The sequence below is a fragment of the Furipterus horrens genome, unplaced genomic scaffold, assembly GCF_987537825.1.
Source record: "Furipterus horrens unplaced genomic scaffold, mFurHor1.1.pri manual_scaffold_4, whole genome shotgun sequence".
NCBI classification, from domain to species: domain Eukaryota; kingdom Metazoa; phylum Chordata; class Mammalia; order Chiroptera; family Furipteridae; genus Furipterus; species Furipterus horrens.
This window is the reverse complement of record NW_028327174.1, coordinates 85,348,179-85,586,219: the sequence shown is the minus strand read 5'-3', so window position 1 is coordinate 85,586,219 and position 238,041 is coordinate 85,348,179. Positions and strand designations below refer to the sequence as shown.

At 40.1% G+C, this 238,041-nt stretch overlaps 3 protein-coding genes and 1 pseudogene across 15 annotated transcripts; 3 read left to right on the top strand and 1 right to left on the bottom strand.

Annotated features, from left to right (window-relative positions):
- The first annotated feature begins 36,336 nt into the window (after positions 1-36,336).
- IFT88 (intraflagellar transport 88) lies at positions 36,337-184,423 on the top strand. 13 transcript variants are annotated; one of them, XM_090273698.1, is made up of 26 exons: positions 36,337-36,465; positions 39,020-39,115; positions 66,610-66,672; positions 79,950-80,006; positions 81,097-81,153; positions 81,711-81,774; positions 82,450-82,519; positions 84,990-85,080; positions 88,256-88,360; positions 89,634-89,736; positions 90,963-91,077; positions 92,889-93,120; positions 99,118-99,188; positions 108,348-108,434; positions 116,582-116,681; positions 122,568-122,654; positions 127,345-127,531; positions 131,077-131,185; positions 132,797-132,947; positions 134,962-135,077; positions 144,666-144,718; positions 146,281-146,346; positions 148,681-148,787; positions 168,923-168,989; positions 183,693-183,803; positions 184,040-184,423. In XM_090273698.1, exons 2-26 carry the CDS (start codon positions 39,026-39,028, stop codon positions 184,159-184,161), a joined length of 2,481 nt encoding a protein of 826 aa, XP_090129824.1. In that variant the 5' UTR covers positions 36,337-36,465; positions 39,020-39,025; the 3' UTR covers positions 184,162-184,423. The 13 variants fall into 13 exon arrangements, with proteins under 13 accessions (XP_090129824.1, XP_090129815.1, XP_090129816.1 ...); XM_090273696.1 differs by lacking the exon at positions 36,337-36,465 and adding an exon at positions 36,475-36,656; XM_090273689.1 differs by lacking the exon at positions 79,950-80,006 and having other exon boundaries at positions 36,410-36,465.
- On the top strand, positions 157,589-157,712 carry LOC150012328 (U2 spliceosomal RNA; annotated as a pseudogene).
- A 2,905-nt stretch (positions 184,424-187,328) lies between the features above and the next one.
- IL17D (interleukin 17D) lies at positions 187,329-201,567 on the top strand (the record flags this gene model as incomplete). Its single annotated transcript, XM_090275161.1, has 3 exons — positions 187,329-187,472; positions 187,726-188,012; positions 201,178-201,567. Coding segments are annotated over 3 exons (762 nt in total), but the record flags the coding sequence as incomplete, so codon positions are not given.
- A 2,374-nt stretch (positions 201,568-203,941) lies between these two features.
- EEF1AKMT1 (EEF1A lysine methyltransferase 1) lies at positions 203,942-233,550 on the bottom strand. Its single transcript, XM_090273688.1, has 5 exons — positions 233,296-233,550; positions 228,221-228,383; positions 217,738-217,820; positions 208,296-208,576; positions 203,942-206,649 (listed from the first exon to the last, which is right to left on the bottom strand). Exons 2-5 carry the CDS (start codon positions 228,362-228,364, stop codon positions 206,513-206,515), a joined length of 645 nt encoding a protein of 214 aa, XP_090129814.1. The 5' UTR covers positions 228,365-228,383; positions 233,296-233,550; the 3' UTR covers positions 203,942-206,512.
- Between the last annotated feature and the right edge of the window lie 4,491 nt (positions 233,551-238,041).

Sequence of the window (238,041 nt, the reverse complement as noted above, 5' to 3'; positions counted from 1 at the left end):
GCCTTCACCGCAGATAGAATGTTGGGCAAGCAGAGAGGCAAGCTCCAGACTCATAAACCTGTGAAACAGAAGACTGGTTTGATTCCACGACAGTGAGTTAAGAGGTTGTGAGTGGTGGGTGCTATCTGAACTGTACTTCCCCCTTCAAAGAAAATGTTACCCTGCTTGATGCCTGGACCTTTCAGGAGCCTAGGAGCAAACAAACCAAGAAGAAATGGAATCTCATATCACATGACAGACAGCAGTTTGTTGTCACACAGCATACTGTGCGGAGAAGTGCCACTGTCATCCCGTTCAAGATTATAGTATTCAAGTAGAAAACATGTCCAACACCAGAGGACTCATGACAAATACAGGTTTTCTGTTATTTGTTTCCTCCAGTAAGGAACTTAGAAAGAGGGATGTCAGAAATCAGGGTAAGCTTTGAAGAGCCATTTCACAAATTATTAATAAACGTTTGAAAAGGTGCTCAACTCAAGAAAAGAGAAATGCTAAGGGCTACAAACAAGTCATTCTTCACCCATCAAGTTGGCCAAAATTACAAAGACTGATGATATTCCCATACTGGCAGCCAAGACTCTTTCCTGCATATATTTTTTTTTTGATTTAATGTGTTTTATTGATTAAAATATTACATTTGTGCCAATTTCCCTTCCCTCTGCTCCCCTCCACCCGGTGGCCCCCCTCCCTCCAGTTGTCCCCCCCTTTTAGATTATGTCCATTAGTTGTGCATACAGTTCCTCCCAACCTCTCTCCGTCTATTCCATTCCCTCCTACCATGATCCCCAATTCCTATATCATCTCCCTCCCTCTCCCCACTCCCCCTCCCTGTTGACCTCCCCCCAATATGCTTCCCGTACCCACAGTTCCTTTTCCACTCTCGTTGCCTGTTTAGTTTGCCTTTGTTTCATCTCCCTAGCTTCTGTTTTTTAAACCAGTCCCTTTAACATCTCATGTAACAGTGGTTTGGATCTAATGAACTCTTTCAGTTTTATTTTGTCCTGGAAACACTTTCTCTGTCCTTCTATTCTGAATGACAATTTCGCTGGATAGAGTATTCGTGGTTGTAGGTTTTGGATTTTCATTACTTTGAATATTTCTTGCCAGTCCCTTCTTGCCTGTAGGGTCTCCCTTGAGAAGTCAGCTGATCGTCTAATTGGGACCCCTTTGTACATAATTCTTTTCTTCTCTCTTGCTGCTTTTAAGATTCTCTCTTTATCTTTAATTTTTGACATTTTGATTATAATGTGTCTTAGAGTGGTTCTCCCTGGGTCCAGTCTCTTGGGAACTCTCCTTGCTTCCTGGACCTGCAAGTCTATTCCCTTCCCCAAGTCTGGGAAGTTCTCCTTTATTATATTTTCACTCAATTTTTCAAGTTCTAGTTCATCTTCCTCACTCTCTGGCAAACCAATGATTCTTATGTTGGGCCTTTTATAGCTGTCCCAGAGGTTTCTGATCCTCTCATTGTTGCTTCCCATTTCCTCCCTCTGCATTGGTTGACTGCTTGTTCCTTCTCCATATTCCAGTTTGTTGAAATGAACTCTGGATTTTTTTTCCTCACCATCTGTCTCGTATGTGGTTTTGTTCCTTTCGTTATGAATGTTTTTCGCTTCTTTCTTATCTTTTTCCTGCTCTTTTGTGAATTCTGTAAGCCACCTGATAACAATGGCCCAGAACTGAGCCTCTGACAGGTTTCTTATCTGTTCATCTGTCAGGTTCTCTATCTGTTGTCTGGTGAGCTGTGTCACCGGGATTTCTATAGTTGTCTGCCTCATTTTGACAGATGCGTTTTGTTTTCTTGGGCCGGCTGTCGGGGGCAGTGCCTGTGTACGCGTCACAATTCAGCGACCTATTTCGCAGCCCTGTGGTGCTTTCTTTCTTTGGGGGCGGGGGTCCAAGATGGATTCACACAGTTATTCAGCTAGGAGACCGGGATCCGTCCTCCCGCCCCCCTGGGCCTCACTGTTCAAGGCGATGCGGTGGCTGCTTTCCCCAGCGCTGGGGTCACGCACTGCCAGGGGCTTGACTGCCGCGGGGATTTTTCGCCGCCCCGCCGCTGTCCCAGGTGCGACCGCAAACAGCGCTGCCCTCTTTAACTCTTACCTGCCCAAATGGCACCGCTGGTTTATAACTTCATATGTTGGGCTTCCGTGTAGTTTTATTTTCTGGAATTTCTAGTTATCCTTTGTTTTGAAGTAGTTGTATTCCTCTCTAGTTGTAGAGGGAGACCTAGCGTGTCCGTCTAAGCCTCCATCTTGGCCGGAAGTCTCTTTCCTGCATATTTGAAGTCAGGTTTAAACAGCCACAGTCTTTCTGGAGAAAAATGTTATAGTATGTAGTTGGGAGAGCTGAGTATCCCTGAATGTTCCTGCTGAGAGTACCGACGCCAAGGTTTATCAATCTACTGATACAGAGCAGTTTCTGTAGCTATTCACACAGGCAACCAAAGAGGTCAAGGCACCCTCAGAGTGATTACCCCATAACTGCCCACTCCTGGCATGAAAGGGGACTGGCTTGTTTGCTGCTCATTACAGTGTTGGTTCTTTGCTTTAAAAAGTGCTGTTCCTTGGCCCATTGCGAATGCTAGGGCCATCTGACCCTCCATGTATCCCTGTGGGTGTTGGGGGTTCCAAAAATTGTGGTAGATACATATGCTGACACTCTGGCTATTGCTACTGCTGTGAGTAATAAGGTTGTTTATCTCTAACGCAGCAGTCACATGTCTTTGTCAACTTCCACAAAACTGTGACACATTAACTTCTTAGTTTGAAATAAAGTGAAAACTCTCAGAACCCCCCCCCCTCTCCTGACAGTACTTGGAACATCAAAATTTTAAATGTATGTACCCTTTTGGCTTTGTGATTCCAGTCCTATAGAATTACAACTGGGCACCAAGACAGACTAAGTTCATTTCAGCATAGTTTTTAATAGAAAAATATTGAAACATGATGAATATCTATCAATAAAAAAGTTTTGAGGGTTATAGTACAGAGGACTTCTGCATATGGTCTAGGTGCTTTTCAAAAAACACTGTTAAGAAAAATAAAAATACCAACCACACACTGGGAGAAACTATTGGCAAAACGCATACGTAGTTAAAAGCTTGTGTTCCGAACATACAGAGAAATCCTTAACTCAATAAAGAAACAACCAATTAAAAAGTGAGCAAAAGATTTGAAGAGACAGTTCACCAAAGAAGATATATTAACAGTCAATAAGCAATGAAAAGATTATAAACATAATTAGCCATCAGAAGATGTGAATTAAAGCCTCAGAGATACCACTTCATACCCAGTAGGATTAAAATTAAAAACACCTTGTGTTGGTAAGGATGTAGAACAATGGAATTCTTGTATATTGCTAGTAGGAATGCAAAGTGGAAGAATAACTTGGGAAAATAATTTGGCGGTTTCTTCTGAAGTGAAACATACACTTAACATATGATTCAGCAACTCCACCCCTAGGTATTACACAAAGGGAATGAAAAGCTTCCATCCATACAAAGATGTGTACAGGAAGATTCTTAGCAGTTTTGTTCATAATAGCCAAAAAACAGAAACAAGTCAAATAGGGAATAGAATAACAAATTTTGACATATTCATACAATGCACTACTACCCAGCAATAAGAACAAACAAATTAGTGATGCTAGGGACAACATGAATAACATTATGTTGAGCAAAAGAAGCCAGCCACAAACGAGTGTATCTATCATTCAACCTATATGCAACTCTAGAATTATAAAGTGGCTCTCTGGGTCTGGGGGTGCAGAAGACTGCCTCGGGGGGGCACAAAGGAATTTGGGGTGATAGAAGTATTCTGTATCTTGATTATGGTGGTGGTTATGTTACAGAAACGGGGGTGTCCAAAAAACCCCAGTTTGCGGCGGGGGGGGGGGGGGGGGGCGGGGGATGGGGAGAAGGAAGCAGCTTTCAGGATGCCTTCACATGCCTGAGGCTAGGGGCTAGTGTCTTTGTTATGCAAATGGTTAATGCATCCAAGGCCTCAGGTAGATGGGAGGGGGCTTGGACCATGGGGTAGTATGGAAAAAGCATAGAGCCTGCGTGAGGTTCTGTGAATAGTGCCATGCCCATTGCATCACAGGAGGCAGTCATGGATTTAAAAATAAGCGGCCGACATTTTAACTGGGCGGACCATACAGTTTTGAAAGGGGACTGACAATGCAGTTTTAAGGAAGGCTCTCCATGTGGATTACAAAGGACTAACCATGCAGTTTACAAGGAGGCTAAGAATCCATGAAGTTCTGGGTTAAAAGCTGGTGGACAGCATAACACACACCAGGTTTCCCCAATCAGAATTGAATGATTGGCAGCTACTGATAAAGCTGAACTGTGTTTAGAAAGTAGGGAAACAGTATCTAACTTTTCTAAAACTAGCCTGGTTTGGTAGGGGGAGGCAAGGATATGTGTTTATGGATGTTTTAAAGAACATAAGACTTAACAGCAAAATCCGCAAATAATTAGATCCATATAACTGTTAAATAATTCTTTTTCTTTTCACTAAACTCTGGTATTGAGAGTTATAACTCTGGCAGCGGACAATCGGGCCCCTAACTAAACAACCAGTGGGTTTGTTTCAATTGGAGCAGCCCAGGGGTTTCTGTAACCGTTACACAAGTATATAAACTATCAAAACTCATTGAAATATACACTTAAATAAATATATGTAAGTTCTACCTCAATAAGTTGATTTTTTAAAGGTAGAATTTTGGATGATTTATATATCCTTCAAGAATAAAAGTTTGCTTCATCACTCCCACCTCCAGCTAGGGGAAAAAAAAACAAACAAAACCTTGATTAACTGAAATGCAGGGTGAGGTTGATTTTGTTACAGAACCCCTGGGCTGCTCCAATTGAAAACAAACCCACGGGCTGTTTAGTTAGGGGCTCAATTGCCTGTCACCAAAATTATAACTCTCAATACCAGAGTTCAGTGAAAAGAAAGAGAGTTGTTTATTTAAGCTATACGGATCTAATTATTTGCGGATTTCTGCTGTTAAGTCTTATGTTCTTTAAAACACCCATAAACACATATCCTTGCCTTCCCCCTACCAAACCAGGCTAGTTTTAGAAAAGTTAGAGATACCATTTTCCTACTTTCTAAACACAGTTCAGCTTTACCAGTAGCTGCCAATTATTCAATTCTAATTGGGGAGACCTCGTCTGTATTATGGTGTCCACCAGCTTTTAATCCAGAACCTCGTGGATTTTTAGCCTCCTTGTAAACTGCATAGTTAGTCCTTTGTAATCCACATGGAGAATTTTTCAAAGCAGCAAGGTATGTCCCTTCCTTAAAACTTCATCGTCAGTCCCCATTAAATCTGCATGGTCCGCCCAGTTAAAATGTCTGCCGCTTATTTTTAAATCCCTGACTACGTCCTCTGATGCAGTGGGTGTGGTAACCATTTCTGACCATTCACAGAACCTCACACAGGCCCTGTGTGCTTTTTTCCATACCATCCCCTGGTCCAAGTCCCCTCCCATCTACCTGAGGCCTTGGATGCATTAAAGCCATTTTGCATAAGAAAGACACTAGCCATCAGCCTCAGGCATGTGGAAGCATTCTGAAAGCTGCTTCCTTTTCCCCATCACGCAGCCGCAAACTCTGGGGTTTTTTGGACTCCCCTGTTTCTGTTAACAATTTTGCAACCAGTAGTTGAAAAAGGAAATAATCGTATGTTCTTCTGTTACAGTTGAATGAATAGCAGAAGGAGATATGTCTCACCCACTAACAAAGCAGTCTTGGGTGTGGTCCCATAATATTGCCAGGTGTTTCAATATCACAAGAAACACTATGTTAGCACTGGAAGAGGAAAGTCCTTGGAATTCTATGTGACTTTTTATTATCTGGGAAGGAAAGCCTCCCAAGGCCCAAAAGGCGGGAATGGGCCCATAGTGCCTAAAGGAAGAAGCCCATTAACACCTTTAGCAACTCAAGCCCCAGTCCTGGAAAACTGACACCCTTTGCCTGTCAATCAAAATGTAACTCCCTCACCCCATCGCGCCAACTATATGTTTTCAAAACAAAGAACTTGCTCTCTTGGCTTTCTTGGCTCTCATGATGCTCTTGGGGCGCTTGGGGCTCTTGGGGCTCTTAGCCTTCTGGCTGCAGCGCCTCCGGCCACTCTAGGGTGAGCTCGCCACCTGGCCTTTGGCCACGCTTGTTTTTGCTTTCCCATTCACTATTAAATTTTGCATACACACTAATAGGCTCACTGCTCTGTAATTCTTTACCGCATTGGCAAGAAGAACCGGGATTTCTCCAGTAACACTTCTGACCAGTAACAGAAATGAAGACTGTAGCAGCCACACTTTGTTTTTTTTTCTTATTTTTATGTGTTTGTATGTTATCTCATTTCTTTTACTCCCTCCTCTTTTCCCCTTATTATTTTCTGTAAGAATTGTTGATAGTGATTTAGTTTATAATTTAGTCTGTAGGTTGCTGAATATTCAGGTGAGACATAGAATGAATAGACACAGATGCTCCAGGAAGGATACAACAACTGTTAACATTTGCTTCATCTCCCCTTTAGGGAAGAGTGAGAGCATCTATGTAGGAGGAGCATTGCATCTTCTTAGGATAAAGCATTGTCCTTACTATTGTGGCATATATCCTCAACCATGTGCACAAGGGTGCGTGTAGAAGGCACTGTGACAGTTATGACTGGATGGTTGTCTCTCTGCTCCAGTTCACCCTCCCATACTCTGGTATGTGATGCTGAAGCAGGTTTCCTGTTAAATTATGGCACTAGAGAAAAACAGGAAGGCAGAGGGGGGGAGAATGTTAGCTTGCTAATCCTGTTAGTGTCATAATAGCCATCATACTAGTGACCTCCTTTGGCTCCATGTTCAGCTATGTTAGCCCTGCCAGACACCACCTCTCACACACCATCCAGTGCACCCAGCTCCCTGGGGTCCCCTTCTTTGAGCCTCTAGTCCTAATAACACCAAATCTTCCTGCCTTCCCCAAGTCCTGGTGTTATCGGAGAAACCCTGGAAATTTTGTCAACTAAGGAATATATATTATGAAATGATATTTGACTATTTAAAGTGATAATAAAAGGTATATGACATCAATATAGGCTGACAAAACTTCAATTCTTAGATGAGAGACATGAAAAAAATTTTTTTTGAAAGATAAGTATTTAAGCAATACACCATGACACATAATTATTTTACTGAACAGAACCTTGGCTATTAGGCATATATAGGAAAAACTTGTTTTTCACACCCTTTCTGTAATATATGCAATCCCTCTTAGTTTTCTTTTTAGTTTATTCAGAAAGAAAAGTTTCTTTTGTGCATTGAGGGAGGGGTTGAGATTTCCCTTCTTTGTACCCTTGTTCCTAGTTATCATGGGCACAGTGGGGCTAGACACAATTTGAAGCTGTGAATGCAAGGCTTGGGTTAGGCAGGTAAAAAAATAGCATGACCTTAGGGGATTAGATGGCCACTTGGCTGGAAAACAAACACAGCAATTACTTTGTAAAGCAGATAGACATGGGAGTGGTAGAGACGTAAATGAAGCAGTCAGAGAAAATGGAAAAAGACTTTTGAATGAGGCAATTTGAATTAGAAGACCTATTTAGGAAAACAGGACCTGGGAAAGCCAGAACTTCTTATTGTAGGCTAAAATCTTGCTCTCTCTTCTTGATGTTACAGAAGGGGGGTGCCCAAAAACCCCCAGAGCTTGTGGCTGGGGGATGGGGAGAAGGAAGCAGCTTTCGGGATGCCTTCACATGCCAGAGGTTAGGGGCTAGTGTCTTTGTTATGCAAATGGTTTTAATGGATCCAAGGCCCGGGAAGGAGTCTTGGACAGGGGATGATATGGAAAAAGCACACAGAGCCTACGTGAGGCTCTGAATGGTCAGAACTGGGGACCATGCTGACCTCTGATGCAGTCAGGGATTTAAAAATAAGCGGCAGACATTTTAATGGGACTGACCATGCAGTTTGGAGAGGTTCTCTATGCGGATTACAAAGGAGGCTACACCATGCGGTTTTAAGAGGGTACACCATACTGCTTTAAGAAGGGAAAACTCCATGCAGCTTACAAGGAGGCTGGGAATTCATGCAGTTCTGGATTGGAAGCTGGTGGGCACCACAACACAGAAAGACCTCCCCAATCAGAGTTGAATGATTGGCAGCTACTGATAAAGCTGAACTGTGTCTAGGACATAGGGAAATGGTTTCTCTAACTTTTCTAAAACTAGCCTGGTTTGGTAGGGGGAGGAAGAAATATGTTTGTGGGTGTTTTAAGGAACATAATACTTAACGGCAGAAATCCGCAAACAATCTAAATCTATGTAACTGTTACAGAAACAGGGGTGTTCCAAAAAAATAAAACCCCAGAGTTTGCGGCTGGGGAATGGGGAAAAGGAAGCAGCTTTCAGAATGCTTCCACATGCCTGAGGCTGGTGGCTATTGTCTTTTTTGTGCAAAATGGCTTTAATTCATCCAAAGCCTCAGGTAGATGGAAGGGGACTTGGACCAGGGGATGGTATGGAGAAAGCACACGGAGCCTGTGGGAGGTTCTGTGAATGGTCAGAACTGGTTACCGCACCCACTGCATCAGAGGACGTAGTCAGGGATTTAAAAAAATAAGCGGCAGACATTTTAACCAGGCTGACTGCAGATTTGACTGAGGCTGAGGCTGACTATCTGAATTTAACTGGGACTGACGATGCAGTTTTAAGGAAGGGACATACCTTGCTGCTTGGAAAAGAAACAGACTGACCATGTGGATTACAAAGGACTAACTATGCAGTTTACAAGGAGGCTGAGAATCCATGAGGTTCTGGATTAAAAGCTGGTGGACACCATAACACAGACGAGGTCTCCCCAATCAGGATTGAATGATTGGCAGCTACTGGTAAAACTGAACTGTGTTTGGAAAGTAGGGAAACGGTTTCTCTAACTTTTCTAAAACTAGCCTGGTTTGGTGGGGGGGGGGGGGCAAGGATATGTGTTTATGGATGTTTTAAAGAACATAAGACTTAACAACAGTAATCCGCAAATAACTAAATCTATATAACTGTTAAATAAACAATTCTTTTTCTTTTCACTAAACTCTGGTATTGAGAGTTATAATTTTGGCGGCGGGCAATTGGGCCCCTGACTAAAGAGCCCGTGGGTTTGTTTTCAATTGGAGCAGCCCAGGGGTTCTGTAACATAACTATTAAATAAACAATTCTTTTTCTTTTCACTAAACTCTGGTATTGAGAGTTATAATTCTGGTGGCGGGCAATCGGGCCCCTAACTAAACAGTCTGTGGGTTCTGTTTCAATTGGAGCAGCCCAGGGGTTCTGTAACATCGAGAGCTAAACCTAAGTGGAGAAATACCACTGGGATGGGGCTGTGATTGCTTTACAGTGTGCCTAATATTGCGTGGACTTTTGCTTCCAGCTGGCAGGATAACCTAGCGTTCTGTCCTGGTCCACATCCCAGCTTATCCTTTCATTGGTGTCTTTCTTGGCGATGAGCACCTAGTGGGTTTTAAATGCTTGACCCATGCCCACAGGATGTGGCAGTTTCTTGAGGAGAGATTCAAGGCACTTACCAGGCAATGTTAATATTGCCCTTCCTTACTGCTCTTACAAGCAGTATCCAGATGCAAATTGAGTTACTAAGTCATCTGGAGTGAAGAGAAATGCTGCAATCTTCCAACAGACTAATAATTTAAATTGACTTTCTTTTAGCCATATTTAGAGGCAGAAAGACTAATGAATCCACATAGTGGGTCAAAGTATGGTGTTTATGAGTAGGGCTCCCAAAGGCCATTACCCCTTTCGTCATCCCTAACTCTCTTACATGTCTCAGTTTCTCTCCTGACTGTGTAAAATAGCCAGGAGGGCTTGCAGAGCTGGGAGACCATCCCTTATCTTGCATGACCCCAGATGAATCAAAGTTACATTACAATGATGAGAGTTCCCTATGAGGCCCCTGCACATCTTAAGGATTGACCCCCAGACACCCATGGGAGGCCCCCACATACGTAGGGATACCCGAGGCAGAAGAAAGTGCCTCTTTTGTCTTTGGAGCCCAGGCGGAACCAAAGCATTTATTTCAGATTTCATTGTTTCTACCTCAAAACACAGGCCTAGTATGTTTGAATTCCTCACCCCGACAGCACAGAATCTCCTTTAGCCCAAAGCTGAAAAGGGCAGGAAATTCTTGCCAGTGAGACCATACTCACTGTGTTCCAAATGTCTGGAAGCCAAGAGTACGATCAGAGTAGGCTCATGGGTCAGGCTCACAGGTCAGGTTAAGGGGTCAAGATCATGGGTCAAGAATCCTGGTTTCAACACTAAATCTGTTAACAGAGAAACCCTGGTTCTTGTCAATGATGCAGTAAAGAATTACAGATCAGTGAGCCAATTAGCGTGCATGCAAAGTTTCTTAGTGAATGGGAGAGCAAAAACAAAGGTAGGACTTCTGGCCAAGATGGAGGCCTGGACAGATGCACTCTGTCTCCCTCCACAACTAAGAAGGAATAAAACTACCTCAAAACTAGAGACAACCATAAGTTCCAGAAAATTGAGCTGCATGGAAATCCAACAAACAAAGATATAAAGAAGAAATACTCATCCAGACAGGTAAGAGGGGCAGAGCCAGGGCAGAGAGGACATGGTGTGGTGGCGGCAGAGGGGTGGCAGTAGCAGGCTGGCAGAAAGTGTAGTCACCTTTTTTTTTCTAATATGCTTTATTGATTATGCTGTTACAATTGTCCCAATTTCTTTTCCGTTTGTTCCCCTCCATCCATTGACCTCCCTCCCTCTAGTTGTCCCTTCCCTTAGTCCATGCCCATTGGTTGTGCATGTAGTTCTTCTCAACATCTGCCTGTCTACTCCACACCCTCCTACTACTTAATTCCTGTACAAACTCCCTCCCTTTTCCCCATTCCCTCTCCCTGCTAACCTCCCCCCATAATGTTCCACATACCTATAATTCTTTTCCCACTCTCATTGCCTATTTAGTTTGCCTTTGTGTCGGTTCCCTAGCTTCTGTTGTTGTTTGTTGTGATATGGTTTTCATTTTAATGTTCATAGTTTTGATCCTCTTTCTCCTATACAAGTCCCTTTAACATTTCATATAACAGTGGTTTGGATCTGAAGAACTCCTTCAGTTTTACTTTGTCCTAGAAGCACTTTCTCTGACCTTCTATTCTGAATGACAGCTTCACTGGATCGAGTAATCATGGTTGTAGGTTTTTGCTTTTCATTCCTTTGAATATTTCTTGCCAGTCCCTTCTTGCCTGCAGAATTTCTTTTGAGAAATCAGCTGATAGTCTTATTGGGACCCCTTGGTACATAATTCAATTCTTCTGTCTTGTTGTTAAGATTCCCTCTTTATCCTTAATTTTTGACATTTTGATTATAATGTGTTTTGGTGTGGTCCTCCCTGGGTCCAGTTCTCTTGGAATTCTCTGTGCTTTCTGGACCTGAAAGTCTATTTTCTTCCCCAAGTTAGGGAAGTTCTGTTTCATTATTTTTTCACATAATTTTTCAATTTCTGGTTCTTCTTCACATTCTGGCAACCCTATGATTCAGATGTTGGCCTGCTTATAGCTGTCCCATAGGTTTCTGAGCCTCTCCTCTTTTTCCTCACTTTTCATTTCCTCTTTCTGCACTGGTCGACTGTTTGTTCCTTCCCTATGTTTCGATTTGTTGATTTGAGCCCTGGTTTTATTTCCCTCACCACTAGTTTTGTATGTGTTTTTGTTCATTTCAGCAGGACTAGCCTTCATTCCTTCCCCATCTTGTTTAAGATCTGCTGTTAGGTCTGTAAGCATTCTTATAACCAAAGCTCTGAACTGTGCCTCAGAAAGATTTCCTATCTGCTGAGCTATTAGATTAGATATTTGCTGTCTGGTCAGCTGTGTTACCGGGATCTCTAACATGATCTGTGCCATCCTGACAGTTTTGTGTGTTCACCTTGCTTTGGACAGAGTTGTCACACCTCCTACGCTATAGGGGCTGGAGCCCCGTGCACTCATCACAACCAGGCAACCCTTCTCACCATGCTGTGGCATTCACTCTCCGCTAAGAGACCGAGAGCCTCCTTCTCCATCCCCTTGCCCTCTGGGCCTCATAGCCCAAGGCAATGGGGGTCTGCCTTCCCCGGCATTGGAATCACAAGCTAACAAGTCTGGTCTGCAGCTGAGGGTGCTCCCCAGGCGCTTCTTGCCTCCCCTTAAATATGGGTGTCTGTGCTTACTGTCATCCCGCCACAGTCGCCACTGCTGCCGCCACCAGCACAACTTGACCTCTCCACCCTGGCTTTGCCCCTTCTAACCATCTGGATGAGCACCACTTCTTTCTAACTTCACACCTTGGACTTCCATTTATTTTCTGGAACTTCTGGTTATTTCTAGTTTTGCAGTAGTTGTATTCCTTCTTAGTTGTGGAGGGAGATGGAGCATGTCAGTCTAGGCCTCCATCTTGGCCGGAAGTCTCCCAGTCACACCTTTTAAAAAGTAGTGGGGGACACCTGGGGAGCGTTCCCAGCACCAGACCAGATAGCACAACTCACGTTCCAGCACTGGTGAAAATAAAGCCTCATTGCTTCTGACTATGCAAATCAGTGGGGGTTCCGGCAGAGGCAGAAACTCTGGTCTCTCAGCAGAGTCTGTTTGTTTAAAGGGCCCCATAGTCCTAGAGTGTCTGCAAACCCACCCACTCTTGGAACGACCACCAGGGCAACAGAAGACAGAGAACTATGGCCCAAAAGAGAGAACAGTCAAGGTTCCAGTGGAAGAACTAAGTGATGAGGAGACGGTCAACCTAACAGACGAGGAGATAGCCAACCTAACAGATGCAGAATTCAAAATGCTGATGATAAAGATGCTCATAGGCTTGACAGATATGCTTAAGTATGGCAAATGCATAAGGAAAGAAGTGAAGTCTATGCTAAGTGAAATGAAAAAAAAATCCACACAAAACCAGTGGTGATGGAAAGGAAACCAGGTGTCAAGTCAATGAATTGGAACATAATGAATAAAAAAACAGTCAACCAGTACAGAACGAGGAAACAAGAATTGAAAAATACAAGAGAAGCTTAGGAACCTCTGAGACAACATTAAACATGCCAACATCCGAATCATAGGGGTGCCAGAAGGAGAAGGGGAACAGCAAGAAATTGAAAGCTTATGTGAAAAAATAATGAAGGAAAACTTCCCAAATTTGGCAAAGGAAATAGATATACAAGTCCAGGAAGCACAGAGAGTCCCAAACAAGCTAGACCCAGAGAGGAACACACCAAGACACATCATTATTAAAGTGCCAAAAGTGCAAGATAAAGAGAGAATCTTAAAAGCAGCAAGAGAAAAGCAGGGAGTTACCTACAAAGGGGTGCCTACAAGACTATCAGCTGATTTCTCAGAAGAAGCTTTGCAGGCAAGAAGGGACTGGCAAGAAGTATTCAATGTGATGAAAAGGAAGAACTACAACCACGATTAGTCTATCCAGCAAAGCTATTGTTTAGAATGGAAGGGCAGATAAAGTGCTTCCCAGACAAGGTGAAGCTAAAGGAGTTCATCAGATCTAAACCACGGTAATATGAAATGTCAAAGGGATCTATTTAAGAAAAAGGAGATCAAAATTATGAACATTAAAATGACAGCAAACTCTCAACTATCAACAACTGAATCTAAAAAATGAAAATGAAATCCACCTAAGCAAATCACAATAGGAACAGAATCATAGGTATGGGTATCATTTGGAGGGTTATCAGCTGGGAATGGGAAGGGGGAGAAATGGGGAAATGGTGAAGGGATTAAGACGCATAATCAATTGGTACAAAATAGACGGGGGAAACTTAAGAATAATACAAGAAAGAATGAAGCCAAAGAACTTATATGAACAACTCATGGACATGAACTAAGGGGGTGGGATTGCTGGAGGGAAGGGAGGGTACTGGCAGGTTGGGAATAAAGGGGAAAAAATTGGGACAACTGTAACAACATAGTCAATGATAATACATGGGGGAATAAAGCAAGGGTAGCCAAAGGCCAGGTGGCAGGCTCATCGTAGGGTGGCCAGAGGCCCTGCGGCCAGAAGGCCAAGAGCACCAAGAGTGCCATGAGAGCCAAGAGAGCCAAAAGGGGGAGTCCTTTGTTCTGAGGGCTTATATAGTTGTCAGGATGGAGGTGAGGGAGTTACCTATCATTTGACAGATAAAGGTGGAGCCAGCTTTTCTCAGGGACGTGACTACCCAAATTTAGGTATGTGTGGAGGTCTGTTAGCCTGAATCCTTATCTTGCTCCAGACTCTATTTGTTCATTTGTTGTAAAACATATAAGTAAAGGGAGGCAGTAAATTAAAGTTGGAGCAGTTACCCAAAGTTATTTATGGGCTCTTTCTTTGGGCACTGTGGACCATCTCCTGTCTTTCTGCCCTTGGGATGAAAGCACAGTCTCAAAGGCTTTCTTTCCGAGATAGTGGAAAGGATACATAGAATTTCAAGGACTGCCCTCCTCCTGTGTTAGCATGATGTTTTCTTGTGATTTTGGACACCTGGCAGTATTATCAGACCAGGCTCAGGGCTGCTGAGTTAGCAGGTGAGATATATCTCCTTCTGCTACTCATTTGACTATAACATAACACTGTGGGTGGCGGCACTCCTGATGTTACCATGTCACCTCAGTGTCCTTTCTTTGCTTTCTTGTCCTCCTGTTGAAAAAATTCTCCATATTAAATTCTCTGCTGCACTATAAAGTGTGGTTTCTATTTTCTGGACTGGACTCCACAAGAAAAGTTGCAGGCAGAAATTGACAGAGCTGTTCTCTTAAGGAATTCACCTACTGCTGAGCTTTGCCTACATGGCAAAGCTGAGAAAAGGAGGACTTGAGGAGAGGGATGAGCCTTCCAGTTGGTGTGGAAAATGCAAGTCTCCATGAAGACTAGGTAATCAAGCATTGCTTTAGGTCCCTGTTGGCATCTAGAAAGTCATAAACACTTCAATGTTGGTTGATTCTAGACCACAAATTTGAGGGGTTTTTTTGTTTTTGTTTTTGTTTTTACCTGAAGACTTTTTTCTTTTTAATTGTGAATCTCAGTACTTCTGTAAACAGATCCATGGCCCTGTTATCAACATTGTCAGGCTAGTTGCTGGCAAGAGTGACCAGTAAGGGACTCTGCAACCCTCCAGGGGCAGCCATCAGGAGGGACCTCAGGACAGAACTTGTGTATTATGTACACAAAGTCAAGAGTCCATGAAATTTGAATCCTCCTTGTTTACATGATCACATTTGTACCCAGGGTTCCTGGAGCATAGGCAAGCTTGAATTACCACAATAATCATTTACATTCTTCTAGTATAAAGTTATTTCACTTCATTATCTCATTTAATTCTCACAGTTGTTTCATTGTTGTTTTCCAACTTAGAGGTGAGAAAGCAGGCGGCTCAAAGAGGCAAGTTCAACTTACACTGATTTAACCTCATTCATTAACTATTTTCTGAGCACTTACTATGTGCCAGCAGAACTGTCTAGCAGAACTTTCTGTGGTGGTACAAGTTCTATATCTGCACCATCTTTCATTGTATTTCATTTTAGTTAACTCTAATAGCTAGTGTCAATTGTATAAGACAGCTCAGTTATAGGCATTGGGGACAAAGTGGTGAGCAAGTCAGATAAAGAACTCTAGTCTCATGGAATTTATATTCTAATGAAAGACAGAAAATAAACAAAAAAAATGGCATAATATATAAGGAAATGAAAATCAGATCATGATCAGTGCCATGCAGGAAACAAAGCAGGTTAAGGAGATTGAGGATAATGGTGGGAGGAGACGTTTTTTAAAACCAATGGTTAGGAAAGGCTTCTCTTAGAAGAATAGGTTTTGAATATTCAAAAATCTATTCAGAGCTATAAAAAAAAAACCCAAATCCTACTCTCTCTTCACTACAAATTATTAAAAATTTCCTCTTCTTTTAAGTAGCCAGGCTCTCTCTGAAGCTCTGACTAGTTCACCTGTGCTTAGTGATCACTCTTTTCTCCTAGTTGCTGAGCTTACTGTTGAGGACTATCTTTACCTATAGAACTTAGAGCAAGTGATAACCCATTTTATGACTTTGTGTAATTCAGACACTTTTCATCTGCAGAAAATTGTCATAGTTTACTGATTTTTTTTAACAACATACTTTACTGCTATCTTCTGAAAATTTGTTTTTTATTATTGTTATAAGTACTACATCTATAATATCTATTTTCTGAATAATACTTCCTTAAATGTGTTCCCCTTCTGCACTGCACAATCCATGCAACTATATGTTACAGAGGTTGAGATGAGTATAATATTGTCTAGGGAAATTCATGTGCTTGAATATAACTATGTTCAGATAGATGGTAGCTCCTTGTCAGAAACTTAGAATTTCATAACCATTGTAATTACAATGACTGTTTCCTGAATGATTTCTAAATTCACTTAGAGAACACGTTACTTATGGATTTTCTCTTTGTCTAGCCTTAGGATTCTTGGGGTGGAAGAAGGACAAGCAATAGAATGAGTGATAGCTGGAGATTCTCAATTTGAAATACCAAGATAGGATAAACATAGATACTAAAATCCTTGAAAAAATATTAGCAAACCAAATCCAGCAATACATTAAAAAGATCATACACCATGACCAAGTGGGATTTATTCTGAGGATGCAAGGTTGGTACAATATTCATAATGATACACCACATAAATAAAATGAAAGATAAAAATGACATGATTATATCAACAGAGAAGAAAAAGCATTTGATAAAATCCAGCACCCATTTATGATAAAAAGTGGGAGTAAAGGGAACATACCTCAACATAATAAAGGCCATATATGACAAACCTACAGCCAAGATCATACTCAATGGGCAAAAGCTAAAAGCGTTTCCCCGCTAGGACCCAAGATGGCAGAGGAGTAAGTGGAAGCTACACTAACCTTCTCCTAGTACCAAACTAAAATTACAACTAACTTATAAAAAATCATCCTGAATAACCAAATGAACAGTAGTTGGAGAGAAGCCTTATAACCAGACATACAGAAGAAGCCACTTCACTACCAAGTGACTGGTAGGGAGAGCTGAGGAGTCACAAGAGGTTTGGCTGGGCTCCCACTGGCAGCCACTGAAATTCTGAAGAGCTATTTCAGTGGCCAGGGGATTCCACTGAGAAGTGCAGGGTCTAAACCCCAAGCTGGGCTCCCAAGCCTACAGCACCAGAACCGGGAAAGGAACCCAAATAGCATAGGACTGTGAAAAGTAGTGGGGTTTCTGTCCACCACGGAGAGATGACTGGAGATTAGAGAGCCTCTAAAGAGCCAACACAAAAAATTCCATTAATAACCACTTACCCTGGGCTCCAGCAGAGGGCGGGCAGAGTGGGCTAGGGATGTGTGAAGAGACTCTGGGGCTGGTGGTTCTGGGGAGGGAAATGAAGGAACAGCTGCTAGGATCCCTGTACTGAGTCATTGCTCATACTGCAGAAGTCATCTTTCTAAAACAGAGCACTCCCCTCCAAGTAGCATCAGCCTAAAGGAAAGCAATAACCCCACCTACAGGAACCACTCTTGCCCCGCCCTGTGGTGCTAAAGTCCTGCTGCTGAGGAGTACAGCTGAGAGACTTTCACTCTTTAAGTCTAACAGAAAGCCAGCAGGCAAGGTGGATCTCTGGGAGCTCTGAGACTTTAGCTGACCCTCACCCAGGCTTGGTGCTGGTAAAAGCCTGTGTTGGTGCGCAGTCTGGTTCTTTCTGTACACATGCACCTAGGCACAGCAGAAGGAGGCACAAGCTGTGTATTACTGAGAGCTCCAACAGGTTGCCCAGGGCCAGTCACAGGGAGCATCTGGCACAAGTCTGCACCAGACTCTTTGCAGAGCTACCTAATATATAGGAATAAATACAGAGAAGCAGCCAAAATGGGAAGACAAAGAAAAAGACCCAAAATAAAAGAACAAGAGAGTTCTCCAGAAGAAGAACTAGATGAAATGGAGGCATGCAACTTATCAGAGAGAGTTTAGACTAATAATTAAAAAGATACTCAGCAGCATGAAAAAAGACATAGAAACCAGAAAAAACAAACAGTCAGAAATAATGCAATGTCTGAAATAAATAATACACTGGAAGGAATAAACAGTAGGTTAGATGAAGCAGAGGATCAAATAAGTGATTTGGAAGACCAGGACTGTGAGAGTGGGAGGAGGGCAGTGGAGAGCAACAGGGGAAAAACTGCGACAACTATAATAGAACAACAATTAAAAGGAAACTTAAATAAAAGAAAAAGAAAAATCACCCAATCAGAGCAGTGAAAAGAAAAAAGAATTTTTAAAAATGAGGAAAGCTGAATAAACTCTGGGACAACATGAAGTATAACAACATCCACATCATGAGAATATCAGAAGGAAAAGAGAACAAGCAATGGATCAAGAACCTATTTGAGGAAATAATGATTGAAAACACCCCTAATCTGGTGAGGAAAAAAGGCACACAAGGTCAGGAAATTCAGAGAATCCCCAAAGAGGACTACACTGAGACACATCATAATTAAAATGGCAAGGCTTAAAAACAAGGAGAGAATACTAAAAGCCACAAGAGAAAAGTAGGTAATTACATACAAGAAAGCACCAATTAGACTGTCATCTGATTACTCATCAGAAACATTTCAGGCCAGAAGGGAGTGGTGTGAAATACTCAAGGTGGTGAAAAGCAAGAACCTACAATCAAGGCTAACTTACCCAACAAGGCTATCATTTAAAATCGAAGGAGAAATAAGAAGCTTCCCAGACAAGAAAAAGCTAAAGGAGTTTGTTAACACCAAGCCAGCACTGCAACAAATGTTAAAAAGCTTAGAAGGAGAAGGAGAAGAAGAAGAAGAAAGAGGAAAGAAGAAAGAAGAGAAAGAAAAACAACAGAGGAAAATAGTCTAACAATAAAATGGCACTAAATACATACTATCAATAATCACCTCAAATGTAAATTGCTTAAATGCTCCAACCAAAAGACATGGGATAGCTGAATGAGTAAGAAAACAAGACCTAAATATATGCTGCCTCAAAGAGACCCACTTCAGATCAAAAGATGCACACAGACTAAAAGTAAAGGAATGGAAAAAGATACTTCTTACAAATGGAAAGGGGGGAAAAAAGCTGGGGTAAGTGCTTACATCTAACAAAATAGACTTTAAAACCAAGGCTATTGTAAGAGACAAAGAAGGACACTACATAATGATAAAGGGAACAATGCAACAAGAGGATAAAACCCTAGTAAACATATATGTACCCAACATAGGAGCACCTAAATATGTGAAGCAAATCTTGATGAACATAAAGGAGGAGATAGACGGAAATACAGTCATAGTTGGGGCTTTTAACATCCCATTGACTTTAGTGGATAGATCTTCCAGACAGAAAATCAACAAAGAGACAGTGGCCTTAAATGATACACTAAATCAAATAGATTTAATTGATATCTTCACAGCATTTCACCCCAAAGTGAAAGAATATACATACTTTTCAAGGGCACATGAAATGTATTCTAGGAGAGTCCATATGTTAGGTCACAAAACAAGTATCAATACATTTAGGAAGACTGAAATCATATCAGGCATCCTCTATGACCACAATGTTATGAAACTAGAAATCAATCATATGAAGAACACTGAAACACACACAAAACATGGAAGCTAAATAACATGTTATTAAACAATGAATGGATCAACAACTAAAGCAAGAAATCAAAAGATACCTTAAAACAAATGAAAATGAGAACACAACAATTGAAATCTGTGGGACACTGGGAAAGCAATCCTAAGAGGAAAATTCATAGCATTATAGGCCTATCTCAAAAAAAAAAAAAAAAAAAAACAAGAAAAACTTAAATAATTTAACTTTATGCTTAAAAGAAACTTGAAAAAGAATAACAAACAAGCCAAAGTAAGTAGAAGGAAGGAAATAATAAAGATCAGAGCAGAAATAAGAGTCTAAAAAATGATACAAAAGATCAATGAATCCAAGAGATGGTTCTTTGAAAAGATAAGATTAACAAACCTTTAACCAGACTCATCAAGAAAAAAAGGAGAGAGGGCCCAAATAAATAAAATCAGAAATGAAAGAGGAGAAACAATAACTGACAGCAAAGAAATATAAGGGATTGTAAGAAAATATTATGAACAACTATATGCAACAAACTGTACAACCTGGACAAAATGCATAAATTTCTTGAAACATAAAACCTTTCAAAACTAAATCAGGAAGAATATGAGAATCTAAATAGACAGATTTCACCTAGTAAAATAGAAGCAGTAATCAAAAAATTCCCAAATAACAAAAGCCCTGGACTGGATGGCTTCACAGGTGAATTTTACCAAACATTCAGAGAAGAATTAACACCTCTCCTCAAACTATTTCAAAAAATTCAAGAAGGAAAACTCCCAAGCTCATTTTATGAGGCTAGCAGTACCTTAATTCCAAAATCAGATAAAGGCACTATAAAAAAAAAAAAATTATAGGCCAATATCCCTGATGAACATAGATACTGAAATCCTCAACAAAATATTAGCAAACCAAATACAGAAATACATCAAAAAGATCATATATCATGATAAAGTGGGATTTATTCTGGGAATGCAAGGTTGGTACAACATTTACAAATCAATAAATGTGATTCACCACATAAACAAAATGAAAGATATAAATCACACGACCATATCAATAGATGCAGAAAAAGCATTGATAAAATCCAGCACCCATTTATGATAAAAACTCTCAGCAGAGTGAGAATAGAAGGAACATACCTAAACATAATAAAGGCCTTATATGACAAACCCATTGCCAGCATCATACCTAAAAAGCAAAAAATACAAGCACTCACCTTAAAATTGGGAACAAGACAGGGATGTCTTCTTTCATCTCTCTTATTCAACATAGTACTGGACAGCTGAGCCACAGTAATCAGACAAGAAAAAGAAGTAAAAGGCATCAAAATTGGACAGGAAGAAGTAAAACTGTCATTATTTGCAGGTGACATGGTACTATACATAGAGATCCCCAAAGATTTCACCAAGAAACTGCTAAAACTATGAATGAATTCAGGAGAGTAGCAGGATACCAAATTAATATCCAGAAATCAGCTGCATTTTTATATGCCAATAATGAACTAACAGAAAGGGAAAGTAAGAAAACAATCCAATTCACAATTGCTTCAAAAGAATAAAATACTTAGAAATAAACCTAACCAAGGATGTAAAAGATCCATACTCAGGAAATTACAAGACATTGAAGAAATAAATTGAAAAAGAAACAAATAAGTGGAAGCATATACCACATTCATAGATAGGAAGAAATAACATTATTAAAATGTCCATATTACCCAAAGCAATCTATAGATTCAATGCAATTCTTATCAAGATTCAAATGATGTATTTTACAGAACTAGAATTAATATTTCAAAAATTTGTATGGAGTCACCAAAGGCCCCACATAACAACACCAATCCTGAGAAAGAAAAACAAAGTTGGAGGAATCATGCTACCTAATGTCAAACTCTACTATAAGGCCATGGTAATCAAAACAGCATGGTACTGGCATAAAAACAGACACAGATCAATGGAACAGAATAGAGAACCTAGAAATAAATCCATATCTTTATAGTCAATTAATATTCGACAGAGGTAGCAAGCACATACAATGGGATAAAGACAGTTGATTCAATAAATAGTGTTGGGAAAATTGGACAGATACATGCAGAAAAATGAAACTAGACAAACTTCTTACACAAGAATAAATTCAAAATGGATCAGGACTTAAACATTAGACTCTAAAACCATAAAAATCCTAGAAGAAAACAAAGGCGGCAAAATCTTGGACATTGCTTTTAACAATATTTGTTCATATATATCTCCCCAGATAAGGGAAACAAAGGAAAAAATAAAACGATGGGACTACCTTAAACTAAAATGTATTTGCACAGCAACGGAAAACATCAACAAATTAAAAATACAACCCACATATTGGGAGAACATATTCACCGATATATGTGATAAGGGGTTAATATCCAAAGTTTATAAAGAACGTATAAAACTCAACACTAATAAAACAAACAACCCAATTAAAAAATGAGCAAGGGACCGGAATAGACACTTCTCCAAAGAGTCATACCTATGGCCAATAGACATGTGAAAAAATGCTCACTGTCACTAAACATCAAAGAAATGCAAATTAAAGCCATAATTAAATATCATCTCATACTTGTCAGAATAGCTATCATCAATAAATCAACAAATAACAAGTACTGGCAAGAATGTGAAGAAAGGGGAACCCTTTTGCACTGTTGGTGGGAATGCAATTTGGTGCTGACACTGCAGAAAGCAGTACGGAAATACCTCAAAAAATTAAAACTGGATCTGCCTTTTGACCCAGTGATCCCACTTCTGGGAATATATCCAAAGGAACCCAAAACACTAACTTGAAAGAACATAAACACCCCTATGTGCATTGCAGAGTTATTTACAATTGCCAAGATATGGAAACAGCCCAAATGTCCATCAACAAATGCATAGATAAAGCAACTATGGGACATTTACAGAACGGAATACGACTTGGCTATAATAAAGAAGAAAATTTTGCCATTTTTGACAGTATGGATGGACCTGGGGAACATAATGTTAACTGAAATAAGCCAGTCAGAAAAAGACAAATACCATACAATTTCACTCATATGTGGAATCTAATGAACAAACTGAACTAACAAGCAAAACAGAGACAGACTCATAGATAGAGAAGGATGACAGCTAAAGGGTGGGAGGGGAGGGTTGGAGGGATTGAGCAAAAAGGTAAAATGACTCATGGACATCGACAACAGTGTGGTGATTGTAGGGGTGGGTTGGGCACATAAGGAGATTAAATTGTAATGGAAAAAAAGAATTTAAGAATTTCAGAGACTTCCAGCCAAGACAGAGGCCTAGAGACAGATGCTATGACTCCCTCCAAAACTAAGAAGGAATACAACTAGAGACAACCAGAAGTTCCAGAAAATTGAGCTGCATGGAGTCCAACAAAGATATAAAGAAGAAAAACTAATCCAGACAGGTAGAAGGGGCAAAGCCAGGGCAGAAAGGATGAGGCATGGTGGCAGCAGCAGCAGAGGGAGCGGTGACAGCGGCAGGCTGGCAGAAAGCACAGTCACACATTTTAAAAAGTAGGGAGGGACAGCTGGGGAGCACTTGAAGCTATAGATTAGACTGCACAGCTCATGGTTCCAGTGCCCGGGGAAAAAAAGCATCATTGCTTCTGACTGTGAAAACCGGTGGGCGTTGGGGCAGAGGAAGAAACTTCCAGACTCTCAGTGAAGTCCTCTTGTTTTAAGGGACTCCACCATCCTAGAACCACCACAGACACACCCACTATGGGAATGACAGCCAAGGCAATAAATAGAGGGGCACCAGTCCCATACAGGAAGTGGGAGAAGTGCCTGGAAAAGGGGCAAGTGCTAAGCAAGCGGCATTGTTCCCTCTCAGACACAACCACACATACAGCGCCACAACCTGGTGAAACTGTTGTGGCTACATAGGCGAGATTAAACACTCTGAAGCAGTGTATAAAGTAAGCAAAGGATTTTAATAATTGTTGGCAGTCGGGCAGAGACCCAGAGCTGGTCTGTAACAAAGCTCCAATGTGGAATGGGGTTTTAAGGCCAGGTTTATACACGGGTTGTGTTCCTTCTTTTCTTATTTGGCGGGAAACAGCCTTAGGAAGTGGGGGTTGGGCAGGACTGCAGGATGTCTTGGCAGTAACAGGAATAGAAATTTGCAAGGCTATAAGGTTATCTTTAGCTTGCAGCTGCAGCCTTTTAGTTAGGTTGAATTCTTTGTAAACCAATTAATTTTACAAAAAGGCTAGACACTTTGTAAGACATAACTTTACAAGAGATAAACAAGTTACAAGCAAATGGAAGGAGATAGGGGTTAAGCTGGGGTCTTTTAGCTTGTAAATCACCAAGTGGCTGTAACAGTCTTTTTTTAAGGTTTATTAACAGGCCTTTGCTACTTCTTACAAAGAACATCTGAAGCCCCTACATATTTACGTATTTAACAGACCTCTGCAACTTTTTACAGGGAATATTTGGTGCCCCTACAAAACAGATCACCCATACTGATGAATATCTAAGGCTCCGCTGCTTAAACATCACAGCTGAAACAGCTCTTCCTCAGACACAGAGGCAAACAAACACGGGAGCCAGTCAAGATGAGGAGAGAGAAGTATGGCCCAAAAAGGGAATGGATCAAGGTTCCAGTGGGAGAATTAAGTGATGAGGAGATAGCCAACCTAACCGATGTAGAGTTCAAAACACTAGTGATAAAGATGCTCACAGGCTTGACGGATATGCATAAGTATGGCAAATGCATCAGGGAAGAAGTGAAGTCTATGCTAAATGAAACGAAGGAAAATCCACAAAAAAACCAAAGGTGGTGCGAAGAAAATGGGTTCAGATCAATGATTTGGAATATAAGGAAGAAAAAAACACTCAGCCAGTACAAAATGAGGAAACAAGAATTGAGTACAATGAGGAGAATCTTAGGAACTTCTGGTACAACTTTAAACATGCCAATATCCAAACCATAAGGGTGCCAGAAGGAGAAGAAGAGCAAGAAATCGAAAGCTTATTGAAAAAATAATGAAGGAAAACTTCCCAAATTGGGTGAAAGAAATAGACATACAAGTCCAGAAATACAAAGAAGCTAGACCCAAAGAGGACCACACCAAGACACGTCATAATTAAAATGCCAAAGTTGCAAGATAAAGAGAGAATCTTAAAAGTAGCAAGAGAAAAGCAGAGAGTTACCTACAAAGGGGTGCCTGTAAGACTATCAGCTGATTACTCAAAAGAAACTTTGCAGGCAAGAAGGGACTGGCAAGCAGTATTCAATGTGATGAAAAGCAAGGACCTACAACCAAGATTACTCTATGCAGCAAAGCTATAATTTAGAATGGAAGGGCAGAAAAAGTGCTTCCCAGACAAGGTAAAACTAAAGGAGTTCATCTTCACCAAGCCATTATAATATGAAATGTTACAGGGACTTATTTAAGAAAAAGATCAAAACTATAAACATTAAAATAACAATAGACTTCCGGCCAAGATGGAGGCCTAGACAGACACACTACGTCTTCCTCCACAACTAAGAATGAATAAAACTACTTCAAAACTAGAGACAACCAGAAGTTCCAGAAAATAGAACTGCATAGATGTTCACCAAACAAAGGCATAAACAAGAAATACTCATCCAGACAGGTAGGAGGGGAAGAGCTGGGGCGGAGAGGATGAGGGTGGTGGCAGTAGCAGCGGCAGTGGCAGGCCAACAGAAAGCACAGTGACATGATTTTAAAACTTGGAAGGGCCACCTGGGGAGCGTGACCAGCCCCAGACCAGAATGCACAACACACGGGTTCAGCGCTGGGGAAAATAAAGCCTCATTGCTTCTGACTGCGAAAAACAGTGGAGGTTGGGGCAAAGGAAGAAACTGCGAGTCTCTCAGTAGAGTCCATTTGTTGAAAGGGCTCCTAAACTCCTAGAACATCCGCAGACCCACCTACTCTAGGGACAACAACCAGGGAAACAGCTAGAGAGGTTCCAGTCCCTAATGGATGTGGAAGAAGTGTCTAGAAAAGGGGCGAGTGCTGAGCAAGCGGCATTGTTCCCTCTCAGACCCCTCCCCATATACATTGCCACAACCTGGTGAAATGGTTCACCCTGTAATGATGAATACCTAGGCTCCTCCCCTTACAAAGTCACAGGTGCGACAGCTCTACCTAAGACACAGAGGCAATTGAACACAGGAGCCTCTCAAGATGAGGAGATAGAGAAGTATGGCCCCAAAGGGGGAACGGATTAAGGTTCCAATGGGAGAACTAAGTGGTGAGGAGATAGCCAACCTAACAGATGAAGAGTTCAAAACACTGGTGATATAGATGCTCACAGGCTTGACAGATATGCTTGAGTATGGCAAACAAATCAGGGAAGAAGTGAAGTCTATGCTAAATGAGACGAAGGAAAATCCACACAAAACAAACGGTGAAGGGAAGAAAACAGGCGTTCAGATCAATGACTGGAACATAAGGAAGAAACAATAGTCAACCAGTACAGAAGGAGGAAATAAGAATTGAAAGAAGTAAGAGGCTTAGGAACCCCTGGGACAACTTTAAACTTGCTACATTCGAATCATAGAGGTGCCAGAAGGAGAAGAGGAAGAGTGAGAAATCGAAAGCCTATGTGAAAAAATAATGAAGGAAAACTTCCCAAATTTGACAATGGAAATAAACAATCCAGTCCAGAAAGCACAGAGAGTCCCAAACAAGCTAGAGCCACAGAGGACTACACCAAAACACATGATAATTAAAATGCCAAAGGTGCGAGATAAGGAGAAAACCTTAAAAGCAGCAAGAGAAAAGCAGAGAGTTACCTACAAAGGGTGCCTGTAAGACTATCAGCTGATTTCTCAAAAAAATACTTTGCAGGCAAGAAGGGACTGGCAAGAAGTGTTCATTGTGATGAAAAGCAAAGACTTCTATCCACCAAAGCTATCATTTTGAATGTAAGGGTAGATAAAGTGCTTCCAAGACAAGGTAAAGCTAAAGGAGTTCATCATCACCAAGCCATTATTATATGAAATGTTAAAGGGACTTATTTTAAAAAAAGATCAAAACTATGAACATTAAAACGACAATAAGCTTACAACTATCAACAACTGAATCTAAAAAATGAAAACAAAATCCAACTAAGCAAACAACCAGAATAGGAACATTATAAATATGCAAATCATTTGGAGGGTTATCAGCTGGGATTGGGAAGGGTAAGAAATGGGGAAATGGTGCAGGGATTAAGAAGCATAATCAGTTGGTACAAAATAGACATGGGGAAGTTAAGAATAATATAGGAAAGGGTGAAGCCAGAGAACTTATATGCACGACCTATGGACATGAACTAAGGGAGGTAAGGTTGCTGGAGGGAATGGGGCTACTGGGAAGGGGTGAGCAAAGGGAAAAGAAATTGGGACAACTTTAAAAACAAAATAAAATATACAAAATTTTTTTTCAAAAAATAGTACTGTTTCCCTTAAGGATGGGAGTAAGACAGGGCGTCCACTTTCCCCACTCTTAGTCAACTTAGTACTGAACGTCCTAGCCACAGCAGTCATGAGAAGAAAAAATAAAAGGCATTCAAATTGGAAAGAAAGAAGTAAAACTGTCATTATTTGCTGATGACATGGTACTGTGTATTGAGAATCCTAAAGATTTCACCAAAAACTACTAGACCTGATAAATGAAATCAGCAAAGTAGGAGGATACCAAATTAATATTTGGAAATTAGTTGAATTTTTATATACCAATAATGAACTATCAGAAAGTAAAACTAAGAAAACAACCCCATTCCCAAAAGCTTCAAAAAGAATAAAATATTTAGGAATAAATCTAATTAAGGATTTAAAAGACCTATACTCAGAAAATTATAGGACACTGAGGAAGAAAATTGAAGAAGAAACAAATAAGTGGATGCACACACCATGTTCATGGATAGGAAAAATTAACATCATTAAAATGTCCATACTACTCAAAGCAATCTATAGGTTCAAGGCAATTCCTATTAAGATACCAATGACACATTTAACAGAACCAGAACAAATATTCCAAAAATTCATATGGAACTACCAAATACCCCCAAATAGCTACGGCAATCTTGAGAAAGAAGAACAAAGTTGGAGGAATCATGCTGCCTGTTACTAAACTATACTACAAAGCCATAGTAATAAAAATAGCATGGCACTAGCATAAAAACAGATATATGGATAAATTGAACAAAATAGAGAGCCCAGAAAATAGCCACGCCTTTATAGTCAATTAATATTTGACAGAAGAGGCAATAACGTACAATGGCATAAATAAATGGTCTTGGGAATATTGGACAGATATATGCAGATAAATGAAAATAGACCACCTTCTTACACCATACACAAGAATAAACTCAAAATGGATTAAAGACTTAAATGCTAGACTCAAAATCATATAAATTCTAGAGTAATACACAGGCAGTAAAATCTTGGACATTTATCATGACAATATTTTTTTCTGATATATCTCCTTGGGCAAGGGAAAAAAAGAAAAAATAAACAAATGGGACTACGTCAAACAAAATGTTTTTCCCAGCAAAGGAAACAAACCATCAACAAAATGAAAAGGCAACCCACTAAAGGGGAGAACATATTTGCCAATGATATGTACATCTGATAAGGAGTTGATATCCAAAACTTAAAGAACTTATAAAACTCAACATTAAACAAAAAACAAAACAATTCAATTTAAAAAATGGGTAAAGGACCTGAACAGACACTTTTCCAAAGAGGACATACAGATGGCCAACATACATATGGAAGGATGCTCAACATCACTGATCATCAGAGAAATGAAAATTAAAGCCACAATGAGATATTACCTCACACCTGTCAGAATGAGTATCAAAATAAATCAAGATAACAACAAGTGTTGGTGAGGATGTGGAGAAACGGGAACATTTTTGCATTGTTGGTGGGAATGCAGATTGGTGCAGCCACTGAGGAAAGCAGTATGGAATTACCTCAAAAATTTTTAATTGGGACTGCCTTATGACCCAGCAATTCTACCTCTGGGAGTTGATCTGAAGAAACTCAAAACACTAACTTGAGAGGATATGTGCACCTCTATGTTCACTGCAGCATTATTTACAATAGAGAAAATTTGGAAGCAGCCCAGGTGTTCATCAGTAGATAAGCAGATTAAAAAGCTGTGGTACACAATAGAATATTACTCAGCTGTAATAAAGAAGGAAATCTCACCCTTTGTGAGAGCATGGATGGACCTGGAGAGCGTTGTGCTAAGTGATATAAACCAGTCATAGAGAAACCAGTACATCTGATTTAACTCATATGTGGAATCTAATGAGCAAAATGAACTAACAAGTAAAATAGTGACAGACTTTTAAATAGAGAACAGGCTGACAGCTGTCAGGTTGGGGGCAGTGTGCTGTGGGAAGTGGAAGAATTGAGAATAAAAGAGAGAGAAAAAAACTCATGGCACAGACAACAGTGTGATGATTGCCATGGGGAGAGGGGTGAAGGAAGGTGGATAAAAGTATGGGGGTGCTAAATAGTGATTGACTTAGACTTGATTGGGGTAGTGCACACATAATTCAGTATACAGATGATGTGTTGTAGAATTGTGCACCTGAAACCTGTGTAATTTTGTTAACCAGTGTCACCCCAATAAATTCAATAAAAAGGGAAGAAAAGTAAAGCCAAGAGAGAGGGTGAAAGACTAAATCAACAGGCGTGTAGTCTTACTTCAGCAAACAGGACAATGAAGACCTTCATCCTGAGTGACCCTTGTTTTTCTTTACTGGGGTTTTTGAGAAAGTACTCAGCTCTTTCAAAGTCATTACTGGATAGGGACACATGTGTGATGGAAAAAAGAAGAATATTTCTGCCTTTTGGCACAGTTCAACAATTCTGTATACAAACCACCACAAAAAGACAAAAACCTCTTATCTTCCCAAACCACTTGCATTTTCCCCAATCAGAAACCAAATGAAAGGGAAGATTAACAACGTTTCAGTGAAGTGACATCTGGTTCTTCATAAAGAAAAGTTTGAAGCACATGGAACTATAATATTAATTCACCTCTCAACACTATGTATTGTATTATCATAGATATTCAGAAAGGTTTACCCCACACACACCCTTTAAAAATACTATCATGTCACTGATGATTCTTTGACCCATGCTTTGGGGCTTACAAAAAAATACAGTTTCTTCAAAGTTGTTTTTAAGTGGTGCCATCAGGTGATTTGAATGTTCTCTCCACTCTCTTGGCCCTGTCCAGTAGAACTGTTTGTGGTAATGGAAATATTCTATCTGTATCCTGTCCACCACAGTAGTCACTAGTCACGTGTGGCTATGGAACATTAAGAAGGTGTCTAATGAGACTAAGGAATTGGATTTTTAATTTGAATTAATTTAAATTTCATTTCAAATACATAGTTACATGTAGCTAATGGTTACCACCTTTGGCAGTGCAGTTTATGCATGTTCTTCCTTCTGCCAGGAATGCCATATTTCTGGCTTATCCATTTGTGACACTCCTACAAGTGAATGAATGAAATACATTACAGTTAGACACTATGTATAGCTGACACAGATCAATAAAAAATTTACCACTGACAGTAGAGTGCACTTAGTTTCACTGTGTTATCAAGTAGCTATGTACAATATCCTAGGAGTTTTGTGTATTTGAGAGTTCTTGTTTTTTAAAAAAAAAATGTTTGTTTTTGTGACTTTGGATGATGCATGGCCAGGTGTTTACTCTGGATTGAGGAAGAGTTACTGGGTGTTTTCCAAACCATATTCCAGCCTTTACTGATCCTACTTTCAGGTTCAAATGCTAAATTCACATCTGTTATTATGAAGTTGATTTAATTACAGATTCAGGCAAGTAGAAAAAACTGACATGCTCTATTAGAGAACAAGGCTTTTTATAAGCAAGCTCTTCTGAAAGCAGGAAAAGAAAAGCCAAGTGATGAAAGTTTACTTTGCACATACACTGCACAAATGGCCGTTTCAGAGTCAGCTTTGGAGCAGCATGAAAGGCATGACTGGAACAGCAGCAATGTGTGTGAGGCTCATGAAAGGGTCCAAGTGTGCTGGTTCTCCAAGAAACCCTTTCACATGGTCTCTGGTTTGCTCCAATCACCAGGGCAGCATTTATAATGTACCACAGGCTGCCTTTTTTTACCGGTTTCCAGCCCAGCCATAAAAAGTGTTTAAACGTTTATTGGTGTCCTTCCACTTTTCTTAGTTCTCTCTGCCCCACTCCTCAGTTTAAATCAGCCATCCCCTTCCACATCAAAGACAAGTTTATTACCTTAAATATGGGGCACTCGCTGGCTTTTAAATTGGGAGATGTGTGGAAAAGGGAACCTTACTTTGGAACCTGAACTAAGACATACATTAATATTCTGGAAATTCCCTTAACGATAGTTAAAATTCCTTTTATGTGATCACTTGAATTGACAAACCATGAGGAACTCAGGGAGAGTTGTCCTTCTGACAAATGAGAAGTCAGATAAGGTTGAAGCCTCAGAAGTAGGTAGAGTTGGAAGGGGCCAAGGCTGCCCATCTTTTTAAGGTGATAAGACACAGTCCTAGAGAAGGAAGAGACTTGCCCAAAGTCACACTACGACTCTGTGGCAATGCAGGAGGTAGGACCCCAAATCCCAGCCTCTAAGGAAGGTCAGCTTTTCATGGTCAGTGTTTCTCATTTTTTTTTCTCACCAAAAACCCCAATGAGAGGTGAGGATGAACATACTTCCCTCCTGGGGTCACAGAAGACACCCGACTGCTCCAAACAACATCACATTGGAACTGAGAGTGTTTTCTTAAGAATGTAATAATTTATATTCTACTCTGTAATATACCCATATAAAATGTGTTCATATATAAAATAGTATTTGAAATTATTTACCAACTTAAATTACCTAAATTTTTCTCCCAAAACATATTCCAGTGGAATGGATGCTTCAGAAAAATTCTTCTCACATACCCTGGCACAATGGCACAAACGCATGAGTATATCTAAGAAGTACAGCCATCCACAAAACTTTGAAGAAATTGACTCTGTCTGGACTTCCAGGCAAGATGGAGGCCTAGACAGACACGCTGCATCTCACCCTACAACTAAGAAGTAATACAGCTACCTCAAAACTAGAGACAACCAGAAGTTCCAGAAAACCAAGCTGCATGGAAGTCCAACAAACAAAAATATAAAGAAGAAATACTCATCCAGACAGGTAGCAGGGGCGGAGAGGACGCAGTGTGGTGGTGGTGGCAACAGCGGCGACAGCAGGCTGGCGGGAAGTGCAGTCACACGTTTTAAAAAGTAGGGAGGGACACTTGGGGAGTGCTCCCAACACCAGACCAGACCATAAAACTCACAGTTACAGCGCCGGAAAAAATAAACCTCATTGCTTCTGATTGTGTAAACCAGTGGGGGTTGGGAAGGAGGAAGAAACTGCCGGTCTATCAGTACAGTCAGCTTGTTTAAAGGGTCCCCACAGTGCTAGAACATCCACAGACCCACCTACTCTGGGAGTGTCGGCCAGGAAAATAGCTAGAGAGGTGCCAGCCCCATACAGAAGTGGGAGAAATACCTGGAAAGGGGGCGAGAGCTAAGCAAGCGGTATTGTTAGCTCTCGGACCCCTCCTCCACATACCTGGTGAAATGAGTCACCCCTACTGATGAATACCTGAGGCTCCGCCCCTTACAAAGTCACAGGTGTAAAAGCTCTACCTAAGACACAGAGGCAAACAAACACAGGAGCCTGTCAAGATGAGAAGACAGAGAAGTATGTCCCAAAAGAGGGAACAGATCAAGGATCCAGTGGGAGAAAAAAGCTACAAGGAGATAGCCAACCTAACAGATGAAGAGTTCAAAACACTGGTGATAAAGATGCTCACAGGCTTGACAGATGTGCTTAAGTATGGCAAACGCATAAGGGAAGAAGTGAAGTATATGTTAAATGAAATGAAGGAAAATCCACACAAAACCAAAGGTGAAGGGGAGAAAATCGGGATTCAAATCAATGATTTGGAACATAAGGAAGAAAAAAACAATCAACTAGTATGGAATGAGGAAACAAAAATTGAAAAAAATTAGGAGAGGCATAGGAAACTCTGGGACAACTTTAAACATGCCAACATCCAAATCATAGGGGTGTCAGAAGGAGAAGAGGAAGAGCGAGAAATTGAAATCTTATGTGAAAAAATAATGAAGGAAAACTTCTCAAATTTGGCGAAGGAAATAGACATACAAGTCCAGGAAGCACAGAAAGTCCCAAACAAGCTAGATCCAAAAAGGACCACACCAAGACACATCATAATTAAAGTCCCAAAAGTTAAAAGTAATGAGAGAATCTTAAAAGCAGCAGGAGAAAAGCAGAGAGCCACCTACAAAGAGGTGCCTATAAGACTATGCTGATTTCTTAAGAGAAACTTTGCAGGCAAGAAGAGACTGGCAAAAAGTGTTCAATGTGATGAAAAGCAAGGATTTCTATCCAGCAAAGCTATTGTTTAGAATGGAAGGGCAGATAAAGTGCTTCCCAGACAAGGTGAAGCTAAAGGAGTTCATCATCACCAAGCCATTATTATATGAAATGTTAAAGGGACTTATTTAAGAAAAAGATCAAAACTATGAACATTAAAATGACAATAAACTTACAACTATCAACAACTGAATCTAAAAAATGAAAACAAAATCCAACTAAGCAAACAACCAGAATAGGAACAACATCATAAATATGCGGATCATTTGGAGGGTTATCAGCTGGGAGGGGGAAGTGGGAGAAATGGGGAAATGGTGCAGGGATTAAGAAGCATAATTGGTCGGTACAAAATAGACATGGGGAAGTTAAGAATAATATAGGAAAGGGTGAAGCCAGAGAACTTATATGCATGACCCATGGTGGGGTGGGATTGCTGGAGCCAAGGGATGTAGTGCGTGGAGGGGAACAAAGGGGAAAAAATTGGGAGTACCCTAACAACATAGTCAATAAAATATACTTTAAAAAATCTTGGCAATAAGTAAGCAGTCGGCTGTAAAACAATATTGCATTATCACTGCCTTTTCTTGATAGTGTCTTTTCATATTAAACATAAAAATAGCATTTTTGCTAGTGGGATGAAGTCATAATCTTTGTTTACTGTCATCTTTTGCATAGAGGACACAACTCTATGCTTCTATGAAGAAGGCCCCTGGATTTGTAAACTTGTTAAGATGAAGATGAACTGGGAGAGAAAAGTTAAATTAAATGCAATTTGGACTAAGTATAAATATGCTTTATTTATAAAGTTCACTTGGTTATTATCATAAAATTATGATATTAATCATTAATGTTATATTTTATAACCATTCTAGTGGTTATTTGTATATAATTATTAATCACTAATGTTATGGTTATTGCTAACTGTTAAGCTCAACCTAAGTGAACTTGAATTATTAAATGCAGTTTGCACTCAGATAAGCAAGCTTTATTGGTTGTTTAAAATAATGTACACGTCCAAAAATCTTACTGAAACTGTCTGCAAACCTTACAAGTAAAAATTTTTATTTGAGTGTTTTTTTTAACTTCCATTCATTTCAACTTGTTAATGACTGTGTTTTTTTGTGGTGTGAACGGAGGTAAGGCCCTTTCATTAGAGTAATTTACAGTCCAATGTCCATTTATTTTAGAACAGATTGTAATTATTGGAAGTCTCAAGTTAATTTGTAACTTGCCAGTAAGGAATCTTACCAGCCTGACCATGAAGTGTGAGACTTTAAACTGTGAGTATACTGTCTATCCACAATTTATGGTCTAAGAATTCTCCCCAAATGCCATGAAGACAATTTCTCTGGACTTAACTTGAGCCCGTTGGAAAATGAGTGTTTTTCACATTCAGAAATCTGAATGTCACTCAACTGGCTCTGAAGGGAAAGAATCTAATACATTTAATGTCAAATATGCAAAATTGGATCTAATCATTCTTTTTCTTGCATATTTCAAAACAAAGAGAGCCCCCGATAAAACACCAAGGTAGGAGCTTGGGTTGCTGCCATGTCACACTACCAGTAACAGAAAAAGAGGGTGTGAAACTTCAGTGATCCCATTTTCATGACATTGAGTGATGATTATCCTCCTAATAAGTATAAAAAGGATTGTAAGTTTCATTGGTCATGTCATTAGCCCCAGAAAAAAACCAGTCTCAGTTATTTGAAAGACAACAAAACATTTTTTTCACTCTGCATTTTCAGTCTCATTTGCTTTTAACTTTTAGGGTAAAAAAGGGTTTTGATAATTTTAAATATTTAACAAGCAGTCACTGCATTTCATGGTATTTTTCTGTGCAGAATAGGTGAAAGGTTTTCACAATACCTAATAAATTGCTTATTACATAAACCAAGTTTTGCTGTCCTGGGTGGGAATCCATGTGATCTACTTAGGTATGAATACATACTAACTATATAATTCTATTACATGATCTGATAGTGGAAGATCAATATGCTATAGGAATTCTCAGGACCTAACACAAACCAGATATTATGAACTGAATCATATTTTCCAAAGTTTTGGCCCCAGAGAGACACAATCTTTAATATACTGGGTAGCCACAAACCTGCCTTCTTTATTGGAAAAAGACAACTACCTCAATCTTACAAACATCCTTGAAAAATAGTTGTATTAGCCCAGGTTCTCCAGAGAGAGAGAGAGAGAGAGAGAGAGAGAGAGAGAGAGAGAGAGAGTGAGTTGTGGGGGCTACCAAGCCCAAAATCAAAAAATTGACAGGGCAGACAGAAGAGTCAGAATGCTGATGGTGTCATTCAAGTCTGGAGGCAGCATTCCCTTCTTGGGGAACATCGGTCTTTCCTCTGAAGTCCTTCAACTGATTGGATGAGGCCCACCCACAGTATGGAGGATAATCAGCTTTACTCAAAGTCTAGTTTTAACGGCTAATCACATGTAAAAAGATGTTTTTACAGCAACCTCTACACTGGTGTTTGGCAGAAAACTAAGTACCATGAATTAGTCCAGTTGACATTAAATTAACCATCATAACAGTCTAGAACAAAAGAGAGATTCATAAAGAATTGTCTCACAACATGTACTTAATGTTAAAAACTCATTAATTACTCCCCCTGCCCTCCCTTCATTTATCTTTAAACTTTAAAACAAACTTTATTAAACAATTATGAATTTAATTCCTCATTAATTTTGCATTTCTTAAGCTTTACTCTGAAGCTGGTTCTAGATGCTGGGGACAGAAAGTGTTAGTTCTGCCCTCTGAGGCACTCGCCAGACAAGAGTACCTGAAAAGCTCTGATGAAGGTGTGCACAGGGTGCTGTGAGAACAGGTAATGCCGACAGGAGGAGGGGAAAGAGGAGCTGAGGCGTCCCAGACAGATGTCTCTGGATAGTAATTTTATAGGGTGATAAAAGGGTGCCGACAATCACACGGAAAACAGGATTCAAAGGCTCACAGATTATAGTGGCTGGTAGTTCATAGCGACTTAATGTCATTCTTTAGTCATCTGTTTTCTGGCTGATCTCAAATGGATTTGTAAGATTTTGGCTTCCTTTCCTTCCCACTAAGGACCCCCTCCTTACTGCTCCTCCTTTTGGGGCCCCGCGTCTCTCTTCTCTGGCCTCCGCCTCTTGACCCCGCCCCTCCCACTTCTCTATGGTCCTGTCCCCACTCCTTTCCGGCCCCGCCCCTGGCGCGGAGAACTGTGGGAATGGTTTCCTTGGATCCGCGCGTGGCAACAACCTCGCGCCCTACCAACCTGCGCAGGGTCTCAGGTTCTCCAAAACACCGCGTCGCCCAGGGTCCACTCGTGGTCGCCCTGCTCCCCTCACCGCGAGGTAGGAGAAGGGCCTGGGGCAGGGGTGCCTTGAGAGCTGGCGCGGGCTCCCCGCCCCCTCTGGGACCCGGGAACTCTGGGATTTGCGTGCGAGGGCCGCGAGCCGCCTGTGCCTGCCGAGGGGCACCACCCTCCCTGTGGCCTGCGGGGACCGCCTGTCGGCTCCAAACCGCGGGTGCCCAGTTCCATCAAGTAAGTGTGGCGGCCTGATCCAAGTCACAGTCACGCCTGAACTAGGAAGGTCGGCACCAGATTAAGAGCTTGCCATAGCAGACGAGGTGAACACTCCCTTTAATATCTGTGTCGTGTAAAGTTTGTGAAAAGTGGCCCCAGAAAAGGTGGAATTCATGAGGTGTGTGAGCGCACAGCAGCTTGTCCTCACCCTCCCAACGGTGAAAACAGCAGACTTGGAAGTGCTGTTTTCCCAAGATCCCGTCTAGGCCTAATATCCCCCTTTCTCGTCTGCCGATGGATTTCCTGGCTGTGAGCTTTAGGAGGAACGACAGTGGACGTCTTGAAGGGAGACTGTCCAGCATAGTCAGCAGAGTATAAAAAACAAGTACAGTACCTTTCACATTTCAAACAAAGGTTTTGCTGGCATTTGATTACCATCGAGGGGCCATCCTCCTCAGATCATTTCAACATTTGAGGCTTCTGATGTGCACAAAGTGCAATAGCTTGGAGAATCCAGCAAACCTGAGTTGCTACCTTTGCTCTACCGTTTTACCTGTTAGCCATTAGCCATGGGTACTTCGTTTACTGTTCCCCACCTGCCTTTCCACATCTTCCACGTTTGTATGTTCACTAGGTATAAACTGTTTTCAATCAGACTGCAGTCCAGCAGAAAGGATGGAGCTCTTGTTCTAAAAGTTACTGTTTTTAGGACGTATGTGTAAGCCAAACTGACTTAAATGGGCCTCATGATCAGGCAGCTCTTGTTCAACACAGTAGTCGTTAAAGTGTGGTCCCTGGACAGCAGTGACTGCAGCATTGGGAACTGGTTAGAAATGCACATTCTCAGGGACTGAGGGGAGGGTGATAATTTCCACCCAGAACTTACTGAATCAGAAACTTGGGGGTGGGGCAGGTAGCAATTTATATTTGAACAAGCCCTTATGTTTCTGAGGCACCCTGAAGCTGAAAATCACCCATATTGCTGTACATGTAATTCCAATGCATTATTTCTTTTACTGCTAAATAGTTTGTCAGTGCATAAATATACCACATTTTGCTTATTCATTGTATTGATGGGCACCTGGTCTGTTTCTGATTTTGGGCTATTATCAGTGAAGTTCCTGTGAACATTATACCAATCTCTTTGTAGATATGTTTTCATTTCTCTTGGGTAAATACCTTGGGATGAAATTTCTGGGTTGTAAGAGATACGTCTCTCCAGAAAGTATGCAGCCTTGTGCTATGCAAAATAGACATTTATTAAAGAAGATACAAGAAACATCGTACATAGGACAATGACATCTCAGTCCCATTCAAAGTAGTCACCTTGGGACCTCACACAGTCCTCCCAATTGCCATCAGCCGCCCTGTTATATTTTCCTGAATCTCATTGAGGATCTGAAATCTCTTCCTTTTGAGGATCTGAAATCTCTTCCTTTTCAAAGGTGATTTTAGATTTGGGAAAAGACAGAAGTTGCAGGGCGCCAAATCTGGGCTGTAGGGGGGCTGAGTCACCTGGGTGATTTGATGTTTTGCAGAAAAACTGCACAAGATGTGATGTATGAGCGGGCACATTGTCGTGAAGAAGCTGCCAATCACCAGTTGCCCATAACTGCGGACTTCTGAATCATCCAAATAACTTCTGCGGTGGAATGTTCAAGCTTAATGCAAAATTTGATGCAGATTTGTTGCTCTACTCATTCAGTCATTTTGAACACGAGGGCCACACAATACACATGTTTACTCAATGGCGTCTACCACCCCCAGTGACTAATACATTGAAGTTGTCCTTGTTCATACATTTGAATTTCAGTCCACTCTCCTTGGCTGCCAAGTTACATCAATGTCGTGCAAACACATCTCCTTATATTAACAATGACTGGACCTTTTCCAGACAGACGTGCCTATGTTAATTTTATGAAACTGCCAGACTTTTCAAAAATTGTACCATTTTACAATCCCACCAACAATGAGTATTCCATTTGCTCCATATCCTTGTTGATCTTTTGTGTTGTTGGTCTTTTTAATTTAGCTGTTTTGATAGATGTGCAGTAGTTTCTTCTTGGCACTGTCATTGACTATTACATATCCTTTTCTGTACATGATACTAAGTTCCTTGAAGATCTAGACGATGAACTATAAACCTCTCTAGTGCTTGGCACTGTCCTTTGTAGGAGTAGATTTAGAGTGAATGTGAAATGAGGTAAACGAATGAATGTTTTGACACCTAGTTTTGAGAATCTGACATGAAAAACATTTTAAGCTGTAAAAAGTTGTAGAGGTAAATTTGACCAGAAAGGTTGGTAAGTAGTTACACTTTATTTCAATTAAGAAATATTACTTATCCCAAAAGCATATTTACACTGCTGATTTTTTTCTAGGTAGAGATGATGCAGAATGTACACCTGGCTCCAGAGACAGATGAAGATGACCTTTATTCTGGTTATAATGACTACAATCCAACCTATGATACTGAGGTAAAAAAAATCTTTTTAAAATTTTATTATTTATTATTTTTTATTTATTTTTTAAATTGTTTTTCTATTACAGTTGTCCCATTTTTTCCTCCATTGCTCCCCACTACCCAGCCTACCCCTTCTCCCACAGTCAGTCCCTACCCCATTGTCCAAGTTCATGGGTTATTTATACTAGTTCCTTTACTAAACCCTTCCCCTACTTACCCCCTTCTCTCCATCCCTCCTCCCCCCTGATTACTGTTATTCTGTTCCTTGTTCAATTTTGTTCATTTCTTTGTGTTGTTCATTAGTCTCCTGTACCAGATGATATATGGTATTTTTCTTTCATTGCCTGGCTTATTTCGCTAAGCATAATTCTCTCTAGTTCCATCCATGTTGTTGCAAATGGCAGGAGTTTCTTCTTTCATTCTGCTTCATAGTATTCCATTGTGTAAATGTACCAGTTTTCTGATTCACTCATCTACAGATGGGCACTTAGGCTGTTTCCAGCACTTGGCTATTGTAAATAGTGCTGCAATAGGGGTGCATAAGTTCTTTTGAATTGGGGTTTCAGGATTCTTTGGGTATAATCCTAGCAGTGGAATTGCTGGGTCAAAGGCAGTTCCATTTTTAGTTTTTTGAGGAAATTCCATACTGTTTTCCATAGTGGCTGCACCAATCTGCATTCCCACCAACACTGCCGTAGGGTTCCCGTTTCTCCACATCCTCACCAGCACTTGTTGTTTCTTGATTTGTTGATGATGGCCATTCTGACTTGTATTAAGTGGTATCTCATTGTGGTTTTTATTTGCATCTCTGATGGCTAGTGATGTTGAGCATTCTTTCATATGTCTTTGGACCCTCTGTGTGTCCTCCTTGGAGAAGTTTTGTTCAAGTCCTCTGCCCATTTTTTAATTGGGTTGTCTGTCTTCTTGGTTTTGAGATGCGTAAGTTCTTTATATATTTTGGAGATCAATCCCTTGTGTGAGGTATCATTGGCAAATATGTTTTTTCATATGGTTGGTTCCCTTTTCATCTCGCTGATGTTTTCTTTTGCTGAGCAGAAACTCTTTAGTTTGATGTAGTCCCATTTGTTTATTCTTTCCTTTACTTCCCTTGCCTTAGGACATATATACCAGTGATAATGTTGCTACGTGGGAGATCTGAAATTTTCCTGCCTATGTTTTCCTCTAGGACTTTTATGGTGTCACGACTTACATTTAAGTGTTTGATCCATCTTGAGTTTATTCTGGTGTGCGGTGTAAGTTGGTCTAGTTTCATTTTTTTGCATGTCCCTGTCCAGTTCTCCCAACACCATTTGTTGAACAGGCTCTTATTACTCCATTTTATGTTTCTTCCCCCTTAGTCGAATATTAGTTGACCATATAGACCTGGGTTTATTTCTGGGATCTCTATTCTGTTCCATTGATCTACATGTCTGTTCTTATGCCAGTACCAGACTGTCTTGATTACAGTGACTTTGTAGTATAGTTTGGTATCAGGTATTGTGATTCCTCCTACTGTGTTCTTCTGTCTCAAGATTGCTGTGCCTATACGGGGTCTTTTTTGGTTCCATATAAATTTTTGAAGTATTTGTTCTATGTCTGTGAAATATGTCACTGGTATTTTAATAGGGATTGCGTTGAATCTGTAAACTGCTTTGGGTAGTATGAACATTTTAATGATGTTGATTCTTCCCATCCATGAACATGGTATTTGTTTCCATTTATTTGTATCTTCTGTAATTTCTTTCTTCAGTGTTATGTAGTTTCCTGAGTACAGGTCTTTTATTTCTTTGATTAAGTTTATCCCTAGGTACTTTGTTTTTCTTGTTGCTATAATAAATGGGATTTTTTTTTTTTTTTTTTTTTAGTTTTTATCTCTGATATTTTCTTGTTGGTGTACAGAAATGCCTTCGATTTCTGAATATTTACTTTGTACCCTGCTATTTTGCCAAATTCACTTACTATGTTGAGTAGTTTTTTAGTGAAATCTATAGGGTTTTCTATATACACTATCATGTCGTCTGCTAATAATGACAGTTTTACTTCCTCTTTTCCAATTTAGATGCCTTTTATTTCTTTTTCTTGTCAGATTGCTTTGGCTAGAACTTCCGACACTGTGTTGAATAGAAGTGGGGAGAGTGGACAGCCTTGTCTAGTTCCTGATTTCAGGGGGAATGCTTTCAGTTTTTGCCATAGAGTATGATGTTGGCTTCGGATTTCTTGTATATGGCCTTTATTATGTTGAGGTATGCTCCCTCTATTCCCATTTTGCTGAGAGTTTTCATCATAAATGGGTGTTGTGCTTTATCAAATGCTTTTTCTGCATTTGTTAATATGATCATGTGATTTTTGTCTTTCATTTTGTTTATGTGGTGCATTACGTTTATTGCTTTGTGAATATTAAACCATCCTTGCATCCGTGGGATGAATCCCACTTGATCGTGGTGTATGATCTTTCTAAGGTGTTGCTGGATCCTGTTTGCCAATATTTTGTTGAGGATTTTAGCATCTATGTTCATCAGCGATATTGGCTTGTAGTTTTCTTTCTTTGTGGTGTCTTGACCTGGTTTTGGAATTAGGGTAATACTGGCTTCATAGAAAGAGTTTGGGAGTTTTCCTCTTCTTGAACTTTTTGGATTAGTTTGAGAAGGGTAGGCATTAGTTCTTCCCTAAATGTTTTGTAAAATTCAGCTGTGAAGCCATCTGGTCCAGGGCTTTTGTGTGCTGGGAGTTTTTTGATTACTGTTTCAGTTTCTCTCTTTGTTATTGGTCTGTTTAGGCTTTCTACTTCTTGATTCAGTTTTGGAAGATTATATCTTTCTAGAAATTTGTCCATTTTATCTAGGTCAGTGGTTCTCAACCTTCCTAATGCCGCGACTCTTTAATACAGTTCCTCGTGTTGTGGTGACCCCCAACCATAAAATTATTTTCATTGCTACTTCATAACTAATTTTGCTAGTGTTATGAATCGTAATGTAAATATCTGATATGCAGGATGTATTTTCATTATTACAAATTAAACATAATTAAAGCATAGTGATTAATCACAAGAACAATATGTAATTATATATGTGTTTTCTGATGGTCTTAGGCAACCCCTGTGAATGAGTCATTCGACCCCCAGAGGGGTTGCAACCCACAGGTTGAGACCCACTGCTCTAGGTTGTCAAGTTTCTTGCCATACAATTGTTTGTAGTAATTTCTTACAATCCTTTGTAAATCTGTGATATCGGTCGTGATTTCTCCTTTTTCGTTTCTGATTTTGTTTATTTGGGTCCTCTTTTTTTTTTTCTTTATGATTTGAGCCTGGCTAAAGGCTTGTTGATTTTGTTTATCTTTTCAAAGAACCAGCTCCTACTTTTGTTGATCTTTTGAATTGTTTGTTTCTTCTCTATGTCATTTAATTCTGCTCTGATCTTGATGATTTCTTCCTTCTACTCACCCTGAGCTTTGTTTGTTGTTGTTGTTGTTCTAGTTTTTGTAGCTATAGAGTTAGATTTTTTATTTGAGATTCTTCTATCCTTTTTAGGTAGGCCTGTATTGCTATGAACTTTTATCTCAGGACTACCTTTGCTGTGTCCCATAGGTTTTGGGCTGTTTTGTGTTCATTATCATTAGTTTCCAGAAACTTTTTGACTTCTTCCTTGATGTCATTATTAACCAATTCATTATTTAATATCGTGTTATTCATTCTCCATGAGTTTGAGTGTCTTTGAGTTTTGTCCTTGAGGTTGATTTCTAGTTTCAAGCCATTGTGATCAGAGAAGATGCTTGATATAATTTTAATGTTCTTGAATTTGTTGAGGCTTGTTTTGTGTCCTACCATGTGTCTATCTTTGGAAATGTCTCATGCGCATTTTAAAAGAATGTATGTTTTGCTTCTTTTATTTTATTTATTTTTTTTTTTTTTAAATTTATGTAACATAACCCACAAACAAGTCTCTAAATCTGTAAGACTGTCTTATTGGAAAGACATCCAGTTGCAAGGCATTTGACATTCTCCTTGCCTGTAAATTAAACATCTTTGATGATGCACATTTTGCTTCTTTGTGTGAAAAGTTCTATATATATCAATTAAGTCCATTTGATCTAGTGTGTTGTTCAATGCCTCAGTATCCTTGGTGTTACTTTGTTTCGAAGATCTGTCCATTGTTGACAAAGGGGTGTTAAAGTACCCTAGTATGTGTATGCTGCTGTTGATATCCTTCTTATAGTCTTCCAAGATTTTCCTTATATATTTGAGTGCTCTTATGTTGGGTGCATATATGTTTACCAGGGTTATAACTTCTTGATGAATTGTTCCCTTAAGTATTATGAAATGTCCTTCTTTATCTCTTTTCATGGCCTTTGCCGTGAAATCTGTTTTGTCTGATATAAGTATTGCTACCCCAGCTTTTTTTCATGTCCATGTGCTTGGAGTACTTTTTTCCATCCCTTCACTTTCAGTATGTTTATATCTTTTGTTCTAAGGTGGGTCTCTTGTAGACAGCATATATGTGGGTCATGTTTTCGTATCAGTTCTGCTACCCTATGTCTTTTTATTGGAGCATTTAATCCATTTACATTTAAGGTTATTATTGACAGGTATTTATTCATTTCCATTTTGTATCTGTGTTCCTCTCCCTCTCTTTTTTTTCTTCTTTATCTTAAAGCATTCCCTTTAGCATCTCTTGCAATGCTGGTTCGGTGGAGATATATTCTCTTAGTCTTCCTTTGTCTGGGAAACTCCTTATTTCACCTTTCATTTTGAATGAGAGCCTTGCTGGGTAGAGTATTCTTGGTTGTAGGCCTTCCCTTTTCATTGCTTGAAATATTCTTTGCCATTCCCTTACGGCTTGTAGTGTTTCTGTTGAGAAATCAGCTGATAGCCTTATTGGAGCTCCTTGTAGGTTATTTGCTGTTTTTCTCTTGCTGCTTTTAGGATTCTCTCTTTGCCTTTGAATGTTGCCATTTTAATTATGATGTGCCTTGGAGTGGGCCTTTTTGGGTTCATCTTCATTGGGACCCTCTGTGCTTCCTGGACTTGCATGACTTTTCTCTCATCAAGTTAGGAAAATTTTCTGTCATCACTTTTTCAATCAGGTTTTCTATCCCATGCTCCTCTTCTTCTCCTTCTTGTATCCCTGTGATGTTTCGTTTCATGTTGTCCTGCAGTTTTCTTAAACCCTCTTCATTCTTTTTCAGTCTTTTGTCATTTTGTTGTATTGTCTGGGAATTTTTTTCTACATTGTCCTCTAACTCACTGATCCGATCCTCTGCTTCATTTAGTCTCTTTTGATTGATTCTACTGTGTTCTTCAGTTCAGAAATTGTATTCTTCATTTCTTATTTGTTCTTGTTGATAATTTCTATGTCCTTTTTATGCTGGTGTAGTTCTCTTTAAGTTTCTTATAGCTTCCCTGTAGTTCTTTGTAATTCCCCTGAAGTTCGTTATAGTTTTCTCTGAGTTTGTCGAGTTCCTTGATCTTCCTTATAATCGTTATTTTGAATTCCATGTCTGATTCTTTCTGGGTATTCCCTTTTCCTTTCATTGGGAGGTTGTTTCTGTGTCTCCCCATGTTGGATGCTTCTTGTTTGTTTTTGTTTCTTAGATTTATCTGCTTTGATTTCCTGCCTTTGTGGTATGAGATTCTGTATAGGAGACCTAGGGGATTCAGTAGTGCAGTCTCTTTGATCTCCTAAGCTTGATGCTCTTGGGATGCCCTTTATGTCTGGTTGTATTTCAGTTACTCTTTGGTGGAACCTTCCCTCTGGCTAGTTGATTGAGAGTCACTCTGCCCACCTTGTCTTGATTTCTTTTGTGGAGATGCTGTTAAAACAAACACACAACCCAGGCAAGAAAGCCACACCCTCAGAAATATCTCCCACCCACAATCACACTATCAACAGCAAATGAGCAAGTATTAATATAGATGTAAAGAGGTTAAGATTGTTATACTATATGAAAAACAGATTAGAATTGTTTTAACTGAAAGAAAGATGATTTTTGAGAGGGAAGATGGTAGAATAGTAATAGTAGCAAGTAGGGTCAAGGCTATGCGAGACAGTAAGTAATATTTACATTGTATGTTAAAAAAGGGAGGGAAGAATGCAGAATGAAGTGAGAAAGTGGAAGTGTATAGTATTAGGTTTATATAGCAGTAATATGCTATATATTTAGTGCGAGAGGGATGATAAAGAAAACAGACAAAAAATTAAGAAGAACAGGAGGGAGAGAAGGTAGGAAACAGATTAAAGCAAGTTTTTCCCCAGTACCACATTTGGGCGCTATTTTCTTTTTCTGGATCCACCTCTGATCAAAATTCCATGGGTTTCAAATCTTTTCCGGCTGGCTGGCTGGCTGTGAGGAGGTCTAGTTGGATTCTGAGGCTGCTATTCTCTCACTTGTGGGCCTGCCGCAGCTCTCTGCTGTGAGCCACACTTAGTTGAGTCCCCACTCCCTGGTCCTGCGGCACCCTCCAGCCCTCCTCAGGCTTGTGTAGGAACACTCTTCTGCTCCTGAGTCTATGCGCATGCCAATAGTCCCTGTCCTGCCTTGGGTCCTGTCTCTGCTCCTCCTCCACAAAAAGTCTCTGTGTTGCCTCCAAGCTGCAGCACCAGCCTGCCTCCCTGACTGGCAGAGCCTTGTTGTGCACCTGCGTGTGCTACTTGCCTGCCTGGGGTCCCTACTGAGTCTGGGGTTCTGCCGCAGCTTTCCCTTATGGGCTCCTCTCCACGGCTCAGTTCTGCATTTTTGTTTGGTGGAGCCTTGATGCGAGCGCCCAGGGTGCAGGGTTGCCAGCCCAGGATTGCCAGCCCAGGGAGGCCCTACCTAGACTCAGTTCATACAGTTTCTCACAGTCCGGGCTTTTCACTGTCTTCCCACGCCTCTGGCTGTTTCAACCAAACCTTTTGTTGACCTCTCCGGGACTTTGCTGGTCAGGGTGCCTATGGCAGGGGGAAGCTTCCAAAACAGATCCCGGCTAATGAGCTGGTCAGCAGCTGCTCCTTTCGGGTGTGGTGTGGCAAAGGTGCTGGGCTGGGAAGCCCAGCAACTCCTCTTGGAGAGCGCGGGCTGAGCTATCTGCCCTCTTTCATGCTGCTCCCACACTCCTGTCCCTGTCTGCCCTATCTGTAATCCGTACTCACGCCACTCTGTGTTTGTATTCCAAGTCCTTCCGTGATGGGAGCAAGCAGACAACACTACTACTTACTCCGCTGTCATCTTCTTCCCAGTTCCTCTACTTATTTTTTTATGTTGGTCTTTGCTAAGCAGCTTGTTCATGAACAGTTTGGATTTGAGGGTTCTGCCTTATTATGCTTTAAATTAAGTAAGCTGATTAAAAGTTTAGAAAATTGCTATTACTGAAGACTCCACTAATTTCTACCAGTAATAATACCAGCCAAAAGGAAAATCATGAGAAAGGTTATGGAAACAAATTAGGATCAATCACACTGTATTCTTCCGCGTTAGCTATCAGAATATGTGAGTTTAAAAGATTTAGATCACTAAGTATCTAAAATCAGTTTTTTAATGCCCTAAATTTGAAATGTTGTATAGAGTTATTTTAATTCTATTAATTAAATTATGTGAATATTTTATAGGAAAATTAGAAAATAGGAATAGGTATAAAGATAAATTAAAATCATAGAAACTCTTACCACCCAGAGATAACCATTAACTAACTTACAGTGCTTCTCCACACATCTTCCTATGCAAATATGTGTATATCTCTTTATAGTTTGGGATAAAGTAGTGTCATACTTGGTATTGTTTTGCAACCTTTTTTTTCTTTTTTATTAATATCCTCTTATGTCAACAAATCTATACATCTATTTAATATTTAGTGGTGTAGTTATTTAAAAGATGAAAATGTTACTAAGACAAATATTTTAAATCTTTTTACATTGTGAGAGTTAGAGTTTTCGAATTGTAAAAAAAAAAAAAAAGCAAAATACCTGTTTATAAACTTACCTTAAATTAGTGTGTGAAAAAAGGTAAGAATGAAGCTAATTATTACTGAAGCTAATACTTGCTGGTATATAAGAATTGAATATTAGCATGTAGAAGACTCTAAATTAATTTAGGAAAACTCTACTAGAGTTTTTCGTTTAGCTGATAGTCATTTTCAGATCATTTTTTCCTCAACAAAAAATGGTGATCTTTGAATCTGAGACCCAAAAAGAAAACAAAAGAAGAAAATAGAAACCATTCACTTACTCTATATGGAACAAAAATGTAGGAGATACTGATCATTGTATAAAATTTGAAAAATACAGAAGATTAGAGAAAAAATAAAATGACATAAAAATCCTGTCATCCAAAGATCACCAGTATTAGAAAAATCACCTAATGCTTTGTTGTATTCCCTTGTCTTTTACTATGCAGGTGATACTCTCCCGGCATACAAACACACACATACACACACACAAATATATAAGATTATGTAGACTCCTTTTTAAAAAATTGCATGCAAATGTAGACATTTTCCTACATTAGTAAAAATTATGAAAACCACTGATAGCTCCCCCCCTTTCCGCGGCTATAAAAGTTAGATATATAAAAAAATATACATGCTTGCCCTGGCCGGGTGGTTCAGTTGGTTGGAGCATTGTCCAGTCCAACAAAAGTTTGTGGGTTTCATCCCAGGTCAGGGTACATACCTAGGTTGAGGGTTCAATCCCCAGTTGGGGTGTGTCCTGGAGGCACCAATTGATTTCTCTCTCACATCAATGTTTTTATTTTCTCTCTCTCTCTTCCCCCAACCCCTTTTCCACTCTCTCTAAATCACTGAATATATTCTCTGGTTAGGATTTTTTAAAAAATACATGCTCATTGTTGAAGAACAAAATTACCCATAATTCCATTATTCAGAACTAAGTACACTTAACATTTGCTTTGTTGTCTTTCCTTCATGCATATAGTTTTAGCATGTTTGACTTGAACTAGTATCTACTTTTCTGTTTGCTTTTTTACATTCAACTATATCATAAGCAGTCTCATGATACTAAAAATTGAAATAAATGTAATTTTAATGGCTACATAATACTGAATATGTACAGTTGATTATAACTTTTCTGATTATGGGATATTTATTTCTAGTTTTCTGCTAGAAATGAACAATGAACAACACAATGAACAACAGTGAACAACACAATGAACAATTTTATGCATAAATAATTTTCTGTATTTTGATCAAATATTTTCTAGGATGGAGTCCAAGAAATGGAATTTAGATAGATCATAAATATAATCTTTTTTAATGTACCAGAGAAACTTCCTAAGGTCATCACAGTGTGGCTTCATTATTTCATTTGAAATGAATATTCAGAATATCAGAAACAAAAATAAGTCATACAGTAAAATAAAAATGATATTTGCTTTACCCATGGTTTTCTTTTATCTCACTTAATTGGAATAATAACTGAATTGCTTGAAACAGTTATTAAAATGTTTCATAGGTTATGCAAGTTAATCAGATCATGAAAAAGTTGTGTTAGTTGGTATTTGTAATTGGAGAATTTGTTGACAATTTTTAGTTTGTCAGAATTCATTGAGCTGATTAATCAAATTTTACTAATAGTTTAGGAATACTAGAAGACTTCTTTTTCTAAAAGATCTGCTGAAGTATTGTAATTAATTATACTGAAGTTTGCCTTTGGTTTTATACTTCATGTGAAAGTTGCTTAATTTCTATAGTTAACTTAGAATTGTGTAGCTGACATGGAAGGTTATAAAGATTATTTAAAGTTAAAATTAAAGAAGGATGTTTATATATCAAATGTTTAAACTGCACAGTATTAATTCTTAGATACTGGCAAGTAAATTAGCTCCCACATGCTTCATCCTTACCTTTTTTCATACACTAATTCAAGATAAGTTTATAAACAGTAAAAGTAAAACTTTTTACTTTGCAGCGTTTTAAAAAGTTAGTTGATACAGACTATTATTTGTGTTTATTTTTTAATAACCAAGTATATTTTTGCGTGAAGTACAGTAGTCTCCCCGTTATAGACTGAAGACACGTGGCTGAAACTGGCAATAGTACCATGTTTTTTTTCCAATCATACTTATTTGTGGTAAAGTTTAACTATGCATTAGGTACAGTGTGAGATTAACAATAATAACTAATGATAAAATAGAACAATTATGACAATATACTGTGAAAAAAGTTATGTGAATGTCATGCCAGAGGGCACCTGGGGAGGCCAAGTGAGGCCTCAACTCGATAGAGGGATCCAGGTCCCTGTCACCATCCAAGAAAGAATTTGAGGGCAAGACAGAAGGATTCAGAAAGCACAGTTAATTTATTAAAGCAAAAATATGCACTTGAGAAAGGAGCACTGGTGAAGTTGGGGAATGAGGTGCCCCAATGAGGTCTGGGTAGAAGGTTTTTATTAAATGTAGGCAAGAAGAGGAAAGGATGGTCCTCAGCTTCTGATGGCTGGTGGGATGACTGCTGATGTGGCTAGTCCTCGTCCTGGAACTTTCATGGTGATTCAGAGAGTGGAGTGATTCCAAAACTGCAATGTAAATTTATTATAATGACCCCATGGGTCACTTGTACGTCACTATGGTGGCAGAGTCTGGTTAAGAATGGTTTTTGTTCATCATAACTGCAGGAAATTGGGAGGGGAAAGTGGGGGTAACAGGTTGTCAGCAAAAATTGAGTCAGCAAGCCATGATGGAAAGGGAGAGGGATAGACCTTGAGGCCTTTCTTCCATATCTAAATTTCCTGACTCATAAATTCCCCCTGAGAGATTTAGATCCCATAATCATATGGGAAGATGAAGGGTTGGTGGTCAGTTTTCTGTAGTTGCTTCAGGCTGAGAGTGGGCATAGATTCTACCTAGTCTGGGATTGAAAATATCTTCCTGCCTAATCTAAGGCCCTGAGTTCTGTATCCTCTGGGTGTTGAAGTATGGGCTAGAATCCTTGGAGTATCATCATCTTTATGTGAAACTGTTGTAATCTAGAAGATAAGAAGACATAAACTTTATAAGAAGATTAAAAAGGCATGGACCAATTAATAAAAGAGGGAGAATAGTTATTAATGGACCAAGGAGTGCACACACCCAGATAAAAGAAGGAAGAGCCTTTTAAATTGTGTTCCAGATGACACTGAGATCTGTTTCTTGGTTATACCTGTGAGGCCAGGATGCCTGTTCATAGGTTTTTTAGTTCTTATGTTCAATCTGACCTGATTTGTTTACATGTGTGCCCCAGATTTTGTTAATGACTGTACAGATACCTCCCTGCTTGGTTAGGAGGTAGCCTAGGGCAAGTCTGTTGTCTAGAACTCCATTAGCTAGAGATTCCAGGGATTCCCAAATTCCCTGTAGTGCAGTGGTTCTCAACCTTCCTAATGCTGCGACACTTTATTTATTTTTTTTTTTTTTTTTTTTTTTTTCAGATTTAATGTGTTTTATTGATTAAAATATTACATTTGTGCCAATTTCCCTTCCCTCTGCTCCCCTCCACCCGGTGGCCCCCTCCCTCCAGTTGTCCCCCCCTTTTAGATTATGTCCATTAGTTGTGCATACAGTTCCTCCCAACCTCTGTCTATTCCATTCCCTCCTACCATGATCCCCAATTCCTATATCATCTCCCTCCCTCTCCCCACTCCCCCTCCCTGTTGACCTCCCCCCACTATGCTTCCCTTACCCACAGTTCCTTTTCCACTCTCGTTGCCTGTTTCGTTTGCCTTTGTTTCATCTCCCTATCTTCTGTTATTTAAACCAGTCCCTTTAACTTCTCATATAACAGTGGTTTGGATCTAATGAACTCTTTCAGTTTTATTTTGTCCTGGAAACACTTTCTCTGTCCTTCTATTCTGAATGACAATTTCGCTGGATAGAGTATTCGTGGTTGTAGGTTTTGGATTTTCATTACTTTGAATATTTCTTGCCAGTTCCTTCTTGCTTGTAGGGTTTCCCTTGAGAAGTCAGCTGATAGTCTAATTGGGACCCCTTTGTACATAATTCTTTTCTTCTCTCTTGCTGCTTTTAAGATTCTCTCTTTATCTTTAATTTTTGACATTTTGATTATAATGTGTCTTGGGGTGGTTCTCCCTGGGTCCAGTCTCTTGGGAACTCTCCTTGCTTCCTGGACCTGCAGGTCTATTCCCTTCCCCAAGTCTGGGAAGTTCTCCTTTATTATGTTTTCACTCAATTTTTCAAGTTCTAGTTCATCTTCCTCATTCTCTGGCAAACCAATGATTCTTATGTTGGGCCTTTTATAGCTGTCCCAGAGGTTTCTGATCGTCTCATTGTTGCTTCCTATTTCCTCTCGCTGCATTGGTTGACTGCTTCTTCCTTCTCCATATTCCAGTTTGTTGAAATGAACTCTGGATTCCTCACCATCTGTCTCGTACATGGTTTTGTTCCTTTCGTTATGAAAGTTTTTCGCTTCTTTCATATCTTTTTCCTGCTCTTTTGTGAATTCTGTAAGCCACCTGATAACAATGGCCCAGAACTGAGCCTCTGACAGGTTTCTTATCTGTTCATCTGTCAGGTTCTCTATCTGCTGCCTGGTGAGCTGCACCACCGGGATCTCTATAGTTGTCTGCCTCATTTTGACAGATGCGTTTTGTTTTCCTGGGCTGGCTGTCGGGGGCGGTGCCTGTGTACTCGTAATGACCCAGCGACCGGCGCCCTTTGGCGTCACAAGTCAGCGCCCGGCGCCTGTCTGCGACCTATTTCGCAGCCCTGTGGTGCTTTCTTTCTTTGGGGGCGGGGGTCCAAAATGGATACACACAGTTATTCCGCTAGGAGACCGGGATCCGTCCTCCCGCGCCCCTGGGCCTCACTGTTCAAGGCGATGCTGCGACTGCTCTCCCCAGCGCCCGGAGTCGCGCACCGGCAGGGGCTTGATTGGAGTCGCGCCAAGCCTCCGGGCTTTTTCGCCGCCCCGCCCCCGCCGCCGCTCCGCAGACAGCTTTGCCTTCTTTAACTCTTACCTGCCCAAATGGCACCGCTGGTTTATAACTTCATGTGTTGGGCTTCCGTGTAGCTTTATTTTCTGGAATTTCTAGTTATCCTTTGTTTTGAAGTAGTTGTATTCCTATCTGGTTGTAGAGGGAGACCTAGCGTGTCCGTCTAAGCCTCCATCTTGGCCGGAAGTCCCCTAATGCTGCGACACTTTAATACAGTTCCTCATGTTGTGGTGACCCCCAACCATAAAATTATTTTCATTGCTACTTCATAACTGTAATTTTGCTACTGTTATGAATCATAATGTAAATATCTGATATGCAGGATGTATTTTCATTGTTACAGATTGAACATAATTAAAGCATAGTGATTAATCACAAAATATTCAATTAATGTGTGTTTTCCGATGATCTTAGGCGACCCCTGTGAAAGGGTCGTTCAGCCCCCAAAAGGGTCGCAATCCACAGGTTGAGAACCGCTGCTGTAGTGCCTCCCCTGTGTTGGTAGCAAGCTCTTCTAAGGCCTGACTTAGATTGCATAATGTCTCATGATAGGCGAATTCTAACCAAGGGGTGGCTATACCGATTGCTGCTTCTACACCTGCTAAGATTAGGTCGATGGCTCTTTTGGCTCTTGTTGGTGGACAGTTATTCCTGTGCCTGTCGGCCCTAATAGACCAAGAGCGCATTTTCCCTTGAATTGGGAGTTGTCTATGCAGGGGTATGCCAAGGTCCAGAGCAGAGAGGTAAAAGTTCCTTGTGGTCATCTGTCATTGGGGAGTTGGTGTTTAAAGTGTCCACAAAACTCTCCTAGATGATGTGTGGTTTACCTAGGTAGTGAGTTTGGGACCTCATGCAGGGAACCCCATGCACGGGATGGCGAATGTGGCCTTCCTGTTAATTTGGCATCTCGGCCTCCTAGGGGCCTTCCAAGCTCGAGGAATGAGATACATTGGTTTCCAATCTTGGGATTCAGATTCCTCCCAATAAGTGCATCTTCCAAAAGGAGGTTATTTTCCTTTCTATCAAAATCGTTGTGGGAGGCAGCGCAGCACTAGGTGATGTTAGAATGACAGTATTGTGAGGTGTTAAAGGTCTTGCTTGGGAAGGACAGCAGGAGCGGTGAAACCCCCAGTAAAAGTTTGATTTGGTGTGGTCTTAATGTGTGTATCACAGGGGACGCAGGTAACATTGAGGGAAAACAAATAAAAGGGTATGGCTCATTTCTCTGGGAGTGATAATGGGGTGGAATGAAGTGAACACAGCCGAAAGGGAGTGTTTGTGGTAAGGAAATGAACCCCCAGAGGGTGAAGCTTCCCAAGTGCTTTGCAGAGCTGAAAAGGAGAATGGGGTCTAGTCTTGTTGTTCTGATGTATACTGAGGCATATTGTGCTGACCTGAGGGTGGGGATGGCAGATCCAACAGACAGAAAGATTGTTTCCTAAAGCAGTGATATTTGAAAGTTGGCAAGAGAGTGTGTCTCCAATTCCTGTAAGGTAATGGGGAAAGTAAACCAAGTAAGGCTAGAATTACTATTTTAAGAACGAGGGAGTCAGTGGCTAAGTGGGATGCTTGGCGGTGCACAAGTGAGAAGAATGAGAGCTACAAGAAACCCTAAGTAAAGAAAAAGACTTAAAACCTCAGTGGCCAAGTAGTGGGTCATTTATTTATAGTTGGAGGAGTCTTCTTCGGGTTGTTTTCTAAAGAGTAAACCGTAAGTCCTCCGGGGGTTCACATGAATAGCTGTCTTCCTGGCATTCCTGCAAAGGCCCAGAAGAGAAGGGCTTTATTCTAGAGAATTTTATCCAGGATTGTATACCAGGTAGCTTGACTGCTGTGGGGGGGTGGCAAAAAAGACTTGGTAGGGTCCTTCCCATTCTGAAGTTAATTGGTCCTTTGGGGAGCCTTCCTTCTGAGTCTTGAGGAGAACCTAGTCCCTGGGAGATATACTGGGCCTGTGAGAGGATGTGCCTGGGGACAGAAGGTTATAATTGACATAGTTTTGGAGAGCCTGTTGCACCTGTCATAGATTGATGATATATTTAAGTTTCTCCTGGACCTCTGGGTCAAAATATGTGTCAGCAGTTATAAAGGGCCTCCTGTATAACATTTCAAAAGGGCTTAGTTCTAAGTTTGACTTGGGAACCCCTCTGTGCCTTAGGAGGGCAATGGGCAGAAGCGAGAGCTATGTCTTTGAGGCCTCCTGGCATAATTTAGCTAAGATTTTCTTTAAAGTATGGTTAGTCTTATCTACCTTCACTGAAGACTGAAGCCTCCATGAACTATGTAAATGGCGTTAATGTCTAGGTCTTGGGCTCTTTGTTGGGTAATTTTGGCCACAAAGGAAGAGTCATTGTTACTTTGGAGACTTTGAGGCAGTCCAAACCTTAGAATGATTTCCTTAAGGAGAGCTTTGGTTACCTCAACTGCCTTTTCAGTCCAGGTAGAGAAGCCTCTACCTGTACAGTAAAAGTATCTATGAATACCAGGAGATAGTAGACACCATGGGAAAGGGGCATTTGTGTAAAATGTATTTGCCTATCTTCTTCTGGGAAGGTACCCCTCCTCTGGATGGGATTGGAGAAGATGGGATGGGGATAGGGCTTTATTCTCCCCCCACCCCAGGTTTATTAACTGAACAGAGAGCGCAGGCTTGATATATATCTCTGCCAATGAAGATTTTTGATATTAAAGAATTGGTGGCATCTCAACCTAAATGGAGAGAGTCATGAATGGATTTTATAATTTTTATTGATTCTTAGTTGGGAGCAGCAGTCTCTGATCTCTCATCCACCATCCTTCATTTTCTAGGGAAAAACCTTGCCTTTTTGCCCAGGTGTTTTCATCAGGGGCATAACTTGGTTTGATGGGCAAAAAGAGAGTACAGTAGTCCCTCTCAATATCATGGTTCACTTATTGCGGCCTTACTGTATCGCGGGATTTTTAAAAATATATTTAATTATCGCGGATTTTTCGCTATATCGCGGGATTTTGCAGTACTGTATATGTATGTTGTTAAAGTTACGTAGGCTTAAGAGTGTAGAATATGTTTAAGAACATAAGTAGTGTTTATAAAAGTGTGGAAACGATTAATAAGGGAGTGGGAAAGGTTAATAAGGGACTGGGAATAGTTTATAAGTGTGTGGGAAGGGTTTATAAAGCCTTAAAATATATATAAATACTAAAATAAATGTAAGGTTCCTACTTCACAGATTTTCACCTATCGCGGGGAAGGAGGGTGTCTAGAATGTAATACCCGTGATAAATGAGAGAATACTGTATATAGAATTAGGACCAGAATAGAAGTATCTGACCTGGCAACCTCCTTTGCAGCCTGTTAGCAAGGGAGTTTTCTTTAGATACTTTCATTGAGTCCCTTTTGATGTCCCTTACAGTAGAGCATGGCTACTTCTTGGTGAGGTATACTGCCTCTAGTAGCCTTAGAATCTCTGGGCCATGTTTAATAGGGGAGTTTTTGCTGTTCAGAGTCCTCTCTCTTTCCAGATGGCAGCATGAGCATACAAAACAAGAAAGGCATATTTGGAGTCAGTGTAAATGTTGACTCTTTTGTCTTTTCCTAGTTCAAGAGCTCGGGTCAAAGCTATGAGTTCAGCCTTTTGGGTCGAAGTTCTACAGGGGAGAGACTTGGCTTCTGTGGTCTCTTGGAGACTCACAACTGCATACCCTGCCCGTCTCCTCTGGTAAACAGAACTGCTTCCATCAGTGAACCATTCTACATCCAGATTGCCGAGGGCTATGTTCTTTAAGTCATGTCTGCTGGAGAATGCCTGTTCCATTGTTTCAACACAGGAATGTAAGATGTCCTGGTTCTCAGGGCCCGCTTCAGGAGTTAATGTAGCTAGGTTTAAGGTTTGGCATATTTTTAGAGTGAGCTCAGGGGAATCTAAGAGAAGGGCCTGGTATTTAGTAAGTCTTCCTCCCTTTAGCCAATGGAGTCCTTTTGCCTTAAGGACAGTTTAAACCTGATGTTGAGTTTGAACTTCTAAAGGTTGTCTTAGGGTAAGCTTAGTGGCTTCTTCGGTTAACAAGTCAGTTGCTACTACTGTCCATGGTCAGCCTGGCCATTCAGTTGCCCAGAGTCTAATTGTTTTGAGAAGTAAGCCACTGGCCTAGGGATGTTGTCTAGCTTTGGGGTTAGTTAGGAGTCTTAAGGCAATCATTTGGTTTTGTTCTACATACAGAGTAAATGGCTTTTCTAGAGCAGGGAGGTCCAAGGCTAAGGCCTTGGTTAGGGCTGATTTGAGGGCCTTTAAGGCTCGGTTTAAGCCCTGGTTTTATTCTAATGGCTTATAAGTGGGCTTCTCTATCAGCTCAAACATGGGAATCCAGATTTGGCAGAAACCCGCCATTCCTAAAAAGGTTCTTAATTGTTTTTATGTCTAGGAACCACAAGATTTAGAAGAGCTTCTTCTCATTCTATAGATAGAGCGCAAGAATCCCTTAGTTAAGTGGTAGCCTAAATACTTGACTGTTGAGAGGGAAAGCTGGGACTTATCGGGAGACACTTGGTATCCCTTTCCCCATAGGAAATTAAGGACTAAGATAGTGTTGTGGTCGGAGTCCTGTTTGGTGGGGCTACAGATCAGAATGTCATCAATATCTTGAATTATGGTCCTGTGCAGTAGCTCCAATTATCAGAGACTTTTCCAAGCATTTGTCCAAAAATACAAGGATGTCTTGGAACCCTTGAGGAATCATGGTCCCAGTATATTGGGCCATTACATGGATGTCAGGATAGTTCATTCAAAAGCAAACAGAGACTGACTGTCTGGGTGAAGTGGGATACAAAACAATTCGTCCTTGATATCTAGCACTGTATACCATTTGGTCTCGTGGGGAACTTGGGATAAGAGAGTATATGGTTTGGGTACAATGGGGTAAATGGACATCACAGTCTTATTAATACCTCATAAGTCCTGAACCATATACTACTCATCAGTTGTCCCCCCTGACCCTCTCAGGCAGTATAGTAGTATAAGGGGATTGACAAGGAACTATGAGTCCATGCTGAAGGAAACTGTCAGTGAGGGGTTTGGTCCCCATGGGCCTCTGGTCTTGGAGGGTATTGCCGTTTATGGGGGTATTGAGGCTTTTTTTTTTTACTTTAATTTGTACAGGAGTACTTGGTGGTTTTCTGAGGTAGTCTCTTGTCCCAAACTGTTGGGTTAACAGCAGATTGTATGGAATCTAACTGAGGGTGGACTGAGTCTTGGTTAGAGATGAAGATGGATATGGAGTGGCCATTCCTCTGGGTTAAACTCGGTCGGCAGCCGTCCGTCTCGAGAGACGATGGTGTAGCTTCTTAAGAGTCTATCTGCACCGCCGAGAATGGCTGTGCAGTCCGACTCGGGAGTGACACGGTATCTGTCTCCTCCCGTGTTGAATCGACATCTTGCGATGACGCTGGAGTGTCCTCTCCAGTGAAGCTGAAGCTACAGAGCCTGGGCAGGGTGATATGGAGGGTCTGCTGTTGCCCATGCAGCAGACACCCCCTCTCTTCGCAGCTGAAGGATCCAAGGGAAAGACGGAGTCAATACAGCTTGGCTTCAGGTGCGCCGCAGGAGTTGCCGGTATTGACTACAACGTCAAACCGCCTTAGGGACTCCGGCTCCGGATTTTCTGTCGGGGTTTACTCCCTTAGCCTTTCCCCTGAAGAGGTATGCCGCAAGGCAGCGGAGGTTTTTTGGAATCAGAGTTTTCCTTCTCTGATGTGCCCTGACTGGAAGATCGAACCAGCGACACTTAGCTCGCAGGCCGACGCTCAATCCACTGAGCCATACCAGCCAGGGTTGGGTTAAACTAAGAAGTTGAATATTAGTACCTAGGGTCATCATTAAATCCTTTCTCATTAAGAGAAAAGGACATTCTGGCATTACCAGGAATTGTTGAGAAACTAAACAATCTTGAAGGCAGCAGCTGAGAGATGGAGTAAAATAATTTTTTTTTTAGGCTGCCTATCTGCTCCCATAATATTACAAGCCTTGGATGCTAAGGGTCCCAATGTTCCATTAAGACCAAATATGTAGCTCCCATGTCAATTAAAAAAAATTGACTTTTTTACTTTCTACATCAAAAACCACCCCGGGTTCTTCTGTTGTCATGAAATGTCTTTCATGTGGAGTCACCAGGAACCCTGGGCCCCTTCAGTCTTCCTCAGATAAGGCTATTATGTGTTCAGTAGTCCCACTTTCCCTTCAGAGCTGGGGACAGTCCCTTTTCCAATGGCCTGGCCAGTCACAAGGAGGACAAAGCCCAGGGGCTCTTTCCTGGGGAGGGGACACCAAGGTCTGGCTTTTAGGGACATTGTCTGCTTCAGTGACCTGGTTCACCACACTTACAGAAAGCTCCCTTGGGGGCCTGAGCAGGTGCCCCATTTGGGCACCCCAGAGTTCCCCTTAGGTGACCTTGAGGCTGCAAGGTGCCAACAAGAGCAACTGCCAGCAATTGAGCCTGCTGCTTGGCTTCTCTGGTCTCACGCCGGGCCCTTTAATCTCTGGCTAGGCACAGTTTCCTGTAGTCTACGAAGGCAGTTTTCAGTAACTGAGCCATCAGAGTCTGAGGGCCAAATTGAAGTTCTTGTAACTTTCTTTGGTATCTGTGACAGCTTGACTAATAAAATGTTGACTGAGTAAGGTTTGTCCCTCAGGGTAGAGGAGTTTGTGTTAGTGTATATTCTAAAGGCTTCAATCAGTCTGCCTTGAAATAGAGCAGGATTTTCTTTTTTTTTTCCTTGAGTTAACTTTCACCTTTTCATAATTTACAGGCTTGATGACACATTTTTTCATGCCATTTGTAAGGCAGGGTCTCTTCTAGCAAGGTCTGCCTGTCCCACCTGGTAGTTCCAGGCTAGATTTTAGGCTGGGACTGCAGTCTTCCCAACTGGGTCCAGTTGGGCTGCTGCCATTCCGTCGCTATGTCCCTGGGATGCTAACCAGATCCTGTTTTTCCTCAAGAGTATAGTAGGTGGACACGAAAGCCAGGTCAAAAGACATTGTTAAAGCTTGAAATTCATCTATAAACTGACTGGGGTCTTCTGAGAACCGGGCTATCTTTATTTTACATTGGGTGAGGTCAGTCATGCTAAAAGGGACATGAACCCTAATGGTTCCCACATCTCCATTTGCAACTTCTCTGAGAGGATATAACATCGTGGGGCCTGGATAAGAGGTATGTACTGTAGGGCTGGGCTTCCATTAGTTGTGGTGCATAAGGAGAAGGCATAGTAGGGGAACTTACAGGCAAGGTGGAAGGTGCCTGAGGTTGTGTCCCAGGGGAATCTTGGGATAAGGAGGGTTCTGGTCCTTGGCCTTGGTGTTTCTTTGGATTATCAATTGGGTATGATGGGAGCGCCAACAGGAAAGGGTCATCTAGGATGTCAATATTCCCCTGGGGAAGGCTAGAAAAATGGGAATGAGCATAGCAGATCTTACATGAGCCTCTTTTCTCTGGGTCTTAGTATGAAGCTATGAAGGCTTTTATGTAAGGGATTTCTGTCTATTTTTCCTGGCATTTGCAGAAGAGATCTAATTGAAGGATAGTATTGTAACTTAAGGTCGCATTTTCAGGCCATGTTTCCCATTTTCCTAATTTATACTAGGACCGTGTTGTATTGTAGAAGAGAATGAGGTGGCTTTTTTTGTTTGTTTTAAGCCATCTAATTTGAAGTCCAGCCAAGCTGGCTAGAATTCAGCCTAGCGGTGAGTCCTCGGAAATGGACGAGGAGTTTCCCATCATGCCTAGAGAAAGAAAAGGGGTGTTCTAGTGCAGGCTAGGCATCCGAACATGTTCTCATTAGGGGGTGGACTAAGAATCTGCCTACTCTTTTAGGGTGAGCTAAGAGGGTCTGAACCTAGAGTGCAGGGCATCCCCCACACTGATAAATCTGGCCAGCCTGTCTGGGGCATCCAAGGTGTGGACCAGCATGGTCCCTCCTATCAAATCCACCTGGTGGGGATTTGTTTACTTGTCCAGGCATAGGGAGGCTGCTAGGGGAAAGGAGGCCCTCAGGGGTAGCTGATCTGTGACATACCAGCTGCTGCCCCTTCTTTTTGAGCCAAGAAAGGCCAAGGCCAAGGCCAATTAAGTCTGGGATGCCATGGTGTAAGCCTCATGAGGAAGCATAGTTCCAGTTAAAGGCCCAACACTGGTGATTAGAGCAGTGGGCAGCAAGAAAGGAGAAAACACCCAGGGAAGGCAGGGAAGTTAGAGATCAGTCCAGGGGAGACCACAATGGTCACAGGACCATAGAATGGTCTGTAAGAGATCCAGTTTGCCCTTGGATAACATAAAACTGAGGCACATGGGAAAAAGGGTACAGACATCTATAGAGTAGCAGGAAATGAGATGATTGAAAATGAGGACAAATGTCTAGAAAGCAGTAAAAGTGTAGTTAGTGGAAGCATTGGTAATCCCATCTGGTTTATAAAATCACAAATGTGGCATTCTTTGGCTGTGATCAGTTGGGAAGCTAAATGATGGATTATGTCATGGATGTCTGGTCCCCAGAGAAACAGAAAAAGGAGTATTTATGAAAGGCAGAGGTGAAACAAGGCAAGTCTTATCAGCACCTGAGGGCAGAAAACTTACTCCTCCAGGGTGTGGGTCTGAGGCTATTGGTTGTGTAGGAGGGGGGCCTCAAGAGTGAGAGCGAGAGGGAGAGAGAGAGAGAGGCAGAGACTTAGTTGGGAGTGGAGGAGAGAAACAAGAGGAGGGTTCCTGGAGACATGGTCAGGAGGAGAGCAGAGAACAAGCTGCAGCAGTTTACTGTTCCCCTGGATGCAAGTCTCACAGGGAAATGCTGTGAAAGGTAGAGACCTCCTGGCAGACTCTGCCAAGCTGATGCTGGAGGACACCAGGGAGGCCAAGGGAGACCTCAACCCTAAAGCAGGGTCCAGGTCATTATCACTGCACAAAAAAGAATTTGAGAGTGAGAAAGAAAGATGCAGCAAAGCACAGTAAATATATTAAGGCAAAAGTACACATTTGAAAAGGGAGCGCTGGTGAACTCTGAGAATGAGACACCCCGATGAGGTATGGGTAGAAGGTTTTTATTAAATGTAGGCAAGGGGGGAAGACTTCCGGCCAAGATAGAGGCCTACACAGACATGCTACTTCTCCCTCCACAACTAAGAAGGAATACAGCTACCTCAAAACTAGAGACAACCAGAAGTTCCAGAAAACTGAGCTGCATGGAAGTCCAACAAACAAAGATATAAAGAAGAACTACTCATCCAGACAGGTAAGAGGGGTAGAACCAGGGCAGAAAAGATGTGGTGTGATGGCAGCAGCGGAAGACCGGTGGAAAGCGCAATCACACATTTTAAAAAGTAGAGAGGGACACCTGGGGAGCACTCCCAGCACCAGACTAGACTGTACAGTGCATGGTTCCAGCACCAGGGAAAATAAAACGTCTTTACTACTTACTGTGCAAACCAGTGGGGGTTGGGGAGGAAGAATAAACTGCTGGTCTTTCAGTAGAGTCTACTTGTTTAAAGGGCCCCCATGGTCCTAGAACATCTGCAGACCTACCCACTCTGGGATCGACGGCCAGGGCAACAGCTAGAGAGGCACCAGTTCCATACAGGAAGCAGGAGAAGTGCCTGGAAAAAGGGGTGAGTGCTGAATAAATGGCATTGTTCCTTCTCAGACCCCTCCCCAACACACAATGCCACAATGTGGTGAAATGGGTTGCCCTGTACTAATGAATACCTAAGGCTCCACCCTTTATAACATAACAGGTGCAACAGCTCTATCTAAGACACAGGCAAACAAGCACACAAACCTGTCAAGATGAGAAGACAGAAAGTTATGGCCCAAAAGAAAGAATGGATAAAGGTTCCAGAAGGAAAACTAAGCGATGAGGAGGTAGGTAACCTAACAGATGCAGAGTTCAAAACACTGGTGATAAAGATGCTCACAGGCTTGACAGATATGCTTGAGTACAGCAAACGCATAAGGGAAGAAGTGAAGGCTATGCTAAGTGAAAAAAAGGAAAATCCACACAAAACTAATGGTGAAGGGAAGGAAACTGGGTTTCAAATCAATGATTTGAAACATAAGGAAGAAAAAAACAGTCAACCAGTACAGAATGAGGAAACAAGAATTGAAAAAAATGAGGAGAGGGACAAACTCAGGGACAACTTTAAACATACCTACATCTGAATCATAGGGGTGCCAGAAAGAGAAGAGGAAGAGCAAGAAATTGAAAGCTTATGTGAAAAAATAATGAAGGAAAGCTTCCTAAATTTGGCAAAAGAAATAGACATAAAGTCCAGGAAGCACAGAGAGTCCCAAACAAGCTAGACCCAAGGAGGACCACACCAAAACACATCATAATTAAAATGCCAAAGGTTCAAGATAAAGAGAGAATCTTAAAAGCTGCAAAAGAAAAGCAGAGAGTTACCTACAAAGGGGTGCCCGTAAGACTATCTATAAGCTGATTTCTCAAAAGAAACTTTGCAGGCAAGAAGGGACTGGCAAAAAGTATTCAAAGTGATGAAAAGCAAAGACCTACAACCAATATTACTCTATCCAGCAAAACTATCATTTGGAATGGAAGGGCAGAAAAAGTGCTTCCCAGACAAGGTAAAGCTAAAGGAGTTCATCATCATCATTATTATATGAAATGTCAAAGGCACTTACTTAAGAAAAAGAAGATCAAAATTATGAACATTAAAATGACAACAAACTCGTAACTATGAACAACTGAATCTAAAAAATAAAAACAAAATGCAACTAAGCAAACCAGAATAGGAACAGAATCGAAGGTATGGGGAACATTTGGAGGGCTATCATCTAGGAGGGGGAAGGGGAAGAAATAGGGAAATGGTGCAGGGATTAAGAAGCTTAACTGGTTGGCACAAAATAGACATGGGGAAGTTAAGAATAGTATAGGAGGACTTCCGGCCAAGATGGAGGCTTAGACGGACACGCTAGGTCTCCCTCTACAACTAGAGAGGAATACAACTACTTCAAAACAAAGGATAACTAGAAATTCCAGAAAATAAAACTACACGGAAGCCCAACATATGAAGTTATAAACCAGCGGTGCCATTTGGGCAGGTAAGAGTTAAAGAGGGCAGCGCTGTTTGCGGTCGCACCTGGGACAGCGGCGGGGCGGCGAAAAATCCCCGCGGCAGTCAAGCCCCTGGCAGTGCGTGACCCCAGCGCTGGGGAAAGCAGCCACCGCATCGCCTTGAACAGTGAGGCCCAGGGGGGCGGGAGGACGGATCCCGGTCTCCTAGCTGAATAACTGTGTGAATCCATCTTGGACCCCCGCCCCCAAAGAAAGAAAGCACCACAGGGCTGCGAAATAGGTCGCTGAATTGTGACGCGTACACAGGCACTGCCCCCGACAGCCGGCCCAAGAAAACAAAACGCATCTGTCAAAATGAGGCAGACAACTATAGAAATCCCGGTGACACAGCTCACCAGACAACAGATAGAGAACCTGACAGATGAACAGATAAGAAACCTGTCAGAGGCTCAGTTCTGGGCCATTGTTATCAGGTGGCTTACAGAATTCACAAAAGAGCAGGAAAAAGATAAGAAAGAAGCGAAAAACATTCATAACGAAAGGAACAAAACCACATACGAGACAGATGGTGAGGAAAAAAAATCCAGAGTTCATTTCAACAAACTGGAATATGGAGAAGGAACAAGCAGTCAACCAATGCAGAGAGAGGAAATGGGAAGCAACAATGAGAGGATCAGAAACCTCTGGGACAGCTATAAAAGGCCCAACATAAGAATCATTGGTTTGCCAGAGAGTGAGGAAGATGAACTAGAACTTGAAAAATTGAGTGAAAATATAATAAAGGAGAACTTCCCAGACTTGGGGAAGGGAATAGACTTGCAGGTCCAGGAAGCAAGGAGAGTTCCCAAGAGACTGGACCCAGGGAGAACCACTCTAAGACACATTATAATCAAAATGTCAAAAATTAAAGATAAAGAGAGAATCTTAAAAGCAGCAAGAGAGAAGAAAAGAATTATGTACAAAGGGGTCCCAATTAGACGATCAGCTGACTTCTCAAGGGAGACCCTACAGGCAAGAAGGGACTGGCAAGAAATATTCAAAGTAATGAAAATCCAAAACCTACAACCACGAATACTCTATCCAGCGAAATTGTCATTCAGAATAGAAGGACAGAGAAAGTGTTTCCAGGACAAAATAAAACTGAAAGAGTTCATTAGATCCAAACCACTGTTACATGAGATGTTAAAGGGACTGGTTTAAAAAACAGAAGCTAGGGAGATGAAACAAAGGCAAACTAAACAGGCAACGAGAGTGGAAAAGGAACTGTGGGTACGGGAAGCATATTGGGGGGAGGTCAACAGGGAGGGGGAGTGGGGAGAGGGAGGGAGATGATATAGGAATTGGGGATCATGGTAGGAGGGAATGGAATAGACGGAGAGAGGTTGGGAGGAACTGTATGCACAACTAATGGACATAATCTAAAAGGGGGGGACAACTGGAGGGAGGGGGGCCACCGGGTGGAGGGGAGCAGAGGGAAGGGAAATTGGCACAAATGCAATATTTTAATCAATAAAACACATTAAATCTGGAAAAAAAAAAAAAGAATAGTATAGGAAAGGGTGAAGCCAAAGAACTTACATGGACGACCCATGGACATGAACTAAGGGGGGTGGGATTGCTGGATTAAAAGGGGGTACTGGGAAGAGGGGAACAAAGGGAAAAAATTGGGACTACTGTAACAATATAATCAATAAAATATACTAAAAAATTGTAGGCAAGGGGAGGAGATAGGGTGGTGTTCAGCGTTTTTTAAAAAAAAAACTTTTTAGAGAGAGAAAAGCATTGATTTGTTGTCCCACTTACGCATTTATGGGTTGATTCCTCTATATGCCATGACTGGAGATTGAACCCCTCAACCTTGGTGTGTCAGGACAATGCTCTAACCAACTGAGCTACCCAGCTAGGGTTTCTGACACTGGTGGGGTGACTGCTGATGTGGCTTGTCCTTGTCCCTCCTCTCTGGATAGTGATATCTTTTTTAGTTCTCCCAGAATTGCCATGGTGATGTGGGAACAGAGCAGTTCCAAAATCACATGAAAATTTATTATATTACAATGATTCTGTTGGTTACTTGTATGTCCATACAGCTGCTGAATCTGGGTGAGACTGTTTTTTTGTTTGTCTTCGCTACAAGAAATTGGGAGGGGAAAGAAGAGGAACAGGTTATCTGTAAAAGTTGCAACATTTCAGCCAGAATGGAAAACAAGAGGGGTAGAATGAGCTTGAGGTGTTTGTTCCCTATTCTAACTTTCCTGCCTCAAATGTAGTCTTTCTCAAAATACCTTATTATACTGTATTCATCCTTCTTTTGATGATGTGAGATGATAAAATGTCTTCATGATGACATGGAGAGAGGTGAATGAGACATTATTAAGTAAAATAAGTGTTAACTTGAACACAAACATTTAGATACCACAGCAGTCAGTCTGATAACCAATCTGATAACTTAGATTCATGAGTGGGAGTGTATACAGGGTGGTCAAAGAGATGATTCATGTCTTCAGACCATGGTTGACCTTGGGTAACTGAAACAGTGGAACTCAAAACCTCAGAAAAGGGGGCACTGCTGTCAACTGAAATAAATCAAAGGCTCATATGAGAATTGCTCATAGTTATGTATGAAGAGTTAGAGCCAGGATGTGTGTTGATGAAGGAGTAGGAAGTAAAGGCTGGTTGGAAGATTGTTAGTTGGTAAGACTGTCTTTTTAGAGTCTAAATATGTCATTTTGTCCAGGAAATCCAGGAACATTTGTATTTTGCCCTTGACAGATGTTCCTTTCCTCAAATTTGCCGAAGGAGAATATGACTACAGGTCAGGAATCAGCAAATTATTCACTTGGGCAAACGAAAATGGAAGAAGAGGAAGTGTTTGCCATGTTGCTTGTAGAGAGTATTTCCTTTTCTGTCCCAAGGCCTTCTCAGGCAGGGTTAATCTAAGTCATGGTCCCATATATGGAAGAAGAGAGGGGAGGGAGAGAGGAAGAGAAAGAAAGAGATGTGATTCTTTGTTGCCGCTGCTCCTTAAGCTACTTAATGGAGAGAAACAAGAAAGTCCATATCCTTGTGTACTTGATCTTTAATGAGGCATGATGATGCCAATAAAGTGTCCTTACAATTGAACGTTATCAGTACCCATCTTCCTAGTAGAAGAATGAGTCTTAATATTATATTTTGGGCAGAGTGGAGGAGGGAGATTTGAGGACAGGAGTCTTGTGAGCCCCTAACTGCATATCAGCAGTTGGGGAAGGATGAATTAGAGTGGATCATAAATACCAACCAAAAAGTTTCAACTTAAAAAAAAAAATTCTCAGCCCTGGCTGCTGTGGCTCAGTGGATTGAGCGTCGGCCTGCGAGCCAAGTGTCGCCGGTTCGATTTCCAGGCAGGGCACATTACTAGGTTGCACAACAGGTCCCCAGTTGGGGGCGTGAGTGAGAAGCAACCACACAGTGATGTTTCTCCCTCTCTCCTTTCCCCTCTCTCTAAAAATAAATAAACAAATAATTTTTAAAAATTCTCACTTAATGTTTTCCTTTTCATTTTAGGAATTGGAGAATGACACGGCTTTTCAGCAAGCTGTGAGAACCAGTCATGGCAGAAGACCTCTGGTAACTAAACTTTGTTGTTGTTGTTGTTAAAAACATATAACAAAATTTACCATCTTGATCATTTTTTCCCATCTTAACCATTTCTAAATGTATAGTTCAGTTAGTGTTAAATATATTCATTCTCACTGTTGAGAAACCAATCTCTAGAACTTTTTCATCCCAAACTAAAACTCTGTCCCCATTAAACAACAATTCTCATAATAACCAATTGAACACTAGGTGGAGAGAAGTCTTATAACCATGAAGAGACAGAAAAGGCCGTTTCATCACAACATGACCGGTAGGAAGTGCGGAGACGTGGAAGGGCTGGCTGGGCTCCCACGGGTGGCAGCTGAAGGGACTGAGAAACAGCTCAGCAGCCAGCGTTTCCCCCGGAGAAGGGCACAGTCTAAATACCCAGCTGGGCTTCCAAGCCTACAGCAACAGAGCAGAAAGTAAGGTAGCATTCAGCTGTGAAAAGCAAAAAGCCACAGGTTTTCTTGCAGGCCTGAAAGAAACAGCTGGAGAAAAAGAGCTCTTAAGTGGATCACATACAAAAATATTTTGGCCCTAACTTACCCTGGGCTCAAGCAGAGGGAAAGCAGAGAGGACTGGAGATGCTTGGGGAGAGTTAGGGTTGGTGGCTTTGAGGGGAGAACAGAGGGGGCGGCTGGCCGGGTCACAATGCTGACTCTTTCCCCATGCTGCAGGCAGACATTTCCCCTCCAAATGGTGTCAGTCTGAGGGGAAGCAAAAGCCCCGCCCACAGGAATTCATCTGCCTCACCCTTGATGCTTAAGCCTCACGGCTGATCACAGATTGAATAGATTTACAACTAAAGGAGACAGACAAAGGCAATAGATATCTGGTAGTCTCTAAAGGGCTGCCTAGGCCCAGACTGGTACATGATCTGATGCCACCAGGGGCAGATCCAGGAAGTGCAGATCATTCTAAGAAGCAGCAACAAACAAGAAGAGTCACAAAAATGGGGAGACAGAGAAACAACTCCCCATCAAAAGGAAAGGAGGAATCCCCAGAAACAATGCTAAATGAAATAGAGGTAAGCAAACTATCAGACATGGAATTTAAAACATGGATTATAGGGAATCTCAAGGGGTTCAGTGAGCCCAAAAAAACTGCAAGGAACTCCAGGGAAATTACAAGGAACTTACTGAAAATTACATCAGCTGAAAAGGACATAGAAGCTATCAATAAGAGCCAGGAGGAAATGAAGAATACAATTTCTGAATTGACGAACACAGTAGAAGGAATTAAAAGCAGGCTAGAGGAAGCAGAAGATTGGATCAGCGAGCTGGAGGACAACATAGAAAAAAATTCCCCAAAATGTTCAATAAAATGAAAAAAGACTGAAAAAGAATGAAGAAGTTTTAACACAGCTTACAGGACAACATGAAATGTAATAATATCTGTATCATAGGAATACCAGAAGGAGAAGAGGAGCAAGGGATAGAAAATGTGTTTGAAAAACTAATGACAGAAAACTTTCCTAACTTGAGGAGAGAAAAAGTCACGCAAGTCCAGTAAGCACAGAGGGTCCTGATGAAGATGAACCCCAACAGACCCACTTCAAGACACATCATAATTAAAATGACAACATTGAAAGACAAAGAGAGAATCTTAAAAGAAGCAAGAGAGAAACAGTTAATAACACACAAGGGAGCTCCAATAAGGCCAGCATCAGATTTCTCAACAAAATCACTACAAGCCAGAAGGGAATGGCAAAAAATATTCCAAGCAATGAAAAACAAAGGCCTACAACCAAGAATACTCTACCCAGCAAGGCTCTCATTCAAAATGGAAGATGAAATAAGGAGTTTTCCAAACAAAAGAAGGCTAAAAGAATACATCTCCACCAAACCAGCATTGCAGGAGATGCTAAAGGGTCTGCTTTAAGAAGATGAAGATGAAGAAACAGAGAAAGACAGAGAGGAACACAAGTACAAAGGGGCAAAATGACAGTGAATCAGTACCTATCGATAATAACCTTAAATGTAAATGGAGTAAATGCACTAATCAAAAGACATAGGGTAGCTGAATGGATTAGAAATCATGACCCACATATATGCTGTCTACAAGAGACCCACTTTAGAACAAAAGATCTACACAGACTGAAAGTGAAGGGATGGAAAAAAGTATTTCAAGCAAATGGACATGAAAATAAAGCTTGGGTAGCAATACTTATATCAGACAAAACAGATTTCGCAGCAAAGGCCATAGAAAGAGACAAAGAAGGACATTTTATAATAGTTAAGGGAAAAATCCACCAAGAAGATATAACCTTTGCAAACATATATGCACCCAAAAAAGGAGAAGCAAAATATGTAAAGAAAATTTTGAAAGACTTCAGGAAGGATATAGATAACAACATACTCATAGTAGTGGACGTTAACAGCCCATTGTCAACAATCGACAGATCTTCGAAGCAAAGAAACACCAAGGATATTGAGGTTCAAATGGACTTAGTTGATAAATATAGAACTTTTCACCCCAAAGAAGCAAAATATACATTCTTTTCAAGTGCACGTGGAACATTTTCAAAGATAGACCTCATGGTACGACATAAAACAAGCCTCAACAAATTCAAGAACATTAAAGTTATATCAAGCATCTTCTCTGATCACAATGGCTTGAAACTGGAAATCAATCTCAAGGAAAAAACTCAAAAACATTCAAACTCATGGAGAATGTATAACATGCTATTAAATAATGAATGGATTAACAATGACATCAAGGAAGAAATAAAAAAGTTTCTGGAAACAAATGATAATGAACACACAACAACCCAAAACCTATGGGATACAGCAAAAGAAGTCCTCAAAGGAAAGTTCATAGCAATACAGGCCTACCTAAAAAGGATAGAAGAATCTCCAATTAAAAACCTAACCCTATAGCTACAATAATTAGAAAAACAACAACAAACAAAGCCCAGAGCGAATAGACAGAAGGAAATCATCAAGACCAGAGCAGAATTAAATAACATAGAGACTAAAAATTCAAAAGATCAACAAAAGTAGGAGCTGGTTCTTTGAAAAGATAAACAAAACTGACAAGCCTTTAACCAGGCTCATCAAGAAAAAAAGAGAGAGGACCCAAATAAATAAAATCAGAAATGAAAGAGGAGAAATCACAACTGACACCACAGAAATACAAAGGATTGTAAGAAATTATTACGAACAACTGTATGTCAAGAAATTTGACAACCTAGATGAAATGGACAAATTTCTGGAAACATATAATCTTTCAAAACTGAATCAAGAAGAAGCAGAAAGCCTGAACAGACCAATAACAACTAGTGAAATTGAAGCAGTAGTCAAAAAACTCCTGGCACACAAAAGCCCTGGACTGGATGGCTTCACAGCTGAATTTTACAAAAGATATCGAAAAGAACTAACTGCTATCATTCTCAAACTATTACAGAAAGTCCAAGAAGAGAGAAGACTCCTAAACTCTTTCTATGAAGCCAGTATTACCCTAATTCTGAAACCAATTCCAAAATCAGGTCAAGACACCACAAAGAAAACTACAGGCCAATATCGCTAATTAACATAGATGCTAAAATCCTCAACAAAATATTGGCAAACAGGATCCAGCAACACCTTAGAAAGATCATACACCACGATCAAGTGGGATTCATACCACGGATGCAAGGATGGTTTAATATTCGCAAAGCGATAAACGTAATGCACCACATAAACAAAATGAAAGAAAAAAATCACATGATTATATCAATAGATGCAGAAGAAGCACTTGATAAAGTACAAAACCCATTTATGATGAAAACTCAGCAAAATGGGAATGGAGGGAGCATACCTCAACATAATAAAGGCCATATACAAGAAACCTAAAGCCAACATCATACTCAATGGGCAAAAACTGAAAGCGTTACCCACTGAGGTCAGGAACAAGACAAGGTTGTCCACTCTCCACACTCCTATTCAACATAGTCTTGGAAGTTCTAGCCACAGCAATCAGACAAGAAAGGGAAATTAAAGGCATCCAGATTGGAAAAGGGGAAGTAAAACTGTCATTATTTGCAGACGACATGATAGTGTACATAGAAAACCCTATAGGCTCCACCAAAAAGCTACTTGACCTAATAAGTGAATTTGGCAGAATAGCTGGGTACAAATTCAATATTCAGAAATCGGAGGCATTTCTGTACACCAAAAATAAAATATCAGAGATAGAAACTGGAAAAAAAAATCCATTTACTATAGCAACAAGAAAAATGAAGTACCCAGGAATAAACTTAACCCAGGATGTAAAAGACGTATACTTAAAAAACTACATAACACTGAAGAAAGACATTAAGGAAGGTACAAATAAATGGAAGCATATACCATGTTCATGGATGGGAAGAATCAACATCCCATATGACCCAAAGCAATTTATAGATTCAGTGCAATCCCTGTTAAAATACCTACAACATATTTCACAGATCTAGAATAAACACTTAAAAAATTTATATGGAACCCAAAAATACCTTGAAAAGCCACAGGAATCTTGAGGAAAAAGAACACAGTAGGAGGAATCACAATACCTGATACCAAACTATATTACAAGGCTATGGTAATCAAAACAGTCTGGTACTGGCATAAGAACTGACATACAGATCAATGGAACAGAATAGAAAGCCCAGAAATAAACCCAGGTCTATATGGTCAACTAATATTTGACAAAGGGGGAAGGAACATAAAACGGAGTGAAAAGAGCCTGTTCAACAAATGGTGTTGGGAGAACTGGACAGGGACATGCAAAAAAATGAAACTAGACCACCAACTTACACCATACACCAGAATAAACTCAAGATGGATCAAAGACTTAAATGTAAGCCGTGATACCATAAAAGTCCTAGAGGGAATACATAGGCAGGAAAATTTCAGATATCCCACGTAGCCACATTTTCACTGATATATATGTCCTAAGGCAAGGGAAGTAAAGGAAAGAATAAACAAATGGGACTACATCAAACTAAAGCTTTTCTGCTCAGCAAAAGAAAACATCAGCAAGATGAAAAGGGAACCAACCATATGAAAAAACATATTTGCCAGAGATACCTCAGACAAGGGATTGATCTCCAGAATATATAAAGAACTTACACATCTCAACACCAAGAAGACAAAGAGCCCAATTAAAAAATGGGCAAAGGACCCGAACAAACACTTCTCCAGAGAGGACTTACAGAGGGTCCATAGACATGAAAGAATGCTCAACATCACTAGCCATCAGAGAGATGCAAATAAAAATCATAATGAGATACCACCTCACACCGGTCAGAATGGCCATCATCAACAAATCAACAAACAATGTGTGCTCGTGAGGATGCGGAGAAAAAGGACCATTAGTGCACTGTTGGTGGGAATGCAGACTGGTGCAGCCACTGTCGAAAACAGTATGGAATTTCCTCAAAATACTAAAAATGGAACTGCCTTTTGAACCATCAGTTCCGTTGCTAGGATTATATCTGAATCGTGAAACACCAGTTCAAAAGAACCTATGCACTCCTATGTTCATAGCAGCACTATTTATAATAACCAAGTTTTGGAAACAACCTAAGTGCCCATCTGTAGGTGAGTGGATAAAAAAACTGTGGTACATTTACACAATGGAGTACTATGAAACAGAAAGAAAGAAGTAACTTCTACCATTTGCAACAACATGGATGGAACTAGAGAGAATTATGCTTAATGAAATAAGCCGGGCAATGAAAGAAAAATACCATATGATATCACCTAATACAGGAGACTAATGAACAACACAAAGAAACAAGCAAAATAGAATCAGAGGGCATAAACCTATGATCTCATTATCTGAGTGATTGTCTGTATGTATAGGCCTCACTTAATCCTGTCTGCATCGCTGCCTCCTGAGACTCAGTGGTTTGGCTGAACTAAGTGACTGGGTAGGTGAAGAGTGAGATGGTCTGTGGCCTTCACTTTAAAACTGGTTTCTCTTTTCTGTCCTAATGGCTTGGCAGAAAGGGCCCAGAGGACTTAGGAGAGGTAAACCTAAAATATTCCCCTTAGCCCAAATTAAGTATAGTGGGCAAAAGGGTTTTGGACAGGTGAGATGTGCCTGGCACACGTTCCTCCAAAGAAGCCCTTTTTTTCCCTAATGTGGGTCATTGAAAAAATAATACCTGCCTCTTGTCATCTAGTGGTTATTTTAATCCTGTTGCCAAATCTGTTGCCCCCAGAATAAAACAAGGATGCCAGCCTGTTAAACCAATCACGCCATTGTCCAGGGACAGCCAACTTACCTGGAGTCTGCGCGATCCTTCCCCTTGTGGGAAGGCCACCCTCCCCTCCACAGCCCCACTCTCATTAGGGATTTCTGGAACCAAGGGTAGGTAGGACGACAACCATGCCCAGCTTTAAGCAGCTAGAGGAGCACGAGACCTTCGTCCATTGTCCTTTATAAGTTTATAAAGGGTCTTAAGTCTGAGAGGGGGTGATTGTTTTTTTATTGTTATAAAAAATCAATCAATTATTTTTAAAAAAGAATAATATAGGAAATGGTGAAGCTGAAGAACTTGTATGCACGACCCATGGACATGAACTAAGGGGGGTAGGATTTCTGGGGGAAGAGGGGTACTGGGCAGAGGGGAGCAAAGGGGAAAAAAATGGAACTATTGTAACAATATAATCAGTAAAATATACTTAAAAAAAAAAAAAACCCAAAAATACAATTCCCCATTCCGCCTCCTCCCAGACCCCGGCTTGAACATTCCACTGTAAGAACGGTGTCGCTCAGAGAACCATGAGGACACAGTGAGCAGAAGAAAAGTTTATTTGAGGGAATTAGCATGCGGGGAGGAAGCCGTGCCACGAATGGTCCGACTCCAGGGTCCTTGGGAAGGAGGGGACTGTTTTATAGGGGGTAGAAAAAAGGCACTATTGAATTCAGTCGTTATCGTGCAGCTGCGAGTCTGGGGGCTGATCAAGGCCAAACGGAGCTCAGCTTGACACTCCCCACTATCACAGGAAACTCCCAGACAGCTGCAAGCAGGCTGGGAGGGGGGATGGCATGGGAACTGAGGCTGTCATTCTAGCCTTCTTGTTTTAATAAATTGAGGCAAGGGGTGGGGTTTGTTTTTTTTGAGGGGGGTGGCCAAGACCGGTTGGGAGAGGGGACATTGATTTTCTCTCTTTTATAACGACTTCCTGCGGAGTTAGGACGATGAGAGGTGATTGACTGCCAGCTCGGAGTCATCTCTTGCCACAGATTGATATCTGAAAGATCTTAATAAGAATACATTATGGACAGTCAAGGCTGTCATGGATTGGACTGTTTTTGAATAAAGTTAATTAGCATTTAGAGGAACTAAGGGCAAAGGGCAAGAAATAATAGGAGGAAAAGCAGTGGGGTTATGAGAGGCACTAGGATCGCTTTGAAGGGAGAGGAGAGGTATGAGAGGAAGGTTTTAAATTAGGATTTTCTATATGCCTGTTTTCTAGTTTGGGCAATACTGTTAATGTGTTTTTCATGTGTGAATGTATGATGTGATAGTTATATTTGGGGTTAGTGTATATAGTGACCTGATGATTTTTTGTAAGAACCAAGGCCTTCGTTAGGGTAATAAGTTATGCCTGTTTTGAAGCGGTACCGGAGGGCAAGTGTCCTGACTTAATGACAGAGGGTGAGGGTAGTGATGGCATATTTTGCTCCTTTTGGACTGACATTGTAGGAGCTTTTATGTATAAAGCAGGATTTTACCTGGGATAGAGGGGTGTCTTGTATGTTGGGGAAGGGGTGTGAAAAGGAGGAGAGATGTTGAGTGTAGTGATAGTTTTGGGTGTGGGAGTGGGGGAGGGGAAGTGATGAGGCAGGGTTCAGGGGGAGAGCTGACTTATATAGGGAGATTTGAGGATTTTGAAGTAGTTGGGTGTGTAAGAACTGAATTTGGGAAGAGTAGGCCGCAGCGGTGGCCTGCTGTGTTAGTAGGCCTGAAATATGAGAGGAGTGGACTGTTACCTGGGCAAAGGGAATTAACTTAAGGGTTTTTTGACTGAGAATTGCTTCTGCTGTTAAGGCGCAGAGCCAGGCTGGCCACCCTAGGAAGGGGGAGTTGAGTGTTTTGGAAAAACAGGCTTTAACCCATTGGTCTGGTCTACATTGTGCTAACAGCTTGAAAGCAAAGCTATTTTTTGTGTCAGTGTATAGGAGGAAAGGTTTATTTTGGTTTGGAAGGGTTAAGACTGGGATTTGGCTGAGTGCTATTTTGAGTTTGGTGAAAGATTTAAGGAGGGCTTGAGAGTTTTCTAGGGGTTTAGACAAGTCTCTAGCTGTTGCTTGTTATAAAGGTTTGCCTAGGTATTTAAAATTAGGTATTTAAGTTTTGAAAAAAGTGGCGAGGCCTAAAAATGATAGGATTTTTTGTTTAGTGTGGGGCAGGGGGAAGGTCGTTATTAGGTCCTGTCTTTCTGGAGTTAGGTGTTTATGATTGGGGGTGATGGAGAGTCCGACAGATGTGACCTCAGTTTGAGAGAATTGGTCTTTGTTTCGCAACACGCGGTATCCCCGACTGGCGAAGTTTAGGGCTGGGCAGTACGGGGATGAGAAAGGTTTTTAGATGGACTGCAGAGGAGGAGATTGTCTATGTACTGTAGGAAGACACTTGGGGAAAGGTCAGGCTGCCGTAAGTTGGCTGCTAGGGCTTGAATGAAGAGGTGAGGATTATTTTAAAACCCTTGAGGCAGGATCGTTTTCATCAGTGTTGGGTTATTTTTGTGGTTGGGTCGGTCTAGGTAAATGTAAAGAGGTCTTGGGAGGCTGGGGAGAGTGGGGTAGTGAAGAAGGCATTTTTGAGGTCTAGAATGGTAAAGTGGGAGGTTTTGAGGTGGGATGCACAACAAGAGGGAATAAAGGTTAGGGACGATGGGGTTGATAGAGATGATGGCCTTATTGATTGTATGTAGATTTTGGACAAGACAGTGAGATCTGTTGGGTTTTTTTACTGCGAGGATGGGGGAATTGGCGGGAGAGGTGGCAAGTTGAAGCAGACTTGTTTCCAGTTGGCGGTCTATAATAGGCTTCAGACCATTTAAGGCCGAAGGGGTTAATGGGTATTGAGGCTTGTTTGAAATATAGGAGGCATTTTTAGCGTTACAGAGACCAGAGCATGGTGAGAGGTGAAGGAAGGATTGTTTGTGTCCCAGACATCAGGATTAACCGCTGTTAGGATGGCAAGGGAATGTTTGGGATAGTGTGAAGGGACTGCTGTAAAATTAGAAGAAGAATGAGAGAGAGGTGGGTGAATTCCTGATGTTTAATGAGATAGGTTAGGGGAGAGGTACTTAGGGGTTGGGTCGCCTTGCTATTTTTATAACCCATATGGCAGAGTGAGTTAGGAGCGCTGAAAATTTAGGCAGGACAGAATATGTAGCTTCCGTATTAAGGATAAAGGAGACAAGCTTACCTGCTACCAATATGTTTACCATGGGTTCATCAGCCATGATGGTGAAAGACGCAGCTTTCGAACCCAGGCCCTGTCAGGTGGTGGAAAGTCCAAGGAGGTCTGGAACCGTAAGGCTAGTGTCCAGATCCACTGCCGGGGTAGGCAGGCTAGTCCCTCGATTAGAGGCCGATGGACAGTCTACCTTCCAATGACCTGTCTTTTGACAGAAAGAGCAGGGACCAAGAGGAGGTAAGTAGGGGTTTGGACAGAGCTTTGTCCGATGCTTTTGCTGACTGCACTAGGAACAGCGGGCCCAGAGGCTGCTTGATGATGGAGGCTTTGCTTTTAGGCTTAATTTAATTTTCTTTTTTTTGGAGGAAGTTTTTAGGGTATTAACGAGCAAAAGAGTATTTGTATTTCCGTTTTTGTGGCTCCTTTTCCCCTCTCTTTTTGCTGGTTTTATATTTGGAAGGCGATTTGAATAAGTGTATTTTGTGGGGGGTGGTTAGGAGGACTAGATGTGGGCCGGACCACCTGGGAGTGAGAGCTTTAGGTGTAAGGGCTTTAAGATAGAAGGGGTTAAAGAGGGTGCAGAAGGTCAAGAGGAAGGTGGTTTTTTTCGGATAAGGAGAATTTGGTGGACAGTGAGCTGTTTGCAGAGAGAGTGGTCTGAAGAGTTTAGAAAGCCCGAGCATAGGGAAATTTTTTGACCGCCTGCCCAACTGCCAGAGAAAGTTATGGAGGTCTGTGAGAACTCCGAAGTTAAATGTGCTAGTTTTTTTTTTGGGGGGGGGGTAATGACTTTAATTATTTAGAGGATATCGGGGCCACATGGCAGTGCCTTGACTTCTGCATTTAGTTAGAAAGGACTGAGATTACGGGTTAAACACCCAAGAGGGGTATTTTTGGGTGGGAGGAACTGGCTGATTCCCACGGCGATGGTTATGGTTATCGCAGGTCCGAGAAGGAAGGAGAGAGGGAGGGAGAGTTCAAGCCAATGTCTCTGTCTCCGCACTCTGTTGAGACAAGCATCCCTGTTTCGACCAAAGGGTGAGGGCCAAAGACCGAGAGAAGAGGTGGTGATTTATTCCAGGCGTCCCTGGGATTCATCAGGCTCTGGAGAGAGGGGTACAGATTGACCCCGAGGAGCGGTTCCGACTGAGCATCCAAATTTAGGGCCGGATTGCCCGGAATGGTCTCGGATTAGAGTAGGAAACAGAACCACTGGAGAAAACGGAGGCAGAGAACTCACCTATAAATCCGAGCGCCGGTGTTGACTGCAAGTAGATGGCAGTCGGGGGAGGGGTTGGAGGAAGAAGGAGGCAGAAGGGGTCAGCAAGCCAGAGGGGAAGCTCAAGCTGCCGACCTGTGGAGGTCTGAGGGACTCCAGGGTTCAAGGATTGGGGCCAGCTAGGGCCCGAGTCCGACTCGGGAGTCCTGATTGAGCCGGTGTCCCAATCCCAGGTTTCAGCACCATAATGCAAGAACAGAGTCGCTCAGAGAACCATGAGGACATAGTGAGCAGAAGAAAAGAAGTTTATTTGAGGGAATTAGCAAGCAGGGAGGAAGCCATGCTGTGAATGGCCCGACTCCAGAGTCCTAGGGAAGGAGGGGGCTGTTCTATAAGGGGAAGATAAAAGGCACTATTGAATTGAGCCGTTATCGTGCAGCTGCAAGTCTGGGGGCTGATCAAGGCCAAACGGAGCTCAGCTTGACACTCCCTACTATCACAGGAAACTCCCAGCTGCAAGCAGGAGGTGGTTGGGGGGATGACGTGGGAACCGAGGCTGTCATCCACCATGGCAATTATTTGGGTGATTCAGAAGGCCGCAACTATGGGCAACTGGTGATTGGCAGCTTTATCATGACAGTGTGCCCGCTCATGCCTCATGTCTCGTGCAGTTTTTTGTCAAAACAAATCAGCCAGGTGACTCAGCCCCCACTACAGCTCAGATTTGGCTCCCTGAGATTCATGGCTTTTCCCAAATCTAAAATCACCTTTGAAAGGGAAGAGATTTCAGACTGTCAGTGAAATTCAGGAAAATATGATGGGGCAGCTGATGGTGGCTGGGAGAACTGTGTGAGGTCCCAAGGTGCCTATTTTGAAAGGAAACTAAGGTATCATTGTCCTATGCACAATGTATCTTTTATCTTCTTCAATAAATGTCTCTACTTTTCATAGTGCATGACTGGATACTTTCTGGACAGACCTGGGTATGTTTGTGTTGTTCAGTATGGTAACTACTAGCCCAATGTGACTATTTACATTTAAATTATTTAAAATTCAATAAAATTTAAAATTCAGATTCTTGTTATATCAGCCACATTTCAATTGCTCAGCAGCCGTGTGTGGCTGGTGGCTGTCTCATCAGACAGGGCAGATATAGACTTTCCATGAGTGCAGGAAAGTTCTGGATAACACAGCTCCTAGGTGATTTCATCCTTGCTAGAGAGAATTCACTCTTGCTTATGGCCCCAGGGGCACTAGGAATCCTGGATCACCTTAATCTAGCTGAGTTTGAGGTGATCCTAAATTGGACTCCAGTCTTTATGAGAGCTGGTATACTTCTAACTTACTTTTCAGTCTTAGCCTTTGGAACCACCTTGGTAGTGTGAGAAATGCTCACAATAAAACACTGGGATACAGGACTTCAGCAACAAAGCGAGGTATTTATTCACGAGTCTGCAGAGTAGGGGGCACAGCCAGCCAGGGGCATGTGCACGTGAAGTAGACAAAGAAAACTGGTTTTATACTAATGCGGTTAGCTCCCCCTACCCTAACGCGATTAGCTTCCCCTCCCTTCTCCTCCCCTGTTTCTCCATTACTGGTTAATCTGAGTTCACAATCTAATGTGACTAACTACTTAACTAAGGGTAATCTAGTTATAGATATATCTCCATTTTATTAGCAGAGTTACCTAGCTACATCTTCCCATTTCTCTGTGTTTGGTGATGACAGTTTTCCTCCTTTTGACCCCACAGATCTCTGTGAGGAGCTGTGGTATGTCATTTCTTTGCCCCTTTTCCATGATTCATTTGTTAATTATCTCCTGCTGGTTTGAGAATTACTGGCTTCTATGTCTCTTACAGTAGGCCCCCAACTCCAATGTTTATCTCTTCAGGCCTGCGAGTCTACAAAAAGCTATGTACAGTTTCTCAGCTATGCCTTTGGAATAAGCAAATGTCTGTAGGAGAAAAGCCAACTCTAATTCAGACTCACCTCTCAAGCCTTCCCCTTTCCTTATCTGGAGAACCTGGTAATTCTTTACTGCCTCAGTGATTCTCTAAATGTATTCAAACTGATATTTTACAAAACTATTTTTGTCCCCAGGTCATTAATTCTTAGTGGCAATGTTATTTAAAACAGTAGTTCATCATAGCCGGAAGTAGAACTTCTGTATTGATGTTGTCAACAACTGTTTCAAACAAATATGCCTAACAACTGACATGTTTAGGTCAGTTTCACCCACATGGTTTCATTTGATTCCAACTACAATTTTGTGATCAGTATATCTTGCATTCTTATCTCAAAGGTGAGAAACTTTAGGTTCAAAGAGATTAAATAAACTCAGCTAGTAGAGAGAGAGCTGACAATCCAACCCAGATTCTCTGACTTTAAATCCTGTCTGTTGTTAGACCTAGTGGCTGGCAGTAATAAGTATGCGTGATAAATGATAGAAGAAATCATGAAAACCGATCTTTCCTATAGGCACCTCGGGTCATCTGAAAGTCTCTCTTCTCCCGTAAAATGAATTCAGAATAAGTCTCCTTCCCAATACCTAAACATTTCACTACTGAGTCTATATTTCCCACTTCTTTTACAGTTTTCTATTACATAGCATAATCTGAATTCTATTAACTGTTTTTTTTCCTCCCTAAGATAACTGCTAAAATACCAAGCACAACAGTTTCTAGACCTGTAGCTACTGGATATGGGGTAGGTTTTCTAATCTGAAAATATTAAGATGCTTTTTCTTATACATAAATTCATTTTAGGCAGTTCTTAATAATTTGGCTTTCAGTCCATGCCCTAGATATATTTTCTATTTTGAATAGTTATGAATATTTATAAAAGTCTCATTTGATTAATAGCTTTGAATATTCTAGTAGTTTTGATTGTAAATATGTCAGAAAATATTTTATTACCTTTTCCTATGTGTTAACTGGTATGTGTTGCCTTCCTTTCATTTTTTATATAATATAACTAAATCTCATGTGTACGCCATTTTATGTGAAGTTACATGTTACATAAATGTAAGTATGTTGGTAATTTTAAAAAACTTACTAATTAATACATTAAAAGTAAAATTTGGGGGTGTGAGGGAACTAAATGTTAATTAAAAAAAACAATAAAAATTATTAAATAAATAAAGAGTAAAATTTAAGAAAAATTTCAAAGGCATATATTTGGGTGTTACTTTTATTTGGGATATTTGGAAGAAAGGTGGTATCTAAAATTCCGAAAAAGAAAATCTTTTAAATGTTGCCCAAATTTGGATATTTTAGCTTGCATGAAATAATAGACGAACTCAAGAAACATGAGAGAATGTGGTAGGAATGGTTTTAGTGCCTAGAAGTCCAGGGCACTTGCTTTCATGTTGTCCCTTTATATGACTGTGTGTCATTTCAAACATGATTTTATTAATCAGCCCACATACGTATTATAAATTTCATTTTTGATTCTGTTTCAGAATAGGAGAAAGCAAACATTTTCTGTGAAGGGCTTGGGCTTTCCAGGCCAGACATTCTCTTTTCCTACTCTGTATTCCTAGGGCTGGAGCAGCCACAGATGGGCATGACTGTGCTCCAGGAAAATTTTATTTACAACGCTGAAGGTTGTAGTTTGCTGATGCCTCCTTTGGAGTTTTACTGTTTGATTCTATCATATATCCTCAGATGATACATGGAAAACATTGTATTTAGGTTCATTTGCCAAGAGAATGAAGAAAAAGTTATAAAAAAACTTTTATGACTTTAAGAGTAGGTTCTTTAAAAAATTATTTTAAATTTTTTTTTGTGTTTACTAGTCCAAGACATCTCTGGCATCATCAATGGGAGGAAGACCAATAACAGGGGTTATCCAGGTATTTCTGTCATGTTATTGTTCATGCTTTTCTTGTGACTTAGAATATTATAGCCAAAGTTTTCTTTTCTTCATTATAATATTTTAAAATGTGAAAGGAGATGTTACTGATATAATGACCTTGATTACTTAAAATGTGAGCTATAGTTTGGACTGTTTGAAATCTTTGGAGGCAAAGTGGACTTATTAGGATTTTAGGTGAGATACTACTGGGGAGTGGACATGGACTGATGGTTTGCTTATATGGTGCACTCTGGGACCCATTTTTCCTATGCTGTACTTTACAACCATAACTGTGATTTCTCTCATGGGCATCGAGGATACCAACCAAAAGAATGGGAATAGGCAGCTAATAGGCTATATAAGGAGCTACATAAAAATCCATGAGGTTTTTTTTCTTTTAAAACAGAGTAAGCCCACGTAAAGCAAGGAATTATACATTAGTAGGGGAAAGCAAAAATAGAGACAGGATTGACATTGAGGAGCAGAAGCACAGAATAAGCAGATGTGTCATTTGCAGTATTGTACATACTTTAAAATTATTCCTATTCTTTTAAGGATGGAGTTACTAGACCTATGACAGCAGTGAGAGCAGCTGGTTTTACCAAAGCAGCTTTGAGAGGTTTGTTATATTGTCTCTACTAACTTTTTTCAGATTTTTTCACATTTCTTAGTATTTTTGTATGTGTAAATATTATTACCATTTAAAATCTAACACGCCATTGATTATAAGGTACACCATTATTTTAGGTACCATAAGAAAGAAGAAGGGTGATGAAAATACTCTGCACTGCAATTGGGATAGTAGTTGCACTGGCATACTGTATAATTTGTCAGATTGTACTGAATTGTACATTAAAAATTTGTGTCTTATTTTATATAAGTTAGAGCTCAATTTTTAAAATGTAAAGGTAAAAGTAGTTTTTAAACATAAATTTAAATAATGATTTTAATACCAATAAAAACAATTAAAAAACCAATGGCAGGTTATTACTCATATGAGTGATAACTTAGAGTTCATAGTAGGAATAGATTTCTGAGGGGTAGGAGTAAATACTGAGAAAGCATCTCATTTTTGTTTTTATATGTTAACATAAGTTTTATTTACATCATTTTATGTATGTTAAAAATCTCACCAGTTTCTTGACATACAAAATTTTTATGTAGACATAATAGATGTCATGGTTATTTAAGAAATTGATAATCTGAGCCATTTAATAAATAATTAAATAACTTGTTCAAGGTTTTATGTTTTCTTCAATTAAGCTGAGTTGCACATTAAAATATGTATTCTCAGGCTCTGCATTTGACCCACTTGGTCAGTCAAGGGGTCCTGCTCCTCCTTTGGAAGCCAAAAACAAAGATAGGTATGTAAGTCCTTATGCTGTTGTTTTATTGTTGCATACTTTTTTTCCTTCCCAAATACATAATTTTTAAGTATTTTAAAAGTTTGTGTCAGAATAGTAATTACGACATCATCCCTAGTTCAGCAAAAGAATCAACCCTAACAAAAATGGCCATGTGTAGTTTTTTTATAATATTATTTGACTTGAAGGTATATGTAATTTTTATGGAGCCCAATATTGATTCTCTTGAAGGCCAAATGAGGTTGTAAATGTAATAAGATATGCTTATTTTAAAAGGATATTTCAAAGAAAAGAATTAAGAGAATATATAAGAAGTTATTTTGTCACATCAATATTGAGAAACTTAATTTTTATTGAGTTAACTTAGTTTTGTACTAGTGGTTAGAAAGTAGCCCAAAAGCTATGGTATAAATTCAGCTGCATATATTTAATGGTATCTAGATACCATTGATGTGTACAGTTTACAGATAGTTTTAGAAGCAAACACTTACTGAGTACTCACTGTGTGCCAGACTCTGTGCAAGTACTGTAGGTAAATATAAAGCACAGAAATCTTAACTTGGTAGCACTAATTAAGTGGCAGGACTGAGATTTGAACCCAGGCTATTTCCAGAGCTCATGCTATTAGCCACTATACTATTTTGCTTCTATATAGTAGATATTATTAAATTGAAATTCTTAAATTTAGTATTTGGACTATTGTATAAATTACATAATTTCCCTTTTCAACTAATAAGGAACCTCTGTAGAAAACCATTTTACTTTGTATCATAGTTAATGACAACCTGTCTGCTAATAAAAGTATGTTATTTAGTTTAAATATTATGTCACTCTGAATTCTTTCAGCTCCTAACAACAGAAGATATATCAGAAACACACACACAAGATCATTCCTGTTATTAATAGGAACCTGGAGGAAGGGCAGTTCTAGGGATGGTTAATTCAATTTCTCAGTAACATCAGCCCTGGTGCAGCTTCTCTCAGATGGCTTTTCTCAAAATCCTGCCCATCCTTGCGATGCCAACAGTGCCATGAGAGTTCCAAATTTTCAGTCAGGACATTGATAAAACCTACCTGGAGTCAGAAAGTTCCAGTCTCAGGTTCCTTTTAAAAAGCAAAGAAAATGTTTCCAGGACCCTATACTCCAAGATGATGTGTCTTCACTTCTTTCTCATTGACAGAAAAGCGTCACTTGCCTATGACTGAACCAAACATTTGGTAACAGAATGAAACTTGCAGGCTTAGATTCTGCATGCAAGGAAGGGTGGTGGGTGGCAGGCTCTTGTGTGGGTATGTCCAGCACTATCTGCATACAGAGTCCATATTTTGGCATTTGATAGGGACAGGATATACTTTGAGTGTCTTCATAGAGTTCCTTTACAGACTTCTGCTTTGAAATTTTACATTGCTATTTTATGTTTATTATAATAAACTGTCAGCAACATTTATTAGTGTTTTAGACAACCAGAAAATAAAATTCTATACTTAATTGTAACCTTTAAAACCACCATCTGTTATGCTCATTGCTCAATTAGAATTTTGCAGATCTTTGTGTCCCACCTGATGGAATTTGTATCCCACCTGATGAAATTTGTAGGCAGGTTCCCTGAAGAATATGATCCTATAGACAAGGCTATGCTGTTAAATTTATTCTTGTGTTCTCTTTAAAAATTCCATTTCTGGAGGATTAAAAGAAGTACAATGTATTTCAGTATACTCATGGTAAAATATCATCTAGGCACTGATGTGCATTTGGAGTGTTGTGGTATTTTGCTGGAAGAAAGTGGCAGCAAAAAGCAATTAATGTCATTTTTGAAAAGTGACTGATTTGAGGTGCTGTGTTTGCTACTAATGGAGTCAGGGATTTTAAACTTCTCACGTTGTTAGAAACCTTCTCTTCAGTACCTATCAGGTAGTAAATAATAATAATGTTATCTCTTTTATGGAGGGCTTCAGTTTTCTTAACCACCAGATAAAATTCTCATTTGCCACACATCTGAAAAAGAGGACCTGCTTTCTCTTGGGAGCGATAATACAAAAGCATGGCTCCCAGACTTACCTTACTGGGTTTAAATCCTGACTCTCTAACTTTCTCGCTGTCTAATGTCTGGCATAGCACTTAACTTTCTAAACCTCAGTTTCCCTATAAGTAAGAAAAATAATGGTAGTACTTATATCAAATGTGATTATGACAATTAAATGCCATAATTAGGGTAAAGCATGTTGCTCAGTATGAAATTATGCTAAGTAAAGGTTAACTATTTTTACTGTTGTTCTGAATGATTATATAATGTAACTATTAAAAACAATGGTACATTTGCTATTTAATGCCATTTATAAATTTCTTTTATCGATGATCTGTTCTTCACTTTTAAAAGCACTTATAATGAAAATGTTAAAAGTAAATTAAACCATGGTATCAGTATATACTATTGATGGTTAAATGATTATCTCCTTTCTTCTCTAATAGCCCAGAAGAAAAGATTAGACAATTAGAGAAGAAAGTAAATGAGTTAGTAGAAGAAAGCTGTATTGCCAACAGCTGTGGAGACTTAAAACTGGTAAGTTTATATACTAACAGGATTCAGGATTATGAAGTGTATATATGTATGTATCTGGTTTTATATATGCACATATGTAAGCATATGTATAGATAAATATTTTTGTTTTGCTATTGACTGACCATAAGAGTTTTCACTGAAAATCATTTTGAGAACCTGTAATTGTAACTCTACTTCATAAGCCCTGATGTCAAAACAGTTGACTGACTATAATTTTCGACATTGGTCATTTCAGCAGGGGAAAAAATTCTAATGTATTTGTTGATTAAATTTTGCAGCCTGGTATACACTATTGGATTAGACTCAGCCTGATGAAAGGCATAGCTACCATCATCCACACAGTACAAAGGGGTCTTTTCTTATTTGAGCCTCACTACCCTCAAGTATTTTTTCCCAAGTGCACTGCAAAATCATGTGTTCGTTGTTGGGAATCCTACTCTGCTTTTTTAAAATTGTTAGATATTTTCTTTTAATTTACTTTTGTTCGCAATACTTTGATTATTATACTATTTTAATATAATTTCTGTGACTTTCAGTATCTGATTAATGAATACCATTTGGAGGAATTTTTCAGTGTGAAAAGCTACTTTTGTTGCTCATAGAACTGGTGCTTTTTTATTTATATATATTTTTAAAGTATATTTTATTGATTATGTCGTTACAGCAGTCCCAATTTATTTCCTCTTTGCTCCCCTCTGCCCAGTAATACCCTTCCCTCCATCAGTCCCAGCCCCCCTTAGTTCATGTCCATGGGTCATGCATATAAATTCCTTGGCTTCACCCTTTCCTGTATTATTCTTAACTTCCCCCTGCCTATTTGTACCAACCAATTATGCTTCTTAATCCCTGCACCATTTCCCCATTTCTCCCACTTCCCCCTCCCAACTGATAACCCTCCAAATGATCCTCATACCTATGATTCTGTTCCTATTCTGGTTTGCGTAGTTGGATTTTGTTTTTATTTTTCAGATTCACTTGTTGATATTTGTGAGTTTGTTGTCATTTTAGTGTTCATAGTTTTGATCTTCTTTCTCTTAAATAAGTCCCTTTACCATTTCATATAATAATGGCTTGGTGATGATGAACTCCTTTAGCTTCACCTTGTCTGGGAAGCACTTCATCTGCCCTTCCATTCTAAATATTAGCTTTGCTAGTTGTAGGTTCTTGCTTTTCATCACATCGAATACTTCTTTCCAGTCCCTTCTTGTCTGCAAAGTTTCTTTTGAGAAATCAGCTGATAGTCTTATAGGCACCCCTGTGTATATAACTCTTTGTTTTTCTTGCCGCTTTTAAGATTTTCTCTTTATCTTTCACCTTTGGCATTTTAATTATGATATTTCTTGGTGTGGTCCTCTTTGGGTCTAGCTTGTTTGGTATTCTCTGTGCTTCCTGGACTTGTATGTCTATTTCCTTTGCCAAATTTAGGAAGTTTTCCTTCATTATTTTTTCACATAAGCTTTCAATTTTTTGCTTTTCCTCTTCTCCTTCTGGCACCCCTATGATTTCGATGTTGGCATGTTTAAGGCTGTCCCAGAGGCTCCTAAGTCTCAACTCATTTTTTTCAATTCTTGTTTCCTCATTCTGTACTGGTTGACTGTTTTTTTCTTCTGTATGTTCCCAATCATTGATTTTAACCCTGGTTTCCTTCCCTTCATTATTGGTTTTGTGTGGATTTTCCTTCTTTTCACTTAGCATAGCCTTCACTTCTTCCCTTATGCGTCTGCCATACTCAAGCATATCTGTCAAACCTGTGAGCATTTTTATAACCAGCGTTTTGATTCCTGCATCCGTTAGGTTGGCTATCTCCTTATCGCTTAATTCTCCCCCTGGAACCTTGATCTGTTCCCCTTTTGGGCCATACTTCTCTGTCTCCTCATCTTGACAGGCTGCTGTGTTTTATTGCCTCTGTGTCTTAGGTAGAGCTGTCACTCCTCTTACATTGTAAGGGGCGGAGCCTTAGGTTTTCGTAAGTATAGGGTGACCTGTTTCACCATGTTGTAGTTTTGTATGTGGGGGAGGGGTCAGAGAGGGAACAATGTCGCTTGTTCATCACTTGCCCCTTTTCTAGGCACTTCTCCCATTTTCGTATGGGACTGGCACCTCTCTAGCTGCTGCCCTGGCCGTCATTCCTGGAGTGGGTGGGTCTCGGACGTTCTAGGACAATGGGGTCCCTTTAAACAAGTGGACTCCACTGAGAGACCAGCAGTTTCTTTCTTCACCCCAATCTCCACTGGTTTGCACAGTCAGAAGCAATGAGTCTGATTTTCTTTGGTCCTGGGACCATGAGCTGCACAGTCTGGTCAAGAGCTGGAAACGCTTCTCATGTGTCCCTCCCCACTTTTTAAAACATGTTACTGTGCTTTCCACTGGCCTGCCGCTGCCACCGCTGCTGCCGCCCCGACACCGTGTCCTCTCCGCCCCTCCTACCTGTCTAGATGAGTATTTCTTCTTTATATCTTTGTTTGTTGGACTTCCATGCAGCTTGATTTTCTGGAACTTCTGGTTGTCTCTAGTTTTGAGGTAGTTGTATTCCTTCTTAGTTGTGGAGGGAGACCCAGCTTGTCTGTCTGGGCCTCCCTGTTTGGCCGGAAGTCCTCAGAACCTGTGCTTTTTAAAATCTAGTTCTAAAAAAAAAACTCCTGTTGAATTAATCTGCCTGTAGTTAGTCTCTCAGTAGAAATAGAAGGTTCCTGGCATTTTAAGTAGAATGTGAGAGCCAACCTAAGCATCTTCTGTAACATTGAGTAGCAGTTATCTGGTGACTTGTCTGGATTTTGGGCATCCTAGAAACCAAACAAATCCATCTATAAATTCCTCTTTCACAAGATAGAATTAAAATATCCGAAGATTCAGGGGTTTGAAGGAAAAAAGAAATCAAAGACAGTAAAACCTAAAAGTGGTACAAAGTCTGGATATGATGATGAAGAAACTGGACTTGGGGTAAAACTGCTGTACATTTTGTCCCTCCCAGAGTAAGCACATCTTTTTATGATGGTGAGCTCCAGTTTAAACAAATGGTCTGGGTTCATTTGTTATTAAGGGGAGTGTGTGGTTAGGGTCCTGCTGGTCCCAGGCATCCAGTGTTGGATACTGCATGCAGCCCAGATGCATGCAGGTGTTTCCCAAATGCACAAGATGCTTTTAACAAATGCTCAGAATGTAAACTTGATTTTAGGCCTTAGAGAAGGCGAAAGATGCAGGAAGAAAGGAGAGAGTGTTGGTGAGACAGCGTGAGCAGGAGACAACTCTAGAAAACATCAATCTGGATTTAACTTACTCAGTAAGTATAAAATACCTGTTGAGCAAAATTATTTTGGCTAGGATTTGTAGATTCCACAAGTCTTATATCTTTTTTATTTTTTCTTTCCTTTTATTTTTTAAATCTTATTGAACCTCTGATGCCTAGAATTAGATTAATAATAATCTTTCTTTATACCAGAGTTCATGAGACACTCTTATCTTTAACCTGTGCAAAGATCTTTTATTTAGCTTCTTGTTTTTAATAACTTAGTAAGTACTCACAAACCCACCAGCCAATGAATGACTGTTTCTTGAAGACTGCTAATATTTATGCTTGTTCAGTGTGGTCACTTTAATGAGATTCTTATGTGGACTTTTTGGCCTGTGATTCTCAAGAACTTTATACGAGACAAATAAAACAATGTTCTGTGAGGGTAGTAAAATAAATAAATAAATAAAAAGCTAATTTCAAGCAAAATTTCTTTGATTCTGAAAAGACAATTTCTTGATATTGCTAATGCTGTTTAAAAGGTGTATTTTAAGTGGGAAAAGTCTTCATATGCTAAACACATGGAAAAGACATTTGAAACTGAATAAGAAGAATTTTTAGATGTTTACTATTTATAGCTAATATTTTTAAATCCATGATCAGTTTATAATGATCATATTTTTACCTCTAGAAATATAATTTTCTATAACTTAATAACTTAAGTTATAATTTTTTAAATAGTTTTTAAAATTTCTTATTCTATTTTTTTTCCATTACCATTTATCCCCCCATACCTTCTTCCACCTCCACCTACCCCTCTCCCCTCCACAATAACCACACTGTTGCCCATGTCCATCAGTTTTTTCCTTTTTTCTTTTTTGCTTGATCCCTACACTTAAATTGTAATTTTGCATATAGAGAATTGCTATTCAAATAAGTTTAAGATATTTCTACATGAAATGTAATTTATACCTGTGAAAATAATTTCATTCACTATCTTCCTTATCCCTTTTATCACCGGCAACATTAACAAGACATGATTATTCTTTGTAGATCTTACTGAGATTAATGGATGGCAAATACTACCTAAATTACAAAGAATACAAAGAAAATTAAGGTGAAATTCAGAAGTCAGCCTTACCTATTTGAATGTTCTGGTTCATTTGGAATGCAAGATTTTCTCTGTCTACTTCATTTCCTAATTTGTTGGTGTCTTGATATAAGCAGCTAACTTTGTTATAGGACTTTAATCTCTAGAAAGATTATAGGCAAAAGGGACCTAAGATGGTCATTATGTGTCTTTTGCAATATTTGTTTCCCTTAGGTTCTTTTCAACTTGGCCAGTCAATATTCAGCTAATGAAATGTATACTGAAGCACTAAACACATATCAAGTTATAGTAAAAAATAAGATGTTTACCAATGCAGGTAGGTGTATATAGTCAGTTTGTCTAATAAGTATAGTTCTTTTGTAGTATTCACTTATATTTCCTCACTTTATGGTTTCTTACAATGAAATGACCTATGCCCTAAAATAAATTTGTATTTATATAGAGGTGTCATGTTTAAAGATACTATTTATGTGAAAATTCACACAAATGCAGATGAGAAAATACAGTTAGTATGAGTATTAGGTTGGCCAAAAAGTCCATTATGTTTTTTCCATAAAATGAAAGACACATTTTTCCTTTTCACTAATAACTTTATTGATTTGGATATTTTGAGTATGTCGGCTATCTCCCTCTCTATTGGCTTCTAGTGGGTAGAGGCCAGGGGTGCTGCTGAACATCTTCCAATGCATAAGACAGCCCCTCAGCAAATATTTATTTGACCAAAATATCAGTTATTAACAGAAAACATCGCAAACCACTTTAGAAACATTCAGTCACAGCACCTTCTTCATAAAGTCTTTTCTTTGCATTTCAGCTACGTTTTTACCTTTCTTGAAATAGTTATGATATGCTGGAAATATTGCATATATTCTTCCATCTTTAATATTAAAATATCTGCACAGAAATTTACCAATTTTGATTTTTGTTTTCAACACATGCTGATATGACATCTGTTACCATACAATCTAAAAAATTGTTTTGAATGAAGTTAAAAATAAGCACTACTAGAGCCATCATACTGGAAAAACATAACCAACTTTTTGGCCAACCCAATATATTACCTAATAGTAAACAAAAATTGTGTTCTGTCATCACAAATAGAATGAGCCATGGCAACTCAATCGAGCATGCTTCCTCTTGTCTAATTCATTCCCAAGAGGCTATAGTTTATGTTTAGATGTATATTGTATAATTTTTGGTGGCAGTATTAAAGTTTATTAATACCATATTAAAAATGTATATGGCATTATTGAGTCTAATTTTAAAATCGCATGTTTTCTTAGAAGAACACAACTCCAGCTAACGTAAATCAGTTGTTTCCTAGCTCTATTTTTAGGACTCCATCTGTCTTAAGTTCCATTTCCACACAGAATTAGTGTATGGATAAATGGAAATAATATGACTGTTTTAAAGGGAGAATTTTAGGTACTGTCTGAGCCTTTATAACTCGAGAAAAGGATCAATGAATATGAATTAAAATTATATAAAATATAGCAAAAGTGAAAAACAAACTATTGTACATTCATTCATTTTTTTAATCAGGAAGATTGAAAGTGAATATGGGAAATATATATCTAAAGCAAAGAAATTATTCCAAAGCCATTAAATTCTACCGGATGGCATTAGATCAAATTCCAAGTATCCATAAAGAAATGAGGTGAGTTTACATAATGATAATTTTGTAAAATTTTTGCTGCGTCTCAGAAACAAGATAACTCTTCTGACCTCTTGTCAGTGGGTTGAACATTTTGAGGTGTTTGTACATGAGTGGTATTAGATTTATGTGATGTCTGTACTTCTACCCATTTGAATAATGACAAATTAAAGGCATAATATATGATCAATTGAAATAAAACTAAGCTACTTGTCCTATATAAGGGATAACCACCAAATACAGCTAACTGCCAGCACAAAAATCAAAGCTTAATCCTTTACGACAAACCAGACTCTGGAATGCAAGGCTAGAAATTCAGACCCTCTGACATCTGTACTATAAATTGAGAGTGAAATCATGGGAGGAAGGGGTTGCTTCTGAATCTTAAAAGAGGAGGTTGAGGGGGAAACTAGGATATTTTCTATTCCTATAATATTTTAAGAGCAGACAGTAAATTACCTTATGGTCTGGTAATAACCTTAGAAACGCAGGTCTTAATTTCCTCTAGGCCCAGTACACTCCCTCTGTGAAAATTAATTTATTTGTAAATGCCACCTTTTGTGATCATTTGTTTTTTAACTATGCATGATGTCTTATCATCAGTAAATATCTGGCTTATAAAACTGTGCCCTTGAAGTACTTTTAATCCAGGTGAGGCCAAGAATTTGAGCATTTTAGAAAAAGGTAATATTAGACAGCATATGTTAATTACTTAATAATCAAGAATCAAGAAGTGCTGTAGTAGTTAAATTGAGGGGATAATTATTGAGAACAAGAATGGTCAGGAAAGGCATTATGAAGGAGTGTACTGGAGAAAGGTAACTTAAGGGGAGAGAAAGGGAAACATTTCAAACAAAAGGAACAGCATGAGAAGAGTCAGGGAAATAAGTGTTCATGATTTGGTCAAAGAATTATGAATAAATGAATATAGTTGGAACAGTAGGATTATATTGAGGAGTAGTTAGATAAGATGGGATCACAACCTTTAGAATGTCTGTAATCAAAAGATGGACAATAACAAGTATTGAAGAGATGGCACAGAAATCAGAAACTTCATGCATTGGTGTTGTAAAATGGTACATCTATTTCGAAAAATAATTAGGCAATATCTTAAAAAGTTAAATACAGATTTACTGTATGACCAGTGGTACTGTATATACCACTATCAGGTACATAGCCCAGAAAGTTAAAACATGTCCTAAGGGATCATATGCAAATGTTCATAGCAGCATCATTCATAATCACCAAATGCGGAAATAATCAATGTCCGCCAACTAGGCTATGGATGAATAAAATGTGGTGTGTTCTTACTTGGCAATATAAAAGGAATGAAATGCTGATGCGTGCTACAATATGAGGAACGTTCAAAAGACTATTCTGCTGATTGAGAGAGAACAACACAAAATATCACATTTGTGTGAGTTCATTTATCTTCAGCATCTAGAAGAGGCAAACCCAGAGACACAGAAAGGAGTTAGTGTTGTGGTTAGTTAGTGTTGCTTGGGGCTGGAGGTGAGAATGGGAGTGACTGCTGATGGGCACAGGTTTTTGTTTTTCTTTTTTAAGGGTGACAGAAATTACTTAATAAGACTATGGTTACAGTTCCACAACTATGTGAATATAGCAATAATCATTGAATTGGATACTGAAAACAAGGAAATTTTACGATATGTGAATTTAGCCTCAGTAAAGCTTTAACAAAACAAAAGAAAAAATCAAGTGGGAAAGAAAAGATGGAAACTATCTGTAGAATGTCTTGACTACTGTACTGAGGAGTTCAGACTTAAAGCTGATCCCTGTTTATTTCTCTTTAGGATTAAAATTATGCAGAACATTGGAGTTACATTCATTAAAACCGGCCAGTATGCCGATGCCATTAATTCGTTTGAGCATATAATGAGCATGGCACCAAACCTGAAGGCTGGCTTCAACCTCATTCTCAGTAACTTTGCTATTGGAGATCGAGAGAAAATGAAGAAAGCTTTCCAAAAGCTGATTGCTGTCCCGTTAGAAATTGATGAAGATGATAAATACATTTCACCAAGTGTGAGTATGAGTGTTGTAGCCAGCCCTTAGTTATCCTTGCTTTTCTGTTTCCAGAAATGAAAAAGTTGGAGTGTATGGCTTCTTAGATTACTCCCAGCCTAATGTGTTTCAATTAAATAAGTTTAATTAATGTTTTTGTCATTTTCATTTATTATTTAAATTAGCTTGAGAATGGTACTCCATTGAATTAGGGCTAGAAAGTATGATTAAAACAGATTGTATAGTTTTAGAAAAACAAAGGAAAATATTAAGAAAAATAAGATTATATGCCATTCTTTAAGAGTAATATACAGCCTTTTTAAGTTGTTTCTCTAGTCATTATTGAGCAGCAGGAACTAAAACCATATGTACTAAATACATCAAGAGTGAAAAGAAGCAATTCCTCATCCTTATTCATAGGATACAGCATAATACAAAAGTCATATTTTCAAAGACCTGAGAAATATTAAGTAATATTAAGTAAAAACACAAGTGAAAAATACTGATATACAGTCATACATGAGCATAACCTGGAAGGAAGTATACCAAATTAGAAGTACAGTAGTCCCTCTCTATATCGTGATTCACTTATCATGGCCTCACTGTATCATGGGATTTTTAAAAATATTATATTTAATTATTTATTGCAGACTTTTCACTATATAGCAGGATTTTGCAGTACTATATACGTATGTTGTTAAAGTTATGTAGGTTTAAGAGTGTAGAATATGTTTAAGAACATAAGTAGTGTTTATAAAAGTGTGGAAACGAATAATAAGGGAGTGGGAAAGGTTAATAAGGGCCCAGGAATGGTTTATAAGTGTGTGGGAAGGGTTTATAAAGCCTGAAAATATATATAAATACTAAAATAAATATAAGGTTCCTACTTTGCAAATTTTCACCTATCACGGGGTGTGTGTGTGTGTGTGTGTATGTGTGTGTGTGTCTAGAACGTAATACCTGCAATAAGTGAGGGAATACTGTAGTAGTTTCTGGAATGAGATTATTTTTCTTAATGTGTTTAAAATATTTTTCAGATTTTTACACATAAATCACTGGTATACCAGTATTATTTTACATTAAGTCAAACCATATGAAATTGCCTGTATTTAAAAATCTAAACAGTATAATAATGTCAGTTTCATAAGTTGAACTTAACAGATTTTATTAACAGAATTTAAGGGCATTGCAGCTTTGTTGTTGGCTCCATCACTCGGTTCTTACTCTCTTGTACCTCAGTTCCTTCACATATAAAATAAGGCTAATTATAATAACCTATATTATAGGGTTGTGAGGATTAAATGAGGTAATGCATGCGAAATGCATAAAACAGTACATGGAATATAGTAAGTGCTGGGTAAATGTTAACTATTATATATTATTTTCATTTTGAGAAAAAAATGTATGTTGTGAAAAAATCATCAATATTTTTAATAGGGAGTAAAGATATAGCATTTGTATTTCAGTTTAGAGTTGATAATATAATTGAACAAAATGGAGGTTTGACTGCCTGACGCTAAAAAGCCAAACTTGTGAGGCAGGTGCTGGTGCAAAATGAAAGAGGTTTTAATCAGATGCTGCACAACCTGGGAAAATGGCGGACTGCTGTCTCAAAGACTGTCTATTTTCCAGCTCAAACCCACCCTCCTTATAGGGATAGGGAGGGGAGGGCTTTTTCCCCCTATCCAATAATTGTGCTAGCTCAGGGCCCTATTCATCTTTCAGTGCACTTGGGCACTATCCATTCATATTTTTAGCTTTTGGCGTGCTTGGGCTCTATCCACTCTTATTTCTAGCTTTTGGTACACTAAGACCATATCCATTCATATGTCTCGCTTTTGGTATGCTTGTTCCCTATCCACTCATTTTCTAGTTTTTGGCACTTGGGCCCTATCCATTCATATATCTAGCTTTTGACACTAACGGTCCTATCCATTCATATTTCTAGATTTTGGCATGTTTGGGCCCTCTCCATTCATCTTTCTAGCTTCTGGAGCACTTGGGCCCTGTCCACTCACATTTCTAGCTTGAATGCTCTTGGGTCCTATCCATTCATATTTCTAGCTTTTGGTGGGGCTCAGTGTAAGAACCTCCCCCTGTAGCCATCTCAGTTCTCCAGATGACTGTCTACAGTGACAATATCACAGTTTCTGTGTACTTGGTCCTTTTCTGTCCAGCCTGACCTTTTTATCAGCTGCTCAGCATCTGTGTTAGTTTAGCAGCAGAATATACGTTTTTCTCAAGTGCACATGGGAACATTCTCAAAGATAAATTGCATGTTAGAACACAAAACAAGTCTTAATAAATTGAGTAAAATTGGAATTATATCAAGCATCTTCTCTGACCACATAGTATGAAACTAGAAATCAACTAAGATTAAAAAAATAACTTAAAAGCATTCAAATACATAGAGGCTAAATAACATGTTGAACAGCAAACGTTAACAGGGAGATCAAGGAGGAATCAAAAGTTAGCTGGAAACAAATTAAAATGAACACACAACAACTCAAAATCTGTGGGACACAGCAAAAACAATCCATAGAGGGAAGTTCATAACATTATAGGCCTACCTCAAAAAACAAGAAAAATCTCACATAAAAGAACTAGAAAAAGAACAAAAAACAAAGCTCAGAGTTAAGTAGAGGAAGGAGAAAATAAAGATCAGAGCAGAAATAAATGACATACAGACCCAAAAAAGCCACAAAAAACAACACAATACAAAAGATCAGTGAAACCAAGAGCTGGTTCTTTGAAAAGATAAACAAGATTGATGAACGTTTAATCAGACTCATGAAGAAAAAAGAAGACTCCAATAAGCAAAATCAAAAATGAAAGAGGAAAAGTAGCAACTGACACCATAGAAATACAAAGGATTGTAAGAAAATACTATGAACAACTATATGCCCCAAAATTGGACAACCTCGGTAAAATGGATAAATTACCAGAAACATAGAATCTTCCAAAACTAACTTCGGAAGAATCAGAAAACCTAAATAGACCAATTACAGCTAATGAAATAGGAGCAGTAATAAAAAACAAAAACAAACAAACAAAAAAAAACTCCCAGCAAACAGAAGTCCTGGACCCAGTGGCTTCACAGGTGAATTTTACTGAAGAGTCAAAGGAGAACTAAAATCTATAGTTCTCAAACTATTCCAAAAAATTTAAGAAAAGGGAAGACTTTCAGGCTTTTTTACAAAGCCAGCATTACCCTAAATCTAAAACCAGATAAAGACACTACAAAGGAAGAAAATTACAGGCCAATATCCCTGATGAACATAAGATGCTAAAATCCGCAGCAAAATATTAGCAAACTGAATCTAGCAATACATTTAAAAAGATATACATCATGATCAAGTGGGATTTATTCTGGGGATGCAAGGTTGGTACAATACTCACAAATCAATAAATGCGATATATCACATGAAATGAAGGATAAAAATCACATGATTATACCAATAGATGCTAAGAATGCTCAGCAAAATGAGAATAAAGGGAACATAGCTCAACATAATAAAGGCCGTATATTACAAACCCACTGCCAGCATCATACTCAATGGGAAAAAATTACAAGCATTTTCTTTAAGATCAGGAAAAAGACAGGGATTTTAGCTTTCATGAATCTTATTCAAGATAGTACTGGACGTCCTAGCTACAGCAGACAGACAGTCAGAAAAATTAAAACCATCCAAATTGGAAAGGAGGAAGGAAAACTGCCATTATTTGTAGATGACATGATATTTTACATAAAAATACTTACCTAAAGACTCTACCAAAAACCTACTAGATTTAATAACTGAATTTGGCAAAGTAGCAGGATACAAAATTAATATTTAGAAATCAGTGGCATTTTTATACACCAGTAATGAACTATTAGAGAAATTGAGAAAATCCTATTTACTGTTGCAACAACAACAAATATGGTACCTAAGAATAAATTTAACCAAGGAGGTAAAAAACCTATACATACTTGGAAAATTATAGGACATTGAAGAAAAAAACTGAGGAGGATACAAACAAGTGGAAGCAATTACCATGTTCATAGACTGGAAGAATTAACATCATTAAAATGTCCACACTACCCAAAGCAATCTGTAGATTCAATGCAATTCCTATTAAAATACCAATGTCATATTTCACAGATATAGAACAAATATTGCAAACATTTATATGGAACCAAAAATGATCCCAAATAGCCTCAGCAATCTTGAGAAAGAAGAACAAAGTTGGAGGGATAACAATATCTGATATCACACTATACCACAAGATCATTCTAATCAACACAACCTAGTACTGCATAAGAACAGGCATATAGATCAATGGGACAGAACAGAGTGTCCAGAAATAAATGCATGCCTTTATGGTCAATTATTATTTGATAAAGGCAGCAAGAACATACAATGGAGTAAAAGCAGTCTCTTCAGTAAATGGTGTTGTGAAAATTAGATGTGTCAAGAAATGAAACTAGAACACCAACTTACACCATACACAAGAATAAACTCAAAATGGGTAAAAGAATTAACTGTAAGTCATGAAACCATAAAAATCATAGAAGAAATTGTAGGCAGTAAAATCTCAGACATCTCTTATAGCAATTTTTTTGTTGATATATTTCCTCAGGCAAGAAAGATATAAACAGTTCTGACTACATCAAACTAAAAAGCTTTTGCACAGCTAAAAAAATCAGCTACAAAATGAAAAGGCAACCCACTGCATTGGAGAACATATTTGCCAATGATACATCTGATAAGGGGTTAATTTCAAAAATATATCAAAAAGTTAATACAACTCAACACCAGGAAGACAATCCAATTAAAACTGGGCAAAGGACCTAAATAGACAATTCTACAAAGAGTAAATACAGATTGCCAACAGACCTATGAAAAAATGCTCAACATCACTATGAAAAAATGCTCAACATCACTAACCATCAGAGAAATGCAAATTAAATCACAATGAGATTTAACTTCACACTTGTCAAAATGGCTACCATCAGTAAATCAACAAACAACAAGTGCCGGCAAGGATGCAAAGAAAAGGGAACCCTCGTGCACTGTTGGTGGGAATGCAGATTGGTGCAGCTAACTATGAAAACAGTATGGAATTTTATCCAAAAATTAAAAATGGATATGACTTATGACCCAGCAATCCCCTTTGGTAATATATCCTAAGAAACGAATAAACACTAGTTCGAAAGCACATAAGCACCCCTATGTGCTCTGCAGGATTATTTACAATAGCCAAGATCTGGAAACAGCCCAAGTGCCCATTGGTAGATGAGTGGATAAAAAAGCTGTAGTAGATTTACACAATGGAATACTACTTGGCCATAAAAAATGGAAAATTTTCTTTTGTGACAGTATGGATGGACCTAGAGAACATTATGCTAAGTGAAAAAAGCCAGTCAGAGAAAGACAAATACCACATGATCTCACTTATATGTGGACTCTAATGAACAAAATAAATTGATGAACAAAATATAGACAGAGGCATGGTCACAGGAAACATACTGACAGCTGTCAGAGGGGAGGGGGTTGTGGAACTGGATGAAAGAAGATGAAGGCATTAAGCAAAAAACCCACATATATAGGTATATATAAAAAAGACACAGACATCAGAATAGTGATATTAAGAGGTAAAGCGGTATGGGGGTAGGTGGAGGTGGGCAAATGTGGGGGGATGGGGGCAAAAATAAACGGGGGCAATGGACGCATGATGCAGTGTGCAAATGATGTTTTATGGACTTGTACACTTGAAACTTGTATGGTTTTGCAAACCAGTGTCACCCCAGTAAGTTCAATAAAACATTTTTTAGAACCCCTGTGTTGCTTGACTGGAGAATGTATCAGGTAATTAGAATTAAGAAAAAATGTTCTACTTTACATAAGGAAAAATGGTGTAGAAAGATTAACTTGTCGTTCATTTTCTATAACTAGTTAGTGGTGAGGTTGGTTAGAAATCTAAGTTCTTGGTGTTTATTTCTGAATTATTCATTTTTTTCCAACTTCACTTTTCCAGGATGATCCACATACTAATTTAGTGATTGAAGCTATAAAAAATGATCACCTAAGGCAAATGGAACGTGAAAGGTAATATTTGGGGTACTTAATAATTAAAACCAGATAATGCAGATTAAATTTGTATAAAAGAATTAAATGGACATCTGATTATTTTATTCAAAAGTTGTTATATACAGCATATTTCTTGAATAGTCCGATTATTTCACCATTTTGGTACTTTACTGGGTCCTCTTTTCTTTTTCACAATCAGCTCAGTGCTTATGTTGATTCCAGTTATTCTTACTCATTTGCTCTATTTTTTTGTAACTCACTTTCCCTCTACATTTGGTGCAGTATTGAAATTTTGTTTTTATTACCTTTATTTTAAAAATTATATCTGTATGCATATTTTGTCCAGCCTCCCAATTAAACTTCAATTCTCAAAGACAAAGTTCTTTCTATTTACTTTCTTTCTTCCTTTTTTCAATAAGAAGTACCTAGTCTCTGTCAAGAATGTTTTGGAACTTTTAATATTAATTGAATGTGCAACAGGTATATTAGTAGTATATCACATGATATATAGGGCTCTTAGTTTCTTTTAAATTGTGGTAAAATACACATAACATAAAACCTACCACTTAACCATGGTGCATAATTCTTCATAGTTCTGTTGTGTTAAGTAAATTCACAAAGATTTGTAACAAGAACTTCTTCATCTTCCCAAACTGCAGTTCTGTACCCATTGAAAACAACTTCCTAGCATGCCCTCCCCAGTCCCTGGCACCCACTTTTCTACTTTGTGTATATGAATTTGTCTAGTAATCTCATATAGGTGGAATCCCATTATTTGTCCTTTTGTGAGTGTCTTTATCACTTAGCATGTCTTCAAGGTTCATCCATATTGTAACGTGTCAGAATTTCCTTACTTTTTAACTCTGAATAAGAGTTCATTATATGTATGGAGGACCCTTAATCTTAAGGAAGTAGTTTAACATTAAAAATAACATAGAGGCCCTGGCCAGATAGCTCAGTTGGTTAGAGCATCATCCCAATATGCCTGGTTTGCGGCCTCAATCTCCAGTCAGGGCACATACAAGAAGCAATCGATGAATACATATGTAAGTGGAACAACAAATCTCTCTCTCTTTTTCTCTTTCTTCCTTCCTCCCTCTAAAATCAATAAATCAATCAAACATTAAAACAGAGACTTGTTCTTCTGAGAAGATAAAGTAGATGCTCTTTCCCCTGTTCTTCCCACCAAGTCCAAATAAAAACATTGGAAATTATATGTAAAAAATATATAAGGAGAAAGGTGGAGAGAAGAGGGAAGATCAAGGGACCTCAGGACCCGAGGAACAACATGGCAGTGAGTTTCCCAGACTTCAGCTGAAGAAATGGGAAAGCAGAAGATGCTCATGGGTACATTTGACAAAAAGCCTGCTTTCTCTAGCTAAAGGACAAGGAAAGGAGTAGGCCAGCAAGACAGAAAACTTTAGGACAAAAACTGGCCCCATCCTTATGGATGCCAGCAAAAGCCAATTGAGAGGGAACCAGCCTGCCACTCTCCTAAGTCTATAAGGAGACACCCAGTACCCCAAAAGGCCAAATAGGGAGCCATGGCTTTAATCCCCAAAGGCTCTTCATGAGTCTTAACCACTTTGTGGTTTCTGCAGGCAGCACATAGGGAGCCTGGAGTTCTACCCCACTCAGTAATAACGAGGCACTCCTCCCCCTCTCACCTGGGGTGGTGTCAGGAGATAGTGGAAAGTTAGGAATTTCATTATCAGCAGTGGCAAGGCAACTCCACTGTGGTGTCAGTAGGGAGCATAGTGGAAGCAGGAATGCTTACCACACCCAGCAGAAACAAGGATCCCCTCCTACCTTGGATGTCAGAAAGACCATGTGGGAAAACTGGACTTCTTTTATCTGACAATAATGAGGTGATGGCTCTTCTTCCCATGCCAGAACAATGTCAGAAGAGTCACCCAAAACAAAAGATAAGTAAAATTCAATCTCATAAGGCAAAATGTTCAAGTTTTGATTTAAAAAATCACTCATCATACAAAGATCATCTTAAATGGAATGAGAAAAGGCAATCAATAGATGCCAACATTGAGATGACAGAGATGTTAGAATTATTTGACAAACTTTATAGTAACCATGTTAAAAAAAAAAAAGCTTCAAGAAGCAATCATAAACATGCTTAAAATACATTAAAAAATAGAAACCCTTAGAAAAGCAATAGTCTAAATAAAGAAATAGAGGTTATAAAGAAAAGCCAAATGGAAATTTTAGAACTAAAAATTACAAAAATTGAAATAGAAAGTCTGTTGATGGGCTCAATAGGAGAATGAGAGGAAGAGAGGAAAGGTTCAGTGAACTGGAAGATCGTCGTCGGCAGCCGTCCGTCTCGAGAGACGATGGTGTAGCTTCTTAAGAGTCTATCTGCACCGCCGAGAATGGCTGTGCAGGCCGACTCGGGAGTGACACGGTATCTGTCTCCTCCCGTGTTGAATCGACATCTTACGATGACGCTGGAGTGTCCTCTCCAGTGAAGCTGAAGCTACAGAGCCTGGGCAGGGTGATATGGAGGGTCTGCTGTTGCCCATGCAGCAGACCCCCCCTCTCTTCGCAGCTGAAGGGTCCAAGGGAAAGACGGAGTCAATACAGCTTGGCTTCAGGTGCGCCGCAGGAGTTGCCGGTGTTGACTACAACGTCAAACCGCCTTAGGGACTCCGGCTCCGGATTTTCTGTCGGGGTTTACTCCCTTAGCCTTTCCTCTGAAGAGGTATGCCGCAAGGCAGCGGAGGTTTTTTGGAGTCAGAGTTTTCCTTCTCTGATGTGCCCTGACTGGAAGATAGAAGTTGGAAATTACCCAATCTGAACAACAGAGGGAAAATAGATTGATAGATAAATAAATAAAGCCTCAGACTTCTGGGACTTTAACAGAAGATCTAATGTTTGTGTCATCTGTGTCTGGAAAGGAGGGGAGAAAGATTGGGCTAAAGAAGTAATGGCTGGTAACTTCACAAACTTAGCAAGAAAAAATATTTGCAGTGTAAGAAACTGGAGACTTTCAGCCAAGATGGAGGCCTAGACTAACATGCTTTGTCTCCCTCCACAACTAAGAAGGAATACAACTACCACAAAACCAGAAATAACCAGAAGTTACAGAAAATAAATGGAAGTCTGACATATGAAGTTATAAAAGAAGTGGTGCTCGTCCGGACGGGTAGGAGGGACGAAGCCAGGGCGGAGAGGTCAAGCTGTGCTGGCAGCGGGACTGCAGTAAGCACAAACACCCATATTTAAGGGGAGGCGAGACGCGCCTGGGGAGCACCCCAGCTGCAGACCAGACCCATCAGCTTGCGATTCCAATGCCAGGGAAGGCAGACCCCCATTGCCTTGGACTGTCAGCCCTGGAGGGGGTGGGGACAGAGAAGGAGGCTCCTGGTCTCTCAGTGGAGAGTGAACAGCAGGAATCCATCTTGGACCCCCACAGAAAATGCCAAGGCATGGTGAGAAGAGTCGCCAGGTTATGACCAGTGCACGGGGATCCACTCCCTATAGCGTAGGAGGTGTGACAGCCCCACCCAGGAAGCAAAGGTAAACACAAAACTGTCAGAATGACACAGATCATGATAGAGATCCCAGTGACGCAGCTGACCAGACAGCAAATACAGTATCTAATCTAACGAAGCAGCAGATAGGAAATCTTTCAGAGGCACAGTTCAGAGCTTTGGTTATAAGAATGCTTACAGACCTAACAGCAGATCTTAAACAAAACGGGGAAAGAATGAAGGCTAGTTTTGCTGAAATGAACAAAAGCACATACGAAACTAGTGGTGAGGGGAAAAAAACCATGGATCAAATCAACAAATCGTTACATAAGGAAGGAACAAACAGTCAAGCAGTACAGAATGAGGAAATGAAAAGTGAGGAAAATGAGAAAAGGATCAGAAACCTATGGGACAGCTATAAGCTGAATCATAGGGTTGCCAGAAGGTGAAGAAGAAGAACTAGAAATTGAAAAATTATGTGAAAAAAATAATGAAGCAGAACTTCCCGAACTTGGGGAAGGAAATAGACTTACAGATCCAGGAAGCACAGAGTTTTCCAAAAAAAACTGCACCCAGGGAGGAACACACCAAGACACATTATCATCAAAATGTCAAAAATTAAGGATAAAGAGAGAATATTAAAAGCAGCAAGACAGAAGAAGATAATTATGTACAAAGGGGTCCCAATAAGACTATCAGCGGATTTTCAAAGGAGACTTTACAGGCAAGAAGGGACTGGCAAGAAATATTCAAAGTAATGAAAATCAAAAACCTACAACCACGATTGCTCTATCCAGCGAAGCTGTCATTCAGAATAAAAGGGCAGAGAACGTGCTTTCAGGACAAAATAAAACTGAAGGAGTTCATCAGATACAAACCATTGTTATATGAAATGTTAGACTTGCTTAGGAGAAAGGATCAAAACTATGAACAGTAAAATGAAAGCTATCACAACAACCAACAACAGAAGCTAGAGAACTGAAACAAAGGCAAACTAAGTAGGCAATGAGAGTGGGAAAAGATTTATAGGTATGGGGAACATTAAAGGGGGAGGTTAGCAGGGAGGGTGAAGCAGGGAAAGGGAGAAAAATGGTACAGGAATTAAGCATAGTAGAAGGGAGTAGAGTAGACAGGAAGATGTTCAGAAGAACTATATGCACAACCAATGGGCATGGACTAAGTGGGGGGATAACTGGAGGGGGGGCATCACTGGGTGGAGGGGAACAAAGGGAAAAGAAATTGGGACAACCGTAACAGCATAATCAAAGCATATGTTAAAAAAACGACAATGGAGGCTGAATGAATAACAAAAGGAGACTCAACTTCACATTGAACGACACACAGACTGCAAGTAAAGAGATGGAAAGAGACATTTCATAAAAATGGAAACAAAAACTCTGGGATAGGAATACTATTTTATTTATTTATTTTCAGAGAGAGGGGCAGGGAGGGAGAAAGAAAGGGAGAGAAACAAAGGTTGGTTGCCACTTACATGCCTCCAACTGGGGGCCTGGCCTGCAGTCCAGAAATGGGCCCTGATGGGGAATCGAAGCCTGCAACCTCTTGGTTTGCAGATTGACACTCAATCCATTAAGCCATACCAGCTACGGCTTAAGATAGGCTTTAAAACAAAGGCTATAACAAGAGACATAGCAGGAGCAAGCAATTCCATTTCTGGGTATTTACCCAAAACCCAGAACACTAAATTGACAAGACATATATCCATATGTTCTTTGCAGCATTAGTTACAATAACCAATGGAACTAGCCAATAGAACTAGCCAATGGAAGCGGCCAATGGAACTAGCTAAATGTCCATAAACAGATGAATAAAGAAGTAGTAGTGTATATATACAATGGAATATGATTCACCCATAAAAAAAACCACGTGTTGCCATCTGCAACAACATAGACGAGCAAAATAAGTCAAAGACAAATGCCAGATGATTTCAGTTATCTGTGGAATCTAAAAAACAAAATAAATGGGAAACGAAACAGAAAAGACTCATAGATTCAGAGACCATTTTGACAGTTGCCAGGTGGGAGGATTTGAGAGGATGGGTGAAGGGATTTAGAAGTACAAATTGATAGTTACAAAATAGTCATGGGGATGTGAAAAGGGAATATAGTTAATAATATTGTAATAACTATGATGTCAGATGGGTATTGGATTTATCAGGTGATCATTTTGTAAATTATATGTTTCTAATCATGGGGTTGTACACGTGAAACATTTTATATTGTATGTCAACTGTAATTAAAAATAAATTAAGAAAGCAACTAATAAAAAATATATGCGTGTATATATATGTGTGTGTGTGTGTGTGTGTGTGTGTGTTTCATATATATATGAAACTGAATGAATTCCAAGGAGGATAAACCCAAGGAAATCTTTGTCAAGATGTATCATGACTAAACTGAAAATTAAAGACCACATCTTGAAATGAGGCAGTGAATAACAGCATGTAAGGGAAAATTATTAGAATGAGGGTGGAAAAGTCTTAGATCAGTAATCTAAGCTCCCAGCTGAAGAACCTAGAAAAGGAAGAGCAAAATCAACCCAAAGAAAGCAGAAGGAAAGAAATAATAAAGAACAGGAGTCACTGACAGTGGAGATAGAAACAATAGATTACTGACAGAAAAAGAAGACACAAGTTACTAATATCAGGCACAAAATAGCGGCTCTCACTACTGACCCTGTAGACATCAAAAGGATAATAAGGGAATACTACAAACATGCTTATACACATAAATTTGACAACTTAGACTAAATAGACCACTTTTAAAAAAATAAAAGCTGCCACAACTCACCTAATAAGAAATAGAGCATTTGAAGAACCCTATACATGTTAGGGAAATTGAATCTATTATAATTTAAAACTCCCAAGAAAGAAATTTCCAGGCCGAAATTGTTCTAGAAAATTCTAGCAAATGTTTAAAGAATTAATATTAGTTCCATACAGTCTCTTCCAGAAAAAAGTTTATTCTATAGAGCTAGTGGTACCCTGATACAAAAGTAATACAAAGACAGTACCCCCCAAAATGGGGAGGACTATAGACCAATATCTTATGAAAAGAGATGCAAAAATTTTTAAGAAACCCTAGTGAATCAAAATACAGAGGATTATGTACCGTGACCAAGTAGGATTCATTCTAGGAATGCAAGATTGGTTTATCATCTAAAAATCAGTATAATACAGGATATGAGTAGAATGGACAGAAACAGCATGGTCATGTCAGTATAAACAAAACATTTTGGACAAAATTCAAAATGCTTTCATGTTAAACAAAATCTTTAAAGCTATGAGTAGAAAAGTGCTTCAGTGTGGTACATCTATGACAAACACAGTTTGACATCACTCTTAATGGTGAAAGACTGAATACTTTCCACCTCATATTAGGAACCAGAGAAGGGTATCTACTCTCACCAGGTCTATTCAACATGTTCTGGATGTTCTAGCTATGGAAATTAGGCAAGAAAAGGGAGTAAGATGCTTCCTGATTGGAATGGAAGACATAAAACTATCTGTTTACAGATCACAAAAGTGTCCAACATAAAATTTTAGAATCCACTAAAAAATAATTGTCAGTAATAAACGAATTCAGCAAGGTTGCAAAGTAAAATGTCAATTTTGTATTGACAGTCAATAGTGTATTATAGAAATATACCACACCAATGAACTATACAAAAATGAAAGTAACAATTACATTTACAATAGCATAAAATAATTAGGATAACTGTAACTAATGAAATGCAAAATTTATGTTCTAAAAACTATAACTTTTTTTTTTAAGAAATGCTACATAAATGGAATGATATTGCATGTTAATGGATAGGCATATAATGTTACTAAAATGGAAGTGCTCCCAGAATTACTTTATAGATTCAATGTAATCTCTTATCATAATTCCATCAACACTTTTAAAGAAAGTGACAACTTGATTCTAAAATTTACATGGAAATATAGGGGATCCAGAATAGTCAAAACAATGTTGAAAAAGAAGACAAAGTTGGAGGACTCAAATTATAAATCTATAGCAATCAAGACAGTGTGGTAGTACCTAATCTAGTAGCATAAAAATAGACATACAAATCATTGGAATGGAATTAAGAATCCAGAAATTAACTCTCACATTTATAGTCAGTAAAGGTACCAGTACAATTCCATGGAGGAAAGGTAGCTTTTTCAACAAATCGTATTGGGACAATAGACATCCTGATGCAAAAAGAAATGAAGCTGGACCTCTCTCATACAAAACACAAAAGTTACTTCAAAATGGATCACGGACCTAAATGTAAGGGCTAGACTTATAAAATTCTTGGGGAAAAAACAGAAGTAAATATTATTGACTTTGTGTTAGGCAATGGCTTCTTAGATTTGACACCAAAAGCACACGAAAAGGAAAAAATAGGTGAATTGGACTTCACCAAAATTAAAAAAACTTGTTCTTCAAAGGGTATCATCAAGAAAGTGAAAATACAATGCACAGAATGGGAGAAAATATTTGCAAGCCATGTATCCAAGAAGGGACATGTGTGTGTGTGTGTGTGTGTGTGTGTAGAACTCTTACGATTCAATAATTAAAAAGACCAAAACCCAATTAAAAATGCACAATACAAGATGCTTAACTTTTGTGCTCATCGGGGAAATGCAACTCAACCCCACCATGAGAACATTTCACACCCACTGGTATAGTGATAAAAAAGACAGATGTAATAAGTGTTGGTGAGGATGTAGAGAAGTTGAAATCTTGTTGGGAATGTAAAATGGTACAGCCACTTTGGAAAACAGTATGGAAATTCCTGAAAAGATTAAAGCAGTAATTTCTCTCCTGGGTGTGTTCCCAAAATGTCTATGGCAGCATTGTTCATAACATAAAAAGTGGAAACAACCTAAATGTCCACAACTGATGGATACATGATATATGGTCCATCTATACAATGGAACAGTATTTAGCCATAAAAAGAATGAAGTATTGATACATGCTACAATACATATGAACCATCAAACATGATAAATATCAATAAAAGTAGCCAGTCACAAAAGACCAATGTTCTATGATTCTATTTATATGAATAAAAGGTGTAGATAAGGCAAATGTACACACTTTTTCTTTAATGGCCATTTCCTTTCAAGTCCACAGACAGTGCAGGTTATGTAATGTCAGCTGCAGAGTCTTTTTTTCTCCAGTGTCTTTCTTCCTTTAATATGTCAGCATGTATCATAAAGTAGAAGTTAACTGTTGCCTTAGAAGGCAGTCATGGCTTTCATTTCCTAGTCATGATTTTCAACCTGACTTAGAGATTTCTAGTATTGCTGTCCACCATTCAGTAGGCATCATTGTATGTTAGCTTTGATAGATAATGTTTATACTTAATTAAAATCTTCACCCAAGGACATTTTCTCATTGCTTTTAGAGAGGGAGGGAGACGGGAGAAGAGAGAGAGAGAGACATCAAAACATCGATGTGAGAAACATCGATTGGTTTCCTTCTTGTATGTGCCCCGACCAGGGAATGAACCCACAACTTGGGTATGTGCCCTGACCAGGGATTGAATCTGTGACCTTTCAGTCTATGGGACAATGCTCCAACCAACTGAGCCACACTAGCCAGGGCAACACTTAAATTAAAAAAAAAAATTTTTATACCATATTTCTTTATAATTTTTGTTTGTTTGTTTGATGTAGAAAAGCAGTAGCAGAAAAATACATCATGACAGCTGCAAAACTCATTGCTCCTGTAATTGAAACATCTTTTGCTATAGGATATGATTGGTAAGATAAATGCACTATAACTGTATGGGTATGGTATTTTCTTCTCATAATGTATACTTTTATTTGTTTAAAATTTTATCTAATATGATTTCCAAATTTTTCTCTTGTTTGTTCAGTCACTTTGTTGATGGTCTCCTTTGTTATACAGAAGCTTTTTAGTTTGCTGTAGTCCCACTTGTTTAGCTTATATTTTTCTCCTTGTAGTTATCATATCCAAAAAGTCATTGCCAAAACCAATGCCAAGGAGCTTTTCCTCTTGTTTTCTTTTTTTGAAGTTTTATGATTTTCACTTCTGATTTTACTTATTTGAGTCTTTTATTAACCCAGATAGTCTAAAAATTTGTCAGTTTTGTCTATAAAAAAGCTAGTTTATTTTCCTTGGTCGTTTCTATTGTTTTTCTAGTTTGTTTCATTTCTTTGTTCTCTGGTCTTTGTATTTTTTTCTTTGTTATTTCTTTCTGCTAACTTTGGGCTTAGTTTTGTTTTTTGTTTTGTTTTGTTTTGTTTTGTTTTGTTTTAGCTCCTTGAGGTGTCAAGTTAGGTTTTTTGTTTGTTTTTTTAATGATTAAATGTAGGCATTTCTTGCTATAAACTTACCTTTTTGAACTACTTTGGCTGTATCCCATAAGTTTTAGTATGTTTTGTTTTCATTTTTTTTTTTTTTTTTTTTTTAGGATATTTTTAACTTTTTTTGATGTCCTCTTTGACCCATTGTTATTTGGGGATGTGAGTTTTAATTTCCACATATTTGTAATTTTTTCAGTTTTCCTTTTGTTATTTATAGTTTACTACCATTTACTAAGGTTTGTTTTGTGGCAACGCATGATCTATCCTGGAGAATGGTGCATGTTCACTTGAGAAGAATGTGTGTTCTGCTGCTGTTGGATGAAGTGTTCTGTATATGTCTGTTAGGTCAATTTAATCTAAGGTACTCCAATATTTCCGTGTTTTTTGTTTGGATAATTGATCCATTATTAAAAGTGGAGTATTGAAATTCCCTACTATTATTATATGGTTGTCTATTTCTCCCTTTATATCTGTATTTACTTAATATATTTTGGTGCTGTGATAGTAAAAACATACATGTTTATCATTGTTATATCCTCTTGATGAATAGACCTTTTGGTTGTTAAATAATGACCTTCTTTATTTTTTGCTACAGTTTTTGACTTCAAGTGTATTTTGTCTGATATAAGTATAGGTACCTTTTAGTTTTCTCTTTTACATGGAATATCTTTATCCATCCCTTCACTTTGAGGATATGTGTGTTCTTAAGGCTGAAGTGAGTCTCTTTTAGGCACGATATACTTAGGACTTATTTTAAATCCATTCAGGCACTCTATGCTTTTGAGTGGAGAATTTAATCCATTTACAATTTAAGTAATTATTGATAGGTAATAACGTTGATAGGTTAATTAGTAATTATTAATAGGTATTTCTTTTTTCTTTTTTGCTATCTCTGTGAATTGATGATTTTATGTAGTGTCATGGTTTCATTCCCTTCCCACTTTTGTGTATCTGCTGCAGGTTTTTGCTTTCATAAAACATCTTACAGAAACAGCCGATTTTTAGCTAGTAACAAATTAACTTCAATTGCATACAAAAACTACCCATTTACACTTCCAGTAATTTTGTTTTTGATGTCACAATTTACCTCTTTTTATATTGTGTATACATTAACAAATTATTGTAACTATACTTATTTTTAATACTTTTGTCTTTTAACCCTTCTACTAGAGTTAAGTGATTAACACAGCACCACATTACAATATTAAAGTATTCTGAATTTGACTATATAGTTACCTTTTCTATTTGCATATGTTTGCATGTTACTAGTTAGCATCTCTTTATTTCATTTTGAAGAACTCCTTTCAGCATTTCTTGTAAAGTTAGGTCTAGTGGTGATGAGTTTCTTCAGCTTTTGTTCATTTGGGTAAGTCTTTCTTTCATTTCTGAAAGACACCTTTGCCAGGTAAAGTGTCCTTGGTTGACACCATTTTTTTTTCAGCACTTTGAATATATCACCCTACTCTCCTGACCTGCAAGGTTTCTGCTACAAAATCTGCTAATAGCCTTATGGGGGTTCCTTATATGGCAGGAATTATTTTTGTGTGTGAGTTTAGCTAGTTTTATTATAATGTGCCTTGGAGAAGATTGTTTTGGGTTGAAATTTTTGGAGTTACCTATTAGCTTCATGGACTTAGATATGCAAGTCTCTTCCCAGATTAGGGAAGTTCTTGGCCATTATTTCTTTTTTTTTTTTTAAATTTATATGTTTGTTTATTCATTTATTTTTAGAGAGAGGAGAAAGGAGAAAGAGAGGGAAAGAAACATCACTGTGTGGTTGCCTCTTACTCGTGCCCCCAACTGGGGACCTGACGTGCAACCTAGTCATGTACCCTGACTGGGAATTGAGGCCATTATTTCTTTAAATAAGCTTTCTGCCCCTTCTTTCTCTCTTTTCCTTCTGGGACTCGAATACCACGTTGATTTTTTTAATGGTATGCTATAATTCATGTTGGCTTTTTTACTTATTCATTCTCTTATTTTGCTCCTCTAACTGATGATTTCAAGTGACCTTTCTTCTAGTTCACTAATTTTTTCTATGCTTGGTTGAGTCTCCTGTTGAAACTTTTTATGAGTTCTTCAGTTTAATCATGGTATTCTTCAACTCTAGAATTTCTGTTTATTTTTAATCCTCACCTGAGGATATGTTTTATTGATTTTAGAGAAAGAGGTAGGGAAGAGAGAAAGAGAAAGAGAAAGAGAGAGAAACATTGATGTGAGAGAAACATCCATCAGTTGTCTCCTGTATATGCCCCAACTGGGGATAGAACCCACAATCTTTTGGTATGTGAGATGATGCTTCAACCAGCTGAGCCACCCAGCCAGGCTTCTGTTTGTTTTTTAATGGTTTCTAGGGCTTTGTTGAACTTCTCTATTTATTTATTCATGCATTATGTTCTTAATTTCATTTAGTGTTCTGTCTTCTTGTAGTTCACCAGAGTTCTTTTAAGGGAATTATTCTGAATTGTTGCTCATGAAGTTCATAGGTTCCTATTTTTTAGGGTCACTCATTGGAGTTTTATTAGTTTCTTTTGATGGTGATATATTTCATTGATTATTTGTGATGCTGTGTCCTTGTGTTGGTGTCTGTACATTTGAGGAATTGGGCACCTCTTCCAGTCTTTGAAGACTGGCTCTGTTGGGCAAAGTCTGTCAACAATCAGCCTATCAGGAGATCTGAGTGTACCATTTGGTAGTGTTTGTGGGCAGGCTTGCAGCTAGAGTACTTGACTGGGCAGGTCTGTTGCCTTACTTAGCTGGTCAGCAGGCCTACTGCTTGGGTACATAGGGGCCAGCATGGTGCCTGGGTCTGTGGGGGTGGACCCGGAGCCTGGGTCCATTGGACAGGCCTTTACTTGAGTCTGGTGATGGGAGTGGGAACTCAGTCTGTGTGGGCAGACCTGGATTCTAGGTCTGCAAGGGCAAATCAGGCACTAGAGACCCCTGGGGTGGATTCAGCATCTAGGTCCAGAGAGTCTGGTCTGGTACTAGGACAGACCAGGAATCTACCTGGAGACTAGGATCATATGGGCCAGCCTGGTCCCAGAGCAAGACTAGAGTTTGGGGCTGCAGGAATTGGCCTGTAACATGGGGCCTCAGGGGCTGGCCGGGAAGTTGAGTCTGCAGGGATTGTTATGGGCACTTGGGTAGACCAGGAGCCTATGTTCATGGGAGCTGGCCTAAGCTGGTGCCTATGTCCATGGGGCTGGCTTGGTGCTGGGGTGGGCCAGCCTCTGGGGTGACACAGTCAAATGTCCAAGAGGCATATGGAACTTTTTGAAAGTAAAATGTTAATAAGGATGAAAGGAGGGAGGATGGAAGACATAAATAGAGATAAGAGTATTAAAGATGCAAATGCTGGCAAACCGTCTCACATAGAGTACTCAACACAATTAAGCCCTAAAGCTCTGAGGTATCCTATTCATGTAGAATGGTGAGAACTATATATAATCCTTAAGAAAGTTGAGAGAAAGTGACTCAATTTTCTGTAGGGCTGCATTCCTTTGCAGAACCCGATTTGAGAATGATAGGCAAGAGAGCATGATGCATTTGTCTTTGAGGCCCTTGGTTTGTTAGCAGCACCATGGTGAATGAATCCATTTCTTAAATAGTTCATGCTTTTCTCGTCTTCCACATTTGCACATGCTATCCTCCCTTACTGGAATGCCCTTCCCATTTTAATCAAATCAGTTCTTTTTGTGTTTTAAACTGAGTTCAGATATCTCTGGAATTCCTTTCCCCAGTCTGGTTCAGAGTCTCCACCCTTTTATTCTTTTTATTTTATTTTATTTTATTGATTATGCTGTTACAGTTGTCCCAATTTCTTTTCCCCCTGCTCCCCTCCACCCTGTAACCCCCCCTCCAGCTATCCCCCCCCCTTAGTCCATGCCCATTGGTTGTACATAGTTCTTCTCAACATCTTTCTGTCTACTCCACTCCCTCCTACTATGCTTCTTAATTCCTGCATCATCTCCCTCCCTTTCCCACTTCCCCCTCCCCACTGACCCCCCCATTTGTTCCCTGTACCTATAATTCTTTTTCCCTTCTCGTTGCCTACTTAGTTTGCCTTTGTTTCGATTCCCTAGCTTCTGCTGTTGGTTGTTGTGATACAGTTTTCATTTTAATGTTCATAGTTTTGATCCTGCTTCTTCTAAACAAGTCCCTGTAACATCTCATATAAGAGTGGTTTGGATCTAACAAGCTCCTTCAGTTTTACTTTGTCCTGGAAACACTTTCTCTGCCCTTCTATTCTGAATGACAGCTTCACTGGATAGAGTAATCGTGGTTGTAGGCTTTTGATTTTCATTACTTTGAATATTTCTTGCCAGTTCCTTCTTGCCTGCAAAGTCTCCTTTGAAAATCCGCTGATAGTCTTATTGGGACCCCTTTGTACATAATTTTTCTCTTCTGTCTTGCTGCTTTCAATATTCTCTCTTTATCTTTAATTTTTGACATTTTGATGATAATGTGTCTTGGTGTGGTCCTCCCTGGGTCTAGCCTATCCGGAACTCTGTGCTTCCTGGACCTGTAAGTTCATTTCCTTCCCCAAGTTAGGAAAGTTCTGCTTCATTATTTTTTCACATAATTTTTCAATTTCTAGTTCTTCTTATTCACCCTCTGGCAACCCTATAATTCGAATGTTCGTTCTCTTATAGCTGTCCCAGAGGTTTCTGAGCCTCTCCTCATATTCCTCACTTTTTGTTTCCTCTTTCTGCACTGGTTGACTGTTTGTTCCCTCCCTATGTTCCAATTTGTTGATTTGATCCATGGCTTTCCCTTACTCACCACTTGCCTTGTATGTATTTTTGTTCATTTCAGCAGAACTAGCCTTCATTCCTTCCCTGTCTTGATTCAGCCCCGCTGTTAGGTCTGTAAGCTGCCTTATGACTATAGCTCTGAACTGAGCCTCAGAAAGATTCACTATTTGTTCATCGGTCTAGTCTTTTTATTTGTTTTTTCATTAGCTGTGTGATTGGTATTTCAATCATTAATTCTGCCATTCTGACCGTTTTGTTTCTCTTTCCTTCTTGGGCGGGGCGCTGTCACACCTCCTACGCTATACTGGGCGGAGCCTCGTGTGCTCATCACAACCTGGTGACCTTTCTCACCACACTGGCGCTTTGCGTGGGGGCAGGGGTCCAAGATGGATTCCTGCTCTTACTGTACTCTGTGGAACTGGGAGCCTCCTCCTCTTTCCCCTCGCCCTCCGGGCCTCATAGTCCGCGACAATGGGGGTCTGCCTTCCCAGGCGTTGGGATTGTGAGCAGACGGGTCTGGTCTGCAACCAGGGCCAGCTCCCAGGCACTTCTCTCCTCCCCCCAAATACGGGTGTCTGCCTACTGGGTCCTGCTGTTTGCTGCTGCAGCTGCTGCCTCTAGCACAGTTTGATCTTTCAGCCACGGTTTCGCCCTTCCGGATGAGCACCACTTGTTTATGAGTTCATACGCTGGACTTCCATGTAGCTTTATTTTCTGGAACTTCTGGTTATTTTTGGTTTTGCAGTAGTTGTAGTCCTTCTTAGTTGTGGAGGGAGACAGAGCGTGTCAGTCTACGCCTCCATCTTGGCCGGAAGTAGTATCTGTTTTTTTTTTTTATTCTTTTATTCTTTACAACAGTTCTCACACAGAATGTAACTCACTGGACAGCTTCCCTTATAAGGACATGTATGTATCCTTACATTGTTGTACCAAAAGTAATGAACATAATGTCTGATGTACAGTAGACAGTAAATGTTTGCTAAATGCATAACTGAATCAGTGGTTTCCAAATTATTTTCTTGAAGCTCTTGAAGTTTCATTAGCTATGTCTACAGGTTAATTTGGGACAGAGGGTTATTGAAATGTGCACTGAACAGGTGGGGCTTCAAGTCCTCTTTCCCCACTTCAAGCACAGGGTCTTTTTTACAAATCAAGGTTAAAGGAAAAGGACCCTGCTTTAAGAAAGAAATCTGCTTTAATAGTTTTAAAATATTGGTTTAGGACAGTGGTTTTGAAACATTTTTTTAACTGGACCCTCAGTAAGAAATATTTTTCTATTGGTTACTGAAATTTAGTTTCATGAAACAATGCTTGCCCTTATTATGTACAATGCCCATTGAGAGTTTTTCTCTTCCTTTTTTTTTTTTTTTTTAATAAGGCTCATGAGCCCTGACTGGTATGGCTCAGTGGGTTGAGTGTCATCCTACAACCAAAAGATCACCAGTTCAATTCCTGGTTGGGGCACATGCCTGGGTTGCAGGCCATGTCCCCAGCTAGGGGCATGCAAGAGGAAACTTATTAGTGTTTCTCTCACACGCCGGTGTTTCTCTTCCTTTCTTTCTCCCTCACTTCCTCTCTCCCTAAAAATAAATTTTTAAAAATCTTAAAAAGAAAAAAATATATAAGGCTCATGAATCTTAATTTAAATTAGTTATTTTGATCCAATTAATCCTAAATTGATTTCAATTGACCTCAAGTTTCAGAACATTAGTCTTGGTGCAATGGGTTTTGGTATCAATAAAAATTATGTTCAAGTTTTTACTTGACAGTTTTCTACCTGTGTGATTTCAGGCCTTCCATTTTCCTATCCATAGAGACAATGCCTATTTTCAGAGTTGTGAGCATTAAATGTGAAAATGCTTTTAAAGGAATTGGCACAGTGCCTGATAGAGATAAAAAATAGATGTTCTGTGTGCTTTGGGAAAAAGATCTAGTATCGTCTGTTCAAGTTTGGGCACAAAGAAAAATATATTCTACAATTTCTATTCACTTTTTCTTACCATCAGAGCATTTAAAATGAAAAAATATACAGAAACAATTTGAAATTGTTTTAGTAAATCCAAAAATCAGAATGTAGATATCAATCCAACTTCATTTAAAATGCCATAAATAATTGGAAGTGACAGCAGACTAATGAAAAATTGGATGAGGAAATTGGTTGAGAACTGAAGAATTTGGTAACTTAATGCCTTTATTGCAAGAAATCAAGTACTGAGCCTTATATAACACTAGGGGCACTTAAAAAAATTTTTCGAATACAACAAGGATGCCAGCCTGTTAAACCAAGCACGCCGTTGTCCGGGAACAGCCAACTGACCTGGAGTCCGCACGATCCTTCCCCACGTGGGAAGGCCACCCTCCCCTCCACACCCCCACTCTTATTAGGGATTTCTGGACCCAAGGGTAGGTAGGACGACGACCATGTCCAGCTTGAAGCAGCTAGAGGAGCTCGAGACCTTCGCCCATTGTCCTTTATAAGATTATAAAGGGTCTTAAGTCTGAGAGGGAGGGATTGTTATTTTTTATTGTTAAATTAATTATTAATTAGTTAATTAATTATTTTTGAAAAAATAGAAGAAGAATATATGAAAGCGTGAAGCCAGAGAACTTGTATGTACGACCCATGGGCATGGACTTGGTGTGGGGGGATTGCTGGGGGAGGGGTGGTGCTGGGCAGAGGGGAGCAAAGGGGAAAAAATTGGAACTATTGTAACAATATAATCAATAAAATATACTTAAAATTTTTTTTCAATAGTCACATTTAAGGAAATCAGCAACAACATAAATACACTAAAACAAAATAATATTTTTTCCACTTTATAGGTGTGTGGAAGTTGTGAAAGCTTCTCAGTACATAGAGCTAGCAAATGACCTGGAAATAAACAAAGCAATTACATACTTGAGACAGAAGGACTTTAACCAAGTAAGTTTTAAAAATTAGACTATATTTCATATATTAATTTATCAAAGCAATAATGTTCAGAAACTCCTTTTTAGAATAATGTTACCTCTGAATATTCTGAAGTTGAGTGATTTCTGTCTGAATGTAATTTCCATTAGTATAGTATTACTTTGTTTGACCTGTTTGTTCTGTTTCTTAAAATGTAAATATGATATCACTGAATATAGGAAACTAAGGAATAACACAAACAAATGAACTAAGTAGAACAAGGAACAGAATAACAGTTATTGGGGGGAGGGGGGAGGGAGAAGGGAGAGAAGGGGGTAAGTAAGGGAAGGGTTTAATCAAAGAACATATATAAATGACTCATGGACATGGACAATGGGGGGGGGATATGATTGTGGGAGAAGGGGTGGGCTGGGTTGGGGGGACCAATGGGGAAAAAAATGGGACAGCTGTAATTGAAAAACCAAAAAATAAAATTAAAAAAATAAAGAAAGCAAAAAAAAAAAAAATGTAAATGCTTTTCATGTAAAATGTGGTCGGTGTCTGAATTACTAAATCACGTTCTAGCCCAGAGATCGACTTTCCATAGATATTTTCAAGCTGCTGCCTGAACCTCTAAGGTTTTTCAGAATTAGGTATTATGTGTAGGAGAAGGAAGACCAGTAGTCAGAATAGCAGCCTGAGGCTTCCATCTACTGTTTGCACCATTACCCCTTTCCTCCTCTCTGTTTTATTTGGTTTACTCATTTACGTGGCATTGGGCCTAAAAGAGTCCCACTGACTACACAGTTTCAGAGCCCTCCAGGACTTCTCACTGCTACTATGGCTTTCTTACTACCTTGGGTAGAGGTAGAACAGGTGAGAGACATAGTTGTGACAAAACCAAAAGAATAGCCCTGGCTGTAGGTGGCTTGATTGGTTTGAGCATCATCTTGTACACCAAAAAGTTTTGGGTTTGATTCCCAGTCAGGACGTATACCTAGGTTGCAGACTCAATCCCAGGTCAAGGCATGTATGGGAGGTTTTGTTTGTGTGCGAAGTACTTTTATAGGTCACAAAATAGAAAAAAAAACATGTTTACCAATTTTCTCAATACTTTTCTTTAATGGTCTTTTTAAAAAGGTTTAATAATATCTTACCATAGTTCACAATTTTAATAACAAGTAGTTTACCTATGTTTTAAGAATGTAATTCCTGCTTTCTTTTCAACACGGCTGTCACATACTAGGGAGCAGCTTTCTTTTCCTCTCATGTCACTTCAGAGTTTAATAGCTGTGTGTTAATTCCTTTACACATGCCTTATGTTTTAAATTAGCACATACGTTTGTAACACAATCCAGAAGTAAAGATGAAAACATCTCAATTCTTATTCAAAGAGAAATGCAGTTTATAAACTTACATAACTAGTGGCTTTTACATGAATAGTATGGAGTCTGAGTGAGGGATCAATGAGGTGACTTCCACTGGTGAGTAGTACAAGCAGCAGTCACTTGTGGTGTAAGTTTTAGGGGCTTCTTGGCAATTTTATAGATTAAATGAGAAAGAGGATCTCAAAAGAGAGGGCATGTTTGGATTTTTTTCTTCCAGAGTTTACTTTTTGGAGTTATAAAATGCTGGTCTAGAAACTCCCAACAGTTTTAAAGTAATCAAAAATCCTGTAAAAGTATAATTATTTATTCATATTATAACCAAGGTTTATGGAATGTAGTATGGTACTTTATTTGAGGTCAGACTTGAACAGTGTTCAGGCCAGACATTGTCAGGTATTTTCAATACCAATAGCTGGCGGCCATTGTAAAAGCTCAAATAGGATTTTTGCATGGACACAATGCTCTCTGAGAGCAGGAGGCACCATGAGGCCAAGCATTTTCTATTCAGTAAATGCATTTGGAAGCAAGAAAGTGGGGGTCGGGGGGATAGAAAGAGGGAGGAAGGAAGGGGGAAAGGAAGGAAGGCCCATCATCTTTCTCTAATTCTTTCCCCCCAACCCTGATATTTCTCAGTAATTTCCAGGTTGATAACTCATTCATCTTCCATGCAAGTGTCTGACCATTCCAACTGTCCTGTTTGGTTACAATTATCTCAGACCTCCAGGTGGTTAAAAGTGTACTTTGATTTCTTATGACCTGAAAATGTATTGGCTTGGCCAAAAAGTTTGTTTGTTTGATTTCTATAACATTGCTCTAATAGCGCTTAGTTGTCTTTAACTTCATTCAAGACAGTTTTGTTAGATTGTATTGTGACAGCTGACATATCAATGTGCATTAAAAAAATTACTAAAATTGGTGAGTTTTTGTGTAGCTGTTTTAATATTGAAGATTGAAGAAAATATGCAATATTTTTTGGCATATTACACTTTATTATTTCAAGAAAGGTAAAAATATAACTGAAACGCAAAAAAAAAAAGACATGTGTAGTGTATGGAGAAGATGCTGTGACTGATTGGGTATGTCAAAAGTGGTTTTTGTGCTCGAGATTTCTTACAGGATGATGGACCACAGTCAGGTAGACCCATTGAAGTTGATAGAGATCAAATCAAAACATTAATTGAGAACAATCAATGTTATACCACACGGGAGATAGCTGACATACTCAAAATATCCATATCCATAAAGCTATTGGTGAAAATAAAAAATGTGTCTTTTATTTTATGGAAAAAACTGTAGGGACTTTCTTGCCAACCCAAAAAGTAGTCTTTTTGGATCTACTTCAGATCATTTTTTGGAATACACCTAGAATTATTTTCTGTCATCAGTTCTGGAAAATTGTCAGCCACCAGTCTTTCTTCCCTTTCAGGAATTCCAATTATGTTTATATGAGATTTCACTGTGTTCCTCTATGTCTCTTATGTTTTTTTCTAAGAATATTTTTTAGCCTTTTAGTTTGCTGTATTTATTTTATTTAGTTGGAACATTTTCTGGGATCTTGTTTGACCTTTGAGTCCCAGTTGCCTCAGTAGCTCTCCAGAGTCTTCAAACAATATTTTAGGCCCTGACTGGTGTGGCTTAGTGAGTTGGGCATCATCCCATAAACCAAGAGGTTGCCCGTTCAATTCCCGATCAAGACACATGCCTTTGTTGTGGGCCAGAACCCCAGTTGTAGGCGTGTAAGAGCAACCAATCGATGTTTCTCCCATGCATCTATATTTCTCTCCCTCTCTTTCTCCTTCTCTACCCATCTTTGTAAAAATAATAAATAAAATTTTTAAAATATATATATATTTAGAATTTTTATAACTTCTTATATAATTGTTCTCTTAGGGAGAATGGCCTTCTATGGGCTAGTTTCTAATAGCCAGAAGCAGAAAATCTAGAATAATTTTTAAGTATATTTTATTGATTATGCTATTAGAGTTGTCCCAATTTTTTTCCCCATTGCTTGCCTCTGCCCAGTGCCCCAGTTCCCTCCAGAAGTCCCACCCAACCTTATTCATGTCCATAGGTCATGCCTGTAAGTGCTTTGGCTTAACCCTTTCCTGTACTATTCTTAACTTTCCCCTGACTATTTTGTACCTACCAATTATGCTTCTTAATCCCTGCATCATTTCCCCATTTCTCCCCGTTCCCCCTCCCAGCTGATGACCCTCCAAATGATCCCCATACCTGTGATTCTGTTCCCATTCTGATTGTTTGCTTAATTTGTTTTTGTTTTTATTTTTTAGATTCAGTTGTTGATAGTTGTGAGTTTGTCGTCATTTTAGTGTTCATAGTTTTGATCCTCTTTTTCTTAAATAAGTCCCTTTAACATTTTATATAATAAGGGCTTGGTGATGAACTTCTTTAGATTTACCTTGTCTGGGAAGCACTTTATCTGCCCTTCCATTCTAAATATTAGTTTTGATGGATAGAGTAGTCTTGGTTGTAGTTCCTTGCTTTTCATCACTTTGAATACTTTTTGCCAGTCCCTTCTTGCCTGCAAAGTTTCTTTTGAGAAGTCAGCTGACAGTCTTATAGGAACCCCTTTGTAGGTAACTCTCTTTTTTTCTCTTCTTGCCTTTAAGATTCTCTCTTTATCTTGTACCTTTGGCATTTTAATTATGATGTGTCTTGGTGTGGTCCTCTTTGGGTCTAGCTTGTTTGGGGCTCTCTGTGCTTCCTGGACTTGTATGTGTATTTCCTTTCCAAATTTAGGAAGTTTTCCTTCATTATTTTTTCACATAAGCTTTCAATTTCTTGCTTCCTCTTCCCTTTCTGGCACCTCTGTGCTTCGGATATTGGTATGTTTAAAGTTATCCCTCAGGTTCCTAAGCCTCTCCTCATTTTTTTCAATTCTTGTTTCTTCATTCTGTTCTGGTTGACTATTTCTTCCTTATGTTCCAAATCATTGATTTGAACCCTGGTTTTCTTCCCTTCACAATGGGTTCATGTGGATTTTCCTTCATTTCACTTATTATAGCTCTCACTCTTTCCCTTATGCATTTGCCATACTCAATCATGTTTGTCAAGTCTGTGAGCATCATTATCACCAGTGTTTTGAACTCTGTTAGATTGGCTATCTCCTCGTCTCTCAGCTCTCCCACTGGAACCTTGTTCTGCTCCCTCTTTTGGGCCATACTTCTCTGCCTCCTCAACTTGACTGCCTCCTGTATTTGCCTCTGTGTCTTAGGTAAAGCTGTCGCACCTGTTACATTGTAAGGAGTGGAGCCTTAGGTATTCGTCAGTGCAGGGCAACCCGTTTCACCACCTTGTGGTGCTGTATGTGGGGGAGGGGTCTGAGAGGGAACAATGTCACTTGCTCAGCACTCGCCCCTTTTCCAGGTACTTCTCCCGCTTCCCGTATCGGACTGGGGCCCCTCTAGCTGTTGCCGTGGTTGTGGTTCCCAGAGTCGGTGGGTTTGCAGACATTCTAGGACATTGGGGGCCCTCTAAACAAACAGACCCCACTGAGAGACAGAAAGTTTCTTCCACTGCCTCAACCCCCACTGGTTTTCACAATCAGAAACAGTGAGGCTTTATTTTCCCCATTGCTGAAACCATGAGCTTCATGGTCTGGTCTGGGACTGGGATCGCTCCTTATGTGTCCCTCTTGACTTTTATGATGTATGACTGTGCTTTTTGCTAGAGGACCACAGCCACTGCCTTGCTGCCACCACTGCCATACTGCATCCTCTCTGCCCCTCCTACTTTTCTGGATCAGTATTATAGTATTCCCTCACTTATTGCAGGCATTACATTCCAGACCCCCACCCCCCACCCCGTGAAGTAGGAACCTTACATATTCTACACTCTTAAACCTACATAACTTTAACAACATACGTATATAGTACCGCAAAATCCCGCGATATAGGAAAAATCTATGATAAATAATTAAATATAATATTTTTTAAAATCCCGCAATACAGTGAGGCTGTGATGAGTGAACTGTGATACAGAGAGGGACTACTGTACTTCTTTATATCTTTTTTGTTGGACTTCCATACAGTTTGATTTTCTGGTTGTTTTTAGTTTTCAGGTAGTTGTATTTCTTCTCATGGTTGTGAATGGAGGCGAAGCTTGTCTACCTATGCCTCCATCTTGGCTGGAAGTTGAAATTCTAGAATTATTTTGCAAAGAGCAAATTGGATCATGTTTTTTAGGTACAACCTTACCACCTACCTCATTACGCAGGATTATGTGTCACAAGACTCACAGGCTTGATGTTTACTCCTCTCTTCAGCTATATACCCGTTAAACCCATCTATTGTGTTCTTAATTTTAATATTGGTATTTTTAGTGTTATTTTATTTTATATAAATTTTAACTTTCAAATGAAATTCTCATCTTGTTGTCTGTTTTCTTAAACATATTAATGCACTGTCTTTTGTTCATCCCTAGTCCTACACTTCAGATATTAATCTTTCCCAACTGTAAGCCTGAACAGTCATATTACAATTGTAGTAACTTTTAAGTATTTAATTTCTAGGCTGTAGAGACCTTAAAAATGTTTGAAAAAAAGGATAGTAGAGTGAAAAGTGCAGCTGCAACCAACCTCTCATTCCTGTATTATTTGGTAAGTATTATGTTTTTACTACTAAGAGTTGATAATGTGGTATTTTCATGTTGCTAAATTTCGGCCTGCAGCGCTGACCTAAGAAGAGGCTCCAGAGCAGACATGCAGAATGTCAGTGGAACAAGGTCATAACAGTTCTGGGCCAGGGACTGAGTTTATGGTCAGGAGGACAAGGGAGTGTGAAAAGTGGTGGTAGAAAGCATCACATCAGGGAATTGTAGTGTATAGACCTGGGAGATAAGCTGGAGATACATTTCACTTACATGCTAATAATAATGAAAGTGACATCTTAGGTTATATGAGTTATGTAAAGTCAAGCAGAGGTTGAGCATCTGTGGATGCCAATCATGGGGAATACCAAAAGGCTAAAAGCTCCCTAAAGGGAACATTTTTAGAGCACAGGTGGCAGGTAGGTAGAATAGGAAGGAAGGAAAGTTGGTTGAAAGTAGAGAACATCAAATTAATATACACTAAGTGTTTTAGAAATTCAGAGAAAGCAAATAGCATTTTAATTTAAGGCTTTTGGGGAAGACTCCAGATTAGTAGCATCTTAAAGGTCAGAATATAGCTGAAAGATCAAGCACCCATTTATGATTTAAAAAAAAAAAACAGCAAAATGGGAATAGAGGGGGCATACCTCAACATAATAAAGGCCATATTCAAGAAACTTATAGCCAACATCATACTCAGCAGACAAAAACTAAAAGCTTTTAGTAGACAAGGGTGTCTACTTTCACCACTCTCACTCAACATAGTACTGGAAGTCCTAGCCACAAAATCATCAGATAAAAAAATGAAATAAAAGTCATCCAAATTGGAAAGGAGGAAGTAAAACTGTTATTTGCAGATGACATGATAGTGTACGTAGAAAACCCTATAGTCTACACCAAAAAACTACTCGACCTAATAAGAGAATTTGGCAACACAGTGGGATACAAAGTCAATATTCTGAGCTCAATGGCATTTTCGTACACCAACAATGAAATATCAGAAAGAAAAACTAGGACAAAAATCCCATTTATTCTAGCAACAAGAAAAATAAAATACCTAGGAATAAACTTAGCCAAAGAGGTAAAATACCTGTCCTCGGAAAACTATAGAACACTGAAAAGAGAAAGAAACAAAGGGAAGCATGTACCGTGTTCATGGATTGGAAAAATTAAAATCATTAAAATGTCCACACTACCCAAAGCAATCTACAGATTCAATGCAATTCCTATTAAAATACCAATGGCATATTTCACAAATCCAGAACAAATATTTCAAATATTTATATGGAACCAAAAAAGACCCTGAATAGACTCAGCAATCTTTAGAAAGAAGAACAAAGTAGGAGGAATCACAAAACCCAATATCAAACTATACTACAAGGCCACTGTAGTCAAAACAGTCTGGTACTGGCATGAGAACAGACACATAGATCAGTGGAACAGGATAGAGAGCCCAGAAATAAACCCAAGTCTCTACGCTCATAATATTTAACAAAGGGGGCATGAGCATACAATGGAGTAAAGACAGTCCCTTTAATAAATGGTGTTAGAGGAACTGGACTGCTGTATGCAAAAATGTGAAACTAGATCACAAACTTACCATACACTAGAATAAACTCAAAATGAATAAAAGACTTAAATATAAGTCATGACACCATAAAAGTCCTAGAAGAAAACATAAGCAGGAGAACTTCAGATATCACATATAGCAATATTTTTGCCAATATATTTCCTAGGACAAGGGAAATAAAGGAAAAAATAAATGGGACTACATCAAATTAGAAAGCTTCTGCATGGCTAAATAAACCATCATCAAAATGAAAAGAGAACCAACTGTATGGGAGAACATGTTTGCCAATGATACATTGGACAAGGGTTTTATCTCCAAAATAAATAAAGAACTCATATGATTCAACACCAGCAAGACAAAAAATCCAATTAAAAAATGGGCAAAGGACCTAAACAGATGCTTCACCAAGGAGGACATACAGATGGCACATAGACATACAGAAAGATGCTCAACATCACTAGCCATCAGAGAGATGCGAATTAAAATCACAATGAGATTTACCTCACACCTGTCAAATGCCTACCATCAATAAATCAGGAAACAAGTGCTGGCAAGGATGTGGAGAAAAGGGAACCCTAGTGCATTGTCGGTTGTAATGCAGGATGGTGCAGCCACTATGGAAAACAGTATGGAATTTACTCAAAAAACTAAAAATGGAACTGCTTTTTGATCCAGCGATCCCACTGCTGGGAATATACCCTGAGAATCCCAAATCACCAATTCAGAAGAACTTATGTACCCCTATTTTCATAGCATTATTTACAATAGCCAAGTGCTGGAAACAGCCTAAGTGCCCATCAGTAAATGAGTGGGTCAAAAAATTTAGGACATTTACACAATGGAATACTATGCAGCAGAAAGAAGAAAAGAACTCCTACCTTTTGCAACAGCATGGATGGAACTGAAGAATATTATTCTAGGTGAAATAAGCCAGTTGGTGAAAGACAAACACCATATGATCTCACCTATAGAGGAATCTAATGAAAAAAATAAACTAGGAAACAAACAAGACCCACTAGCAAGGAAACATGGAAGTGATTCGGGGGGCGTGAATAATGGTGGAAATAAGAGTAAGAGACTAGACAAAGAACATGTATGAATGACCCACAGATATGGGCAATGGGGTGGGAATTGTCTGAGGAAACGGAGGCTGGGATGAGTAGAGGAGGGAAGAGGGGGAAAAATTGGGACAACCGTAATAGAAAAAAAATAAAAAAGAGAGAACTATGGACTTCCAGCCAAGGTGGAGGCCTAGACTGACACGCTTCATCTCCCTCCACAACTAAGAAGGAATGCAACTACCGCAAAACCAAAAATAATCAGAAGTTCCAGAAAATAAATGAAAGTCCAGTGTATGAAGTTATAGAGAGGTGGTGCTTGTCTGGACAGGTAGAAGGGGTGAAGCCAGTGAGGAGAGGTCAAGTTGCGGTGGCGGCGGCAGCAGTGGCGATGGTGGCGGGACAGTGGTAAGCACAGACACCTGTATTTAAGGGGAGGCGAGAGTCACCTGGAGAGTGCCCCCGGCTGCAGACCAGATCCGTCAGCTTGCGATTCCAATGCCAGGGAAGGCAGACCCCCATTGCCTTGGACTGTGGGGCCCAGAGGGGGTGGGGACAGAGGAGGAGGCTCCTGGTCTCTCAGCGGAGAGTGAATGGCAGGAATCCATCTTGGACCTACACCCCCACAGAAAATGCCAAGGCGTGGTGAGAAGGGTTACCTGGTTGTGACAAGTGCATGGGTCTCCACCCCCTATAGCGTAGGAGGTGTGACAGCCCCACCCAGGAAGCAAAGATAAAAATGTCAGGATGCCACAGATCATGATAGGGATCCAGGTGACGCAGCTGACCATACAGCAAATATCTAATCTAAGGGATCAGCAGATAGGAAATCTTTCTGAGGCACAGTTCAGAGCTTTGGTTATAAGAATGCTTACAGTCCTAACAGCAGATCTTAAACAAGACAGGCAAGGAATGAAGGCTAGTCTTGTTGAATGAACAAAAACACATATGAAACTAGTGGTGAGAAGAAAACCAGGGATCAAATCAACAAATCAGAACATAGGGAAGGAACAAAGAGTCAACCAGTGCAGAAAGAGGAAACGAAAAGTGAGGAAAATGAGAAGAGGCTCAGAAACCTATGGGACAGCTAGCTATAAGCGGCCCAACATCCAAATCATAGGGTTGCCAGAAGGTGAAGAAGAAGAACTGGAAATAGAAACATCCCCAGTGATGGAGGAGCTGTGGAGATGAAGGTGAAGAAGGGGTTTCGGGGATCTGAGAAGGGGTCACCATTCAGAGAGTGAGTGGCCAAGCATGTCCAGAAGCCACCCAAAGGGGGACATCATGGAGCAGCTGCCTCCTCTGGGTACACTGCCAAGCCACAGCGTGGATCTGGTTCACTGTGGTCAACAGGGACAGTGCAGTCAGGACGAACAAGCAGGTGTGGAGTAGAAGTGAGTGAGGAAAGGCTTGAAACTCAAACATTGCTGCATCAGGCTTGCATCTGATGACCAGAAAAAGACCTGCAGAGAGGAAGGCTGCTGCTTCATATCCTAGAAGTTCTCTTCGGCCAACTCTGGACAAGTGCTACACAGGGGGAAGGGTTCTGGGAACTGTGGCCGCTGGTTTAGCCAAGCTGACATGCTACCAATGGCCACACCACCTAAGAATTGAGAGGTCCATGTAGTTCACATGCATGATGGCAGGGTCCTGATGGAGCACTTGGCAGCAAGACAGAGTGAAGACCATCGATTGCTAAAAACACAAGACCTAGTAGATGATGCACCCAGTTTGATCAGGGCAGACAGACAGAGATGTCTTCACAGCCACTTCAGAGCTTGAGGTTTGGGAAGCAGGGTATGCAGTAAATTATGACATGAAATTTGGGCATTTGAAATGAAACTGCCTACATATAAATAGCGATGTTATTCAAACCATGAGACTGTGGGAATATCAATCATGAAACACTTGGGTAGTTGAAAGTTTTTGATGAGTACAAATCTTTGTAGAATAAGCCTATCAAGACCAAGATATGAAAAATATTTGTTCTGTTTTTCATGTCTGTAATCTCAGAACAGTCAGAAAAAATATTTGATGAACTTCAGAAACTTTGTATATGTTTTGTACTTTAGGAAAATGAATTTGCACAAGCCAGCAGCTATGCAGATTTAGCTGTGAGCTCTGATAGATATAATCCATCTGCTCTTACTAACAAAGGGAATACAGTGTTTGCAAATGGTGATTATGAGAAAGCAGCTGAATACTATAAAGAGGCTTTGAGAAACGATTCTTCTTGCACTGAAGCACTTTATAATATTGGTAAGTAAGATGCGAAATTGTTTTTTTGTTTTTGTTTCTTTGCTTTTTTTTGCTTTGTGATTAATTTTTCTGTTCCCTCTCTGTCTCTGTCTCTCTCTTGCTTAATGAGCTCTAATTCATTAGAAGGAAGAGTTGACTTCCTTGTAACGAAGAGTTGAAAGGAAGACTCTTGGATTATAGGTTATTTTCAATGGAATTAATGATTCAGAAACAGTGCACTTAAAAAATTTGCATAGATGTTGCCATAGTGGCCTCTAAAAGACTTCTAATTTTTATTTCCACCATGGTGTATGAGACTGACTGATTTCCCCAAGTTCTGCTAATACTGCATATTAAAATTCAACTTTTGCCAAAGTGATAGGTAGCAAAAAAAAAATCTCATTTTGTTTTTAATTATGAACAATTCCAAACATAAAAAATAAACAAAAAATAAATGCCGATGTACCTACTACCAATATTTATCAATAATACATTTTAACATTTTGCCACATTTATTTCAGATTGTTTTTAATAAACAAAATGTCACAAGACCTGAAGGCTCACCCCGCCCCCCCATTCCCTTCCCTTCCTGTCTGAGGTCACCTGAAATGAATGCATTCCCCTGTTCATGAGTTTGCAGCATTGTGTATATTGCTCAGTGCAATACTGTGTCTCATCTCAGATTATATATGAAGTTTGTTTTCCAGTTTTCTTCTCTTTGTATTTTTTTAAATAATATTTTATTGATTATGCTATTACAGTTATCCTGATTTTTGCCCCTTTGCCCCCCTCCACCCAGCAACTCCTATTCCCTCAGGCAATTCCCGCACCGTTGTTCATGTCTATGGGTCATATGTATAAGTTCTTTTTTTTCTCTCTCTCTCTCTCTTTCTGGGACATTTGTATAAGTTCTTTGGCTACTTTATTTCCTATACTGTACTTTACATCCCCATGGCTATTCAGTAACTACCTATTTGTACTTCTTAATCTCCTCACCTCTTCACCCATCCCCCCACAGTCCCTTCCCATCTGGCAACCATCAAAATGCTCTCTGTATATGTGATTCTGTCTCTGTTCTTGTTTGTTTAGTTTGTTTTTTAGATTCAATTATTGATAGATATGTATTTTTTGCCATTTTATTGTTCATAGTTTTGATCTTCTTTTTCTTAAGTCCCTTTTACATTTCCTATAATAATGGTTTGGTGATGATGAACTCCTTTAGTTTTATCTAGTCGGGGAAGGTCTTTTCTGCCCTTCAATATAATGATAGCTTTGCTGGGTAGAGCAATAATGGCTGTAGGTCCCAGCTTTTCATGACTTTCAATATTTCTTGCCAGTCCTTTCTAATCTGCAAAGTTTCTTCTGAGAAATCTGCTGATAGTCTGTGGGAGCTCCCCTGGAGGTACTTACCTGCTTTTCTCTTGCTGCTTTTAAGGTTGTCTCTTTACCTTCAACCTTTAGCATTTTAATTATGATGTGTCTTAGTGTGGCGCTGTTTGCATCCATCTTGTTTTGGACTCTGTGCTTCCTGGTCTTGCATGTCTATTTCCTTCACCAAATTAGGGAAGTTTTCTTTCATTATTTTTTTCAAATAGATTTCTGATTTCTTGCTCTTTCTGTACTTCTGGCACCCATATGATGCAAATGTTGGGCCTTTTTCAGAGGCTGCTTATACTTTCCCTTTTTTGGATTATTTTTTCTTCTTATTGTTCTGATTGGTTGTTTCTTGCTTCCTTATATTTCAAATAATTGATTTGATTCTTGGCTTCATCCACTCTACTATTGCATCCCTGAAAAATGTTTTTTATTTCAATTCATGTATCCTTCGTGTCTGACTAGATCTTTTTTATGCTGCTGAGGTTCTCGCTAAGTTCCTTGGACATCCTTATAACCAACGTTTTGAACTCTGCATCTGACAGATTGCTTATCTCCATTTGTTTATCTCTTTTTTCTGGAGTTTTGATCTGTTCTTTTATTTGAACCATGTTTCTTTGTCTCCTCATTTTGGCAGCCTTCCTGTGTTTGTTTCTATGTATTAGGTAGAGCTATTTTGACCCCATCTCTTGGTAGTGTGGCCTAATGTAGTAGGTGTCCTGTAAGGTCAGTGGCACAGCCTCCCCTATCACCGAAGCTGGGTACTTGAGATGCGCCCTTTGTGTGAGCTGAGTACACCCTCCTCTTATAGTTGAGCCTTGGTTGCTATTGGCAGATCAGTGGGAGGGATTTACTCAGGTCAGTCAGCTTCAGGGACTCGCTGTGACCACTGACCACCAACGTCTGCCCTCTGTGGAGAATCAGCTGTGCAGCGGCAGGGTGGAGGTGCTCCACTGTAATCTATGGCCGTCCACTCGGTGCGCTGGCCGTGGAGATCCCCAGGTGGTGCAGGCCAAGGTCAGCCCCCACCTATGTTTTGCCCAGGGCACCCTGCCTGAGCTATAAAGCAATCTGAGATGGCTGCTACTTGTGCTGGGCATGAAGATTCCCAGGTGAAGCCAAGCTGTGAATCTATGCCACCATCTTGACTGGAAGTCACTCCTTACATTTATCATCTTTCATGTCTTGACCTTTCCTCTGATGTTTGAGTGTCCTGCTATGTCCTCATACTCAAAAGTGTGCAGCTGAAGCTGAGTAGGGGCTCCAAGGCATGAATGAGGCTTCCTAATACCTACCACAGGGCCATCTGTCTGACCTGTCCAGGTGGGGACTGCCCCTTGGGCAGGTGAACTTCTCTTCCCTGGAGAGCTGGGCTGAGAGGAGGGGAGGCAGGGGAATTTGCAATTTTACATGGAGTTAAGGAGAGCCTCCATGAGGTAACATTTACAGTCATACTGGAAGGAAGGGCATCTGGCGAAAGAGCACTACTGACAGGGAAGTGGAGAGCAAAGGTCTTCATGCAGGAGGTGGTGTGACAAAGTATATATTTATCCTCTTTATACATTTTAAATACTTGTTTTAGTCCATTGCTTGACTTTATAATTTCTTTTGCTGTACAGAATTTTTCTATTTTTCATACAAATTTTGCTTTTTGAAAATTTGTGACTTCACTTGTTTATTGCATTACAAAGCTCTTCTCTTTCCCCAAGATTTTCCTGTATTTTTTCAGCTTTGTTTTTTCTTTTTCTTTTTAAAATAAAATTCTGATTTATTCAAAATAGGAATAAATTTAAAATGGGAATCTGGATTTTGTTTTCTTCATGCATAGTCAGTTGTCCTGCACCAATTATGACCAGTCTCTTAGTTTAGTCCTCATTAATTTTAAGTGCCCATTAACTCAATTCTGTAACCGAGCCAATTTCTGAACTGTTGATTGTGTTCTGTTAATCTTTTAGCCTAATCCCTTCCCTACCACACTCCACAATCACTGAAGTTTTATATCTGTAGCATATTTTGGTGTCTGCCAAATATTAGTGGAACATCCCTGCCCCTAACTTGTTCTTTTTTTTAAAAAAATCTGTTCATCTTTATTTTCTCTTCTGGATGAAAATTTACATGTATTTAAATGTCTGTTCTGTTACTTTGAAAAAATTCCTTACACCTTTTTTTTTTTTTCTTCCCTTCTTTTTAAGGCCTTACCTATAAGAAGCTAAACCGGCTTGACGAGGCTTTGGACTGTTTCCTGAAGCTTCATGCAATCCTGAGAAACAGTGCCCAAGTTCTGTACCAGATAGCCAATGTGTATCTTATATGAAAAACTTAGGAATCATTCATTATTAATTCATCCAATTTGTGGTTGAGTACCAATTATTAAGTAAGCTTAACTAATGAAGTAATTGATGAGGGTGATATTTCAAAACCTGATAGATTTTATCTGATGAAAATATTATTTGTGTGATACTGTTTTAAAAGATCATTTGCATTGTAAGAGGAATCATTTATAGGTTAATGCTATTATTAATTTTTGGAAATAATCATTGAAATAATTGTTTGACATGTTCAATACTCATAAGCTATTCATTGAACGTAAATTAGGTAGTTTAGAATGTATTAACTGAATTTTGTAGGATATTTTTGAAGCAGTAACTTACTAATTAAAAGGAAAATATTGTTTATTACTGTTTAGTACTACTGATTGAATTTGGGTCATTTATTTATTTCAGCTGACATATAGTTTTAGTGAATATAACTCTCAGCCCTCCAGAGTTGTACAATAATTTATATGAACTTATTCATTGTGCTTACTCAGTAGTCACTCACTGACTGTGGACTCTGCGTGCCATATTTTGTTTAGGACTTGAAGGACTGCTGAAATAAAAACATTGCTCTCCTGTCAGTTCCTTCTGTAACTCTTAGCTCTTTTCTAGTTGTTTTTTCCCCCTGTCCTTGGTTGGAAGAGCAGAAATCTGGTCATGTTTTTAATGTTTTTGTTATTATTTGAAAAACACTTTAATTACTCTCCTTATTTTAAAAATAATAAGCTCTGAAAACATTAGGATTAAAATTTTAAGTGGTTTTTAAAAATTATTTTTTTGATATAAATTTATACAAATATGTTTAGAAAAAAGTATATTATGAGATATACCATTAATAATTTTAAGTACTGTCTTGTATACTTCTGGCAGAATAGATAAACTTTTTATTTAACAAAATTTAGTTTTAGAGCAGATAGCTTAATAGTTATTTCTTTTAGCCTTTTTGTTGTGTCAATTTAATTTCTTTGGAATTGCCAGTATGATCTGATAGTGCCCAGTTCATGATCAGTTTGTACCCAGTCAAGTAATTGATATATTTAAGGCTGTTTGAATACATTTCCTTATTTTTATATTTTTCTTATGATATAACATTTTTCATCATTAATAAACAGGACACTCTTCTTTTTCAAAAAATAGTTTAGATTGGTATATATGTGAACAAGCTATCTGAGGGTATTCAGAGTATCCACTAGGCACGGAGACTACCAAAAAGAACTCTATTTTGGGCTCATAATCTAATTAGGGAAACACAGGAAAATACATTAAACAATTACATATTCTTGTAGTATGTTGAGCATGTTACAAGAGGTAGGATGTTGTATTCAAACATTGGACAAACTTTGGACAATGCTTTGGGAGTTCATCTTAGTGAATGGTAATGAGGCAAAGGAAAAGCCAAGTGTACATATGGAACAAGAGTCCCTTATAGTTCTGCTCCATTTTTCATTCTCATTCTTGAGGAAATTCAGAGTAAATAGTACTAAAGAACACGTTACTACTGACTAAGGAGTATTTTATTGTAATGTTATATTTAGGTTTGCTTATTGATCAATGAATTCAGAAAAACGGTGTTATCCTTAACTGACATTGTCTCAAGATATGAATTAATGGAAGATCCCAATCAAGCTATTGAATGGTTAATGCAGCTGATCAGTGTTGTTCCAACTGACTCTAGAGCTCTTTCTAAACTAGGAGAATTATATGATAGTGAAGGAGATAAGTCCCAAGCATTTCAATACTACTATGAGGTAGGCAGATACTCTTAACTTTCCTTCTACTTTTTAGCTTTTATGAATTGTTATAAAAAAGCAGCAGGCCTTTTAATTTATAAAATTTAGAAATGCATATGTTTTTTAAAAAGTTTTAAGTATATTGATTATGTTGTTACAGTTGTCCCAATTTCTTTTCCCTTTACTCACCTCCACCCTGTATCCCCCTTCTCTCCAGCAATCCCACCACCCTTAGTTCATGTCCATGGGTTGTTGCATATAAGTTCTTTGGCTTCAACCTTTCCTGCATTATTCTTGACATCCCCCTGTCTATTTTGTACCAACCAATTATGCTTCTTAATCCCTGCACCATTTCCCCATTTCTTCCCTTTCCCACTCCCAGCTGATAACCCTCCAAATGATCTCCATACCTATTCTGGTTTGCTTAGTTAGATTTTGTTTTTATTTTTTAGATTCAGTTGTCGATAGTTGTGAGTTTGTTGTCATTTTAATGTTCATAGTTTTGATCTTTTTTTTCTTAAATAAGTCCCTTTAACACTTCACATAATAAGGGCTTGGTGATGATGAACCCCTTTAGCTTTACCTGGTCAGGGAAACATTTTATCTGCCCTTCCTTTCTCAATGATAGCTTTTCTGGATTGAGTAATCTTGGTTGTAGGTCCTTGCTTTTCATCACATTGAATACTTCTTACCAGTCCCTTCTTGCCTGCAAAGTTTCTTTTGAGAAATCTGCTGATAGTCTTATAGGCACCTCTTTGTAAGTAACCCTCTGTTTTGCTCTTGTTGCTTTTAAGATTCTTTATCTTGAAGCTTCGGCATTTTAATTATGTTATGTGTTGGTGTGGTCCTCTTTGGATCTAGCTTCTTTAGGACTCTCTATGCTTTCTGGACTTGTTCGTCTATTTTCTTTGCCAAATTTGGGGAGTTTTCCTTTATTATTTTTTCACATAAACTTTCAATTTCTTGCTCTTCCTCTTCCCCTTCTGGCACACTTATGATTCAGATGTTGGCACGTTTAAAGTTGTCCCAGAGGTTTCTAAGTGTCTCCTCATTTTTTTCAATTCTTGTTTCCTCATTCTGTACGGTTTGACTTTTTTTCTTCCTTAGTTCCAAATTATTGATTTGAACCCTGGTTTCCTTCCCTTCACTATTGGTTTTGTATGGATTTTCCTTTGTTTCGTTTAGCATAGCCTTCACTTCTTCCTTTATGTGTTTGCTGTACTTAAGCATACCTGTCAAGTCTGTGAGCATCTTTAACACCAGTATTTTGAACTCTATGTCCATTAGGTTAGCTGTCTCCTTGTCTTTTAGGTTGGCTATCTCCTTGTTGCTTAGTTCTATCACTGGAACATTAATTCATTCCCTCTTTTGGGCCATACTTCTTTATGTCCTCATCTTGACAGGCTTCTGTGTTTGTTTGCCTCTGTGTCTTAGGTAGAGCTGTCGCACCTGTCTGGCTGAGTATTTCTTCTTTATATCTTTGTTTGTTGGACCTCCGTGCAGCTCGATTTTCTGGAACTTCTGGTTGTCTCTAGTTTTGAGATAGTTGTATTCCTTCTTAGTTGTGGAGGGAGATACAGCATGTCTACCTACACTTCCAACTTGGCCGCAAGTCCTTATATCCTTCTTTTGCATATTAGTTTTTAAATGAATAATTATTTAAAATAAGGGCCTTTGTGGAATGTAAAGTTAGTTTTGGTTAATTTTAGTAAAAAATGAAATAAATACAGGTGCATTTTGCTCTCGAAGTGTGATTTTCATCTTTTTTTAACTTTTTTACACATTTAATTTGACTCAGATTATGTTTCAGTACATTAAAAAAAATTTACATATAGTGGAAAATGTGTCAGAGAAATCTTGTTTTTTAAATCTTGTATAGTTTCAAAATCTTTTAAAGTGCATATGACAGCTCATACTTCCTTATTAAAAAATTTCACACTGGATGAATTAATCCATTCAATAGGTAAAATGCTCAGAAGGTAAATTATGTGTTGCCACTGAAGTTTGTTGTTATGTTCTATATTTTCTCTAGTCATACAGGTATTTCCCCTCTAATATTGAAGTCATTCAATGGCTTGGAGCCTATTACATTGACACCCAGTTTTGTGAAAAAGCCATTCAATACTTTGAAAGAGCTGCTCTTATACAGTAAGTAACCATTATACTTTTATGTTTCACTAAATATCTTCTCGTGGGATTTGATTTAACTTCATGAACAAATATTCATGATTTCCATTTTCTTGTTTTATGTTTCATTTTACTTGGTCTTTATTGTGGTAAATCTGTGTCCTTTTTATGTTAAAGTTTTTAAAGTACCTGCTTTAAGGTACTTTTCTTTATGTATTTTTCTTACCACATCTCAACAAACAAGTGTTATTTCTTTATCAATTATAAAAATGACTATCTCAAAATACTCACAGGTATGTAAAGTACAGCATAGGGAATGTTGTCAATAATATTGTGATAGCTATGCATGGTGTCAGGTGGATATTGGAAATATCAGGGGAAACACTTTGCAAAGAATGTTATTGTCTACTTGCTATGTTGTGCACCTGAAACTAACACAAAATAATATTGAATGTAAACTGTAATTGAAAACAAAATAAAATAAAATAAAGAATAAGAAAATTAAATTTTAAATTGTATTTTTAAAAGAAAAAGAAAATGACTATCTCAGTCCTAGGACAGAGTTTAATTTCTGAAAAAAAAGTTTCAATTTATAATTGATATACATGTGTATTAAAATTAAACTTTTAAAGATGTCTACTTTGTATTTGTCCAAATTTAATTTTAACTTTAAATATAACTTTTGAGTCATTTGAATGATAAAGGAATGCTTAATAATTTGACTGATCTCTGTGTAGAATTTGTATTAGGCAATTAATTTTTAAATTTTTTTAAAGTATATTTTATTGATTGTGATATTACAGTTGTCCCATTTTTTTCCCCTTTGTCCCTGTCCTCCCAGTACTGTCCTTCACTCCAGCAATCCTCCCCTTAGTTCATGTCCATGGATAATGCATGTAAGTTCTTTGGCTTCTCCATTTCCTTACTATTCTTAACACCACCCTGTCCATTTTGTTTCTACCATTTATGCTTCTTAATCTCTGTGCCTTTACCCCCATTCTCCTCCCTCTCCCTCCCCACTGATAAGTCTCCATATGATCTCCATATCTATGATTCTGTTTCTGTTCTAGCTGTTTACTTTGTTTTTGTTTTTATTTTGAGATTCAGTTGTTGATAGTTGTGAGTTTGTTGTCATTTCACTGTTCATAGTTTTGAACTTGTTCTTTTTCTTAAATAAGTTCCTTTAACATTTTATATAATAAGGGCTTGCTGATGAACTCCTTTAGCTTCACCTTGTCTGGGAAGTACTCTATCTGCCCTTCCATTCTAAATGATAGCTTTGCTGGATAGGGTAATCTTGGTTGTAGTTCCTTGCTTTCCATCACTTTAAATACTTCTTGTTAGTCCTTTCTGTCCTGCAGGTAGTCTTATGGGAACTCATTTGTAGGTAACTCTTCTTTTCTCTTGCTGCTTCTAATATTCTCTATCTTTAATCGTAAGCATTCTAATTATGATGCGTCTTGGTGTGGTCTTCTTTTGGTCCAACTTGTTTGGTACTCTATGCTTCCTGGATTTGTATGTCTTATTTTTTTCATTATTTTTTCAAATAAGTTTTCAATTTCTTGCTCTTCCTCTTCTTCTTTTGGCACCTCTGTGATTCGGATATTAGCATTTTTGGAGATGTCCCAGAGTCTTCATATTCTCTCCTCATTTCTTTGAATTCTTGTTTCTTCATTCTGTACTGGTTGACTGTTTATTTCTTTCATATGTTTCAATTCATTGATTTGAACCCCAGCTTCCTTCCCTTTACTATTGGTTCCCTGTGGATTTTTCTGTATTTCACTCAGTTTAGCCTTCATTTCTTCCCTTATGCATTTGCCATACTCAATGAGTTCTCTAAGCATCCTGATCACCAGTGTTTTGAACTCTGCATTTGATAGGTTGGCTATCTCCATTTTGCTTCGTTCTTTTTCTGGAGTTTTGATCTCTTCTTTCATTTGGGCCATATTTCTTTGTCTTCTCAATTCAGCAGCTTCCCTATGTTTGTTTCTGTGTATTAGGTAAAGCTGTTTTGACTCCCTGTCTTGGTGCACCTGCTACATTGTAAGGGGCAGAGCCTTAGATATTCGTCAGTATAGTGTGACCTGTTTCACTGCTTTGTGTCACTGTATGTGTGGGGGAAGGGTCAGAGAGGGAACAATGCTGCTTGCTCAGCACTCTCCCCTTTTCCATTCACTTCACCCACTTCCCGTGTGTGACTGGCGCCCCTCTAGCTGTTGCCCTGGTGGTGGTTCCCAGGGTGGGTGGGTTTGAGTGCATTCTAGGACTGGGTGGGGGCCCTGTAAACAAAACTCTCCTGAGAGACAGGCAGTTTCTTCTACCACCCCCACCTGCACTGGTTTTCACAGCCAGGAACTCTAAGGCTTACTGTATTTTCCCTGTGCTGGATCTCTGTGCTGCATGGTCAGGCCTGGGGCTGGGATCACTTCCCAGGCCTCCCTCCCGGCTTTTATCCACCACACATAAATGTGGGACCACCTGTTCTGTTAACCGCCCCCTCTACCTTGCCATCTCGCCATTGCCACATTGCATCCTCTCTGTCCCGGCTCCCTGTCTGGATGAGTCTTCGTTCTTTAAATCCTTGCTTTTCAGACTTCCATACAATTCAATTTTCTGGCATTTCTGATTGTTTTTTGCTTTGAAGTTAGTTGTGATACTTGTTATGGTTGTATTAGGCAGCGAAGCGTGTTCTACCTACGTCTTCATCTTGGCCAGAATTCCTAGGCAATTAATTTTTATGACATTTGCTTCACATAAACATCCTGAGAATTATAAAACTAACAGGCATAGGGAGATAGTTTTTAGTTTAATTATATGCTTGAGATAAGGCTGCAGAGATAATGCTTGGTAACCTTTTTATTACACTTAATCCCAGTTCTAACCCTAGCTGTTAGCTCAGGTAAGACCCTTCCTCCTTTGAGTTCCATCTACCATTGTTTCCAACTGACTTCTACTTTGAATGTCACATGTTGATCTAGTCTAGTTCATGCTCTTTCTATTCATTCAGTAGTTTAGCCTCATAAGTGTTGACCTGCCCAACTTCATTGATCTTTACCTTCTTTTAAGTTTAGCTATCTAGATCTTACCTAATTATCACCCAGCACATTTTTACCAATAAAATTTTCCATTCTAACATTCAGCTGCCTGAATATGACCTCCCTTCTTACCCAGCTCTACCTTCCAGTCTCTTGACCCTTCTTCCTCTTACAGTCTCTTCTGGCTTTAGTTCCAAGCCTGGCTTTCCTAGCCTGCTTCATTGATCGCATCTGTGCTGTTTCTTGCCAACGTTCTTTGGTTACCTGGCTGTTGCATTTGTCCCCCACAATTTCTTGGGTTGATTCCCTTCCACTCTTGTCCACAGCCTGAGAAGCTCTGTTGGACATAGATTATGTGTCCAGGTTAACTAAAGCCACACATGTTTGTGCTATATGTACACTGCACATTTCCTCAATTTTCCTATTTTACATTTCAGTTTCCCTGAAAATAGAAGCCTTTTCTGGAAACTCCTCTAACGTTTCCCTCTCCCTGCTTCCCTATAACTTTCTTCCACTTGCACCCAGATTTGCCTCCTTCTGTCTAAGTGACAAAGACATTTCTATATGAATTAATTACCTCTCCTCTTCCTGAGCATTTATTTTCTGTGCCATACATATGAATTTCCCCTTTATGGAGGGATGTTGGTTTCTGTTTGCCTTTGTGAGTAAGTTTGGAAATAGATGTTGGTGATGGTTGCACAACAGAATGTAATTAATGCCACTGGATTGTATACCTAAACATGGTTAAAATGATAAGTTTTTGTTATATCTATTTTAATCATAACTTTTTACAATTATTAAGCTTTTGAATTGCACACATTAAGTGGGTGAATTTTATATTGCATGAATTATATCTCAAAGCTGTTACAAAAAGATACATGCTATGTTATCCCATTCATGTGAAGTTCAGAAACAGACTAAGTCAACAGTGTTAAAGTCAGGATGGTTGTTACCCTTCACAGGTGAAGGAGGGCATGGAGGAAAGGAGCATGAAGGAGGTGTCTGGGGACTTGGCAGTGTCCTGTTTCTTGACCTGCAGGGCAGTTACATGTGTATTCACTTTATAACAAATTACAGAGTGTATAGCTATGTTTTATTTACTTTTCCTTGCATTGTACTTCACAATAACAGATTTAAAAGTTAAAGAAAACAGACAACACAACTCAAGAAGGGCAGTATAGCCCCAACCCAGTGTAGCAATTTGGAAATGTGGGAGGAGGGGCATTTTATGGTCATTGTGATGGGGATGCATTGTAGGGATTAGGTGGGCAGCTGCCCAGGATAGTGAGCACTCAGTAATGTGTAGCTGGCTTGCATAGTGAATGGTGTCACCCCAAATGCCAACAACATCTTAAACCGAACACTGCACTAGCAAAGAACATGTTAATTGTATGGCTTCATTATACAAAGTCCTTTTTCTGGACCCATTTGGTGCATTCAGGGAAGTGTCAGCCTGACTGCTGCCATCCCGGTAGCTAGAAGGGTCCAAGGCTAAGGGCCTCACTATTCCAACAGTGACTCTTCACTTCATCCTCCAGTTTTCAGTTCTCACCTCAAACCAGCCTGAGCCCTGGCCACAGCATCCCTGAACAGCTCCTAGGGCACAGGCCAGCTGCTTCCCTGTCACATTGCTAGTTGTCTTCCTATTGTAGTTACGCACCTTGCACTCCCTCCTCAGTCCTGCTGATTCCAATTCTCCAGCATTTCTGGAGAGTTTCAGAGAAGATCTTCTGCTTCTCTTCATAAATGCCCTTTGCACACCTGTAACAGAAATGCAGGTTCAGCTGCCTGCCGCAACTAAAGCCAAACTCGTGAGGCAAGTGCTTGTGCAAAAGTAAAGAGGTTTATTCAGGTGCCATGATGTAGGAGAATGGTGGACTCCCATCTCAAAGAACATCTCCCCTTCCTGCTCAAGCCTAATCGGGAAGGGAGGGCTTTTTTCTACCCAATTACCCTGCTAGCTTGGGCACTGTCCATTCATCTCTAGCTTTTAGCACACTCAGTATAAGAACCTTCCCCTGCCACCATCATGGCCAGTGGGGGAGACTTTCTGGTGTTCCCTGCCTGTCTACAGTATCTGGGTCAGTGGGAGGGGTGCTGAGGACCCCTGTCAGGAAGTCTGGAGATGCTGCAGCCCTCAGCTCACCTCCCAATGCTGACCCTGGTGCCCACACATTCAGGGGAGCTGGTCGGAGTCCTTGGGGGCACCCCTGGATCCTGGTGCACCTGCATCCTTTGTACAGCCCCCTTGAAGCTTGCCCCTCCAAAGTGGCCAGCTGGGCCTATGCTTACCCAGCCACCAGCTGCGTGCACTCCAACTGACATCTACAGTAACAATTTCCCCTTCAAAACTCTGGACCCTTATAATCTTATAAGGGTAAATGGATTGAAGTCTTATTTTCTGTAGTTTCTTCCTGCTATCAGGGGGTGTAGTCCTACCTACTTCCCAGGTCCAGAGATTCTTGCCATTTACTAAAGGAAGAAGGAAGTCCAGAATAGAGGGAATCCTTTATGCAAGGGAGGATTATTGTCTTTGGAAGGTGGTATACATGGTGTCTAGAAGTGACACTGCTGAACAAGGGAATTTAGTAGACTGCTTCATATTTCAAGAGGTGCTCCCAAACAAAATGAGACTTATTGTGTAGACAAACAATCAAATATTTAGTGAGAGGTATGCCTAGTCGTGCAGGGGAAATTGTAGTGAATTCAGGAACTGGAGAGACTAAAGGAGCCCCATGATAATCCTGAGCAGAGTGGCGCTTTGGGTGCACAACCAACAGTGGGATAAGTTTGCCAAGGAAGCCACTATCTGGGAAATGTGGACCAAGGTATGGGGATAAAGTATAGCAATTGCGAGAAAATAATAAAATAAAAAGTACATTGTCACCTAGCTTTAGAAGGCACTGTTCCTTTCTGAAAGAGAAATTTTAAATCATCAGGAATGCATGTCCAGCTTTCCCTTGTAGTATCAACAGCCACAGTGAGATCTGAATCCTCCTCAGGCACCGCCCACTTTATCCATGTGTGGTGGATCCAAGGCTTTATTCCTGTGAACTTCAGGGAAGAGTATATTGTCAGCAAGGTGCCAAAGGGAATGGTCCATTGCTTAGCTAACTGCTGTTCAGGATCCTGAGTCTTCCAGGTCTTTAGGAAGACTCAGTCTCCCCGCTGGAATGGATGTAAGGGCTTCTCAGACGGGCATAGAGCTGCAGTGAGCAAACTTGTACGAAGCTGTTAGTATTTGTCCTAAGTGTTGTACATATTTTTAAATTTTTTATTCATGTTCTAAATCTAAAGGGGGTATTCCAAAAACAAAAAATTGGAAGAGTATCTCATAAACTATTTCAAACGGGCTTAATTTAAGCCCACTTCAGGATGCTACCTAATCCAGGGCAAAGCAATAGAAAGTGCCTGGTCCCATTTCAAGTGTTTTTCCTGGCGTATTTTAGCCAGGGTCTTTATTGTGTTGTTTATTTTCTCAGTCTCCCCGTAGATCAGGGTCTCCAAGACAAATGAAGTTTTCAATGAATCTGTAGTACCTATTATATCTTCTGGGAGATTTCTGAAGTGAATGATGGTCCATTGTTGCTTTGAATGCTGTGATAAAATCCAAACCTAGGAATTATTTATTTGAGTAGCAGTTTTGCTATCTCAGTTATCTTCTCAGTTCTGGTGGGGTATGCCTCTACTCATCCATAGAAGGTATCTACAAAATATAATAAAAATTTAAAGTTTCCTCTGATTTTAGGCATCTATGTAGTCAGTTTGCCAGTCCTCACACAGGCATATCTTTGAGAAATAGGCTATGGATTGAGGGGTATTTCCCAGGGTCTGGGTTAGTACCCCAGGTCCAATTCCTTTCCTTTCATGAATGTGAAATTTGAAAGGTTTCTGTTAATTGGGCAATCCTACTGCTGGGGCAGAAACTGTTTTTTCTTTCAAGGTATCAAATGCTATCTGACAGTCTCTCATCCACTCAAGGGGTTCAGAGTCTAGTCCTTTCAGAGAATTATACAGTGGTTTTGCTATCAGGGCAAAGTATGGATTCCAAATTCAGCAAAACCCTGTACTCTGTAAGAGTCCATAAAGCTGCCTCCGGTTCTCTGGGACTTTTATTATAGTGATGGCTTGTTTTCAATCAGCCATAATGATCCTAGTGTCCTTTTTCAATTGGAATTGCAGGTAGGCTACCTCCTGTTTGCAAACCTGGACCTTGTGAGGTGATACTTTATATCCTCTTTTTGCCAAATGAAGAGCAAGGACCTACAACAAAGGTCATTCTATCCAACAAAGCTATCATTTAAAATCGAAGGGCAGATAAAGAGCTTCCCAGACAAGAAAAAGCTAAAAAAGTTTATCATCACAAAACCATTATTATGTGAAATGTTAAAGGGACCTATTTAAGAAAAAGATCAAAGCTATGAAAAATAAAATGGCATAAATACTTATCTGTCAATAATTGAATCTTAAAAACAAACTAAGCAATAAGGAGAACAGAGAATCATAGATATGTAGAGCAGTTGGATGGCTGCCAGAAGGGGAGGGTATTGAGGGAATAGGTGAAAAGGTGAAGAGATTAAGAAGCACAAATTGATAGTTCAAGAATAGTCATGGGGATGTAAAGTACAGTATAGGAAATGAAGAAGCCAAAGAACTTATATGCATAATTCATGGACATGAACAATGGGGGGGAGGGGGTTGCCTGAGGGAAAGGGGGTGCTGGGCGGAGGGGGGCAAAGGGGCTAAAATTGGGACAATTGTAATATATAAACAATAAAATATAATTAAAAAATAATAAATGTGATATATCACATAAAAAATTAAAATCACATGATCATATCAATAGATGCAGAAAAAACATTTGATAAAATCTAGCACCCATTTATTATTAGAAAAAAAACTGTCTACAAAGTGAGAATAGAGGAATCATACCTCAGTATAATAGAGGTCATATATGGAAAACCTACAGCCAGCATCATACTCAATGAGCAAAAACTAAAAGTGTTTCCCTTAAGATCAGGAATAAGACAGGGGTGTCCGCTTTCACCATTCTTATTACACATAGTACTGGAGGTCTTAGCCACAGGAATCAGACAAAAGAAAAAATAAAGGGCATCCAAATTGGAAAGGAAGGAGTAAAACTGTCATTTTTCACATGTGACATGATATTGTACATAGAAAACCCTAAAGACTCCACCAAAAACTACAAGATCTAATAAATGAACTTGGCAAAGTAGCAGGATACAAAATTAATATCCAGAAATCAGTGGCCCCCTGACTGGTGTGGCTCAGTGGGTTGGACATCATCTCACTAAACCAAAAGGTCACTGGTTTGATCCCTGATCAGGGCACATGCCTGGGTAATGGGTCAGATCCCCAGTTGGGGGCATGTGAGAGACAACCAGTCAATGTTTCTCTCATACAATGATATTTCTCTCCCTCTCTCCTTCCCTTCCCATTGCTCAAAAAATAAATATATACCTTTACAAAAAGAGAGAAAAAAAGAAATTAGGAACTCTCAGAAAGAAAAACTAAGAAAACAATCCCATTTCCTATTTCAGCAAATAAAAATAAGGTACCTAGAAATATACGTAACCAAGGAGGTAAAAGACCTGTATTCTTATATATTTCTAATAGCCATCTTTAGAAATCCTGGTTATGGTTATTTATTATACAAAATTTTAAGGAGGAAAAGGGATGAATAGAATTATCTTTTTATTCTCTTTAGTTGAAGCCTAATTATTCAAACAGGGTCAAAACTACCTCTTAGGTACTAAATTTGCAAGCCTAAGCCTAAATTTATAAGCCTGAGATTATGGCAAAAGTAATAATAATGTTTAAAATAGAAGGCAGTGATGCCCTGGCTGGGTGGCTCTGTTGGTTAGATCATCGTCCCATACACGACAAAGCGTTGCAGGTTTTATCCCTGGTCAGTGCACATACCTAGGTTGCTGGTTTCACCCTCAGTCGGGTTTCATATGGGAGGCAACCGATCTATGTCTCTCTCTCTCTCTCTCTCTCTCTCTCTCTCTCTCTCTCTCTTCCTCTCTCCCCGCCCCCCCCACCCCCCGCCTCTAAAATCAATAAACATCCTTGGTGAGGATTTTAAAAAAGGTTAATAGTTCTCCTAAAAATGTCTAATAATGGTGTGAATTAGATTGAAGGCCTCCTTTTAAAAAAAAATTCTCACTAGAAGATATGTTTATTGATTTTGAGAGAAAGAGAAAGGGAGACATCTATCAGTTATCTCCCATACACACCCTGACCAGAGATCGAACCCGCAACCTAGGAACATGCCCTGACTGGGAATCGAACTTGTGGCCTTTTGTTGTACAGGATGACACTCCAACTAACAAGGCCACCCAGCCAGGGCAGGTTAAAGGACTCATTTAAATATAAATACAACAGATAATAATGAAGGAAATTGATATATGCTATTTTCAATAATAAAGATGATCTAATGAAAGATCAAAAAGTGGAAAGTTGGTATAGATCTGTAACTTTATAAGTCTTTTGACTGCCTCCGATTATTTTTATTTCCACTCTAATTTTATATCATTTATTTCTTTTATAGGCCCACACAGGTGAAATGGCAGCTGATGGTAGCTAGTTGTTTCAGAAGAAGTGGTAAAAATGCTTTTATTTTATTTATTTTCAATCTGTTTTGCTTCTTCTGTCCTTTAGGTAATTATGCATAAAATGTGTTCCAGTTCCCTTTTTGTTTATTAGAAGATTAACTTTTGATAACTACACTTAATTGAAGCATTATATGAAAAACATAATTTCTACAGACAGAAAACAGTTATACTTAGTCATGCATTTCAACACCACTGTTAAAAACAGATTTATCTCTCAAAGTGAACATGTAATCATTTTCACAAGCATTCTCTACACATCAGTTTATATTCCACTTTCTGTCACCTAGTTCTAAATGTCCTATGTGCATAGCCACATAAATGAGACTTCCTCCACCTCCAAGCCTGAGGCAGGCCCAGGGATGGAGCACTGGGGCTCTATTTTTATACCAGGCATCGTTGTGTAGCTTCACTTGTGCTTCCAGCAACTGCTTTGTTATGTCCTGTGCTGCAGATCCCTGTCCTGAAGGATAGTGATATTAATAGTTTTCAATGAACTGAAGTGAGTGATGTAAAAATATCAGAGATTAAGCAGGATCCCTCTTGTAGAGTATACAAATGACCCAGGAAAAAGAAACTCCTCAATCCCAGGGAAGAATTTGTTGTCAGTGTTAACAGGGTGCTCTTGCCCAGTGCCATAGCTTCTTTCTGGATGGACCTCTGTGAACTCCTTCATAATAGCATCAAAATACATACTGTGTCGTCTTCAAATCATTGAGAGGGTTGATCTTTAATGTGACTGTGTGTCCTGTCGGATAACATACAACATAATTATACTGTATACATACACTTTATCTCAACTTAGTTCTTATTGCCTCTTTATATTTCCATGTCAGTTACATGGAGAGTGTACTGAATAATTAAAAGACATAAACTGTCTTGAGTTATTGAAGGGCAGGTTAGAAGAGAAACTAATATTTATTAAGAACCTACGGTGAGTTAGATGCTTCCTCTCTCTTTAATTCTCACAGCACCTCTTTGAGGTTATTATGGCCATCCCTCTAGAGGGCCCAGAGAGATTCATAGCTCATTTACTGAGATTTTAGCCAAGACCTTTGACCCAAAATTTATCTTTTCTATTCTTTGCTATTACATGAAGCTCAATTATTTTATTACAAAACAAATATTTTCTATAAACATTTTAATGTTTCAAAATGAAAATACAAAACAGTTATTTTTTATCTGTTCTAACTAAGTGAATGACATTAAAGTTATTATTAGTTTGCCATGTAAATTATTTTAAATTTGTCACTTGTTCACTTGAAATAGTCTTTAATTTTTAGGAAATTGAATGGATCTTAATTTTTTACCACTAACATTTATTTTAAGAAGTAGAACTAACTTTTAACCATCATCCATTCCCTTATGCTCTAGCCCTTTTCAATTTTATCTGTATGTTTTTTTCTAGAAGTTATGTTAAGAACTGTGAAAATCTTCCTCCTAAACCAATTAAGTGGTGCCAGTATATTGGATTAAAATTAATGTTTTGATGAACCTTTTTAATTTCTGTAATCTGCTAATGTGTTTCTTTTTCTTTTTCTTTTTAATTTGTAGGTAACTACCAAAAAGCATTAGATACTTATAAAGATATTCACAGAAAATTTCCAGAAAATGTTGAATGTAAGTGAGATTACATTTTGTAACTTTGAAAGTACAGATTGTCACATTTTATATTCTATTTTACATTTGCTACAGTAATTGCATACATAGATACAAACCTATATTTGTGGTACATATGTGTGTTTAGGAGTTTACAGGATCAGAGAATTGGACTATATAAGCACACATTTTTAGAGAATTTAATTGTTGATGGAGTTACATATACTAGTGAATTCTCTTCAGTTGTAAACAAATCTATATTTCCCATTTTGATGTACTGTGGATTTGATGTAACTTAAAGTAGCAATGTGAAATATTATAGCAATAACAACAAATCAGAATTAAGAAAAATGCAAACTAACTATATTCATTTGCTGTACATCCCCCCTAAAATGTACATTTGGCCCTGAATAGCCTTGCAGCTAAGGGAAAGAGATAAAAGGGATTCTGTTGTATAATCTTTACTGTTTATGAGGAAATAAAAAGCCAATCCTTGGGAAGAAGAAACGTTTTTTCAACTTCTAATTCATTCATGTTGAGACACTGAGAGATACAGTAGATAAAGTCATTGAAAGATATAGCAGTTACTGACTTTAAAACATCCCTACAGCAAGTAAAGTAACATTCTTAAAAATACTGTTTTTAATTTTGTCCTACAATGATAATGACACAAAACAGCACATTGCAATTCAGTAAAAACAATCTTTTCTGAGCCAAGTTTCCCAGTGGCCCAGTCTGACCTTGGTTTTAGAGGTACTGCCCAGTCCTTTTAAGTTTCCTCACATTGGCTTTTATAAAAACTGAGCAGCAGATGGCTCAGAACCGTGTCCTTGCTGGTAGCTTAGAAGCAAGGAGTTTCTAGTGCTAATTAGAGCAGATTTATTAACCTGCAGCAGCGATTTCCAGAAGCCAGTTAGGATACAGGCTACTTGGGGGGATTCCCTGTCACAGTACAGATTTGTAGCCCTATCTAAGAGATTCTCAGTTAGATTTGCAGTGGACCCAGATGTCTAATTTTTCCTGTTTCTTTATTTAAAGCTTTTTATTTGATTCTCAGTCTCAATCACATTAGGAAACTGGTGAATTACAGATTAAATGAGAGAAAGCAGTGATACTTTTGTGGAATTGATGAACCCAAAAATCAGCTGGGCAGTCAGTCCCACTGACGTTGGAACTGGACCATTCTGAATCCTGTGGATTACAGAGTGTTTTAGCAGCACCCCTGGCCTCTACCTGCTGGATGACAGTAGCATTCCCCTCCCCAATCCCCACACCACTGTTAGGAAAACAGAAATGTCCCCAGACATTTCCAGGTGTCCCCTGGGGACAGGATTGCTGCAATAACTGGAGCACCTCAGCACTGGATCATTAAAGGAAGTGTCTACAAGCAACACTAAATTTCTTTTCTTTACAGATAGTTTAAGATTCACTCTAAACAAATATCATCAATAGTCTACCTTAACTAGAGTCTTAGGAAACCATTTGCACCTGTGGAATGTCTTGTTTTGAGCAGAGTAGTTTTCTGGTAAACCCAACAGGATAATTCAGTCTTAAAATATATTCTTCATTTATCAAAAATTGACATGCTCTCTGAAGTTACAGATGACATACTAAATTTCAGCAGAGATCTACCAAAAACAATAATTTTTATTTTAAGATTAAATAATTCTAAGTCATTCTTCCTAGTGATGGATAGAAAAGAGAAATAGTTGTGTATTATTTGTAGAAAATACAAATTAGCTTATTATGAATTTGTAATGTATACATAGTCAATTTATATGCTGATGTGTGACATTTTAAATTATCTTAATACTGTTACTTTGCAAAACATTAATGGTCATGAATAGGTCATTTATTTACGAATTCTTATGGCGTGTGACTACTGTGTTGGTGTAGCACTTGAGCACAAAGTGAAACAGATGAATGTCCTTGCTGTCATGGAGCTTGCTAGTGGGAAGACAAAGACAACACACTCATAGAATATGTCAGTAGTCAGAAGTGTCATGAAGAAAAAGCAGATAAGGAGGTAGATGGTAATGTGGGAAGGTTTCTGATATAGGTGGTATGGACAGGATGGTGAAGAGAATCCCTTTAAACCCCTTCAGGGAAGTCTGTCCTTCCAGATCCAGAGAATGCAGAGTGCAGGTATTTTTTAAAAAATTTTATTTAATTTATTGGGGTGACATGGTTTAATAAAATTATATAGGTTTCAAGTGTACATTTCTATAAAACATTTTTTCAAGAGACAAACACTGCAAGCATTGCTGCTATGTCCCAAAAGACTGAGGTTAATGATTTGTTATACTTTCAACACTGTGCACAAATACTTTTCTAAATATATTTTTCAAAATTTAGGTTTGCGTTTTTTGGTTCGTCTCTGCACAGATATTGGATTAAAAGAAGTTCAAGAATATGCAACAAAACTCAAGAGACTGGAAAAAAAGAAAGAAATAAGGGAACAGGTATCTCATATGGGCCGAAAACTGTCTGTTAATTTTCAAAATGTCAACCTTCTGTAGTTCAGCTGAGTGATGTTGGGCTTATGTCAATAAAATGAAGTTGAAAATTTTTTACCTTCTCTGGCATGAAAGAAAAAAGAATAACTAAAATTTTAGGTTTAGGATAAAGTTCTGTCAGAGTGAGTTCCAAACAGGAGGAAATGCAATAGATTCAATATAGTCTTTAGTGGATTGTACTAATACACAAGTAATTGTAATTTTGCACAATACAAATAAATTTATTAAGTTATTTTACAGACTTAATGTTTAGACTAATAGATTAGCTTCAGACCACATCAAAGCACCACCCAACCACCTCCACAAGCGACACACTCAGGGACTGATTCAGTGGGCACCAGAGCCCTGCAGAAATAGGTCCTGCTCCATGGGGTGGGCCCCTGCACAGCGGATCCTCAGTGGTGATTACAGCCAGTCCTCCTAGCCAATTGACATGTTGGTAAATCCCTCCAGTTGATGTGCCAACTGCAATGAAGGATCAATTACAACAAGAGGATGTACACAGCTCACATGGGGATGCAATCTGAGCACCCAGCTCTGTTGACTCAGATGTCTATGCCACTGGGTCCTACAGGACTCCTGCTACATAAGACCACTCTACCAAGACCTGGAAACATAGCAGCTCTACCTAATACATAGAAACAAACACAGGCAGAAGCCAAAATGAAAAGACAAACATGTCCCAAATGAAAGAACAGAACAAAACTCCAGAAAAAGAACTAAACAAATGGAGACAAGCAACCTACTAGATACAGAGTCTAAAACACTGGTTAAAGAATGCTGAATGAATTTAGGGGAAGAGTAGATGAACTTAGAATTTCATCCAAGAGATAAGAAACATAAAAATGAACCAGTGGAGTGGACTTCTGGCCAAGATGGAGGCCTAGACTGACACGCTCCGTCTCCCTTCACAACTAAGAAGGACTAAACTACCGCAAAACCAGAAATAACCAGAAGTTCCAGAAAATAAAGCTACATGGAAGTCCAAAATAAGAAGTTATAAATAAGTGGTGCTCCTCCGGACCGGTAGGAGGAGTGAAGCCAGGGTGGAGAAATCAAGCTGTGTCGCCAGTGGCAGCTGCAGCGATGGGTGGTGGGACAGCGGTAAGCACAGACACACATATTTAAGGGGAGGCAAGAAGCGCCACGGGAGCACCCCTGGCTGCAGTCCTGACCTGTCAGCTCACGATTCCAATGCCAGGGAAGGCAGACCTCCTTTGCCTCGGACTGTGAGGCCCAGAGGGAGTGGGGACCGAGGAGGAGGCTCCTGGTCTCTCAGTGGAGAGTAAACGGCAGGAATCCATCTTGGACCCCCGCCCCCACAAAAAGTGCCACAATGTGGTAAGAAGGGTCGCCCGGTAGTGATGAGTGCACAGGGCTCTGCCCCCTATAGCATAGGAGGTGTGACAGCCCCGCTCAAGAAGGAAAGGTAACAAACCTGTCAGGATGGCAGGGATAATGATAGAGATACCAATCACGCTGCTGACCAAAAAGCAAATACACGAATTAATGGACGAACAGATAGATAATCTTTCTGAGGCTCCATTCAGAGCTATAGTTATAAGACAGCTTACAGAAATAACAGCGGGACTTAATCAAGACGGGGAAGGAATGAAGGATAGTGCTGCTGAAATGAACGAAAACACATATAAAACAAATTATGAGGGAAGGAAAACCAGGGATCAAATCAACAAATTGGAACACAGGGAAGGAACAGTCAACAAGTGCAGAAAGAGGAAACAAAAAGTGAGGAAAATGAGGAGAAGCTCAGAAACCTCTGGGACAACTGTAAGAGAGCAAATATCTTAATTATAGGGTTGCCAGAAGGTGAAGAAGAAGAACTAGAAATTGAAAAATTATGTGAAAAAATAACAAAGCAGAACTTCATTAACTTGGGGAAGGAAATAGACGTACAGGTCCAGGAAGCACAGAGAGTTCCAAATAAACTGGACCCAGGGAGAACCACACCAAGACACATTATCATCAAAATGTCAGAAATTAAGGATAAAGAGAGAATCTTAAAAGCAGCAAGAGAGAAGAGAATTATGTACAAAGGGGTCCCAATTAGACTATCAGCTGATTTCTCAAAGGAAACTCTGCAGGCAAGAAGGGACTGGCAAGAAATATTCAAAGGAATGAAAAGCAGAAACCTACAGCCACAATTACTCTATCCCGCGAAGCTGTGATTCAGAATAGAAGGGCAGAGAAAGTGCTTCCAGGACAAAGTAAAATTGAAGGAGTTTATCAAATCCAAACCACTGGTATATGAGATGTTAAAGGGATTTATTTAGAAGAAGCAGGATCAAAACTATGAACATTAAAATGAAAACTGTATCACAACAACCAACAACAGAAGCTAGGGAATTGAAACAAAGGCAAACTAATAGGCAAAGAGAGTGGGAAAAGAATTATAGGTATGGGGAACATATTAGGGGGAGGGGGAAGTGGGAAAGGGAGGGAGATGATGCAAGAATTAAGCATAGTTGGAGGGAGTGGAGTAGACAGGAAGATGTTGAAACGAATTATATGCACAACCAATGGGCATGGACTAAGGTTGGGGGACGTCTGGAGGGGGGATGTCACTGGGTGGAGGGGAGAAGAGGGAAAAGGAATTGGGACAACTTTAACAGCACAATCAATAAAACATTAAAAAAACAAAACCAGTTGAAATGAAGAATACATTGCAGGGAATCAAGAGGAGAGTAGAAGAAGCAGAAAATCAAATCATTAATTTGGAAAATGATCAGGAACCCCCAATCATAACATCAAAAAGAAAAAAGAATCCAAAAATATGAGGGTAGATTAAAGAGCCTCTGGGACAACTTCAAGCATACCAACACTCACCTCGTGGCAGTGCCCGAAGGAGAAGAAAGAGAGCAAAAACCGAAAGCCTAATTGAAAAAATAATAAAGGAAAACTTCCCTAACCTGGTGAAGAAAATACATACAAGTTCAGGAAACACAGAGAATCTCAGACAAGATGAACCCAATGAGGCCCACACAAAGACACATCATAATTAAAATGTCAAAGATTAAATACAAAGAATCTTAAAAGCATCAAGAGAAAAGCAGTCAGTTACCTTAAAGGGAGTTCCCATAACACTGTCAGCTGATTCCTGAACAGAGACTTGGCAGACCAGACGAGATTGGCATGAAACAAGGTTACTTTGTCCAGCAAAGCTACCATTTAGAATCAAAGGACAAAGAGCTTCCCAAACAAGAAGAAGTTAAAGAAGTTCATCACCATCAAACCAGTATTATAAGAAATGATAAGGTAGGGTCCAATTAAGATGGCAGCATAGGCAGACATGACTTACCTCTTCGCACAACCACATAAAAATTACAACTAAAATATAGAACAACTATCAGCAAGAACTATCAGAAATTGAGTTGAATGGAAGTCTGACAACTACGGAATTAAAGAAACCGCATCTATTGAGATGGGTAGGAGGGACATAGACATGGAACAAGGTGGTATCTCATCCACGTGTGGTGGATTAAAATTCAGGAGAGATATCTTAGGAGCAAGAAGTCCAGCCCCACACCAGGCCCCTGAGCCCAGGGTTCCAGTACCAGGAACATAAGTCCCCACGACTTCTGCCTGCAAAAACCAGTGGGGATTGAGTCAGTGGAAGAAACTGCTGGATCCCCGTGTAATTCCCCTTAAAGAAACCATACACGGACTCACCTACTCAGACTCACTCCCTCTGAACTCAAGCACCAGGGTAGCAGCTTGAAAAGCACCAGTGGTATACAGGGAAAAACTGAAGTGTTTGGCATCAAGGCGAGCAGAGGCCACTGTCTCTTTTCTAAACTATCAGGCACAGAGACAGCAAGGTGGTGCCATATCTGAGGCTCCATCAACCCAGCTAGCACCATTTGATCCGCTTTGGAGATCCCCGGAGACACAACCCCACCCACTTACTGGCCCACTGAATCTGCTTTTCCATATGAATGACTGGTCTTGACTCATGCATCACAACTTCCTAAATCCTATCAAACAAGCAACAGCTGGCCTTAGTGAACTCCAAGCCCAGCACAAGTAGCAGCCATCTCATATTGCTTTATAGCTCAGGCAGGGTGCCCTGGGCAAACACAGGTCAGGGCTGACCTTGTCCTACATCACTCAGGGAAACCCCAGGGCCAGCGCACCAAATGGACAGCTACAGACCACATCAGAGTACCACCACCCTGCCTCTGCACAGCTGTTCCCCCACAGAGGGAAGAGGTTGGTCATCAGTGGTCACAGCCAGTCCTTGCAGCTCACTAGCCTGAGTAAATCGCTCCCATTGATTTGCCAACTACAAGAGGAGGGTGTACTCAGTCCACATGAAGGGTGCACCTCGAGTACCCTGTTTGGATAATAAGGGAGGCTGTGCCACTGGACCCTAAAGGCCATCCTACCAAGGCACAGAGTCAAAGGAGCTCTACCCAATACACAGAAACAAACACAGGGACACTGTCAAATTGAGGAGACAAATATGGCCCAAATGAAAGAACAGAACAAAACACCAAAAAAAGAACTAAATGAAATGGAGAGCTAGCCTATCAGATGCAGAGTTCAAAACACTGGTGATCAGGATTCTCAGAGAAGTGATTGAGTACAGCCATAAAATAAGGTAAGAAGTGAAGGTTGTATGAAGTGAAGTAAAGAGAAATATACAGGGAACCAACAGTAAAGGGAAGGAAGCCAGGATTCAGGTCAATGATTTGGAACAGAAGGATGAAATAAACATTTACCCAGTACAGAAAGAAGAAACAAGAATTGAAACAAACGAGGAGAGGATTAGGAACCCCTGGGACAACTTTAGACATAGAAACATTGGCATCAGAGGGATGCCAGAAGGAGAAGAAGAAGAGCAAAAAATCGAAAACTTATTTGAAAAATAATGAAAGAAAACTTCTTAATTTGGCAAAGGAAATAGACATACAAGTCCATGAAGCACAGAGTCCCAAACAAGTTGGACCCAAAGGTGAAAAATACAGAATCTTAAAACCAGCAAGAGAGAAGAAGAGTTACCTACAAAAGAGTTCCCATAAGACTATCAGTGGGTTTCTCAAAAGAAACTGCAGGCAAGATGCAGTTGGCAAGAAGTATTCAAAGTGATGAAAAGCAAGGAACTACAACCAAGATTACTCTATCCAGCAAAGCTATCATTTAGAATGGAAGGGCAGATAGAGTGCTTCCCAGACAAGGTAAACCTAAAGGAGTTCATCAGTACCAAGCCATTATTACATGAAATGTAAAAGGGGCTTATTTAAGAAAAAGAAGAAAATCAAAACTATGAACAGTAAAATGACAAGAAGCTCACGACTATTAACAACTAAATCCAAAAAATAATGAAAAAACAAAACCAAAATCAAACTAAGCAACCAACCAGAACAGGAACAGAATCATAGGTATAGGGATCATTTGGAGGGTTATCAGCTGGGAGAGGAAGGGGAAGTAAGGGGGAAATGGTGCAGAGATCAAGAAGCATAACTGGTAGGTACAAAATAAATGGGGATATTAAGAATAGTTAGTATAGGAAAGAGTGAAGCCAAGAATTTATATGCACAACCCATGGACATGAACTAAGGGGGGGATTGCTGGAGGGAAGGAGGGTACTGGGTGGAGGGGGCAAACAGAAAGAAATTGGGACAACTTTAACAACAGTCAATAAAATATAATTTAAAAAAAGTTTTAAAAGGTCTAAGGAGAAGGAAAAAAGATAAAAAATATGAGCAATAAAATGGCAATAAATGCATATAGGTCATTAATTACTTTAAATGCAAATGGATTAAACACTCCAATCCAAAGACATAGGCTGAATGGATAAAAAAGAGGATGCATATATGCTCCGTATAAGAGACTCAGTTCAGATCAAAAGACCCACAGACTGAAAGTAAAGGGATGACAAAAGATATTTAACAAAAATGAAAACAAACAAACAAAAGCTGGGGTAGCAATACTTATACCAGACAAAATGGACTTTATAACAATGGCTATATACGGGAGACAAAGAAGGACCCAGCAGTTCCACACTGTGGGTATTTATCCGAAGATATCCAAGACACTAAATCGAAACGAAATATACATCCATATGTTCATTGCAGGACTATTTACAATAGCCAAAATATATTAACAACCAAAGTGTCCATCAATAGGTGAGTGAATAAAGAAGTGATGCATATATGCAATGGAATATGATTCAGCCAAAAATAATAATAAAGTCTTGCCATTTGCAACAACATGGATGGATTTAAAAGGAATAGTGCTGAGTGAAATAAGTCAGAGGAAAACAAATGCCATATGATTTTACTTATATGTGGAATCTAAAAAACAAATGAAGAAGCGGAAAAGAAAGAAACTCATAGAAAACATTTTGACAGTTGCCAGATGGGGTGGGGGTTGAGGGGGATGGGTGAAGAGGTGAAGGGATTAATAAGTACAAATTGGTTGTTACAGAATAGTCATGGGCGTGTAAAGTACAGCATAGGGAATATAGTCAATAATATTGTAATAATTGCATGGTGTCAGATGGGTACTAGATTTATTGGGATGATTACTTATTAAGTTATATAAATGTCTAATCACTGGGTTGTACATCTGAAACGAATACAATATTGTGATTAAAACATTTTAAAAATTATTTAAAGTGAAAAAAAGGCCCTGGCCAGTGTGGCTCAGTTGGTTGGAACATCATCCTATCCATCAAAAGGCTGCAGGTTTGATTTATGGTCAGGGCACATACCTGTGTTGTGAATTCAATCACCATTCGGGGCATGTACAGGAGGTAACCAGTCGATATTTCTGATTCTCTCTCTCCCTTCACCTCTCTCTCTCTTTTTTTTAAGTATATTTTATTGATTATGTTGTTACAGTAGTCCCAATATTTTTTTCCTTTGCTCCCCTCTACCCAGTACCCGACTTCCCTCCAGCAATCCCACCCCTGTTAGTTTATGTCCATGGGTCGTGCATATAAGTTCTTTGGCTTCGCCCTTTCCTATATTATTCTTAACTTCCCGATCTCTATTTTCTACCAACCAATTATGCTTCTTAATCCCTGCACCATTTCCCTATTTATTCCCCTTCCCACTCTCAGCTGATAACCCTCGAAATGATCTCCATACCTATGATTCTGTTCCTATTCTGGTTTGCTTCGTTGGGTTTTGTTTTTATTTTTTAGGTTCAATTGTTGATAGTTGTGAGTTTGTTGTCATTTTAATGTTCATAATTTTGATCTTCTTTTTCTTAAGTAAGTCCCTTTGACATTTCATACAATAATAGCTTGGTGATGATGAGCTTCTTTAGCTTTACCTTATCTGGGAAGCACTCTATCTGCCCTTCCATTCTAAATGATAGCTTTGCCAGATAGAGTAATCTTGGTTGTAAATCCTTGCTTTTCATCACCTTGAATACTTCTTGCCAATCCCTTCTTGCTTGCAAAGTTTCTTCTTAGAAATCAGCTAATAGTCATATAGGCACCCCCCTGTAGGCAACTATCTGCCTCTCTCTTGCTGCCCCCAGGACTCTTTATCTTGGACCTTTGGCATTTTAATTATGATGTGTATTGGTGTGGTCCTCTTTGGGTCTAGAGTGTTTGGGAGTGTTTGTGCTTCCTGGACTTGTATGTCTATTTCCTTCTCCAAATTTGGGGAGTTTTTCTTCATTATTTTCTCACATAAGTTTTCCATTTCTTGCTCTTCCTCTTCTCCTTCTGGCACACCTATCGTTCTGATGTTGGCACATGTAAAGTTGTCCCAGAGGTTCCTAAGCCTCTCCTCATTTTCTTCAATTCTTGTTTCCTCATTCTGTACTGGTTGACTTTTTTTCTTATGTTCCAAATCATTGATTTGAACCCTGGTTTCCTTCCTTTCACCATTGGTTTTGTGTGGATTTTCCTTCATTTCATTTAGCATAGCCTTCACTACTTCCCTTATGCGTTTGCCATACTTAAGCACATCTGTCAAGCCTATGAGCATTTTTATAACCAGTGTTTTGATTCCTGCATCAGTTAGGTTGGATATCTCCTCATCGCTTAGTTCTCCCACTGGAACCTTGATTCATTCCCTCTTTTGGGCCATACTTCTCTGTCTCCTCGTCTTAACAGGCTCCTGTGTTTGTTTGCCTCTGTGTCTTAGGTAGAGCTGTTGTACCTGTTACGGAGCCTTAGGTATTTGTCAGTATGAGTGACCTCTTTCACCATGTTGTGGTGCTGTGGGGTCTGGTCTGATGCTGGGAGTGCTCCCAGGTGTCCCTCCCTACTTTTTCAAACGGTGACTGCACTTACCACTGGCCTGTCACTGCGGCTGCCCCGCCGCTGCCGCCACCACACCGCATCCTCTCCGTCCCTTGTACCTGTCTGAATGAGTATTTCTTTGTATCTTTGTTTGTTGGACTTCCATGCAGCTCGATTTTCTGGAAGTTCTGGTTGTCTCTAGTTTTGAGGTAGTTGTATTCCTTCTTAGTTATGGAGGGAGACGCAGCGTGTCTGTTTAGGCCTACATATTGGCCAGAAGTTTGTTTCTTCCTCTGTTTCTAAAACCAGTGAAAAAATGTCCTTGGATGAGGATAAAAAAATTATTTTCCAAAATATAAAAAGAAAGACTTTATACTTTTAAGTTTCAGTAGTTTAATTATCCTGAACAGTGAAAATAAAGCTACTATAAATCATGGATTTTGCATAATACACTTACTGCAACTTATAACCTTAAACAAATAATTTTGTATATGTGTTATCATCTCTGATTTAAAAAATGAGTAGCATCGCTTCTCGGCCTTTTGGCTAAGATCAAGTGTAGAATCTGTTCTTATCAGTTTAAAAAATGAGTAGCCTTCTGACACTCTGCGAAGTTCCTTGAAGCTAGTTCATGAGGGATCTGAACTCAAGCTTTGCAAGGAATTCCTGGGAAATGAACTTGAGGGGTAAAGGCCAACAAGGTCTGTCCAGAAAGTATCCAGCCATGTCCTATGAAAAATAGAGATATTTATTGAAGAAGATACAAGATATAAGAAACCTTGTACACAGGACAATGATACCTCAGTTTCCTTGAAAATAGGCACCTTGGGACCTCACACAGTTCTCCCAGTCACCATCAGCTGCCCTGTTATATTTTCCTGAATCTCATCAACAGTCTGAAATCTCTTCCTTTTCAACGGTGATTTTAGTTTTGGGGAAAGCCAGAAGTCACAGGGCACCAAATCTGGGCTGTAGGTGGGGCTGAGTCACCTGGGTGATTTGACGTTTTGCCAAAAAACTCTGCACGAGATGTGATGTATGATCTGGCGCATTGTTGTGATAAAGCTGTCAATCACCAGTTGCCCAAAGCTGTGACCTTCTGAATCACCCAAATAATTTCTGCAGAGGAATGTTCATGCTTAACGCAAAATCTGATGTAGATTCGTTGTTCTACTCACTCAGTCATTTTGAATGCGTTGGCCACACAGTATACATGCTCAGTCAATGGCGTCTACTGCTCCCACTGACTAGTACAGTGAAGTCATAGTTGCTTACACATGTGCATTCCAGTCCGTTCTCCTTGGCTGTCAGGTTACATCGATGTCATGGAAATTATTCTCATTATATTAACAAGGGCTGGACTTTTTCTGGACAGACCTCATATTTATCCTTTATAGAGATTCAGAATTACTTTCACATAATGTCTTATTGTTTATACTTAATTTTTTAATTTACTTAGTTGTGTCTTAGTTGAGCCATTATAGATACCATTGTCTCTTTTCGTTATTACTGGACCTCAACCTTTACTTTTGCTTCCTTTCCCCTGTTGACTTTTTGTCTTCCCTTTTCCTCTTTCCTCTACTGCTTTCTTATTCTATGATATTATACTTTTGTTTTTTATCTGACTGACTGCTGTGGACTAATATTCAAACGAAGTAATGAATTTAACTCTTATAAATGTATGAATGTGTTTGGAACTGCTTTTCCTTTCTAATTGCTACTCAACCAACTTGGTTCTTCTTACATAAAAATATTTATGGATTCATTGAACATCGTCAACTTCTGTCTCTTTCTCTCATAGACCCTACCTCTAAGTATTATATTGTACTCACTAAAAATAATTCCCTAATGTTTTAATTAATAATAGTTTAGTAAACTTGTATGTGAGTTACTGTTAATGCATTTAGATTATCCAATGCTTATCTTACCTATTTACCCAAATTATTAATAACTTCCTGTGCTTGAGTGGAAGCCTCTTTGGTAATATTTTATCACTGCTCTCATTGTAATCTGTATTAAACCCAGTGTCATTTAGATATCTTCTTTTATTATAGCTTCTCCTTAATATCTTTCCTTCCAACTTGTTATGCCATAATCTTTAGGGTTAAAGTTCTGTTCTCATCCATAAAGCATTGTTTCTTTAATTCCCTTAAAATCAGTTTCTCCATCAGTCTTTAGCACTCCTCATTAAATCTTACATCAAAGAAATGTTTTCCTGATGTTTTCTCTTTTATGTTTTGCCTATAAATATAAAGTGAAGCGGGAAAGTTAGTGGAAAAGAAAAGTTCTAGAAAGAAGAAGAGCTTAAAGAGAAAGAATTCTCATATATCTGAGAGCCAGCTTTTCAGTTAATTGCTGCGTGCTATTTCAGTTTTTCTTTTCAGGTTGTGAGCCCAGGGGCAGGGTACTCTTACCTGGCTCTTGGAACACAAAAAGTCTTATTAGTTATGAAATAAGATAGAACATTTGTTAGACAGTCACGTGTCTTTTTTATAATTGGGAACTTTCTACATCTGATTTGGAGGTGCTTCTTGCTGAAGCTGTATTGGCCTCTGTGATTAGGTGTAGGAGAGCTCTTCTGTGTTGCTGACTTGAGCCATTAGTGAAACCGCCACATAATGGAAACCAGGGATAGCACAGGTTATCACTGAGCCTTTACCTGGAGCTGCTTAAAGAACACAGTTGATGCCCAGTCTCTATCTCTGTCTCTCCCCTGGAGGGCTTATAATGGCAGCAGGAAATAGCCTGCTAACCTCCTGAATGATGTCAGCCATCTTCATGATTCTGGTGACAGGTTTCCCTTTAATTCCACTTTACTGTATCTGCTTAACTAGACATTAATAATGATAGCTAACATTTATCGATTTTATAGTTTAGTCCAGCGCTGTTCTAAGTAATTTACATGCATCAACTCTTGTGATCATCCCAGTGATCCTTTGATGTTGAATATAGTGTGATTATTACTACTTTTTACAGGTGAGAAAACTGAGTCCCACAGTGCCTAAGTAACTTTCTGCAGGTCACCAGCTATGGGGGACAGACCTGGAATTCAAATCCTGACTCCTAACACTGTACCTGACACCTTAGGAAGAGCAGAGAAAGAGATGCAAAGAGAGTGATACATGATTTTCAGTTGTATACAGCCCTTACTTATTCTGCATCCAGAAAAGTTGGTAACACATACCATAAATTAGATTAAAATGTACCTTGCCATCAACTCACCATAATATAATTAAGAGTTAGGATCTCAGAAGAGTGCTATTAAGGTGTAGTCTGTAGACCAGTAGAGCTTCAGAATCACCTGGGCATATGTTAGAATTGCAAACCCTTGGGGTCCCAGCCCAGACCTACCCAAATCCTACCCCAGAATTATAGTCTCTGGGTATGGATCCAAGATTCTGTGTCTGTTTTTTTAAACAGTCCTCCAGGTAATTTTTATAATGACTGAAGTCAGAGAATCACTAGTGTACAGTTTATGCTCTCAAAGGGTCTCCTTGCAAATGATCAAATACCAGCTCAGGATATGAAATCAGACTGGGGGATGAGGGGAGTAGACATAAAATAAATCAGGCCATGGTTTTTTTTAAAAATTATTTTAAACTGGAAAAGGATTTATGTAGACCTAAGAAAAGACAAATTGATTGAGGTTTATGTGGGTCAGGATAATGTGTCTCCCTGAGCCCCTAATGCCTTTTTTAATATGTTAAAGCCAGAAATATGTCTATATGGAGTAACTTTTCAGAGAAACTCGTTGTCTTCCTGGAACTATTATGAAAAAGAAAACCATTCTCCCCTTTGTGCTTGAGGGATCACATTCCCAAGTAAGAAATTCTGCACGTGTGTGTTCATTAGTGCCATTGGAAAGCAATCCCAGGTGGGGAGGGGAGGTAGGGGATGGGAGGGGGTGGCACCTGCAGCAAGTGTCACTCCCTGTCTGGACACTGGGCCCAGGGCACTGCCTGTGTTTTAAGAGATGTTTGTGTCTCTGTCAAACTTGACTCTTTGTCTGGAAAAGAGCAAAATGGGAAGAGTAGGAAGTAAAGATAGTACAAATATTTTAAATATGAAAAGAGAAAAATGATAGGTAAAATTCCAAAAAGGATTAGAGAATGATAGGAAACTATTAGGAGGCAAAAGAAAATGGATAAATATGTAATTTACAGACTACAGGAAGTTTTATTTGCTAGTCCAAAAATAGAAGTATATTAATAATTCATCCCATTATTAAAATCAAATTTCTGAATTTTCAAAGTATTCTCCCTAAAAAAAAAGAATAAACAGAAAACAATTTCAGGAAATACTTTCTTTTGTCAAAATTGACAAAATATCATGTGAGATTCAAAACTAATATAAAATGTAGTTAGTATTTATCCTCAAGTCTCCAGTTATTACCAAACATCCAATGAAAATAGGTATACAATCTATTTGAGCAGAAACCCCTTTGGTTATAAGGTTATATTTCCTAGAAGAAAAGAGATTCAGTAATAAGATTTCATAAAGGCATTGCTTTGAAATTGACTTACAGGAGAAGTAAAAAATATTAAAAAGTTCATGTTTGTTTTGAAAACTGTAAGAATGTCTTGCACATTTTATGTATTATTGCATTTACAAAGTCTAACAAAAATGTGGAAGAAAATATGTATCATTGATATCAAATTCGTGGTGATTTGAGCATTGGTTACATTTCCCCAGAGTAAGATTCCCAATCACTTCCTTCGTGAAAGGCCGTTAATGTTGGTGTCTTCATGCATTGCCTTTGTTAGTCTTCCTTCCTCCTCTCAGAAAACATTATTCGCAATGTGCTGTGCTCTGTGGAAGGAGGACACAGTTGTGCATATTAAGAGTCGTCCCCATGCTCAAGGTGCTCATAACACTGGAGCGTAAGATGAACACCAGTTCCTCTGTCAGGGTTATGTGGCATGTGAGGGAAACAAGAGCTGCAGAAATAGAGGTGGAGGGGTTCAGCTTGAGAAGAGGACTCAGAAATCATTCTTGGAAGAGCTGAAGATTGGAGCAGGTATGGAGATCCCTAGAGGTCTGAGTGTAGGAAGTTATAGCCATGTCCATGCATTCTTTGGAGTTGAAATATCTTAGGTTCTGTTTTTTCTTCAATTTGAAGTCAGAGCCAGTCTTCTTAAGAACACTTAACTAGGAATCACTAACTACTCTTTATTCTATTGGACAAAACCCCAGACTTATGGAGTAAAAGCAAGTATGGTGGACAGGACCCTGGACTTCTCTCCTGGCTTCACTATTGATTAGCTGTGTGACTCAGAAGGGACATTTATCCTTCTGGACCTCGTTCTCATTAGCCGTATAATTGGGAAAGTGTTCTGAATCAGTGCTTCTCAAACTGCCTGCAGTGTGGTTAATTTTTGTCCAATCTGTCATTGACATCACTAGCAAGATAATCATGCACTTGAATATCAGAACCTCAGATTGATATGCAAGACTTGTCAGCTCTCACCCTCGAGTTATGTGCTCACCTCATCTAGAGCAGGTGACAGCTTATGGACTGGCAGGTTTTCTGCATCCACTAAAGTAGTACTGTCCCAGGTGATGAATAAGGGGACATCAATGTTTAAGGCTCTGGTTTTATTCCAATTGCAGAAGAGTAGCAGAGGACATATACATAGTCATATGCTCACATTGAACAGTAGATGAAAAGGGAAAAAATGTTTTTCTCGTTCACAATGACTGTGTATTTAATTTGTCCCATTGACTTATTTGTATCTATACTTTGCTCCTCTTGCACTTTCATTTTTCTCTCAAAATAGGAATGGCATCATATTTATTCAGAATAGGAATGCCATCTTTTTTCTTATTATTTAAAAAATACGTTTTTTTAAAAATCAGATTACTTTTTAAATAAAATTTTAATTCAAATAAAAATGTATAGAGAAAGAAATGAAAACCACCCATCCTAGCGCTTTGAGATCACTGTCAGCATTTTGATGTGTGTCTTCCTGGGCATTTTACAAATATATACAAACATGGATCAACGCATATATTTTTTAAATTGGGCTTTTTTCTTTTTTTTTTTTTACAAAAACAGAATTTTTACAAAAATACTGGCTTTAATCCCCACAATTTTCCCCCAAAATAACAGACAACTTTCTGTGTTGATAAAAACATTTTTCCTCTGTCATTTTGTGATCTGTGTTCCATTACGCAACTGCTTCCCTCACAGTTTAGTTTTGTTGTGGTGAGAATTATTTTGTCAGTTATCTCAATGCTTCTTCTTTTACCCACCATTGGACCCTGCCTCACACTAATCCAAAGCAGGTACAAATTCCCATTAACTCTATTAACTGTTAAAACTCTGAGAAGATGGAATGAGTAATTCTCCTATTTGAAATTCTCATATAACATGTGATGAAAGCACCTATATGACTATGATTAACATTTACTGCCCCTGGTTTGTGCTACATCTGAGGTGGGTCATGTGTCAGGTGTGTCACTGTGAGACAGAGTCCTCCAGGAGCTTGTGGTCTAGTGGCCAGAGAGCCACAGAAAGCAGTCTGCCCTGTGTGCTCTGGGCACAGCACTAGCCCCTAGCACATTGACTGTGGAGGTAGAGCTTCAGCTTCAGGTACCCATTTGCCTTGGCTCCTATAAATACATTTTTATTGTTAGAGCTATTTTATTTTCATAGTTTTTGTTCTTTCTCCAGATTATAAACTCCAGGCCCTGCAAAATCTGGGGTCTATTCCACTGTCATTTTTCTCTCCTCTCAGCTGAAGAGCTACAATGTTATCTACTTGATCTTTTTCTCACATCTCAGTCTAACTTTGCCTCTTTTCATTAATGAAGCTAAAATCACCCTAACTGAGATTAATCATCCCCTGTGTTGATAAACATATGGACACTTTTCAATTTTCACTTTGCCTGACTTAGCAGCAGCTCTGTGACTCTCCCCTCTCCTGGTTTCCTTAGTCCCTCTGGGCTTCCAGGCTCTGTGGAATACCTGGGTACCCCATGTGGTGGATCCAGGAGCCAGCACCCTATGGCCTTTTAGGGGCACCACTGCAGAGGCTGTGTCCCCCAAGGGCTTGCCTTGCACCTGCTGAGGAAGAAGTTAAATGAGGATGGAAACACTTGTGATCAAGCCTAGATAGTATAGATGGTGTGAGAGAAGAAAAGTGAACTGAGTCTTGATAGTTTATACTTCTTTGATCTTTGAACCTTTTCAAACTTATGTTTTGATAAATGTTTGGTTTTACTTTTGAAATTTCCATCTCTAGCTTTCCCATGAGATCATGGCTACAGCTAAGGTAGCTGTTGGTACACAAGGTCCACTGTTGTGGAATTCATTGGTTTTCAATGGCAATTGCCATTCATTCAGTTGCAAGAGGATAAAAATCCACATTCTGTGCCCACTAGAGAGGGTGAAGGAAGATTGAAACAGGGCCTGAGCATGAGTGTGTGGTGCGGGGGTGCTGGTAAGCACCTTGAGTGAGGCCCACCCTGGACACCAGGGCAGTCTCCTGGGGAGATGGCAGTGGAGCTGAGCCTCAGAGGACAGGGCAGGCAGAGGGAGGGCGTCCCATGGCAAGAGGTGGCAGTTGCTAAAAGTGAGGCTGGCTTGTGGGGGACAGGTGAATATCCTGAGCCAGCCGCAGCGGGAGGCACCTGGAATCAACCAGGTTTTATGTTCCTCTTGGTGAGTGAAGCAAAAAGATGAGAAGCCAGGCCAGAGACTGGGGAGTTCTAACATGGATGTACTCACAGTGGCTGAAAGAAAAAGTAAGGGTGTAAAGGAATTGATTAAGAAAAGATAGGTGAGAGCCAAATGTTGGACTATTCTAGATGAGTGTCAGCATAAGAAATGTTCAAACCTGTAAGAACTTTTATGGGTTTATTTGAGCCAAATTGACAATAATTGCCAGGAAGCAAAATCTCAATGGACTGAGAAAATGCTCCAGAAAATGGCAGTTTACCACTTATTATATACATCAGAATCAAAGGAAAAGATATAAGAAGGTTACGTGAAATCCATTGGTGATAGATTAGGGAGGCAGGAGGAGCAAAGGCAAGGGGCAGTTTCTCTTGGATTGGATAAAAAATAAAACTAATTAGATGTATACTTTTTTATAGGTGGATATAGGACAGTTAACAGTTAACATAATAACAATGAGGGGGTTTGTGGTTTCTGCTCTGGTGCCGTGGTTGCGGTCTGAGGAGGTCCAGAAAAAAGGACATTACCTTGACATTCCAAAGCTATGTTATGGTAGGTGCAAAAAGACAACAGAGAGGCTAGTTTAGGTAAAGATTGACTTTTGTCAGGGAAAATATCAGCCTAGGACATGACTATCCACCATGAACTGCTTTTAGTAGAAAGTTTTAATTTCAGACCCTCCTATGTGGTTACGTTGGTCTCTTGAGTTTGTAAGACTGTCATGAAGGCCTCCCTAAGCTTGTCAGGTGCCCCTTGCCCACTTTTTTTTTTTTTTTTTGGTCCAGCAGAGCAAAGAACAGGGTACTGGGGCAAAGATAGCAGTGGTCACAGAATGTGCTCACATTGGTTTGTCCCAAATTTAGGATTACTTAAGTAGGACGCAAGGTCTTTGTTTACATTTGATTAGAAAACTGTCAAGTTATGTGTACATTTGTGTTTATGAACCTGATGATATTAGCACTGTCTTTTAGATGCTCCGGAGATGATTAATCTATAGACAGATGAAAACAAAATTGTGAAATAAAATATGATTATAGATGTTTAAGTTTTTGTTTTGATCGTAATTTTTAGATTTTCTTTGTTTATAAAGACAAGGGAAGAAGTGGGGTTTTAAGGGAGGTTTCTTTCTTTTCTTTTAATGGAACAAAACGAGCATTTTTTCATACTTTAAAATCCTAAGTTTTAGGAGAATGTTTCATTTTACAGAAATAAGTCTTGTATTATTAAAGGGAATTTTTTTCTTCCCAGCAGACCATAATATCAATAACCTTATCCATGATCTGGTAATTTATTAATATCTGGGAAGTAGTCAGTGTTGAGCAAATAATTTGTCCTTTGAATTAAATACAAAATTATGTTTCTATTGAAAATCTAAAGATACCAGCCTGTGTTAAAAATTTTGCTTCAATTGTACAGAAAATATTTATCAGAAGCTGTGTGTTTCTCTTCACTACATTGTATCTGCACAGTCTTACAACGTGACTGAGACAGACTCAGTGTTGATATAAAAATCCTGACCCTGAAGCAAAACACAAATATCAATAAAATGTAAAAGAAAACCTAAACCTAAGAATGTCACAGCTTAGAGGTATTTCTTGTGTTTTAAGAGTGAGCTTGTGATTAAGAAAGTAGACTGTTGAACACATTAGGCAATTCTGAGATTTTAATAGTGCATTTATTGTAGAAGTTAAATTTCAAAAGCCAGTTTGTCTTTTTTCCCTGTAATGGTTTAGGTCTCATCATTGTAGAGCAGGACCAGTGGAGGATTCTCTTCCCTCCCAGCTCACCTCTCTCTTTTTTTATTTATTTATTTACCTTTTATATCTTTAGTAATGTTTTTTAAAGTATTTTTTGTTGGTTATGTTGTTACAGTAGTCCCAATTTTTTCCCCTTTGCTCCCCTCTGCCCAGTACTCCCCTTCCCACCAGCAATCCCACCCCACTTAGTTCATGTCCATGGGTCATGTATATAAGTTCTCTGGCTTCACCCTTTCCTATATTATTCTTAAATCCCCCCTATTTCATACCAACCAATTATGCTTCTTAATCCCTGCACCATTTCCCCATTTATCCACCTTCCCTCTCCCAGCTGTTGACCCTCCAAATGATCCCCATACCTGTGATTCTGTACCTATTCTGGTTTGCTTAGTTGGATTTTGTTTTTCTTTTTTAGATTCAGTTGATAGTTTTGAGTTTGTCATTTTAGTGTTCATAATTTTGATCTTTTTCTTAAATAAGTCTCTTTTACATTTCATATAATAATGGCTTCATGATGATGAACTCCTTTAGCTTTACCTTGTCTGGGAAGCGCTTCATCTGCCCTTCCATTTCAAATGATAGCTTTGCTAGATAGAGTAATCCTGGTTGTAAGTCCTTGCTTTTCATCACCTTGAATACTTAATGCCAGTCCCTTCTTGCCTGCAAGGTTTCTTTTGAGAAATCAGCTGATAGTCTTATAAGCACCCCTTTGTAGGTAACTCTCTTCTTTTCTCTTGCTGCTTTTAAGATTCTCTCTTTATCTTGAACTTTCAGCATTTTAATTATGATGTGGCTTGGTGTGGCCCTTTTTGGCTCTAGCTTGTTTGGGACTCTATGCTTCCTGGACTTGTATGTCTATTTCTTTTGCCAAATTTGGGAAGTTTTCCTTCATTATTTTCTCACATAAGCTTTCAATTTCTTGCTCTTCCTCTTCTTCTGGCTCCCCTATGGTTCAGATGTTGGCACATTTAAAATTGTCCCAGAGGTTCCTAAGCCTCTCCTCATTTTTTTTCAATTCTTATTTCCTCATTCTGTACTGGTTGATGGTTTATTTCTTCCTTATATACCAAATCATTGATTTGAACCCCAGTTTCCTTCCCTTCACCATTGGTTTTGTGTGGATTTTCCTTCGTTTCATTTAGCATAGCCTTCACTTCTTCCCTATGCATTTGCCGTACTTAAGCATATCTGTCAAGCCTGTGAGCATCTTTATCACCAGTGTTTTGAACTCTCCATCTGTTAAGTTGCCTATCTCCTCATCGCTTAGTTCTCCCACTGGAACTTTGATTTGTTCCTCCTTTTGGGCCATACTTCTCTGTCTCCTCATCTTGGCAGGCTCCTGTGTTTGTTTGCCTCTGGGTCTTTAGTAGAGCTGTCGCGCTTAGTTTAAGGGGCGGAACCTTAAGTATTCATCAGTACAGAGCGACCCGTTTCACCATGTTGTGGCGCTATTTGTGGGGGAAGGGTCTGAGAGGGAACAATGCCGCTTGCTCAGCACTCGCCCCTTTTCCAGGCACTTCTCCCACTTCCATATGGGACTGGCACCTCTCTAGCACCTCTCTGCCCTGGTCATCGTTCCCAGAGTAGATGGGTCTATGGACATTCTAGGACCGTGTGGGCCCTTTAAACGAGCGGACTGTGCTGAGAGACTGGCAGTTTCTTTCTCCGCCCCAACCCCCCCCCTGGTTTGCTCAGTCAGAAGCAATGAGGCTTTGTTTTCCCCTGCACTGGGACCGTGAGCTGCGCTGTCTGGTCTGGTGCTGGGAATGCTCCCCAGGTGTCCCTCCCTACTTTTAAAAACATGTGATTACGCTTTCCACCAGCCTGCCATTGCCACTACTGCTGCTGCTTCCACCACACCATGTCTTTTCCGCCCCAGCTCTGCCCCTCCTACCTCTCTGGATGAGTTTTTCTTCTTTATATCTTTGTTTGTTGGACTTCCATGCAGCTCGATTTTCTGGAACTTCTGATTTCTCTAGTTTTGAGGTAGTTGTATTCCTTCTTAGTTGTGGAGAGAGACAGAGTGTGTCTCTCTAGGCCTCCATTTGACCGGAAGTCCATCCCACCCCTGTCTTAACAACTGTGTTTAAACCTGAATTTCACATTAAGAAAATCTTTGGTTTTTAGAATGTTTGTATAAGCAGAGGTTACACTGCAGTTTGAAGTGTAAGTGCCATTTGAGTGTGTGACAAGGACTGGTCACTCAGCATGTTGGAAGGCTGACTTTGAATCTTTGACTTACAAAACAATAGTTTTTATTTATAGATCCAACTCAGGTAACAATCAGTTTGACCCCAACTTTCAGGAAGTGGGAGAAGTAAGTCTTTAGAGTTACATAGTAACATTAATTTAAAAATCAACATTTAGTTATATTCAACTTTGAAGGAATATCAGTTATTCTTTTAAACATATCTTCTTGTTCTAGCGCATAAAGTCTGGCAGAGATGGCAGTGGAGGTTCCCGTGGCAAGAGAGAGAGTAATGCTGACAGTGGTAAGTAGTTTCTGTCATACTGAAGTTCTGGATTAGTACATGGGCTTCTGGAAACATTTTAAAACAACCCAGAAATGTCCTTTATCTGTTTGTTTGTGGTTTGTTTGTTGTATACACAGTAAAACCTCACTTATTCTAACTAATTTTTTAGGCAGTCAGTCTGATATGTAAATTGAGTCTAAATGTTAGCGATTTTAGTTCTTAACCATACCTGTTTCTACTAATTGCATAACAAACGAGTTCAGGTTGGATACATTATTGTAGATGTCCATACTAATGAGGTTTTACTGTGTAAAATTTATAAACTTACATTTTAAGGAAGTACCACGAGAAGTAAGATGGTCTTATAGAATGCAGACAATCCTGGGTCTTCAGTCTCACTTTCAGTGTAGAAAACAATACCAGCCTCGGAGCTCAGGGATACAGTTCTCATTCCAGTCTTGATTGTGACAACCATGTGTCTTTGGAACAACCATGTAAATGCTTTGGGTTTAGGTGATTTCTGAAGTTATTTGCATCTCCAGAGTCCTTGATTCTGTAACTCTCCATGACATCATTACTTAATAAAAAGGTCTGTTAGGCAAATCTTCCCTTTTTCCCATCAACAAAACCTGCCTTCTTCCTCTACTTCAGGGGATAGTTGAGGTTAAACTTAGTAGAAATTTAGTGGTTTTAAAGAAACTATTGGAAAACTAAATGCCAAATGGGACAAATAAACGCAGCTCCATTCCCTCAAATCCCTACTTAGCAGGGTCGTGTATATGTGACTCAGTCCATGCAACTGTCCAGATGCATTCTAGCATACCTGTGATCTAGGAGTCAGGACAAGGAAGACATGACCCTTAGTTAGGCAGGCCTTTCATTAATTTACAATGTTTACTAGATGCGTCCTTGGTGCCCAATACTGTGTTCAATGGCAAGGACACAGGGATGAGTGAAATGGTAGCCCCTATGTTCTAGCTGGAAAGACACCCAAGGTTCTAGTGCTAAGGGGGCTGACACAACCAAGACAGGCATGTGTGTTTTCTAAGGTTCAGGGCTAGCAGCTCAACCAGGGATAGACTTGCTAGAAGTCGGAGCTCTGCTTCACTGAGTATGTTAGGTGGTTAGTCTTTGGTGCCTCTGGTTCTAGCAAGACAACCTGACCCTCCAGTACTCAGTCCAGCTTCTCCCCCTGAACTTCCTATTCCTGAGTGAGTAACCTTCAGGTCATAGGAACTGTTGCTCAAGGTGCAGCCACCTCCTGTCTCATCAGACACCTGGTCATGATGGACACTGATGTCTCCATACTGGCTGCCAGCCCTCAGCTATACCTCTGTTTTGCTACTACCCTACCCCGACTCATGTTTCACCATATTCCTTTGACTGTCTAAGGGTTGGATTTAGCTGCATTCGGGGTCTGAAAGATGGGCCCCTGCAGTTGTCTGTAAGCCCGAGACAGTAATCTGGGCCCACGGCCCCCTCTCCAAGCCTCTTGGGCAAGGTATGCTGTGGAATTTAGCATTCGTTGGAGTTTAGAAAAGTATATGGTGTACTAGCCATAGAGCATGAAATTCCCATGGGAGTACCTCATCGTTGAATAAAATATTAATTTAGTGAAACATGAATATTTACATTTAGGATAAATAATGACTAAGTCACTTCAGGGCAAGTTAGGTTTTGTGCCTAGGAAGCTTCCATACTTCCACCTGAACACATGACTTTCAGATCCCTTTATTTGGAATTGTGGATGAGGGACCATGGACCTGTATGTACCAAAAATGTTTTGACCATCTGAGAAGTCAGTGGATCTGGAGTTGTGCTTCAGTTAAAGAAACCTTGGAAAGTTGCTGCTGCTGGTGCACCCTTGCTCTTAGGAAGCAGTTGTTCCTGATATGAGCTCTTGAAATTGAGTGTCCCATTAGGAGATAATTGTTTTGAATAATCCCTAGGGAAGTATTCATTTTACTAAAATTATGGGACCAGATTCACTATCCTCTAAAAATCGTAAGTTTAGAGTCACCAACCAATCCCTCCCTGAACAGCAGCAGCAGCCTTATGGGAAGTTCTTAGTCTTCCCTGGTACCTCATGAAATGTCTCCAGTGCTAACCCCGATGTCTTCACTTTGAAAATCTGCTTCAGAAACATTAGGACCTCCTAACAGGATGCTAGGACAGGCCCAGAACTGTTGAGTAGGTTGGGGCTTAACTAGAGCCCCAAGAAAGTATCCCCAGGCTGACTCCAATGTTCTTCCTCTCAGAAACACCAGAAAAATCAAGGTGCACCTCAGGGGCCACCAAAGCAACAGGTCCTCTGACACATAGAGCTGCTCAGCCTCCCGAAGGGACCTTTCCTTAATGCTTCTGTAATCATGCTGCACCTCAGAGCAAAATGGTCTGGTCGGCGAAGCCAAGGCTGACGTGTAGGAGAGGGAGCTGCCTGAATTGACTCTGTGTGCAGAGAGGCCTTTGTTAGGAAGTCACCTCCTGGTCCTGGGCTCCCCACTGCCGCTTTTCTTGCTCTTTAGTAAGTTTTCCTCCCTTCAATTCAGTCCACTTCCATCCAACACAGTCAGTTCTAGTGCACAAATAAGCTTTCTCACACCAGTGCATTTGGGAATAGAAACTGGTGTGGAAGCATTTTTTACAAGCTGGGTTTCATGTTCCTGTTCTCATGGCACAAGTTGAAGGCACTAAACAGTTCCTTCCTGGGGGACATGCCCGCTTTCCCCACCATTTGCCTTTCTCTTCCTTATTTCTTCTCTTCATCCTGAAGCCCAAGTTGGAGGCCTCTTTGATGACAGAAATCATGTTTTTTCCCTCCTTTCTCCATTTCTCAGCACAGACCCAGGACAAGCCTGTCTCTGGCATTAAAGTCTGAGTAAACCATGCTGTGGACCCCTCTCTTACTGCCTCCTCTCTTTCCCCTTGTGCCCCACCAGCACCCTGCAGCGCACTGGATGCACCCACACTCCACACTGGCACCAGTCACTCCACAGGCTATCCCTTATCCACTCATCATTCAGGAATTCCCAGGACAAACCTCTATGTAAAGGGAGCCCCAATCCCACCCATCTCCCATCTCTAACCTATAAAACCTAGACATGCACGTTTACAGCTTAACATGGAAATATTTGACCCTTCAGCCTGGATTAGGTGCACAGTTCAGTTAGGAGAACTTAGTGAATCCAAATGAGGCCAGCCAGAAGCTAGTTTAAGTATAATGATTTAATTACAGTGCCTGAAACTTGACTCTAGAGAACTGCCTAGCACAGAGGACCATGGGAAACTAATGCATCATCATTACTTATTTATATATTGTAAAATAGCTATTTCTGATATGCTCAAGGGCCCTTGGAAATTGTTCTTTTCTATGAATTATACTAGTTTCCTGGCAGCCTGATTTTTGCTGTTAATTTGCTCAGTAAATCTCAGCTCCCTCCGTCTTCAGCGGGAGCGTCTGAGTCAGTCAGTCTCTGGTGGGTCAGGAATCTGCATTTCTGACAAGGTCCCAGCTGATGCTGCTGGCCCTGGGACCACACCTTGAGAACCACTGCTGTATCTTCAGTGAGATCATACAGGATTCAGTGTGACAGAGTGTCTATAAATCACCAAATTTAAAATGACAGTGTATGACTGTCTGTTGATCCAGGCTCTGCCTCCTGTCCTGGCTCCATCATAGCCAAGCTGGTGTGAGCATTACACGCACAGCCCACAGAGGGCTGTACTGTACGGGGCAGGCACTGGTGCTGAGTAAGTGTGGCTGTTATGGTTATTACTTGATACAAACCACATTGAAAGGCTGTACTGCCTGCTGTAGAATTTTGAATATCCATTTCAGGATTGTCAGCACGTTAGTTTGCTTTTAAAATAGAATTAACTCAAATGAAATGAATTTGCTTTAACTACTTAACGTAATGATGTATTTCTCTTTTATATGCACAACTTCGATTTAAGGTTTTAGCCTCTCAATGCCAAACATCAATCAGTTCAGAAGAAAATTTAAGTCATCTCCCACAAGGAGAGCTGTGTCCTCTAAGTTCATTGTCTTGATAGTAAGCATGTGCTCAGCCCACATGGATAAAGTGGATGAGAGCAATAACTGAGCTCCTGTGTGGCACATTGGCTGCATTCAAAGACCAGGAAACCATACACCACCTCAAGACACAGAGCCTTCCATACGGCATCAGTACTTTAGCATGATGCTGGCATTCATGACTCATTTTCAGCGCTGTGCTGTTAAGGTTCCATTTTAAAACTGTTTTTTGTTTACTGTGTGAAACTTAGTGGTTTGCGGCATTTTAGTTTAATTTTTATTATGTCTTGGGTGTGAACTTTTTCTACAAAAATGTATCTCAATTTTACACACAAAAATAATTTTATAATGAATATTATAGGATATTATGACTCAGTGAACAGAAATTCACTTTAAGTACAACTTTGTGAAGAACATCTTTTATAAAGTGTAATACATTGTAGCCACATTTTTTTAATCTTAAAAAAATCAAAGTTTTGTTTTACGATTGTAGTCAAGGGTGGGCAAGTCCTTTGCATAGAATACCTTTGCATAGTTTTGATGGGCCCCAGTGGTGTCGCCACATATGAAGGGACAAACAATCACTATCTGAGGAGGGGATATAGAAAATCTATGTAAATACAGTAGTCACTCGCTATATCGCGGTTCACTTATTACGGCCTCACTGTATTGCGGGATTTTTAAAAGTATATGTAATTATTTATCGTGGATTCTTCACTATATTGCGGGATTTTGCAGTACTGTATATGTATGTTGTTAAAGTTACATAAAGTTACATAGTATGGAGATTTTAAGAGTATTAAGTCTTCCAGTTCATGAACATTGGATGTATTTTTGTTGTTTTTGTCTTCCTTAATTTCTTTTAGCAGTGCTTCATAGTTTTCAAGGGTACAAATCTTTGACCTCTTTTGTTGCTTACATTTATTCTGAAGTATTTTTGATGCTTGTTTGAATTGTTAATTTCATTTTTAGATTGTTCATTGTTAGTGAATAGAAATGCAATTGATTTTTGTGTTGGTTTTGATCCTGCAACTTTGCTGGATTTGCTTATTAGTTCTAACAGTTTTTTTGGTAATGTCTTTAGGGTTTTCTGTGTATAATAAGATCAGGTCATTTATGAAAATATGTAATTTAACTTTGTTCCTTCCCATTTGAATGCCTTTTTTCCCTTGCTTATTGCTTTGGTCAGAACTTCCAGTATTATGTTGAGTAAAAGTGGCAAGAGTGGTCACGATGGCTTTATTTCTGATCATAGAGGGAAAGCTTTCATTTTTTTTTTTTTTTTTTTACCATTTCATATTATGTTCACTGTGGGTTTTTTCATATATGCCCTTTATTATGTTAAGGTCATTTCCTTCTATTCTATGTTTAGTGTTTTATCTTGAAAGAATGTCAAATGCCTTTTCTATAACAAAGAAATGATCATGTGGTTTTTGTTCTTCGTTATGTTAATGTGCTATATTTATTATGCTGATTGATTTTTGTACATTGGACCATCTTTGCATTCTAAGAATAAATCCCACTTGGTGATAATGTATAATCCTTTTAATGTGTTGCTGAATTCCATTTGTTCACATTTTGTTGAGGATTTTTGCCTCAGTGTTCATCAGGAGATTGTTCTGTAGTTTTCTTATAGTATTTTTGTCATATTTTGGTGTCAGTGTAATGCTGGCCTCATAGAATGAGTTTGAAACTGTTTCCTCCTCTTCAGTTTTTTTGGAAGAGTTTGAGAAGGGTTGTTGTTATTTCTTCTTTAAATATTTGGTAGAATTCTCCAGCAAAGCCATTTGGTACAGAGCTTTTCTTTGTTAGGAGGTATTTGATTACTAATTTAATCATACTAGTTATCAGTCTGCTCAGAGTTTGTTATTCATGATTCAGAAATTTGTTTCTAGAAATTTATCCATTTCTTCTATGTTTTCCAATTTTTCACATAAAATTGTTCATAATAGTCTCTTGTGAGCCTTTTTATTTCTGTGGCATCATTTGTAATACATATCTCCTTTCACTTCTGTTTTTTGATTTTGTTTTTGTTTTTTGTCATTTGAGTCTTCTCTTCTTTTTTCTCAGTTTAGACCTAAGGGTCTGTCGATTTCGTTGATCTTTTCAAAAACCTAAGTCCTGGTTTTGTTTTATTTTTCTAACCTAGTCTATATTGTGTTAACTTCTGCTCTAATATTTAGTATTTCCTTCCTTTTGCTAACTTTGGTCTTAAATTTCTTGAGGTGTTTAGTTAGGTTATTGATTTGAGATCTTTCTCTTTTTTTAAGATTTTATTTATTTATTTTTTAGAGAGAGGGGAAGGGAGAGAGAATGAGAGGGAGAGGAACGTTGATGTGGGAGAGAAGCATTGATCAGCTGCCTCTCACACACCCTCAGCTGGGGACCTGGTCCACAGCCCAGGCATGTGCTCTGACAGGGAATTAAACCTGTGACCTTTCGGTTTGTGGAACGACACCCAATGCACTGAGCCACACCAGTCAGGGTGAGATCTTTCTGTTTTTTAATGTATGCATTTATAGCTATTACATTTCCCTCTTAGCACCACTTTTGCCACATCTCATAAGTTTTGGAATTTTGTGGTTTTTATTTTCTTTTATTTCAAGATATTTTATAATTTCCCTTGTGATTTCTTCTTTGACCCATGGTTGTTTAAGAATGTGTTTAATTTCCACATAGTTGTGACTTTGCCAGTTGTTCTCTTATTATTGATTTCTAGTTTCATTCCATTTTGATCAGAAAAGCTACCTGATATGGTTTCAATCTTCTTAAATTTGTTAAAAATTGTTTTATGGCTAACATGCACTCTATCCTGGAGAATGTTCTGTGTGCTCTGGAGAACATGTATTCTGCTGTTGTTGGATGAAGTTTTCTGTATATATCTATTAAGTATAATAGGTGTGTAATGTTCAGTTCCTCTATTTTCTGTTGATCTTTTGAGTGGTTGATCTATTTATTACTGAAAGTGGGATATTGAAATACTCTACTGTTGTATTATTGTCTTTTTCTCTCTCCAATTCTGTCAATGTTTGCTACATACATTGGGGTCTTTCTGCTGTTAAGGTGTGTATATATTTATAATTGTTATATCTTCCTGGTGCATTAACCCTTAATCATTATATAATGTCCTTGTAACAGTCTTTAACTTAAAGTATATTTTATCTGAAAATAAGTATGGTCACTCCTCTCTTTGGATTACCATTTACGTGGACTATCTTTAGCCATCCTTTCACTTTTAGCCTATGTATGTCATTATATCTAAAGTAATCGTTGTAATCGTCTTTGTAATCGTTGGCAGCCGTCCGTCTCGAGAGACGATGGTGTAGCTTCTTAAGAGTCTATCTGCACCGCCGAGAATGGCTGTGCAGTCCGACTTGGGAGTGACACGGTATCTGTCTCCTCCCATGTTGAATCGACATCTTGTGATGACGCTGGAGTGTCCTCTCCAGTGAAGCTGAAGCTACAGAGCCTGGGCAGGGTGATATGGAGGGTCTGCTGTTGCCCATGCAGCAGACCCCCCCTCTCTTCGCAGCTGAAGGGTCCAAGGGAAAGACGGAGTCAATACAGCTTGGCTTCAGGTGCGCCGCAGGAGTTGCCGGTGTTGACTACAACGTCAAACCGCCTTAGGGACTCCGGCTCCGGATTTTCTGTCGGGGTTTACTCCCTTAGCCTTTCCCCTGAAGAGGTATGCCGCAAGGCAGCGGAGGTTTTTTGGAGTCAGAGTTTTCCTTCTCTGATGTGCCCTGACTGGAAGATCGAACCAGCGACACTTAGCTCGCAGGCCGACGCTCAATCCACTGAGCCAAACCAGCCATATCTAAAGTGAGTCTCTTATAAACAACATAGAGCTGGATCTTTTTTCTTTTTCTTTAAACCATTCAGCCACTCTGTGTCTTTCGATTGGGAAGTTTAGTCCATTTACACTTAAGATAATTACATCTAGGGAAGTACTTACCAATGTAATTTTGTTAATCTTTTTGTATATCTTATAATTATTTTTTCCTTTTTTGCTGTCTTCATTTTGTAGATACTTTTTTTTGTAGTGACATGCTTTGATTCCTTTTCCATATTCTTTTGTACATCTTCTATGGGTGTTTTTTCGTGATTACTGTTAGGTTTAGGTTAGAAAGAGTGAGAGGAGAAATGACAGAACAGGACATGAGTTTAAAAGGTTTATTTGACCAGCTGTGACAGGTGAGCTGAGACCAGGAAAGCAGGAAGGTGTCAGCCCTTTGGTCTCAGCTCCAAACAGTAGTAAGGCAGGGGTTTTTTAAAGGGAACAGGAGACTTGCTTAGGGCTGGGGGTGGAGGCGGGGGTTGGAGGGACTCCCTGCAGATGGCTCAGATTGAGGAGCAGGAGTTGATTCTGAGAACAGAGAAGTTGCTAAATTCCTGTCTGCAGATCAGGATAGCTTTGAAGGACATTGGCAGTCACTGGACAGCAGATTTATTGGGGGTTATTCAGTCCCTGACACCAGTAGTTACTCTGGGGGCTTGCTAAAACCAGACCTGAATTTCTGGAACCCAGATCTTATGCCTAAGAGTTACCATGCATATTACATAAAACATTCAATGGTTATAACAGTCTATTTTAAATTAATAACGACTTCATTCAAATACACAAACTCTGCTTCTTTTTATATCTTTCTTCTATCGCTTTATGTTACCAATATCAAAAACAGCATTTTTATATTTTGTACTCATTAACATAAGTTTATAGTTCTTTTATGTTTTTATTGTTTATATTCTATACCTGAATTAAAAGTTATTTATTCATCACCATGATAGTATTACAGAATCCTGTGTTTGTCTATATATTTACCTTTACCAGGGAGCTTTATATTTTCATGTGCTTTTGTGTTGTTGCTTAGAGTCCTTTTGTTTAAACTTGAAGGGCTCCCTTTAACAGTTCTTGCAAAGCAGGTGATAAACTCCCTCAGCTTTTGTTTATCCAGGAAGATCTTTACTTCTCCATCACTTTTGTAGGACAGTTTTGCCAGATATAGTATTCTTGGTTGGAAGATTTTTCTTTTAGCACTTTGAATATATTGTTTCACTACCTTCTGGCCTGTCACATTTCTGCAGAGAAATCTGCTAATAACCATTCCAGTTACCTTTTACATGATGAGCCACTTTTCTCTTGCTAGTTTTAAGATTCTCTCTTGTTATAATGTGCCCCAGTGTGGACCTTTTGTGTCCGTCCTATTTGGAGTCCTTTGAGCTACTTGGACTTGGACGTTCATTTTCTTCCTCATATTTGAGAAGTTTTCATTCATTATTTCTTCAAATAATCTTTGTCTCACTCTCTCTGTCCTCTGGGGCTCTCATAATGCATATATTGATCTGCTTGTAGCATTCCATAATTCTCTTAGGGTTTTTCATTTTTTAATGTTTATTGACTTTAGAGAAAGAAGAGGGAGGGAAGGAGGGAAAGAAAGAGAAAGAAACATCAATGTGAGAGAGAAACATCAATTAGTTGCCTCACATACATGCCCTGACCTGGGATTGAACCCACAACTTAGGTATGTGCCCTGATTGAGTGTAGAACCCCCAACCTTTTTTTTTTATTTCCTTTTTTAAAAAGTATATATTTATTGATTATGTTGTTACAGTAGTCCCAATTTTTTTTTCCCTTTGCTCCCCTCTGCCCAGTAACCCACTTCCCTCCCTTCCCCCTCCAAGCTGATAACTCTCCAGAATGATACCCATACCTAAATTCTATTCCTATTCTGGTTTGCTCAGTTGGATTTTTTTTTTTTTTATTTTTTAGATTCGGTTGTTGATAGTTGTGAGTTTGTTGTCATTTTAATGTTCATAATTTTGATTTTTTTTTCAGTAAGTTCCTTTGACATTCCATATAATAATATCTTGGTGATGATGAACTCCATTAGCTTTACCTTGTCTGGGAAGCACTTTATCTGCCCTTCCATTCTAAATGATAGCTTTGCTGGATAGAATAATCTTGGTTGTAAGTCCTTGCTTTTCATCACCTTAAATACTTCTTGCCAGTCCCTTCTTGTCTGCAAAGTTTCTTTTGAGAAATCAGCTGATAGTCTTATAGGCACCCCTTTGTAGATAACTCTCTGCTTTTCCCTTGCTGGTTTTAAGATTCTTTTAAGCATCTTTATCACCAGTGTTTTGAACTCTGCATCTGTTAGGTTGGCTATTTCCTCATCACTTAGTTCTCCCACTGGAACCTTGATCCATTCCACCTTTTGGGCCATACTTCTCTATCTCCTCATCTTGACAGGCTCCTGTGTTTGTTTGCCTCTGTGTCTCAGGTAGACGTGCAGTTTCTGTTACATCATAAGGGGTAGAGCCTTAGGTATTCATTAATAGAGGGCGACCAGTTTCACAACCTTGTGGCATTGTTTGTGGGGGAGGGGTCTGAGAGGGAACAATGCCACTTGCTCATCACTCACCCCTTTTCTAGGCAGTTCTCCCACTTCTGTATGGGACTGGTGCCTCTCTAGCTGTTGCCCTGGCTGTCGTTCCCAGAGTGGATGGGTCTGCGGATGTTCTAGGACCATGGGGGCTCTTTACACAAGCGGACTCTGCTGAGAGACTGGCAGTTTCTTCCTCCACCCCAACCCCCACTGGTTTGCACAATCAAAAGCAATGAGGCTTTATTTTCCCCAGCGCTAGGACCATGAGCTGTCTGGTCTGGTCTGGTGCTGGGAGCACATCCCAGGTGTCCATCCCGACTTTTAAAAATGCGACCGCGCTTTCCGCCGGCCTGCTGCTGCTGTTGCTGCATCCACCTCACTGCGTCCTCTCCACCCTGGCTCCACCCCTCCTACCTGTCTGGATGAGCATTTCTTCTTCATATCTTTGTTGGACTTCCATGCAGCTCGATTTTCTAGAACTTCTGGTTGTCTCTAGTTTTGAGGTAGTTGTATTTCTTCTTAGTTGTGGAGGGAGATACAACGTGTCTTCTAGGCCTCCATCTTGGCTAGATGTCCCCCCAACCTTTTGGTGTACAAGACAATGCTCAACTAACTGAGCCACACTGGCAAGGGCAGGCCTTCTTCATTTTTTGATTCTTTGGTTCCCCTGACTCTCTAATTTCAAATTTTAAGTTTACAGGTTATTTATTATGTTTGATTATATCAGTTTTTGAGCTCTTCAAGTGAATTTTTTTCAGTTCCATTAGTGTATTATTGTAATCCTCAGCTCCTGAGTTTCTATTTGGTTCTTTTTCACAGTTTCTATCTTTATCGTTAGTCTCGTTTTCTTCATGCCTCATTTTTCTAATTTTATTTATTGTTATATTCTCTTGCAGTACATTGAGCTTATTTAAGACAATTATTTTGAATTCTCTGTCAGGTAATTCATATATCTCCATTTCTTTAGTGTCACCTTCTGGAGATTTATTACTTTAGGCCATGTTATTTTGTTTCTTTGTATGTCTTGTTACTTTTTGTTGTGTTTTCTTCATTTGAAAATCATCCATTTCTCAGTCTTTTTGTACTGACTTTCTGCAGAGCAAGACCTTCATTCATCAGCCCTGCTAGAGATTATGAAAATTTCTCAAAATTTATATGGGCTGAATTCTTTTCTCTGCTTCTGTGTGCAACTTCCCAATTAGAGAAGTTTGATGGTTTCTTTATCAGGACTTGTAATCTTTTGTTCCTCTGAGATACTACAGGATCTCTGGCACTGCAACAAGCTGCTGAACTCTCATTTGTTTTCTGAAGCCCCCAAAATATGCCAGTTTCCCATTAGTGCTCTAAATCAGGTGAGACAGAAACAAGATCCTTGGGCAGGCCCTGCGGAGTTGGCATGTTGGAGGTCCATTTCACTCCAATCTTCCCCTGCTGAGGAAGAGGCCATGAGCTGGACAGATTGTCCTGATCACAGGTTGTACCAGCTTTTGTCTGCAATCAGGGAGGTGCTCTGATACTTCAACAAGGCAGGGAGCTTTCTTGTGTTCTCAGTAGCTCTCCAGCATCAAGAATATGCTGTTTCCTCATGAGCACTCCAAGTCAGGTAAGACAGAAACAAGGTGTCTCAGGAAGTTCCCTGAAAAACCCAACTGTTGGGTGTATATTATGTTCTTGTCTTTCCTCCCAAGGGAGAACCTGCAAGTTTGGCTTTTTCTCCCAATTGTGAGCTATGTTGGCTTGTGGGTAGAGGATAACACAACTGAAATAAAATGGCTTTTCTTACATGTTTACATGAAGTTGTTCTTGCCTTTCAGCTTCCTGCCTGGTTTCTGGAGTTCTCATAAAGACTTTTTGGACCATATATTGGTGTTAAGTCAGTGTCTTTGTAAGGGAACAAAGTCTAGGTCTTCCTATTCCTCTTATCTCGTTGACTGGAAATTTTTAAGTCTTTTGATACGACCAAATTAATTTCAGAAAATTTGTTCATTTCACTTGCTATTCTTTTTTTTTTTTTTTTTTTTAATCCTGGCCATTTTAATAGGCGATGTTAAATCCTACATTTAGAATTATATGAATTTTAAATTATGTAATGTTTGATACCTACAAAACAATCTATGTAGCATTGTTATGAAGCATATTATTAAAATTAAAATTAATGAAGCCATCATAAAACATTATAACCAGAACATTAGTTATGCCTCCCTATATGCTTTTTCCCATTCTGTCTACTGCCTCTCACATATAACTAGTATGAGTTTTATATTTTATATGTATTCAGGTTTACATTATTCAGTTTCTTGCCTATTCATATATAATTTTATCACATATGCCAATAATATACTTAATTTTGCTTGTGTTTAAGCTTTCTAAAAAGGTATCACTGAGTATATAGTGTTCTGGATTGCTTTTTTAACAATATATTTCCAAGGTTAAGTAAGGTTAACCATTTTTATATGTTTATTGTCCATTTGTAATGTTTACTTTAGGAATCATTTCTTTGTATACATTGTCCATTTTATAGGGATATTCTTTTTTACTGGTATAGTTAAGTTTCAAGATACCTTCTTACTCTAAATTCTCTGATTTTAAGATTTTTTTTCTCTTATAAAAGTATTGTTTGGAAATTTGTATTAATTGATTGAATACTAGATCTCTCAATTCTATTTTCTGAACCTCTAGGAAGTAGAAATTATTATTTGTTGCTATAGTTAAAAGATTTTAATAACTTGCTTTATTATTTGGGCATAAAACCCACACCAATTTACAATTGCTAATTGCTCCATTGTTACCTGCCCATGTATGGCAGTGTTACCCCATGAAAGTTTATTGAAAATGATGAAATGAGGATATTCACAATATAACCTCAGTGGTTTTCAAAATACAAAATATTTTTAAATTGTATTTATTACTTTTCAGTTGGACAATTAAATTTTTCTGAGTCAGTTTTCATTTTTAAAGGTTTGTTCTTTCTATGGGACTGGGAATTGCACACTACGATTTAACCCATCCTGAGAGAGATGTTGGGGCTTTGTTATACAAGAGGTATTCATATAGATAAACTATATCTGTGTGAGAGTGAAGTAAAAGCAATGCCTAGAGCAATAATTTCCAAACTTTCTTGATCTGAGCTCACCCTGACACTTTGAAAGACACCATTTGCACTTGCAGATAGAAAAAAAAAAAAACTTAATCGCATCAAAAAATTATAGGGGAACAAAATAACAACAACAACAAAAAAATCGGTAGAATATGTGGACACATTTAGTGCATTAAGCTAAGGCATTTTATTTTCAATATTAACAATGCAGAGAAATGGTTAAGTTTTTGATAAGAAGCTAAAGAGGACTTATAATTTTGATTCAGTTCTCCAACCTTAAAATGTCAAGATTTTAAAGAACATCTTGTTTTGATTTCTATCCATTGACATTGTCAGTAAGCTAAAATATAAAGTATACTCAGAAATGATCAGTGCATATCTGTGGACTACCCTCATTGAAAGTGAAGCTTTCATAACAGAAAAAAATAACATTGTGGGACTTTTAAAGGGAAGAAATAAGAACTATGGGGCTGGAAGAATGGCTCTTTTAGAATACATAATAATAGAGATTTAGGGTTTAAAAACTACTATTTTCTCTTACTAATGTGAGTGTTCAACCCTGTATGAAAATCTTCAATCATGTGAATTGTATTATTTCTCATGGAATCCATTCCATATTCAGACACTATCATCCATTTCACATTTTTCCTTATATTGAGCCAAAATCAATTGTACTACACAGGAAAAATCTAATGTTCTTCTATACAAACATTCTTCAAATGTTTGAAGAAAGTGGATTGTGTGTCTAGGTTCTCTCCTACCTGGGTTGAGCTTGCACAGCCTCTGCTGCTGTTTTTATTTGATGTGGGTTTAGAGCCACTCGGCTGCTTTGATATGTGGTTGGTGACACAGCTCATGCCAATCTTTTATCACTTCCTATGTGTTCCTTCTCCCATTGCTCTTTGTTTTTTGCTAGATTATACTCGTCGAAGTGGTCTCTAACTTCTCACAAGTGAATCAGTAAAATTGAAACCTATAACTAAACACACATTTGAAGTAATCTTAAGTGATGTTTTCCTGTATTTTAGATTCCCAACAAGAGATTTTTAAAAAATTTCAGATAATTAGAATGACATCCCTTGGAAGCTGACTTCCAAATGAAAGAACCTGCCTGTTTCTTGGCAAATAACCATGCTTTAGCTTTGTGATGGAGTGTTATGTTTTCTCAACAAGTTAAACAAATGCATTTTTATTTTTGTTTTCAGAGAGTGGCCAGAAGTGTAGTGCCAGTAGTAAAGGTGAACAGCTAAGTGCCAAACTCAGAACTTTGCCCGGGACAAACGAACCTTATGAAAGTAGCAGTCACAAAGAAATAGGCAAGTGCCCTTGCTTCCACCCAGCCCCACAGGCATGTCAGGCCTGAAGACTGGTGAGGTGGCAAAAATGGATAACTGGGCGTTAAGAATTTTGCATATATGAACAAAATTTAAATGACTTGGAGAGCATTTCTGTTCACTCTTGAGTCACTCAATTTTGATTATGAGACTTAACTGGTTTCACATTTGTTTTATTTTTTATATCACTCTAATGTAACAATCTGTTTTGAACTTAGATGCCTCATATGTGGACCCACTTGGCCCTCAAGTAGAAAGACCAAAGACTGCAGCTAAGAAAAGAATCGACGAGGATGATTTTGCTGATGAAGAGTTAGGAGATGATTTGCTTCCAGAATAATATGCACATTATATGTTATTTATTAAAGGAAAGATATTGCCTTGCAAGATAATACTGTTAAACCTTGGATTAAATATACAAACTTATTTTGTACACTTTAAAAGCTTTAAATAAGTGTAATTCTGTTCTTTGAGTATGAGTTTAAGTCATTTTATTTTCAATGGAATAAAAACATGTGAAACTAATTCTTTAGGCCAGTGACTTCCTTACCCTTTTGAAAACATTGACCTCCAATAAGAAATAAATTTCGTTGCACAACCAAGTACGTGTGTGTATTCACAAAAAATTATTAGTTATTTTCTATAATTTCATTTAAAAGTGTTATAATGAAAACTACACCGATTTTATGGGTTGCAGCTTGAAAAATACTGTGCTAGGTAGGACATATCCTTACTGAATCTTTATTCAAGCTAGATTGCTTTGAGTTTGGAAACTACAACTTTGGAATTTTTGCCTGAGGGGGATGATGATACTATTAAAACAATACATTTGGAGGCAGTACAAAGTATAGTAAGAGAAAATACCAAGCCATGACCCATTGTTCTTCCTGTGGTTTCCCTGTGCCTTCAGCCCAGTGGCATGCACCCATAGCACTGAGCAGTGGTCTAGGGTGTGGGGTGGAGGCCAAGCCTGCCTGCATTTCTTCTTAGCAGGGTGTCTGGCCCATCAACACTCTGTAGAGGAATTACAATGATGGCAGCAGAAGTGGCTCATTGTGAACCCCTCACTGGAGAGGATGGACCTCTCCATCTTATCTAGCATTGTCACTGCAGCATGCACTATACAGTTAGGTGCAGGAGACAGAAAACCAAAAACAGATCATCTTCCCTGCATCCAAGATCGATTATAATCCAATGGGGAAGCATTCAACAAATGCACTAACATCAGTATGTGCAAAACTCTGGGAGATAGCAGTGACTAGACAGAACAAGACCCCATCCTCAAAGAGCTCAAATTCTGGTAGAAAGACAGACAACGAGTATATTTTTTAAAGGGCTCTAGATATGGTTATATACAGTTAAGAAAATAAAACAATGATGTGATAGGGAGTGATGGTGGTGGAGTGGATAGGGATAAAAAGGGATTGTGTCAGGTAACAGGGCATTTGAAATGGAATGTTTGGATGTGATGCTGTCATTGGTTATGACAGTATCTGGGGTCTGACCATATGATTTGATAGCTAAGATGTGATGGTAAAGAAGAAAACTGGAACTCAGCCTGTCATGTAGAGAGGTCAGGGTCTGAACGAATCATCTGTGCAGGTGTTACAGCTGCCAGGAAGGCTGAACAGGAGCAGTGGTAGTAGGTCCAGGTGCCAACCAAGATGATAGCAATAACAAGAACTATGGTGGGAAAACCTGATAGTTGTTTAAAGGACAGAGACGTTTGGGTGGATATGTACATCAGTAACCACACATTGACTTTGGGGGTTATGGACTAAAAGATTTTTCCAACAGCTAAGTCCATGATAAGCAGTCCTACAGTTATGCCTGATACTGGGGTGGCTAAGTGAACAGAGGGTGAGAGAGAGGAACTGAAGATGACAAATCAAGTTCCCATGACTGGGAGGATGGTGACATCTTCAGTTGAGAACACTGGAGAGGATTCTAAGAGAATGTGACAAGCTTGGTTTTGAGGTTCTGTTGCTTTTTTGTCGCTTGTATGTCCCAAACTTGGATCTAATTGTTAACATTCTGACATCACATGTTCATCAATATGTTTAGATTGGGGGAACTGACCACAAATTGGACAACTAAAACACTTCACACCTGTTTATAAGACACTTTCTCAACTGTTCAGACTCGCAAAGATAAATTTTATGTTCTATCAAATATGTGAGCATTTTCAGTAGTTTGCGATCTTTTCCAAATGAAAACTAAGAAAAGGAAATATTTTATTTTCTACTTCCAAGGTAATGAAGGGAGAAGGACAAAAAAGTTGCCATGTTAATGGACAGTGGCAGGCATATTGTTAAATAATACACAGAATTAGTAGTCTGGTCCTATATAACCTCATATGAAAGGATGTCATAATGAGACATACTGAGTTTCTTTGAAACATTTTGTATATTCTCTGTCCAAAAGGACTCAATTTTTTATCAAATAAAAAATCAACATTTTACTATTGGTATCTTTATTTCCAGTTTTATAACCTCTAAAGAAATGTTTACATCAAGAGCTGTAAGTCGTTTAAATTGGAGATTTCGGGGGGATTTTTAGTAGTAAATAATGTAATCTAAACTTATAGAATATTCAAAGCATGTAAGTGTTGCTTTTCTACACAGCATAACTGAAATGTAGTTTAGCCAATGAATGGTTTACAAGGTAGTCAAACACCAAAGCTGCAAACCATTGAAGGAGCCATAACTTACATACTTTTTACACGTCCGAAAGTGTTTTTAGCGGGTATCGATATTTTATTTTTAAAGTATTACTGCTGTAAACTGACCATATTCATGAGCCTGCCACATAAAAAGCATAAAGCGTTAATTTGTGGAATGAACAAATAAGCACATTTTCTTGTATTCTTTAGGTATAACACATACAATTTAAGAATATTTTCTTTAATTTATTCACAGGATAACAGTTTTATTTGATATGACTGCTAGCACTTAACAATTTAGTTATCATGAAGTAGAAATCCCCAACCTTGGGACAAACCACGTGATGCCCACTTACAGCCATAAAAATACAAGTTGAGGGAAGATTTACTTGGAATACAGAGTTGACAGAAATGCAGAAGGATCATTTTCTGGGAGTTTAGGGGAAAGGAGGAACTGCCTCCTCTCGCCCTATTAAAGACATTTTAAAATCTGTAATGTATTTCTTTGAAGAGTGGAATCTAAGAGGAGGAAGTCACCCTGCAGAAGAGTATCCTTGCAGGCTGTTGAGTTCGCTTTTTTCAGGTGGCCTGTTGCGTTCTTGGAGAGCTTTAGTCACTAGAAATGTCTCTTCAACCTGAGCCCAGTCCGTCCCCCTGACTTGGCAAAGTGGCCCCTCTGGGCCCGGGCACAGTCTCGGCAGCGAGGGCGGCGCCATCTCCCGCCACAGCCCCTCCTCGAGCCCCGGCCCAGTCCCGCGGCCTGCTGTCCCCCGCGCACGGTTCGGCGTCACAGTCCCAACAGCGTCTCCGGGAACATGGGGTCGCTGGTGAGTACGCATCACTGACGGCGGGCTTCCCGTGCCTGGTTCGTCCCTGGGACCTCTGCGAGCCGGACACTGAGGAGGAGCTGCCGGGACCCCCACCCGGGCAGAGTCAGGATCCGAGCCGCGCGCAAGAAGAACGGTGACGGTGGTGGTGGCGCGGGAACGGTGGGCTCAGAGACACTCGCAACCCGCGGCGCAGCAGCCTGGCCGGCACACACACACGTGCACACCGCACGCAACCCCTCTGCGGGCTCCGGGTCGGGCTCCGGGTGGGGCTCCGGGTGGGGCGCGCGGGGCGCGGGATGGGGGCGGAGCGGGGCGCGCGGGGCGCGGGGAGGGGACACGGGGCGCGCGGGGGCCCGTGTGCTCGGCGCCCATCCTTGGGCGCGGACGCGCCTCTGAGCGGCCTGTCCCGCAGGTCTGGACGCTGGTGGCTGGCGTGCTGCTGGCGTCGACGCTGTCGCCGGGGCGGGCGGGCACCCCAAGGAGCAGCCGGCGGCCGGCGCGGGGCTGCGCGGACCGGCCGGAGGAGCTCCTGGAGCAGCTGTACGGGCGGCTGGCGGCCGGCGTGCTCGGCGCCTTCCAGCACACGCTGCAACCGGGCCCGCGCGAGCAGGCGCGCAACACCAGCTGCCCCGGGGGCCGGCCCGACCGCCGCTTCCGGCCGCCTACCCCGCTGCGCAGCGTGTCGCCCTGGGCCTACAGGTAAGCGGGAGACGGGGATGTGGGCAGGGAGATGGGAGCAAGGGCAGGAGGGATGGGCGACGGGCAGGTGAGATGGGGCGCATATAGCGGGGAGAGCAAAATGGGTAGGTGGCCCAGGGCAGGTGGTGCGACTGGGTTGGGAGCAATTCAGTCCTACAAAGGCCCATCAGCCTCCCTTGGAGGAAATCTGCTGTCGTGTACAGCTAAGCGCCACACGATGTCTGGGGTGGGTCAGTATACAGGACGATGGTTCCATACATTATAATGGAGCGATGATGTCACTAACCTATAGTTTAGTGACATCATAGTGGTCATACTGTCACTGAATATCCTTAAAGACACATTGAAAATCTCTCAGAGCATAGCTGGGCTTTTCTGGACAGAAGGTGCTCTCTTTGCATTTTTCTATGACCAGTGCTGATCTCTCCAGGCCAGCGGTTCTCAACCTGTGGGTCGTGACCGCTTTGGGGGTCCAACAACCCTTTCACAGGGGTCACCTATGACCATCGGAAAGCACATATATAATTACATACTGTTTCTGTGATTAATCACTATGCTTTAATTATGTTCAATTTGTAACAATGAAAATACATCCTGCATATCAGATATTTACATTATGATTCATAGCAAAATTACAGTTATGAAGTAACAACGAAAATAACTTTATGGTTGGGGGTCACCACAACATGAGGAACTGTATTAAAGGGTCGCGGCAGTAGGAAGGTTGAGAACCACTGCTCCAGGCCAACAGGTGCCTCTAAAGTAGGTTAAGGGCCTGCGGGCAAACCTGGGAAAAGTAACACACAGCAGTAGCAGTGGTTTGTCAAAACCTCCCATTGAGCGTGTCTCCTGATACAATCTCAGCCCTGTATGAAAATAAATTCTAATGTAAAAAATAAACCATAAAATCAAATAAAAACAGTTATACATATTTATAACTGACATATTTCTGCCTTTGGTGCTTTATGGTATTTAAATAAAAAGGGGAAACAGAAAAGCAGCAGGTTTTGGAGAGGGAAATGAATTCAGTACTGAACCCAATGAGTTTCGTGTGCCTGGGAGGTGCACATGTATAATGACCAGCAGGCTGAAGGTGTGGTCTCAGAGGTCAGGGCTGGAGTGCAGATCAGGAATTGTTAGCCTTAGAACAGTGAGTTAACCTGAGCTGCCCTTGCTGCCTTACCTAGGAAATGACACCTGTGCCTCCCAAGACCCATTCCAGAGCCACAGGGAGGAGAGGACAACTAAGGGAGGTTACAGACAGGAACAGCACACAGTGTTGGGGGGTCCTGGTCTGGGCTGCCCTGGCTGCTAGGGGAGCCTTTGTGCTGCGCAGGGCTGGGAGCCATATCGGGCAGCCAACGTTATCATCAGAGTTGTTTTTCATATTATTTAGCAACATTGATGAAATCTGCCCCCCAACTCCTGCTCTTACCCGAGAGCAAGTGGAAACCTGAGGGCTTGCACCCTGAAGTCTTCTAGGGATGGGCCTTGGGTCAGGACTGTAGTGGATGCTACAGGGCACGCCTTCTGATCACTTCCCACTTCCTCCAGGAGGGGCATGGGAGGACAAGAATGGCTCCTCAGTGATGTTACTGAGGGTCAATATTGGTGAAAGAGTGTGCTCCCAAGAAAGATGAGTGGGGAAATGGACTCCAAGTCAGAAATTCTTAAGGACACAGAAAGGACCACTCTAGGTGGATAAGACAGGCTTTACAATAAAAAATTTGGAATATAAAGTGGCTTTTCAAATCTTTACGGAGGGGAGAGATACTCAATAAGTGGTGCTGGGACAACTGAGTAATCAGCTGGGAAAAAATACAATGGGATCTCAGTCTGATATGTAAATAAATTCTAATGTAAAAAATAAAACCACAAAAGCAGATAAAAGCAGTTATATTTATAATCTTAGAGGGGGAAGGCCTACTTTGTAGCACCAAAGTCGTGGAAGACAAGATTCATTAATTCAGTTACATAATTGTATTCCTTTCTTCTTCTTGGCAAAATTTAAAAAAGAAGAAGAAAAATACAAGGGCAAACAGGGAGAAATACTTGCAGCCCATGTTACAAAGGGTTCCTTCCCTAAAGAGTTCCTCCAAACCAGTAAGAGGAAGACTTCATGAAATGATGAGGAGAAGCTATGGACAGTCCCAGCGAAGTATGTCAAATGACTCAAACACTTGAAACATGCGGAGATACTGGTGCAATGACATCCATCAGGCCCTGTTGGCGAGGCTGTAGAAAAAGGCACTCTCGTACAGTAGAGGAGTGTGCATTGGTGCAGCGTTTATGGAAGGCAGTTGTGTATTAACTATCAAATTTTACATTCACATACACTTCAACCCAGCAGTTCCACTTGGAATTCTACACTTGCCCATGTAACAAATGGTGTTCATGGTGATAATAGCAAGGGATTAGAGCCATCTAAAGCTCCACCAATAAGCAACTCATTTGATAAATGTTCTAAAAGCAGCTATAGAGAGGAAGGGCCAGGTCTAAAAGTGCCTCAGTGGACAAGTCCATCATCAGCATAAGGGAAGCAGGCAGGTGCAAGCTGTGGGTAGCTCTCTGCCAATTGCAGTTAAGAGAGAAGCGATTACATAACATAGACATGTTAAGTGCTATTTTAAACTGTAAACACACACACACACACACACACACTTTGAGGCTTCTTTGGAATCTGATTATCCCAGTGCTCTCAGGAGGGGACTAGGATGAGAAGGAGACTTACAGGATACAAGACTCACTCTTGTATCATCTGCATTTCCTGCCTTGTGCATGCATTCCTTATTTCAAAAATATCTTAAGTTTTAAATTGAGACTAGAAAGGGAGGTTTAGCAACCATGAGGGCAGAGCAGATACTAAGGAAACAAAGCCTTGGCAGGTAACTGGCCCTTGATTTCCCGAGAGCGCAGGAGCAAGGGACGAGTTGCTCGTAGGGCTAATGGCGCAGCCCCTGCAGGCATCCTGATAGATCTCTCAGAGTCCCTGGTGACCCCACAGCTGGGTTGACCACCACTGAGGAGCTCAGCCTGCAGAGCATAAGGAATTGAGCCAGGAATAGACAGTAAATGGGCTTTGTGATTCTATCAGAAAATAGTCCATGCTGCTGACCAAGGTGTTATTAGCAAAGCACCATTCAACCTCCAGAATATAAAAATATTTTCTCATTTACTTTGTGGCATTATGTTTATTTCTCTTGAACTATAAAAACAAAAATGCCAACATAAAGTCAATGTGATTACTCAGTAAGTTTTATTAAGCCAAATTGACATAGTGAGAAATATATTGTAAGAATAGTGAGGTTTATGACAGTTTAAAGATACCCATCACTCACTTGAGTTTAAACCCCAAAGATAAACACCTACCAGTACTCTAAATAGTTTTCATTGTTTATATTTTTCAATTCTGGGTAGTAGTCGAAAGATAGCTTTCCTCTTGGAGATGAATAGTGCACAACCATTTATTTTCAGGCTTGTTACTTTCCTTCATAACCCTTTTCCTGCAGGGAATGTAAGAGACTGCACCCAAACTTATTTTGCAGTAAACAGCTCCATGGAGAGCAATAACAGCAAAGGAATAAAAGAAAAGAAAAAGAACCAGGAGTGAAAGAGAGGAGGAAGGACAGGAAATGGGAAGTCAGATGACTTAAAAATAGAGGCAAAGGGCTCAGTTGGTTGGCGCATCATCCTGTACATTGAAAGGTTGCAGGTTCAGTTCCTGGTCAGGGCACATACCTAGGTTGTGGGTTTAATACCTAGTTGGAGCACATATGGGAAGCAACTGATCTGTGTTTCTCTCTTCATTCCTCTCTCTTGAAAAATCAATAATGAAATATCCTTGGGTGAGGATTTAAAGGAAAATAGAGACAAGAGGCCTCCAGGGAATGTACAGAGTCAGGGGACCACCCTCAGCTGGGTGGGTACTCCCCAACCAGCCAGGGAATGTCTCTGCAGGGGCTGCCCAAGGACAGTCAGGACAACCCAGGTGCTGGGCGGCCCTTTAGTAAACATCAGTAAAACTGATGTGTTGCCATGGAGAGTCCAGCTTGGCACCACTCTCTATTCCCAGAACCTTGGGCAGGTTACTTTGGGGAGCTCATACGGGTTAGGTGGGGTTACCTAGGCCAGGCCAGCAATACCTGCTCACTGGGATGATTTTCATGGTTCTCTGAGTCCATCATCAGATATGCAGCAGTGCTGCATTTGAGAAACGTTTTCATCAGGACAGGTTGAAATAAAAGAATATTTTTGCCTCACCCTCCCCCAAGCATCTGGTTTCCCTGAGGCATCCATAACTTCTTCTATTTACACCTTTCCATCTGATAGTGATTGAGCGGGGCGGGGTGCCCAGAACACAGACCCCGAAGCCTTTCTCCTTTCTCCTAGAGCGCACCAGTTTTTCTTCATTTTACCATTTTTAAATTGTAAAAGGACAATAATGTTAATTAGAGAATGTTGGAGAACTTGGGAGTACAATGTTAGGCAAAGTTGTCCCCACTGGGGTTGTAGCCTTTTTAAATATTCCCATTTATCTTTCAAATGCACCCTCCACCCTGTGCGCACTTTCCCGTTTGTGTCCAAGGGCTGAGTACAAAGGTTTCTGGGGCCAAGTCTTGTGTGACCCCCCCTCCCAGGACAGTGGCTGTGCCCGCCAGCTGTAACCCACAGGGGGCAGCACCAGACTGCCTCACCCCTCATAGGACAGGGTTTCCTGGGAGGCTGTGTGATCTTTGAATGTAGGGAGTCCTTTCTCTTTTATAATGTTTCTCTTTAGCAAGTTTGCTTTCTCCTGGGTCCCTGCTTCCAACCTATGGGTTATTCTAATTACTTAAAAACAAACGGTCAAAGCTGTTGTGCCTTCAAGGAGTATCCACAACTGCACAGGTTGCTGTGTCTGTCCCCTCTGAAGGCAGGATATTCTGTTAAGAAAGAAAGTCAGAGTTGGGGACAGGGACAAGAACAGAGCAGAGAGATAAATGGTGGCCACCTGCCTGGCAGGAAAATGTTCGGTTATTGTCTGTAGCAAGATGAATGGGGGCTGGTCCATCAAAATGTGTGGTTGTAGGAAAGGGGACACTCATCATTCAAAGCAGCTTGTTTAAGAAATGTTGAGATTTTACCCCCCCCAAAATGTGTTTATGGATAAATTATCTTTTATTGGCCAAAGTACTGCACAGAATTTTTTTTCTCCGAGGGACTGTAAATGTAGCGGTCTCTCCTGCCCCATCTCTGTGACCAAGCACTGTCATGGGATTAAGGTCTCTCATTCTGAAAACATGTTCATTCTGTTTTGAGAGTTATTTTCTATTACTGCCTGGGTTTTACTTTTGCATTCTTACAGTAGTTGGGAAAGACGACAGTGTTTCATCCCATCACCACCTCTTTCAAATGTCCTCACCTGAATGAAGTGTGCTTAGTCCATGATGTGGCTTCCTCATGGTGTCTGTCTCCTAGATGTGATGAGTGAAGAGTGGGAGGAGGCAAGGAGTAAATGGCTTACTACACTGACAAGGGCAAAGGCAAAGCCATCTCCTCAGAGCTTTTCTGGAACTCTAGGCTCGTCACCAAGTGTGACATGGCTGGTTTGTTTTTGATTCAGATGAGCCCCTCCTCTTTGCCCATGATGGACACATTGCAGACAGCTCCCCGGAAATGGCATGGGCCTGGCTGCTCTCCCTTTGCAGAGACTGCCCCGTTGCAGTGGCATCCACCTTGACAGAAACACAGCCCCAGGAGAAATCCCAGCTCTGTTCTCATTGCTCTTTTCTCTTCCCCTCTGTAAAGCATTTTTCTGCGTTATCTTCCAAATGCTTTTCCAAACCACAATCAGTGCCTCTCCTGGTCCCAGGCCTCCTGGGGGCAGACTTGACCTGGTGCCTGCAGATATCCTGCTTCCAGTGTTACCACTGGCCAGGCATCTGGCTAATTGCAGAGTGATTGTTGAGGGCAGTACAGCTGATGGAAGACTCTGGACATGCCCCTCCCCTGTTGGTGCCTCCATTTCACCCCAGTAAGGAAGAGGGCAGGAAGGCTGGGCCCTTTCCCCACCCCCCAACAGCCCAGAGCCGCTTAGCTGGAAAACGTCTGCCTCATGGCTCAGCCTCAGGGCTGACCTTGATGCCAAGTTCAGGCTCCTGCCAAAGTCAACCTCAGTCCCCACCCGGGGTAGGGCTGAATCCTAGCTGTCCTTGGCCCACAGGGAGGGCCAGGTAGAGTCCACTGGGACCTGGCTGCAGGCCTCTGTGCCTGGTCACAGTCTCTGCTCACTGGGCAGATTTTTTCCACGTCGTTGTGCATGACAAATGCACAACTGATGTTTTCTTGTGGGGCCAGGAGTGCATTTTCCATTGCTCCTGGCAGCGTGCACAGAGGTCTGTGACTTGGGCTCAGCAAGCGGAGGGGGCTGCCGGTGCGTGGGCACGACTGCCCAGCACAGGGAGAGCATTCTGGCCATCCTGTCCCCAGCTACTCCCTGGCCAGCAAGCAGAGTCCCAGTGCCAACATGCTCTGGGCCTCGTCCTTCACCTTCTTTCTCTCCCCTCCTGGCTGCAGGTCCACTTCCAAGGGGAAAGGGAGACTGGAAGGTTAATGCAAACCCCTGCCCTGGTGGTTCTCCTCTTGAACCTGGGTACCAAACCACCACTAGGCTGTGTGCTGGAATGATCTGGGGCTGTAAACACCCAGGGCATGACTTTGAATCTCTGGGGACAGGGATAGTGACGACTAGATTGAAAGTCCACTTGTGTGCCTCAATGAAGCACAGCTGAGACCTCCCCTCCATCTCCTCTGCGATGCCAAGTGCTTGTTCGGTTGGTAGTGACTCCTCAGCAGATGGGGCCCGGGGCTGGTAGGATCAAATTCAGGCATATTTGGGAAAATGCAGTCACCCCATTGTTTCTTATGAGCCACAGTTGGTGTGTATAGAGCTAAGTGCCTCATAGAGAAACGGCCCAACTCCATTGCTGACTGTGTGACTGTCAGTGGTCTCCAGTTTGTGAGCAGACAGTCATTTGGGCAACTCCCTTTCATAGGGGCTCCTGAGCAAGGGGAAAGGGGTGAACGTGAGAATGTGCGTTTGTCACCAAGCTGTATGTGGCTCTGATACAGAGGGTCTGAGAACCACGTTTTGGAAATATTGGCTCTGATTTCTCATTGCCCACATCCTAAGCAAAGACAGGTGTTTTTCAGAGGAATTGGAGCTTTTGGAAGGGATGTGGCTTCTCCCTCGGCCTTCCTGGGACCCAGATGTCTTATTGCCATCATTCCATGGTGACTTGGTATCTGCTGAGCCCCTTCTTACCTTCTTCACAGTGGTTTTGACTCTTCTTGTCCTTTGGTCTCTAAACAGATTTTAAGATCAGCTTGCCAGGTTCTGAGAGACATCTACCAGGATTTGGGTTAGAGTTGCAATGACTTTCAAGATTGATCTGGGTAATTCTTCTGTATCTGGAAGACTCAGTGGATTGCAGGTGTCTTTTGAAGCATAAGACACTGATTAAAAAGTCAAAACTATTTGTCCTCCCCTCAGGAAGCTGGGTCATCTAATCATCCCCTTCACTTTGCAAAGAACCAGGCAAGGGCAGTGATTTGCCCACTGTCACTGGTCAGTAACTGAATTGGACCAAAATTTTAGGTTCAGGACTGTTTTTGACTCCATCTGCCCTTCATGAAAGGCTTTTGGGTTCACTTAGGAACCACGACTACCGAGGCAGTTTTGTTTCTGCTTACATGGGTACTTGTGGGTTCCAGTCTAAGCCTGAGAAGGCATTTCCCCTCTCTAGAGGTTCCTGGGCTTGGGTTTTGAATTGCAGACTTAGCCTCTGCTGCTTTGAAGTTGAAATTATGTTATGTTTTGGGAAATGGGAGGTTGAGCCACGTCTGTGTTTGTGGCTCTCTACACTGGGTCTCGGTGGGGCGCACAGGAGCTGCCACTTGGTCTGCTGGGTGCCCTCATTGTTCCTGAGTAGCAGTGCTCCCTGAACCATTCCAAAATTTTTCCTACCATGTCAGGGTCCCCAGGGACAGTGCTATTTTTTTTGTCTCTGCTGTCTCTCACATTCCTCCCCCAGCTCAATTTCCATCAGCTCCACTCATCCCAGAAGGGCTGTCCTTTGTTCTTGGATGAAGCAGGCCAGCTGTCCCTCCAGCCAAGTGCCACATGTGACCTCAGGGACACTTCTGAGATACCATCAGAGGGGAAACTTGATGTGTTTTGGGTGTGTGTCTATGCCAAGCTTCCATGGAGCGGCACGCAGAAAATGTGAAGACAAAAGAATTATTGCTCACAAGGAGGCTACAGCATGCAGGTCCCTCCTTGGTCCTTGGCCATGTTTGGTCAGAGACAAGGTCCCTGTTGGAGTGTCTTCCTGTTTCATTTTAAGGCAGCTCTCTTTATACAGAAAGCACTCCAGTTGATAGTTTTCCCAGAATCTCAAGGCCAGTTTGGTCTGTCCTCAGGCTGTTCTGAGGCTTCTAGACCTTCTCTCCTGGCTTCTTCTCCACCCCCAATCCATGTCCTATAGAATGTGCCTGTCTGTTTTCTGTGTGAACCGATGGCACTGGTACCCACAGCACTGGGTGTCAGGGGTGTGATGTGTGCATCAGATCCCTGGCCTGGGTGCACACTTCTGTCTTCAGAGAACCTCCTGGTCATCAAACCACCATCTGAAAACCATCAAATCTTATGCCTTCTTATTATGTGCCACATTCCAGAGGGGCAGGAGTCTTTTTGTCACAATATCTTAGCCTAGATGTGTCACTAACAGAGGAAATTTCACTCCCGGGGAAACAACTGGCGGGAATGAAGTGTGTATTTTTAGTCAGATGAGCCTTCTGACCATGACAGCATCCAAGTCACTGTGATTTACCAGTGAAACTAACAGTTGACACATGGCTTGGTGCCTGCATATGCGGTGTACAAAAGAGGAATCCCACCTGTTTAGGTTGGGAGATCTTTGCTGCCTAAGGTGAAACCCATAATACAGACGAGGAAACTAAGTCTGAAGAGACCATGCCTCACCTTCCTACCCACCCCCATCCCCACCCACGCCATTTTGTATTGTCATTGAGTCTCTATCACTTTAAGAATGACTGTGTCTCTACTGCTTACAGCCCTTCTTTGGCCTCCCATAGTCTGCAAGGTAAAATCCACACTTTGGTCTTTAAGGACTCGTCCCTCTGTCACAGTTCCCACCAAATTGCCATCCAACCATGTACACACACGTCACTCCAGCTACAGTGACCACTGGCAGGTAAGCCATCCCTCACGCCTTCTTTGCCAAGGTCAGCCCTCCTTGGCCTCCAGACTCACCTCGGACCTCCCAGGGCATAGACTTGGGCCAACCCACCTGTGTTCAGAGCAGTCTGTGCACATGGTGCCAGTGTGTCCTGACCACTGGCTCTGCATCTGTGAAGTGGCTGTGCCCTAGTCCACTGCCCACCTCAGGAGGCTGACAGGTCTACTGAGTTCATGACCACTGCTGCCCACAATGTGACAGATTCAGACGGATGGCCTTTTGTGACTAGCCTTTAGCACTGTGTGTATCTCTGTACACATGCTCACGTATTTGGTACGTATGCCTAAAAGATAAGTACTCTTGGCTAAACGAAACCACACAATACTGTTATCACACATAAAAGTTAATACTTCTTTAATATCTTCAAATGTTCAGTTGGGTTCAAATTTCCATGATTATCTTTATTTTTTGTTTTATTATTTAATTCCTTTTGAAATAATTTCAAACTAATGAAAAAAATGTGAATTTAGTACAAGGAATTCCCTGTACCATTTAACCAGATTGCCCAAAGGTCAGCATCATAACTCAGCACAATTATCAAGATCAGGAAATGGGCACTGGCACAGCACTGTCGCCTACTGTGTGGCCCTTCTACAGAGTGTCCCACTGAAGCCCCTTTTCTACTCCAGATCCGCCCACGCTCACATGTTGCCTCTGGTGCTCAGAGCTCTCCAGCTACCTTCAGTCTGTGACAGTTCCTCACTTCTGTGTCTTCCATGACTGTGCTGGTTAGTTGTCTTGTGGGATGTTTCTCCATTTGGGTTTGGTATGGGTTTTAAGCAACCATGTAATATCTCATCCAAACAGAGACACTGGGGAGTAAGGAGGTCTCAGATTATAACTGCATAGCAGGTGTGACCAGGCCAGTGGTGCCCTAGCAGTTCCGTCATTCTGCTCAAGGCTCTCTCTCTCTCTTTTTTTTTCTTTTTTATTCAGATATGATTGACATACATTATATTAGTTTCAGGGAAATAACACAATGATTTGATATATGTATATATTGCAAAATGGTCACCACAGTAAGTCTAGTTAATATCCATAACCTCACACAGTTACAATTTTTTTTCTTGTGATGAGATTAAATCTATTAGGAATTTCAAATACACAATACAGTATTGTTAACTGTAGTCACCATGTTCTGCATTACACCCCAGGACTTACTTATTTTGTAACTGGAAGTTTGTACCTTTTGACCCCCTTTACCCATTTCACCCACCCCTAACCCCATCCCTCTGGCAACCACCAATCTGTTCTCTGTACCTGTGAACTCAGGTTTTTTTTTTCTTTTTAGATTCCACATATAAGTGAGATCAAACAGTATTTGCCTTTCTCTCTCATTTGATTTAGCACAATACCCACTGTGTCCATCCATGTTGTTGCAAATGGTAAGATTTCGTTCTTTTTATGGCCGAGTAATATTCCATTGTGTATATGTACCACATCTTCTTTATTCAATCATTAGTTGATGTATACTTGGGTTGCTTCCACATCTTAGCAATTGTGAATAATACTGCAATGACCGTAGGGGTACACATATCTTTTTAAACTAGTGTTTATATTTCCTTTCAATAAATACCCCAAAATGGGATAGCTGGGTCAAAGGCAGTTCCATTTTTAATTTTTTTAATTGTTGTTTTATTACAGTTGCCCAGATTTTCCCCTGTTGCTCTCCCCTGTCCCACCCACACCCCACTCCAACAGTTAATCCCCACCTTGTTGTCCATGTCCATGGGTCATTTATACCTGTTCCTTGACTAGACCCTCACCCCTTTTTCCCCTCCTTCTCCCCCTCTTCGCTTCCCTCTGGTTTCTGTCACTCTGTTCCTTGTTTCCATGCCTCTGGTTTTATTTTGCTCGTTTGTTTGTTTTGTTCATTAGGTTCTTCTTATAGGTGAGATCATATGGTATTTGTCTTGTGCTGCCTGGCTTATATCAGATAACATAAGACTCTCCAGTTCCATCCATGCTGTCTTTTAAGGTAGGAGTTTTCTTCTTTCTTTCTGCTTTATAGTATTCCATTGTGTAAATTTACCACAGTTTTTTGATCCACTCATTTATTGTTGGGCACCTAGGCTGTTTCCAGCACTTGGCTATTGTACATAGCGCTGCTATGAACATAAGGGTGCATAGGTTCTTTTGAATTGGTGTTTCAGGATTCTTTGGGTAAATCCCAGCAGTGGAATCACTGGATCAAAAGACAGTTCCATTTTCAGTTTTCTGAGGAAATTCCATACTTTTTCCACAGTGCATTAGGGTACCGTTTTCTCCAGATCCTAGCCAACACTTGTTTGTTAATGATGGCCATTCTGAATGGTGTGAGATGGTACCTCATTGTGGTTTTAATTTGCATCTGTCTTATGGCTAGTGATGTTGAGCATATTTTCATATGCCTATGGGCCCTCTGTATGTCCTCTTTGGAGAAGTGTCTGTTCGGGTCCTTTGCGCATTTTTAAATTGGATTGTTTGTCTTCCTGGTGTTGAGTTGTATGAGTTGCTTATATATTTTGGAGATCAAACCCTTGTCCAAGGTATCATTGGCAAGTATGTTTTCCCATATGGTTGGTTCCCTTTTCATTTTGCTGAAGTTTTCTTGGGCTGAGCAGAAGCTTTTTTAGTTTGTTTATTCTTTCCTTTATTTCCCTTGCCCTAGGATATATATATATCAGTGAAAATATTGCTGCATGAGATATCTGATATTTTATTGCCTGTCTTTCTCTGTTACTTTTTCGGTATCACAGTTTACATTTAAGTCTATTATCCAGTTGAGTTTATTCTGGTCATAGTGTAAGTTGGTGGTCTAGTTTCATTTTTTGTATGTACCAGTCCAGATCTCCTAACATCATTTATTGATGAGGCTATTTTTACTCCATTTTATGTTCCTGCCCTTTGTCAAATATTAATTGACCAAAGAGAACTGGGTTTATTTCTGGGGTCTCTATTCTGTTCCATTGATCTATATGTCTGTTTTTATGCCAGTACCAGACTGTTTGGATTGCAGTGGCCTTGTAATGTAGTTTGATATCAGGTATTGTGATCCTTCCTACTTTGTTCTTCTTTCTTATGATTGCTGAAGTCAGTTGAGGTCATTTTTTATTCCATTTAATTTTGAAATATTTGTTCTAATTCTGTGAAATGTCATTGGTATTTTAATAGGAATTGTGTTTATTCTATAGATTGCTTTGGGTAGTATGGACATTTTAATGATGTTAATTCTTCCCATCCATGAACATGGTATATGCTTCCATTTATTTGTATCTTCCTTAATTTCTTTTTTCAGTGTTCTGTAGCTTTGTGAGTACAGGTCTTTTATCTCCTTGGTTAAGTTTATTCCTAGGTACTTTATTTTTCTTGTTGCTATAGTAAATGGGATTTTTCCCCCTAGTTTCTGTTTCTGATATTTTGTTGCTGGTGTACAAAAAATGCCTTCAATTTCTGAATGTTGACTTTGTATCCCACTATTTTGCCAAATTTATTTATTGTTTCAAGTATTTTAGGTGGAGCTATAGGGTTTTCTGTGTACACTATAATGTTATCTGCAAATAGTTTTACTTCCTCCTTTCCAATTTGGATGCCTTTTATTTCTTTTTCTTGTCTGATTGCAGTAGCTAGAACTTCCAATACTACTTAGAATATTTCCCTGTCTTAGCTTGGTTTTCATTCCTCGCTCTTAGTATTCGTTACCCTTCTATCATCTTACCAACCCTGGGCACACTGACCCTGCATGAATTGGCCCTCTGCACACGGACCCCTATGCACCACGGGAGCTTATACCGCCTGAGTTTGTACTGACGGCTTGAGCGCTGCATGAGCGCTCACTGAACCGAGGCACTCTGACAGGCACGCACTCACCCCACCTCTCTCCGCAGGCTGTCCTACGACCCCACCCGCTACCCTCGGCTCCTGCCAGAGGCCTACTGCCTGTGCCGCGGCTGCCTCACCGGGCCGCGCGGGGAGGAGGACCTGAGCCTTCGCAGTGCACCCGTGCTGCTGCCCACCGTGGTGCTGCGCCGCACTGCGGGCTGCGCCGGGGGCCGTTTCATTTACACCGAGGAGTACGTGGCGGTGCCCGTGGGCTGCACCTGCGTCCCTGCGCCCGACCGCGACGCGCCAGCCGCCCCCGGAGTGGACCGCGACGGAAAAAAGCGGATGCGGGACAGGGACCTGCGCAAGCCTGTCCACCCAGGAGCGGGACAGTGACCAGGGCAGGCCAACCTTGCCAGCGTCTTGGCTCCTTCCAGGCGGAAGTCAGCGCACAATAGATGGAACTGAAAGGAGTTGGTCTAGTATAAGGAAACCAACTAAGGGACAGGACAGGTCATCAAGGCCCCTGAGGCTGCAGATCCCGCCCCGCCTCTGTGTGCAGGTGACACCGCTGCTAGAACACGCAGGAGGCCACAGCTTCCACATGTAGGTAGGTGGTAGACGTTTTTTAAGACATGTTTTTATAAAAAAGAATATATACCTATTTGTTTTCTATAGGGGCAGAAGTTATTTTTATATTAGCAATTTTAAACTTAATTTTTTTAACCTGACACATGTTTTATAAACCTTGTTTTCACTTCCTCTGCTAAGTTTTAGAAGCACAGTTTAAATCCTCAAATAAACTCTTTTTGGGGTATGCCTGAGTCTCTGAAGCCAAGCTGTCCACAATTGCTACACAGCCAAATGGACAGGGCTGAACCTGACATGCCCTATCTGGTGACAATCTCCAGAGCGTGCTAAAGGAATAAAAGGAAAGTGTAGGAGGCTCCAGTCACCCCAGAGGCATCCCAGAAATCCTAAATTTGGGTTTATTCATGAGTGTATCCACAGCTGCAGGTTTACTCAATTAAAACATTTTTTCACTTTTCAAATCAGTGGGGCCAAGTTGTGGATAAGAGGTGGTGAGATAAGGCAACACATGGAATGTGACAGACATTTTTGAGAACTCTCAAAAAAGAAGCTAGCTTTTGGCTGTTTTAAAGGGCTTCCAGAACTAGACCACATAGGAGAAAGTGGGCCAAATTAACAATTTTCAGAATGTGGTTTTGAGCCTCTTTGTCTACATATTGAAATGTGAGCCAAATCCTCACTCTTCCTTAAGCTGTAAGTCTGTCCCGGAACACAATGATTTGTAAAAGTGACAAGTTCTTTTTAAATCATTAAAACAGTGTCAATGAAAGCATGTTGCTTGTGTGTATTTCTCTGATGGCCTCAACTGAGTTTTAGAGAAAACAATGTTTATCTTAGTTTTATGATGGAAGTTTAAGATTTGGTTTGATCTTAAATCAAGTATTCATGTAAAGTCAATTCCTCTGCTCTTCTGTGATACTCCATCAAGCCAAGAAGGGCTTATTTATTTATTTATTTTTATGTTTCATTCTCGGTCTTCAGCTGCCACAGAAATAAATAGCTCTGGCTGTCTGAGTCATCCTCAGCCTTCACTTGATGTGTTCCGGATACAAGGTTCACTGAGAGGACTTTCAACTTTTCCTATTAACAGAAGTTGTGCATGGAAACACATCGTCCACCAAAAGCTGGCTTTTCCAAGTAGTTATGGATAGTTCTGTATGGTTTGGGAAATGTTTTCAAAAGGTAGCCCTAGTGATGGTGTAGCTAGAATACATTGTCCAGAAACAGAAGGTTCAGAGCAACCTTTTGATGCCAATTCAGATCAAAAACAACAAAAAATCCATAGATTAAAAAGAAAAATTCTTTCAAAATGCTGATTTGGGTGGTAGTTTCAACCATCACCACTGTTGTGCATCCTCTTCCAGATATAGTGAACACAAGAATGGATAAGGAGAACAAATTATCTGCATTATTAGTTTACTTAGTTGGTTAAAAGGTAGCACATTCCCAATGGAAGAAACTGGCTTTCCATTCTAAGATCTACAAAGGCAACCTTTCTTTGTACCTTTTCTCTAAATGACATGTTCATTCACCTATTTATTGAGTACGTACCTTACTCCAGGTGCTAAGCTCCTGAAGCCAGCTGTGCACACCATCTGCACACTCAGCTGAAAGTGGAAACCATGCCGGCTGTTAGCGCCCTGGTTATGCTCCGGTCACTGCTCATCTCACATGTTGCCCAGGAATCAGAGCTACTTTGTTCACCTATAAAATGAGCTGGTGCCATTCACCTTACAGGCATCACAAGGGCTGAACACCATTATGAAGCAGATGGCAGTGTCCACCTGCACATAGCAGGTGTCCAAACACACTGCCCCAGTGACTCATGAGCTACACTGCAAATAAATACCCAGCTCTTCTTTCTTTATATTCCATTTATACCACTTCAAAGTGCCTGTATTTATTTACTTCTTGGTATAAAAGTTAAGATTAAAATGAAGTCTATCCCTAGGGAGAAGCAATTAGAACAGTCAAACCTTGGTTCTTGAACAATTCTGTTCTCGACCAAGTTCACAGAAATGTCTCGGCTGTCTAATAAAACTTCGGGTCTCGATTCTTTACCCTATAGCCCTTTCATGTTGATACCTGTTGACACATGACCAGTCATGTGTCTCTCACTGAGGCAACAAAGAAGATTGTTTTCAAGCATATCGCTTCTTGAACAGTTTTCCAGAACAAATTAAAGTCATGAACTGAGATTCCACTGAAATTAAAAGGCAGTGATCCAGTACAGGGAAGTACTGCTTCAATGAATAATGAGTTTATTGGACAGAATTTTTACTTGGGGCGGGGCGGGGGTTAGTATTGTGTTTTATCAAACAAACAGGGAAACTTAGTGCCTAGAGAATCATGCCACCAAAATTTAAGGACATCTTTCCCCCTTGGTCCCAATAAAACTGTTAACACAGTTGCATCTTGTTGATCCAGGCAGGTGGATGGGCGCCCTGAATTCTAGCAGCACTAGATTGTAGATTTCATAACTTCTTCCCCTCCACTCAAAGAGTGCCATCACATCTATGTTTCTGTCAAGTAATTCTATTTTGAGGGTTTCATGGCAATGCTCAGAATGGATACCTTACTGGTTAATGAAGACTTTATCCAACTGATAGTATTTCTATTGTATGCTTGTTTTGTAAAAATGGATTCATTTGGGAACAGCCTTCAAAAGACTCTGGCACCTGCCAACATTTCTGCATTTGGGGGCCAATGACCCAAACTTCTGGTTGGACTGCCCCTCTTCAATCAAGGCAAAGGGGTAAAGAGGTCAGTTTTAGGAACTGGTTCCTGCTCTGACTAGAGAAGGAAAGGAACCAGCATGGGATTCTCATTCACTTCACTATCCCTTTTGTTTCTTCCTGCAAACAAAATGAACATGGGCTTGTTAAAAACTGGAATCACAAAGGGTCCAAAGCAAAAAAACAACACATGTTGGCTGCTTACTAAACAAAAATGTAATTACATTTTGGAGATAAGCTTTGCCCCTTCCCTCTCCCACCCCATGGAGAAATAGTTTCTTTCATCTTAAATGCTACGTTTATAGAACTAAAACTGTTATTTCTAGGCTGTACTTGCCCACAATTCCTAAATTACACATTACCTTTTTTTTGCATGATTTGTTATAGAATGTGTTACCTCCCGAGGTAATTTTTAGCAAACTGCTTCTTAAAGAAGTAATATAGTAGGGGTTATTTCTTTTTAAGAACAAACATGTATTGAATACTTAAAAGTCCAACGTACATAGATAAAAATGTCTCAAAAATACTGAGTGATCTTTTAACATTTTAAATTATCCAAAAATATGATGACCGCAGTTTGAGAGGCAAGCTTGGGCAGGCCTGCCTTCGCTGAGCGTCAGCTCCTGTGCGGCTGGCTCTTGAAGGTGCACTGCATTTGGCTGCAGTGAAAGTAATCCCAGTCTCCGGTTTTCAGCCTCGGAGGTTCACTTCTCACTTCTCCCATGTCCACTGCAGGTCGGCTGCTGCTGGGCTCCACTTGGGAACCTGGATAACCCAAGCTGTAGTATTGCTGGTCATGGTGTCAGAGGGAAAATAGGTTCTAATATGGAAGTGATATGTGTCACTGTCTTCATGTGTAGTTAGTCAAAGCAAGTCACATGAGATGGGGAAGTATCTTCCTAGAGAAGTTATTTTATAAATTTTTATCTTGAAATTATTATATATTCACAGAAAACTGCAAAGAGGTTTTGTGTGTCCTTCGCCTGGTCTCCTCCAATGACAACATCTTAGGTAACAGCAGCCTCCCAACCAGCACTGAACATGAGCACCACCCGAGACATCACTCATTTTAACAGCTGTGCATGCATAACATTTGTATGTTTAACTCTGTGTAATGTCACACATGTACACTTGTGTCACCACTGCACAATCAATATTCAAAACAGGCCCAGCACCACAGATGCCACCCTCACCCCTCCCCGCCCGAGCCTAGCCTCTACCAACCACTGCACAGCATTCCTACGTAAATGAAAATGCAATGTGGAAATTTGGGGGCTGGCTTCTTCACTCACCACAATGCCCTTGACAATGCCCTTGAAACCCATCCAAGTTGTGGGTATCAACCATTTGTTCATTTGGATTACTGAGAAGTATTCTGTGCTGTGGTACAGGGGGAATGATTTTTGAACAATAACTGAGACTGGCACTCTGCTCATATCCTGTTTGCTTCAGAGTTTGGTTTGCAGATAGCACGTTCATTTTCTCAGGTGGCCTGGAGCATTTGCTGGGGCCCTTAGTAAGACACTGGGCTGAGCCAGGTGGAGGTCACCGGGCTGTGTCCCTGTCCTCCCTCCAAGAACTGGGAGAGCAGGAAAACTCCAGGAGGCTCTTGGACACTGGTTCCTGAAGCAAGTCTTGTCTGCTTGAGAGGCTGGGGTAGAGGAGGAGCTCCTCACATGTCCTGCAGCACTCCTGGAGAGCTACAGGAAGAATCAGCAGTCCACACGCAGAGTGAGAATGAGCCCATTTTAAGGAGATGTAGGGCCCAAGGCAGAGGCCAAAGTTCTGTCCAGTTCAGGTATTAGCCAAGCTGCTAAGCTGTTTACACTTCTGTTAAGTGAGTAGAGTAGGTTAGGTGAGTTCAAAGACTTCTTCCAACTACAATTCCACAGATTCAAGTTGGAAAAAATCCCAAGATCCATGATGTCCTCAGTAAGGAACTCCCAGTGAGGTGCTATGTCCTCATTTGGGAAATTAGGCCAGGGAAAGCCCAGTGTGGGGGAGGGTAAGAGGGTAGTTTCACAACCTACTGAGAAAAAAATAGATTAATGTTACACAGGGTCCTTTCCAGCACTTACACATCATGGTCCAGCCCAGAGTCATAATTTGTGTAGCAGCGAAACTCATTGGCCAAGTTACGGGTGTGCTCTGGAGTAAACTTACACATCGTCACTCCAAGAAGTCTCATTGCCTCTTCCTCCATGACAGCACCTGAAGAGAACAGATCAGGTGAACCTGAAGAGACAAATACAAGTGGGCACCCTGTATTCTGGCAAGGTGAAACAATGTCACTCAGCAAATGAGGCTAGAGGTCCATTCTCCAGTTTCTTTTACTTTCTCCAACAGTTTTGCAAATTACTTACTTTCTTTTCTTATTTAATAGTTTTCTTGTCTCTGCAAAGCTGAGACAGTTAAAGCTTTAGAAATAGATTATCCCAATAACATAGGGAAAGCAAAAGTACTTATTAAAAACTGGTGTTTTCCACTTTGATCAGGAACCCCCTTTTCAGTAACATCCACTCTTGCAAACTTACAGGAATACACTCACACCAGCCTTTAGCTAACCAACCCATTTCTCCCTCAGCTCTGTCTTCACCCCACTGCCTGTCTTGCACAGCCCATTGCTATGGACATTGTCCCAGATGCTGCCAAGCACCCATCCTTTGATGCTCATGGCAGGAAGTGCTGCACAGGCAGAAACCCAGGGCTCACCCTGGATTCTCCCTTTTATCACTTCCCATGTGCAGAGCACAGCACATTCTTTCAGCTTCATCTCCAAGTATATCTTTCCTTCACCCCTGCCCTCCTGTTCTACCATCCAACCTCATCCAGACTGCTCTCTCAGCTAGACACTGTGTCCACTCACCAGTATATCCTTGTTGGTACAAAGTTAAAGCAATCTTCTTTAGACAAACTGGATCATGTCCTTTTGGGGCTGGACACTTTAAAAGAAAATTCCAACTCTGACCGGCACCTGTGTGTGGGGGAACTCTCTTGGCCCAACACCTGGGTCCTCAGGGCCTCGTCTGGAGATCACTGCTGCAGTGCTGCTCAGCCCAGAGAACCAGTGGTTCTGTAGTACAGCCTCCTGACTCTGTGCCAGCCTGCTTTTCTCTGATTCTTTCCTATACTTATCATAATTAAGAACTCATTTCTTCCATCTGTTGTGTTCATTTTTAACCTATCCTCTAAAACCAAATGTATACTGCATGAGGTCTGCTGGCAGAAAAGGCTAGTCACAGCTGTAAATTAATAAGTAAATACTATTTGTTTGAACAAGTCATGTTCTTGACTAAGTACACAACTTGACAACCAGAACAGCTCCACTGCTCAGTTCAGGTACTCTGGGGAGAAAAGTGGCCACGGAGCCAGGTGCAGGAGCAGGGGACTGTACCTCAGGGCCTGGACACCAGGCTTCCCAGACTGGAGAGGTAGTTACCATTTTAGTTCTTCTGGGTCAAATTTCAGCATATCCACCTTAATACTGTATCTCAGTTTCCCCAGAAAGAACACTGTTCTGCTGTAATAAACCTGATCTAATGCCTAGCGTGTAACCTCAGGCAATCCATGTTAACTCCAGAGTACACATCTCTCTCATCAAGTGCAGAGGCTGCATCAATGTCTAATGACAACGATGACAAGTGCATTCACCATATGTGACCCCACTGATGCGTGGGAGGCAGTCCTTACAGCCCTGAAAGACGGACAGCATTACCAGCCCCATCTCTACAGATGAGGAAACTGGGGCACAGAGAGATTACATAACCTGTTAAGGTCACACGGTACATGGTGGATTCTAGATCTGAGTTCTAAGATCTCTTCCAACTCTTGACACCTGATGCTTGAATATCACCTACCTGTGCACAATAGAATCTTGCCCCGAGTCAGGTACTTGATGGTTTCTGATGTTTTTCTGAGACATTCCTCAGAAAGATAGGGGGGGTCTACTATGACGATGTCAAAACTATGAGCAGCGATGTTCTCAGGGAAGTCCAGTGGATTATTGTAATCATAGAAGACGAACTCCTTTCCATAAATGGCAAATCTTCTATCATACTCAAAGATATACACATCCAGGTCTTCTCTGTGCAGCTCTCTCAGTTTTTGGTACACACTGGGGGTGCTCACACAGGCTATACTGTAAAACAAAGAGCAAGTACACCAAGAGCTGTGGTGGACAGCTGCCTGCACCAGACAACATCACTAAAAACAGAGGTCCCTGTGCTCAGACCTCTAAAGAACATAACAGTGCAACTAACATGAGAGCAGTAAATTCTCAGATAAAACATAACTCATTTTTAAGGAATCTGGTATTTAAAAATCTGCAACTCATAATTTTTAGATATAAAAGAGATATGCTTCTTATAGTAAAAATTTAAAACATTTGGAATACATAAGCTCAAAATTAGCTCAACACTAAATTTACCTATTATTTTCATGGGCCTTTAACATTCATAACATTTATTTTAAATACTTTTAGTATCAAACTACGTGTTTTGAAGTTACTTTGTAATATGCATAATTTTGAAAGAAAAATTCCAAAGAACTCCTTCAGTAACTCCAGTTTTCAAAAAGATACATTAAAATTAGATCTCAGTGTTTTGGCTGCTATATTGTATATGGAAATTACCAGCAGTCTGCAGTTTATGAATGGGTAGTGTTCCAATAGTTAACTTTTACAACCAACTTCTAAAAAAGCTAGAGGTAACAAACATTGAACGATGGCGTTGATTGTGGTCCATCTGTTACAAAGGGATATACTATGTGGCCATCATGTCCCAAGACACTCCAGGAACATACGGGGCAAAAAGACACTTTCATGAGTATAAGACTATCTGCTCAGAGGCACAAGAGCCAGAGAGCATAGCTGCCTCATGGGAGAACTGGGGGCCTGGAAATAATGAGGAAGGTAACTTACTTTTTATTCTCAATCCCCTTTATAACTTTTAGATATTTATCACACATATACATTATCATTCAAAAAAGTACATTTTTGTGATTTAAATTATATCTTATTGTTTATGATGTAACAGTTGTCCCAATTTGTTCCCATTTGCCCCCCTCTATCCAGCCCAGACCCACTCCCAATACCATTGTTCATGTCCATGGATCATACATATGTGTTCTTTGGCTACTCTATTCCCTATGCATGACTATTCTGTAACTACCAATGTGTATTTGCTAATCCCTTCACCCATCCCACCCATTTTTTGCCCATCCCCCTGACTCCCACCCACCAACCATCAGAACGTTCTCTATATCTATGATTCTGTCTCTCTTTTGCTTGTTTTTGTTTTTTAGTATCAGCTGTTGATAGATACGTATTTACTGTATTTTATTGTTCATATTTTCATCTTATTATTATTTAAGAAGCCCCTTTAACATTTCATATAACACTGCTTTGGTGATAAGCTTTTTCTTGTCTGGGAAGCACTTTATCTGTCCTTCGATTCTAAATGACAGCTTTGCCGGATAGTGTAATCTCAGTTGTAGAACCTTGTCAATCCCTTCTAGTCCACAAAGTTTCTTTTGAGAAATCAGCTGACAGTCTTATGAGAGCTCCCGTGTAGGTAACTACCTACTTCTCTCTTGCTGCTTTTTAAAATTCTTTGTCTTTCACCTTTCCCATTTTAATTATGATGTGTCTTGGTGTGGGCGTCTTATGGGCTCATCCTCTCTGGGACTCTGGACTTCCTGGGCTTGTATGTCTATTTTCTTCACCACATTAGGGAAGTTTTCTGTCATTTTTTCAAATAGGTTTCCAATTTCTTGCTCTCTCTTCTCCTTTGGCACCCCTATGATGCAAATGTTGGTATGCTTAAAGTTGTCCTGGCGCTCCTTACACTATCCTTATTTTTTTAAGATTTGTTTTCTTGTTCTAATTAGGTGTTTTATGCTTCCTTATATTCTAAATCACTGATTTGAGTTTCAGCTTCATTTACTCTACTGTTGATTCCCTGTAAATTATTCTTCAGTTTAGTGGGTGTATCCTTCATTTCTGACTGGTTCTTTTTTATGACTTCCAACCCCTTTTTTATGCTATTGAAGTTCTCATTAAGTTCACCAAGCATCCTAATAACCAGTGTTTTGAACTCTGCATCTAGTAGAGGCCTCCATTTTGCTCAATTCTTTTTCTGGAGTTTTGTCCTTTCACTTAGGCCATGTTTCCTTGGTAGCTTTCCATTTTGGCAACTACCTTGTGTTTGTTTCTATGTATTAGGTAGAGCTGTTTTGACTCCCTGGCTTGCAAGAGTGGCCTAATGTAGTAAGTGACTTATAGGGTCCAGGGGCACAGCCTCCCCTATCACCCAAGCTGGGTACTTGAGGGGCACCTACTGCGTGGCCTCTGTACACCCTCTCTTTTAGTTGAGCCTTGATTGTTGTAGGCAGGTCAATGGGAAGGATTTACCCAGGCCAGTCAGCTGCAAGGACTGGCTGTGTCCTTGACCACCAACCTGTAACCACCATGGAGGATGAGCTGTGCAGCAGCCTACTCCACAGAGCAGGACTTACTTCAGCTGGTCTCTAGTGCCTACTGAGTGTGTCCCTTGTTGAGGTGATTAGGTGGTGGTGCTCTGATGTGGTCTGTAGCTGTCCCCTGGGTTAGAAGGCTCTGGGGGCTCCTGGGAGGTTCAGGCCAAGGTCAGCTGCCACCTGGCATGAGCTACAAAGCAATCAGCACTTGGCTGCTACTTGTGCTTGGTTTGGAGGTGCCCAAGCATGTCCAAGCTGTGAACCAACACCAGCTGCTGGTAATACTGGCCTGGGGCCACTGAGTCACAGGCACAAGGTACGCTGAGGCAAGATGATGATTGTTTGTAAGATTTTAGGAAAATATGAAGCACGAGCCAAGACAAACCATTGAAAAGGAAAAACCGGGGACTTCCAGCCAAGATGGAGGCCTAGATAGACATGCTGCATCTCCCTCCACAAATAAGAAGGAATACAACTATCTTAAAACTGGAGACAACCAGAAGTTCCAGAAAATCAAGCTGCATGGAAGTCCAACAAACAAAGATATAAAGACAAAATACTCATCCAGACAGGTAGGAGGGGCGGAGCTGGGGCAGAGAAAGTAGTGTGGCGGCGGCAGTGGCAGGCCAGCGAGTCACATTTTAAAAAGTAAGGAGCAACTCCTGGGAAGTGCTCCCAGCACCAGACCAGACCACGCAGCTCACGGTTCTAGCACCGGGGAAAATCAAGCCTCATTGCTTCTGACTGTGCAAGCCAGTGGGGGTTGGGGCGGAGGAAGAAACTGCTGGTTTCTCAGCAGAGTCCGCTTGTTTAAAAGGTCCCCAAAGTCCTAGAACATCCGCAGACCCGCCCAATCTTGGAACCATGGTCATGGCAAAAGCTAGAGGGGCGCCAGTCCCATACAGGAAGTGGGAGAAGTGCCTAGAAAAAGGGTGAGTGCTGAGCAAGAGGCATTGTTCTCTCTCAGACCCATCCTCCACATACAGTGCCACAATGTGGTGAAACAGGTCGCCCTGTAAAGATGAATACCTAAAGCTCCACCCCTTAAAACATAACAAGTGCAACAGCTCTACCTAAGACATAGAGGCAAACAAACACAGAAGCCTGACAAGATGAGAAGACAGAGGAGTATGGCCCAAAAGAGGGATTGAATCAAGGTTCCAGTGGAAGAACTAAGTGACGAGGAAATAGCCAACCTAACAGATGAGGAGATAGACAACCTAACAGGAGCAGAATTCAAAACACTGGTGATAAAGATGCTCACAGGCTTGACAGATATGCTTCAGTATGGCAAACGCATAAGAGAAGTGGTGAAGGCTATGCTAAGTGAAACGAAGGAAAATCCATACAAAACCAATGGGGAAGGGAAGGAAACCGGGTTTCAAATCAATGATTTGGAACATAAGGAAGAAAAAGACAGTCAACCAGTGCAGAATGAGGAAGCAAAAATTGAAAAAAATGAGGAAAACTTCCCAAATTTTGTGAAGGAAATGGACAAACAGGTCCAAGAAGCACGGAGGGTTCCGGGCAAGCTGGATGCAGAGGAGACCACACCAGGACGCATCATGACTGAGATGCCAAAGGTGAAAGATAAAGACAGAGTCCTGGGGACAGCAAGAGAGAGGCGGAGAGATGCCTATGGGGGGGAGGGGGGGGGGCCTATAGGACTATCAGCTGATTTCTCAGAGGACACTCTGCAGGCAGGAAGGGACTGGAAAGCAGTATTCAATGTGATGAAAAGTAACCTGGAACCAGGATTACTGTCTCCAGCAAAGCTATCATTTGGAATGGAAGGGCAGATGAAGTGCTTCCCAGACAAGGTGAAGCTAAAGGAGCTCATCATCATCAAGCTATTATTATATGAAATGTCAAAGGGACTTACTTAAAAAAAAGATCAAAACTACGAACACTAAAATGACAACAAACTCACAAACATCAACAAGTGAATCTAAAAAATAAAAACAAAATCCAACTAAGCAAACCAGAATAGGAATAGAAACATAGGTACGGGGATCATTGGAAGGGTTATCAGCTGGGAGAGGGGAGAGGGAGAAATGGGGAAATGGTGCAGGAACCAAGAAGCATATTCAATTGGTACAAAATAGACAGGGGGATGTTAAGAATAATATAGAAAAGCGTGAAGCCGAAGAACTTATATGCACGACCCATGGACATGAACTAAGAGGGGTGGGACTGCTGGAAGGAAGGGGGGTACTGGGCAGAGGGGAGCAAAGGGGAAAATAATTGGGACTACTCTAACAACATAATGAATAAAATATACTTTAAAAAAAAGAAGCATAGTAGGAGGGAATAGGGTAGACAGGAAGATGTTGAGAAGAACTATATGTAAACCAATGGGCATGGACTAAGGGGGGAGACAACTGGAGGGATGGGGAGTCACTGGGTGGAGGGGAATAAAGGGAAAATAAATTGGGACAACTGTAACAGCATAATCAATAAAACATATTAAAGTAAAAAAAGAAAAACTTAAGTACGTATAATTTAAAAAGTAAAAGAACAGACAAAAGGAAAACTTGGGACTTCCAGTAAATGATAGTGAGTGGAACATGTTCATGTAGATTTGTGCCCTCATGAAAGCCTATTCGATATAAAATAAGTAGAATTCTGTTTTATTGTTGAAGACTGCATCTGCAAAAGAAAGAGAACATGAGAAGAGACAAAAGAAACACACTTAGGAAGCTATAAAATAGTGGAGATTGGTATCTGACTTGGCAGACCCAAGACACCAAATCCCAGCAGCCAGGAAAGCTGGGGAACAGCCTGGTCTCCATCACTGCACCCCAAAGGCTCAGGATGCTGTAGACCAGGTAACTCAAGTGGGCTGAAGGTCCATGTAAGAAGACAGTCATTCCCAGGACTCTCCTCCCTCTCACCGGCCCCCAGGCGTCTACCCTCCATGACAGGAAGAAAACGAGGGATGGTCTCTAGATTGGGGGACAAATATGGGGGGTGCTAGCACAACTAGTGATGTAGTACTGTGTGGCAATGACAAGGATTAAGTTAAACCCACTGGATGCTGGGACCTACAGTCCTCTCAGTATTGTACCTCCCAGGATAATGTCACAACACACATAACTTCGAGGGAGAAATTAGAAGACTCTCCTAGAGCTCTAACCAGTCCAGGAGGAAAGACCCAGACAGAGTGATACTGGGGGTTACCTAGAAAATAGCTCATCCAGGTTATCCAACTGCAGAGACCAAGTAAATAAGGTCTGCCATGTGTCACAGCTTTCAAACCTTAATGTGAACAGACAGTGAAGGTAAACAGATAGTCAAGGAAAGCACCTAATATTAGAGGTCAGAATAAACAGAAAAGGCCTGTTAGGAAAGAAAATTAAAAAAAAAAAATCTTCAGAAGGATGAACAAGATACAATAATAAAGAAACATTCAGTGACCCCAAAAGAGAGCTGGAGGTGATTACATATATGACAGCAGAAATGGTAAACCCAGCAGAAAGTTCAGAAATAAACTTGAGGAATTTCCCCAGAAACTAAGGCAAAAAAAAGATAATAGATGGAAAAAAAGTAGATCAGATCCAACATTTAAATGCTAACAGAAGTTCCAGAATGTGGAACAGAAGAAATGGGAGGGAAATCAAAGAAATGAGAGAGAAAAGGCCCCTCCCCTTAGCACAAGAGGGGAATGCTCTGTGCCAGGATACAACGAAAAATGGGGATTAAGTGAAAATCCTAAATTTGCACTAAGCAAGGATGGGGAAAATCAGGTTTCCTACAAAAATTCAGAACAGCATAGGATTTCTCAACAGTACCTATGAATACTTGGAGGCAGTGAAACAATGTCCTCAAAACCCGATTTACAAACCCAGCAAAACTATTATAAATGAGAGTAAGGTTAGAATAAAGGTATTTTTAGACATGAAAGGGTTTTAAAATTTGCCTCCCACATATCTTTTCTGTGGAAGCTATTGAAGGATGGACCCAACCACAAAAAAGGCTGCTATCTGAGGACTGGGGTACAGGAAACTGGGAATCCAGAATAAAAGAGGAACAAAGATCCCCAGTATGAGGGTAGTAAGAGCTAGAAATCAACCAGTCCAGCTTGCAATGGGTGGTAAAGCCCTAGGGTGATTTATTTTTTTTTGATGAGTTGAATTATTTTTGCATTTATAGACAGGAAATTTATAAAACCAGGGGAAAATTTGAGGATTAACAAGTGATATGGACATAGAAACACATAAAAAATAGGACACATTTTACAGTAAAGAAGAAGTAAAAGTCTCTGCTGTAAAGAACATTTATGTTTTCATGAATGATATAAACCCTGTTCTAGCCCAAATCAGGAAAAAATGACTAAGAACACAGACAGAAAGCATGCACATCTGTGGAAGTGGCAGTCTGAGAGAAATCCTCACTTTCTAAGTCAGGAAACAGTGTCACAGGTGACAAATCCAGAAAGGCCAACATAAGTATGTTATTGAAAAGTATGGTTGTAAATACCAAAGAATCTATTGGAAAGGAGCTGAAAAGGGGAGGAGGTAGACAAGGGGGAAAAATTAGAAATAAATATTTTTTTAAACAAGTGTTTTAGGGCCATTTGATTTTAAATTACATATACGTAAAGTTTTGATAAAAATAAAAACCAAGTTAGAGACTTCTGGCCAAGATGGAGGCCTAGACTGACACGCTCCATCTTCCTCCACAACTAAGAAGGACTACAACTACTGTAAAAGCAGAAATAACCAGAAGTTCCAGAAAATAAAGCTTCATGGAAGTCCAATGTCTGAAGTTAAAAACAAGTGGTACTCATCCCAACAGGTTAGAGGTACTAAACTGGGGTGGAGAGATCAAGCTGTGCTGACGGCGGCAGCAGCAACGAGTGATGGGCCAGTGGTAAGCACAGACACCCATATTTAAGGGGAGGCGAGAAGCACCTAGGGAGCACCTCTGGCTGCAGACCAAACCCATCAGCTCTCAGTTCCAATCCTGGGGAAGGCAGACCCCCATTGCCTCGGACTGTGAGGCCCAGAGGGCACAGGGACAGAGGAGGAGGCTCCTGGTCTCTCAGCAGAGTGAACAGCAGGAACCTATCTTGGACCCCAGCCCCCAAACAAAGCGCCACAGCATGGTGAGACGGGTCGCCCGGTACTGATGAGTGCACAGGACTCTGCCCCCAATAGCGTAGGAGGTGTGACAGCCCCGCCCAAGAAGGAAAGGTAAAACGAAAACTGTCAGGATGGCAGGGATAATGATAGAGATCCCAATCACGCAGCTGTCCAGAAAGCAAAAACATGAATTAACAGATGAACAGATAGATAATCTTTCTGAGGCTCAGTTCAGAGCTGTAGTTATAAGACCACTTATAGAAATAACAGCGGGACTTAAGATGAGGAAGGAATGAAGGATAGTCCTGCTGAAATGAATGAAAACACGTACAAAACAAGTTGTGAGGGAAGGAAAACCAGGGATCAAATCAACAAATCAAAATATAGGGAAGAAACAAACAGTCAACCAGAGCAGAGAGAGAAAACAAAAAGTGAGGAAAATGAGGAGAAGCTCAGAAACCGCTGGGACAACTATAAGAGAGCGAATATCCGAATTATAGGGTTGCTAGAAGGTGAAGAAGAACTAGAAATTGAAAAATTATGTGAAAAAATAATGAAGCAGAACTTCCCTAACTTGGGGAAGGAAATAGACTTACAAGTCTCTGTGCCTGAAGCACAGAGAGTTCCAAATAAACTGGACCCAGGGAGAACCACACCAAGACACATTATCATCAAAATGTCAAAAATTAAAGATAAAGAGAGAATCTTAAAAGCAGCAAGAGAGAAGAAGAGAATTATGTACAAAGGGGTCCCAATTAGACTATCAGCTGATTTCTCAAAGGAGACTCTGCAGGCAAGAAGGGACTGGCAAGAAATATTCAAAGGAATGAAAAACAAAAACTTACAACCACAATTACTCTATCCAGCGAAATTGTCATTCAAAATAGAAGGGCAGAGAAAGTGCTTCCAGGAAAAAGTAAGACTGAAAGAGTTCATTAGATCCAAACCACTGTTATATGAGATGTTAAAGGGATTTGTTTAGAAGGAGGATCAAAACTATGAACATTGAAATGAAAACTGTATTACAACCAACAACAGAAGCTAGGGAACCGAAACAAAGGCAAACTAAGTAGGCAATGAGAGTGGAAAAAGAATTATAGGTATGGGGAACATATTAGGCGGAGGTCAGCGGGTAGGGGGAAGGGGAGAAAGGAAGGGAGATGATGCTGGAATTAAAAAGCATAGTAGGAGGGAGTGGAGTAGACAGGAAGATGTTGAGAAGAACTATATACACAACCAAAGGGCATGGACTAAGGCGGGGGACAACTGGAGTGAGGGGAGTCACTGGGTGGAGGGGAAGAAAGGGAAAAGAAATTGGGACAACTGTAATAGCATAATCAATAAAACATATTAAAAAAAATAAAATAAAGTAAAATTCTGATTAAACCAATTATAAAACAAAAAAACAAAAAATAAAATAAAACCAAGTTAATAAAAAGAAAACCTACATTCTTAAAACTTCAAAAAGTCAAGTATTAAGATTTTTTTCTCTTAAAGCAAACTACAGGGGTATAAAAGTAAGAAGCAGGTTAGCAAATTAAAAAAACAACAACAAAGATTAGACATCTTACAATGAATACAATTCTGGGTGCCCCTAAACTTGTTATTGCAGCAGTTCTTATTCCTCATATTCTTTTGCAGATCATGATTCAGATTTCCTACAGAGCATCTCTCATCCAGGAAGGACATTTAAAATATTAATTTAGATTAAAACAAAAGAGAAACAAAATTTGACTCTCACCTTCCACCTTGTCCAACAGCAGCAATCGCTTCCTTGGCAAGCCTCAAAGCAGTTTCCTGACTATACCAAAACTGGCTCAATTGCTGTAACAGAGGGATGAGTTGAAATCGTTATAGAATTAGTACAAATTTAGTTCCTTTAATTTAAACTATGCATATATTTAATTTAGCAAACTGAGGACTAACTGAAGAGAAGTCTTGTAACCAAGGATTTATAGAATAGCCACATCAAGACTGGTAAGAAGGGTGGAGATGCAAAAAGGGTTGGGCCCTACCACGTGCACCTGGAGCACCCGATCCCAGCAGAGGCAGCCGCCAACCATGGATTGCTTTGTAGCTCCGAACAGGTAGCCCAGGTCACAGGCAGCAACTGACAATGACCTATACTGGAGTCTCTCCCAAGAGGCCCCAGAACCAACACAACCAGGAACTGGCTTCAGATAGTATCACAGCACCACCCAATTAGCTCCACAATAGGCACAGCCAAAGGGAGATCGCAGTATGCACCAGACCCTGCTGGAGCAAATTCTGCTTCGTGGGGTCAGCCCCTGCACAGCAGCTTGTACACCGTGGTCAGGGTCGATTCTCAGAGTCAATCAGCCTGACAGTCAATACCACCCAGGAACATGTCAACAGTAATCAAGATCCAACTGCTGACCTGGCCTGGTGGTCAGTTGGCTGGAGCATTGTCCTGTACACTAGAAGGTTGCAGGTTTGATCCCTGATCAGGGTTTGTACAGGAGGCAATCAGTCTTATGTTTCTCTCTCACATCAATGTCTGTCTGTCTGTCTGTCTCTCCCCTCTCCCTCTCTCTATTTCTATCTCTCTATTTCTGTCTATCTTTTCTCCCTTTCTTTTTCTCTCTAAAATCAATAAACATATCCTCAGGTGAGAATTTTTTTAAATATTAAAAAAAAAAAAAAAAAAAGACTTGCACCACCCATGGACATGAACTAAGGGGGGTGGGATTGCTGGGGGGAAAGGGGGTACTGGGTGGAGGGGAGCAAAGGGGGAAAAATTGGAACTATTGTAATATCAATAAAATTAAATTAAAAAAAAAAAAAGACTCAACTACGACAGGAGGGCTTGCATAAGACAAAGAAGGGACACTCCTAGAGTACCCAGCTCAGGTGAACAGGAAGCTACTGGGTCCCACATGACACCTACTACATAAGGCCACTCTACCAAGACATGCAGACATAGCAGATCTACCTAATACACTAAAACAAACAGAGAGGCAACCAAATGGGGAGACAAAGAAACATGCCCCAAATGAAAGAACAGGAGAAAATTCCAGAAAAAGAACTAAATGAAATGAAGGCAAGTCGTCGTCGTCGTCGTCGTCGTCGGCAGCCGTCCGTCTCGAGAGACGATGGTGTAGCTTCTTAAGAGTCTATCTGCACCGCCGAGAATGGCTGTGCAGTCCGACTTGGGAGTGACACGTATCTGTCTCCTCCCGTGCTGAATCGACATCTTGCGATGACGCTGGAGTGTCCTCTCCAGTGAAGCTGAAGCTACAGAGCCTGGGCAGGGTGATATGGAGGATCTGCTGTTGCCCATGCAGCAGACCCCCCCTCTCTTCGCAGCTGAAGGGTCCAAGGGAAAGACGGAGTCAATACAGCTTGGCTTCAGGTGCGCCGCAGGAGTTGCCGGTGTTGACTACAACGTCAAACCGCCTTAGGGACTCCGGCTCCGGATTTTCTGTCGGGGTTTACTCCCTTAGCCTTTCCCCTGAAGAGGTATGCCGCAAGGCAGCGGAGGATTTTTGGAGTCAGAGTTTTCCTTCTCTGATGTGCCCTGACTGGAAGATCGAACCAGCGACACTTAGCTCGCAGGCCGACGCTCAATCCACTGAGCCAAACCAGCCAGGGACTAAACTGAATATAACCAAAGAAATTCCCTGTTATCCTATTTTTTTCAGATTCAGAACTACTATCATTCAATACACAAAAGTCAGCGTTAAAAACTGGAGGGCGGAATTAGCACAAGGCTAACTTTAACATAAATAAGCAGTTTTCTTGCTGAGGTGAAAACATACCTAAGTAATTTCAAACTTTAAGGTTTGGGCTGAATTTTGAATGCTATCAGCAGGTGGTAACAGGAGTTAAAAGATAAACCCTAGTTTGTAACTGCTGTATAGAAGGCAGGCAGTCTGATCATTAGAACCAAACACAATGCCTGGCCTATACTAAGTAGCTGTTGATTAAAATAAATGTTTACTAAACTAAACATTTCACAGGAATCATAAGATTCCTTAAGTTATTTAATCCAACTCTCTCATTTTACAGATGAAAAACAAAACTGATGCATATTTGCTGTGACATTTTTCAAGCAATTTGTTGGTATGTCATGTACCACATGACAGGTGAAATAGCAGCTGTTAAGAGCTCAGACTTTGAAGCCTCTAGGCCTGTGGTCATGTCCGTTTTTCATATGTTATGTCCTAATACACTCATGGGAAAAGTTCTAATTCTCTCCATTTGACATTGAGTCAGCAAGCTCCTAGAGGGGAAAGGGTCTGGTCAGGAAGAGGAAAAATGCCCTCCATTAATGTACTTCATACTTTCATTTTAAGGTTCATGATCTTAGGAAAAATCCTGTAAGCTAGGAAAGGGGGAAGGGGTTGTCTTTCTACCTTCAAGTCATAGCACAGAGTTCTGCCAAGTAGAAAAAAATAATGAATGTCAACTGTAATGGAAAATAACACCTAGCACAGAACCTGGACCATGTTTCCTGCATGAATGGTGAATAAATGACAGAACACAGGGCTAGTGGCCCAGAAGCGTGGTGTCATGAGGGTTGGTCCATTACTGTTTTCTACCTCATTCTGCAGATAGATCATAGTCCTCTCCCACTAGGCTGCCACACCCAAGTGGGTGGCTCAGTAAGATTTTGGTGAATGAATGTCGATGATGAAGTAACCCGGGGTTTGGCCTTATAAAGGAAGTAGGAACTATTGGCAAGAGATTCTCATAGGAGAGCAATGATATATATTTTGGGGGCAAGTTTGAAGGCAAGTAAACTACCAGATACACAGTTCAAAACAATGGTTATAAGGATGCATAAGGAACTTAAGATCAAATCAATGATTTGGAAGACAAGGTAGCAGAAAACACAATCAGAGGAGCAAAAACAGAAAATAATTTTTTTAAAAATGAGGAAAGTTTAAGGAATGTTTGGGACAACATCAAGTACAACAACATCTGCATCACAGGATACCAAAAGGAGAAGAGATAGAACAAGGGATTGAGAACCTATTTGAAGAAATAATGACTGAAAACTTCCCTAACTTGATGAAGGAAAAAGACACACATGTCCAGGAAGTTCAGAGACCCAAACAAGATAAAGCCAAAGAGGCCCACACCAAGACACATCATAATTAAAATGGCAAAGGTTGAGACAGAATCTTCAAGCAGGAAGAGCTGCCGTAGACAGCTGATTTCTCAACAGAAACACTTCAGGCCAGAAGGGATTAACGATAAATACTCGGTGATGAAAAGCAAGGACCTACAACTAAGACTACTCTACCCATCAAGGATATCATTCAAAACTGAAGGAAACTAAAGTGCTTTCCAGACAGGAAAAAGCTAAGAAGTTCATCACCACCAATACAGTACTATGAGAAATGTTAAAAGGACTTCTTGAAGAAAGAAGAAGAAAGAGGAAGAAGGAGGAGGGAGAAGAAGGTGGACAAAGGAAGACGAAGAAGAGAGGAACATAAATATATATAATAAAGTGGCAATAAATATATTCCTTTCAATAATCACTTTAAATGTAAATGGATTAAATGCTCCCATCAAAAGACATAGAGTAGCTGACTGGATAAGAAAACAAGACCATTCTATATGGGGTCTACAAGAGATCCACCTCAGATTAAAAGACAAAGGGATGAAAAAATATTTCATGCAAATAGAAACAAACAAAAAGCTAGGGTACAATACTTATATCAGACAAAATAGACTTTAAAACAAAGACTATAATAAGAGACAAAGAAGGATATTACGTGATTATAAAGGGATCAGTCCAATAAGAGAATATAACCCTTGTAAACATTTATGCACCCAACACAGGAGCACCTAAATTCATAAAGCAAATCTTGATAGACAATATAGGGAGAGACAGACAGGAATACAGTCATAGTAGGGGACTTTAACACCCCATTGACATCAATGGATAAACCTTTCAGACAGAAAATCAACATGGAAGTACTGGCTTTCAATGACAAACTAGATCAGATGGATTTAATTGATATGTTCAGAGCATTTCAGAGAGGGAGTGAAACATTGATGTGTAAGAGAAAATTCAATCGGTTGCCTTTTGCATGCCCTCAACTGGAAATCTGGCCCACAACCCAGGCATGTGTCCTTGATGGGGGATTCAAATGTTGGAAAATTTTAGTTTCAGGTAATAGCTAATAAGCTTAGTAATCAGTGTATGTAAAAAGCTATTGTTTCAGGAACTGGAGGTATGACCCACCTTGATTCTAGGAAACCAGAAGCAGTTCCACCTGTGTGCCTCAGGAGGACTGCAAGCAATCAAGACGGTATCTGAGCCTTTGTACTCCAGGTGACCACCACCCAGGACACAAAGACCACAGCCCAGGACACAAGGACCACTGCCCAGGGCACAGAGACCACCGCCCAGGACACAGATGAAAGAATGCTGAAGCTTTTATCTGATTAACCTTTTCCTTGACTTCCAAACCCCTTACCTACTCTTCTCTTTATAAAAAGGGCCTGTTTATTATAATGGGATTTAAGACAGTCTGTTAGGGTACAAACCCGATGTCTTCTCAGAACACCAACCATCTGAATAAAGCGCCCATAAAGATTCATTCTCTGTCTCTGCTTATTGGATCTGGTAGATGACAGGAAGCATGGGCTCTGGCATTCCAGTTTCATCCTGACAGAGAATTGAACAGGCAACCTTTTGGTTCACTGGCTGACACTCAATCCACTGAGCCACACCAGCCAGGGCTTGGTTGCATTTTTAAATACCAATAATGACTATCACAAAAGGAAGCGAAGAAAACAAACCCATTAAAAATTGCATCAAAAAAGTAAAATACCTTGGAATAAATTTAACCAAAGAAAAAAAAGACCTGTACTCAGAAAATCATAAGACACTGAAGAAAGAAACTAAAGACACAAATCAGTGGAGGTATACACCATGCTTATGCATAGAAAAAATTAATATCATTAAAATGTCCAGACTTCAGGCCAAGATGGAGGCCTAGACTGACACGCTCTGTCTCACTTCACAACTATGAAGGACTACAGCTACTGCAAAAGAAATTACCAGAAGTTCCAGAAAATAAAGCTACATGGAAGTCCAACATAAGAAGTTATAAACAAGTGGTGCTTGTCTGGACGGGTAGGGGAGCGAAACTGGGGTGGAGAGATCAAACTGCTAACGGCGGCAGCTGCAGCAATGAGCAGCGGGACAGTGGTAAGCACAGACAACCGTATTTAAGGGGAGGTGAGAAGCGCCAGGGCAGCACCCCCAGCTGCAGTCGAGACTCATCAGCTCGCAATTCCAACACTGGGGAAGGCAGACCCCCATTGCCATGGACTGTGAGGCCAAGAGGGCATGGGGACGGAGGAGGAGGCTCTCTGTCGCTCGGCGGAGAGTGAACGGCAGGAATCCATCTTGGACCCCCGCCCCCACAAAAAGTGCCACAGTGTGGTGAGGGTCGCCTGGTAGTGATGAGTGCACAGAGCTCCGCCCCCTATAGCATAGGAGGTGTGACAGCCCCGCTCAAGAAGGAAAGGTAACAAACCTGTCAGGATGGCGGGGTTAATGATAGAGATCCCAATCATGCAGCTGACCAGAAAGCAAATACACGAATTAAAGGACAAACAGATAGATAATCCTTCTGAGGCTCAGTTTAGAGCTATAGTTATAAGACAGCTTACAGAAATAACAGCGGGACTTAATTAAGATGAGGAAGGAATGAAGGATAGTCCTGCTGAAATGAATGAAAACACATACAAAACAAGTTGTGAGGGAAGGAAAACCAGGGATCAAATCAACAAATCAAAACATAGGGAAGGAACAAACAGTCAACCAGTGCAGAGAGAGGAAACAAAAAGTGAGAAAAATGAGGAGAAGCTCAGAAACCTCTGGGACAACTATAAGAGAGCAAATATCTGAATTACAGGGTTGCCAGAAGGTGAAGAAGAACTAGAAATTGAAAAGTTATGTGAAAAAATAATGAAGCAGAACTTCCCTAACTTGGGGAAGGAAATAGACTTATAAGTCTCTGTGCTTCAGGGAGCACAGAGACTTCCAAATAAACTGGACCCAGAGAGAACCACACCAAGACACATTATCATCAAAATGTCAAAAATTAAAGAGAGAATCTTAAAAGCAGCAAGAGAGAAGAAGAGAATTATGTACAAAGGGGTCCCAATTAGACTATCAGCTGATTTCTCAAAGGAGACTCTGCAGGCAAGAAGGGACTGGCAAGAAATATTCAAAGGAATGAAAAGCAAAAACCTACAGCCATGATTACTCTATCCAGCGAAATTGTCATTCAGAATAGAAGGACAGAGAAAGTGCTTCCAGGAAAAAGTAAAACTGAAGGAGTTCATTAGATCCAAACCACTGTTATATGAGATGTTAAAGGGACTTGTTTAGAAGAAGGAGGATCAAAACTATGAACATTAAAATGAAAACTGTATTACAACAACCAACAACAGAAGCTAGGGAATCAAAACAGAGGCAAACTAAGTAGGCAACGAGAGTGGAAAAAGAATTATAGGAATGGGGAACATATTGGGGAGAGGTCAGCGAGGAGGGGGAATGGGGGAAAGGGAGGGAGATGATGCTAGAATTAAGAAGCATAGTAGGGGGTAGTGGAGTAGACAGGAAGATGTTGAAAAGAACTATATGGGACAACTGTAATTGAAAAACCAAAAAAATTTAAAAAAAAAAGAAAAGAAAAGAACTATATGCACAACCAATGGGCATGGACTAAGGGGGTGGGACAACTGGAGGGGAGGGTCACTGGGTGGAGGGTCGCAGAGGGACAAGAAATTGGGACAACTGTAACAGCATAATCAATAAAATATATTTTTTAAAATGTCCATACTACCCAAAACATTCTATATATTCTGTGCAATTTCTATGAAAATACCAATGGCATTTTTCACAGTACTTGAACAAATAACTCAAAAATTTCTATAGAACCATAGAGGACCCCAAAGAGCCACAGCAATCTTGAGAAAGAATAATAAAGTTGGAGGAATTACACTACCTGGTATCATACTATATTATAAGGCTATAGTAATCATAACAGGCACATAGATCAATGGAACAGAATAGACAGCCCAGAAATAAACCCACACTTATATGGTCAATAAATATATAACAAAGGAGGCAAGAACATATAATGGGGTAAAGACAGTCTATTCAATAAATGGTGTTGGAAAACTTGGACAGATTCATGCAAAAAAAAATAATAAAACTAGACACCTTTTTACATCATATACAAAAGTAAGCTCAAAATAGATTAAAGACTTAAATCTAAGACTCAAAACCATAAAAGTCCTAGAAGAAAACATAGGCATGCCCTGACTGGTGTGGCTCCATGGGTTCAGCATCGTTCCATAAACTGAAAGATAGCCAGTTTGATTCTAGGTCAGGGCACATGACTGGGTTGTAGGCCAGGTCCCCGTCTGGGGATGTGCAGGAGGCAACTGATAGGTGTTTCTCACACATATCAATGTTTCTTTCCCTCTCTTTCTTCCTCCCTCCCCTTCTCTCTAAAAATAAATAAAATGTTTTGAAAAAGCACCGGCAGTAAAATCTCTGACATTTCTCTTAGCTATATATTTTCTTATATACCTGCTTGAGCAAGGGAAACAAAAGAAAAAATAAACAAATTGGACTACATCAACCTAGAAGTTTTTGCACAGAAAAGGAAACCATCAACAAAATCAAAAGGCAACCCACTGAATGGGAGACCATATCTGCCAACGATACATCCAATAAAGGGTTAATATCCAAAATTTATAAAGAGCTCATACAACTCAACATCAAAAAAAAAAAAAAAAAACAATCTCATTAAAAAGCCAGCAGAGGACCTGAATAGACACTTCTCCAAAGAGAACAGCTAGAGGGTCAATAGACATGTGAAAAGATGCTCAATGTCACTAATCATCAGAGAGATGCAAATTGAAACCACAATGGGATATCACCTCACACCTGTCAGAATGGCTGTCATCAATAAATCAACAAACAACAAGTGTTGGTGAGGATGTGTAGAAAAGGGAACCCTCGTGCACTGTTGACTGGGAATGCAGATTGGTGTAGCCACCATGGAAAACAGTATGGAGGGTCCTCAAAACATTAAAAATGGAATTTGCCTTATGACCTAGTGATTCTAATTCTGGGTATGTATACAAAGAAACCCAAAACACTAACTCAAAACAATACACATATCCCTGTGTTCACTGCAATGTTATTTACAATAGCCAAGCTATGGGAGCAACCCAAGTAGATAAAAGTAGATAAAAAAGCTGTAGTACATATATGTAATAGAATATTACTCAGCCATAAAAAAGAATGAAATCTTACCATTTAGGACAGCCTGGTTAGATCTAGAAGGTATTATGCTAAGTGACATAAGTCAGACAAAAAAGACAAATATCATATGATTTCACTTATATGTGGAATCTATATAACACAATATAAATAGCCAAAAAAAAAAAAAAAATTAGACTGATAGATACAGAGAAGAGACTGATGGTTTTCAGAGGGAGGAAGTTGGGTGAAAAAGATGAAGGTATTAAAACATATAAGTTGGTAGTTACAAAATAGTAACAGAGATGTAAAGTACTGCACAGGGAATATAGTCAATAATGTAATAACTATGTATGCTGCCAGGTGGGTACTGGAAATATCAGGAAGACCACTATGAAAGTATATGATTATCTAACCACCATTCTGCACACCTCAAACTAATACAAAATAATACTGAACGTAAACTGCAATTGAAAAACACAATTAAAAAAAACAAATAAATTAATAGAAGGCCCTAAACTAATTTTGAAATGGAGGCACTTTGTACCACTGGTTGTTTAGGAGACAAGCAATCAACCTTTCTCCTGATGGAACAACACACCCCTACTGTGTATGAGTTCTGCTCCCCAAAAAATACTAACTCTGAATCTGATTTAGCTACTAGATTCAACTATCAACTAACAAAAGTACAAATATAGAGGACTGGAGAATATCTTAAAGGACACCACAAAGATGCCCAGTCCTTACCCCTTTTCTGTGGCACTTGACCTGAGCAATGTTTCCTGAATAATTTGTTTTCCCCTCAGGATCAAGTTTGTTTTTCATCTTGCTCCTTCTATACATGCTGATTACTTCCTTTTAAACTTCTAGTGATTCTTAATTATCTACTCACACATATAAATTAAGTCTTATTTTAATGGAAAAAGTGGATTCCTCTGCAATGCAATAGGCCCGTTTCTCCCCCTAATTGCAGTGCCAGGGACCAGTGGTGTTACTGACATATCATAAATCCAGAAGAGAGAACAGTATTCAAAAAATTAAGCAGAAGTAAAGTGAAAGAGATAGACTACTCAAGAATACTGCAGCTCTTCAGGTTTCTGATGTTTTACTCACTAACAGAAGCACCAGCTAGAAAAACACAAAGAAGCAAACAGTAAGGCTTTGCATAGGTGGAACATTCAGAGTAATGGAAAGAAACATTTTTATCACGGTCAGTTTCAAACAGATGGTAAATAGGAAAAATTTATGTAAGAAACCCAAACTTTATTAAATGTAAAAGACTATAAAAAAATAAAAAACCCAACAAACATACAAAGCAGATGGAGAAAGACAAATCTATTATCTAGGGGAGTCATAGAAAATTCAAGCTTCTTCTATTTTTTAATTATGTCCTTCAAAAAATTTAAATTTCTACATCTCAGCTTAGCTTACGAGTGTCCCTCAACTCGTTATTTTTCTCTTCTACTTTCTATTTTTGTTTGGACCCATAAAATACAATTAAAATACAAACTATGCACCAGAAACTATTAATATTGTCTGAAGCCCCTTTCATTAATGTTTCATTACATGTTTAAGTTCAGTTACACCATTTATCTCCATGATACTTTGCCCTTGCCACAGGATTGCTGGTCTGCATAAAATCCAACAGAGTGAGGCTGTGTACAGGAAGGAGTCCCAGCTTTGTGCTGGACATAACAACATGCCATTCCCCTGTCTGAAAAGTCCCATCTGCTAATCGCCAACCAGCCTGAGAGTTCAGCACCAGGAAAACCTGCATTTACACCATCTTAAACTACTCCTGGACTGCTTTCTGTCCTAGTTCCACAAGTAGATTATCAGCTCCCAAATAGCAGTTGACATACTTTGTTATCAAGTAGTATATAGACAAACACTGGACTAGGTCCAGAGCAGATTCTACACCAATATTTCCTGGTAGATATGGAATGCATTTACTCACCCAGTTCTCTTCTATCCTCCCAGTGCTGTATTTGTCATCCCCACCTGGGTCACTGTGCTGCTTCTGCTCAGCATAAAATTCCTGGAGAGCTGCTAAGGCATGGAAAGAAAGCTCGGGAACATCATCATCTTCCAAGCCATTCATCTCACAAATTGTCTATGACCTGCAGATAAGTAAAAGTGCTTCTTCCCATCAAATAACAATTAAAAAATGTTCACCTCACAGCAAAAATCCAAACTGAAAGTGAGTTTTTTTAAAAATGGAAACATATTTAAATGAGATCAAACATCTACAGGGATCTTCCATTCAACTTCAGTTAAACAAATGCAGAGTTTCCCTTTAAAAGTATTTAGTTTTTACAATTGCGATTTTCAGATTTTTATACCTTGTAGAACAAAACTTTTATCATAAGTATTTAAAGACATTTTGCTTTCTTCTGGTACTCCAACGGCCGTGTGCAACTAGTTCACAGTAGATTCTCTGAATCAGAGAACGTTTTATACTTGAACATCACTGGTTAGGTGATCTAAGGCTCCTGGTGTTATTGATAGGATAAATAAAGGACCGATTTTAAAATAAGAAAGAGGATCACAGAAAGACCTATAAAAAATAAAAGGGACTTCCGGCCAAGATGGAGGCGTAGACAGACATGCTGCGTCTCCCTCCACAACTAAGAAGGAATACAACTACCTCAAAACTAGAAATAACCAGAAGTTCCAGAAAATCAAACTGCATTGAAGTCCAGCAAACAAAGATATAAAGAAGAAATACTCATCCAGACAGGTAGGAGGGGCGGAGCCAGGGCAGAGAGGACTCGGTGTGGTGGTGGCAGCTGCTGCAGCAGCAGCAGGCCGGTAGAAAGCGCAGTCACACATTTTAAAGTCAGGAGGGACACCTGGGGAGCGTTCCCAGCTCCTCACCTTACCTTGCAGCACATGGTCCCAGCACTGGGGAAAATCAAGCCTCATTGCTTCTGACTGTGCAAACCAGTGGGGGTTGGTGTGGAGGCAGAAACTGCCGGTCTCAGCAGAGTCCTCTTGTTTAAAGGGCCCCCACGGTCCTAGAAAGTCCACAGACCCACCCACTCTGGAACGACAGCCAGGGCAGCAGCTAGAGGGGTGCCAGGCTGGTGCAGAAGTGGGAGAGGTGCCTGGAAAAGGGCTGAGTGCTGGTCAAGCGTCATTGCTCCCTTTCGGACTCCTCCCACACACACAGCGCCACAACGTGGTGAAACAGGTCACCCTGTACTTACGAATATCTAAGGCTCCACCCTTTACAACGTAACACGAGCGACAGCTCTACCTGGGACGCAGAGGCAAATAAACACAGGAGCCTGTCAGAATAAGGAGACAGAGAAGTATGGCCCAAAAGGAGAAACGGATCAAGGTTTCAGTGGGAGAACTAAGCGACGAGGAGATAGCCAACCTCACAGATGAGGAGATAATCTAACAGATGAAGAATTCAAAACACTGGTGATAAAGATGCTCACAGGCTTGACAGATATGCTTCAGTATGGCATACGAATAATGGAAGAAGTGAAGGTTATGCTAAGTGAAACAAAGGAAAATACACACAAAACCAATGGGGAAGGGAAGGAAACCGGGGTTCAAATCAATGATTTGGAATATAAGGAAGAAAAAAACAGTCAACCAGTGTAGAATGAGGAAGCAAGAATTGAAAAAAATGAGGAAAACTTCCCAAATTTTGGGAAGGAAATGGACATACAGGTCCAGGAAGCATGGAGGGTCCCAGGAGAGCTGGATCCAGAGGGGACCACACCAGGACGCACCATGATTGAGATGCCAAAGATGAAAGATAAAGAGAGAGTCCTGGGGGCAGCAAGAGAAAGGCAGAGAGTTGCCTACAGGGGGGGGCCTATAGGATTATCAGCTGATTTCTCAGAGGACACTCTGCAGGCAGGAAGGGACTGGAAAGCAGTATTCAATGTGATGAAAAGGAATCTACAATCAAGATTACTCTATCCAGCAAAGCTATCATTTGGAATGGAAGGGCAGACGAAGTGCTTCCCAGACAAGGTAAAGCTAAAGGAGCTCATCATCACCAAGCCATTATTATATGAAATGTCAAAGGGACTTAAGAAAAAGAAGATCAAAACTATGAACACTAAAATGACAACAAACCCACAAGTATCAACAACTGAATCTAAAAAATAAAAACAAAATCCAATGAAGCAAACCAGAATAGGAACAGAATCATAGGTATGGGGATCATTTGGAGGGTTATCAGCTGGGAGTGGGGAGGGAAGAAATGGGGATATGGTGCAGAGATTAAGAAGCATTACCGGTTAGTACAAAATAGACAGGGGGAAGTTAAGAATAATATAGAAAAGGGTGAAGCCAAAGAACTTATATGCACGACCCATGGACATGAACTAAGGGGGGGGTGGGACTTCTGGAAAGAAGTGGGTTACTGGGTGGAGGGGAGCAAAGGGGAAAAAAAATTGAAATTACTGTAACGACATAATAAAATATACTTAAATTAAATTTTTAAAAAAGAAGTAGAAATAGATAGTCACAGAATAGCCATGGGGATGTAAAGTACAGTATAGGAAATGGAGTAGCTAAAGAACCTACCCATGACCCATGGACATGAACAATGGTGGGGGGATTGCCTGAGGGAGTGGGGGGTGCTGGGTGGAGGTGGCAAAGGGGAAATATCAGAACTGTAATAGCATAACCAATAAAATATAATTTAAAAAATAAAATAAAAGGGACAACAGAAGAAAGGGAAGAAGTAAAACAAAGGGAGAAAAATAAGGTGTTTTTGTAGAAACTGATGGCCAAGCAATTACTTATTTGGGTACCTCCTAGTCAGTGAAGACAGCCATGTCTGCCCAATACCTCCGACAACAACTGTTAGTTCTGGGGCTCCCCAGACTACCTTCACGTTCGGTAATTTGCTAGAAAGCCTCACAGAATCCACTAAGGGCAATTACACTCACAGTTATTACAGGGAAAGGGTACAATGTAGAGTCAGCCAAGGAAGAGGCAAAGTCCAAGAACTTTCAAACAGAAAGCTTCCATTCCCCTCGGGAGGCACCACCCTCTTGGCATCCATATGTAAGTGTCAGGGTCCAGTTTGTAGTGAGGCTTCATAGCATTGCCATGATTGACTGAATTACTGCTCACCAGGTTGGGCAGTTCCCAGCTCTTGTCCCCGAGGTTAGTATGGCCTAAAAGCCCTCCATGAATAACAGACCTTCCTATCATTTGGGAAAATGTTTACAGGTTACCTATCAAAGGCCAAACCTCTACTTGGGTGTGGTCAACACAGAAACCAAACACATTTATAAATCAAAAGTTATTCTCAGTACAAAAACAGCATCCTGTTTGCTTTTTAAAACATTGTGTCTAAACTTTACAGTAAGTGATTGTTGAAAGTCAGCAAAAACTATTCAAGATCTTCATCACATTGCCCTTTTTCCCTTTCGTACTCTAAGGCCTATGTGGGTGCATCTGATACAGCCTTGGCCTCAGGCCCCAGCAACCAAGGGCAACTGGAAAAGCAAGACTCTTAGGGGAGGAATTCCCCAGGCCTAGGAGGAGTGTCCAGAAGATGCAGAGTAGCCATTTAAAATGAGAAATGCCTCTTAATGCTACCTTTTCCTTCTTTTCAAAATCAAAAAGTCCAGACTTCCCAACTTAAATCCTACAAACAAAAACAAAACCTGGTATGTACCACTACTGACAAACCAGTATATTGTAATGAATCTCAAGAACATGTAAGTCACAAAGTTACAAAATATATATAGCATAACCAAGTCGACTTACACGAAGTTCAGAAACATACAGATAAAAGCAAGTGAATAAAAAAAACCTCAAGATTAAAGATAGTGGTTTCTTCTGGGAGTGAGGGATAGGCCTAGGAAGAAATACATGTAAAAATTTCTTAAGTGTCTATTACATATCAGCAGAAACCTGTGGATTTGATTCTGAGTAAAGAGTGCCTGAAATGGTTTCCAGTTTGATGGCTCCTGAGTGTACTGAAGGACTGAAATGAGTCATTTTAGTTTACTGGAAAAAAAGAATAAATTTCCAGCAAAGTACACTAGGACCTATTAAGCTAGGGCTTTTCCAAGTGGCAGTTCCACGGATTACTGTTATGTGATGCTGAACTGAGAGAAACTGAAACAGCACAGCAAACACTGCAAACCACTACAAGGTTTCATTTTTCTTGAATATTTCAGGATTGAAGGTTCCTTTCATTTGGAAAAAGAATTGGGCAACTGTTAAAATTCAATGTCTCATAGCAGAGTTGAAGTATACGAGCTGTTCTTGATTAAAGCTGCATGACCTGCCCAGAAGACATGAAGGACAAAGTGTGTGTGTGTGTCCATATACATTCCTACAGACACACACTTACATGTATATCCTTGATGTAGACAGAAATACTTGAATTTTTATTAATACTAAAAATCATTTTCTACAGTGGCAGCTCTAGAGAAGGGCTTTCAAATTGCAGCTTGAAACCGGTTATTAAGTCATTTAGAAATAAAACGTAAAAACGGTAAAAACAAACCAGTTGACGTTAAGTGCAAAAAATTAATTCTAAAGAGCAATTTAAGTAAACTGTCTTTCGTAGCTGTAAAAAGAATTAAATTTAAGGTGACTCCCATCCCCTTCTCTGTAGGTGATTCTGGGAAGGCGTGGGTGCCGAATAGAGTATTAATCGAGATTCCCCCCACATCCCCGGTCACCTATGGAGAAGACCCTCCCCCGACTCGCAGTCGGAAGCGCCCGCGGTCGCTCATTTACTTCCCATCCTCGTAGAGGGACTTATCCCGCCTCCTAAAGCTCTACTCACGCTGTTGTTTTCAAATCTAAGAAACTGGGTACAAGTTGTGTCCAGTCTTTCCCTCTACAACCCAGACAATCACAGGCGAAGCCGCCTGTCTTTACGTCATCAATGCGCGACGTCGCCACGCAGACAGACGCCTCCTGGGACCGTCTAATCTCCGACTCCAGCACCGGAGGGCTTCCAGCCCCGCATTCCCGGACACTGCACAGAATTCCGCGGGTCGCCGGCCAAGTCCATACACAGCTGACTGTTCCTACCTCACAAACGTTTCGGGAAACGGAGAGCACTGCAGACCCTACAGCCACACGGGTCCATTCACCGCAACGCGCGGGCAGTTACCGGGAGCCAGGGGTGTGGAGGCGGCCCGCTGCGGAATGCTCGCGCTTGCGCATATCGGTGTTCCCGCTCCGCGCTAGCAATGCGTAGGCCCTGCCTCGTGGGGCGCTGTTCCCTCCGAAGAAGGTAGTTGATTCAAATTCAAATTTAAGGTTCTAATTAGATCCCCTTCAAGAGAAATACAAGAAACATCAAGGATTCCTCGGTCTGTCTACTTAAGTCTTTTTCTATAAAAAGACTTTATTTTTAGAGGAGGGGGGGCGGTACTGAGAGAGGGAGAGAAACGATTGGCTGCCTCTAGTATGTCCCTGACCAGAACCGCACCCAGGCATGTGCTCTTTGCAGGACACCCAACCGAGCCGCAAGCTGTCTGCTCAGTCTTAGAGAAATCAAAATAGGAGAGGCCTTATACTGTACATAGGATTAGAAAAACTTTTTAGACCCTCCACCATAATCACATTTCTTTGCTCAACTCTACGTGGTTACTAGGTCCAGCTATTCGCATTTTCACGGGAGCCGACACAAAAGAAGGTGGCATCTGCTTACTGAGCAGAAGAGGTAGCTGTCTTCACGATGAAATGAGGCCAGCTCCTGATGTGGCGAATAATCTTATTAGTCAGGTGCATTTCCCTATAAAAATAATTCCAAACATGGGACACTTGCGTGAACATCCCAGAACCTTCCAAGTTGAGGGCATTCCTCAGTATATATTAAAACCTCTAGCAAAGTACCTGGCACATAGAAAGCACTTGGTAAACCTGGCAGTTACCAAATCATAAGCGATGCGCTTATTTTCCAATCTGGAAGGCAATCCTGTCTTCCTCGCCTTCATTTTCTTTACCAGTTTCCATATCGTGCAGTTCTATATATTCTGAAGAATTGCCTTAAATCCTTTCTGGCATAAGTTGAGGATATAAATAAATGACTCATTTGCCAAATAATAGTACATAACACAGGTTTACAACTTGAGGAGTACCATAATTTCTATTATACTGTTTCTTGGTTTATAAAAACCCATGTATTACTTTTATTTTGATGGCTTTGAATCAGTAACATTAATGAAGAAACAGGAACCAACTTTTATAGGAGTGTATTTTTTAGAGAACTGTAAAAATTATAGGAGACTGCCTTGGCCTGTAATTTAAAAGTCATGTTAAAGCAAATTTCTGGTTTGAAACATCTTTTTAAACTTTAAAAGTTTCAACTGCTTTCATAGCATGTGAAATGCAATACTTCCCTTCATATAACGTGTGTTATGGTTATTTTTATCATTAAAGTGACCATAGACATCAGAAAGTTCAGTTATACCTCCACGAACAGTGCTGATTGCTCAGACAACCTGCTCACAGTAATACACGGTTAAAACTTTCCTGGAAAAATATTTGTATTGTAATTCAATGGTGTTTACAAACCATGAAATATTTAAAATATCAAAGGCAATTTGATTCTCTTTGAAGAAAAAATTACTTGACAAGTTAAACCGGACTTGAGAAGATGGTTTCAAATATATTTTAATTCAGGAATTTTCCAATTGCGTTTTCAAAAGTGATTTTTGTTCATCTTGCTACTCTTCAGAAACAGTGCATAAAATAAATGTAGAGCCCAGGCTGGGTGGCTCAGATGGTTGGAGCATTGTCTGATGCACCAAAAGGTTGGGGGTTGGATCCTGGCCAGAACACCTGGACAGGGCACATACAGGAGGCAAACAATCTGTATTTCTCTCTCTCCCCCTTCCTTTTTCTCTAAAATCAATCAACAATCAAACATGTCCTAAGGTGAGGATTTAAAAAACCAAAAAAGAAATGGAGATCACTTTGGAAAAGATCTTTTTTTTTTACTTGATTTTTAAGAGAAAGTCATTGATGTGTTTGTTCCACTCTTTGATATTCATTAATTGGTTGCCCCCTCTACATGCCCTAAGCAGGGATGAATCTACAACCTTGAAGTATGGGGAGAGTGCTTGATCCAACTGAGCCACCTGGCCAGGGTTGGCAAGATCTGTCTCTCTTTTTAAGTATATTTTATTGATTATGTTATTACAGTTGTCCCAATTTCTTTTCCCTTTGCTCCCCTCTGCCCAGTACCTGCCTTCCCTCCAGCAATCCCATCTTCCTTATTTCATGTCCATGGGTCGTGCATATAAGTTCTTTAGCTTCACCCTTTCCTATATTATTCTTAACTTTCCTGTCTATTTTGTACCAACAAATTATGCTTCTTAGTTCCTGTACCATTTTCTCATTTCTCCCCCTTCCCACTCCCAGCTGATAACCCTCAAAACGATCCCCATACTTATGATTCTATTCCTGTTCTGGTTGTTTGCTTAATTTTTTTTTAAAATATATTCAGTTGTTGATATTTGTGAGCTTGTTGTCATTTTAATGTTCCTAGTGTTGATCTTTTTCTTAAATAAGCCACTTTAACATTTCATATAATAATGGCTTGGTGGTGATGAACTCCTTTAACTTTACCTTGTCTAGGAAGCACTTTATCTGCCCTTCCATTCTAAATGATAGCTTTGCTGGATAGAGTAGTCTTGGTTGTAGGTCCTTGCTTTTCATCACATTGAATAATTCTTGCCAGTCCCATCTTGCCTGCAAAGTTCCTTTTGAGAAATCAGTTGAGAGTCTTATAGGCATCCCTTTATAGGTAACTCTGCTTTTCTCTTGCTGCTTTTAAGATTTTCTATCTTGAACCTTTGTCATTTTCATTATGCCTTGGTGTGATCCTCTTTGGTCTAGCTTGTTTGGGACTCTCTGTGCTTCCTGGACTGTATGTCTATTTCCTTCGACAAGTTTAGGAAGTTTCCCTTCATTATTTTTTTCACACAAGCTTTCAATTTCTTGCTCTTCCTTTTCTTCTTGCACCCTTATGATTCAGATGTTGGCACGGATAAAGTTGTCCCAGAGGTTCCCAAGCCTCTCCTAATTTTTTTCAATTCCTGTTTCTTCAGTTTGTACTAGCTGTTTTTTCCTTCCTTATGTTCCAAATCATTGATCTGAACCCCGATGTCCTTCCTTTTACCATTGGTTTTGTGTAATTTTCCTTCATTTCATTTAGCATAGCCTTCACTTTCTTATGTGTTTACCGTACTTAAGCATATCTGTCAAGCCTATGAGCATCTTTATCACCAGTGTTTTGAACTCTGCATCTACTAGGTTGGCCATCACCTCATTTGTTAGGTTGGCTATCTCCTCGTCACTTAGTTCTCCCACTGGAACCTTGCTCCATTCCCTCTTTTGGACCATACTTCTCTGTCTCCTCACCTTGACAGGCTCCTGTGTTTGTTTGCCTCTGTGTCTTAGGTAGAGCTGTGATACCTATTATGTTGTAAGGGGAAGAGCCTTAGGTATTCATCAGTACAGGTGACCCGTTTCACCACATTGTGGCGCTGTATGTGGGGGAGGGGTCCGAGAGGGAACAATGCCGCTTGCTCAGCACTCACCCCTTTTCCAAGCACTTTCCCCACTTCTGTATGGGACTGATGCCTCTCTAGATGTTGCCCTGGCCGTCGTTCCCAAAGTGGGTGGGTTTGCAGATATTCTAGGACTGTAGGGGCCCTACAAAAAAGGACTCTTGCTGAGAGACCCCCAGTTTCCTCCTCCACCCCAACTCCCACTGGTTTGCACAGTCAGAAGCAATGAGGTTTGATTTCCCCAGTGATGGGACCATGAGCTGTACAGTCTGGCCTGGTGCTGGAAGTGCTCCCCAGGTATCCCTCTCAACTTTTTAAAATGTTTGACTGTGGTTTCCGGCAACCTGCTGCTGCCACCACCACACCACATTCTCTCCGCCCCTTCTAACTGTCTGGATGAGTATTTCTTCTTTATATCTTTGTTTGTTGGACTTCCATGCAGCTCAATTTTCTGGAACCTCTGGTTGTCTCTAATTTTGACGTAGCTGTATTCTTTCTTAGTTGTGGAGGGAGACGCAGCATGTCTATTTACAAGATCTCTTAAAATAAAGATAAGCTAGACTCAATTTTACTTTTATATACATAAGTACCAATTGTAAGAACATGGAGGCAGCTAGAATGCACACCTGGACTTTGCTCATCAACCTGGCCCTGGTCGGGGTTCACAAAGGATATGTTAATAGACCTAGCCCAGGGACCCGCAGGATATGTTAACTAACCTGGTGGGGGGAAAGCAATGAGATGCAAATGACCTACTGTGTTAATAAACAAACTCACCCTCCTTGAAATTTCTGATTGGCAAGTTTAAAAAGGGAACCTGAAGATGTCCAGGTGGGACTCCTACGGGCCCAGGTAGAAGACCGGCAGTCCCCTTTCCCTTGCTCCCCACTCCCCTTGCTCCTATGGGCCCTCAAATCCGTCAGGAATTTGCCTCTCCACTCCATTCCCTTCCTCCCTTTCCCTCAATAAACCCATTGCCTGCTCCCACAGCGGTCTCTGGATGATTTCTCAGTGCAAGGTTGCTCTGACACTAATTATCTATAATTAGAAGAACACATACTTAGATGTTTTTCTTCCATTCTTTACGTGTTTCACCACCAAATTACTCAAATTAACATAACCATGTTGCAAAGGGTGCTCATGAATTCTAGTTCCATCGGTGCTTTGAGAAGAGGCTATTAAATAAGCTGAGGAAATCTGATTGAGATCTTCTGGAGTGTAGCAAAGCCCTTTACTTCACACAGGAAATAAACTT

Coding starts and splice junctions, on each gene's coding strand:
- IFT88 (XM_090273698.1), top strand. CDS start 39,026: ATGATGCAGAATGTACACCTGGCTCCAGAGACAGATGAAGATGACCTT. Junction 88,361..89,633: donor ATCTGGATTTAACTTACTCA/GTAAGTATAAAA, acceptor TGTTTCCCTTAG/GTTCTTTTCAACTTGGCCAG. Junction 135,078..144,665: donor GAAAGAGCTGCTCTTATACA/GTAAGTAACCAT, acceptor TTTCTTTTATAG/GCCCACACAGGTGAAATGGC.
- EEF1AKMT1 (XM_090273688.1), bottom strand. CDS start 228,364: ATGAATGGCTTGGAAGATGATGATGTTCCCGAGCTTTCTTTCCATGCC. Junction 217,821..228,220: donor GGAGGATAGAAGAGAACTGG/GTGAGTAAATGC, acceptor CCTCTGTTACAG/CAATTGAGCCAGTTTTGGTA. Junction 206,650..208,295: donor CAAGATTCTATTGTGCACAG/GTAGGTGATATT, acceptor TGTTCTCTTCAG/GTGCTGTCATGGAGGAAGAG.